Here is a 287,885-nt window from a genome sequence, read left to right as displayed (position 1 = left end):
GATGATGAAACTGAGGCTCAGAATAGTGAAATGACTTGACCATGATTACATGTGTCAGGAGTAAGACAAAATTCCAGAGGCAGCATGGTATGATTGAATTCCAGAACTAGCCTGAAATCATCTATTGATGTAATCATATTTTTTTTACTGTTATTATTGAAAAAATTAATTACATTAATAATGTTTCTTATGGTAAGTCATCCTTGCATTTCTGGCATAAGTCCCACTCAATGATAATGTATAATCTTTTTACTATATTATTGTATTTTTTTAGCTAATATTTTATTTAGGATTTCTCCATCCATATTAATTAAGGAAATTGGTCTTTCATTTTCTTTCTCTGTTTTTAACTCTTCCTTGTTTAATATCAGTAGCACATTTGTTTTATAAAAGGATTGGGGGGGGGGGCAGCTAGATAGTGTAGTGGATAAAACACCAGCAAGTGGATAAAAAAAACTCAGCAAGACCTGAGTTCAAATCTGGTCTCAGACATTTAGCACTTCCTGGGCAAATCATGTAACCCCAATTGCCTCAGCAAAAATCATAATAACAAAATTTTAAAATTACCAAAAAAAAAAGACAAGGATTTGGTAGAATTCCTTCTTTGCTTATTATTCCAAATAATTTATTTAATATTGGAAGTATTTGATTTTTAACTGTTTCATAAAATTCACTTGTAAATCCATCTGGTCCTGCTGCTTAAAAAAAGCTCATTTATGGCCTGTTCAATTTGTTTTCCTAAAATAAGAAAAAGTCTCTAGAATTAAATGTTATGGATTCTGGTCTACTCTTCAGGTCTTTACTAACTGTGTGACCTTGGTATGTCTTAGCCTCTCTGAAACACATTTTTTTTTTATTATAAAATTGAAGATTAGCAAAGGACCACATCTACAGGGTTGAGAAGCTCAGTGAGCTTCTCAACCCTGTAGATGTGGTCCTTTGCTCCCAAGTTCTATCTTGTTGTATTTTAATAAAGAGGAGTAGCATAAAATAATACTTAAACGCTCAAAGACTATACTGCGTTTTACCTCATACTTCTCCTGACAAATTCTGAATCCCAGGATCATGGCAGATCTCTTACATCAAGGGATTTAACACTCTGCTAACGGAAACATTGTCAACATTGGAGTGAAGAAGAGAGAGGAAAGAGAGTTTCTCTCATTCTTGTGTTCCTTTCATATTTATCTGCATTCAAATTGGTACTTAAAACAGTACATTGCAGGATTAGTTTTCTGTTGTCTCTCATGTTTCTGAAATGCTCTACTGGAGTTCTATAGTATAGCCTCAGGCACACAGTCAGATGCCAATTGGCACTGCTCTCCATACATGAAGTGTCAGCTAATACCGTGAGATTTTTCAGCCTGATCATAAAACTAGGAGAGAATAAACCTAGTGATAGTATGTAGTGGAAAGAACACTGAATTTGGAATCAAGGAGGAAGTATCTGTCCCAGATATTCATTACAAAGTGACCTTGAGCAAATAATGTAGGTTCTCTGCATCTTCCTCATCTTCAAGGTAAGGGGAAAGGACTAGGTTTCCTCTGAATTTGGAGGCTGCTTCCTTCTCTGTGAGTAAGGTGTCTTGACATTGCCATGAATGAGCCATGTGACTTAAGGCAAGTCACTTATTTCTCTGATTCTTATTTTCTGCTTCAGTAGATGGGATTTTATTCCTTCCAGCTCTTTACAAATCTATGACTGTTTTGAGAAAGGAACAACTTACCATACCTCATCCACACAGTAATTAGCAAGGACATGTAGGTGCTTAGCAAATGGGAATTGAAACTTCAGACAAAATCCTCCTCCTACAAACATATGGTAGGTTACTCTGTATCCTACAGAGTTGGACAAGATGCTCCTCTAAAATAAAGCTTCTAAAACTATCAGTCATGATATGGGATCGAAATGTATGTGTTGCAAAAAATTTGGCAATAGTAAAAGGTTTCTGAACTCCATGAAGAAAAATTAATTCAAAATCAAATATGTAATGAATCTGAGTTATTTCTGGCAACATTTGCTTGTTTTATGTCATTATGACTTCACTTCAGTCTTGTTTCTGAACTCACAATATGAGCATTCTGCACATGAACAAACAGAAACACCTTGGCTCAGATTCAAGATGGGATTGTTTCAAAACTCAGATAAAAAGGGGTCTTGACCTAACTGAGTTTCAATGGATAAATGATGGACAGAAACAGCTATACCCAAAGAAGGAACACTGGGAAACGAATGTGAACTATTTGCATTTTTGATTTTCTTCCCAAGTTATTTTTACCTTCTGAATCCAATTCTCCCTGTGCAACAGGAGAACTGTTCGGTTCTGCAAATATGTATTATATCTAGGATATACTGCAATATATTTAACATATATAGGATTGCTTGCCATCTTGGGGGGGGGTGGAGGAAGGGAGGGGAAAAAACGAAACATAAGCGAGTGCAAGGGATAATGTTATAAAAAATTACCCTGGCATGGATTCTGCAATACAAAGTTATTATTAAATAAAATAAAATTTTTTAAAAAAAGGGGTCTTGAACTGGTAAAAATTTAAGAAGTCCTGCTCTAGAATAATGGACCTTGAAGGGATTATGGAAAGTTAGTTATACTGATAGAGAATTTTAGAATTGGAAGGGATCAAAGCAGCTGCTAATTACTGCACACAAGCCTGTTGTGAGAAAAACACTTTTCATAGGCCATTAAATATGTCAATGTATGTGTGTGTATATATACACACCTTATATTTAATTGTATATATGTATGTATATATTTCTATCTTTTCCATTTTCATTCACTTCTTTGAACATGCCTTCTCAGCCAATTTCCATGTTTCAAAGTTTTCATATCAACCTGTAAACAATATCAAATCATATGATAGAAGAGCACTCAAGAATGCTTCTCATGGTATTTTTGTCAAGATTTATACAGATATTTTGCACTAAAATTGAAAACAGAAATCAGGGTTTGAATCACCAAGGCAGACTTAGGAATTCCAGATAAAGGTAATTAGTTCTCTTGGCTCCCTGTAAGACAATTCCAGCACTTTTGCTCCTCAGTGGTTAATCTTCTGATGTCACTTCAATTGGTTCTTCAATGCCACTAACAAACCTGTTATTCAGTCAACAAGCATTTATTACATGTTTTCTATATGCAAGGTACTGTGTTGTCATAAGGATATAAATTTAAGCAAAAAAAAGGATAGATCCTAACCTCAAAGAGCTTACATTATAATGAGGGAAGACAACACACAAAATGTACTGAAAAGCTGGGCATGAGATGGAGAAGAGAAGGTACCTACCTGTGTGAGGGACATGTCGGCAAAGTCCAAAGACTCAGAAACAGAGCCTAGAAAAGAATAGTATTCCGAAGGTAAAGGAGGCTGCTGAAATGTTTCAGGATGGGAAGGTCATAGACCAAGCACTGAGGAAAATTGTGAAGTAAGAAGGTAACTAAGAAATAGTGGTAAAGTCCAGAGAATCAGAGGTAGGGTATTTTTGTAGGATTAATTCAGAGATTATTCCAAACTTCTTCAGTGAGTGTGTCCTACCACACACACCATATTTGACATTGCTACCTACTCGATTGGACTTGACTTAGATTTGGCATCGCAGGATATAAACTGCTTTAATATCTCTCCTGATCATCTCAAAACTTCCCAATATCTTTATCCCTGTATTCCTGTGCCAGAAGAAGTCTCTTTCCTGTAACCTAAAGGTATTTTCTCCAGTTGTGTCTTTCCTCTTGTTCTTCCATTCTTCTTCCTTTGGGTCCTTATGCTATTGGACTTATCAGGATTACAAAAGTCATCTGTATAAAAAACAAGACTTGAACCCCAGTCTTCTTGGTTTTGATTCTGGATCTCTTATCCACTAGTCCAGATTGCCTCTGACTAATACCTTCCTTGTACCTATAGAGGACAACCCTATCCTCTTCATCCCTCAGGCTCAAAAATTAGGAGTCATCCTGGATTCCTTCCTCTCTCTCACCCCCATATCCAAGCTGTTACCAAAGCCTATTAATTTTACTTTTGCAACATCTTTCAAATGCAACCCATTTCTCTTCTCTGATACTGTCAACACTCCATAATAGAACCTCATCTCTTCATTTCTTGATTATTTCAATAAGCTGTGGGTGGGTTTGCCTACCTCAGTTTCCTCTCCACCATATCTTCCCATCCAGCCACTGATATAATTTCCCTAAAACTGAGTGATTATTTCACACCTCTACTCAATGAACTCTAGTGGCTTCCTGTTACCTCTAGGAGCAAATACAAAATTTTCTATTTGGTGTTGAAAACCCTTCATGACCTGGCCTCCTTCTAACTTCCTGGTCTTCTTATACCTTCCTCTCTAACACATACTCTTTGATCCAGTGGTACTTGCCTCCTTGTTATTCCATAAACAAGATACTTGAGTTCTAGGTTACAGAAATTTTCTTTGGCTTTTGCCCATGCAAAGGATATTCTCCCTCCTCTGCACTGATTACTGACCTCCTGGCTTCCTTTAAATCTCAACTACAATCCTACTTTCTCCTAAAAGTTTTCCCCAGCCCTGCTTATATCAGGGCCTTCCTTCATTAATTATTTCCTATTTATTCTATTTATGATTTGCTTTTTATATATCTGTTGCCTGTTGTCTCTCCTTCAGAGACTGGTTTTTGCCTCTTTTTGTATCCCCAACACTTAACATAGTGTCTAGCTCATTGAAGGCACTTAAAATGTTTATTGAATGATTGATTGAATGACTATGGAGGCTATACTTGACAAGTGGGGTGGTATTTCTGGTTGTTTTCCCTTTTCTTGTTGTTCCCTCCTGAGCAACAGGTTTATTATCAAGCCCTTGTGCAAGGGGATGGTCTTAAAGACACCCCTGACTAAGAGGGAGTAACCACATAGTCTAGTGGATAGGACATTGGACTTAAAGTTGGGAAGTCCTGGGTTTACATCCTGCTTCACGCACTTACTATTCATATGACTCTAGACAAGTCATTGAACCTCTGTCTGCTATTAAATGAGGGAATTGATTGCAGTGCCCTTTAATATCCATTGCAGGTCTAAATGTATGATCAATGGTCCTCCTTGGCTAATACCTTCTTCTTTGTATTTTAGATAACTACAGAGAGCCAAAGGAATTGTGAGAGAGATCATCTTGTTCTCCTTTCTCCCTTTAGGCAGGATAACATCCAAACAATTCCAGAAAGAAGAGAAACTTTGATATTTTTAAAGCTCTCCAGAATCTCCATAGCTCCTGTCATCAACAAAGCCCTGGGTTTAATGAGGAAAAAGACAAATAGTTCCAGAAAGCCTCTTAAAAATGACTAATATTTTGCCTGACTCCTCAACTTTTCTAAACACATTCATTCTTAAGAGACACTGAACAGAGATTATAATCCCATGAGTGCAGGGAATGTGACTTTATATTTTCAGCATCAAGGAAAAATTCAGAAACTATTATTTGTGATGATAGAAATCAAACTAGAGTTCATATATAAGACAGGTTTTCATTAATTTTAGCACATAAAAATAGAATCACAACATTCTGTTGATATAAATAAAACTGACCTTCCTTTGTTTGCTTTCTGGATCATTAAGGGAAAAAGAAGTGGTTTTCATACTAGTTAATGTATCTTTAAAATGACCAGGGTTTTAATGCAGATTCTAAGTATATTTCCTGCTCCCCACTTCTTTCTCCTCTCCTCTCCTTTCTTCTCCTCTCTTCTCTTCTCTTCCTCTCTCCTCTTTCTTCTCTCCTCTCCATTCATTTGCTTTCCTTTCCCTTTTCTTCTTTCTTTCTCTTTCTTTTTTAGTTTTGTATTTAACATTTTCTTCTTTTGCTTCTTTATTTCTCTTTCTAATCCTCCTCCCCTTCTCACACACCAAATCTCTGATTTTTTTTGCAGATTAGACAGATACCTGTCACATTTCAGAAGCCAGGAATCTTTTATATACTGCCCTGAATAATTCGATATTATTGTTTCCATTCTCTATTGAGAAACTGCTTGGTGATTTTTGAAAATGAGAATAGAGCAAAGAGAAATTGAAAGCATAAAGGATTTTGTTATTTACCTTTAGCATAAATATAACCTGGAAAAATTCAGGCCCTTCCTGTGTATAGAAAAAACGTTTGTCTTCATTTCCAATTTGGTTTTGCAGAACTGCTAGTCTTTCAGAAGATACTAATTTCTTCTAGACTGTTTGGTCAAACTGCCTATTTGGTGAACCATAGGCAAGATCTAAATAACTTAGTTTAGATAACTGAATCTGAAAGAATGTATCACATTGTCCTAATAAAAATATCATTTATTATTGAATGAACAGGCCATTGATATTAATTAGGGTAAAAGAAATAATCAATCCAGGCTTCTCCTGGATGAGGAAACACCCTTCACTGATACAGGTTGGTGCTTCATTTTCTGGCCTTAGAAAGTTGCCTAGAGCATTGAGGGATGCCTTGGTCATGCAATTTTGTCAGATATGGGACTGACTCAGTCTTTCTGGCTTTGAGCTTTGTGTTCTTTACCTAAGAGCTCTCTTTGTTGCTTCTCAATATTAACTAATTATAATATATGGACAATTTGGACTATTTTGAGCAAAACTTGGAGGAATATGAGCAGCAAGGGGAAAGAGTGGATAGAATGCTGGCCCTGGAGTCAGAAGACTCTTCTTGCTGAATTCAAATTTGACCCTGAACACTTACTAGCTATATGACCCTGGGCAAATCACATAATTCCATTTGCCTCAGTTTCCTCATTTGTAAAATGAGCTAAAGAAGGAAACGGCAAATTATTTTAGTACTTCTGCTAAGAGAATCTCAAATGGGGTTATAAAAAGTCAGACACAATTGAAAAATGGCTGAACTGAACTGGAACTATATGAAAACTGAAGTTATATCTAATACCATTATCACTAAATTTCTATTGTTATGAATTGCTGCTCAATTTTCTTTCTCTTCACATATTTTAAAGAGAACTTTCAATTAACACCCCCAGTGCTGACAAAAATGTTTGCAGCTTTTCTTTGTTAAAACTAGTATTTACCTCCTGCCTTTATCAGCTGCTTGCCTTGACCAAGCCTAGGATTCTAATTCATGATGGTTTTCTGATAACCTAAGAAAAGATTTCAGGTCCTATATCGCAAATTAGTTTTTTTTGTTTTCTTCCTTGAATGAGCACGGGCTCCTTGGGCCTTAGTCTCCTTATCTGTAAAGTGGAGGATCTCTATAATCCCTTGTAGGACACACGATATGAATGAGATGACAAGATGTCAAGAAATCTTGATTTTTGATAACTGTACAGTCTGGGAAAAAAATCATGTAGCCTTACTACCTACCCAAGGCAATAATCATCATTAATAGGTAGTATTTTAGTCTTTATCTAAATCTCTCAAGTGTTGAAAAGTTCAATCTGATGTACTAAAAGGAGTATCAGAGGAAGTCAGGAGGCTTGGGTGTTGTAAGTCTCAACTATTGGTTATAAGTTATATGACTTTGGACAAGTCACATACCTCTGGGTTTCAATTTTCTCATTTGTAAAACAAAAAATTGAACAAAATTATTTCCAACAACCCTTTCAGTTTAAAAAAATATTTTTGTTTCCTAAAATTAAGTTGATTGGTTTGCTTATTGGCTAAAACTCAACACCACTTTCATAGAATTCTTTCTAAAACTCAGAACTAGCTTAGGAAAAGGAATTCTCTTTAATTCTGACTCTAAGTCAAGTGAGGAGATTCTGTAGTATTGGAATTCTAAAATTACCATTTTCAGAAATTATGTATATGAATGGGAAATTTCAGAGACATTTTCCAGCTGCCATTAACTCTACTGTTGATACTACCCAGCTACCAAGCTACACAAAGACAATGTTGTTATCATTTCAGAACTGTGATTCCATCATGATGAACTTCCTCAACCAATGTATACTAGCCAACTGTTCTCGGAGGTATAATCTTAAAGAATTGCAGGATATACTGAAAGGTTCAATGCTGGCTCAAGGTCCCAATATCACTAACTCTTAGAGATGAGACAATGTTGTATTAAAAATAAGACCATTAGACCTATTTGTACAAAGGTATTTATAGCAGCTCTTTTTGTGAGAGCTAAGAACTGAAAATTGAGAGGATGCCTATTAATTGGGGAATGACTAAATGAGTAAATGATTGTAATGGAATATTATTATACTATAAGAAATAACAAACAGAATGATTTCAAAAAATCCTGGAAAGAACTGATGCAAAGTGAAGTGGGGAGAACCAGGAAAACATTGTACACAGTAACAGCAAAATTGTGCAATAAAAAACTGTGAATGATTTGGCTCTTCTCAGTAATACAATGCTCTAAGACAATCTTTTGATGAAAAATGCTATTCACTGAAACAGAATATTATTGTTCTATAAGAAATGATCATCCAGGATGATTTCAGAAAGGCCTGGAGAGACTTGCATGAAATGATACTGAGTGAAATGAGTAGAACCAAGAGAACATTGTACTCAGCAACAGCAAAATTATACAATGATCAATTGGGATGGATGTGGCTCTTTTCATCAGCGAGGTGATTCAGGCCAGTTCCAATAGTCTTGAAGGGAGCCATCTGCAGCCACAAGAAGATTGTGGATACTGAGGGTGAATCACAACATAGCATTTTCATTTTTTGTTGTTGTTTGCTTGCATTTTGTTTTCTTTCTCATTTTTTCCTTTTTGATCTGACTTTTCTTGTGCAACATGATAATTGTGTAAATATGTATATAAGAATTGCACATGTTTACCATATGTTGGATTATTTGTCATCTAGGAGAGGGAATGGGGGAAAGGGAGGGAAAAAACTGGAACACAAAGTTTTGCAAAGGTCAGTGTTGAGAACTATCTATGCATGTGTTTTGGAAATAAAAAGCTTTATTTAAAAATGCTATTTGCCTCCAGAGAAAGAATTGATATTTTTCTCAATACGACTAAAGCAGGGCTTCTTAAACTTTTCCCATTACTGACCCCTTTTTACTCAAGAAGTTTTTATGTGATCCCTGGCATATAGATATGTAAAATAAGTATTCAAATCAAACATTTAGTGATAATAAATCAAAATTTTGTGACTCCCATATTCTATTACTAAACTTCACATGGGACCAACAACCACAGTTTAAGAAGCTGGGGACAAAAGCATGCTATTTTAGTTTTTTTTTTTCAAATCTTCTTGCACAAAATAACTAATATGAAAATTGCACATGTATAATAGATTGCTAACCATGGTGGGGAAGGGGAAGAAGAGAAGGAAGGAGTAGAAGTTTAAATTGAAACTTTTAAAAAAGAATATTGAAAATTGGTTTTAAATGTAATTTGGGGGGAAAATATTATTTTTTGAAAGAAAAGAATGCCATTAGGTTTTACACTGTCACTAATTTCAACATTCATAACTAACTACAACTAGGATTATAGGATCAAAGATTTAGTGTTGTAAAGGATCTTACAGGTCAGTGAGTTCAACTCCTTCTTTTGTAGATAAGGAAACTGAGGTTTAGAGATTCTACTTAACACATTCATGGTCTCATATCTACTTAGTGTCAGAGAAAGAATTCAATTCCAATTCCAGAATTCTGTCTAGTACTCCAGATGAGCTATATCAGGAATCATGTCCCTCCACTTTTCAATTGGTCTTTAAAATATTGTAGGTCCTTTAGAGAGAAATAAATAAGCTGTGTCTGGTTAATCAGTCAGAAATCTTTAACTTCACTACCCTCTGGTGGGTGTAGTTAGTCAAACTACATGACTTTTTATTAGGGAAAAAGTGTCTTTTAATTTATTACAAATAAATAGAAAAGAACAGGAAAAGGGACACATTTCAGGGCATTAAAATATCTTTTCACTGTTATCCCTTGGTTATCTGTTCTAGGGTCCAAGAAACCTCTTAGAAAATTCCTCCATTTGTTAGATCCTTATCACACTGCTAAGCTCACAGTCATGGTACTAAGAAAAGCCTCCTCTCAGTCTACCATTTGATTTGATTTATCAGGATTGACCAAGGACCAGATTTTTGTGACAAATTTTGAGAGATATGGAACTAAAGAGAGCATCCAGAGAAAAGCAATAAGAGGTAAATGAAAAATTTTGAAGGAAAAGGTTTTAGTCATCCAACATTTATTAACAACCTACTGTGTACAGAACACTGAAATGAGATACTATGGGATTAAAAGGAATGAAAGGGAATAGGCCAAATTAACTTCAAGAAGAAAAGATAAAAGAAGTGACTCAGTAAATGCTTTTAAGTATATAAAGAGTATCTCACCAGGTATTCTACATAAAATCATTTTTGTCTTTATAGAATACCAAACAAAATATGAATGTATAATATATGTATATATATATTATATTTAATAGATTTATGTGGGGGAGAGAGAGAGAGAGAGAGAGAGAGAGAGAGAGAGAGAGAGAGAGAGAGAGAGAGAGAGAGAGAAAAGCAGAGGGAGAGGAAGAGCAGAAGGAAGGAAGGAAGGAAGGAAGGAAAGAAGGAAGGAAGGAAGGAAGGAAGGAAGAGAATTCTGTTAAATGGTAGGAAAAGTTGAATCACAAAATCTTGTAAATCATTCCAACCAAAGTATTCCTGAAATATGAATGCCCTTTGTAAAATCCTTGAGCAGTCCATGTCCAAAATCTGCTTGGAGAATTTCTCATTAGAAAATTAGCTCCTTACAAAAGAAAAGGGAAAAAAGCTCCTTGAGAGTAGGGATTGGTTCATTCTTTGTATTTGTACCTTCAGCACCTAGTAGAATGCCTGCTGCCTTAATATTTGATGCTTAATAAATGGTCACTAATTCAGTGGAAGCCAGATAGCCTCTGAAGCAGTCCATTCCACTTGGGTATAAGTTTAAATTACTCAGAAATTTGTCCTCTTATAAGATTAAAATGTTCTTGTGATCTCAGTTCTTTTTTCATGAGACCAAGTCAAAGAATTCTACATGACAATCCTTCAAATATTTAAGATAGTCATCATGGTCCTCTTAAGTCTTTTATAACCCAAACACTTGTTCTTTCCAAGATGACATGATTTCAGATCCTACCCCAAACCTAGTCACCCTCCTCTTGTTGGGATCTAATTTTTCAATAGTCTTTCTAAAATATGTAAACTGCTTTGAATTCAATATTCACTATATGGTCTTATGAGTCCCACTTCTAGTGCAAAGCACTGTCACTTGGGGTGTACTAGATACTATTCTTTTATTAAATATTAAGATGAGGACAGAACCTATGATTTCATTAATTTAGGCAGTTCCTAAGTGAAGAAACTCTGTCTGCCTATTCAGGTTGTCTACCATTTGAATTGATTTATCAGGATTGCAGTTTAGAGAGTTGCCTAGAATTCTGAAATGTTGCATGAATTCTTACTTATGCCTTGGTAGGACTTGGCTCCTCTCTATCCACTAAGTAACAGTAGGTATCTTTTATTAATATAATCTAAGATTTCTTTAATTTACTGGTGTGTCTTTGTCTGATAATTAGTTCATTGGTTACTGAAATGACCCACAGTCAATGCATATGTTACCTAATTTGGTCAAATTGGATAATATTTGTATAGAACTTTCCCAAAATGCTATAAAGGGCAACTAGGTAGCAAAATAGATATACTGGGGGATTAGGATTAAGTAGTGGGGGATTAGTCCAAAATAGAGTGCTGGCCCTGGCATCAGGAATACCTGAGTTCAAAGCCAGCTTCAGACTAATTAATACTGTTCACCTCATTTTCCTCATCTGTAAAATTGAACCGGAGAAGGAAATGACAAACTACTCCAGTATCTTTACAAAATGTGCTCTATAAATGCTAACTATTGTATAATAAAGTGCTCTGTTCAATATAAACTCAGAGTGAACTTAAAGTTTGCTTAAAACTCCCAATTTTGCTATGTTGGGTTTTTCCCCTCATAAATAATTGTCTAGATATAGATTGGTAACAAATTCATTGAAGACATCAAAATGTTCCCTTACCATCCCTTCTTATCTTGGATTTCAATTCTCTCAACCATTTTTCTTCTGTATTTCCCATGTTGAAGAAAATTCTCTCTAGTAGAGAACATAGAAGCAAAATGGTGTTGCATAATTAATTCTGCTTTAGCACTTCAATCCATTATCATCCTATCCACCACAAGTAGAAAGCCTTTCTTTTCTTTGATCTTGCTCTGGCTTTCCAAAGAGCTATTTAAAAGAACCCTTTTGTTGTCCTTGGCATGGATTGCAAGGCTCAGCTCATTCCGATCTTTAGTCTTCCTGACATTATTCTCCTTACAGAGACATTATAGTCTTTTATAATAATTTTCCATTACTTCTCCCAGCTTTAATCTTATTTAATTTTTTTAACTCTGACTTCATTGATATTGTCACATCTGTTTCTCAAGAAACTCTCCCTCGAGTGTTTTTCTACATATCTTATAATATTGTGAGTATAAATAACCATCTCAGGTTCTTTATATATTAGTGGTAATGTGAATGACAAATATAAACTTAAAAATATCCTTTTTGAACATTTCTGGAAAGATACTGTGTCGAAATCAGGAAATTAAATATCAGGATGCTGGAATAACTATTATTATATCAAAACTTTAAAAAAAAGAAAGAAAGAAAACTCTCCCTTCCTCCTTTTTCTCAAAAGAATAGTTTTTGTTTGTGCCATTGGAATTTTAGTTTTGAGATCATTCTATTCTTCTTCACTAAACAAATACAATGGGCTATGCTATCCTCCTTTTTAGTGAGAAGACTAATAGGGATCATCATGAGCGTATTTCCAGCACTGGTGTCAGTCAAGCCGACTAACCTATTGGATTGGTAGGACAAAAGACAGTCAATCTTCAATCAGTCTGGAAACATTTATTAGCTGTTATTATGTGCCAAGTACCTGTAATAAGTTCCAGTAATACAAAGAAAGGCAAAAGCATGGTTTCTGTCCTCAAGGAGCATCTGAGAAGACACTCTACTTTATGAGCAAAGCAGAATCACAGGAGCACAAAGGGAACATGAGCTGCACAAATCCAAAAACATTTCCATCCCAAATGTTCTAATGGGCTACCTGTGGCTGACGTGTGGTAGAATCTTCCACATTTATATCATACTTGTCAGCCACAGCCAAAAACACTATACCCTGACCCCCAACATCATGATGTCATTGATATTCTTTGAAAACTAGGGTTAAACAATAATATTCAGAGTAGATGAAAGATGATTTCAAAAAGACACAAGTAGTGGGGGATTAGGAAAGAAAGGAGAAATGTATTAGCAAAGATATCTCACAGAAGATAAAATCTGAGCTAATCTTTGAAGTAAACTAGGAAAGTCAGGATATAGTAACAAAAACTTTTATTTTTATAACACCTAAAAGTTTGCAAAACATTCTACATATATTATCTAGACTGAATAAATTGTCCCTAGCCCTTATCCCTGGATAAATTAGGCCACTTGAATTTCCATTCACCTCTCTCCTCCCTCAGAATAAAGACAGGAAGCCCTATTTTTCCCCTTTCCCTCTCTTCCCAACACATACACATAAAATCATGGATCTTGAAGAGTATTTTTGAGGCTACCTTTTCTAACTCCCATCATCTTCTTTTGTGTCCATATACAAATTAACTTGAATCTGATAAGCCTCAAAACTATATAAGAAATACATCAGAAAGAGAAATATATAGCTGGCAGTCACTACCACCATGGGTCTATATCTCCATTACATTACTAATAACCACCATTATTATCATCATCATAATAACAAGATGATTCCCATGTAAATCTAGATATTATGAATTCAAGTTCAAGCATTGGTTGCTTTTTTTTTTTTACTACAAATTCTTCTCCTTATATCCCTGAAGCATTTGCAATCTTCTTACAGTATTTCATATAGCACGATAGAGCTCAATTTAAGACAAGTTCATTGATGCCTCAGTAAACACTATGATCAGCTTTTGACTTTGAAAAGACAGCTTTGAAGTATGAACTATAGCTAATTTGTTGTTTGGAGTGATTGGAAGAATTGGGAGAATTTTTACTTTCAATATTTCCTATAAACACTGTGTCAGTAGCAGGCAAGAAGCATAATGGCAACCTGGTACCAGAAATTACAACAATCATCAAGGAGTTGTCAGTCTTATTGATCTTTGCAGATTATATAAGAGAAGAGTAATAAATGTGCAACAATCACTAAAGGTTGAAAAAAAAATTGGTCAATTAGTTATGAATCCCATTCCCTCATGACTCCATTTGGGTTTTCTTGACAAAGATATAGAATGGTTTACCGTAGCATCTCCAGATCATTTTACAGATGAGGAAACTGAGGCAGACAGAGTTAAGAGACCTTGCTCAGGGTTACATAACTCTTAAGTATCTGAAGCTGGATTTGTACTTAGGTCCTCCTAACTCCAGCACTGGCACTCACTGCATTACCTAGATGTCTCTAAAAAATTAGCATTTCTTGAATACTTAACAAGGCATTTCCCAGTAGCCAGAATTATAATGGGAAGACTGCTTTCCTGAACTAACAAATCCTCATACTAAAAATACAGAGCTCAAAATATCCCTGAGAATCTAACCAATAAACTGACCTGAAACCAAACTATTATACAAACAGAACTGTTGCTTACAATCTCACAGATTTAATATTAAACCATAAATATTGAACAGCCATTTAACTAATGTTGCTGTACCAACTACTTTTAATTTTAAGTTCCCCACAAAAATTTTTCTAAATTATAAAGCCCTAGCAGGAAAAAAAAAAAAAAAACACTTGGGAACAGGATGAGGAACATATCTTCTCCACTATCATATTTCTACTAGTATTGTAATGTTATTCTGAAGCTACTTTCAGAGGTCTACAGAAAGAAAGTTTATATGTGAATACTTTTATTAAGTTATGGCAAACAAGTCTTTTATCCACCTATGCCGTAGTACACAGATCAATAAGGATAAAAAGTATAATTGGCTAGTGGGTTGTACAAGGAATGTTTCTATAGAAACTCTGTCATAACAAATGAGAACAAAATAATGATAATTCAAATTTAGTATGTTAAGGTGCTCTCAGTATTTTACAGATATTATTTTATTTGATCCTCACAAAAATATGTGAAGCAGGTGCTATGATTATATACCCATTTTACATCATAAGCAATGAGATTCAAAGAAATTCAATTACTTGCTTAGGGTCACCCAGCTAGAGAATGAACAAGACAGGAGTTAAAGCCAGATCTTCCCAATACTTTGGAGATAAGAAAACAAGATAGTGATAAGTATGAACTCGGACATTCCACAAGCTAATTTCACACATCAGGGGTTGATAATTAACCAAAATCGTTTTATTTAAGGCTAAAGATCCTCAATCCAACTTTAAGGTATGATCTAGACTTCAGTGGCAGACTGAAGTACTGTATGATAATAAGGTAATTGATAAGGACCTCTAATATGGGGGAGCGTGGGAGATTACAATAATACTAGGAGGATCCTGGCCTTCTTTTTAAATTATTTGGGAGTCACTGCAGAATTCTAACATTTAAGAGACTAACTGGAGAATATGTCTCATATACGTTTTTAGGGCATGGTCTTAGAAGTAACTCTCTGGGCCCACAGAATTTTACAATAGGAAAATGTGAGCAAAACAGATACTGGAGAATCAGCCAATGCTGAGATGCATGATTGCAGAAGCACCTATCTGCTCCTTGTCTGAAGTTTCCTATGGCCACTTTTCCCTTTCCCTTAAGGGCACACTTCTTTCAATTGTCTTTACCTCTGACACAGATGTTTCCATGTTTTAGGGATCCCAAGTTTTAACCAGATTCATTGTTTCAGTTAAATTCTTGCTCTTTTCTTTCTCATACTAATATGACTGTTGAGTTTGAGAAAGACAGATATTAATCATGATGTAAATGTCAAATCAACAAGATCTGACAACTGATCCACTATTAAATCTAATAACTGTTTAGTAATTAAGAAGTCATTGGAGAGAGGTTTCTCTTGAGTGGTACGAAGTCAGATTGTAACAGTTTAAAAAATTATGTGGACAGTGAGGGAATAGAGTCAACAAGTAGAAATACCTTTGGTTTATTTCTTAAAGTTTTTTTTTTTTAACAGTTTAAAAAATTATGTGGACAGTGAGGGAATAGAGTCAACAAGTAGAAATACCTTTGGTTTATTTCTTAAAGTTTTTTTTTTTAATAGAAATCTCTTTTCTTTCCCTCCCACCCTTCTATCCCACTAAAAAAGAAAAAAAAAAGTTCCTTAATATGTATAGTCAAGCCAAATAAATTCCTTCATTGACAGTTGAAAAAAATGTCTCATTCTACATCCTGAATCTTTCACTTCTTGATCAGAAGGTAGAAAGGAGTCTTTCATTGTCAGTCTTCTAGAATCACAGATGGTCATTGTGTTCATCACAATTTTTATAGCTTTCAAATTGTTTTACAGCATATTATAAAATGTTCCTTTGGTTCTGTTCATTTCTTTCTTCATCCTTTGACAGATTTTGTTCCTTTTTTTCCGAATTTATTTCTTTTTAATAATCTTGATGTTATAGTGTAATCATTCTGATTCTGTTCATTTCCCTCTGCATCAATTTATTTACATCTTTCCAAGTCTGTTTGAAATAACCTCTTCTTTCATTTCTCATAGCACAATAGTATTCCATCACATTCATGTACAACAATTTTAAATAACTTTTTAAAGGAGTTTGGCAATGAAAGAAAAGAGAGATAAAGTATAATAGCTTGAGGAAATAAATAGTAAGGCTAAGTGAAAATGTTTTATTATAGAGGAAAAGAGTGAAAACAAAGTGCATGTTTACTGAGTAAGAAATGGTTTATTAATATAATGAACTACTATTGTCACTAACAGATGATGAGTATGAAGAATTCAAAGAAATACAAGAAGACTTGGAAAAACTGATACAAAATAAAATGAACAAAACCAGGAGAATAATATACACAAAGATTTGTTGTTGCTGCTATTGTTGTTGTTTAGTTGCTTTCAGCTATATCTAACTCTGTGACTCCTTTCAGATTTTCTTGAGAGATATTGGAATGTTTTTTTCATTTTCTTCTCCAGATAATTTTATCATGAGATATTGAGGCAAAAAGGGTAAATGACTTTTTCAGGGTCATTACTATAATATAAATTAAAAGAAAACCAAAGGGAGGTAGAACCATTGTAATTGTAATTATCAACCTTGGTGCTGCTTAACAGATAATGGAACATATCTGTGTCATCTTGGCAGAGAGGTAGAAGAACCATAGGAGAGCAGAATATTGCATTCACTTTATATTATTTTTAATTCACCAGACATTTGTTAGACTTTTACTACATGCCAGTCACTACACTAAGCTGTGGGGGTATAGTATCAAAACAATTTTTTTTTAAAGAAGAAAATTCTTGTACATGTTGGCAAATAAACACTGAAGAACAATTCCTCTTTCTTCATTAGAGAGTTTTAATTGAAAAAAAGCATAATTTTGACATAAGGAGTTTAGAAAGTGGAATTCAGCTAAGGAGAAGAAAGAGTATTGAAAATAGTAGCAAATACATAACTAAAGACAAACTTTGAACATTTCAAATTTTTGAGTAAGATAATTGTTATAAGAAACTAAATCTATATTAGAGTACTAGAGTGAATTTAATGCCAATCTGCTCTTTTTACTATCTAATCAAAATTGACCTGGTGTTTCTGTTAATAACAGAAAAAGAGATAGATATAGATATCTCACTTGGAGAAAGTCATCATCACTCTATAGATAAGCCTATATAAATAATGTTAGACTCCTATTCTAGCACCATCCAACTACCAACCACGGAGCACAGCAACATGGACTAAGAACTAGAAAGGCTCATAGAGGTTATCCAGTCCATCCTTTTTTTACATTTAGGGAAAAGAGACCCAGACAAGTTAAGTGACTTATCCAAAGTCAGTCATCTAAGAAAAGTGGGAGATAAGATTTGAACCCAGTTCTTTAACTCCAAAACTAATTGTTCTTTCCATATGCAGCCAAAGCAAGGGATGATTTTCAGTAGAATTTAGATCAATTCAGTCCAATGCCAGGCATTTACTAAGTGTCTGCCATTGCAAGGGGTTGTGTCCTGCTTTCTACAGCCCCCACACCGGGGTGATTAAAATATGCCTTCTTAGCGGAGAAGTGATGAGGCGGGACTCCCGAGGATGGTGGAAAAATGGAGTTTGTTTATTTCCAGGGCGTTCCCCTTTTTATAATATAACAAAAACAACTCTGAGCACGTGGGGCCATATAAATAACTTGCTATTGTAGTTTGCCACCTGGTATCACTCTTCCACCTGCTATCACTCTGCTTCAATCTCAACACAGGTTGTCACTGCCCCCTGACTTCTCAGGAAGACCGAGAGCCCTTAGGGGAGATGGGGAGCCGAACCAGACATTGTCAGCAGGTTCCCTCTGGGCTGAAGGGTCTTATACCTTACCCAGAGATCCCCCACTGACTGTGACCCTCTACAGCAAGAGAGTGGGGGAGAGGAACAGCAATGAATGGAGACTAAAAGAATAACTCCCATCTTTGCAAATTTTAAAATATTTCTCAATGACTGGTCTTTTTCAACCTACTTAAAATCAATTAATCAACAGGTATTTTAATAAACATCCCTTTAAGTGCAGAGGCACAGGAAGAGAAGGGAGGTGCAATGCTAAATAATCGCTGCTTGCTATTTCCTTTGCTTATGTATTGCGTACATTATTTCTCTTCATATCCTGTCTTTAGATCGTTAAATATACCACAGGTACTCTTACTAGAGATATTTCATTCCAGCAGGAAGTGAAGAAACCCCAAGAGTTGAACAATCTACACTTCTGCAAATTACTTGAAAACTTTAAAAAGGTGCCTTTATCTACCAGTATATTCAAGGGAGAAAACAATTCAAGCTGAAATGTTTAAGGCAACCTCTCTAGGGCTTTGCTTGCTTTTAATTCCTGTCACTCAAATGGTCCAACTGCAGTAGAAAAAAACTCATCAGTAAAACTTCTGCATTTACATATCACTAGTAGAGCCTGATAAGGTCTTTTTTTTTTTCCTTAATAAAAACAGAAAATAGAAGAGAAGCTTCTAATTAATTAAACTTGCATCACAGTGGAAAATAAGATCCAACAATTTCAAAGATAAAGATTTGAGCCTCCAAAGTCATTTGAAAGCTTAGAGAAACTTTACTGTTCTGTTACAATGGACTACCAGAAATTTTCTTAATGCCTTTGCGAGGGCCAGAGAGCTGAAGTCAGCAAGAAATAGGAAGTCGTTATCTGGCTTTTTTTTGCAAGCTGACTTCAAGGTCACTCATTAGCACTTTCTACTACACTTACACTTCAAACTGTACAGGCTTCTTTGTCTCCATAGAAAAGATTATTCAGCTGTTTCATATAAAATTCGAATGACTATAGCCAAGTCTAAGCATTTGGTTGCATAAATTTTTTTAAGACAAAGTTTTAAAAATGGTCTGTCCCTCTTCTCTGTCTGTCTCTGTCTCTCTGCCTCTGCTTATCTCTGTCTCTCTGTCTCTGTCTGGTGTCTCTGTCTCTGTCTCTGTCTCTCTCTCTCTCTCTCTCTCACTCTCTCTCTTTCTCTCTCTCTCTGTCTCTTCCTCCTTCTTTCTCTGTTTCTTTTTCTCTCTCCTTCCCTCTATTCTAGTATGTCTCTCTCCCTCTTCTTCTCTTCTTCACTCCCTGTACATCTTCATCTCTGTATCTGTCTGTCTTTGTCTGCCTGAAATATTGAAAATGTTGAAAGAAAAACTGAAATGAGCCTCCAAAATCTACTTGCTAGCAGTAGTATGGTACGACAGGAAAAGAACTTCTCCCCATGAGTTCCTGATATCACAAAGGCAGAGATGGCAAAGTGAAAACATTCCCTCAAATTCTGTACTAATACTCTATTTCTCCCCATGTGATAAAAATATGCACTAGTTCTAAGGGTATCTTTTTTTCTGATAGACCCAGAATGGTTAGGGTATTTTTGCTTTGTCTCAGAGCAAGACTGAATGGTATGTATAATTTGCTATTAGAAGATGTTTAAGGTAAGCCCTCTGTGAGTAATTATTCGATTGAGCAAATTCTCATTTTGCTGAGCAATGATTCATACATTCATCTTTGAGGTAAAATCTCTTCAGTGTGATAAAGGTATGTTTCATTTTAATTCTATGGATTCATGCTTCACTTTTTAAAGATATATTTGTTTGAATATAAATTACTATCTGCCAAGGAAAGCTACTGATAAAATAAAAAGATGCCAAGTTCAGGGATTTGAGAAAAATGTATAAAATAAATATGTGTAATTGTAGTTCTCTGAGTATATGGGTAATGTGGGTAATATTTTGGCTACATGTCCTAATGCTATTTGTAAGTGTGATCTAGAAGATAATTTTGAATGCTAAGTTTTGGAATATTAAAAGTCCAACTATGAAATTGGAAAGGAAATAATGCTAAGATGAAAATCTATTATAAATCAATCCCCAATGTGAACTTAAAAGAATACAAACCTGAAAGAGACAGTCCTAAAATTTGAAAATAGACATCCTGAAGCAATTTGGAACTATGCGCAAAGGGCTATCAAAATGTGCATACCCTTTGATCCAACAATGTTTCTACTGGGCTTATATCCCAAAGAGATCTTAAAGGAAAGAAAGGTATCCACATGGGCAAAAATATTTGTGGCAGCTCTCTTTGTAGTGCAAGAAACTATAAACTAAGTGGATGACCATCAGTTGGAGAGTGGCTGAATAAGTTATGATATATGAATGTTATGGAACATTATTGTTCTATAAGAAATGATCAGCAAGATAATTTAAGAGAGTCCCTCTGACTCTCTGACTTACATGAACTGATGCTAAGTGAAATGAGCAGAACCAGGAGATCATTGTACACAGCAACAAAATTATATGACGATCAACTCTGTTAGATGCGGCTCTTTTCAACAATGAGATGTTTCAGGCCAGTTCTAATGATTTTGTGATGAAGACTAAGGCCAAATTTGATCTCAAGTCCTCCTTACTTCAGGGCTGGTACTCTATCCACTGCACCAACTAGCTATCCCTATTGTAAAAACTTTTGAGAGCTTTGGCTTTCAGTGTTTCAGTATACTTATTGGTATGCTATGAGTTGTTTTAGCATTATATAGTATTTCTCTACAGCCAAAAAGTACAAGACCTCTTCGGAAATTAGAAAGCACTAATTTCTATATTGGAAGAGATTTCAAGTCTCTTCAAGGAAGAGACTTCCATGAAATGTCAGTGAATTTTTAAAAAAGATATGGATAGGAAAAAAAATGTTCATGTAGTTGAAGAAAAATTCAGTCGTCTTCTGAATTGTATAATCCCAAAAATGACCTTAGTATTATAAATTTTAGATTAGCTTTGATTAAAGGCTACATTGATTTTGTAAAATCACCTATCAACTAGGAACTGTCCATGTGAATATTTTCTCTCCATTCTGGGAACTCAGGAATTAGGGAAGTTAATAATTTGATAGCAGTTTGTCAATTGTTGATTTGATCCTAAATTAGATTTTCTAGCAGCTTGTTTGAAAGAATGAATATGCAATATCCTTTGAGGACACCCAGATAAGTGCTGAAAGCACTAAGAGATCCTCCTAGGAAAAAGGCTCATAGGACTAGCTATATATGATCAAACTATAAAATTAGAATTCATTTTTACAATGTTTAAAAGAATTTATCTTTTAAATGCTGGGAAATGAGTGTGAACCACTACACAGAATGCCCAGTCTCTCTATTTTTGTCCACCTGTATTTTTGATTTCCTTCACAGGTTAATTGTACACTATTTCAAAGTCCGACTCTTCCTGTGCAGCAAAATAATGGTATGGACATGTATACATATATTGTATTTAACATGTACTTTAACATATTTATCATGTATTGGTCTATCTGTCATCTGGGGAAGGATGGGGAGAAGGAAGGGGAAAATTGGAACAAAAGGTTTTACAATTGTCAATGCTGAAAAATTACCCATGGATATAGCTTGTAAATAAAAAGCTATAAAAAAAAAAAAAGCAAAACAAAACAAACAAAAAAAGGAGTTATCTTTTAAGCAGCATTAACATTAAACTAATCCCCCCCATTGGAAATGGTGGCACCCTAATCTTCAAAGATGGTCAAGAATTCTAAAATGTCCAATAAGACCTGGTACTGTAGAACTGGGCTACTAACTAACTGTTGTCATCTTGGCAATAGCATTTCTACTCTCTAAGGTAAAGGTTCTTAACCTGAAGTTTCTGAGATCATTATTTTTAAAAATTTTGATAGCTTCATTTCGATTGATAGAAGTTATTTTTTCTATTACATTAATAATAAATTATTAAATTGGGATTAATTTCTATTCTTCATTCATGGATCAGCTTCTACAGGTCATTCAGTTAGCCTCTGAAGGACAAAGCTGAGAGATGAAATTACCCAAATCCTCTTGGAATAGGATTCTGGGTCTTGGCAGGACCTTACCCAACTAGAACTTACTTTTATTTAGAGTGTTAACAGAATCTAATCTAAGTGAATTCCAGCCCCAAAGCATCACTTCTGGGTCCTTGCACCCTTCCAGTGGAATTTAGGGTAATAGCTCATGAAGGAGAAAACTAATTAGAGGTGGATTCCTTTGTCTACATTGCTGGAGGTGGTACAAGAAGCTGAAGACCTTTAACTCACCTCCTCTTTAATCATTCAATAATTAGGCTTGATTTTCACTTGTCAGGGACACTATCCATTTTCTAAAAATATATTAAAGATCTCAGTATCTCCCCTGGTTGTCTTTGGTTACCTAGAGAAAACAGTACCCATTGATTCCTTGCTAGCCTAATTAGCAAATTGTTTATTAATTATCCAGAAATACTGTTTCATGAGCATTTCTTTAATTTCACAATATAATTGTTTTCCCTTGTAATCATATGTATTTTGTTTTAGGAATTTAAAATAATTATTCTAAGAAGGGGTCCATAAACTTCACCATACTGCCAAAAGGAGTGTGGCACAAAAAAAAAATTTAAGGACCCCTGATCTAACCATGATACTTAGTGAATTTCATAAAGCATTAGTTTCCTTGAAGTTCTACTTGACATCTTTTCCCTTCTGGATTAAATAAATGCAGAAACCTATGTACCCATGTATGGACATTAAAGGAACAGTTAATAAATGGTAAGTCTTGAGAGATAGAAAGTGTGAGAGAATAAATAACTTTCCCACTTTATCTTGCAAGAACATGGTCTCTCTAACAGTGTCTATACACATTATAAATGTTTTATCTATCTATTTCTGCCCTTGATATTCCTTCCTTCCCAGAATTATCTCCAATTTTCCTGTATACATCTTGCTTGTACTTAGCTATTTGCATATTGTCTCCCTCTTCTGAATGTGAGTCCATTGAGGGCAGGGACTATTTTTACCTTTTTTTTTTTTTTTTTTTTTTTTTTTTTTTGCATCCCTAGCACTTAGCACTGCCTAGTATTTAATAGTTACTTTTTGATTTGGCTTGACTTGACTTGTCAGCATTCCAATAAACTCTGTATATCTCTCAATAAGGGGCATGTGCTAAAAACTGCCTGAACAATGAATTAAAATATGAATTACAATGAATTTTATGAGTTATTTCCTAAAATCTGAATGCAGATTAAATAACTAAATTAATTCCTTTAAAATTTCTATCCCATCAGCTCATCACAGTGAGTCACTAGAAGATATTATTGTGAATTAATAATTTTGATTTACTTTAAGCTTTCCTTTCTTTTCTATAGTTATCTATGGATATCTAATAGGTCTATCCCTTTCATGCTAGAAAACAAATATTTGTTTTTTATTGTTGTAATCTTAGTTGATTGATGTTTGTTTCCCAATGCATGATGATGATTATGTAGTATCATATGTGAATGAAATGTGAGGATAGGAGGTTTGGAAGAAAGATAATGAGCTAGAAGTTCACAAAAGTTTTATCAGGACTTTAATGGATAGGCGGGATGATTATTGCATATGATGCTACAGATGTAAACTAATTCAACATTTGTTAATATTGATGTTTACTTGGAAATTCCTTAAATCTGCATGATACAAAGCATCTTGCAATGGTTATAAACAGTAGAACTTACTGTGTGAGTTCAGGACTAGAGATCAACTACTATTTGACTGAGATTCTATTTTATTCTAGATTCAAGTTAAAAATATTCAAATGGACAAATCAGCAGCCCATCATGCAAGAAAGGATTGTTATTAGTCTTGACTGCCAGAGTGCTCTGAGAAGCGTAATTAGATGTTAAATTTATGTCTAGGTGAATGAACTGGATTAGTGGGAAACAGTCATATAAAGGCAAAATTATGAAGGAATATGGCAAATGTTTTCAGATACAGAGTATGCATTATTTGAATTTACTAAATTGTGTTTTTAAAGAAAATTTTTATTGAAAGAAAGAGCCCTTGAATAGGAGAAGGAGGGAAAGATCTGTTTGGAAATGAATGTGAAATGAATGAAAACAAAAGATTTAAAGATTTTTTAAAAATATTACTAGTCTTGGAATTGTGATGATTACTACTTCTAGGCATTTTTGGTGATATATACCTAACCATTTTCCCTCTGTTCTTATCTGTCATGTAACTACTTATCCATCTATCATAGTATTTACGTAACTATCATGCATGTATTTCTATTTAAGTCTCTTTCCCTCTGGGTCTTTCTACAGAGAAAGACAAAAAGAAATTATGAGCACTCTATATAAAATGGTGGGGAGGAAGGTCCTATACATATATGTTTTTATATACATATATACATACATATATATCATGTATATATACATATACATGTATAACTTTTCTTCTTGCTATGTTATATAAATAGCTCATATATTGTTATCCAAATAAAAATAGATATTTATTAAATATAAAAATATTTATTATTATAAAATAGATTTATTAAAAATAGATCATACATTAACTAAAATGTTACAAAAACACATTCTACTTTATTTTTTTTAGAAGGCAATAAAATTATGGACATACAGACTCTAGCTGAGATACCGAGAATTAGATAGACAATTTAACAATCTCATTATTCAAGGTCACTGACAACCTAAGTTTCTACAGGCTTTTGGAAAAGGAAGTGACTATGACATTTCCTTCCAGTCATTCTCTTCTCCATCAATATGATAATAGCATTGCAAAGGTAGAATGCAAAGCATTGCAAAGGAAGAGTCCTAAAAAAGGAATCTTCCAATCCTCTCATTCAATGGACAAGGAAATTGCGACACAGACAGGTTATGACTTGTATGTTATCATATAACTACTTCTCAGAAGAGCTTTGCCCAGAACAACTAGCAGTAGCTGTAAGTGATGCATCTAGTCTCCAAAATCAGGATCCATTATCTCTAGCAATTGGCTATTAGAGGTTCATTTCATTGACACATTAAATACAATATTTATTGAGTGTTTATTCATGGAAGTCTAAGGATTGTAAAAATGACTAAGACATGGTCTCTGCTCTTGATAACTTACTAATAAATGATAATGTTTACCAAAGACATCATGATGTAAAGAATCAAGAATTGGCCTTGAACAGAGGAAGAATTTGTTATATGGCCCTTGGCATGGCACTTAGCCAAATAGTGACTCAGGAAAAACTCTAAGGCAGATTATAAATCTTTTTGGTGTCATGGCCCCCTTATCTAGTGAAACCTCTCAAAGTTTTTAAATGTATAATATAAAATATCTAGAATTCCAAAGAAACAAGTATGTAGAAATGTAGTTATCAAAATATTAAAAAATTCATAAACTACCCCCAAAATATATTGGGGATCTATGGATATAAAGTTAAGAATCCTTGCTCAAAGACTATAAATTACAAAGCAGATACCAATCAGTATTAGTAGAGGGAATTTCCATGCTAAAAAGATCCTATATCATTGAAATCATAAGTCCAGTTTTCTGTTCCTGCCACCTTCCCCACAATATGCAAATATTAAATCTGAATTCCCATTGTTAATAACAAGGAATAAAATTTATGTTTAACCAGTAATTCTTTACGATACTTATAAAATCTTAGTACATGATAAAATCAAATACAAGACAGTTCTGTTATAAGATTTGTTTTGAAAATGCAAATATATTCTACCATGAATATGTTAGGGGAAAATCTAAGCATAAAACAAATTTTGAGTTGCTTATTCACAATTTCTCCCAAGAGAAACATGGAGAATGAAGCTGAACAAAGCTATTTAAGACTATATAAAAGACACAAGAGTCAGAGGACTATAAGCCACACCCATCCACATCTGGAATTACAATCTTCCCCCCAGTTTCAGATAACTCCTCTTTCACTACTTCAAAATTACTCACACATTTCAACCCTTTCAATACCCATTTCCAAAAATAAATTTCAGATCTTTTTTTTTCAAAGTATCTTATTTTGCAGTGGTATCTTCTGATGCAGTGATAATTGTGGACAGAAGTATAGCCCCACACCCATCAATTCTGCTTCCACCTCACTTTCACCATAGCCACAAGCCCCTGTCCCAGAATTGTGGCATATTAGGGCCTCCCTCTAGTCCCTAGCACTAGATTTTACTAGCCTTACTCCACTGAAATACACAGGGAGACCAGAAGGGCAAATATCAGTCTGCAAAGACTGCAAAAGCCATCACTATTTATGTGTTTCTTAACCATGCAATATGTACAAAACTAAGGTACCGTTTTTAATAGGTTCCTAGTTTTCTTTTTTGCTGAGAAAATTGGGATAAGTGACTTGCCCAGGGTCACACAGCTAGAAAGTGTTAAGTGCTTGAGGTCACATTTGAACTCAGATCCTCTGACTTCAGGACTGGTGCTCTAACCACTGTACCGCCTCACAGCCCCCAAAAGGTTCCTTTTTTTTTTTTTTTTTTAAATGTGTTCCAGATGATGTTTTTGAGTATTGTGTCTTTAATCTCATTTCCCACCGTAAACCCTATGGTTTTTATTTTTGTATTTTAGGAACACATGTATTCTTATATAACTTTAGCAGAATTGACTATAATTAAGAACAATGTCTCTTGCTTTATAGGTTAGAACTTATGTCAAAGAGAATAGACACAAGAAATCCAGATGGAAACCAAGTAGAACATGGCAACACTCCATGTATGATATATTAGGGCCTGGACTGGGAATGGGCCATGGCTATGGAAACACTGTGAGAGAAATGTGACTATGCTTTTCTCTAAGAAGCAGAGATATGTGGTTTCTGGGATATTATTCTCTTAAATTCATCTGTGAAGTAATAAGGCATCTTACATCACAGGAAAACCATTAGATTTAGGAAAGAGAACCCAGGCCCAAATCCTAACTCAAACAATTAATCATCTGCATGATCATAGACAAGTCATTTAATCTCTCTGTATCTTACTTGCTTCATCTGTAGAATGAGAAGGTTTGATTAAATTGCTATTGATTTAAATCTGTGGCTTCTTTCAGATTCTGGTTTCAGTAAAAAGGTGGCAACCTAGGGTCATGGACCCTTTAAACATTTTGTGAATCCTCTAGATCCCTTCTCAAAATATTTTTTTGGGGTAAAGTAATTAGGGTTAAGTAATTTGCAAGAGTCACACAGCTAGTAAGTGTCTGAATTCAAATTTGAACTCAGGTCCTCTTGATTCCAGAGCTGGTGCTCTATCCACTATGCCATCTAGCTGCCCCTTAAAATACAATTTTTATTGCACAAAGTGATGAAATTAAAATTATATCATATTGAAATACAATGATAAAAATCAAGTTCAATGAACCTAGGCTAAGAACTCTTGGCCCATGGGATGCTATTATTGAATGTAGCAAAAAATACAAACTAGGCTTTGTGTACACAAATATTACAGAGGAAATAACACTGATGAAAACCTAATTACAGTCTAAAAGGAGCTAGTCCAGCTATTCACTCTCCTAAAGTTATGTGGAAGGAAAGAAACAGCATTTCCCAACAAGGCCATAGACTCCTAGATAATAGTTTTGTTTTGTTTTGTTTTTTCCTAGTCCAACTTCCAAGCATGGTAGGGCTATCCCAGTCCTTCCCCTTTTCCCTTGGAACTGAAGAGATTTTAGGGACCTGTGTCCAATGCTTTCTTCCCTCTGCCACTGGAGGGCCCCATTTACTTATACAATGACTCGGGGAGGAGGTTAAATAACTGATGGCTTTGACTCAGGCAGGAAGTAAATGGTCTTTAGATGTCCCAGGATCATCTTTAGATTTAGAGGTACAAGGAAGCCTGGCCCCTTCGTATTGTTGTGAAATGGCTTGTCCAAATTGACAAAAGTAGCTAAGCACAAGAACTTTAACCTAAAATCTCTAACTCCAGATCCAGCATTCTTTCCAGGGCACAGTTACCTTTCCTTCTATCTCCCTTCATGCCCCTGACACAGGATCTTGCCTACTTCGCTATTGAAAGCTATTTCCAAATCTCTTTTCTGTTATTTAATAATTCTTAGTTTGAATAATTCTGTCTGGGCAGAATTCTAAATTCTTTATCCCTTCAGTTTGAGCCTTTTTACCCTATTTTGTCTTCAGTACAGATTGAAAGGCAAGAAAAAAGCTTCTGGCCATTTTCTGGGACATAGCTGTTATCCAGCTTCTTGATAGTCACAGGCCCTCCCCAGGCATACAGACATAGTTTGCTTCCCATACCAGTTGAGACCTTGAATGTATCCAAAACACAATTGCAAATATCACTTATAAACGAAAATTCAATCCACTGCCAAACGATGAATAATAAAAACAAATTGTCAACAAAACAAAAACTCAATCCAAAGCAGAGAGGAAAATGAGCCTTGTGGACTCTTTTAAAATCTCAAGTGGCTTATGACTAACCATTCCCCACTCTATTCTGCTACATACTTTTTTTTTTTTTAATAGAAAATGGTACAAAGCTAGAGAGAGTATCCAGATGGATAAGGTCAGGCAATAGTCACTCTGAGATCATTTTCTGCTCCAGAAGGCTAGGGGAATCAGCAACTCTGGCATGTCCCTATTTGCAGAGCTTTTTCAAAAATGCATGAGCCCTCCTGCATAGAGGAGCCTTTCAGCCCCAGGCTCACATCAATAGGTCCTTCAAATACCCATGAACTGTTGACACAGGCTAGATATTAACATGCAAATAAGTCCTGTCTCCCTGACACCACTACCACCACCCCTTGCTTCCCCTCAGATTTTTCTTTTAATTCAGTCACTAACTATGGCAAGTGAGAGGAAGGGAAAAAGGAAGGAAGGAGGGAAAAAGGAAGGAAGGAGAGAAAAAAGGAAAGAAGGAAGGAAGGGAGGGAGGGAGGGAGGGAGGGAGGGAGGGAGGAGGGAGGGAGGGAGGGAGGGAGGGAGGGAAAGGAAGGAAGGAGGGAAAGAGGGAGGAAGGGAGGAAGAGAGGTAGGCAGGCAGGCACATGATCCTAGCTGAGTCTCTTTCACTGACCTTCTTCATGCCTGAGACACACTGTTTTTCATAGAAGGGAGAAAGATGCTTGTGGTTTCATTTCAAAGCCTGTAAATGTTAACTGTGGAAGAAATTTCAAGCTCCCTGTTTTCTGACAAAGGCGTTCAGATGGATGAATAGGTCCTCCTCAGTTCTGTCAATCAATCTCATTGACTCCATTTTCACGGCTATCAAAATGGAAAGAAAGCTAAAATTCACAACAAAGCCCTCCTAGAGGCATTCAGAGAAATCCTGAGAAGTTTTATTGGAACAACTGTTGTCAAAATGCCACATTGCTAATTGTTCTTATCATTTATTTCCTTATAATTTCCTCCCCCTTTTAGCCTGGTGTTAGTAATGATTTTGGCTACAGTATATTCTTCCATTGCCTCAGAACAAGAAACCCCCAGAAGAAAATATTTCTATATAACAGGATTTGACAGGAGGTTTGGGGGATTTAAAGCAAGAAAAGACCTTAAAGTCTTGATGTAGCCCAATTCCATTATTTTCTTTTTTTTTTTTTTAGTCCAGATCTGAGAATTATTTATTTTTTCTTCATCAAATTACATGTAAAGATAGTTTTGATTTTATAAGATTTTAGGTTCCAGTTTTTTCTCTCTCTCTCCTTCCCATCCTCCTTCTTCCTCAAGACAAGCATTTGAAAACTTCCCTTGGTGGAATGGACAGATGAGAAAAAATTGTTTCAAAGATCATGAAGGCAGTTGAAGCAGGTGCTGTGAGAGTACTAAAAACTTGGTCAGAAAATGAAGATGTTAAGATCATCCACTGCATCCCAGGCCATCGCCAGTTGTCTTGGCTTCTCTCTTGCCACTGGACTTTTATGACTCTAGAAGAGATAGTGAGACTGAGAATTTTCTGCAACTCTACCTTACTTAAAAAATCCACTTCACCCATGAGTCAAAACATCATTCTATGATATCATTGATCCTCTCTGAAAACAAAGGACAAAGAATAACATAAGCCCCTAATTCCATAATTTCTTATGATATTAAATCAATCTTAGTATAATGGTACCTAATGAAAATCTTCACCATACAAAATATATATGAAATAATTTATGAGTTTTTGTTATCACCATTATATTAATCTTATGTATTCCTGTACTTTTCAATACCTCAAAGCACTTTTATAACATTTATCTTATTTCACATCATGTTTATGAGGTCAAATAATGATATTTTTATTTCAAATATGGAAAAAGAAATAAGAGTTTAATTTACTCATTGACAAAGTGACAGAGTTGGAGAGGGAATAGATCACTGTCTTCCTAGATTAATTGGCAAGAGTCAACTCATGATCATCCAAGTATATAGTTGATCCAAATTGGATCCAAATTTGGATGAAATCATCCAAACTATTCTTTTTATCTCCAACTGAACAGTTTCAATGTTTGCTAGAGCTTTCACTGCACAATTAAAATATGACAGCTATTTTAGAAGATCCTATGATTTGGTGATATTAAGATTACTGGTTAAGATAAGCCTTCAGACTTGTCTTTAAGATAAAATTTGAATAATTGATTGATATGTTTCTGATAAAAATAACTGGAAAGAAATTTCTGCTTGGAGACCCAGGCCAGAACAGTTCACACAAATCAATGTACTCATAGTATAGTAGAAGCTATAAATTTGAAGTCAGGAGACACCTCAGTTCAAATCTGGCCTTTGACACTTGAAATTTACATGACCATGGTAAAATCACTTAAATTCTCTTTCTACACATTTTATAACAATACTGCTAATAATACCTCTAACATCAGTCTCAAAGGATTATGAAAAATAAATTAAAATATTTATGAAGCACTTTTCAGACCCTAAAGAAAAACCCAAGTGTCACATGTTATGGGCATTTCTTAATATTATACTTAGATGTATATTGACATATTAGGAATAATCTGATTCAAATACAGACTTGAAAATTGTTTGCATAGCATTAATGCTACAAACTGCATTCAGATAAATCTTATTATAGTGAAGTTTTGTGTCTTCTTGATATATGTGTTTATAATTTATCCGAATTATATAATTATATAATTATGTAATATAATTATATAAAACACTAGATTTCATGTTCAAATCCAAACTCTGCTACTTTATATCTGTGAGATAAGCAAGTCACTCAACTCTTTACTTATGGGTCTCAGTTCCCATAGATAAAATATGAAGACTGGATGACTTCTAGAGTCCCTTCAGGGGCTAAGTAACATTGATATGTTACTTTGGGAAAATTAAGTAATCTCTCTGACACTCTCAGTTTTATCTTATAAAATTAAACAATTGGACTTTATTGTCTCAAAAGGTCCCTTCCATTCTATTCCAAAGGTCCCTCTAAATCTAAGATCATTTACAACATGATTGGTCAAAGAAACCTCTTGCAAGATGGCTATGCTTCTGCTTATAATCAGTTCATATGTAAAAAAAAAATGGGACTTAGAAATGTGATGCTCAGCTAGGAGCTTTCAGCCAAGTCCCCTCCTAATGCCCATTTCCGTTTCAAATCCTTGAATAGCTTTCTCTCAAATCATACTTTCAGGCAGGGAGTAATTTTATATCATTTAGAGTAAAATTCAGTCAAATTTGCTACCTGCAGCTAACAGTGGGAGACGGTAAAAGCAATTTTAATTTCATGCCTTCCTGTCTTGGCTACTCACACGTAAGTCAAGCTTACCAATTTCCCATATTTAATCAAATGCACTTGCTCTTTCTAATTAAAGGAAAAATAGAAGACCCTTAGGCTGAAACTCATCCCTTACTATAGACAAATGGTGTTTCAAAAATCCTCAAATGCATTATTTTCTCTTAAAAAAAAGTCAGGGTTGGTGGAAGAAAGGGTTGAGGTCCCAGGTGAGCAACAAAAAGCCTATTTATTTTCTAATGAGCTTCACTAAAATGCTATGAATAATAACTTGAGTTTTAGACCCTGTGAACAGAGCCCTGTTTAGTGTTGAAAGGAGGAGGAAGAGAATTTCTGGAAGAAATTTTTCCCTAGAAAAAAATTTTTTAAGTTGGTTTATTTTGTCTCTGGCTTCATTTCACCTCTACTACTCTTCTCCCTTCTTCCTAGTGCTTCTCTCTCTCTCTCTCTCTCTCTCTCTCTCTCTCTCTCTCTCTCTCTCTCTCTCTCTCTCTCTGTCTCTTTCTCTCTCTCTCTCTCTCTCTCTCTCTCTCTCTCTCTCTGTCTCTCTCTGTCTCTCTCTGTCTCTCTCTCTCTCTCTCTCTCTCTCTCTCTCTCTCTTCTCTCTCTCTCTCTCTCTCTCTCTCTCTTCTCTCTCTCTCTCTCTCTCTCTCCTCTCTCTCTCTCTCTCACTCTCACTCTCACTCTCTCTCTCTCTCTCACTCACTCTCACTCTCTCTCTCTCTCTCTCTCTCTTCTCTCTCTCTCTCTCTCTCAGACGTATCCTCCACGTGCACATTCCCTAGGGCCTTCCTTACTTCAGGCTTGCCCTGGACCACTACCCTCCTGCCTCACCATGCCAATAGTTTAATGCTATAAATGATCATTTTGGGTTTTTTTTTTTAATCTTCTCTCATCCAATGCCAATTTGCATTCTCTCAGTGTGACATATTTCAGCTAGGTGTTAGAAGTAATGCCATATGGTTGAGCAAATTCACCTGCAAACTGGTGATAGTCACTTTTTTCACCTTAAACCTAACATATTCCATATAATATAAGCATTTTCATATGCATCATAGAACAGAAAGAATCATACATAAAATTACGAATGTCTATCTTCCAGTTGCTTTTAAAAAATATATATGATATCCCAAAAGTCTTAATGCAGTTTTTTTGTTATTAAAGCTTATATATGTGTATATACATCTGTAATGTACATAATTGGCTCAACACAATAATAACTAGCATTCATATGAGGCTTATATTATGCTCCAGGCACTGTGCTAAGGACTTCACAATTATTTTCTCATTTGGGGTATATAGGGTATTCGGGGAAGACGGGTTTGCCAAACATTAGTTAGGGCTGTTCATCCACCCGGCTCTCAAGTCTCACCTATGGCACCAAGAAGCAGCAGCCACTCCCTAATGTGGTCATATCTGCAGATGAACTAAACCAGGTTGAAGGTAATGGGCCACAAACCCATTGGTGAATTGGGAGGATATCTACTGCAAGTATGTGAAGATGTCCCTGGGAAGAATGAGTGAATGAGAATAACTTTTTTTTTCCCAGTGGCTGAAGCAAGTTTTATGGGACACTTCGAACTTGATCAGACATTGACGATGCCGAGGTGGACTGCACCGGGCCATCACCATTCATCCTAATTTTTCTCTTGCCACTGGACTTCAATAACTCTAGAAAAAAGAAGGAGGTTTGGCAACTTTGTACAACTCCACGTCTGAGTCAAGACATTGCCCCATGATGTCATTGCTTCTCTTCAAAAACAAAGGATGAACAACAATTATCTCATTGGATCCGTGCAACAATCCTGAGGAAACTGAAGCAGAGCTTAAGTAACTTGTCCAGAGTCACACAGATAATTAGTGTATAAAGCTGGATTTGAACCTAGTTTTTCCTGATTTCAGACCTGCTCTATCCACTGCACCACCTAAGTGTCCTACATAATTTTCATAGCTGTGCCTGTGATTCCTCCTAGTTGATAATCCCTTTAAAGAGGATTCTTGGTGAGATGTCTATAAGTACAGTTCATATGCAAGTCAGGTATTTCCTTTTTAAACAAGTGAAAGTATATCGAGTACTGGCTCTTGGTTAGGAGGATCTGAGTTCAAATCTAACCTCAAGACACTTAGCACTTAGAAGCTCTGTGACCCTGGGCAAGTCATTTAACTCCAATTGCAAAGGAAGGAAGGGAGGAAGGAAGGAAGGAAGGAAGGAAGGAAGGAAGGAAGGAAGGAAGGAAGGAAGGAAGGAAGGAAGGAAAGAAGGAAGGAAGGAAGGAAGGAAGGAAGGAAGGAAGGAAGGAAGGAAGGAAGGAAGGAAGAAGGAAGGAAGGAAGGAGGAAGGAGGAAGGAAGGAAGGAAAAAAGGAAGGAAGGAAGGAAGGAAGGAAGGAAGGAAGGAAGGAAGGAGGAAGGAAGGAAGGAAGGAAGGAAGGAGGAAGGAAGGAAGGAAGGAAGGAAGGAAGGAAGGGATACACTTTATTCAGCCATTCCCCAATTGATAGATATATACTCCATTTCCAAATCTTTGGATTCACAAAAGGATATAGATATGTATATACTATAAATATTTTTGTACATATAAGTACTTTTCCTTTTAAAAAATCTCTTTGGGTTATAGACCTACTAGAAATATTGCTGGTTCAAAAAGTATGCACAGTATCATAGCTTTTGGGATATAGTTCCAAATTGTTCTGCAGAATGCCTCGATGAGTTCACAACTCCACCAACAATGCATTAGTGGACCTATTTCACACACACACACACACACACACACACACACACACACACATTTCTCTAGCACTTGGAGACTATTTTCAAAAAGATCCCTCTAACCTTGAAAGCAGAAGTCTCCTTGCATTCTCTCTATGCAATTATTGTCACTGGATTGATGTAGTGGATGCCTATAGCTTCTTCAGCCTGGGTAAAATACAATATAGGATAATAGTTTTGACCTGCAATAACTTTGAGCTGGAATTTAAACAATTGATATGTTTTCTACCAGAAAACAATTGAAACAAAGAAATAAATTCCACTTGAGAATTTAGTCTAAGACAGGAAACACAAATCAGTGAGCATTTCAAAGAAACTCTCGTTCTACTTCAAAAAAGCACCCAAGGTACTTATAAGTTGGTTCCCAGAGTTATAAAATAGTCAAGTTATAGGACACCCTAAACTAACTGCTTTTTCTTAACAGACCATCAGCTTGTGTTAAGTCACTATTTGTCTAAAAAAAAGCAAATAACAAAGATTAAGGTGCAGTGACAAGATTGGATTTCAAAAAAAAAAATGTATTGGAAGGTGAAGCCAAGACTTGGTTGATTGTTGTCCTTTTTTCTTGAAGAGGAACAAAATAACATCATTATGCCAGAGTCAAAATACAATATATTTAATTGTGGCTGATAAGATCTATAAGAGCTCAGGCTTTATCACAGGTTGGGCACAAATAATCTACATGAATAGTTGGAGTGGCAATGTCTCTAAATTTGCGCATCTTACATTTCTTTTGAGCTACTGCTATTCTACTTCACATATAGAATACAGCATCTTTTTTGATGTGGACACACCATGCTGGTGGACCTTTGCCAGTGTCTCTCATATTTTGCAATCAATTCACAAGTTTTTCAGATAGACTTTGAGAGTGTCTTTGTATCACACTTCTTCTGACCTTCATTCAAGCACTTGTCTCATGTGAGTTCTCCATAAAATAATCTTTAGCAAAATAAAGGACTTCCAAGCATTTCTAATGGAAAGATCAAAGCTGTGGTAAAACTTTAAATCTTAAATAAAGGGGTTAAAAGAAATGCAAAAAGATTAACATAAATGAACACTTAGACTAAAAATAATTTACTTACATTTAAGTATGGAAAGATAGATACTACATATATTCCTTCTGAAATTTAACATCATCAAAGGTCATAGAGGCAGTCCCATTTAAGAAGACCTAGAAGTGATTCTGTTCTGCCTTGATGATCTAAAGAGAAGAATGGAGGGAGAGGAGAAGAGAAATACACTGAAGGCAGAGAGAATGGAAACTTAAGGAAAATTATTTCACATAATCAGGGTGTAGAAGTAGAAGCTTATAAAAATAAGACATGATGGGAAAGAACTGGCATTTGAATCTTACTCTCATCTAATACCTAAATAGTTAAAAGAAGAAAAGTGTATACACAATTGGGTACAGAAATACATCTCACTCAAAAGGGAAATAGGAGAAAGGAAAGGGGGTATTACGATGTGAGCAGATTAAGGGAAAGACTAAATTGTTCTCATTCATTCTTCATTCTGGAAGAGGACCAGTGATATCAGGAAGATGATGTTTTGACCTGCAAAGTGAATTGGATTTAAGTGAGACAGAACTATGCAAGGTTATCAGCCATACTCTCTCTTCCAGGGTCATCAGAGTCCAATGGCAAAATAAAGGTCAAGACAACTGGCAATATCAATGAAAGATCCTGACCATTTTAAGCTAAGATCTTTCCCAGGTCTCAGTTTGCTTGAGACAACACCTATTCATTAATTAAAGGCTAGGAAAAACTCTAAGAATATGCAAAAATATTTATAGTTTTTTTTAGGTAGAATGGGAACCTGATAAATCAATTGGGCAATAACTGAATAAGTTACATTTATAAGAAATGAAGGTGATTTCAGAGAAATCTTAGAAGATTTGTATGAACTAATAGAAAATGGGATTAACAGAAACAGGAAAACAATTTATACAACAACAATAATATTGTAAACACAAACAATTATGAAAGATTCAACTGATAAGTATGATAACCAACCATGATTCCAAAGAGTCCTCTCTGGAACATGCTACCCATCTCCTGATAAAGAAATAAAGGACTCAGAATCTGAAAGGACACTTTTTTAAACATACAAATAGAAATTTGTTTTGCTTGTCTATATATGTTTGGAACAAGGAGTTTGTTTTTCTTTCATTTTTCTGTAGGGGTAAGGGGCAGTTAAGTAGGAGGAGTTAGAATGGGAGAAAGAAAAAATGAATTTTGCTGATTGAAAAAATAATTTTAAAAAACCATCAAGAAGGAAATGTATAATTTACTTAGAAAAACTATCCAATAAAATTCTTCTATTTATTCACACTTATTCTCCTTTTTAAAAATAAAAAAGTGAACATCTTTACATTGACCTTGGACAACCAAACAAGTCTGACAAGGACCAAGCATTTCTTCCACTGTATATTTCTATAATATTTTAGGGAGTAGTCAAAGGGGAAAGAAAAAGGCACTCAGCTAATAAATATTCTTCTATACATATTATCATTTTTCTGGTGCCTCTAGAGAGGCATAAGTTATATAGTGACTTCTTTATTTTGCCATTAAGCAACCATACCAGATTTCATTGATTTGTCCAAGGAAATTAATTTTTTAATCTTTTCCATCCCTTTTCCTTGAATTATTATGCTATAATATTTAATTTTGATTTTAAAAGCTGAAGACTAGAATTGAATAAGAACCTGAGGCTTTGGGGGAGGAGTGAGATGTTTAAAAAGTCCAAGAGATATAATTTCCAGGTAATCATTTTATTAATAGTATTAGCAAGAAATTGAATGATACTCTGAAATGCCAAGGACAAATCATGGTAGTGGGCTCATAGTTTGTATGACCTTGAAAGAGTGGTTGTTCCCAAAGGTAGTATTCAACTCTGATTGGTTAACAATTAATGAGAGAATATTGCAATCAGAGGTGGACCTACTCTAATGAGGGGCTAGGGAATGTAGCTTTAATTATTTCATTTATTTCTTAATTGTCCAGCTTTGGCCAATCTAATCAAAGAATTTATCCCCATCTAAATCCTTGAGCACAATGGGATTCCCCATGTTAGATTAAATTCCTTGTAAGGTTGGATGGGATCTGAACAAGATTGAGGAGAAAGTTAATTCAATTTATTATCAATGTCCTTCAGAAGATGAACTCCAAAATGAGGTCTAGAAATAAAGGAACTCTGGATCTCCTCAGATAACTGGTTTTTAATAATTATTTCTCTCAGGAAAAAAGAAAGACCAAAAGGAGCAGCTTCATTATGCTTTTACATCTAAATACACCTCATTGGCTCTCTAATAAAAGGGTCGGTTCCTTTTCCTGGGATTTTTCCTGAAATTGTCCAAAGATCCATCATTTTAATAACAATATCCTCCTGCAGATATTCTGTAACTTCAAGCTATGGAACACTATAGTCACTGAAAAATAGAAAATGACTATCTGTATCAGAGAATAATGGAAAAGTTCATGGTATGTAGGAATAGAGTGAAAAATACTACAAATTATAAAAAGCTGTAAGAAACTATGTCATTTATTGATGAGACAAGTATTTATTAAGCATTAATTAAAAATATTTGCTAAAATCCTTATTATGTATAAAACAGTGTGTTAGATAGTGGAAATACTATTTTCCTTCAAGTAGGAAAGCCTTTAGCCTCTAGTTCTATTCTACATTTCATTATATAAAGTAAAACACACACATATGTATGTGTATATGTGTGTGTGTGTATACATATATGAAGGGGGGGGCGGTATATGTATGTATACAGGTACTATACTCCAATGTCCTTAAAGAAATATAGTACTGAGAAAAGAAGATGGCCTAGTCATGTAGCAAGTGTGAGGGATGACTGATGGACAATCTAGTGTTCCACTGGTATCCTCCCAATATTTGGACAAAATGAGAAAGGGCTACCCAGAAAAGATTATGAAAAGTCAGGAATGATAGACATTGGATAGGTACCAATAGGATGGGGAAGTTGCAATGTACATTGTTGGAGGGGACATCAGTGAGATCACAAATCTAGTTGAATTCATTTGGACCTTTATTCACTTTCTCTGTCCCATCCAATTATGTGCTAAAGCCACACAACCAGAATCACAGACATACTCTGTTCTGTTCTGTCCAATTCAATTCAACTTTTTCTAAGGTATTTATTTTTAGGTAGTGACAATATCAAGAAAGTCAACATCTTTCCATTTTCCATCTTACTACTTCACTGAGATTGTTTAGTACTCTCCTTTGGCTTCCTGAAATGGTTTTATATTTTATTTTTAAAGAAGACAACTAAAATGGAGAGGGAAGGCATATGTTCAGAAATGTAGGTGATATAAAAACAAACAAACAAAATTCATAAAATTAAAAGGAAAGGTTCTATAACAGCCACTACAGAACCTTTAAAACAACTACACAACATGTAGATTAATGCAAAAGTAATCAAAGGGAAGAAAGAATGGAATAGAATAAGGTACAGAGGAGTGTTTAGATTAAAAGGAATGGAATAAAATGTGTGGATTATTAATAATAATGTGTGGGATAAAGAGGGAACGAAATTATGCAGGCCAAAGATAAGGCAGGGATCCCAAGGGTGGGGGGAAGTTAAGTAATAACTAGGCAAGTTAAAGAGTAAAATTAAAGTAGAAGAGTTAGCAAGATTAGGAAATAAGAGATATATACAAACATTACAAGGATCAAGAGTAGAATTTAATAGGAACAAAAAAAAGTAGGGTTAGTATTCATTGACCTCATAGTCAATGTTAAAGATTCAATCAAGAGAGAAAACTACATTATATGTCAATCATATTAATACTGTTTTAGATGCATATTTACATATGTGGAAATTCATTTCTCTATATATGTGTACACATGTAGGTAAGTGTGTATATATGTGGGTATGTGGCTGGGGTGTGTATATGCAACATGTATATTACATGTACATACACATGCATGTGTGCATGTGTATGTAAATATATCTATTTTTAACTATAGTCTGTTTGGGAAAATGAAAGGGGAAAAAAAGAATAAAGTGAGAAGAACATGGCAGAGATTACAAAGAAACAAAGAAAAGATGGGTAGTCATGAGTATCATCTTTTCTATTATATATATTTTTTTGAAATGGAAATTTATTGTCACATATTTAGAATCTTTCCTGATGTTCTGCTGGACATATGACAATGATGTGGGTTTTTTAAATTTTTCTTTTCTGTTCTTATTTTTCTATTTTTTCTTATTTTGTATTTAAATAAATGAATAATACATTTATTGTGCAACGTACACGTATCATATATTTGCATATTGCTTACTTTGTATGTTTCTATAATTGTGCCTACTATTTGCCATTAAGCACTTTACAAATATTATTTCATTTCATCTTCACAACCATCCTAGGAGGTAGGTACGATTATATCTCCATTTTGCAATTAAAGGAACTGATGCTGACAGAGGTATAGTGATTTTCTTAGGATCATACAACTAGTGTCTGCAGTTGTTCTGAACTCACATTTTTTCAGTACTCCAGGCTCAATACTCTATTTACTGAACAACTTAAAGCTTTATGTGTGTGTGTGTGTGTGTGTGTGTGTGAATATGTACAATCATGTGTGCACACTCATACAATTTTGGATTTCCAAAAACCTTAGTGCATTTTGGGACACCTGGTATATACCCATTTTTTCCTACTACAGCTTAATCTCCTGAAAGGCAAGGATTATTTCATTTATGATTTTATATTCCCAGGCCCAGATACATGGAAGATGCTTAATAAATGTCTGCTGATAAAATGATTGGATAGCAGTGAGCAGAAAAAAGTAACTGGATATCTACATACTTTGCAGTTTTCCAATAGGTTTGGGAAAGTGCCTAGAATCCTAGCATCATAGGAATATCCTCTTCCTCCTCTTTGTTGACAGAGGTAATTATGGAATTGTAAAACCTAAGAACCTAAAGGAATCACACAAGCTAACCCCTTTATTTTATATATGCATAAACTAAAAGGTAATGACTCAGTCAAGATCAATGAGTTGAAGTCAGGATGAGAACTCAGATCTTCTCTACATCTATTGGGTCTTAAACTCTGAAAATTCATTCAGGGTGTATTCTTGCCAAACTGGTTCTTTGAGGACCAGGAATTCATTGAACTTTTTTTTAAATTTTAAACTCTTTAGCCATGATTAAAAGCAGCACATATGACATCTAATATAAGGTAAACTCTGATGTGTACAATTGCAAAGAACTGAGTCTGTTTCTTAAATAATCACAACAGACATGTATATAGCATTTTTAAATTCACGAAGCACTTTATATCCATTAAATAATGTACTCCACACAACTATGTGACACTATATCTATTATTATCCCCATTTCACAGATGAGAAAATGGAGGTTTGGGGAGGTCAAATGATTTGCCCTTGATTATGCAACTAGCTAAGTAACAAAATCTGTATTTGAATGCAGGTCTCTCCTGGTTCCAATTTTATTATTCTTTCCACCACATCACACTGCCTTTCTGTGCCTTTTATGTATGGGGAGAAATCAATCATCTACAAGATGTAGAATTCAATATATGAACTCTATCCCAGTAGCCTACCATGGTGCAAGAAACCTCCACCTTTAGGAGTGTTCTCTGAAGGTGTCAACCTGAGTGACTGGAAAGAGAGTGGCGCCACCAAGTGGCGCCATAGTGCACAGAGTACCTGGCCTGGAGTCAGCAAGACTCATCTTTCTGAGTTCAAATGTGACCTCAGATACTTATTAGCTGTGTGACCCTGGGCAAGTCCTTTAACCCTGTTTGCCTCAATTTCCTTTTCTGTAAAATAAACTGGAGAGGTAAAAGGCAAATCCATACAGTATCTCTGCCAAGAAAGCCCCCAATGCTGTCACAGAGTCAGACATGACTGAAAAATAACCGAACAAGAACAGAAATAGAGAAGTTTGGAGAGGTATGAGAGTGGGAGAACTATGAAGGTAAATTTTTGGTCTCAAGACCTCTTTACAATCTTAAAAATATAATAAGCATACCCCAAAGAGCTTTTGTCTACATAGGCTAAATTTATCAATGTTTACTATATTCAAAATTAAAATCTCTTAGTACTATTATAAAAATAGTTTTTACTTCAAAAACCTCCTGAAAGGGCCTTGGGGACAACACTTTGAGAACTGCTGCATTAATCATCTCCAGAAGATCCCTGTTAAATTCATTTGGGTTATTTGACAGAGATAACAAATGGACATTTCAGAAGGGAATATTTTCTCACATTGCTTTGTTACTAACAAGAGAGAAAGACTGAAAGGATTGTAGAGACACAAGGTCATGGATTCAGAAATAGGAAGTACCTCAGAGACCATCCAGTCCAAACTCTTCATCTCACAAGTCCTGGGAATTGCCAAGATGTTTTGATAGGGACAAGAAGATCAGAAAAATTCAAGAAAATGGGTCATTTCTGGAAAAATAATACTGAAATGGATGGAGGTAAGAGACATGGAGAAGACTTAAGTTATTAAGTTACTGCTGGAGATATATGAGAAAACAGGCAAAATAAATCCCCATTTCAGAATTGCAACTAGACTGAACTAAGTATTTGTGGCTTCTATAAGCCATAACCATATGTAGAGTTAAATATCAAATGCCAATGCATTTGTACATCAAGCCCTGATCCTTGCTGAAAGAAAAGTAGGCCAGACATGACAGACAAAACATATGGAGCTTCCTACTCTGCTCTGGGCCCTACCCCCTAGCAATATTACACTAGAGATGATCCTTTAATTAGCCATGATAAAGTCAGAAAATATAGAAGAAAGACACTTCAGTGATTTTTCAGAATTCTGATAGCTAGACTACCCTCAGCATTTTGAAAAAAAAATTTTAAGTACCATTTCAGAATAATTAAAAATTTAAGATTTATTCCAAAAGAGGAGAAATTCATGATTAATTTACTTATGTTTCTAAACCCAAAGATTATATATGGTTTTTCTCTTCCCATTAGAAATCATCAAACGAACATTTGTACCACAGATGGTAGTCTGCTTTTCCAAACAGTTTTACTTGGTGTTGACAGTCTATCTGAGATAGCCCTCCAGAAAATGTGGATGGAATCTAGAATTCCAGAATCCCTTCTAGTGTTTCAAATTTATGAATGAATATCTGTCATGGCTCCATGTAAGAAAGAAATCCTGCAAACCAACTTTCAGCCTTGATAATCTACTGAAAGGGGTTTTAGATACCTCATAAAACCTCTTATTTTAGGTCCTGATTGCTTTTCTACACAAAGTCAATATTTGCTGGTGAAAATTGGGATGTTATTTTTAAATATGACTTATTTGAGGTCAGCGGAAACAGCTGTAGGTTATTGAGAGGACTAGAGTCACTTGACATCATTAAATCTCCCAAGTTAGAGATTCCCATAGGGACAAATGCTTTCTCTGGGGAAATAAAGTCACTTGTTAATGTGAGTGGTTTGTATTGTAATGAGCTTAATAAACTCTCAAGTTAATTTGTAAGTAGTATATTACTTACATGCAAAAAAAAAAAAACAACAACAAAAAAAAAAAAACCAGGCAGTTTTGTATGTTGTTGGCACAGGAAGATGTAATAAAATAAATCTAATTGCTCTTAAAGGTAGATGAAATGGGTTTTGCTCCTGCTTTCCTTCAAAGCTATCTCTTCCTTGTCTTTCCTCAGGATGTCTAGAAAATTCCTTGTCCTACAATCATATACTGGCAATAATAATGGTTGATTTGATCCCTACCCCCTTTAATGCTTTATAAGAATGTGAGCAAAATATGGAAAGATCAGCCTTTGGCTGGTTTCCCTTACAAAAATAAAGTTCTCTCCAAACATTCTAAACTTCCCTCCCATCTATATTTTTAGAAGATGCAAAATAAGAAATTGAATTAAAATGTGATCATCCCAAACTACCCCCCAAATGAAAAAAGACAAAATTCTCCATTACTCAAGAATGCTGGGTTTTGAGTGGATGCCTATCAGTTAGAGAATGGTTGCATAAGTTATGATATATGACTGTTATGGAATATTATTGTTCTATAAGAAACGATCAGCAGGGTGATTTCACAGAGACCTGGAGACATTTGCATAAACTGATATTAAGTGAAATGAGCAGAACCAGGAGATCATTGAACATGGCAATAGCAATATTATATGATGATTAATTCTGATGTACGTGGCTCTCTTCAACAATGATATGATTCAGATTAGTGCTAATGGTCTTGTTATCAAAACAGCCATCTTGTTATCAAAACACCCAAAGAGAGGAATGTGGGAACTGAGTGAGTGTGGATCACAACATTCTCACGCTTTTTGTTGTTTGCTTGCATTTTATTTTCTTCATCATTTTCTTTTCTGGTTTCATTTGATTTTTCTTGTACAGTAAGAAGACTATATAAATATGTATGCATATGTTGGATTTAACATACATTTCTACCATGTTTAACATATATTAGACTACTTGCCATGTAGGGGAGAAGAATGGGAGAAGGGGAGGAAAACTGGAACACAAGGTTTTGCAAGGGCTAATGTTGCAGAATTATCTATGCATATGTTTTGAAAAATTAAAAGCTTTAGTAAAATAAAAAAGAATGCTATTTCAATAACACAATATCCACTGAAACAAAACTGGTATTGTAAATGTAAACCCAGTACCTTCTCTCTCCCCAACATATACTTTAACTGGGTTGTCTAGTTTTTACCTGAATATACCTGAGTTGTCCCTTTGATAACTGACTGCCACAAGCTAAGAATTTGGTTTTCAGAGGATCACAAATATGTATCATTCTAGGCAAGATTACATAATATTTCTGGCTAAGTGGGTTCCAACCACACTTGACTATTTCTAGGAAGCCCACAATACATTGGACAAACCCTCTGTAGTGATCTTATGGGAGAAAATGCACAAAAATTCCACTTATTTGGTATGCATGGATGGATATGAATGATTGGAGAAAATACCCATTTGGACAAAATTGTAAACACATTGGAATATTGGATGTTTCCTTTCTTGTTTTCAAACACTTAACATATTGTGTAGCACATTCTAGACACTTAATAAATGCTTGATTTTCTGACTTAACTAGACTTATGTTTTCTATTTCCTATGCTGGAATATTCCAGGACATGTTGCTAAATGAAATTTCTCTCCTGAAATAATCTTGTGGATTTTAAAATATATATACATATATATAATATTTCAATCAAAAAAGTGTAATCTTACACTTTATTTTACAGTATATTAACTGATGATATATATTAACTGGTGATATTTATTTAAAACCCAGTTCTCTGAGATCTCTGCACAACAAAAGAGAATAAGCTCATGAGTGAGACCAAGAAGGTATGCAATGTAAGTCTGATAAAATATTACATTTATTAGATTTATCAGCAGCAGCATTTCCCAGTTGCTTTTCCAATCACAATACATTTCATCATAATTACAATAATAGTTCTAAATGTGGGCAACAAATATGAGAAATCAGGTATAGAACAATCACTGGTAAATGTTTTATTCATTATACATTTATTAAATTTGCAGTTTATAGGCATGGTTAACTAGGGTAGGTGACAAGAAACGTTAAATTATGGCCCTAAACTTTTATTAAGTGGTTCCTGTTATGTAAACTATACTATGTTATTACATAGAAAACCTAACTATCCAGGACATTCTGCTACAGATATGTAGATTCAAACAGAGAACCCAATAATAGCTACTGCTAAAAACTGTTTTCCCTTTCTATTCATATCCATCTCAGGAAATAAATAGTCAATGACAATGGAATTTGCACAAAACTTCCAAACCAAAGTTTGAGTTGTTTTGCTAGAATTTTTTGTAACATATTTGATGAAAAGGCATTTTCTAGCTACAACATTTCAGTCCCAAGGAAAGACTGCTTGACATGCCCGTCAAGTGAGTAATATGTTCCATATATCATCATCAGAAGAAAAAATATCATTAGATGAAGTATAAAGTATCATATAGGATGTGGCTAGCATCTAATGATACAAAATCTTCTTATAGGTATCACAAATAGAAATGTTTAAGTGGCAATTCAAGGGAAAGCCATCAGTGAGGGAGACAGTACAGATATTCTATTTGACAACATAAAAATGTACAATGGCTGTTTAGGTTGTCAGTCTTTGAACTAAAATATGCTAAATTATTTTCCTATCTTCTGCATAAACTGAAGAGTCTAGAGGTCATTCTTTACATATTGGCGTGTATAAATATAGTGTCCTCTTGATATGAAAGAATTTAGAATTTAACAGTATACAGCAATTTGGTGCTAGTGTATACAAATAGATGGACGTTATGGAGCAGTCCAGGTTCTATTTCTGAATAATTCTGAAGAGGAGAATATGGTACTCTTTGTCTGAAAATGGACAAGGACTTTAAATTACCTTGATTTTTCCCCCTCAATTGAAATAATTTAATTCTAGCAATGCAATAACCAATTCAAGAGACATTTTTATTAGCAAAAGCAATGACATGATAATCTTCCTAAAATTTACAAATATACAAATATATTTATAATATTACTTTCAGACAGCTTCAGTGCAAAGATATACATATAGTACATTGTGATAATTCTTCATAAAAATATGAGTCGACATGAGTAAAAAAAAACACAAGGCATAGTTGCAACAGACATCTCCAACTATAGGCAAGATATTTTATATATATATATATGTATATATTTTATAAAGTACTGAATGTTAACCTTTTTCCTGTTTGTAAAAAATATATGTGCAAAAGTATATTTCTAATCGTTCCCTAAAATCAATGGCACTAGTTATACCTCAGAATCCTCTTTTACAAGGTTAGCAGTATCTTTAAATGTATCTTCAGTTGCTATGTAAGCTGGAGTTTGGTCTTTTCTTTGAATAATGTCAGCAGAAAGTGAAGGAGATGGGGGTGGTACAGCAGCTGTAACTTCCTGTTGCTCCTTCTCCATCTATAATAATAATTTAAGAATTATTGACCTTTATTCATCCAATTACTTCTTGGAAATCTCAAACTGATTCTTTAACAAAGATCTTAAATTCAATATTTTATAACTAAACTCATTGTCCTTCTCCCTAAACCTTCCACACACCTCCAAATCCTACCTTCCCTATTATTATAAGGGGCAACATCATTTTCCCAGTCCCTTAGTCAAAAAACCTAGTTATCTTTGGCTCCTCTCTATCCCTCATGCCTAGAGCACCCTCCTGGAGCATTCTCCCTCATCTGCTGTCTTTATTTATATCCTAAATTAAATTCCATTTTTCATAAGAAGCATTTCCCAATTCTTCTTAATTCTAGTACCTTTCCTCTTTTAATAATTTCTTATTTCTTCTTCTTGTTTGTTCTTCATTTTTGAAAAGAACAAAAGACATCACATGGGTCATGTTCTGACATGTGAATGAATTGGAAATTTGTTTGTACATATAAGATAGCCTCATATCAGGTATCCCCCACAGTTGCCCACACACTATTTTCCAGCTTCCTTTTATGTGTTATCTTCTATATCAGATTGTGTGCTCCATGAAGACATACAAAAGACACAATAAGTCTTTTGCCTCATTTTTTATTTTCAGCACTTAAGCACAGTACCTGGAACCTAATAGATGGTTAATAAATATCTATTGACTAACTGATATCCTATATATTATTAGCAAGGCAAATGTATGTGTGGAAAGAAAAGAGATCAAGGTGAGTACAATTAAATTTTGATACTGGTTTTTAAAAGGAGGAGGAAGAGAAAAGAACAAGAATACATGCATTTGAATTTGGGCCTAAAGAAAAAAAACAAACTAAGGAAACATTTTACCTCTGCATAAATTGGATTTTCAAAGTTGGTACTCTGCTTCAATTTTCGTTTGAAGAAACTCCATTTTGACTCCTAGAGGAAGAGAGAAGGGTCGGAGGGGGACAAAAACGGTAAATTTTAATAATGAGATTTTAGTTTTTCCACTTGATTTCCTTCCCTGACAAAGGAATCTGGGGTTATGTTCTTCTGCTGGTGCTGTGAATCCTTTAATGATGTCTATGGTCTCCAATAGTAACTGAAAGACAATTTTATGCTCTTTTTATTCTTTTCACCTAGTGGTTTCAAAGCTCCATTCACCTTCAATTTTTCAGAACATCTTTCTCTCACTTTTATTAATGGGGTCATTATACCAATGTCCAAATCAAACATTCGGGGCAGTCCACAAGTGTTGGATGCAAAGTTAAAGTGTTCAACAAAAGCAGATTCTGACAGACATGTCTGCTTTTGACTTGATTCCTCTTGGGAAATGGTTTATCCTCTCTAGGATTCAATTTTCTTGTCTGTATGATTGAGCATAGTCAACAGTGAGCTAGACTTGTCACCAGAAAGACTCAGGTTCAAGTCTCATCTTAGATATATTCTAGCTGAGTGACTCTGGGCAAATCACAGCACCTCAGTACTTCAGGCAACATGTACTGGTAAATGGAGGTTTTGTTGTTGTTGTTTTTACTGTGGATAGCAGCTAGGTGGCACAGTGTATAGGGAAACAGACCTGGATTTAGGAAGTTCAAATCTGGCTTCAAACACTTAGCAGATATGTGGGCAAGTTATCATTTCACCTATATTTCCCTTGGTTTCCCCATATGTAAAATGAGAATAAAAATAGCATCTACCTCCCATAGTTGTAAGGACAAAATGAGATAATATTTATAAAGTGCTGAGCACAGTGCCTGATACATAGTTATTATTGTTCATCTGGGACTTAGCAATAACAAATAAAAAACAAATCAGAGCCCTATCCCCCTGAATTCCTTTGAGGCCCTAAATGTCTGGTCCATGTTTTAAAAGAAAGTAAGGGGAAGAAGTTGGATTACAGCATCTTTTTCTTCAATGACTTTCTGTTTTTTAGCTGATTTTCTACATAACCTCCTATTATAGTATGGCTACTTCCCAGCAGTGTTTAAAAGGCCTGAAAGTGCAGAGACTAATAACAAACAATAAAGAGATCTTTAAGAAACCCACTTGGAAGTCTCAGTAATGTATTAGCCCAGGTCCCAGTGCCACAATTCAAATGATTTATATATTATTTCTCAATGCCTTTGCTCAAAGATTTAATGTTTTTCTTGCTTCCTATTGTATCTTTCCAGAAAGCAAGGAAATAGGGTCAGACTATTTCAGATTTATATTTACATTTAAAATTCAATTTAAAATTTATTTATTTAAAATACATATTTTGTGCCTTTAAAGGGCAAATGATGGAATGATGGAGCGTTGTGTTCCCAAGAAATAATTATCTCTTATCCCCAATACTCAATCTATTGCCAAGGTCTATTGATTTCACCATTGCACCATCTTTCAATATCCCTTCTCTTCTCCTTTGATACTGTCACCACCCTAGTGCAGACTCTCATCATGTCATTCCTGTATTACTGCAAGAGTTGATTGGTTTGCCTGCCTGAAGTCTTTCTTCTCTCTAAGTTGTCCTCCATTCAGCCACCAGAGTAATTTTCCTACAGCATGGATACAACCATGTCAAACCTCTAATCAATAAACTCCACTGATTCCCTGTTGCCTCTAGGATCAAATATGAAATGCTCTGTTAGCACTCTGAGTCTTTCATAACTTAGCCTCCTCCTTTCCTTTTTTCTCATATCTCACTCACTGACACATACTTTTCACTCCAGTGACATTGGTCTTCTTGTTGTTCCATGAACAAGACAGCCTAGAAATTTCTTAATTTGCTGGTGTGGAGGTCTAGTTATTAGAATCAAGAATTGTGATAGAATTCTCTCTACCAAGCAGATCCCAATCTGTCCTTGATTTAGTAGATAAATCCAGGAAGTCTTGGAACATGTTAAATGATTTCCCAAGGTCAAAGGCTGGTGACAATTAAAATTTGAACCCGTATCTTTTGGATTCAAAATATTCTTAAAGTCCACAATTTCTTTAGACTCTCCAAGAAGACACACAAAAATGATTAAAAATCTTTGTCTAGGAAAAGGACTCTTCTTAACTAAGCCAATGTTTTTCCTCCTTCACCATCTTATCTTTCTATAGTGTTTTATGGTTGACAAAGCATTTCCCTCACAACAACTCTGAGAGATAAGTATCATTATCCTCATTTTACAGCTGAAAAAATTGTGGAACAATCTGTTCCATAATCAACCTGAGTCTTTGATCTTCCTCAATGTGATCAAGCTGGGAACTCAGTTCTTTTTGAGAGAAGACAGAAAACTTCCTAAATCATGTGCTTCTATGTGGACTAAGCAGCCTGGCTTTGTAATAAAACCCCACATAAGGGCTTGCCTGAGTTCAAAATCAAAAGGTTCCTAACAAGGAAGTAGAGCTTGTACCTTTTTGCTTTTATCTCCTAGAGAAATCAAATGCATTTTTAATGAAAGCCTAGAAAAATAATATCATGGAACCACTGAGATTTCATGTTCCTAACCTAGATTCTTTTGAACATATTTTCAGTGAAAGAAAACCTGCTGAGAGTGCCTAGTACTTTAATGTCACCCTCGAGTGACTCTTAGCAAGTAAAGTGCTGCCTCCTTTGAAACAGTCACATCGTCACAGGTTTAGCCACGATTGGAACAAATATCTAAGCCCCTGAGCAGCAAGGGTCAACAAGTTCATTCAGCCATAGGCGTGTGAGATGAGCATCTGTTCCATTAAGCATCACATTGAATCACCTGTTAATAATTCATGAGACTAGATTGAAAGCTCAGGAGAAGAGATGACTAAAGAAGAATGCTAGAAAACCTGCAGAGTCAACTTCTCTTCTAGGCTTCCCTCAAACTGTTTTTGGTGATGGATAGTTAAATGGGCTTCATCCTGAGCAAATCAGTCACTGCAGTGTCCCCAGCCACGTTTTCCTACTCAGGCTAAGCCACAGTATCGCTTTTATCTAGTGAAAATGATGATATAAGAACTCTGTTTGATGAGCATGAGAATATCATACTCAAAGTGCACAGAGGGGAAAAAATGAGCAGCCTGTGAAAGCAAATCTGTTATTGCCCAGAGCTTTGTCAGGGCTGGAAGACTGCATTTGTGAAACTCAGGCATTAGGTGTCTGGGTCTGGAGGGAGATATGATTAATATTCAAGGGAAAAAATCAAGCCTTTGAAAAATATGACTGAAAATTTCTCTTTCAAGCCAAGTTTCTATTTCCTTTGACAGAAGACAAACAATAAGCAAGTTAGAGATGGTTGTGTAGTCAGGCATGTAGTCAGGCATAATACCTTCAAATGCTACTTTCAGCTGGACTTAATATACTAATATCAATTTGCTACAATCAACTGAGTGTCCAACCTGATGGAACCTAAAGAACAATGGCTAAGGCCACAATAAATTGACATCTTATTTTAATTCATTTTAATTTTATATTCATTTTTTAAATTTTAAGTTTCAAATTCTCTCTAGCTCTTCCAGTACTCATTGAGAAGGCAAATGATATGATATCCATTATATACATCATACAAAAACCTATAAATCGACATTTTTAAGACTATAAGATAGATGGGAAGGTTCCTTTTTTTCCTTTATAAGGGAGAAATCAAGCTTCATGGGAAGTAGGATGAGAAGAAGTCAAGGAAGAGAAAAATCTGGCTAATAATTCTCAAACCTTCCATTGCATAGAATGAATCCCAGGACTCAATAGGTAATACACTTTTATCAATATAGGTCTTACAATTAGAGATAGAAAGGAACATCAGAAGTCATCTGGTCTACCCCTAATCCTTTCATTTACAGATGAGAAAACAATATGTAAAGGATTCGTGTGGCATCACACAGGTAATAAGAGGCAGAGTTAGAATCAGATTCTCTCACTCCAAATCAACCACTCTTTCAATTGTTATCAAAATGAATCAAGTTAAACTCTATTGTTACCTGCTCTTTACATGGAAAAATTTATTCTTTATTAGATGGAAAAATAATGTTTTCTTAGACATATAATTTTTTATGTTTCATTTCTATGTCTCCTTGGTCCATTCAAGCACGGACAATTTTCCAAAATACCTGGGGCAGAGGTTTTTATTTCAGGGGATGCATGAAAAAAATAGGAAAAAATTATATTTTTGTTTTCACTAATCTTTAGCTGAAATCTAGCATTTTTATTGTGATTTAAATATATATATATGTACAAATGTATTCCAAGAAGTATAGGTTCAGCAGACTATGAAAGGTGTCCATAACACACAAAAGAGATTAAAAATTATTGTTCTAGAGGAAAAAACAGGATGAATAATCCATACCTAGTCCCTTAAAATAAAATTTCACAACATCCTTCTCAAAGCCTCAGATGTGCTGGTCACTGGAGATTAGATATGAAGTCTTAATAAATTCTTGATTAATATTTTAATTTGTGACTATTTATCCCCAACCTTCCCCAATCAAAAAGAATGAGTGAATATTAACTGGAGGCATGAGTCATAATCAGCCTATTCATTATACTTTAATATTTGTAATTCTTTTTAAGTACATGCTGGACCTCAGAGGACAGTTAAAGGTGAGGGTTAAGTTCTATGAAATTTTAAATACTTTGGAAACTATTTTTCTCAAAGATATCCTTCCTCTCAAGTCATCACCCTGACAACTAAGAACAGAGTTCCTAAACTCCATCCAGTCAGAGAGTTTTCATGAATACTCTTGTTTCTGAACTTCCTACCTTATCTTTTCTGGCAAAATCTAAGCTGATTGGAATTTTAGGCCACTATCTAAGAAATGTCTTTTGAAATTTAAGAAATAACTTTTGAAGCTTGAGATGACTAGTAAGAAGTAGGGCTCACAATGAAACTCGGGATCTTTGACTAAATTTAGCACTCAGGTTTCATTATTTATATGATCCAATGATTATCCATAAAATATTTTATGGCGTATGTGACTATGTATATTTTATTGCTATTATGTTTATTATGCTATACTATGAACCCACTTCCCACTTCTTTTTGCAATTTGTAAATGTTAATTTTTCATTTTAAAACCCTATTTTTGGATTTAAAATGAATAAACACTCAGACATAGTGGTTCATGGGTATAAACCCTGGTACCTGTGAGGCTAAAACTGGCAATTCTTTTTAGCTTGAGAATTCTGAGCTGCGGGGAGCTAAGATAATCAAGTCTTCTTGCTAAGAAAACTGGAATTAAGATGTTGAGACCTTTGGAGCAAGGTTCCACCAGGATGCTTGAGGGGGAACAGACCAGCCAGATCAGGTTTAAAAGAGAACAGGCAAACCTCCTCTGCTGATCAGTGATAGGTTCAGACCCATGAGTAGTCTTTAAACATAAATAAAAATTATTAAATTAACATCCCAAGTATAAAATGGTGGAAGGAGGAATATGAAGAGACAAATGTTCTTGTGAAAAAATATATGAGGACTGAATGGATTGTAATCTCAATATAAGTTAACAATATGTCAGGGCAGACAAAACAAACAAAAAAAAACTATTACAATATTAGACTGCATTAAAAGAAAGCATCACTTCTGGAATATAGGGTTTGAGAATATTGTTCTTTTCTACTCAAACCAGACCATGTTTTAAGTATTTATGTTTCATATTTTAAGAAAAAAATGTTAACAACAAAAGAGGGGGACCAGACTGGTGAGGACTTCAAGATCTTACTAAGAATGGCTAAAGAAAGTGAGGAAATTTGTTGTGGAAATAAAAAAAATAACAACTTGTGAGGAAGACCCAGAATTCAAAGATGAGAGCTGAAAAGAATCTTACTGCTCATTAAGTTCAATATATTCATTTCATAGGTGAGAAAATCAAAGTCTAAAATTTATACAAGTTGTATTTCATTAAAAGATGAGTAGATAGAGGGGAAGCCTGGAGAAAATGAGAGAATTGCCAGTTTTAGCCTCACAGGTACCAGGGTTTATACCTATGAACCACTATGTCTGAGTGTTTATTCATTTTAAATCCAAAAATAGGGTTTTAAAATGAAAAATTAACATTTACAAATTGTAACACATTAATAAGTGAGATAATGCATTAATTAGACAGATCTAAAAGAATTGCCTAGCAGCAGTGAGAACCCAGTAGAAGCTATGTAACACAACTTTGTAATTGACCTGGTTGCCATGGCTTCCTAATTTTCTCCAATTTCATTCAACAGCATGTATATAAGAACAAAGATAGTAGATGATGAGAAAAATTCAAGGCAAATTCTAAGTAGGGCAAAATCCACAACACAATTAGGAAGCTAAGAACTCAAGAAGAAAGTTTCAAGTTTAACTAGTTTGACAAAGAATCAAGACGAGGAAGAATGGAGAATGTAGTTAGTTTAGCAAAGACAGCCTGGTATTCATGATGGATGGAAGAGAGTTGCTGATTAAGAGAAATAACCTTATACTAATTTGGGAGCTAGGAAAAGTTGCTGGACTAAGATCTGAAAGGCAGTTTTCAAATTAGATCGAATAGGTAGGGACCTGATTTCAAAAGGAACCAACAGATAACTTGTACGTGGTTTGTCTTGTTGACAGTAAGAATCAGAGCTTTGGAGCACAGATCAGAAAATCATAGAAAATCTAGAAGAGAATCCTTCTCCTACTCTCCCAGAAATCAGGCATGCTAGTTCCTATCCAGACACACTGGGCAGCAGGAGGACCAAACACTACCAGGGTACCCATCATCCCTTTCCCACGGTCATCATACAGGGGGACCCTTCTTCCTATCATGCTTTCCCCCTTAGTCTATGCTACTTGACTACTCAAAGGACTTAGATGTCAAAAGTCAACCACTCAGTTTCCTTTCCAGTGAAATACATGACCACTAGAATTTAACCTCTGTTTGCCTTAATTTCCTCAACTGCAAAATGAGATAAAAATGGAATGTACTTCAAAGGATCAAATAAGATAATACTTATAAAGCACCTAACATAGTGTGTATGTAGCACAGAGTAAATACTACCTAAAGACTTATTCCATTGCATTTCATTCTCTATGACAAGTTTGCAAATACATAAAGACAGTATCATGTTTCCCCTAAGTCTTCATTTCTCAAGACAATTCCCAATTTCTTCAAATATTTATCATGTGGCATAGTCCCCAGTTCTCACATTATACTTGCCTTCTTGTGAGTGATGTCCAGCTTTTCAGTATCTGTCTCAAAACACGATCTCAGAACTAAGCACAATTCTTGAGATATGATTGGATCAGGTCAGAATACAAAGGGCCTATCACGTTTAGTGAAGTCTAAAATTGATTTGGGGTTCTGTTTTTGAAAGTCAAGACACAGGGCAGACTCATAGTAAGCTAGTAACTCAGTAAAATCTCCAGATCCCTTTCAAACAGATTGTTCTCTAGCCATACCTTCTACACTTTCTATTTGTGAATATTTTTGAGATTCATTTCTGTAATTTTAAAGAAGAGTGTAAATCATATGGATAGATGCCAGATCAATTTATAAGCTATACAGTTTGTTTAATTCTAAGACAGAATTCTAATGAGAGAAAAGTGCCTAATTGCATCTTTATTTGTATTATTATATAAAACTAAACTAAAAAACACTTCTTGAATATATTTGTAACTATCTATGATCTGCATTTTTGTCAATAAATAATCTTTAATCTTTAATCCACTGAGTTTCTTATGACCAGACTGGAAATAACCAGTCTGTTATAAAAAAAAATTACAAGCTTCTAAATTTTTAAAGCCAGATTGCCCAGGCAAAGAGTACAAAAGCCATCTGGTGGCCAAGAAGCATAATGCTAAGAACTATGTCAAAAGTACATCTGATTGCCACCCAGTGGCAAAATTTGATAGATTGCTCTACAATTCAATTCCACAGATATTTACATGCATATATTCAATATTGGGAGACACAGCTAGATTGGCTCAATAGATAGAGTATTGGACTTAGAGTCAGGAAAACCTGAGTTCAAATCCAGTCTCAGACCCTTACTAACTGTGTGACCCTGAGCAAATCATTCTTTTTGGGTCACTCACCCTGTTTGGGTCAGGTTCCTTAGCTGTAAAGTGATCTGGAGAAGAAAATGGCAAAAAAAAAAAAAAAAAAAAAAACCCTCCAGTATCTTTGGTATTGGTCTGAGTCAAGTACAACTGAATAACTGAACAGCAACATATAATATGACAGGTACTCAAGTACACCAGTGGTATCAAACTCAAAAAGAAATTGTTGGCTACTAAACTGTACATAAGGATCCCTGCATAGTGACTTAGAAAAAATATGTATTAATATTATCTGTTCTATTGTATTTTTAAATACTTTCCAATTTTATTTTAATGTGGTTTAATAGCAATCATATTGTGTTTGACATCAATGAATATCATGGCATTAATTTGCCATCAATGAAGAAGAAATTAAAGCAACAATTAGAAGCCCAATTGTATGCCAATAAATCTGATAATCTAAGTGAAATGGATGAATACTTAAAAATATAAATTTCCCAGAATAACAAATAAAGAATTAAATACATAAATATAAATATTCCTATTTTAGTTAAGGTCTGAGGACCTGGGAGTAAATCCTGGTAACTTGTGTGACTTTAGAAAAATGATCTAACCTCTTGGAGCCTTGGTGTCTTGTCTATAAAAGAATTAGACTAAATAGCCCCCTAAGGTCTTTCCCAGCTCTGGATATGTAATAGGCTATATTTTGCATATCTTTTTTCTATAAATATTACATCAAACTTTGTTAAAGTCACACTCCAGAATTTAAAGAAGCTAGATTGCAAAAGTTTGTTGTCCTTCTCTGATTTTTTACATTAAATATTGGATGAAGCTTCCAATGCATATAAGCCACAGTATTCATCACACACCTATCTAATGTTGCTTGCATATCTGGAGAGGCAGAGGAAAGCAGTCAGAGAGTAAGAATCATTAACTCTGCACTATTATGGATCTGATTATCAGGATTTCTTAGTTTTATGTGCATAGGAATGCATATACCTCTCAGGGTGACAAAGATAAAACCAAAGGCAAAATTAAAAGTTCTCTTAAAATCAAACACAGAATACCTGTGCAGCTTCTGTTCCTTGTGTTATTTCTGCACTTGTAGAAGGTTGCTTTTCCTCAATAACAATTTCTGAAGAACTGATGGTATTTTCATAATTTGGATTATCCTCATTTCTGAATTCAGTTACCTGTAAATATATTAAAGTTTTATACAACTCCATAAAGATGAAATTACAATTAAAACAATTAGAAACTTCAGATTAAGAGACTTGAATCAAAGAGTACAGAGAAATGATTTGCTCTTTAAGAACAAAAATTTAAAGTCTTAAAGATTGGCCCCTAACAGTATAAACTCACTACTTGAAACATAAAAACAGAATTTCTTGAATGTTTCTTTCATTTCCATCACTTTCTTCTTTGGGTATTTTGTTCTCCCATATACTTCAAATTATACTTTTTCTTGATAGGATGAGAAAAATTCCATGTACTAGCAAAGAGTATAAAGACTGTCCCATTTTCCAGAAAACAAAAACATTAAATTCTAAATTAGTCTTATAATTACAGAAGAAAAATCTCCAAACTTTATACCAGCTATAATCAGATTTATTAAAGATGTTTCTAGTTCTTCTAACATAACCATTTCTTCCCAAAGCTATCTATATGGTACTTGATTAAAGGAATTCAGTAAACCAGTAAACACATTTAAAATAATAGGACACTGTAGGGTCATTTTAGAATAATTAATCTTCCTTTAGTTTATCCTTTTTATCTAAACCCTTTTTGAACTGGACATTTTATCCCTGGAGAGTTAATCTTTCCTTCCAAATATAGGCCTTTTCCAAACATTCAGTTTTAAATTGAGGACATCACAATCCTTCTAGTCACTTGAATTCATAATCTTGCTAAATTCACCTGGGAATATTCACTCTCACCCCACATATTCAGAATGTTGCTAAATTTTACTTATTTTTCCACAATAGGTTTTAGATATGTCCGCTTCTCCATTAACACACAACCACCATCCAGGTTCTGTCTTTATTGTCTAGACTATTGTAGTAACTTGTTAAATGATCTCTCATCTCAACCCCTCCCTTCTCGATCACTCCATCCTCCATTCAGCAGCCAAAATAATTTCCTAAAGCATTGGTTTACCTGTGTTATTGAATGGGGAAATTCAACAAACCACAATGATTCCCTGTTACTTTAGAATCAAGTATAAGACCTTCTTTTGGGGATTTACACTATTTGCAACATGTACTTTTCCTATTGTTTCGGTCTTCCTACACATTAGTCTCCTCCATACACTACACAGTCTAATCATATTGACCTATTTGCTGCTGCTCTTCATGTATGATGGAAAATGCTATGATGCTCAGGTATCTCCATACCTTTATACTAGCTGTTTCTTATACCTGTGGATGCTTCACCTTCACGTTCACCTCTTAGAGTCCTTGGTTTCCTCCAGGATTCAGTTCATGTACTATCTTTTGTAGGAGAACTTTTTCTGATCTCTCAGCTGCTGGTACTTTTCTCTCTAAGGCTACCTCCATCTACTCTGCATGTAGCAAATGTATACCTATTTGTTTATATATTATCAGCTTTATTTGAAGGTAAAGCTCTTGAGATCTGGGACTACTTTTTTTCTGAGTTGAGCTTGGGATTTTTTTGGGTTTTTTATTGTTTTTCATTTTGCTATCTTCAGGACTTGGAATAATTTCTGACATCACAATCATTTAATCAATGCTTATTGATTTGTAACATTTGAAACTATAGAGATAAATGTAATAACTGACCTTCTAGAAATTTTCCACATTTTTTATAGCCACAGAGACCCTTTCTAAAAGAAAATATCTAATGTAAGCTTTAAGGAATGAAGAGACAGAGCATACTACATTCCTTACATGTTTATAACCTATCTTTTAAGTCCATCATTAAATCTACTCTACTTGTATTCTACAGAGGCATAGCCATAGAGAGAATAACAAACAGAACATAGCATTAGTAAATGGCATGACATTAAAGCTTTAATAACCATTCATCATAGTTAAATGTTTTTAGTACTCTAAATATTCTGGTCCTAAGTAAGGAAACATTTCAGCCTGATATTTAAATATGCCATCTGTTGTCATTCCAATGAAAATCTAAGTGTTAACAATGAATTGATGCTTAGCAAGAAGGGGCAAAAAATTATTTTGACTATTGAATCCTAAGTTAATGTGAGGAGTTCTGCCTCCTTTTCCTTCTCTTTTTCTCTTCTCTGCTTCCTGGTGAAATACTATCCAATGATGTAATTATAATTACTTGACTTTATGAAAACCAAAATGAAGAGCTTCTTCTTACAACTGGAGAGGGACTTTAACCTTTCAACAATTTTTATGGGACATAAAATAGTTCTCATTTTTCAAATATTACTTAAAATCTTTAATCAACCCTATCTTTGCAGAAAGTCAAGGTTAAAAATTAACTAAATTAACTTACATAGTTTTTTTTTTTCTGTTTGATAGGAGAAATTAAAAGAGAGTTTAAGTAGATGAAACTGGACAGAACAAAAATAGGGAAAGTGTTGCACTTTAAGAAATCATTCCAAAGGAAGTGTGTTCAGTTCTCACCGCGGCTGGCTGATCAACATTGACAACACTGTCTCTGACTGCATACATTGGATTTTCAAATATGATAGGTTGCTTCCCTGTCTCCACAGCAAAGTTTTCATTCTGAGAAAGAAAATGATGCTATTGTCAGGATCCCCAAAACTAGGTATATAATGCCTTAAAATGTTTTACCATTTGTTTTTATAGAAAAAATGCTCCTCCCTGGCTATTACTCCTCTATATGTGCTCTCCTGCATTTTCATTTTAAAGCTAATTCCTTGAAAGCAGGAGTGGGCATGGTTTTGTATTTACATCTGCATCATTTAGAACAGCCCTCAGCATATAGTGTCTAAGAAATGCTTTTTTAAAAAATCATTCATTTAATAAGTATCTTTCATGTTGAATATTCACTTGCTACTATGAATCTTATTGCTTATATAAGGATGGTAGAAAAGAGATAAGTTGGTGAATGAGAAAAAGAATTAGAGAGATTAAAGAGGAATCATACTTATAATATAATGAATAATATAAAATCATAAAGAAAGGGAACACTAACTATAAAGTAAAAAAGAAAAATACGCCATATGATCCAAAATCAATTCTTGCCATCAAATATACACCAATTGGTGTATTCAAATAAGGATTTAAATAAGGAAAAAAAAAAACCTAAAAAATATCTGAGAATACTTCATACTGAGACCATATAAGAGATTTTAACCAATCAAATTCTACTTGGAATTAAAAGGTCCCAGAAAATACTAATTTTATTTCTACTTTCAAAATATTGATAGACTCCACAAACAATCTCATTTTTCTTTGCATTAATCATGTATTACTGAAATCTAATTTGTGAAGAAAAATAACAGAAAACTTTAGTACATTTCTGGCATTTTGAAAATGATTCTGTCCAACTCATATGTAAATAAGAAAGAAATCCAAAACAAAGAAAATGGTTCTACATTTTAAAGATCCATTTGAAATGACCCTTACCATTTGCATTGCTCTGTCAATAGCAGAATCAGGCCCAAAACCTGATACTCCAATATCCATGCTCACATCAGCCCCAGATCTGAAAGTCACACCACTGCCATTTTCTGTAGATTTTACTAAACTGCTTAAGCTGAAAGGAAACCAAAAGAACCCTTTGAAAGAATGTTTGCCAAAGAGAAATTATATGAAGAGACTAAAATGAAACTCCACTAATAACATGAACTTTTAGATCAATAGTCCTCATTGCAAAAACAAAACAAAACAAAACAAACAAACAAACAAAAAAACTCATATATACCCAAATATACATAGCATTTTAATAGTGATGAAGTACTAGAAATAAAGTGGATCTCAGCCAGGGAATGATTAAACCAACTGTCATATATGCATATAATGAAATATTACTGTTCAGTAAGGAATGAAGAATATGATGAATGCAGAGAAGCATGAAAAGAGTTATATGAACTGAGTGAAAGAAAATAGAACTAGGAAACAGCATTTATAACAATTACAAAAAAAAAGTGAAAAGAACCACAACAAACAAATGAACTGAATGACACAAAATTATAAGATTTTTCCCCACTTTCTTTGCCGGGATTAAGGCTATTGTTGTTATTCAATCATTTCAGTAGTGTCCTACTCTTCTTGACTCTACTTGTGGTTTTCTTGGCTAAAATACTTAAGTGATTTGCCATTTCCTTCTCCAGCTCATTTTACAAGTGGGGAAACTGAGGCAAACAGAGTTAAGTGATTTGCCCAGAATTGTACAGCTAGTAAGTGTCTGAGATCTGATTCAGGTCATCCTGATTCCAGATCCAATGCTCTATCTACTGCATCATCTAGCTGTCTGATTAGGGATTATGGGGGGAGGATAGACTTTTTATTAGACTTCTCCAATAAGTTACTTTTGTAAAACTTTTTTTCTTTGTCTTTGTTTATTTTTGGTTATAAGAGATGGCTCTCTGGGTGGTGAAGAAGAAAGTAATAAACTGGAGGATGTAGATGTTATAACAGAATAGCAAATAAAACTTAAAAAAAAGAAAAAGTGCTTGCAATTTTTTATTATTCATTAATTCTCAGTATTTCATACTCTGAGTATATACATGTTAAGGGATTGGATAGGGAAAGAGATATAGAGACAGAGACAGCAACAGAGACAGAATACACAGAGGGAGAAACAGAGAGATTACCTGAAATGTAATCTAGACTTCCATGCAACATGAACATTTTAGAAATATATTAATTGTTATTCTAACTTTAAAGCAGTGTCTAGTAAAAATAATGAAAAAACAATGATTTTGGATACTTGTTTACTATTTTTTAATAGAATGTAGAAATTTACCTTGACAGAAGGCTATTTATATTTTATTTGGAGGGACAGTAATTGATAAAGCCAAAGGACCAGAAAGTCTATTGCACAAAATCTAAAATCAGCATCTCACCTTGGCAGCTTAGGAAGAGACGGCAGAAGGGAGCCTGTTCTCTTGTAGTTAAAAAACCCTCCAATCGCCAAAGCACCAATAAGGAGGATCAAGATGATCGTAAGCAGCACAGCAACTGCTGCTATGAAAGAGAGAAAAGTAAGTAAGTGTACCATGGGAGGAAAAGGTTTGACAAACATAACATAAAGGCCTTACAACATTGAGCACTGAAAGAATAGATTCAACTGATTACATCCTTTGTTGTTCAGTCATTTTTCTGTCATGTCTGACTCGTCATGATCCCATTTGGGGTTTTCTTGGCAAAGATACTGGAGTGATTTGTCATTTCCTTTTATAATTCATTTTATAGATGAGGAAACTGAGGCAAACAGTTAAATGACTTGCCAAGGTCACAGAAGTAGTAGGTACCTGAGGCCACTTTTGAACTCAGGAAGATGAAATTTTCCAGCCCAGTATTTTATTCACTCTGCTACCTACCCACCCTACATTATATTATAACCTTCAATAAAAGAACAAGCAAATCCCCCATGTTCTTAAATCTTACTTGTTCCTGGAGGCATTCCTCTTGAAAATCCTAATTCACAGTAATTTCCAGTGTAGCCATTAGGACACCTGAAAATGCAATTAATATCATTTATTTTCCATCATTTTTAATATACATCCTGTTTTATTAACTTAAGCCACCCCCTATTCAGCTTTGACTAAATAATTCTTCATTGAATTAGACAAATAGTTTTTGCATGGGCCCTATTTATTCTAAAAAACAAAAACAAAAATTTAAAAATATCTAATTGAAAATAACATTTGCATGAAAATTCACTTTCAATGGCACACCAGTGGCATCTACAGGTTCAGACTAAGTATTTACAATGATGGATTTGTTTTTCTCTGTGTTGCTGAAGATGGGGAAGAACATAATAATTGCATTCTTCAGCCAAATTTTAAAAAAATTATCTGTGTGGCTTGTCCAGAAATTATTGCTGTTAACATACTATCTTTGTGAGAAGTGATGAGAGTTCGAATAACAGAGTGGTCATGTGAGTTCAAACGAGGAAAATGGATTCAAGCAATGTCTTGGAGGTATCCCCAGTATCTAGAAGTCCTATCTAGCATACTTACTTGCACATATCACTAATATATGTATGTTAAATTTGATTAGTTGTTTTCCCCTTAATTCATGAAAATAACCCTCTTATTCATCACATATCCTGTTCATACTAAGGTATCTACCAATAGCCATCCTCCCATTCCTTTATGGTGATTAGTATTCCAAATATGTAGAAGAGTCTGGCTTCATTTTCCTGAAATATATGTCCCCAAAGGAATGAGCTATTTGAAAAATTAGTGGACCAAGGAGACTTTTCCACTTATGTTCATGGTTATATTGAAATAGTGAATTGTCCTTTATGAAGCAAAACCAACACATCTAACCTCTATATTTTGACTTACTTGCATTTGGGGAGATCACTTTCATCAACATAGCATGTTCCTCCATACATACACCTGCATGCTGGGGGCATGGTTGGGGGAGGTTCAATGGCTGCAGAAATCGAAAGCCATGCATGTGTTAATAAGCCATACTGAGCAGAGCATATTGTACCATGCAAAACCTTGTTCACCCTTAATGCCAGCGGTACACTTCAAAATATGGTACCACTCATCTAGATCAAATGAATGCCCTTATAAAATAGTATTGGATTATGAAGTAAGAATATATTAAACAAAAGGAAATATGGCAAATTTCAAATTTTGCCTTGTCCAGAATAAGTACTGATGGAATCCAGAACATATCCAGAATGTAAAGCTTAAAAAAATAATGTAGCACCAATATGATTGATAATGGTTTGTGTGTTACTAAATTATATGTTCCATGAAGACAGAGAAATTTCTTAGTCATCCTTGTACCTTCCCATAATGCCTTAAATATCTTAATTCCTAAAGGCTTGCAGAAGTCTTTTCTGAACATCTCATCAAAAGAAAACTTTGGTTTAGGATATCCAAACTTCCAAAAAGGTGAACAGAATTTCTTTGCTTAGGTTCTCTATTCCTATTTTGGAAGTCCTATAAAACTGTCCCTGTTCAAATTAGAAAGAATGAATGAATGAGTGAATAAAATCTAGGTGATATTTGAAATAACTGTCATTAATATGTGAATAAGCTTGATTGACTTGATATTATAGTTCTCCTCAAACTTGAGCCAATTTGCTGCAGATGATGCAAAGCAACCAGGAGAAAAATCTCTTCAACAAAGTCACATTGGCACAGTATGAGATGAATATCTGGAGCTAGATGTGCAAATTCTTTCCATATCTTGTTTATATCTATTCTTAACTTCCATGAGCAATATGTTTTATGACTATGATGATTTTCATGCACATGACATAGCTTAGATCCTAGTTAATCCCTACGGCTTGCTGTGCAATAGAACAGCATCATTATTCTCAATGTACAAAGCAAATACAGATAGACAGTGCCTCATCCAAGAGGAGATCACCGCAATAACAGAATAATAATGAGATTCCCCCTTTCCTTTCTAATCCTCAACCACTATGTTTTTGTTTTTCTTCATATTTCCAATAGTTAGCAGAGTGTCTAATGCATAATGAGGACCTAATAAATACTGTTGCTTTTTCAGTCATTTCAGTCATGTCTGACTCTTAGTAATCCACTGGGGTTTTCTTGGCAAAGATATTGGAGTGATTTGCCATTTCTTTCTCCGGCTCATTTTACAGATGAGGAAATTGGGGCAAACAGGGGTAAGTGGTTTGCCCAGGATGACACAGTAAGTGTCTAAGGTTGGATCTGAACTCAGATCTTCCTGACTCTAGGCCCAGTGCTCTATCCACTGTACCACTTAGCTACTCCTAATGAATGCTTGTTGACTATTTTCAATTCCAGATACGGCATTGCTGATGCTGCCAAATGAGCCTAGAAAGGACATACTGATAGCTCTAACTACATAAACATTTGCTGCAGGGGCAGCACTTTCCCAAGGAGATTAAGTCTGCAAGCCAAAGGATCATGAGACTTGGTTTTTGAAGCCAAAAGATGGTAGCCTAATAGAATCTTTCCTGGAATGAATCAAGGAAGATTTGGTCTTATTCATGAAACTTAACAGAAGAGTCAGAGAAATTGATAAGAACTCAATCAATGGTGAGCTAACCCTAAAAACTTGCCAAAAAGTGCCCATAAATTGTTAGAACACAAAATTTTTTGTCTGATCCAATCCCTTTCATTTGAGATAAGGGAAAGGAATAAGCATTTATTATTATTTATTATATAAATATTATTTATTTATAAGCATCTATTATACTGTGCTATCTTAAGTGCTTTTAAAAACTACTATCTCATTTGGTCCTCACAGCAACTCTGTGAAGTAGATGTTATTACTCCATTTTAGAGGTGAGGAAACTTAGGAAACCAAAGTTAAATGACTTGACCAAGACCATGCAACTAAGAAGTATCTGAGGCTGAATTCCAACTCAGGTCTTCCTGAAAATAGGCCCAGCACTCTATGCTCTTGGCCACCAGAGCCCCTTAAGACAAGAGTTCTTGAACAGGAATTATCTCCAAATAAATAGGTTTTTATTCATCCACTGCTATTCATCTAGCCCCATTTTCTGCAGCTACTATATATCCCATTCAAAAGGCAAAGAAAGAAAAATGTGGTTTGCCATTTGGAATTGAGATTTACCCAGAAGACAGTAAGAGGGAAAAAGGTTGTTTGTTACCTTTTTGTAACAGAGAGTTCAGTCACTTGCTTCTAGTCAATACAGAAGGAGAACATGCAAAAGAAAAACAAAACATATCTCCTAGCTTCCAACTGCTACTGTGTTCTCTAACAGCAACTTTACCTGCATCACAATCCGTACTGCTCCCTTCCACAAAACGTGAGCCTTCTGGGCAGCTGCAGGTATAGCCCCCAGGTCTCAGCAAGCACAGGTGGCTGCATATATCTTTACAGACATTGGGCACTAAAATGAAGGTGTAGGAAAAGAATCAGTAATATGTAGTCACCAACTGATTTGCCTTGGAAAAAAATGTCACATCTCAGAAAATGCCTAAGCAGGAGACCAATACATGGATTAGTTTTGGACTACCCAAAACTCACTGTTCTAGAGATTTCTTATGTATGTAACGTTAAAGTGGCTGCTGAGCCAAAGTCCCCTAGATAATTTGCCTAATAAATTCTACCTGTTCTCCAATAAATCAAAATCCTCCTCCCATTCTTCCTCTCATTTCCCTTAATCACTGAAACATTTTTTCTGTTCATTATGGATAGTCATCTTTTCTAGTTAGTCTATTACTATTTTGAGCCTAAGGGGTCATATCTATTGCTCTTAATATAGCACCAGTATTGAATCTAGTAGTAGGCAGGGAATAATAGTAAATATTTTAACAATCACCTCTCAGACAGGATGGGGAAGCAATATACTTTTAAGTTTATGTTTATTTTTTTTTTTTGGTTCATGTCCATACATATATACATACATGTACATAAGCTTTATGACACTGGGAAATCTATTTAACCTTCGAGACCAAGACAAACTGGTGCCAATATTAATTAGTAGAAGGAGTTTCCTTATTAAAAGTTCCCTATATGAGCAAAAAAGGTCCAAGAAAGTGTTATGAAACAACATATAAAGAGTGATGATCTTTTTCAACTAGGAAGTGGAAACAACGGGAAGAAGACTCTGAAAGCTTAAGAGGATTGTAGTTGCTTAGCTTTCCAAACCATCTATTATTATTATGCCAGGGAAATAGATCATTAGAATCTCAAAAAACAAAGGGTCCTTAGGGATCATTGACTCCCAACTTCCTCATTTCCCAGAAGAGGAAATTAAGAATCAGAAAATGCTGATAACTTGCCCAAAGTCACATATCTGGTTGGTGACAGAACTGAGACTAGAATCCAAATCTCCTAATTTCTAATTTCATGTTCTTTCTAATACCAGTCTGAAAGATAAAAACTTTCCTTAAGTAGAGATAAATTTGTGAACAAGTATATAAAATTACAACTCTATAAAATCAGGAAAAAATCATATTTAACTAGAAAAGATACAAAAAAATTCTGAACTCAGATACATGCAGCTAATTTCTAGGTTAAGATTCTGAACTAATTCATCAGATGCTTGGTTGACCTGAAATGCGCAATTCCTGGACCTTCATCTGCTCTTAAAAGTCACAAGACAAAGATTAGAACTATTCCATAACAAAACTTGGAGCAGAAAGTCACCCTGATATTGTGTTTTAGGACCTGGATACTTTGTGGCTTTTTCTGGACATTTTATGACCTCATATCCCATGAACTCAAGATTAAGAATGAAACAGTTTTACTTTATGCCTAGATATCTAGAGGTGTTACTAATCATATTTCAGTTGTTAACATCCTTTATTAGATCAAAATATTGAAAACTTTTCAAGCATCAAGAGACATAACAATATCTTCTATCAAATATTCTGACAGAACAGCTATTAATTTGGAACAGCAGTCTTCAGATAATAGGGAATATCTCATTCCAAAACTGGCAGTTACCTGAGTGATTATATCTGTATTGATGATAGATCCGAACTTGAGTGAGCCAAGGATTTACTGTCAGCACTTTCACTCTCTCACCCCTCCCAAATTTATCTTCTTTCCAGACTTCACCCCTTTCCTTAGAGGTCCAATATAAATGGCCTTCAAAGACATCCAGGCTATAAGGGTTCCCTACTTCTCAACCGTGGGCAAGAGAAGAAAGAAAAAAAGAAATAATAATCTTTGGTTAATTAAAAAGAAAATCTCCAGTAACACTTCTATGTCAGACATAATTCTCTAAAAAGTAAAAGCTTAATGTCTAACCCTAACTCAAAGTCTTGAAATTCCTGGAACATTCAAATGGGATGTCATCAAAGAGCTATAACTCAGATCTCTATCAGCAGATTCTGTCATATAAAGGTCCTCTGCACTGAAGGATCAAAATGAGAGAAATTATACTAGTTTAATCTATAGTGTCTGACACCATTTATGGAAAATATTTATTTTAGTTTCACAATTTTCTATCCTATTTTAGGGAGGAGGCAGTCTTTGACAATATGTTGTACCTTTTTTTCCTTTGAATGTAAGAATAATATCTTTGCTGAGAATGATAAACATGTGATTTCTTAAAAGTTCTAGTTTAGAATGTTGGGCTTTGAATGGTTCAGCAAAGATATGGAAAATAAATACCAAAAACTGTCCTCCAGGTGGCACCTTAGACAGTACTCCAGATTTGGAAGTAGAATTCAAATCCTACATCAGACCCTTAATTAAACAAGTCACTTAACATCTCCTAACCTCAATTTTCTCATTTGTAAAATAGAAATAAAAATAGTAACTAACTTAACAAAGTTGTTAATATCAACTGAGATAATCGAAGTATTCTGCTTTGCACATCTTCAAGCTTCAAGCAAATATTAACTATTATTATTATTATCCTTCCATGTTTACAATGGAGAAAGCTGATAATAAAATTTTTGTCACATTAAGCACTAATACATCTGATAGTATTAAACATTAACAGATTAGCACTTGTATATATTCATCGGAGCAACAGAATTCAAAACTCTATCCTTTTTGTTATTTTTTCTCTTAAATATTATTCATTCGCATTTTAACAACCAGCTTAAAAATAAAATGCAGAAATTTCATCTAAGTCATTTCTGAGATAAGTAAGAGTTAAAGAATCATTTGTTGAGAAAATAGAAAAAGGTTATTCACTAGTAGTCAAGAGCCCCCAAGGCAAAATAAAATCAAGACTATTACTAACCACCAGCTGAAACAAGTCTCCTGTCGGTCCCATCATGTTTCATGGACTCAATAATGTTCTCTTTAGAATCACTCCAGTAGATCCGGTCATTGTTCAAATAATCAATAGAAAGGCCAGTTGGCCAGCCAAGGTCATTGGAAACTAGGGTCTGCCGTTGCTGCCCATCCATCCAAGCACGTTCTATCTTGGGCTGTCTTCCCCAGTCAGTCCAGTACATAAACCTACAACAGAGGTTTTCTCATTTTTAGAATTTTACCTTAGGAAATAGTTTTATTTTGCCTTTGGGGAATAAAAACTAACTCAGAGAGAAATGGAATTTTTGAGGTGACCTATGTATCAATCTACATTTATTATATTTCCTAGAAGATAAAGAGAAAGGAAATAGCAATGCTGCTACCATGAAACTCTGTCTTGCTGCTTCACATCATAGGAATTTACCAGGCTTATTTCATGGAAGTAGTCTAGCCTCATCTAACTGGTACAATTATAGAGAGGAAAATAGGGGCATTACAAATTTCAGCATTTTTCCCCAGATGCTTTTAAATCAACACATGTTTCATCAATCTTAGAGAAGGACACTATTTCTAAAGGTCATTTTATATTTTTCTAATACACATGCATTATCATGGGCAAATAATAGCCAAATAATGTTAATGGATAAGACATCCTACGTGTTAAGAATTACATAATCAGATCCTTGAGAAACAACATTAAGTTCTTTCAAGGAGTTTTGTTTTTTAAAGGAAATGTGGACTCTGTAAGCATCCGAGCACTTCCCCCAAATACAGAATAGCCCCAAAATAGTCCAAAAAAGAACCCTAAGGAAACTTCCTAATTTTCATGAATTGAAAAAAAAATTATGATATGGGATTCCAGAAGCCAAGAGCATACATTCATGAAACAAAAGAGAAATATAAGTAAGAATGGTTAATAAGGAATAAATTGCCCAGTGTTTTGTTGTAGAAGACAACTACAGAGAGGGAAATATCTGGAGTGGAGGAAGGAGAGTCCCCTGGGACTGCTTTTTTTCCCTGGATATAGCTGAGCAGTGCCCTCAGCTGTGTTTTGTGGTTATCATCTCTCATTCCAGATGGAGCAGTTTTACAATAACTAAAATCAACATTTGCGATTTAGGATCAAGGAGTTTGAATAAGAAGGAAACTTTGATTTTTTTTGTTTAATTTCCTCTTCATTTGGAGCACAAGGGCTATTTTCACTTTTATCTCTGTATGTCTTGAGGTGAAACAAAGTGCTCAGCATGATTGATTAGTTCATTTTATATGGAAAGGGAAGGATAAGGAAACCAGAATTTATTAAGTGTCTACAACATGCCAGGGACTAAAGATTTTTATGGATATTGTCTCATTTGATCCTTACAACAATATTATTTTTAATTTTTTGTCCCCCCAAATACTATTTACATAGCATTGGTGACTAAGGCTACTAGATGGTATAGTAGGCTTAGTAGATGGGTAGAAGACCCAAGTTAGAATCCTGCCTCAAAAATTTATTCATTTTTTAAACTCTGAACAAGTCACTAACCCTTGGTTTTCTCAATTGTAAAATGAGGGGGTGGGATTCAACAGCCCCCAAGATTTTTGCAGCTCTAAATCTGTGGTCCCTTGAATCATTAAGATAAATGATCAATCATGAGATTGTAGGAGGTTTTAAAGTTCATTTCATTAATTCTTCTGCTTTCTGGTGTTGAATACACATAAGTCACCTCAGAGAAATAAAATTCAGGTAGATTATGTGAAAAGTAGGAAGGAGTAGAGCCTCAAGATATGATGGTAAAGGAATAGAGCCTCAAGATATGATGGTAACATTATGAGTGGGTACAAATTGTTATTATTAATATAACAATAATAATAGTTGAAATGGTATTTTTATAACATTCAGCATCTCATTTTTATCCCTTTCTCTAATTTGATATTCTTTTTTTTTGTTATTCAATTATTTTCATCATGTCTGATTCTGAATGACATTTGGGATTTTCTTGGCAAAGATAACTAGAATGGTTTGCCATTTCATTTTTCAGTTTCATTTATAGATGAGGTAAACAGGGTTAACTGACTTCCCCAGAATCACACAGGTAGGAAGTATCTAAAGCCACATTTGAACTCAGATCTTTCTGACTCTAGAAGTCAAGAGCTGAGTGCAAATCTGGCCTCATACACTTACTAGTGTTGTGTGACACTGGGGCAAGTCATTAACCCTGTTTGCCTCAATTTCTTCATCTGAAAAAGAAGGAAGTGGCAAATCATTACAGTACTTTTGCCAAGAAAACCCCAAATGGAATCATAAAGAGTTGGACTAGTTTTCTGGAGAAGTGACTCCAGACTTGTCACTTTATTCACCGTACCACTCAGCTACCTTTTATTTAACCTTGCTAATTTTTATCTTTATTTTAACTAGCCAATGGTCTGACTGTATCATAGAAGCAAACTGTAATATGACTTTTTTATTTGTAACCAATCAGATGCTGACCTTACACTTTAGTGTCAACAATTAATACTTACACACAGTTTAAAATTTTAATGTATAATTCCTAGTAATCTCTACCTCTTTTTCTTACACTTTCTTTTATCATTGCAGAGACAGAAAGGAACAGAGATAATTTTGTATCTTTCTAATTTTCATGAATTGTCACACTCAAATAACAGTCATCTAATGACCAATCAGCAATCTGCACTAAGTGAAGAAGTATACAAATCAATGAAGTCACAGATCCATCAAAGTATCATATAAGTATATACCCATTTTATGATGAGATAATTGGTTCCCAGAGAATTTACATGATTCAAGATCATGTGAACAGTAAATGGCAGAGAGGGACTCACACCTAAGTCTTCGACTAGAAGTCAGAAATGCTTTCTATTATAACTTACTATTTATTATGGAACTTGTTACAGCCCTTAAAGGACAATTGCTACTTTTATGTTGGAGGACACAGATCTTTGCCACTGAATGACATAAGGTAATATATAATTTATGGGGTTCATATTGAGAGAAAAGAATAACTTGTGGGCTGATTCTACCATTTTAAAATTTTGTTATGAACTATAGCTGCCTATTAGGGAATATAATTTGCTGGATTTATTTTTTTTAATATGGTATAAAGAAAAGAGAATGGAACTTGGATCAGAAGATTTGGACACATATTCCAACTTATTAGCCATATAACTTTGGGCAAGTCACCTAAAGTCTTTGAACATCAGGTTATATGAAAAACAGGGATAATAATATCTACTTCAAGGGTGTTATGAAGATCAATTAAAATATATAAAAGCACTTAGAAATTGAAAGCATCACACTTAAGGTATTGTTATTGTTATTATTAATGTCATTACTGCACTGACTCCACATAATAATAATCTGAGTTGACTCATATTCAGAAATGTGGCTATTTGCAGATGAGAGAATGTATCTACTAATAACCAAATGAAAGAAACATTCCCTGACTAAACATTCACCTGACCAAATAAGAAACATTTAAGAAGTCATCGAAAATCAAAAGGTTCCAACCTCAATGTAATATCAACACATTCTGAAAAAGTCAATTAACAATGAAAATGCCAACTTACCACTTTCATGATATGCAAAATGAAACACCATAGAGATATCTTAAGTGATATTTGACTTTGAAAATCAGGCTTTTTTTTATCTAAAAATGGACACATTTATTCATATAGATCATATATGTCCATAAGAGCTAGGGAACTGGATCTGTGATTTCCTTGGCATGAAGAACTCCCAGAAGTAGAAATTCTCTCTATCTCAATTCAGGTTATTATCTTCTCTATAGTCAGAGTATCTAAGAGAGCTACAAAGTTAAATGACTTGTTCAGAATCACATTTGTCACTATGTAGCTGAAATAGGTTGAGTCCAGCAGTCATTTTCAGTAGCGTCCAACTTTTTATGATCCCATTTGGGGTTTTCTTGGCAAAAATACTGTAATGACTTGCCACCTCCTTCTCTAATTTGTTTTTACAGATGAAAAAAACTGAGGCAAACAGGGTTAAGTGACTTACCTCAGTAGTAAGTGTATGAGGCTAGATTTGCAATCAGCTCCAGCTAACTCCAGGGCCAACATTTTATCTACTGGGCCATTTAGTTGCTATTATCCTACTCACTATGAATACAAATACATGGACATATTTACATGGATAATCTACCTATTCCCTACTGTGCCCTAATACTCCATTGAAAAAACTGGAAATGACCTGAGGTCCTTTGAAGGCTATGGTTGTTGAGTCCAAGCTCTAACAAAGCCTTGCCAAGCTGGAAAGACTATAAGTAAAAACCTGGCAGTGTTTGCTTTCCAAGTAGATTAGGTAATCATGCAGTTTTCAACTAATAAAGCCAGCCACCAAGTGATGAATTTTTTAGTCTTTAGCAATTCATAAGTTACCATGTACTAAGGCAAAAATGGGATAATGACATATTTTAGTAGCAGAAGTGCCCACAAAGATGAAACCATAGATCACTTGAAATTCTAAAATTTTCATTAGAATTCTAGTGAATTCTTCCTAGTCCTCCATAGTAAATATGATGATTAACTTATTCAAAAGTTCTAAAACAATGGTTCTTAAATTAAGCATCATGGATCGATTTCAGGGGTTCTGTAAACTTACACAGGAAAAAGAAATACACCTTTTGGATAGAGCTCTAGATCAGGAGTTAAGATGACTCATCTTCCTAAATGAACTCACATAATTACTAGTATAACAAGCTGGGAAAACCCTGGGTAAATCACTTAATCCAGTTTGCCTCAGTTTCTCATCTGTAAAATGAGCTAAAGAAGGAAATAGCAAACCACCCCAATATCTTTGCCAAGAAAAATACCAAAAGGGGTCACAAAGAGTCAGGTATAACTAAAAATGACTGCATTGAACTTATTTTCAATAACTGTACATTAAAATTTAGCATTTCCATCCTTTACTTAAAAACATTCTGAGAAGGGGTCCAAAGACTTCACAAGATTATCAAAAGGGTTTATAACTCTCTGCTCTATAATAATGAAAAGGGGGAGAAGATGGGATCAAAATCCCATTAATGCAGAAAACTCTATAAATAACTTCAATGTTCAAAGCTATGTTGACTAGAATTTTCCAGAAAACACACCAGTTCACTCAATGAAAAAACACTGCAGAAAGATAGTAGGCAGATGTTCTAGCAAGGGGAGGGAAAGGAAGGGAATAAGCATTTATTAAGCGTCTAATACATGTTAGTTGCTTTATAAATATTATTTTATTCAATCTTCACAGCAACCCTGGGAAGTGAGTGCTATTATTATTCCCATTTTGCAGTTGAGAAAACTTGAGCAGTCAGAGATTAAGTGACTTCTCGGGGTAACATAGCTAGGAAGTGTTTAAAGCCAGATTTGAACTCAGTTTTCCTATCTCCAGGCCTTATACTCTTATCTATTTTGCCTCTATATCCAACCCTGATATTAAGAAGAATTTCTCTTTGGAAGAAAAATATGGATCTCATTTGCTTTTATGACATTGCAATCCAGAGAAAGATCTTTTATTACAGTCCTGGACAGCTTACCCCAATTTTGGATTCACAACAACTGCAGCTGGTTGATCCAGTTGGGTAGAAACCAGCCATTTTCTGTACCTTCCATCCAACTTGGCCACTTCTATCCGATTGGTACTGGCATCAGACCAATAAATGTGCCTGAATTTGAATAAAGAAAGTTAAACAACAAAAAAGGACTAGAAAGTCTGCATCAAAAGTAGACATTTTCAAATGAAATCACTTAGCATGAAGAGTATTTTTATGTATAGGAGTAGGAGAGATGTTAATCTAAGATAGGAAATTTTCCACTCATTAGCAGCATCCAGCCTGAGAAAAGTTGAACATGTTCCCTCCTACCTCTTTCAGGGTCAGAAGGAACTTGGAATATAGAGAACTCATCAGTTCAGAGAAAAGGATGAAAATGATTTTTAAAAATAACATTTGGCTCAGTAATGTCCTCCAACCCTGATTTATATTACTTAACATGTCCAACTCTAAACAATTCCAGTTCCATTATAACAAAGTCTTAGGTCAAGAAGAGAACAAGACATCAACTAAGAAGAGAAATCTACCATCCCCTAATTGGCAGAAAAAAATGTCAAATTCAAAAGATACTGGATCTTCAGGCTCTGGACTCTGGTAACACACCTCAAAGGTTTTGTTCTTTGACAAGGGACTCTGAAAGAAAGTAGTCCATTATAAAATCTTATTTTAGCTGGAACAGTGGGGAGCTAATTAACATTAGAGATTAATCTATCTTCTGAGAACACAAGATGGGTTTGCTAAAAGGTGAAAATTGATTTATACTGCAAATGATTCACCATTCTTCAGAAACTTTGTTGGTCTCGGAGCTCCTTCTCCTTGAATGTCTTTCTATTAAGAATTCCCTTTCAGAAATGAATGATTGAATTCTGCCCCTAATGTAAATGCTTCCCCCTAAATGTCTACTTCAAGCATCATCTCTGAACTTGAATTAAATATCTATATCAGTTTAATATGATATGAATCAGTTAGATAATAATTCTACTCATGGCTTCTATTTGGGGACCATTCCCAATCTTGTGGACTCTGGAACTTCAGAGAATTTGGAAGGTAAAGAACAGTCATCTTCTACAATGTGACTTCTACAAAGATGTCCGCTGTAACCCTCCCTCCCCCAAAATAAGTTAATGTTGGAAGAAGGATTCAAAACTAGAGTTCCTTGAGTTCATATTTTTGCTTGAAAGTCATTTTCTACTAAAGTCTCAGAGCTTATATAAGCTCTGTATAACTATAATGAACATAGAGAAAAGAAAAAAAGAAAAATTTCTAAGCTTAGCCAATAGTGGAACTGTGGAAATGAATCCTAAATCTACAATGCTAAATAATGCGGTTACATAACAAATCTGGCTTTTGAAACCCATAATTAATTATGTAGGGTTTTTTACATTTTACTTGGTAGATGTTTAGCATTTTCAATGGGATGTGATCCTTAAGAGATTAATATATGCTACAAAAGATAACAAATAATCAATTGACTTAAGAACCATTCTCACCTTCCAACCCAATCTACAGCTATTCCATCAGGACGCATAATATATTTGAGATTCAGGTCTACTTCCTTCACAGGATTATTCCCACTGCTGTCAAAGGTGGGGATATAGGCACGTTTGATGGAACCAAAATCAGAGCCCTGACCTAGGACAGTATAATATACAACACCTGCAGAGAGAAAATACAGAGACAAATTTCACATTGAGAACAAGTGCCATTATAGATCTGGGGAGTTGGTAAGTGAAATATATCAATTCATTGAAAATTCATGAATATTGTTTCAATAATATGGTCATACTCCAAAGTGTATGTGTATTTTACACATGCACATGTGTGTTTATGTTATTATCATATGGCCATCATACCTCTAACAAAGACCCACTCTAAATCTCAACATAAATGTAGATGAGCCAGGATTCTCACAGTCTGTGTTGGCAAAATGCAGAATCAAGTGAGATGAAATATATAAAATGCTTTGAAATAATTGCTATTATAATTACATTTTATTTTCATGTGTCACAGCAAATAGAATTCTGTGCTTGGTTATTTGATATATGCTCTGTAGTTCATGGACTTGCCCAAGGTGATACAGCTAGTAAATTTATGAGGCCAAATTTCAACTCAGTACTCCAGATCTAGTAACTCTATCCACTACACTACCCAGCTGTTTGTGAATTATGAAGCATGCACTAAATAAACAAGGATGAAAACACAGGTAGACTGAATAAAAATCAAAGCAAAACTGTTGACTACGTTCATCCAGTTATGAGGACCTTCCCCTCCACAAACAAAACCTGGTTTACTCATATTAAGAAGAAAAATAAAGCTTCTAAACAAGTTCAGGGGCTAACTAAACTCATTAATGGCACTTAAAACAAATATCAAAGTTTATTATACTCACTGAGGCCAATGCCTTCAGGATCCCAATCATAATCAATGGCCTGGATGTGTTCCTGATTGTCAAGGTAATCAGAATACTGCTCTGATGAGAGATTGTATTTTCGAATTCGAACATTATCTGGCAGGAGTAGTAAGGGAGGGGTTCCTGTAAATAAATGAAGAGGTTACTTTTATCTGTGTGACATTTACTTCTGCCAAATCTCTCTGTCTTTCCCTCTCTGTCTGTCTGTCTCTGTGTGTGTGTGTGTATGTGTGTGTGTGTGTGTGTGTCTCTCTCTCTTTCTGTGTCTCTCTGTCTCTCTGTCTCTTTCTCTTTCTCTCTCTGTCTCTCTCTCTCTGTCTCTCTCTCTATCTCTGTCTCTCTGTCTCTCTGTCTCTCTCTTTCTGTCTCTGTCTCTGTCTCTCTTTTTTTCTCTCTCTCTCTATGTATATATATATATAGATATAGATATAGATATAAAATTTGAAACATTTTTGACCAGTTAGTTTAAAAGTTTCAATACTCAACTGACCATTTATTCTATAAAGATAGGTTTTCTTATTTCTATTTCTAGTAGAAGGACTGAATATCAGCTTCAACTAAACCTGAAGCACATGTTCATTAAACATCTAGCATGTGAAAAGCACCATGCTAAATGAGGGAACTGAGTGACCCATACTCACTCCATATTGTGACTAAATTCTGGAGTAGCTCAGTTCCCTTTCTATTCAGTTTTGGATCAAGTCCAAATTCTGTCTTGTGAGAAAGCTCTATTTAATGGTGGGAATTATAAGAAAATTGCATGGTTTGAACCTATCACTAAGCGACTCAGAAACTGGACCACCTCTACTTGCTGCTTAGAAACCCTTAACCAAGGACCTAGTTTATGCTGACCAAAAACCCCATCAGATCCAAAGATTCATACCAGGAGTTTTGTACAATTGTACATCTCAAGCATTCCATATGACTTCTCTAAAAAGTGGTCCCATCACAGGTATAAGCTAGAATATGAAGGGAAAATATCTTTTTTTTAAATAATGAAATTAAGAGGTGAGAAAGGAATGTACTGGAAGAAAAGGAAAGGGGAGAAGTGGAATGATGCAAATTATCTGCAAAGCAATACAGCTTCAGGTTTAGTTGAAGCTGACATCCAGTCCTTCGACCAGAAATAGAAATAAGAAAACCTATCTTGATAGAATAAATTGTCAGTTGAGTATTGAAACTTTTAAACTAACTGGTCAAAAATGTTTCAAAGAAAAAGAAAAAGCTTTTACAGTGAAGGGAAAGCAGGGAAGGAGAGGGGAGTGAATGAACCTTACTCTTATCAGAATTGGCTCAAAGAAGAAATAACATACATACTCAATAGGGGTATAGAATCTCTCTTACCCTACAAGAAAATAGGAGGGAAATGGGAAAAGGGAAAGAGTGATAAAAGAGAGGACATGTTGGGGAGGGAGTAGTCAGTACCAAAACACTTTTGAGGAAAAACAGGGTGAAAGGAGAGAAAGAAAATAAATGAGGGTAAGTACAGTTAGCAATAGTAATTGTAAAACTAATTTCAAAGCAAGCTTCTCTGATAAGGCCTCATTTCTCAAACATAGAGGGAAGTGAGTCAAATTTATAATAAATAAGAGCCAGGCCCCAATTGATAAATGATCAAAAGATATGATCTGTGCCCAAATGCTATAAATTCATGCATACCTTTGATCTACACTACTAGGCATGAATACCAAAAGAGATTTAAAAAAAAAAAAAGGAAAAAACCTATATGTACAAAAAATATTCATGGCAGCTTTCTTCTCAGGGCAAAAAAAAAAAATGGAAATTGAGGGGATGCTCATCATTTGGGCAATGGATCAATAAACTATGGTATGTATTTGTGATGGAATATTTTTGTTCTATGAGAAACAAGGAACAGAATGTTCTAAGAAAAAAAATAAAACTTGGAGAATCCCCCATGAAGTCAAAGATAGTGAAATGTACTGTATACAAAGTAAGAGTAATATTCTGGGATGGCTAGCTGTAAATGACTTTTTTATCTTCAGTATCACAATCATCCATGACTACTCTGAAAGACTTATGATAAAAAAATTCTATGCATATCTAGAGAAGGAACGGATTGTGTCTGAATACATTTCCTCTCTCTTAAAAAAGACTTGGCCCCATACTAATCAATCAGTTGTAGTTTCCATGTTCCCTTGATCATTTTACATATCCTTTGGGAGAGTGAGATACCTCTTTTTCTGATTCTTGAATTATACCTGTTCATTCTCCCCCTTCCAACCTGAGAAGTCCCTATTCTTTTCTCTATTTAGAAATCAGATTACCTAATGTTATATTGTGTGCTTTTAATTAATTGGTCTCATTTGATTTATACTTTTTAATATATAAAAGTTTGTCTCCCTTACATGAACTGATGTTGAGTGAAATGAGCAGGACCAGGAGATCATTATATACTTCAACAACAATACTATATGATGATGAATTCTGATGGACATGGTCCTCTTCAATAATGAGATGAAACAAATCAGTTCCAATAGAACAGTAATGAATTGAACCAGCTACACCCAGAGAAAGAACTCAGGGAAATGAGTGTGAATCACTACATAGAATTCCCAATCCCTTTAGTTTTGTCTGCCTGCATTTTTTATTTCTTTCACAGGTTAATTATACACTATTTCAAAGCCCAATTCTTCTTGTGCAGCAAAATAACTGTAGGGACATGTATACATATATTATAATTAACATATACTTTAATATATTTAACATGTATTGGTCTACCTGCCATCTGGGGGAGAGGGTGGGGGGAAGGAGGGGAAAAATTGGAACAAAAGGTTTTGCAACTGTCAATGCTGAAAAATTAGCCATGCATATATCTTGTAAATAAAAAGCTATAATAAAATAAAAAAATAAATAAAAGTCTATCTTCCCCCTATATTTGGGGCTAGACCTAGACTGAAGCAGTCTGGTCCTGGTTTGGGGCAACTGGAAAGCAGTATATAATAAATCAATATGCTCAGAACATTAATCCTTTGTTTTCCTCAGGCATTTAATCTTTAAATCACCACATAAGGAAGAGACAAAGATTGTGCTAAGATATGGCCTCATATTTTTTTTAAAAAATCAATCTATCAGGAGGATAAGATGCATAAATAAATGTTTATAACATAAATTGATTCCAAACAAGTGTATAGGAGGGTCACAAACCCTAAAATTTTTCTCTAGAGCCATGTGAGATCTGAAGAGGGAAAGATCACTAATTATTAATGCCTGGGAAAATCAAGTAAACAGTCATTTTTTTTTAGCTGAATTTGAAAAATTAGTAAGATTTTAGCAGGTAAAGATAGAAATGAGGAGGGCATTCCCACCAAAGGGAAGACCAGAGGCAAAAGTACAAAGGGAAGAAAAACATCATCTTCAAATATTTTTGGGGTAATCCAGTATGGCTACAAGTCATCCTTGGCAAAAGGGAATAGAGTAAGATGAAGCTAGAAAGGGAAGGTGGTACCAAGTTGAGCCACAGTCGCTCTTTGCCTGCTTTATCTATTGTTCAGTCTTAGAACTCAAAGGGCAAGATTAAGAAGGAATTTTCTCCTATTTGCCAGCCCTTCAATGACTTTCTTTTTTTCCACTTAATTTTTTCTTTATTCTCTGGCACTGGTTCAGTCAAAACTGAGCAGAAGGTCATATGAGAGAAACAAAATATTCATAACCTTAATAGAAGTTTACCAGAAACTTCTCATTGTATTTATTTTACTGACAGGTTTTTATTATTTTTTAAGCAAACAATCAGCTCTGTGATCCAATTTCGCTCCTACTTAATGAAGCAGAACCATTTGTCCTTGATATTATTTTTAAACAAAAATAAGTATTATACTTTAGGATGCTATGTATAGGATTTTCTTATTTAATGTATTTGTGCAGCTATTTTCAGTAGTATAAATTTCAAATCCAATTTATGTAACTTTTAGAAAATTGCTTCATATTGTCTTAATCTCTCTTCACAACAGTTTCTTCATCTGTAAATTGGAGGAGTTAGACTCTTCTGGTTCTCACAATCTATGGTTCTCCATAAATTGATTCCTTCCTTCTAGACTCTACATTTTTATATGAACATTTTACATGGACATAATGTTTCAATCATTCCAGCTTCAAAATAGTTTTAAAATTTTTTAAATGTGTTACTTAATTATCAGATCAAACTTTCAAAGTGCCCTTACTCCACTTTCATGCTTGAAATGTTCAGTGGATGCAATATTTAAGTATGCAAATCAAATGCATGTTCTAATGTGTTCATTTGCATGCCAAAATTGAACAGTTAAAATTTTCATTTTAACTACTAACCATTTGACATGCAAATTAAAAATGTTCTTCTCCTAGCATTTCCCCTTGAGCCATTAGCATATGTCCCAAATCTAAATAGATGAGAGCATAAAAACTTGTATACAAAATTGGATTGTATAGACTTAGATCAGTAATGGGAATTTGACCCATATACCACTTCTATTTCTTCCATTTTGTCATTTCTAATACCCTACCATTTTTTCTGCTTTTTTCCGGTTCATATCTCTTAATTTTATGAGCCAAATTCCTACTTATTCAGAGACATATTTTCTGGTGCTGATATTAACCTAAGATGTAGAACTAATGATTGAAGTTAGAAATGAGCCAGACCCCTTCTGTCTGTGATCATTAGTCCATAGACAATAAAAAGGTAATCTGTCAACAAAGTGTCCTTGATTTGCCCCAATTTAATGGGACTATTTTCTGAGACGTCTTAAGTTACACTGCCTAAAACCTTGATTCAGTGGATCTGGGAGTCTGATGGTTTCATTAATTTCCTTCTGCTGACAACATGACATAAGCAGACTTTTGTTGTCAAGCAACTTGAAGGGAACTATCCAATCCACATATCTTTTCTTGTTAAAGGCATTTATCAAAATGGTCAGGAGGTAAGATCTGAGACAAGTAGGACATGACTATTATTATTTCAATTCCTACAGGTTTTAATATTTTTTAAGACAAGGGAAAGAGGGTGATGAATGAAAAAGAAAAAACTATGGCTCTTAAATGAATTTTCCAGCAGTGATAAGTGTATTCATTTCCCCCCTGCCCATAAAGTTGATTTTTCACTGATGACATCCCAATATCATCCAAGCATACCATCTGCTGCACACTGTTTTCCTTCATGGTCACCCACAGACCTAAATCCATCAGCACAAATACACTCATAACTTCCTTTGGAATTTCTGCAGTCCTGAGGACAGATTCCAAATTGTTCACATTCATTGATATCTGGAGACAAAACAAAACCAAAGATGCATTTTTAAGTACCTTCCATCAAGATTTCAATTCAATTATTTTTTAGGTATAACTGACTTTGTAACCCCATTTGGCGTTTTCTTGGCCAAGATACTGGGATGGTCTGCCATTTCCTTCTCTAGCCACTTTACAAAAAACAAAACAGGATTAAGTGATTTGCCCAGGATCACACAGCTAGTAAGTATCTGAGGCCCCATTTGAACTCAGGAAGATGAGTCTTCCTAACTCTAGGCCCAGTGCTCCATCCACTGTACTACCTATCTGCATCCAGAAACTTGCTTCTGTTCAAATTCACATTTGCCAGTGATGAATATCAAGGAAAACTCAAATGAAAGAAATTAACCAGCATATAAAAAAGAGAAACCTAAAGAAATACAGTTATTTCAGCCAAGAAAAAGCTAAAAGACCCAAAGATGAGGTCAACTCTCCATTTTAGAAAAGAACAACAATTTTTTTTTCTCATCAAGAGTATCACTTTTCCTTTGCCAATATAGTTTTCATGTGCAGGAATCTATCATTTAATCCTTAAATGATAAACACTTGAGTTACAACTCCCCTAAAAGAATGTTCTCATCTCATCTGTACTTAAAACATACCATGGAATCAATACCATTAAATTGAACTGGCCAGAATTGCTGAAAACATACTTAACTCTTATCACTTTTAGTAAACTGTATTCTTATCACATCCTTTGGAACTGTTTCATGATGAAAAAGTAAAATATGATGAACATAGCAAAATGTTAGAACTCATAAGCAAATCATATGAGTTTTGGCTATGGTCCTTAGACCTAAATAGTTGTCCCTAAATAATTGAGAAGACAAACCTTAACCAAATCCTACAATAGTTCTAATCCTTGTTCATTCTGAAATGTAAAAATCATAGACATAATACTACCAAGAAACTATGATAGTTCAGGATCAATATATCTCACATTAAATAACTGGAGGGCTTAAAAAACATAATTAAAAAATATCTACTTTACCAATACAGGAGTTTCTGTCTATAGCACTAGCATTGTACCCTGGCCTACAGGAACAGATGAAGCCTCCTTCATTTAGATTGGTACAATTATGTTCACAGATATTTTCATCACAGGTCCTTTCTGCCCCTGGGTCTGAAAAAAAAAAGATAAAATTATGAAGAAAAGCAGTATAAAACTGAAGAGCCTATCAATTTAAAATTTAAATTCTGTGTTAAAAATAGCCCTTAATCTATTATTTTTGTCAATAATGCTGTTATAGAAAAAAATTTATTTTTTTTTTACAAATTTATGTAGGAAAGATGATTCTGTGATATATTTTGCCCAATCTGGAATTACAGGGATATCTTGTTGGTAGGTCACATTCTGATAGGCACAGGAGCTTTGACCTGCTCTGTTTCTGACCTGGACTGATTTGACCCTCCCTAGACAGCCAGTTGGCCTCTTGCCCTTGGGGAAAAATAATGTAGACTCAAAATTGGCTTAGTCCATTGCAGCTCAGAATTCCTGAGCGCAAGACATAGACCAACATCAATCTTCCTCTAGCAGGGATTATAGTTGTATATCACCATGTCCAGCTATTTTGAATTTTTTTATGGATAACTCTACTGTTTTGATGTTATTTTATTGTTTTTCAATAATATCCATTTCATCATGACTTTATTTGTGGTTTTCTTGCAAAGATCCTGAAATGATTTTCCATTTCCTTCTCTAGCTCATTTTTACAAATGAAGAAACAGAAACAAACAGGATTAAATGACTTGCCTAGGATTACACAGATAGTATCTGAGGTCAGATTTGAACTCAGAGTAGACTCTTCTGAATTCAGGCTCAGTGCTCCACCTAGCTGTCTAACTATCTAGTTGTCCAACTCTACTATAAGAATCTATAATTTTGTTACCTAAGGGGCTTCTTTAGCACATCGCAACACCATGAAGACCTAACTTCCTTTAAGACTCATCTAAGATATCATCTACATGAAGCCTTTTCTGATTTCCCACAGTACTATTGTTTCTACCCATTCTGATTTCCCACAGTACTATTGTTTCTACCCATACCTCACCACCACAATCCACCACCACATGCACAGCATATCTTGTATTATTTTAAATATATCTATATTCTACATGTCCATGTTATGTCTCATCCCTAAATGATAAACTCCTTGAAGTCAGAAGCCTTTAGTGCCTTATATGAATAAGCATTTATTTTAAATGACACAAATTGAATGAAATTAAATGAAATTTCATTCCATGAAATGAAATTAATTGTGTATGGGCAATCAATACCCACTTGACCACATACATATTTAAAACAGACTATCATTAGATTATCACTATCCTGTGAACCTTCAGATCCATGCTTAGGTGATAGGTAGAATAATTACTAGGAGATCTTTCCAAAGAAAAAAGGAAAAGACAAATATTAAGCAAATTACAAGATTGTAATCTCTTTATAAAAATTCAGGTTCTTTGCTTTGTGAAGCCCTTGTGAGCAACTCCAAGAAATTGTCTTTTCTCTGGACTTGCTCCTTCCTCCTGTCCATTTTTGGAAATTTCCTGCCTAAAACTCTCTTCTCCTATCATTGCTTGTAAATTTCCATATCTCATACTTTCTACAATCAGATTCTCATAAGGCCATCTCTAGTTTCTCCCCTGCCTCCAACCAAAGATGGAAAATCAATGAGATCAGCTTATTGAAAAATCTTCCTCCTCACTATATAAAACCTACATGCTTGAGCAACTGTTGTATAAAAAAGAAGGGAACAAGCACTTATTAAATGTCTAGTATGTAGCAGGCCATGTGCTAAGCAAGCACACTAAATAGTACCTCATTTAATCTTCACAATAATTCTTGGAGGTAGGTGCTATTATTATCCTCATTTTAATCAGTTGAGGAAACTGAGCCAGACAGAAAAGTTAAAGAATTAGCCCAAAGTCACATATCTTGCTCAAGATAGTAAGTGACTGAGTATGGATTTGAACTTAGATCTTGACAAGAAAATGTCCAATCACTCCAGTATCTTTCCCAAGAAAACCCCAAATGGGGTCCTAAACAGTCAAACCAACTGAAAATAACTGAACAATAGCAACTTTCTGACTACAGGTTTATCCACTGTGCTACCTAGGAGACAGATATCCTAAACATTAACTAGAAAAAACTACTGAAACCTAGGTGCATCAAAACCATGGATAACCTCTTGGACCATCTTTCTTTCTGCCAGTGTCTCAAGATTATTGCTCCCAAATCTCATTATTCTACCTCTCTAATCACTGAGATCTGGTTATATCCTTTGTCTACTAATGACTGAGTATCTTTTTTCCTGAGTATCCTTTTAAAGTTAATCTTTTTTTCCCTCATTCTTGTTTCTCATGCCCTTGCCTCTAATTGTTACATTTTTTAGTCTCTAGTCTTTTCTTGTATAGACTAAAACATCATTTTTAAAGGTCTGTCCTTTTGTCACTGGACTGACTGTTGTAAAACTTTCTCCAGGGCCAAAAATTAATGTTGATTACTTATATGAACTTTATTTTTAATTTATCTAAATGTTATATCCATTCAAATCTATTTAGTTGGATAAATTGATTTGGCCAATACATTTTCCAAATCAAGCATGGATACATAAGTAAAATTTTCATTTTACAAGGAAGGAATGATTTACCAAGTATTTCAGAGCACTGAAAAAATAATCTTAATATAATAATCTCCCAAGTATTGGTTCCATCGGCAATTAGCTTTTTTCTTTATAAATGAAGTTTAAAATATTATTATATTAGACAAATTATTTCCAAATGCCTCAACGATCATTTTAAAAAGAAAAACCAATTGAGGAGAGAAAGGAATGAGAGGGACAGATTATGAATGCATAAAAATAAATAAATAAATTTTAGAACAATGAAAAAAGTACCCACATAATGGCACTTAAGACACAAATTTTGTTTTATAGCTAAATTATTTGCCCACAATAATAATCACTAAGAATGAATTCTGCAGTGCTACATTTTGCACTTCAAAAAGCAGTCTCAATACTCATGATTGCCTTGATGAGGACACTCTTTCTGATACATATTATACTCTCTCTTCGTTTTAGTAGATGATGTCATGAATTGCTACCAACCCCCCTTAATGTTTCAAGCTAATCTTTGAGCAATAGACTCATAGCCTATTGTTAGTTAAGTCTTCAGTCTTTCCAGCTGATAATATATACCAGAGCTTGTGATTAAGGGGCATAATTTATAAATTCAGGGTCTCCTCCACACCATAATGAGCAAATTATTGTGAAATTTTTACATCAGTAATGTGAGACTCAAATCAAAATGGTTCTCTGTTGTTCTCTGTTTGAAACTACGAATTAATGTTGTCTTTTTATTTATTTTGTTAAATATTTCCCAAATACATTTTAATATGGTTTGTTGTACTCAGGGAGTGTTATGAGCTGATATAGCTAGTGGGTCACATGTTTGTCCTACATATGGGATACTGGGTTTGGAAATCAGAAAAACATGAGTTAATATCCTCAAACACAAACTCCCTGACACTAGGCAATTCAATTAACATATCTCCACTCTGGTATCCTCATCTGTAAAAGACTTAAGTTAAACTTGAGAGCCTCTAAGGTATCTTCTAACTTTAAATTTATGATCCTATGATTCTGAGATATACTGATATATTAATAGCTGAAAAGAAATGTGGCCTTAATTCCCATACTCATTTAGTTGCTACCTATTTTCTGTAAATATATGCCAGTTTTAATTAAATACCATTAAAAAAGCACTGTGATTAATTTCAAGCAACTAAATTAGGATGGGCAAATGAAAGAGGAACCAATTTTTATCTCAGTCTTAAAGTTGGAAAGATTCCAAACACCTGCTATAGTTGCATCACTGTCAATAACAGAGGCAGAATTTGAGAGTGGAATAGCTTAGGTAACTCAATTTATGTTATATTTATGTTAACTCAACAGGTCACATCATTTCATATCTCTGCAGAGAAGAGTATGTCAGTATACTGCAAATAGTATTAATCCAAGATAAAAAATTGCCTGAAAAATAATCTGGCTCTACCAGAATCAGAAGTTATGAAAGGCCACAGAACTGATTAACCAACAAATATTTATTAAGCATCTATGATGTTCCATCTTTGAAAATATAACTACAGAATGAAGCAATACCTATTGTATATTTTCTCCAGTAGATTCCTTTTCTATCATCCCAACTTTCTCACTGATCTTCTATTACTTTTTTCTCTACTACCTACAAATATCCCCATACTCTTCATTTGCAAAACTTAATCTTCCTTTGATCCAAACAATCCTTCCAGCTATTGTTCCATATTTCTCTTCTCTTTTGATCTTAACTTCTTGAGAAGATCATCTATAATAGATAGTCATTCCTTCCTTCTCACTCTCTATTTAACTCTCTCTATAATCTGGCTTCTCACTTCATCATTCAATTGAACTACTTTCCCTAAAGTTATTAATTATTTAATTGGCAAATCTAGTGGTCTTTTCTCAATCCTCACTCTTCTTAATGTCTCAGCAGCCTTTGACACATTAAAGCCCTTGTACTTGATACACTTTACTCTCTAAGTTTTCATGACACTACCCTTTCCTGGTTTTCGTACTACCTATCTGATCACTACTCAGTCTACTTTGCTGAATCTTTATCTAACAACTAACCTTTGATATCCTATAGGGTTCTATCCTAGGCCCTCTTCTCTTCTCCCTCACAGGGGTCCTCAAACTTTTTAAATAGGGGGCCAGTTCACTGTCCCTCAGACTGTTGAAGGGCCGGACTATAGTAAAAACAAAAACTTCGTTTTGTGGGCCTTTAAATAAAGAAACTTCATAACCCTGGATGAGGGGGATAAACGTCCTCAGCTGCTGCATCTGGCCAGGCTGGGCCGCAGTTTGAGGACCCCTGCATATCTTCCTCAATGATCTATCTTATCAGCTGCCATAGATTCACTAATCTTTTCCTGATGAATCTCAAATCAATTTATCCAAGTCTAAACCTCTTGGCTGATCTCCAATTTTGTATCTTCAACTGTCTATTGGACATCTTGAACTAGATGTCTCATAGATATCCTAAATTCAACATGTCCAAAACTCAACTCATTAACTTCTCTCCTAAACCCTTCCCTAATGATTTTGATCATTTTTCCAATAACCCAGATTTGTAACCTAAATGTTACCTTCAATTCTTCATTCTTATTCATCACCACTTCCTCCTTCCTCATATCCAATATATTGTCAAAGTCTGTTAATTTTACCTTGTATTATCTTTTGTACATACCCTCTTATTTCCTCTCCCATTGTTACCACTCTAATACAGGAACTCAACTTCTCATGCTTAGACTGTTGTAATAACCTTTTGCTTGTCACGAGTTTCTCCTCACTTCAGTTCAATCTCTACTCAGTTATCAGTGGTCTTTCTAAATCATAGATCAGAGCATGTTGTCCCCTCCACTCCATAAACTCCAATGACTCTATTACACCCAGGATCAAATTTTATATCCTTCATAACTTCATCCCTTCTCATACCTTTCTAATCTTCTTATACCTTCTACTCCTACATGTTGGCTATCCCTTTTAGGTCTAGAATTCTCTTCCTCCTCATTTCCATCACCTAGCTTCCCTGGATTCTTTAAGGTGCAAGTAAAATCTCATCTTCTAAGTGTAGCTTTTTTATATGATTTAAAACTTATAATAACCTTAGGATGGAGGAGGTATTATTATCCACATTTTACAGATTAGGAAACCAAGGCAAACAGAGATTAAGTGACTTGCCCAGAGTCACACAGCTAGTGAATATATAAAGCCAGATATGAATTAATGTTTTCCTGAATCTAGTTCCAGCACTCTATTCATTGTAGCACCTGCCTGCTTCTGTAGTAATGGTGGTAGTGGTGATGCTGGTGGTGGTAGTGGTAGTGGTGTTGGGGGTGGTTAACAGTAGTAATAGTAGCTCTAGCCTTTAGCATAGTGTCTGATAGAATTTTATTGTTTAGTCATTTCAGTTGTGTCTGATTCTTTGTGACTCCAAATAATGGCACAAATAATGGAGTGGTGTGACATTTATCCAGATCATTTTATAGATCACGAAACTGAGGCAAACAGGATTAACTGATTTGTCCAGGGTCACATAGCTAGGAAATGTCTGAGGCTAAATTTGAACTCTTACTGGATTTTGAAGTCTTACTGGAAAGAAATGGCAGACCACCCCAATATCTTTGTCATGAAAGCCCCAAATGGAGTCATAGAATCAGATGTGATTGGGATAACTGAACAGTCATTTTATTCAATTTTATCAATTGTTTGTAGGATGGACTGAAGCAATGAGAGATTTGAGGCAGGAGGACAATTAGGTAGTTATTCCAATAATCAAGACAAGAAGTGATGAAGTCCTAAAGAAGACAGTTGTGTGCATGGGGAGATATTGTAAAGGTAGAAATGGAAAGATTTCTACAGATGGCTCCACATGTGCTATTCCTATTTTTAACAAGTATTGTGAGATGGTATGATAGATTAAGAGTTTTAAGTTATCTTAGAGAAAAGTTAATCCAACCTTTCATTTTATATGTAATGAAACTAAGTCCCAGAATAGTGAAGTCAAAAGGCTGTGGGGGGTCAGGGGGAAGTATTAACCCATTTGGGGCATGTTAATCTTAAGGTGATAATGGGACATAATGTTGGAGGGGCCCTTTAGGCAGTTGGAGATATAGTTCTATTAGTACAGAAGATTTCCTACTTGGAAATCATTAGATCACATGTTTAGCACTGAAAAGAACCTAAAAGTTCAATCCTCTTCATCCTCCAAATGAGGAAACTGAGGTTCAGGAAAGTTAAATGATTTGCCAAAGACCACACAATAAGTAAATGACAGTCAAAATAAAAATACATTTTCTCTAACTCCAGATATAGCTCTTTCTCTACTGGTAACAGTCAAAGGCTTTGTAAATAAGTAAGATTATGATGGGAAAAATTTTAGAGAATAAAATATTGTCAAGAATAGACCCAGATGAAATACTCGTAATTGGGAATTGGAAAGACTATGCAAAACCAACAAAGAAAATGAAGGAGTAGTTAAAGGATAGAGTAGATCTCTGAAGCCATGAAAGGAGAAAGCACCCAGTAGGGATGAAGTCAGAAACTTTAGAAATTAAAGAGATTGAGGACCAAAAAAGGACCATTGGATTTATTAATTGAAGGTCAATGTTTAATTATTGAAGATCAACTTTTGAGTCACTAATTTCAGTGGAGTACATAGGGTAAAAGCTAGATTCCAAAAGAGTAAGAAGAATCTGAGTAATGAGAAAGTAGATTTGGCAGAAAAGTGAAAGGAAGGGATAGGATAATAATTCAATGAGCTAGAAAGGTAAAAGGAAAGTTTATTGTTTCAACAGGAGATTAAGAAGGAGAAATTGAAAGATGCAAGAGAAAAGGAAAACAATAATGGAGCAATGTCCTAGAGAAAGAAGGAGGCAACAGGATCAAAGTAACAAGAAGATAACATCATCATTATAAATAACATACACACACACACAACACACTGAATTTCTTCTTCTAAGTTTCACTGATTTAAAACTTGTTCAATACAAATAATCAGCAATGCCAAACCTCAAAAAATATATAGATATAACAATGTTTTAATAAGACTTTTACTTACTGCAGCCTGTTTCATCAAAATGATCCCCACAGTCATCAAAGTTGTCACACACATAACTCAAAGGAATACAGTGTCCATCGCCACACTTGAATTCATCTTCTGTACAAGGTTTCGAGGTTGCGTTTATACCTACATTTGAAAAAAAGGCTCAAAGTCAAGAATTCTTCCTGTATAATGTTTGGAGCAGAGGGGTGGCTTGCCCGGAATTTTTTTTTTTTAATATAGAACTTCTTTCTGTTTCCATTGTCTGCTCTGACCAGACCCACTTGATATTGGAATCACAGATGCAATATATTCAATTTGAGAAACAGAATGGGCGGGGGGAAGAGTATGCAGTTTAAAAATTTTTCATTTTCCAAAATCTATCATCCACAGAGATGAACACCTTTTAACTAGAGTTTTAATCCTGTAGAAACAGATCTACACATACACTTAATACAGTCAAATGTTTCATAGCCATACCCACTCTGGTAAGAGATTTTGGCATCCTAGATCTAAAGTTAGAGAGGAACCCCACAGAGCATCTAATCTAGCTCATTCATATTATAAATTAGAAACCTATAGGATCAAGGAGGCTATGTGGTCCTACATCAAAGATTATAAGAGACTCATGATGATTCAAGGAAAAGCATGTTAAAAGGATATATTTTCTGGATATTTCTACATGATGCCTGTATAGGAGAAAAATCATAGAAAGAGGGGGGAAATTAATTGCCTAGACTTTTTCATTCTCCTTTAAAATATCTATGGTTTCATTGGTATAGCATCCCCTGAGTGACATTCCTCTTTGTTTTAGTGAACTGAGTTTGTGAATTTCTAAAGCCAAACTAACCATAAGTTGGTGAAATCTTTCCATGATGAGTCTCTCTCAGATTAGCTACACTGGTGCTTGGATGACAATATAGATCCCATACATCAGTTTTTTCATCTTGATAGTTCTTTTTTTTTTTTAGCACAATAGTAGCAAGATTTTAGTGGAAATTCTTTATATTGATTTAATCAATTCAACAGGCAACTGACCAACTGTGTATTCAATTTGAAGTGGTTAGAAAAAATTCCTTGAAATGGAGAAAAATAACCCTTTTCCCAGTTCCATCCCAGATAAAATTCAGTTATGTTTGATTTTTACTCCCATGCTACTCTAGTTTATAAATTTTCTCTTATGAAAAATGAATTTTCACTTTTTTATAAATGTACTCTGATATGAGATACCATAGCTCTGCTCTTTAATATGTTTTCACTGATGGTGCTGAGGGAGTACTGTGTGATTAATCATCCAAAATAGATCAGTAATTAACAACCCTACATCAAATCATGACTAACTTCATCTCTGAAGAGCAATACATCATTCATTTATAAAATGTGAACCACCATTTTGTGCTCATTCTGATTCTCTCAAGAAAAAGAGAAAATAAATTCTTATCAACTTTTTGAATTTTAAAAAGTAAGAACTTTGCCAAAACTATACTTTGTGTAGTATTAATCAGCAATAACTGGACAAGGATAAAGATGGCATTTGAATATTTGTAATCATTTAGGCAGTGCTACAATTTAAATCAGTCAATTATTTCAATATACAATGTATATGTACATGTAAACAAGTGACTATAATTCTTTTCATTCCTTAATTTATCCAACGATCATTTATTTTAAAATCTACTCCCAAAGTATTGGACTAAGTGCTACAAAAAAAAAATATATCTGCCCTAAAGGAGTTTACATTTTACTAGAGGAAAGCAATGTAGAACAGAGATATGTCAGTGCAAATTATATACAAAGCAAATACAAAGTAATTTTGAAAAGTACAGAGAAGAGTACTAACAGAGAAGGTATAAGCTAAGTCTGGAAGGAAGTTCAAAGAGCTAATCAGTGGAGGTGATGAAGGACAGGCTGGGCCATTTAGACCCATTTTTAAGTTGGGCTTTCAATCAAACAATTCAGGAACCCCCTAACAGACAGTAGTATTGGCTAAAATAATACATAGATAATCCAGACTTCTTAGTTTCTCCTTTTACCCTCTGTTTTGCCCATTTTTGCAATCCTATATTACAATAACATCTCAACTAGAAGGCAATTAAAAGAAGAAAGAAAAAGATTCCTACGTGAGAAAGATGTATTCTGGAAGTTAGCTGACAATTCAGTTTGTCAAATTGTTTGAATACATAACTATCCTTTTTAGAACCATACAAAACCTCTATTCTTGCCATATTTTCATTAATTATTACAGTGTGTTCAATTGTGATTTATGGTTTTCAAGATAATGTATACAAGTATTATTAGTTCAATCAGTTCTTTAAAATAGAAATAAGTTATAATATGCATATATGTGAGTGTATTTAATAGGATTCACATATAGAGCCAGAAAAAAAAAAGGAGAGGCTATCTAGTTGAGCATCCTATTTACAAATGAGGAAAAAACAGCCAAAAAAATACATTATTTGTCCAAGATCACACAGGAAAGTGACAAAGGAAAGATTCAAACCAGGTCCTCTAACACTTAATATTCAATACTCTTTCTACTGTACCACACTATAAATTTCAGAATGAAGTTTAGAGATCTTTCTTGGGAGTAATTTCTCCTGTTGCCATTCGACTATCCTTAAATCCCCCCAAAATTTCTTAATAATATCATTTCTCTTTTTTTTTTCATGTGTTAAGGACTTTCCTTTTTCTCTCCAAAAATTGTATTATAGTGGTAAAGGGGCTAGATTCCTGAGCCTGATATTAAAGCCTTAAGTATTTACTAACTGTACGATCCTGAGCAAGTCATTTAATGTTGGTTTACAGTTTCCTCATCTATAAAATGGGTATAATAATAGTACTTATCTCCTGGAGTTATTGAGAAATGAGATGATATTTGTAAAAAAAAAAAAAAAAAAAAGTACTTAGCATGCCCAAAAGGCTATAAAATTGTGCATGCCCTTTGATCTAGCATTGTCACTACTGAGTCTAAGTCCCAGAGAGATAATTTTTAAAAAGAGAAGATGTGCAAAAATGCTTACTACAGCTCTTTTTGTAGTGGCAAGGAATTGGAAAATGAGTGGATACCCATCAATTGGGGAATGGAAAAATAAGTTATAGTATATGAATATAATAGAATATTATTGTTCTGTAAGAAATGATGAGCAGGCTGATTTCAGAGAAATCTAGAAAGATTCACATGCACTGTTGTCAAATAAAGTGAGCAGAACCAGAATATTGTACATAGTAACACCAAGATTATATGATGATCAACTATGACAGACTTAGCCCTCCTAAGCAATGAAGCGATCCATGACAATTCCAATAGACTTGGCATGGAAAATGTCATCTGCATCCAAAGAGAGAACTATGGAGACTGAAAGTGGATTGAAGGATAATATTTTCAATTTTTTTTGTTTGTTTTCTTACTTTTTCCTTTCTCGTGTTTTTCTTCTTTTTTAGTTTGGTTTTTCTTGTGCAACATGACAAATGTAAAAATATGTTTTAAAGTATTGTACATGTGTAACATATATCATATTACTTGCTATCTTGCAGAGTAGGGATAGAAGAAGAAAAAAATCAGAACAGAAAATCTATTTTTTTTTTTTTTTTGCTGAGGCAATTGGGATTTAGAGACTTGCTCAGGTCACATAGCTAGGAAGTATTAAGTGTCTGAGGGCGGATTTGAACTCAGATCCTCTTGACTTCAGGGCCAGTGCTCTATCCATTATGCCATCTAGCTGCCCCAGGGGAACACAAAATATTATAAAAAATTAATGTTGAAGACTATCTTTACATGTATTTGGAAAAATAAAATACTATTGAGAAAAAAAAGTTCTTAAAGAAATTTAAAAAGCACTTAGCATAGGGCCTGATACAGAGTTGTTGTTGCTGCTGCTATTACTGTTTGTTGTTATTATGATTATCATACCTCTTATAATCTGACTCCCACAACCTTCTCAGTCTTATGTCAGACTATTCCCCCTTCATGAATTGTATGTTTCAGTCAAACTGAATTGATGGATGTTCCCTATATACCATACCCTACCTCTCACCTCCTGGTTCTTTCATAAGCTCTTTACCATTCCTGAAATTCCTCCTTCCTCATCTCTTGCCTTTCAGAATCCTTATTTCCATCTTCAAGGCTCAGTTCAGGTGCCAACTCCCTAGTGAGATCCTCCATGATTCACCTTATTTAGAAGTACTCTTTTCTTCTTCTATTTATATTGTTACACTTGTTTTATGCATTCTATCCCCCAGGTAGAATGTAAACACCTTGAGGAGAGGGACTGTTTGACTATTTCTTGTCTCTATATCCCAAGATGTAGCACAAAGCACTTATTAAATCACTGATTAAGTGAACCAAATTCTTGAAACCAAAATTCTCTAAAATACAGGACTGATTTTGTGAATAAGCATCCACTTACAGTATTCTACTTTCTCATCACTTCCATCCCCACAGTCATCCTCCTGGTTGCATAGTTCATGGCTATAAATGCAACGATTGTTTTCACATCGGAACCGAAATGGTGGCTCACAGGGACTATCCACTGAAAAGAGAAAAAGAGATTGAAGTGTGATTACATGTTAGGAGAACATCACTATAACAAGAAGCCATTACCAGAATCATGCTCTTCTCTTTTTAAAACAATCCAGATAATCCATCTAAATTTAATAATAATTGTGATCAGGATACCATTGCAATCCTCATTCATGATTTCATTAGATTATAAACTTCTTGAGGATAGAACTATCTTTTGTTTTTCTTTTCATCCCTAACAGCACAATGCATAACACATAGTAGTAAGTGCTTAATAAATGCTTGTTGACCTGATTGACTTAACAATATAGAGCTAGAAGGGATCTTAGAAGTCTTCTAATCCAACAAACTCATTTGCTGATGAGGAATTAGAGATTCAAAAGAGATTAAAGGATTTGCCTAAAGTTTCTAGTAAGTAAACAGCATTACTTTGAATTCCCTCACTGACTATATTTACCATTCATATCCATCATATCACTCTATCCTACATTTGCACTTGAATTTTCCTCTAACTACTCATTAATGTTTAGCATGTCTTCTTTCCTAGAGTATAACCAACTCAAGAAGTGAGACCATGTCCTCAAATGATTTTGTATACACTGTGGTCTGTGGTAATGGGCATGGTAGATAAAGAACTGGCCATAGAGTATAATGACTCTTGGTCCAATTCTGCCTCTCAAGCATGCTAACAAGTCTCTTCACCTCTCAATACTTTAGTCAATTCTCTCAGATTATGAATGGACAATCCGCACTATTGAAGGAGTTTCAACAATGGAGATTGCACAAATAGATCCAACCTCTCCCCATCCCAAATTAATTCTAATACAAAATATAAACAAATACATACACATACACAAGACTTATTAAGTTCTTATAGGATGAAATAAATCAAATTACACTTTGCTTTTAAATACAGGGCATGAGTTATTTAATTTGATTATAATAATTGCATGCTTAAAATGCTTTTAAATGATGGGAGGTAATTAATTAAGTTTCTTTGGCAGGAAATGGGAGAACTATATGAAAAGTGATATATGCATAGTTGACAAAAAAGTTTTATTGAAAAATTAATTCTTTTCACCCAAAAGTTAGATGTAAAATTCTAAACACATTTTCAAATTTGTATAATCAATCAATGGGCATTTACCAAGCACCTACTGTGTGCCACATTCTATGTTTAGCACAGAAATACAATAAATGAAACAATCCCCATTTATAAGGAGCTTACATTCTAAGAGGAGACATATACACTTACATATAGAATAACTTTATAGCTGTGATTATGAAAGTAACTAGATTACCTTCACTACCATTTAAAGTTTTTTTTTTATAACTGTGAACATTTATCTTGTTGAGTGAGTATCAGTTCCCAATTCCCTACCTCATTCACAGCTGCAACCTTCTAAGATATTTGCTTAGAATTTAACAAGTAAAGAAGGATTAAGAGTGGCAGTATGGAGCCTCTACAAAAATGTACTTCAAATGAATTTTTAAAAAAACAACTCTTCATGCTGTGAAGAAAAACAGTCCTATATCACTATGGATCAATAATATACTTTAAAATGGTAACTAATTAGAAGAGAAAAAAGCTAAGTAGAGAGATGATAAGTTTTTTTTTTAAAAAAACTGGAAATCTTCCTTTCTATAGAAAAAAACCCCTCTACCCACTGCAGTAGTGAGTCTGTATTTTAATCTTATGATACACGGGGGTCCTCAAACTTTTTAAATAGGGGGTCAGTTCACTGTCTCTCAGACTGTTGGAGGGCCAGACTAGAATAAAAACAAAAACTTTGTTTTGTGGATCTTTAAATAAAGAAACTTCATAGCCCTGGGTGAGGGGGATAATCATCCTCAGTTGCCGCATCTGGCCAGCGGCCATAGTTTGAGGACTCCTGATCCTGTCTCCAATCATCTAAAAAGTCTTAAAACACAATTCACTTTAATCCATTTTCTTTTCAAGAAGCAAATATATGTCATACAGACTACAAAGAATGGTAAAAAAAAAAGTCACAGATCCCCAAAGGTATGAAAGGTCTACCTCAAGAAAAAATATACTTGGTAAAGACATCCTTGTTCCATGTAGCTTCCTATTACTCCATACCTGCAATGCTCTCTTTCCTCCCATCCATCTCCTAGTTTACATTGTCTTCTTCAAATTGCAGCTAAAATCCCCCCTCTTATATAGGAAGTTTTTCTCAGTCCTTCTTAATTCTAGTGTCTTCCCTCTGTTAATTATTTCCTCTTTATCACATATGTGTGTATTTATGGGTATATATATATATATATATATATATATATATATATATATACACACACACACACACACACACATATATACACACATATTATGTATATATACATATATAGTATATGTGTATATACACACATGCATATGTATGTATATATATAATCTACACAAATGTATATGTGTGTATGTAGATCTTGTCTGTACATAGATTTCCTATTTTTTTCCCTATTAGGAGCTTCTCAAGGATAGGGATTGTTTTTTCTTTTTTTGTATACTCCAGCATTTAACATAGCATCTGGTACAAAATAGGTTTTTAATAAATGCTTAAGGAATAACTGAATAACCCCATATGAGAGAATTAATATATGCATTCTATTTTCTGTCCTTACAGCACAGGTGAAGTTCCTCATCAGAATTGTCCCCACAGTCATTATCACCATCACACTTCCAGAATGGCTGGATACAGACATGGTTCTTACACTCAAACATGGTAGCTGCACAGTAAGTGCCATTAGGATAACGGGTAGCTAGTATGGAGAAAGAGACACAGTTCAATTATTGGAAAGGTTAACAATTGCAAACAGGGAAAAGGTAATGCTCATTTCTTTCAGATGCTCTTTTCTATTCAACCTCTGTTTTTCCTTTCATTGATGTAACATTAAATACCATCTGATTCCTGCTTACTATACCCTTAACACAGCAGCCGGAAATTTTCAATATGCAATGACTAATAGACTATTCCTTTAGGAGAAACATCAAAGTCTAGTCAGGTACTTTGTGGACTCTAAATTACAACAGAGTGAAATAAGATTTTCAGGGCTATGCCTGAAAGCTTTCTATTTCTATATACAAGCTCTTCCCAGCTAGTGCAGAAATAGCTATAACAATAACCACTTCTCATCACTATTAAAATTAGGTTTATATATGATATAATGATTGTTTCCATTAAGAATTTATCATAAAGAGTTATTTGCAATAAATATTAATTAAGTTGTTTATGGAAGTAAATGGTGCCACAGTGATTAGTTAATGATTGCGTCATACTGGTCTGTTTTTTACTAATTGCTTTTCTCTTTACATTTAGAATTTGGACATTTTATGCTCCGTGAATTCAATATGTTTCATTCCTGATCAACCTCCTTTTATAATATTTTTTCATATTATTATTATTTTGTGTGCATTTATTAATATCTACTGATAAAAAAAGCATTTATAAAGAGTTTTAAATATGATTATAAAACATCTATTCCTAGTAATTGATTTCATTATCATCACCATAATGAAAATAAAAATAAAGGCATTTATGTAGAACTATAAAAATATGATTGTATTATTTAGAATTACATTTCATCCTCATTTTATCCAACTCATTTATTCCTCCCAGCAACCCTGGAAGATAGGTGTGACAGTTATCTTCACTGTATAGACAAGGAAACTGAGACAGACAGAAGTTAAGTTAACTTGACCAGGGTTAGTATTAGTATCTAAGCATTCAAGTCTTCCTGATTCCAAGTTCAACACTTTGTTCATAGCTCCAAGACAGCTTGTTCTGCTGTGCTTCTGTAAAAATTGAATAATTTGGTCACACATGCAAGGCAGTAATTGATCATCTACATGCAATTTCACTATCACAGACATAGTCATTACTGCTATTTAAGGGATTTTATTAATAAATCCTTTTGTGTTAGCTCCTGCATGCATATGAGCTATACTGACTAAAGAACAAGATAAAACTAAATCAATCCACAGACTAAATCAGACCCCTGTGATAATTGTTAGTTGCTTATGAAAGCCGAATAGAAAACAGCTAAGGGCATTTTATTCCCCAAAGCGGGTTCACCTAATCACATTGCATCCTCATAAAATCTTTTTATCACAAATAGCTAGACTGACTCACGGCAGCTGGCTTCATCTGAGAAATCAAGACAGTCAGCACTTCCATCACATTTGAATCGTTCAGGCACACAGTGACCACTATTGCACTGGAAAAATCCAGGATGGCAAGTCCTCATTTCTAGAGAATGAAAATTCTTGTTACTCATATTCAGATAACAGTAGACCCTAACTAATTCTCATAACCTGAGTCATAGAGAAAGAGATAGAAATGTTCACAGAGATTATCTAGTTCAACCTTTTTATCTGAATGGTAAGGAAACTGAGGCTCAGAAAAGTTGACTTGCCCAAATCATAACAAATAGTAGTAATCAAAATAGGATTTGAACAAATATCCTCCAAATCCAAGTCTTATATACTTTCTATGATATCATATTGATCCCAAACCATTCCCTTTCAAAATATAGGCAAGGAAAGTACTGCCCTTAGTACACACATGGTGAAATGTTACCTTCAGTAACACTTTTTGACCCTCTAAATAATATTCATGTCTTAACTTTTTACTCATAGACCTAATTGTTCATCCATTTGATATGTTTATCCAGATCTACTCCATATAAGAACTGGATAAAGAACCAAAGCGATCTGATTCCTGTTCCAGTGCTCAAGTCTTTGGGACAAGTTCCATTTTTGTTTTCTCAAGGACCATGTTCAAATACATGAAATGATTTTTTTTGCATGAATAATTTGGCATGTAATTTGCAAAAGTCAGTAGACCATGATACTTTTTCTCAGATAATTTTCCATTTAAAATTGAATCAAGCTAAACTACTATACCATAAATATAAAACAGAGAGAAAAGTATTTTAAGTCACCACTTAAATGCAAATACTTCTCTTTATATTGGTCCATTATTCAATGGTTACTCCTTCAAAGAAATAGATACAGATACAGATGTAAGTGTAGATTTAGGCATAGAAGAGATAGAGATGGATGTATGTTATAGATACCACAATCTCGTTCATCTGAATTATCTTCACAGTCATTGTCATGGTCACATATCCAACGGGAAGGAACACAACGCTGATTGTCACAACGGAATTCACTTTCAGAGCACTCCCGAGGAGCTTACAAAGGAGATAAAGAAATAGCATATGAAATCTCAATTCTGATAAGCAGGTAAAAAATAATATCATTCCAAATGTGTAAACTGGGTTTATTTTAAATTGAGGTTAGTGGAAAATATTCTTAGTGTATAGATTCTTTTGAAATAACTCATTTAATGTCCAAGCTATAAACAGAAAAGATTCTACATTAACTTTAGGTTCATAAAAAATCTCTTTAATTGCAACAGTTGTCCTTGAGTTATCATTTAGGATTTTGTGAAGTACTGAAACAAGAAATGTATCTGACTTAAGAAAATAAAGGCTAAGTTTTCTTCAACAATAGGTAGAAACAAAATGCAACTAGGTTAAGGAACAATCTTCACCCAATATTCTGATGAATGTCTGATATATAAGATATTTATGGAACTAACATATATATTTATATATATTTTTATGCTTGATTATGCCTATAGTTACTATGTATATAATGACACATATAATAAAACTTTACCTATATATTTATATGTAAACATATAAGTGATAAAACTTTACATATGATATATAAATATATTGCAATCTAGGATCAAATTTCATCATTGACTCCTTTAGAGAGTTTATTACCTCTATCTGAAAATTATTGTAAAAGCATTGCTTTCACTGATTACACATATGGCATTATTTAGTTCTCTTTTGATTTTTGCATTTCTTTCTGATGGAACTGAAACTCCTAACAATGATGTTGATGATGATGATGCATCATTGTCATTTTTGGTGGGGTAATAAAATGTTGCATACCAATAAAGCTTCTTTCATTTTTTTTTTATTTGAGGTAACTCACTTTAATGCTTAATGATTCTATGGTTTTGATGTTATAAACGTTTCTTCTATCAATGTTAAATGTAAATCTTCCTTGTCTTATTGTGGCTGAAAAAAATTCATTACCTAATGACCAATACCTTATGGTGATGAATCTTTTCCTAGTTAACTAGGCTGGTCTTTATACAGCCAAAAATCTATTGCTGAACCCAAATTCAAGCTTTTCCATCCAGATCTTTCAGTCTTCTAGCAGAACCTCCCAAAACCCAAGGTGACCTTCACATTACAAGGAAGAGCCAGAGGAGAATTCAGTGGAAGAAATATCTCACAAGTAAAAATGAAAAACAATATCCTATGAAACTACAGGAGTGGATTAGAGAAGAAACTCAAATCTCAGAGTAAAGGAAAGTATGGAAGCACTGAAAACTCACTGCAGTTCTGCTCATCAGATCCATCCCCACAGTCATCATAGGCATCACATTTCCATCTTAATGGAATACAGCGATGATTGTTGCATCGGAAATCCCCCAAAGGATTACAAGTCATCTCCTCTGAAAGCCACAGGCATCGAAAAAGTCTCAAAAAGCTATCAGGACAGTAAAAACAAAAACAAAACAAAACAAGACAAACAAAAACCCTCCAGAGAAATAAATGCTGCTTTATTGTTGAATAAATATACATTTCTAAGGGACATATAGAGGAAAGGGATTCTATCATTCCAGTGCTTTAAAATATGTCATGTCATTCTTTTTAAATTAATCTAGAACTTCCTTGTTTCCAAAAGGTAAACTCATTTCCTCTTGCAACACTGATAAAAAAATGAACAGTTTTCTACATGATGGCTTGTACCAAAGGCATGACAAGTTACCATTACTGATCATTTATGTATCATCATATCACCATTAGCCAAAAGTTATTATGTTTCTGCTCATCTTTTCTCCAGCTTCTCTATCAATCCAGATCAAAACATATGCTTCTGAAGTTTAGAAAAAATGTCTTCCCTTCTTCCTATGCAGATTTCTTTAATATTTCTACAGTCCTCTTCTAGATTCCCTGAAAATTCTCTCTACATTACCATATTTAGACACCATACTCCTTCAAAATCTTAAGTTAAATGAAATAAACCTTCAGAACCTGAGAAGCCCAAATAACCAATGCATTGCTATAGATATAATCTTCTTTTAGAGTCTGATACAAAGGGAAACAGGAAGTTGTTAACTACATATAAGGGTTTCACATTTGGGAATAATTCATATAAGTCCTTATAATTGAAGTTATATTTCTTCATCCTCCAGTGTTTTATATAGGATGGAATCTCCATGATTCACTTGTGGTTCTTTTGTAGTAAAGGGTAAAGTGTGAATAAAAAGGGGGAGATATGTGGAAAAGAAAAGGGATAGGAAATGTACATTCAGCTACCAGGAGAGGGAAGTAGGGAGACATTACACCTATCTCTTTCCACCCTCAGATCCCAAACCATACCACAGCCTTGCTCATCACTATTGTCCCGGCAATCATCATAGCCATTGCACATTGCCCATCGTGGGATGCAGCGGTAATTTGTTTTACAGCTGAAATCTGTGTGGTTGTCACAACGATATTCAGGTCCCACTGAAATGAATGGTATTCTTAATCAGAATCAGTACTTTAATCACGTTTGAAATTAACTATATCTCCTCTACATCTCACATATATTTCAGTAAATATAAAAAGAAATTTAAAAAAACTACCATATTCAAAACATTTTCATTTTCGTTATTTCATCCCAAAATTTATGTGAAATAGGCAGGGAAGATAGTATCTTCTACTTTAAAGTTGAGGAAAGAGATTCGGGAATAAGTGATTTTTGTCCAAGACAAAATAAATAATAAAGTAAGAGTTTGAATTGAAATATTTTTCCTTGGTGTCCAGTCATTTCTACTATATTACATTGTATCTTCAACAACAATACAATTGTACTAGTAACATTATATTAGCAGAAAAAAAGTTACCTAATTAAGATCATAAATCTAGTGTTAGAGGAGACTTCAGAGACTATCTTGTGCAATGCCCGGATTGAGTAAACTGAAGCCCAGGGAGGTTAAGTGACTTGTCCAAGTTTACCCATCAGTGGAGATCAGAGGTGAGATATGAACCCAAGACTTCTGAAGACTTCCAAAACCAGCTCTCTTACCTTTGTCCCATCCTGGCAACCTGGCCAATCTATTCCACAATAAGTTGCCAGTTTCAAGTTCTTTTATGTTCACTTAAAGCAATAAGCTTTAGTTCTCACTTCTTTTTTAAAAAAATCCTGAACTGATTGATCTTCACTGGTGTGTTTAATTACCCAAGAAGAAATCTGGTTTCAAGATACAAATCACTGGGCATGTTTTTGAGAGAGCTGGCATCCCTTTACCCTTTAGTCTAAATGTTAGAAATGAGAACTGAAGATATTGATTGATGAGAAACAAGATCAATGAGAACAGCAGCCACATCTGGGGTTGTAGGAGAGCTGCCAGTTCCTAATGTCCAGTGTCCCCATATTTAAGAGGTTCATGCTAGAGCTGAAATGAACCTCCTGCCTGATACTGAAGATACAGTGTAATGATGATAATAATATTTATTTTAACATGTGTAAGTGCTTTACAAACAATATTTCATTTGAGCATCACAACAACTCTTTGCAATATTATTAATGTAAATATTATTAATATCAACACACTTTTATTGAAAAGGAAATAAGAGTTCAGAGATAAAGTGGTAGTACAGAAGGCAAGATTCAAACCAGGTTTCCCTGAAATGTGCAGTATTGTTACCACTAACCCATGCTGTTTGCTTGTACAGTCGCAAAGATTCATGAATTGGCACTTACTGCATTCGTGGATTGGCTCATCGGAGTGATCCCCACAATCATTGTCCACATCACATTTCCAGGACTGAGGAATGCAGCGACCATTGTCACACTTAAATTGGCCTGGCAAGCAGGTCCTGCTGGCACAGTGTGCACTATCTTCATCTGAGTTATCCCCACAGTCATCCTCAGTGTCACACTGCCAAGCCTCAGGGATGCAGCGTTTGTTTGCACACTGCCACTGATGGGTCTCACACTGGTGATTCACTGAAAATATCAGATATTCAGGGAAATGCTTCTCAGGTAATAAGAATCCATATTTCTTGATTATTTTAGACCTTTCTATAAGACAGGAACTATGTCTTTCTTCATATAAAACCTATCGCAGAACTCTTATAGCTCTTATTTTCTGGACCATTCATTCGGACCATATCATTTATTGCTTTATCTTCTAATGACTTATTATGATAGAGAGATGACCTTGCAATTCTCAAACATTATTCTAGGTGAATGCAAGCTACACAAGTCTTATCAAATTAAAAACGGTCTTGAAAGCCTAGCAAAGTATTGGGTCAATCATTTGACAGACATGTTAGCTAAAATTTTGGAGGGTTGCTACTATGGTAATAAAATTTTTGGAGGCATTAATTTATAAATCAATGAACTAGAGAATTTGCTAGTATTTGCTAGCATTGGCTAGGTGCTAAGAAAACAGAAACATGAATGAAAATAGCATTTTTACTCAAACTTACAGTTTGCAGATTATATGAAAGAGTTGAGCATCATATCACTGTAATAACATCAGCCAGCATTTACATAGTGCTTTAGAGGTTATAACATACTTTATTAATATTTTCTCATTTTATCCTCACAACAATCCTAAGAGATTCCTTTCTAGTTTGTTTGTTTCTTTTCACAAATCAAGGAACTGAGGCAAGTAGAGTTTAGATAGACTTCCTTAAGAATCACAGAGATATTAATTTTTTAATAAAATTTGAATTCAGTTCCTCCTGAATAGAATTGTATCATAGTACTCACTGCAATCTCGCTGCCACTCAGATAAAATTATGAATGCTTCAGGTATGAAAACACTATTACTTGTCATCTCATAATACAGAATATAGAAACAAAAATCAAGAACTGAATTGTCTTTGTTTCCCTAGCTCTAAAATGGGAAACAATATATATATATATGTATGTATGTGTATGTATACACACACACACACACACACACACACACACACACATATATATATATAAAGAATTTGTCTTATAATGTACTAGGGCTTTCCAAAGCACCTTATAAAAGATAGGGGTAGATAAGAAACCAGAATTAATTCTTAGTTGGTAATGAATATCATGATCAAAAACAGTCAATTTAAATAATGATTTAATAATGATTAATAATAATGAATAAGAATATGATGATTTAACATACCACAAAGAACATGGTCCTCATCTGATCCATCAGGACACTCCCTCAGGGTGTTACATAGAAAATGTGGGTTCGTGCAATTCCCATCATTGCATTGAAACTGTCCAAGTTGGCAATATCTCTGTGGGCAAGTTGATGGCTCATCTGAACCATCCCTGCAATCTCTCTGTCCATCACATTTCCACCAGATAGGGATACACCTACCAAAATATAGCTATTGTTTACCTTACATAAAGTAGAATTTCTCTGCTTTCATCACAAAATACCAGAAGCTAAGGAATATCATGAAAATGGAAGCTTACCATTAAATGTCAAGAATGAATATTAGAACTTTTCATAATCACATTTAAGGCCTAAAGTTAATGAATTAAGCCTAACTTAATAAGTGTACATTAAGAGAGATAATATATTTAACAAGTGAATAGATAGCCCTCAAAGATAGTTGTCAAGGTTCAAATATGTGATATAATATCCTTCAAAAACTATTGACCCACCACCAGGTATTCTCAGTTATTTCACAAGTTTGTGTTAATCCAGTCATACTTTCTGCCATTTTTCCCTTTCTGATAAGTGACTTAATGACACTTGTGTGTTAGGGATAAAGCATGCAGCCATGATCAGAGTAATGCTAATGGATCTATATTAGAATTGAAATCAAAAGTATACTTTCATTAGTATAGTCCATGAAAAAAGAATCTACCATTGGACAAGGAATAAATTATGAAACCTAGGATCAATAAATATTTATGATTATTTTTGTGATAATATTTTCTATACTCTGTCCTTGAAATTTATTAAGCTTGAATGATGCAGAAATTAAGGCTTTTTTTCCTCATTAAAAACAACCCATTAAAAGACAACCATGACAATTTGGCCTCAAAATTTCAAAAGAAAACAATCTGAAATTGCTACCTAACAGAAAACAATATGACCTTCTGAACAATGCTTGAAATAGCCATAAAGTTAATTATGATCACTAAAAATGGAGACCTTGAGAGTGATGAAAAAAATATTGGGAGGTAGGTAACAAAAACGTACCTTTCACTGTCTCCACATAAGAACTGGGTGCTGGAGCACATGGGCAGGCAATGTGTCACACTGCCCAGTTGGAGAGTCTGGAAGTTGTCTGGACATTCACAAGTGAACCCCTGTCCACCTGCTTTGATGAGGCAGAGATGAGAACAGCCACCATTATTGGTACCACAGGGATTATTTACTGAGGGAAAAGAAGGAAAACAAATGGTTCTTATTAATAAATAAAGTTCCACTCCCAAGATTATTAGATTGCCCTAACTGAAATTGAGATTCTACCTTTAATATTTTCTTTTATAGAATGAGAAAATTAAAAACTTTCACAGTTATTATGATTTGATTACAATTCATAGCTAGAGAATTATAATATTGTTTGAGTAACAGGTGACAAATCATATCCATCCATGTGCTAGCAATACTATGAAGTCTTTTTTCTAGTTAGAGATGATATTAAAACCCAACAGACAAATCATGAACATCAGCTCATATCCATACCAAGTTAAATCAGACTTAATTTAAAGAAAATTAGGCATATGTAATTGAATGCACTTTTCCTTTCCATTTTCAATAAAATGTTAGCAGTATTCTCTTAGGAATTTTTGTTTCATAAAGAATGCTGATTATGAATTTCAGGCAGACACTATATTCTTTCATTCTAGAGATATAGCATAAGAGAAGGGATTTGCCAAAATGCTTGGCAGGACACTGAGAAATAGTGGTAAAAACCTATCCTCATTTTGTAGGCTGGTGAGACTGAGTGGGCCTGCAGATGTTTGTGAATCTCTGTGGAAGATGGCTGAAAAGTCACCTAAAGAATATTCATTTCAGAAATGTTAAAGAGTATGGTTATAGGTACAGCTTCAATTTGACAATACCAGTTCTTTTTCTAAATCCTAAATTAATCATTCTGGGCAATGTCATTTCCACTTTTAACAAGGATGAAAAGAGCACACATTCAGCATATAAAAGTATTTCCACCAAGAAGGCATGTAAATGCCATCCATCCACAAAATTCCAAATCCAACAAAGGGGCTTACAGAGCAGCAGCATAGATATATGTTAAGCAAACATTGAGGAGAAAAAAATTCTCTCACCTACATGTTTCTGAAACAACAGAACAAGGTTCCCATTTCATTAGTCTGTCTTAAACTATTACAAAGTACAAAGCAATCGCCCAACTCCATATGTAAATAGGTATGACACTTTTGTTTATTAAAACAATAGAATCCCCTTCCCTAGAGATCTGTTAAAATGATTTGATCCATATAAATAGGTTAAGATGTAAGAATAAGACTTTTAGGGACAGCTAGATAGTATCTAGATAGAGCACCAGCCATGAAGTCAGGAGGATCTGAGTTCAAATTTGACCTCAGACATTTAACAATCATTAGCTGTATGATCCTGGGCAAGTCACTTAACCCCAATTACCTCACAGAAAATAAAATAAAATAAAGAATAAAGCTTTTAGCTGTAGTCTTGTATTTGAAGTAAGGAAATAGAGCCAAAGACTTCTAGGAGACTTCCAAACCAACAATTCTCTGGAATATGCATATCATTTTATAGGAAATATGAAAAGTGAAAAAAATCTTCTAAGATAAAGATTTTATGTTTACAAGAGACAAACATAAGACCCACCTATTCTGAAGCAGATAAAGGTAAATGTATATAAAAGTTGATTCTATAACTGCTCACCAATAGGCTGTCTGTATGGGTGATATACATGGATATCAAATGGTCTATGTGTTGTGTTCACCAAGACCATTCTTCCAGATCCATTATATTTGTTCCCTTTTTCAACTGTTCTTGTGTTCCAGTCAGTCCAAAATATAGTATCTTCAAAGATTGTAATAGCAAAAGGGTGAGGCAAAGTCCCATCAAACACTGTATGCCGATGTCGTCCCTCCAAATCAGAGAATCTAAGGCAACAGAAAAAATGTCATGCCATGATAAATGTCACACAGTGAACAAACATTTACTTTTATAAAATAATTAAAATTTCCAAAATGACTGTGTTTTAGTTTCTAATTAAACTCAAAATGACATTCTATCTGACTGAATAAACTATAAAGCTGAAGAAATCATGATTTTAAAATAGTATTAAATACAAACTTAAAGTCACCAAAAGCCTAAATCTAATCACAGTGAATTTTATTTTGATACCTAGTAGAGAGTATAGAGAAGTGATCTTAAACTGATCTCGCGAGTCTATATATATGTGTGTGTGTGTGTGTGTGTGTGTGTGTGTGTGTGTGTGTGTGTATACATACATACCTTTGATATATAAGGGCTATATAACAATTTAGGGTAGCTTGGTGGTACAGTGCAAAGAACTCCCACTCTACAATCAGGACGATTAATCTTCCAGATTTCAAATCCGGGCTTAGATTCTTACTATATTGTGACCCTGGGCAAATTGTTTAACCCTTTTTGCCTCAGTTTTCTCATCTGTAAAAGTAACTGGAGAAGGAAATGGTCTACTACTTTAGAATTTTTACCAAGAAAACCCCTAACAGAGTCACAAAGAGTTGGACATGACTAAAACTAATTCAGCACCATCACCAACAAAATATAACCATTTGATGATTAGCTTAACCTTTCAATGTTCTTGGGACCTCTCTAAGTATAAGTTACAAAGAAGGTGACAATACATACTGACAAAGGGATTTTCCTCATCTAGGAGTTTCCCATGATAGTTAAATCATGGGTCTAACCTCCATCCTGTTCCCTAACTTAGCACTCTTCTTACTATTCAAACAGAAGGAAAAAATTCATAGCATAGAAAGATAGAGCCAAATGTTGTCCTGTTGTCCTCTTAAAGTTTTATTGATCTGTATATAAACATTTTGAAAGAAAATTTGACTATTTGAAGCATTAGAGTAAATATTCAATCCAAAACAAGTTAATTTAAGAGTCTAATCTTTATATATATACATATATGTATATATATACATATAAATTTTTGCACATTTGAACAGTATTTTATAATATTTATTTAGTTCTAGTAATCTCTAAAAAATCTTATGTATTATAAATATAAGTTTCCAGGTTAATAAAGTGAAATGCAAACTAGTTCTATCATTTGATTCAAATGATACAAGACAACGACAGCAAGACTCTCAGTATTTCTCTACTCGGGCAAATGTTTTCCCTTCGGTATGCTTGATAAAGAGTTAATAATATTTGCATTACTCATAGTATGGTATTGAGAAAAGTGCTTTGGAAACCTTAAAAGGCTATATAATTATAAGAAGTTATAAGTATCACTCTAGTGCCTACAAGTTAGATGTCCTGAGTACAAAAATAGCTACTATCCTTTCCTCTCATTCACAAAGCAGATCAGAAAATCAAAGTGCATACTAGAAGACAACAACAGACATCTTTGAGGCTACATAATATATTTGCACACATTATTTACTTCTACTTTACTTCTGCTATATCTGACAAAGTTGCAGATCCAAACAATCCTCCAAAGGTTTGAAAGATCTTGGACCAACCAAGAAGTTATATGAGCTTCTCTGGGTATCCATTTTAGCTCTAACAGCTTTGAGTAAAGAGGTTTGAATCTGTTCATTCAGACAGAGATATGTTGGAGAATTTCTACTCTACCAATGTAGATCACAACCCATTTGTAACCTAAAGTCTAGGATGCTGAGAGGATGTAATTTGCCACAGTGTTTTAAAACTGGTGATAATGAAGCAATTTGTATAGCAGTTCTCTGAGATTAATGAGAATACTTGATATGTGATCTGGATGATTTGTCTTCTTCCATGTCCCAGATTCTTCCCTTTCAGTTTTTTTCCTTTTAGCCATTAAGATTTGCTATATAATGCTGAAGCAGAGACCTTTTACATAAAAGGTTTTCAAAGAGCCTTTAGAGTAGGAATGGCAGCAAATTAGGATGAATGAGTTCTGCTGAATATGATTAGCTTTGCCTGGGAAACATCCTTGTCCCGCCAATACTACTGTAGTCCAAATAGGTCATGTACATTTTATTTAATAATATGTATTATTGTATTATCCTTTTGCTTTTCATTGAACAATGTATCTTTGAATAAATTTTGGCATGTGGAATCCAATTTAATAAGTAATAAGTATCTACTGCTATCTAAAATAATTGCATTTAGCAATGATTCCTAATTTTTCTTTTGTTTTATCCAATACAGAATTATGTTGTCCAGAGGATATAACAATAATAATTAATACATCTTTTAGCACTTTAAAATTTACAAAGCATGGTGTATTACAATAATTCTGTAAGTGCAACTGGAATTATCTCTATTTTTCAGATGAATAGGGTATAATTGCTAGTTAATAAAAAGTTTTGGCTGATCTATTCATAAAGACCATCCATTAAGAATTATATGAATTGCAGTTCACACTGATAGAAGGATGAAATCATTGGTCCTTGAAGTAAAGGTCATAAGATAGGATTATAAATATTCACAAGATGTTAGATAACTTAATGGTTGTTAGACCATAGGATCACAGATTTAAAAATGGTAGGAACCACAGAGATCATCCATCTAGTCCAACATATTATATTAAAAATGATGAATTTAAGATCAAGTTGCCGTTTTTACTATTTTGTTTTTTGTTTTGTTTTGCTGAGGCAATTGGGGTTAAGTGACTTGCTCAGGGTCTCACAACTAAGAAGTATTAAGTGTCAGGCTAGATTTGAACTCAGATCCTCCTGACTTCAGAACTGGTGCTCTATCCATTGTGCCACCTGGCTGCTCCAATTTTACTGTTTTTTAAAATTTCAAAAATGTTTTGTTCAGAACAACTCTATGTGTCAGGTAATATAATTGATATTAATTTTTATCTAACAGATGAGGATACTAAAATTCATAAAAGAAATGTCAGAGCAAAAATATGGATGAAGTAGATCCCATAGTACTTTGTATAGAGGACATTATTGAGAGGTATAAGTGTAAACACACCATCATTGTGATAATTGTGACATATGGATCACCTAAATGTAAGAAAAAATTAATAAAATCAAAATTTGACCCCTGATATTTGGTATGAAAAGTTACCCAGTTCCTTTATTCTTCTCTATGTACGTACTCAATGTAGCTTAGGTGGGCATCTGACCAGTACAACTTGTCATTGGTGTAATCAATGGTGATTCCGTTGGGCCATGATAACTTGGTAGTGATAATCGCAGTTTTATTGGTCCCATCCATGCCCACTCTTCCGATGTATGGTCGATCTGCCCAATCTGTCCAGTAAACCTGTCTATTTAAACAAACATCTTTGATCAGTTTTTGAAAATAAAATCTGGTAGCAAAGACTAATGGTTTCTTTCTATTCTGCAATGGGGTTGTTGCAAAAAAAATTTTTTTAAATAGAGTTCTGTTAAAGCTTCTGAAGGCAGGGCAGACAATTAAAAATTATGCATATAAAAGAAAGAAGGGAAATGAGGAATTGAAATACCTAAAAAATGAAGAGGACTAATATGTATATTCTAGGAAATTTTGTCATTATTAATCTGTTAATTAAGTATTTGGGGCCTATACCTCTTTATTTTAGGTCAACACTTAAATACAAAGATATGAAAGTATCTTATTGCAAAGAAAACAAAAATACCACCACATAGCGACCAAGTTGCATTTAATACATTTAACACATAAACATTTAACTCCCAGTCAGTAACACCGTAACTATATTCCATAGAAAGGAAAACTTAGTAAAGTCAGGACAGTCTTTGCAAAGACATATGAAGGAGAGAAAACTGATATTACTTAGAGGAAGAAGACTATACCCATATTTTGGATGAAGGACAATCCCTCTTGGATGCTGGAAGCAGAAGGTGTTATTGGAGTCCACACAATGTTCCGCTAATTTTCGGCGGAATCGGCCATCAAGATTGGCAACAAAGAGACAATTAAGATAGGCATCCAGCCAATACAGCTTTCTGAAAGGCACAATGGGAAATTTTTCATAGTTATTTTATCCATGCTTCCCACACAATTTTCAGCACAGACTAACAAAAGTAATAGTTGAGCCACATATCCACCTATTAAATGGAATAGCAGCCAGAGGTAAGAGAGAACTCAAATATGAAGATTTAATCTTTCTTAAATTAAGATAATTTGGGGTGCATGAGATTGTGCTATAAGAACTATGTATAAATAAGTGTAAGAATGGAGTTGAAACCAACCCATTATGCTCTTGTGCTTTGATTACGTAAAAACACTTTTCAATTGATTCAATCAGAACTGAATGTGAACAGGGCTTGTACATCTCCTCTAATCAATTAAAGCCATTTGTTTTAGAGATTGAGTCATATTATAATGAACTACATAAAAGGGGAAAACAACCACTGAATGGAAGGAAGATGAAATTCTGAGAAATATCTGTGTCTAATATACCTAGTCTCTAATATACTGACATTAATTGGATTTCACTTCCACTCTGAAATAAATACAGAAATCTAGACTATTCTTCACATGAGTATTCTGATCATTTTCTTGGTTTCTCATTCCTTATATCACTGAAAATATATGCTTGAAAAGCTACGAAAGATGAAGGGGAAAATGTTCTTTTAAGGCAAAAATTATTGGCCCCATCTGAATAAAAAAATGTGCTCCAAATAAAAACAAGTTCTCATCATATTTCATTTTAGAGGTAATAAAACTAAGAAGATTTACAAATCCAGTGGAAGCTGTCCCTTAAAATCCTATTTGAAGAACACTTTAGTTACAATTCAGTTCCTGTCAATGTCATATAAATTGCTTTTAAGACTATTGAAACAAATATCAAAATTTCTTTATAAATCTAACCAAGTTCTGAGTAATTTTCATCATCAGATAAGCCCTTCTTAAAATAGTATGTTTGGATCTTCCAGATATTCACCACAAAAATTAAATATATAGCTTATTTCTAGGTGTGATAATCTAGTATCAAACCCCAAAGGAACTTAGAAAACATTGTGGATGATTCATATCAATGGTTAGTTAGGTAGTGAAATATTGTACATACATAAATTTATAAAAATCTGGAGAGTTGATTTGGAAGATCATATACTTAGAGTTAGAAAAGACATTAGTCATAATTTAATTCAACCCTTCATTTTGCAGATGAGGAAATAATTTGAGATCCAGAGAAAAAATTACTTTTGCACAAGGCCACAGAGAAAACAAATAGCAGACATAGCATTTGAGCCTCCAAATAGAATGTTTTCTTCACCATACCATTCTTCTTCTTACTTAGTTAGAATTTGTTATGAATGAAGTCATAGGATCAGTCTTTTTCTAGGCCATTTAATTTCCACTTGTCTATGGTCCGAGATTCCTCTTAAATTTTATTAATCATCTCCTAGATCATTCCTACCAATCCTGAAAGACCATCAAGAGGGCAATACAATCCTTCCTCCCTCGCAAAAAACTGAAAATAGATATGTATACACAACAGTACTTTTTATATGGAAAAACCCAGCACATTGCTATTATCAAGAATAAGGGCTCTGGAAGTAAGATCTGTGTCAACAACGGGCATTCCCAACAGCACTGAAAAAAATTGTCATGATATAAATGTGATCCAATTTGGATGAGTTCCAAGAAATTTCAAGTTCCAACTTCATTGGTTTTTATTCTCTTCTTTTTGATCATAAAACAAGAACATTGACTAATTGAACTATCTCGTACAACTGAAAAAAATGTAGTTGTCACTCTGCTACATAGAATTCTTCACTCTAGCCAAGTAAATGCCCAACTGGAGATAATGTCTGGCAGCAACTTCGAATATCATTATGCTATTTTCTCTGAAAAAAAGGCAAGGGGGGTTGAAATCCATAATTTCTCAGGGCCATTATAATTCACAAAGACATTGTGCCTTTATCAAGTTCCATCTCTGGAAAATTAACAAGACATCAATGACAAAGAATATTGAGCAACAGAATATAAGGGAAAAAATATTGGACTATGAAAAGAGAACGCGATTCTAGTCTTGAATCTGCTATCAATCAATTATTTCTCTTTACAAAGATGTAGATTTCTTTCATATTTCCAAGTCACTTTATCTCTTTGGACATAAGTTTCTTTATCTGTAAAATTAGAAGACTGGATTTGATAAAATCCTTTCCAGACATCTAACATTATGTGATTCTATATCTTATCCTTTGTTAAAACATTTAAAAGCTCAGCAGCTGGAGGGAGAGGGAAGACTCAGGCTGTATTGTACTTCCTATTCTACCCTGTCCCACCTCAAATTATAGTACTTTGACCTGTCCTTTGTATGGAAAAAGGAACTCAACATTTCTATTTACAAAGACATTAATAGCTAAAATTCTTTACCTCAAACAATGTCTTCCTCCAAGAGCACTGATAGTCAAACATCTCTATAACTCATGGTAATTAAACAAAGATGTCATATAACTACCACAAACATACCTCCTCTTGTTTTGACTAATGTCATTTTGCTGTAATAATTTAGTATTTTATTAGTATGATATATGTTATAAAAAACCCAACTATAAAGTCATAAGACCCCACAATGTAAGAAATTATGCACTTAAAACATTATTCCTATAAAATTAACTGCTCAAATAACAATTTTTCCTACTATTAAATTAGCATGTCAATTAGCCATGGTAGGTAAAGTACACTCACATGTCTTCTACAGAATAAAATAGAATAAAAATACTGATATAGCATTTAAACATCACACATAATCTTGAAAAAATAAAAATCATGTGAGACACATTTATCATCATAAGATTGTAGCATCTAAGAATGTTAGCACTCCTTATAAAATTTCAGATTTTAGGAGGCCTGATAAGACTACTACACTGACTCCTAAGAAGGCACAACAGATGTTCCATTTTATGCCCAAATTAAGTCTGTTAAATTGGCAAAGGAATGGAAATAATTAGCTTTTCTATTACTCCTAATTCATTATTATCAAGAAGTTTCTAAAAGTATTATTTTCTTTTTTCATACTGCCATTCTCTCTCCCTCCCTCAACCTCCTCATACCCCAAAATATGGGTATTTTTTTCTTTTAAATAGGTCTTTGGACTTGAGAACTGTAATATCCTAAACATATGAGCCAAAAAGTCTGAGGCACTAAGGAATAAATCAAAAGAAGAGCCAAAATTAACTACATTCTTATTATAAAAAATAGGAAGACATCAATTATGATTTAAGATAAAAAGACAATTTGTAGGAAAAAACTGGAAATAATCGAGATGTCCAACATTAAAAGAGCAGCTGAACAAATGGCATATATATATATATATATATAAATGATATAAAGCCATTAAGAATAACAAAGTGAGGAACACACACAAAAAAATGATCATATATAAAAGCTAATAAAAAAGGTAGAGGTACAAATAACTTATTTACTATATATTTATATGTTAGAATGACATAGAACTATAGCTATGTATATATAAACATATGTATAGTTATATGTGTGTATGTATACAAATATAGGAATAGATCTATATGTAGGTAAAGTTATTCATATACAAATATATGCATAGTTATAAACATATATATAGTTCTATACATAGATTTAGATATGAAGGATTATAAAATTATTTAAGATATTGATGCTAAATTTATAGTTATTTGTATTTTAATTGAAAATTTAATTTAATATTAATACATTACCACATAATTCAAATCCTGTCTTAGACATTCACTGGCTATTTGACCCTGGGTAAGTCATTTCATCTTTACCTGACTTGTTTTTTTCATCTATAAAATTGGAATAATAAAGCACCTAGTCTCCAGGTTTGATGGGAGAATCAAATGAAATAGAACAAACAAATCTCTTTATAAACCTTAGAACTCTAATATAAACATTAGCTATGATTATGATCATTATTACACTACAAGATAAAACTTTTCTCCTGATAAAGTTCTAAGTTTGTAAAGGAAGTTTTGGTTTTTTTAAATTAATCAATGATAGCAATTTTAAATATTAGTTTAGATTTTAGGAACATTATAAATACTCTTACCTGGCAACCCAATCAACAGCCAGACCTTCCCCAGCAGGTAGATTGTTGTTTATGACTGTCTCTTTGTTTGTCCCATTCAGAAACATTCTCTCAATGACTTGTTTTTCTAAATCAATCCAATACAACCTCTGTTCTACCCGATCAAAATCCAATGCCACTGCCATGCCCAGTCCTTGCAAAATTAGGGAGTAAGACTGACCATCTGCAGTCAGATTTCTCAGATAATAGCGGTTGCTAAAAATGAGGTAGGGTGAAATGTTACTGTTTTGTCGGCATCTCTTTCCATCTGGTTCCCGGATGTAGCCACGGGCACACTTACAGATGTAGGACCCAGCTGTGTTCTCACACATCTGACTACAGACAGATGGAGTTTCATGGCATTCATCAATATCATCACAGGTCTTCTTGTCAGACATGAGTTTGTATCCAGGGAGACATGTACAGTAAAAACTGGTCTGGGTGTCTGTACAGTTGTGGTCACAGCCACTAATTGAAGGGTCATTGCATTCATTAATACCTACAGAAGAAAGTTATTAATTATTCAAACAATTGGAACAGTCAAAGAGTAACCCATTATACATCAGTAAAAATAAATATTTTCATTTGATTAGAGCCAGTTGTCAATAATACATACTTATGGTAATAGGAAAAAATGAACCTTACCTCACACATGTCAAAAGTTGCAAAAATCATTAAAAGAAATGAGACTCCATGCTGCTAGGGTTTGGCAAGAACATATACAACCAGTCATTGCTCATGATATTACAAACAAAATTTTTTGGAGAATAATACAGCAGTACACAGGAAAAGTTCCCAAATTAATCACATTTTTTGACTGGATAATTCTATTTTAAGAAATATGCTCTGTAAATATTTGAAGAATACATCTAAATTTATAAAGATATTTATGAAAACACAAAGTGGAAGAAGACAGAACCAGAAAAATGAAGTATGTACTACCTATCACTATGTGAAGAGAAAAAAAGAAGAAAAAGGAATGAATTTTAAAATGCTAATGTGGGTTAGCAGTAGTGATTGAAAAATTATAATAATATTTGCATATATTGAAATTTAGGGATTAAAATGTGGTTACTAACCAGTTAATTGGTTGTAGTGATGCTCAGTTAAATTTTGTAAAATCATTTTTAAATGTTCAAGAAAATAATAATTATACATACTTGTGAAAGTCAATGATAATCCAAAACTTAATTTAGCCAATATCTTCAACTTATTCTCCAATCTAGTCATTCATCAGAACTACTGACAGGGAATCAAATTCATTGACTAACTAAGAGTTTCACTTGTTATCCCTCCCTATCTCTGACCACTTTCTGGAGAAGTACTAATGAAGCATGAAATGGCCCAGAAATTGATAGCTAGAGAAAAGAAGAATAAGAAGAACAAGAACAAGAAGAGAAAAAGAAAAAAGATCACCTTCCAAATGGATACCTAAAATTTGGAAAAAGTATGTTATTGCAGCTAACACTGAAAAAAATAGCCAACCACTAAGAGAAAATAGCATATAGGAGGAATAGGGTATATTTGAAATTATTTCCCAGATTTTAACATCATTTAATTTATTAGAACCATAAATTAAGAAGAGATCATTTACTTTGCAAATATTGAGATCAAATCGTTTTCAAAATAAAATTTTGATTCTGAATAGAATGACAGATTTTATTGCTAAAAAATTCATGGCATAGGGAATAGTGATGGACCTGGATTCAGGAAAATTCGCTGAGTTCAATTCTAGCCTCAGACACTTACTAGCTGTGTAAACCTGGGTAAGTCAATTAACCTCATTTGCTTCAGTTTCCTCATCTGTGTAATGATCTGGAGAAAGAAATAGCAAATTCTAGTGTCTTTACCAAGAAAACTCCAAATGGAAATCATAAATAATAGGACATGACTGAAGCAACTGAACAGTAACAAGAACATAACTAAAAAATTAATGGGAAATTGTTTGAGTCCAAGTCAAATCTAGGAATATTTTTAATGATTTCCACATACCTTCTCTTCATGAAAAATACTTGACCCCTGTTATTAAATGAAAGTAGATGCAACTGCATGTAAAAAAAAAAATAATATGTCTTGTCATGGTAGCCCATAAAGCTAATTTTTATACTTTATGTGCCCTGAATTACTATAGCACTTTGAATTTATATCTCAGAAATTAGCACTTGATAATAATCTTTTGTTTCATATAAGCAAGACTCTCTTCTACCAGACTACATTCTTATACAGGAAAAGGATCCTATTTTCTCTTTCAATCATTAAGATTTTAGTCATTAGTTATTTCTTGAGTATTCATTTTGAGTTCAATAATGATGCTATGGGCTAAACAGATGAAGCATAAAACATTGTCCTTGCTCTCAAAGAGCTTACACTCTAGTTATAGAGATAAGGCCAAGTAATAATTCAATATATTGGAAATGAACCATTGTTTGGTTAGTGTAAGTATTAGTGAGTACATGTTATTGTTGCTGTTGTTTCATTCATGTCTGACTCTTTATAATCCTATTCTGGATTTTCTTGGGAAAGAGACTGGAGTGTTTTGCTAATTTTTCTCCAGCTCATTTTATAGATGGGGAAACTAAGGCAAACAGGGCCCAGGGTTGCATAACCAGTAAGTTTCTGAGGCTAGATTTAAATTCCAGAAGACTCATCTTCTTAAGTCCAGGCCCAGCACTCTGCACAGCATCAACTAGCTGCTACTAGTAGAACATATCATTAGCGTAATGACATTTATACAGATCTTAACCCTTTTATATTTCACAGTTTTCATGAGTAGCTGTGGAGACATGTTTTATCATCATCATCATTATAATTCATCATAGTGGCAAATATTCTAATTATGAACCTCCCCAAAATTAGCTAGGTTTGTCTTCACATGATGGACATATAGTGAGCTATTGGGCCCATATATGAAAGCTTTCTGACTTGGTAGAATGTGCTCAAGCTTTTATCTCCTTGTACATCATTTTCAAGACCCCAGGTCCACCTTATGTTGAGGTATTATGGTAAAGCAAGAGCAACACTAAATAAAGCAAATAGAAAGGAAAACCAGGCAGCAAAAGCTACATTCCAGAATGACAGAGAGCCCACTGTCTGAGAACCAAAAGAGACAAATAGAATGACACCTAGATGATTCATTTTTTGGCCAGGACAACCATATAGTTAAATCCTAACCATCATGGTGCTTAGGCAATATTGATCAAATAATGTATTTAATAAATACTCGTTTACTTATGAGAGAGTAAAAGAACAGCATTTAACTGTCTTAAGAAATTGAAAAATAGACTATATATTCTTGAATGGTAGAACAGCCAATTTATTGAAGAAAAAAGATAGCAGCATGGTGCAGTGGAAACAATGTTGTTATTAGAATCAGAGGACCCTCTCTGTCTTATACTCTCTGTATGACATTGGACAAGTTACCTAATCTTTCTGGGCTTCAGTTTCAAGAGAAAATCAAGAGTTTGAAAAAAATGGCCTCTAAAATCCTATCCTTCTCTAAATCAGTGATTCTACAAACTCAAACTATCAAGGAAGACTAACCACAGGTCGATTTTCCCTAATGTGTATTTTTAGCAACACCTTTAAGAAACCTCAATTGATCTCCCAGCCTTCCATTTCGCAAAGCCATTAGAGCACTCACCACATCCTTTCTCATCACTATTATCATTGCAGTCATCTAGATGGTTGCAGATTTGCATCATTTCAATACAGTTTCCATTGTCACACTTGAATTGATGGGGTGGGCACGTGGCTTCTGGAGTGATACAAAGATGTTCCAGCTCATCTGACAAATCTCCACAGTCATTGTCTCCATCACAGAGGTAAGCTTTAGAAATGCACCGGCCATTCTGACAGGTAAACTGATACTGCTGACAAGGCGGGTAGACACAACCTCTCTCATCACTGCTGTCTCCACAGTCGTTGCGTCTGTCACACCTGGGAAAGGAAGCCATGCTTTCATCAGAAACCATGAAAGAGTCATCCTAAAAGGACCACCATTTTTTCAGCATTAAAACTTAAGGGGGCAGAATACAATCAGTCCAAATATATAAATTTGAACCAGCTTTACTATTAGGATATAAAAAACAAAATTATCTATTCATCCACATATTAGGCAGGATTCCATAGATAAAGCCATCTCTTTTGTCATTCATTCATTCAACATGCTCATGGTATACCTAGCACAGAGCTAGATTCTAGAAACACAAACATAAAAGCAAAAGTCCTTGCCCTCCTTCCATTCTATTGGGAGGAAGCAATATGTTAACAAATAAGAAAAGAAACATACACAAAGTGAATATGAAGTAAAAAGGGAAGGGGGGTAGAAAATATATTAGCAAATCAGAAAGGTCTCAGGGATCAGAAGAAAGTGAGTTGAACCTTGAAGTAAGTCAGGGTAAACATGAACAAATCAACAAGTCAGTCCAATCTGCTCTGATTGAGAAAAGACTTAATGAGGGCAGCAGTCACCATGCACATCACTTTCAACATCCTCCCTCTCAAGCAGCAAACTTTCAAGATCAACATAGATGCTGGAAGAGATGCTTCCATCTCAGAGGCTTAAGCAAATATTAAACTCTTACCCCATGACACTAATTTGTGATGTATCTTGCCCAGTCTCAGGATGGGACTCCCCCACATCCCTTTCCATCCCAAATCCTGAAAAATCAATCAACATTACTATTCCTGGAAAGGACACACCAATTACTTGTTCCATGTCTCCAATCTCTACTCCCTTTGATTTCTCTGTCCTAAACACATTTTCCCTTGCCACCATTTGCAAATTCATCTTGCTTGCTTGTGTTTGTAGCTCTGATACTTAATATATTGCATAGCAAATGATAAGTTCATCAATAAATGTTTTTTCATTTGTTCATTTATTCATTCATTCAATTGGCATTAGGGGTAAAAAAGGACCCACTGGAAAGGTGAAAGCCAGTGACAAAATCAAACATCCCTTTGAGAATATAATTAAGATGATAATGATGATGTTGATGAAAACACAAAAACAATAATAATAATAAGTGACATGTATATAGTACCTACTTTGAACAAGGCACTGTGCTAAGCACTTTATAAATATTGCCTCATTTGATCCTCACAAGAACCCTAAAAGATAAGTGCTATTATGGTCCCCATTTTACAGTTGAGTAAATTGAGGCAAGTACTTGTCCATAGTCACAAATTAGTATCTGAGGTCAGATTTGAACTCAGATCATCCTGACTAGAACTAGCACTCTATTCACTATGTCATGTTTGCCACCACCACTGATCACTACAATAGTCTTCTCATCTATAAACACAACATAGTTATGAAGACAATGTGTTATCAAAGCAAAACAATATGGATCTCTTAGAACATGAAAATATTTAACTTTTGCTCTATTTGACTTGAATGAACTCAAGTATTTTCCTTTCTTTGTCTCAGATACTAGCCAGAAAGGTAGTAAAAGTCAGTAAAGAAAACATATTACCAGAGTCTTTAATTCACAGCAACAATTTATTACTGTTAAATAAAGCTGCTCATGACTGATTCTTATCTCAATTCTTCAATAGCATCAATAATGAGACAAAAGAGGAATCCATTTTGAAAAAGAAAAAAAAATTACCAATATATCTCTAAAAATACAAGAAAACAAGATTTTGCAGTTTGCTTTTGGTATTCTTCTGAGCATCCAAGTGGATTTACATTACCAGCACACTTTCTAGAAGCACTGCTATTCAAGAGAAGAAAAATTCTGAACTGTTTTAAACACCATTACATTGATGATCTGACAAATGCCAGGCTTCTAGTGTTTATGACCCAGGGCAAAAGCAATTCAAAACCTTCAGCCAGCAGATAAGAAAAGAGAATACAAACTTATTAGTACCAAGGTAAGTAGTAAAAATAAGAATGAAAGGAGACCACAGTGAAGCTTAGAAAGAAGGAAAGCTCAGTAACTTTGAATATAATTAGGCTCTACTACAACATCAACTCTGGGAAACTATGCTTAAGTTTCCAAGGTGTTTTTGTAGCTTGGATTAATCATACTAAATATTTATGTGTAAGGAACTATGTTGAATATAAAAAATTTGAAGTTTTAAAAACAGAAAAATTTGAAATAAAAAATGGAATGACTTTGTGGAAAAAATTTATAGAAGGCAGATTTTGTGTATATGTGTGCGTGTGTGTAGACATTATTTGTTCAAGATGTATTTATTAATTACTTGCTAAGCATTAGGCTCTACGATGGGTCCAATGGTAATCTAGATCACAAAATTTGAGAGGCCATCTAGTCTAATTCATATCTGAAATAAGTTTTTCAGTCTAATTTTAATCTGAAATACTTCCTAAAAATATATCAGTCTTTTACATGAAGACTTCCAGTGACAGGGAACCCACTACTTCCAAAGGAAAACCTGTTTCACTTTTAAAGAGCCCTATTAAAAATTTCTTCTTGACATCCAGCCTAAATTTATCTTTTTGAATTTCCCCTCCATTGTTCCTGTTCTTCAGAACAAATCTAATCCCTCATATGCATGATTTCCTTCAAGGCAAATAAGAAATGGAGATAAACACTTTAATATATTTAACATCTATTGGTCATCCTGACATCTGGGGAAGGGGGTGGAAGGAAGGAGGGGAAAAATTGGAACAAGAGGTTTGGCAATTGTTGATGCTGTAAAGTTCCCCATTCATATAACCTGTAAATAAAAGGCTATTAAAATAAAAAAAATAAGAAAAAGAAATGGAGATAAACAATAACCTTTTCCAGAAAGGAGCTTATACTCTGGCAGGGAAGATGAGATATGTATAGAAATGTCTATAATGCAGCCTTTATTAATTGATTAAATAAATTTATATCTATTGTTATTTATGTTATTTATATTATATATTATAAATAAATAAAAATTAAATAATTAAGTCAATAAGCCTTTATTAAGAACATACTGTGTGCCAGGCTAAGTAAGTATTAGGGGTATAAAGGCAAAAGATAGTACCTACTTTCAAAGAGCTCACAAGGGAAATATATGCCAAAAGGAAAGTACTAAAGTTGAAAGAAGGCAGGGTAGCCTGATAGAAAGAGCCCAAGATTTGTAGATAGAAGAGCAGGTTTCAAATCCAATAACTGCACAATCTTTAACAAGGTACTTCATGTCCCTCAAATCCAGGTTCCTCATCTATAAAAAGAGAAATTGCACTAGATGATTCCCAAATCATGTCAAAAGCTTCCAGCTGGGATCACTCAGGGAGTAGTCCATGAAGGGGGTGGCATCTGAGTTGGGTTTTATGAATTGGGTAGGATTTCAAGAGACAGAGAAGGGGAAAGTATTACAAGGAAAAGGGAAGATTTGAGCAAGCCACAGTAGCAGAAAAAGTCCAGGACATGTTCATTAACCATGAGTGATAGTGGAAGAAGAGTTTAGAGAGATCGTTTGGAACTAAATTGAAGAGCAAGAGAAAAACAATACTGAAACACTGATACATGAATATAATATGATAATAATAGGAAAAACATTTATGAAGCACTCAACACAGATGTTCTTTAAGGTGCTGACTTTGGCCTTTTTTTCTCATGATGTAAGGAAATGAGTACTAGACTTGGAATTAGAAAATCACAACAGAAAAAAAAAAAACCCTATGCAGGAGCAAAGATGGACAGCTCTGAATACAATGTGCAGTCTTTTATTACATGGGCTTTCTTGAAATAGAAATATATTGCTTTATATTTTGAATCCTTTCTTATGTTCTGCTGTGCACATGAAAATGTTTTTTATTTTTTCTTATTTTGTATTTAAGTCTAAAATAAAATAAAATTTTAGAAATAAAAAAAACTTTTTAAAAAATATTTTTTAATCTTGTTTTGAGTCTGTCTCTGCTTTTCAATAATTGATTTTGACCTCAAGGTCATCTGTGAAATGAGGATAAATCCTAAGGAATAATCCATAATTGAAGCCTAAAATTATTAGAAACTGGAGATAGTCTCCTGCATATGCACAGTTTTGAGGCAACAGATAGAACACTGCACATGAAGACAAAAAGACTTGAGTTCAATATGTGTTTTACACTAAACAAGTTATTTAGCCTCTCTACCTCAGTTTTCTCAACTGTAAAATGAAGATATTTAATATATTTATATATTATATTTATATTTATTTATATATTTAATATATATTTAATTCTCAGAGGGAATAAGGAAATAGTTATAAATCATTTTGTAATTCTTTAAGTGCTATATACATTTTAGTTATTATCATTATTATTAACATAGTTAAGGGCAGGGCACAAGGATGTGCCATCTCATTTCCTTTTTTTCATTTCTTTTTAACATTTTTTAAAATTTTGTGTTCTGGTTCTATCCTTCTCTCTCATCCTTTTCCCACCCACTTAGAAGGCAATGTAGTTTCCATGAGAAATTCCTGGAGAAGATTCTGCCTGCCAATGTACATCAGGATTCATTTTTCAACTTAAAAATTTAGAAAGCTGTGTTGGAGTTGCGATCAGCTGAAACCAAACTGAGCTGTAAAGCAACTTGCACAGGACCATACAATCAGTATGTGTCAGAAGGCTCCCTGACTCCAAGACTAATCTCTATCTGCCAGAGTAAGTCTGCCTCTCTATAAGAAGTAATAAGGGTCTGAATTAGACTGATGATACTATAAGAGAGGGTAGAAAAGACATGAAGAAAAGCTGAGATACAGAAAAGAGAAGTTGATGGAAGTGAGTCTAATAGTCGTAATCATCATATAATAGGATGCAAGGTCATTTGCAGAAAGTAAGAGCGATGATGGCAAACTTGAGGATAATGAATAAGGTTTAGAGCAATTACTTCAGGGAACATGATAATTACCCACCAAAGAAAAATCTTAAAAGGATTGCTCTGCATTGTGAAGGGACTGAATCAAGCTTCTCTCATACCAAAACCAACCTGTAAGAGTTTCGGATACACAGCCCGTTGCCACAGGTAAATTCATTTTCAGTGCAAGAACGTCTGGTGCAGTTCTGATGTTCATCATAAGCATCATTGCAATCTGCATCTCCATCACAGATCCAGGCTCTGGGAATGCATCTCCTGAGGGGAGGCCGGTTGTTGACACATGTAAATTCAGAACGAGTACAGTTGCGATCAGCTGAAACCAAAGCACATCGAAAGAATCACAAATTTTGTGAAAAACTGTTCTTATTCAACTGAGTAGGACAGTAATATAATTACACCTGTGATCTCAAGACAGTTAATTTGACAGTGGGGCAAAGTGTGGATTGAAATGCTGCTCAGAGAGTATAAATTGGAAATTATTACAGTTGTCTGGGTGTGAGGTGGAGTAGAGGCCATTTGAGTAAAGAAAAGGGGTTGGACAAGAGATATTGTAGTGGTAGAAATGGAAAAGTCTATTACACCCATAACTTTAGAAAGTAGAAAATAAAATAACTGATTGATTCTATGTAATACTTGCCAGTATACAAAACATTTTTCATACATTATTGGATTTTAGTTTTATAACCCCATGAAATGAGATTAAATACCTTACTCATGATCAAATTCCCAATAGGCATCAAAAACAATATTTGAACTAATTTTTTCTGCCTCTAAATTCAGCACTCTTTCCTATGGACTTCACTGACCTAGAAGGGGCAGATATTCAAGGATGGATATACCTATTTTATAGCTAAGGAATCTGAAGTTCATGAAGATGAAGTGATTTGCACCACATTGTAGGGGAAAAGGAAAGAAAAATAGGAACTCAGGATACAAAACCTAAAATAAAAAAGCCCCTGTCTTCAAGAAGTTTACATTCTGCTGGAATGCAGAGTACGCTCTGCTATATGTGGGCAGAAAACATAGACATATATTAGCATAAAATAAATAAATAAAAGGCATATATGTGATACTATGTGTTAAGCATTATACTAAGCAATTTATAAAATGTTATTTATCCTCACAGTAATTCTTCAAGAGAGATATTATTATTATTCCCATTTTATAGATGAGGAAAATGCTGTAAACTAGTAAATGCCCAGCTAGTAAATATCTTAGATTGAATTTGAACTTAAATCTTCCTGGGTCCAGGCTCAGGTCTATCCACCTTGCTGATAGGAAATAGCAAAGGAAGTAGTTAGGATGTAGTAAAGCTGAGATTCAAACCCAGGCCTTCTAATTATAAGTTCAGCATTCTTTTTCCAACATTATGCCTCCATTCCAAAATAATTACAAAATTTATAGTAAAAGATTGCTTATTGTTGCAGACATTTCATCAAATTCATAGATAATAACATATCCCATAGAAATGGAACTGCTAGGTGACCCAAAGGATAGAGTGGTAGCCCAGAAGTCGTAAAGTTAAATCTGACCTCACATACTTACTAGTTATGTAACCCTGGTCAAGTCACTTAGCCCTACTTGCCTCCATTCCCTCATCTGTACAATGATCTGAAGAGGGAAATGGCAAATCACTTCAATATCTCTGCCAAGAAAACCCCAAATAGGGCCACAAACAATCAGATTTAACTGAAACAGCCAAACAATGACAACAAAAATCCCATAGAAACAGAGTAGATGAGATTTATTTTCTGTAGAGTTGCCAGAAACTCTGAAGCCAAATGACATAAGAGAGAACAAATGAGTTTCTAGCATGGTTTCATTATCTCAAAGAAAGAGAAAGATGCAGTCACTTTATTTAATCTCATTGTTGGTGGCTCAGAATTTCCCAAAAGAGCAGGGGAATAAACAAAACATCAAAATCAATTCATAGGCTCTGCCCAGCTTTTCTACTAAGCTCATCTGAAGTTGAGTTATAGACCAGTCATTTCACATAAGAGGGATTCACAGGAATTGTTGGACCTGCCAAACTTCCATGGCCGTTGTTTTGAATTTCCTATGGTAGAAAGGGAATCTCCTGAGGCATCTAGGCCAGTATTCCAATTTTCTTCAATGGGAAAATCTGCCTTATCATTTAGAGACAGATAGAGACACTTAGATGGAATAATTTCTTCTTTCCTCACCCCCACCCCCACAAAATACAGCTAAAAGCCAAATTATGAGATTTTGAATTGCAGATTTATTGGCAAAATTGTTCCTAAAGCAAGACTCAAGAGTTGTCTTTATCTAGAAATTGATAGCCTTATTAAGTCACCTCCATTTAGTTAATTACTTGTGCTGGCTAAGTGCACTAGAGATAAATTAATGTGGGGTTGCTTTTTAAAAAATATTGTAAAGCATTTAAGTGGAGAACATCAAATGATTATAGGATGAAATGCAAATACCTCCATTCAATTAAAAAGAAATCTCTCCTAAGCATCAAACTGTCCAAGGATAAAAGGGTCACTTAGAATTATTTCTGAGAAATGAAACATTGCATTGGATAAGATTTATTCCACATACCACAGCTGTGTCTTTGATCTTCATCACTCATGTCCCCACAGTCATTGTCACCATCACAGGTCCATGTGCTTGGGATACACCTGCCATCATCACATCTGAACTGGTCTGCTCTACAAGTTCTCACATGAGACACTGCAAAATTAATAACCTTTATTTTATTGATGTGATTGGTTAGATTAAACAGATTTAAACAGAATTAAACCAAAATTTCATAAAAGTGGGCATTTATGGATCCAAGCCTAGGAAACATGTATCAAAACAAAGATAGAAATTCTCTTACTTGAAAACTATATTATTCATTAGGCAATTGTATTTCACTAACTTTTTATTTTATTTGAAGCAACTCAATTTGATGATAAGCCATTGGATCAACTCACTCTCTATACTAGATGGCACAATAGATGAAATGCTTGGTCTGAAGTCAGGAAAAGCTGAGTTCAACTCTCACCTGACTTACTATCTTCCTTGGGCTCTCTTTGTCTCAGTTTCCTCAACTATAAAAGAGAGATCATGATAGCATTTACTTCACAGAGTTGTTATGAGTATTAAATGAGATAAAATTTATAAAACACTTAATAACAACTCCAGGGATATAGTAAGCTCTATGCAAATGTTAGCTATTATTATTATTAATATTACCAATCATTCTCTTCTCACTGAGCTTATGAAATATAACTACAATGATGTACTAGTGTGAATGTAAAGAGCAAGGGACAATTTTTTCAGGCGAATAATGCTCTTTGTAGAAGACGTTTTGGGGGACATATCTGTAGAATAGCTCTATTCACTAAGCAGTTCCTAATTCTCCCTTACTAGTCTGAGAAAATCTAGTCAGACTCTGTTGTCCCTTTGCCTTTTAAATTAATAGTAAATAGATGGCATACCATATACTAAGATAAAAATCAAAATGAATACATGATTTAGATATAAAGGTAATACCAAAAGCAAAATAGAAGAGCATGGAATAGTTTGCCTGTAGATTTATGGATAGAAGAAGGATTTGGGACCAAACAAAATAAAGAGAACATTATAGAATGTAAAACAGATAATTTTATTATATCAGATTTTTAAAGTTTTGCACAAACAAAACCAATTTAACCAAAATTTTAAGGAAAGCAGAAAACTAGATAAAAATTTTACAACAAGTAATTCTGATAGAGGCCTCATTTCTCAAGAATATATAGAACTGAGTTAAATTTGTAAGAATACAAGTCATTCCCCAATTGATAAAAGGTACAAGAATATGAACAGTTTTCAGAGGAAAAAATCAGTTATCTATAGTCATATGGAAAAATTCTCTGAATCACTATTGATTAGAAAAATGCAAATTAAAACAACTCTGATCTATCACCTCAGACCTATCAGATTGATTAATAAAAAAAAAAAAGGAAATGATAAATGTTGGAGGGGAAGTAGAAAAACTGGGACATTAACGCTCTGTTGGTGAAGTTGTGCAGATCTAACCATTCTGGAGAACAATTTACAACTAAGTCCAGAAGGCTACAAAATTGAGCAATCCAACACTATTACTAGGTCTTTTCTCAAAGAGTTGTTTTAAAAAAAAAAAAAAAGGAAAAGAACCTGCTTGTACAAAAAGATTTATGGTAGTTCCCTTTGTGTTGGCTAAGAATTGGAAACTGAGGGGATGCTTATGAGTTGGGAAATGGCTAAACAAATCATGGTATATGATTTTAATGGAATATTTTTTGTGTTATAAGAAATGACAAAAAGGATAACTTCAGAAAAACTTCAAGAAATACAGGAACTGTTAGAGTGGAGTGAGCAGAACCCGCAGAACACTATACACAGTAACAACAATAACGTATGACAAAAATTGTGAATAACTTGGCTATTCTTAGCAATAAAATGATCCAAGAAAATCCTGAAGGACTCATGATAAAAAATGCTATCCATATCCAGAAAAAAAAACCTGATAGTTTGAATACAGAATAAAATATGTTGTTTTTTACTTTCTTTTTTAATTAGAGTTTTCTTCTACAAAATGACTAAAATGGAAACGTTTCACATGATTAAACATGATTATATCAGATTGCTTCCCATCTCGGGGAGAGGAAAGAATGGAAGGGAGGGATAAAATTTGAAAATCAGAACATGAAAGAAATGATGAGTGTTTAAATTGCTTTTACATTCAACTGGGAAAAATTAAATATTATTTTTACATAGTAAATGAATGACATCTGTGTGGCATATCATCATTTTCATATACTCTATTTTATTTCATTTGAACCTCATAATAAGTTTGAAACATAGCTAACACAGGTAATATTTTCCCATCTTTATAAATGAGGAAACAGAAGTTTAGGCTCAGAAAAGTTATATGATTTGCCAGTAAGTAACTAGTAAGCAAATAGTTAAGAGTCAAATCCAGGCATTCTAAACCTCAAATATCAGCCTCCCAAAGCCACAAATATCATAATTAAGAGAAATAACCAGTAAAATCTCTCTAAAGCAAAGATTCTTAACCTGTAGTCAGTGAACATTTTCAAAAACAAATTTTGATAACTCTATTTCAACATAATTGGAGTTTTTGCAATCTTATATATTTTATTTTATATATATAAAAGCATTATTCCCAGGAAAGAGTTCTTATACTTCATTAATTTCCCAAAGATCTCCACAAAACAAAAAAGGGTTAAAAATTCCTTATTCTCTTCTCATAGGAAGACTATACGAATAGTCATGATGGGCTCCAAGTCAACTCAGCAGCAGTCCTGAAACCCCCTTACAGTAACAAAGAAAACACAGTATAATGAGAAAGTAAGTGTTGGAGAAAAAACAACTAGTTACTCTAGGGAGCCTCAGAAGCAGGATCACAACTGAGGGCAGAGGAGAATGAAAAGATACTATCTATGTCACAATGCATCCTTTAGCCCAGGAGTTTTTTTTAAGCTTTTAAAAACCTTTTTTATTTTCAAAACCCATACACAGATAGTTTTCAACATTAACCCTTACAAAACCTTGTGTTCCAAATTTTTTCTCCCTCCTCTCCCCTAGAAATCAAGTAATCCAATATATGTTAAACATGTGCAATTCTTCTATACATATTTCCACAATTGTCATTCTGCACAAGAAAAATCAAATCAAAAAGGGAAAAAATAAGAAAGAAAACAAAATTCAAGCAAGCAACAACAATAAAAAGTGAAAATACTATGTTGTGATCCATTTTCAGTACCCACAGTCTCTCTCTAGGTACAGATGTAGACCAGGAGTTCTTAACCCACTTTGTTTCATAAACCTCTTTGAAGTCTGTGCACCCCTTCTCAGAATCAATTATTAAATGCATAAAATAAAATACACAGGATTGCCAAGGAAGCCAAAGATTGATGAAAATAAAAACATAGTTTTCCCGTCTAAATTCATAGAACTACCCACAGAACTCTTGGAAGATTTCCATGAACTTCAAATTAAGAACTCCTGCTCTAGGTCATCAATGACCTTTTAATACTTCTCAAGTTTTATTCCTTTCTTACCACAAGAAGAAGGTTCATCAGAGCCATCAGCACAATCTACTCCTTGGTCACAATACCAGTGAGCAGGAATACAGCGCCCAGATGTACAACGGAACTCATTGCTGGTACAAGTCAGAGAGACTACAGGAAGAGAGAAGACAAAACCTTTGAATGAAACACAAACTTGTTGCTCAAAAATTTTGCCTACCCTGTCTATCTATGGTCATTACAGCGTCTAATGTGTCTCTACGTTCGTTGGTAGCAAAATGGAAAAATTCATGGCTAGGCTATATACTCTAGAGTCTAGACCTAGGAAGTAGGCAGACCACTCCTTTCATTCATTCTCAATTATAGGTCTTTTTAACTATATACATGCTTAGTTCTTAATTCAGATTTCTTTCCTGAATCTCTTAGATCTTAGAGGCAGATGAAATATAGCTTCAATGAATCTATGAGGTCAATAGTCAACAATCAGGGGAAAATATCGATAATGAGTCAAAGAGCCCAAAGATTGCCCTATTTATTATCTATTTCTGAATGATACCTGTATCTCTGATTCACACCTGCATTCAGGTCTTATGATTCTTTCATTATAAACTCTGTGCTTTCTACTCTTGGACACTGGTCTTCAGAAGAGCAGATTAATTAAGAAATTCATACATTACAGATCTCAAGGATAACTGATACTTTAAAAAGGCCTTCTGGCTTGGGTTGCAAACACCTAAAAAGTATTTTATAGATGCTGTTACTGGTAAGAAATATACACACGTATAAACTGTGAAAACAATGGCCAATTCAATCAAGGTGATTGCTTAAGGGACATAATATAATTTGAGGGGTATTTGTATCTTAGTAAGGATCTTAAAAACCAAAGAAATGGCTTGAGTAAATGACTTATAAATAATTTTAAGTAAATAAACTTTGGGCTTTTTAAAATCTTTTAATAGGGTACTATTGAAGACCATAACATCTTCATAAAACTGAAAGAACAAAAGTTCAGATTAATTAAAATAGACCATTGGAAGAGAATTTTAAAATGTGAATAAGGAGAGAAATTTTGACCTTCACAGAAGTTTCTTAGGGGGCTGCTTCTAAGATGACACTGAAAATGAGTAAAGCATTGTAAACTCACCACAGTGAGTGGGACTTTCATCACTCATATCTCCACAATCATTATCTCCATCACAAAGATAAGTACGAGGAATACAAATATTTGTGTTCTGACATTTTGTAAATCCAGACTGGCATGTTCGATCAGCTTGAAATGGTTAAAAAAAAATAAGACCAAGATTTAGATCACTTTCAGGTTACTAAATGAATCAAAACAAAAAATGTATATTTTGGTAACAAAAATTGTAGAACATGCATTAGTTGAAAAGATGTTTGTTCAGCACTGAATAACATAAAAAGAATGCAGAAACATCATGAAAAAATGGATCTAATCTTGGTTGTGTCATTAATTATTTGTGTAACTTTGAACAAATCATTTCATTTCTCTAGGCTTAATATCTTCTTCCATAAAATAAAATGGTGACTAACAATGCTAAAAATACTTAATAATAGCCAAAAAAGGAGCTTAGAAACAATCCATATGCTCAATAATTGGGGATTTTATCTCATGTATTCTGGGTTTCAAATCCTCAAGCATCATAGATGGTTATGATGGACTTACGACAGTTCCTCTCATCTGTAGTGCCATTATCATAGCAGTTATTGATACCATTGCAGACATATTCCAGGGATATGCACCTCCCATTGTTGCAAGCAAATTCAGTGTTGGTGTCACAAGTTCGGAATAAGCAGCCTGCCTCGTCACTATTGTCTCCACAATCATTGTAGTGATCACAGCGATAATGGTAAGGGACACAACGCCCATTGCCACAGGTGAATGCTGTTGGCTGGCAAGTGTGAAATGCTAGGAAAAAGGAAAGAACGGAGGAATATATTCACTAAAGTAGGATCTTAAGTTTCTACAAGAAAAAAAAGGAAGCCAAAGAATTCTGAAAGCTTTGAGATTCACCTCCCAGAACAAAGGTTGCTGCAAAATGGACTATATGAAAAGTAGATGGCATCTTAAATTAGTGAGATTAGGCAAAATACTTTTTCTACTCTTTGAAAAAAAACAAATCAAATATGAGGAAAAGAACTTATTTCCTTTTCTTTTGCCATTACATTTCTCTCAAGATACGTCTGTTTATCTCAACCCCAGAAAAAACAGGCAGAGTACAAGCAGGTTTTCTTAGAAAGAAACAGTAATAGTAGATCTCAAAACTCTCAGAAAACCCTGTGTTTTTTGTACCATAATGCACTTAAAAATGGAAGTGGAGAGTAGGGAAAGAATTCCAAGGGAATGCAATACTGGGTCTTCTTGCCCCTTGTATTACATATATTTTTGGAAATGTACTAAATATGTAACAGTAATAATCAGCACTCCTAGATGCAATCAATTATATGTACACCCTAAATCCAATATCTGGAAACAAAATTTGGTAGTCAGCCTTTCCAACAGAATCATTTTCTAGCCCTTGAAATTCCTGCAAGTTGCTTTCAAAGAATAGCAAAGGGACCAAAAAGGTCTTACCACAGACATTTTCCAGCTCATCACTGCCATCCCCACAGTCATTGTCATTGTCACACTTCCACCTCTCCGAGATGCAGCGCCCATTAAGGCAAGTGAATTGTCCCCCTTCACATCTCGTCCCGTTGTCTGTAATGCAGTGTTTGTTTCCATTTGCCAAGTACCAGCGGCCTCCTGATGGGCATTGACACTCAGCACCATTAGGACCTGAAGAAATTTATGTCAAAAAGAAGTAAAAGATCAGAATTCTAAAACATTCCTATCTCCTTTCCAAAACACTTACTTGTATTAACACACAAAGCAATCAGAATAGATTTCAAAACACTCATTACTTAAGTTTGCATAGAGAGACAATGTGGAAAGAGTACCATATTTATGCCAGGTATAACTAGCATGAACAAAAAACATTTGTAAAGTTAGAGAATTGAACTAGATGATCTGTGGGGTACTCTCTATCTCCATGTCCATGTTCCCAAGTGAGGTTTACAAGTTATTTTTTTCATGACACTGTGACACATGTAGTTTACTTTTATCCCTGCTTTACATGGAAGGAAATATTTGATCATATAGCTAATATCAGCACAGAAATAGGGATCCAACACTGCTGACTCCAAATTCAAAGTTCTTTGCCTTTAGACTCACAAGTCTAATATTTTTACCTATGTACTCAACCATCATGATAGCCTAAATATGTTCATTTTGATTTATTTTATTTGAAAAGTAGCATTATTGTTGTTGTTGCTCAAGCATGTCCAGCTTTTCTTGGCAAAAATGCTGGAGTGGTTTGCCATTTCTTTCTCTAGCTCATTTTACAGATGAGAAAACTAAAGCAAATAGGGCTAAGTGGCTTTCTTAGGGTCACATAGCTGGTAAGTGTCTGAGGTCAGATGTGAACTCAGAAAGGGGAGCCTTTCTGACTCCAGTCACAGAATTCTATGCACTATGGAGCGCTCTGATCATTCCATAAAGTGGTATGGTATCATGTAAAAAGCATTGGACTGCTGTAAGGAAAGGAGATTGAATTCCTGCTAGCTAGGAAGCAGTCAATCAATTCATGGTCAAGCCTTTTAATCTATCTAAACCTCAGTTTCTTCATCTGATTTATACAGAAACTGGACCAGATGATTTCTAAGGTTCTCTTCCAACTTCTACATCTATAATCTTCTCCTGTGCCAACTGAGGAAAATATTATTTTTGCTATCTGATTCACAAGATTATTGTGAGGAAAGTAATTTGTAAACCTTGAATTATTACATACATGTAAATTTTTATTATTTGTGATAAATGAGCAAAAAACATGTTAGTACAAGTAGTTCAAATTAATATATAAAGAAATAGCCTTCTTCTATGTAGAAATCCTAATCCTAAAAAAATCTCCTTTTTCTACAAAATTTACCCAATTTTTAAAGCAAAGTGAATCAGAAGGAAAAGCATCATTACTTAGTGGAAAAGAGGGTCAACGTTGGAGTCAAAAACACCTTGGTTCTTACCCTACCTATGCCACAGTCTTGTTTTCCTCAGCAAGTCCCTTCATCTTAACTTTAAATGCACCTGGAATCCCAGTAGACCATAAATTATAAACAAATTGACAATCGTGCATCAGTGAATGAGGTCTCCAAACCAGGAATCAAACCATACCAGTGAAATCCCAGGATCAGATTCCAAAATGATTCTTTTAAAAACTTACTCTTAATATATATGACATCCCACAACAAAGTATCATGACAAATATTTCAAATAAGAGAATACATTCCTTAAAGCAAATAAGCTACGCCTGAATCCTAGGGATGGGTAGTTTGACTTTTGCCCATATTAATAATTCTAATCATATCATAGATTCAGAATAGAAGAGACCATAGAAGTCATCTCATCCATAGGTGTCAAATTCCTTACAGCATGAAAAACCCTCATGTTTGGCAGAGCAGATTAAAATGTGATTGAAAAGTACCTATAATAATAAATAAAAATATATAACCTAGATGGTGTTGATTTGTGATTTTCTAAGTTAATCAGGCTCACAGAGATCTCTTTCTATTTGTGTTTTACACCCATGATCTAGTCCAATCCATTCATTTTATAGATAAAGACACTGAGTTCCAGGGCCATTATGTGATTTGCCCAGGTAACCCAGGTAGTTAAATAACAGAACCAGGATTTGATATGGCTATTCTGACTCAAAATACAGCATTTTCCCAACTGTATAGCATTATTCTTTCAATTCAAAAAATTCAATAGCTCAACTTCTCAATTTATTTCTAATCCCCATTACCTGAATTAAACTAAAAAAATTAATTACTTACTTGTAACCCTACAAGGATCTGTGTGTGATCAAAACCAGAGGCTTAAATATGCCTTAATTAGAGAAATTTATGTTTTGAATCAATCTTCTATTATTATCTCTTGGTCAAAGATGTTTGACCTCTTCCTCAATCTATTGCAACCTATTTTTTTCTCTTCACGTCGGAGCATTTCCATTTTTGTCATCCATGGCAATGCCTTACCTGGTGCACAAATATGACTGCATCCCCCATTAAATTGACTGCAGGGGTTAGGGCACTGCTGCTGTCTACTCTTCACTAGCACATGAATATCCATTGGCCGCAGTGGCAAATTCATAATCATTACAATCTGTTCTGAACCATCATATTTGTTAGCTCTGTAGATAGTCCTTGTGTTCCAATCAGTCCAATAAATATGCTGATCGTAGACAGTCATGGCAAAGGGATGAATCGCTGTACTGATAATTACCTCCCGGTTTGCCCCAGTCAGGGAGGAACGTTCAATCTTCTGCCTAAAATAAACAAGATCACACAAGTACTCAGAAAGCCCAAGCTTCCATCTATCTCATTCAGCTCCTATGCTTTTATCCCAGTTCCAAATCTGACTTCTTCATGAGTCTATTTGCCAATAGGGCTATTTCTTGTGCTTTTTCTTACCATAAAATGAGATCTTAGAGCCTTAATCCAAGATTTCCAAGTAGGATCATAGGATCTCTAACTGGAAGTGACCTTCAAGACCTTAGTTTATTATCCTCGATTTTATAGATAAATAAACTGAGACCAAAAATGTTAAATGATTTGCCAAAGGTCTCTTATAAATAAAATAATCCATGAAACTAGAAGTCTCAGATATCCATAGAGTCTGCCATAAGGAATTTGAAGATATAATAATTCTCTAATGTGGCTTTTAGTGAGTACCTTAATTTGAGCATTTATTTGGAAGTATAAAAGTATAAACATAAAGAACTACTGATCCATATTATGTAAAAGAAAATGTTCTCATCCACCCATTGCCCCAGGGGAAGTCTTTAAATGCTTTGGATAGACATCTTCTTAATACACGGTTTAAAACTCTCAGTTACCTCGGTTTAGCCAATGTGCTGAGGTGTTTCACCAGGAACCTAAACATGCTAATGGAAACCATGGGTGATGTTAGGTGAAAGTGGCCACTGAAGGTAGATGAGCAGCCCGAAAAGGCTTGGCAAGCCCTCACAGCAGGAGTGCTAGCTCTCCCTCAACACATTTACATACGAATGGGCTGATGAGAGCAGTTTGTTCCAATGGCCATCAAGTGGCTAACAACAGTAGTTTATAAAGGATACTTGTCATGTAACTCCTATATCTGATTCTTTATTCTGGTTATTTTTAGATATATTTTCTACCAACTATAGTCCCTAAAATCTCCTTCTCTCTTGAAAAACAAAAACTACTTGAAAAATACCAGATGGGGAAAGAGACACATACAGGTTTGCATCTGCCCAGTACAGCCAGTCTTCCTCATAGTCCAGAGTAAGACCATTTGGCCAAACCAGACTGGTGTTTACAATATGAATTCTGAAGTTTCCTCCCAATGTGGCTCGTTCAATTTTAGCATTAGTACTCCAGTCGGTCCAGTACATATACCTATTCATCAAAAAAAAAAAAAAGCAATGATTAATCAATAATTAATTTAGCACATATAAAATTCTCTTTTATATAAAAATCAGAAATACCCAGTCTATATAATACAAGGAAACATCAACTTATTCCATTTCCACCCTCATGTTTTCTTAAGTATTATCAATCTGGATCTACTGAATCAGTAGATAGCAGTAGATGAAGTTCCCTGTCATGCTGCTGACCTCTTCCTTAGGTGTGACCTGAATTCAAGAGGAGGTAGGAGAGTTCATTAGTTGTTCGATCTCTCTTCCAAAAATTCCTCATGTAAAAAGATGTACTTTTTCATAGCCACCCAGTATTTTCATAACTTTCCATTTCAATGTGAGTTTTACAGGCACATAAACAAAGTCAGTTGTACATGAAAATCAAGCAACTGTACATCTAACTACCCCCAATACATATAGAACCAATGAATAAGGATATATAAGCCAAAAAAAAAAAAAAAGAAAAATGACATACCCTCTGCAAGGATCTAATACAATTGCCCTTGGCCGTGGTACTCGAGCAACCACAGTGCGATTAGATCCATCCACTGACATGGAGTTAATGGTCTGGTTCAGGTAATCACTATAATAAATTCTACTGTTGATCCAATCAAAAGCAATGCCATCTGGAATCCCTACATCTATGTGCAAATACACAAACAGAGGGGGCAAAGGTTAGGCCCTATGCAGCCACATTGGAACCCTTCACCTAATCCTTAGTTCAGCTAACCACGTTTGACTTTGAATCAGCAACCCACTAACCTGTCGCAATGACAGTTGGGGAAGTAACCCCAGATAATAGGCTAACATAGGAAATCCGGCCACTCGCTGTTGTAGAACTTTGGGTGAAGTATATTCTGTTGTTGATACTGTCAAAGTCTAAAGCAACTGCAGTCCTGGGCACAGTCAGCTTACGAAATGGTGGGCTGTGGTTCTCAGGGTCCAGATAGATGCTTCTCAGAGAATTTTCTAAAGCAAAAATAAGGTAATTTTCGGTAGAAATGGCACATCTCTTTCCATCACTTTCCAGTTCCCCAAAAGCACAGCCACATTTTGGTCCCTGCAGCTTGGGCAATGCAAAACATAAATGGGAACATCCTCCATAATTCTCCAAGCATGGGTTGTGGTTCACTTCTTCAGGTAACAGGGGCTGAAACTGTGGGTTGAAAATGGTCACATCTCTTAGCCAATTGATGTTGTCCCTAATCACTCTCGGAGGGTCTGTATTCCCTGGTTCTTTACTGGCTTGGTAGATTTTCTTCAGGTTCCTGTCCACCCATATCATAGTGTTTTCAAAAATAGTGATGCCGTAGGGTGTTGGATATCGACTCCCATAGCGAACCATTTCAGTATCACCTCCTTCCTGATTGATCCGGGCAATTATATCTAAAGAATCATCAACCCAATAAATGTAGCCATTGCTGTGATCCACGGCCAAGCCCCTGGGTGTAACAATGCCCTCAGACACAAGCACTAATCGGTTAGTACAATCTAGAAAAGCACGCTCAATCTTTGGGTTCTGTCCGTAGTCAGCCCAGAACAGGTATCTGTTCTTGGGATCTACCACTATATGTCTGGGCATGTCCACAGTTGTTTTCAGGAGAACACGGCGGTAAGTAGTATTGATTCGTAGCACTTCTATCAATGTCTCAGTCCCAAAAGCATTGGTGAAGTAAAGGTTTCCTATGGAAGGGAAAAAAAATCAAATGGTCATGAACAGATTAAAAGGCAAAGAAAAAAAAGGTGATGATTTCTCAAGTTTGGGCCAAAATATGTCAGGTTTAGGTCAATCCATGTCACCCTCTCAAAGATGATAAGTAAATCCCAGAGCTTCAAGTTAGAAAGATGATTATTTATTATTAGATACTAAAGATTGTTTCTTAGAGATTAGAGTAGGGATCTACATTGGCCCTTGGAGCAAATTAAATTTTTTATCAAAAACTACAACTTTTTTCCATTTGAAGGCTTAGTTCTCAGAATATTTTTTCCCCTGACACCTAAGGTAATTGATATTTAAGTCTGCTTCTTCCAAGACTCTGAAAACTCATCATCTTTGAGGGATTCAGAGGAGGCAGCTCCATTTCCTTTCTGGATTCTTTCCATATGTCAATGATAAAAGCATCAGTGAAGAAAAGCCATCAGACTATATGAGAGAACCTGCCCATTACCTGATGGGCAGATTATCACACAAGACTTTCTTATGTATATTTAAGAGTATTTTAAGTTTATTCCTAAACTATTCTAAATAAAAGTGATTAAACAGAATTTTTTTAACCTAACTCTTCCAAAAGTTCAACATCTATCCAAAAAAAGTTCATATTACACATTTTTCTCTTAGAATAAAATCTCAATTATTGCAAGGAAAGAGTACAGTTCAGAGACAGGGGAAGGAAATCGGGAGATTGACTGATCTTCACCATGCACAAAGTTTTTGGCTATTGTTGCTACAACCAATAAACCACTCAATATATCTATGGTCTTCTAAATCATTGAATCCTAAAATCACAATACACCCAAGTATATGACTAAGACTCATATTGATTTTGGCCTATTTAACAAAACTTTCATTTTCACTAAAGAAAAAAAAGCATTGAGATTCTTCTGACTACTTCTAACCACACTTTCTAAGATAAGGCATATGGATATATAGTGCTTCAAAGTTTGAATTTATCATCTCTTTTAATCCTCATATATTCCAATAAGGAGGGTACCATAGGTATTAATATCATCATAAAGAAACTTCCATGATCACACAGCTAATAAGCATCATATAGGATCTAAACACAGCTCTCTCCTGGCTCTAAATGCAAAGTGCTTTGTAACATGCCACATTTTATCTTAACCTATTTTTTTTAATTCAATACAAGAAAGGACAACATAGAGTAAAAGGATAGAGATGACCAGAAAGTCAGAAAGATATAGGTTCCAATCCTGTCTCCGAAAACTTCTGGTTATATGAGCAAGTCTCTTAACTTCTCAGTGCTTCAGAAAACACTCTAAAGTTGCCCTAAACTCTAAAGTCTTACTTTAAGAAGCAGGTACTGACATGCAACAATAAAAAGGAGTTTTTTCCAGGATTTTCTTGTACTGATGACTTTTTCATACACAAGTCTGGTTGAAAGTGAAGTTCAAAATTGGATACAAGAGTACAATTCAAATTCAGTCTATTATATGACTGCATCTATTACTGACATTAAAGCTCTTAATCTGAAAAAAAAAGTATTATTTGTTGCAAATAATGCTATATCTATTTAATCTATATGGTTTAGAGATGAATTTTGATGTCCATTATTTGTAAGATATAGCTGTGTTTCCTCCACTAATATCATATTCCTTTGAAAATTCAGGAAGTGTAAACTCTAACAGGTGCTTAATAAACTTTAAGGACAGGCTCTGCAATAAGCCTATGGATATGTCTATACTTACAGGACTAACTTAAGAAAAACTCCTCAGAAGGCTGGCAATCAAGTAATAAATTTTTGGTCACAGCAACTCATGAAGTATCTCTTCTGAGCCTTTAAAGGGTTATGATATACACTGATGGAGCTAATATCAATACAAATGAAATCAAGAATTGTAGTATATGATTTGATAGAATAACGCTGTGCTATAAGAAATGATGTGTAGGTTGATTTTAAGAAAACATGGAAAGAGTGCATGCAATAGTGAAGAATGAAATGAGAAGAACCAAGAGAGCACTATATATAGCAACAGCAATATTGTTCAAAGAATAAATGTGAATAACTAAGCTAGTCTGAGTAATATGAACATTCAAAACAACTACAAAGGATCCATGAAGGAAGATGCTGTCCACCTCCAGAGAAGGAAGTAATATATGGAATTATGTATTGTGTGGTTTCACATACTTTCTTTGTTAAATGTTGGTTTTCTCTCATGAAAACAGATTGGAATTCAAATGTAACTAAATAAATCAGTGAAATTTTAAATAAATATATAGAATAATTTAGCAGGAAAAACTGAAGTTCTTTTTTTAAAGTTGGAATTACTTCTAAGTGTGCTCCTTGATTAATCATAGTTATTGCTAATTATGAGACAAGGTGTTACTAGGTGTGAAAGCTAAATGTTACTTAATGTAGATCCAAAATTGAAAGTTTCTGGCCAATTTTCTTTACAATTCTGTCTATATCAGCAGTAGTTAATAATGGGATCATGATTTTTAAATTTATCATCTGAAAGACCTTGGCATTAATTGTCCTTCATGAATTTAATCATATAGCTTATACTTAATAATTATACATTATGATTATAACATAATCATATTAGTCTAATTTAAATTCACACTGCATATTCATTTGAAATCATTCCAACAGTAATCATCTAGGAAATAAGCTCTGCAGGAGACATAGTTTAAACAAGTTTGAAGCTAAAGGGGCCAAAAATGCAAAAAAAAAAAAAAAAAAAAAAAAGGAAAAAAATTTCCCTTAAGTATAAGCTCCATGCGAGGAAAGGTTGTTTCATTCACTGTCCTTGCATCTTCATGACCTTGAACAGTGCCTAAAACCTAGTAGATACTTAATAAAGACTTACCAGTTGATTGATTCAGTGAAATCACTATATGTTTTTACTTACCTGCTACCCAATCAACTGCAATACCCCGGACTCCATTTTGTCCTATACCATTAGTGATGACATTTCTAAAATTAGACCCATCGGGTTTAATTCTGCGTATTCCATTCTGAGATGCTACAGTACTGCTGAAATCACACCAATAAATGAAACCAGAAGGCACATGGACATCCACATGCAGTGCATTTCGCCCTAAAACATTGAAAAAGATGATACATTAACCATTCTGTATAAACAACTAGAATTTTTGCATAAAATTTACCTTTCTGCCACTATTCTTCCTTGCCTCTCTCCTCCCTTACTGCCTATCTTCATCCCACTCCCAGAAAACAAAAGAATTTGTCATACAAGTTTCCATATTTTGGAGAACACAAAACCAAAAATTTTCTTTTTGAGATTCTTATTAATTTCAAGTCTGCTTTTTAACCAATATACCCCTACTGAAGTAACCATTAATGCCATGCCCTATCTTTCACTTTGCTTTTCAATTACATCTTTCTGTTCTTCATCTTTTCCCTCTACTCTACTTATAACCCAATCTTACCACATTACTATGTCTAAATAATTAGTTCCAAAACAATTTGGAAACAATTCTTATTTCCTTACATCACTTGTGTCAATTTTTCATGAAAATTGTGTATGTATGTATGTGTGTAAAGCTGCTAACCCCATATAACATTTTTTAGCTCTGTAATGATAGAAATCCCCTTAGAAAAAGGGAAAGAGAAGATGAGAAGATTAAAGTCTTATCTGATCCATCCCAAATGTGGAGATAGGGCCAAGGGGTATCTCTAAATTATGGACATGGACCTAAACCTGGTACTGAAATGAAACCAGATCTGAACATGTCTTTACAGTCACATACCTTGGCCTGCCATTGGTACCATGGCTTCTGAATGATCTGATGCCTCCAAGCTAAAGCCTTTGATTGCATTTAACATTGAAACAACTATAAATGAATCATATGGAGAGCAGGTTCGATTATCAGGATTGAGTTTAAATCCTGTAGCACAGGCACAGGAAAACAACCCTCCAGGAATAGGCAGGCAAATTTGCTGACAAGTATTCATGTTGTTGCTACAGCCATTTGATGTACCAGCAGAATCTATAATAGAAGCAAGAGTGTATGTTTTGTTTTGTTTTTTTTCTAAATCACTTAAGACAATTATTTGTTTCCCCATCTCTTATTTTAAGATAGAATCCCAAAATAGTTCAGCATTAAAAACCACAGCAAGGAAATAACATATAAACTAATCATTTATAGGGGAAAAAATGAGAACAATACCAATATCTAACACCAAAAGCATTCAAACTGAATGCTACGATTGTTCAGTAATTTTAAAATTATCATTGGTTAACATTTTGTTGCAAATTGTATACAATAAGGCAAAAGTGGAAGTTTATGAATTATTTTCATGTATATACATTCATTTTCATATTATCTTGGAGTAATTTTAACATTTTTCTTTTAAAAAATCAACATTTCAATTTTAAAATTCTATTATTTCAATAATATGCATACATTATCAGATCTCCAGGCCAGTGGTTCTCAAACTTTGTTTTAAACTTCATATTCCTTTTATACCCTTAAAAATTATTGAGAACTCCTCAAAGATCTTTTATGTGGGATATTTCAATATTTACTCTATTCAAAATTAAAATATCTTATGAAAATAGTTTGGACATTACAGATTCCCTGAAAGGGCTTTGGGTCTCCCAGGGATCCCCAGACTATACTTTGAGAACCACTGTTCCAGGCATGTTTATAAAATAATAAAATATTCATTTTCACATTCAAAAAAGGTAATCATACAGAACTACTAAATATGAAGAGATAAACTGATTGGGGAAAGTAATTGACAATAACTTGCTCAACAATATTAAAAAGTACCAGGTTGGTAATCAAAAATTTTTAAGAACAAAATAACTGCTACCTCACTGAAAGAGGCAAACTGAAAAGGGTATTGTTTCTAAAGGCATAAGTGGAAAATGTGGGATATAATTGAATTCAAAGGTTAAAAGATATGTAAAGACTCTGCTGAAATCCTAATTCCATTGTTCTGTCCAAGACCTAGGATCTACAATTCTTATGTATCACTGCTTTAAGAATATATTGGTATGAGCAAGATAATTGTATAAACATATATGCCTATATTGGATGTACATATATATATTTACCATGTTTTTAAAAAAAGAGAAATTATACTTATGTGATGTCACACTCCATTTTTCCCCTGGGTTTATCACTGCCTTACCCTAACTTTAGCAAAATCACTAAAACTTTGTAAAGTAATTTTTATAAAAGGTATATTGACTGAATTGATTGAATTTAATTTTCTGTTTGTTTATTTTTTGTTTTGTTTTTAACCTGCTCTATTTTCTGATAAAAAAAAATCTTGAATACATTAAGATATATATAGATATATAGATATATAGATATATATATTAGTAGGGCAGATTATGGATTATCTCATTCCTCTCCCCATTTTAAGAATACTCAGTGTGCAGACATGGTAAGGAATGGAACTATCATATACAAATCCTTGTAAGTATTTGTAACTTCACAAAATGCTTGAGGGATGGCATAATATTTCTTCACTATAAATTTTATACGACTTCATTTAGGAGTCTGTACCTTGAGTGTTTGAGAGATTTGTGCCTCTGCTGTTATGAGAAGGGGGTGACAAATACTCACGGTCTCTGTAATAAACTCGCAGACACCTCAGGTTGGGGACATTGTCCCTTAGAGCGACTTTATTTGCACCCGTAGATTTGTCAACCCGCTCAATGACCTCATAATCTTGGTCGGTGTAGTAGAGGAAGGAATCATAGACAGCAATTCCCCACGGATGAGAAAGATGAAATACCATGATCATTCGATTGGTACCATCCACATTTCCCCTCTCAATCTAAGAAAGTATTTAGCATATCATTAGTTTTACATGGAAAGAAAGAAGTATTAGAAGCCATCCCAGCTCTGAACTTCAGATTAAACTATATAAGCAGAACTATTTTAAGTAAAACACTAATGAACATATGGTGTAAAGTTCTAAGCTTTGTAACTGAAGGAGTTGAAGGAGTTTCCTGGGGAAAAGATTAAGAGAATTAAAGAATTGGAGTGGGGGAAAAAACCTTTGAGGGGCAAGTGAATCACTTACCCTGAAAAAGAGAAGGCCAACATGACAGTTATTGTGATAAAGGATTATGCTATAACAGATTGTGACAAGCTTTTCTGAGAACAGAAGAAACAGACTTGCATTGCAAAGAGATTTTACAATAGTTTCAAGAAAAATTACTGGTAAAGAAGAGTAAGTAAATACCATAACAATTTTCTAAGACATATTATAGACTCTACATCTTTTATGATCTCAACTACAAGACAAGAAGAGCAAACATTAACAAGAATTATGGCAAAACAAATTAAAACTCCATCTGGATAAGCTACATGAGCTTGTTAAGACAGAATGGTAGGGGAGAAACAGTACTGAATTTGAAGGTAGAAGACAGGGGTGAATGCCAATTTGGACAATCGCAAATTGTTGTGTGACTATGGACAGTTACCAACTTCTTGGGTCCTCAGCTTCCTCATTTTTTTTTTTTTTTTAAAAAAGAGGATCATGATACTTTCTCTATCTACCTCATAAAGCTAATGTGTAAAAGAAGGAACTTTTTGAGGGGTAAAAGCCTTAAACAAGTATAAGCTGGTTATTTTTTAACATTATTTTTCATACCACTCCTGTGCTGGTGACTGCCCAGTATAGCTTTTGTTCCTTAATGTCAATGGTGATGAACTCTATGTGCTCAAGATTTCCAGTGAACAGAGTTTTTATCTGTGAGCCATCCATGTTAGCACTAGCAACCTTTGCTGGTATCCCACTTTCAGTTCCATGATCTGTCCAGTACATTTTCCTATAACAACAAAGAGGAATTTTAAAAAGAAAGGAACCTACTTAAAGATGACCAACACCTACTCCTAACATTTTCTAGGTTGCTGGCTTTTTTTTTATTGATCCCTGGGACAGCTAACAAAACACAAACCTTATTAGTAGATCATTAGTACTATACCTATCCATTTACAAAGTAGATTCTCCATCATAACAACTAAAACCAGTTAGACTGATTAGACTGATTAGACAGGTATTTTGGACCTGTTTTCTCAGAAATTAAATGAGGACTTTTGCTCAGTGATGACTGTAAAAGTCTCTCGACAAAACAGGAGAGAGATCTGGTATAAAGAAGGCAAATAAAAGGCATCCAGAAGACAGATGCCAATATCCATATCCTAGCCTTACTATATAAAGAAACTTTCCTTGATGCTTAACTATAAGAAAGTCAAATGGGAGAGACTGGGAGAGGAGAAAAGGGAATAGCAATCAACTAATTCTATTGAATTCTTGTTTATGCCTAGCAACCATTATCTCTACTTTCTCATATATTCTGATTTTTATGAGGAAAATTATAAGGAAGAATGGATTTTTTTTAATTTTTTATTTATTTCTTTATTTATTTTGCTGAGGCAGTTGGGGTTAAGTGACTTGCCCAGGGTCACACAGCCAGGATGTGTTAAGTATCTGAGACCAAATTTGAACCCAGATCCTCCTGACTTCAGGGCTGGTGCTGTATCCACTGTGTCACCTAGCTGCCCAGGAAGAATGGATTTAATATAGTTAATTAAAGAAGAAGGAGGAGATAATTTCTTAATATACAAGAATCCCACTATGCTGGTGTCCAAGGATTTGTACAAAAATGAAACTATAATAAAGGCAATTTAAACATGCCTTGAAAATGTTTTATTTCAAAAATGTAATAAAAATTTTTCACCCTATCATGTGCTTCAGTTCTCCAATAAACCATAGGATGTCATCAATTTAGTTTTCTCTTCCAAAGGTACAGAATACAATCAATTCTTGTCATCTTATCATTTTCATTTTTCCTCATAAATCCTTTACTGAGAAGTCAGTCAGGTCCAAGGTCTTGTAACATTTTATGTCTATTAATATAATATATTGGTTTACCATCTTTTATCCTTAATTCTTGCTATATGATGACCAATCTCCTTTTCCAATAATATATCTTGGAAAACATTTTTTCTGCTATTTCTTATATTCTAGTCATCCTTGCTATCATGTTGCTTCCTATTTATGCTTATATATCTCTCAGTTGTCCTGATTTATATTAATTCTTCAGAGATTTTATGTTATTCTATGATTCATGACCATACTGTATCACCATAAAAAGTAAAATAAATGGATTTTTGCTTTAAAGTGAAGCTTGGGGTCACTGAAAGACTTGCATAATTTCTCAAATGCAATCCAGCTTATTATCTTCTTCCTATTCAATATGATCTTAGTTTAGAGCTTATTTGCTATATCTATCTGAACTGTCTTTATGTTGGACCAGCTCAATGAGATATACATTTAACCATTTAGGTGTTCTTTATTCGATTTTTCCTTTGCGAATGATCAGATCAAAATCATTTTAGTAAATTGTTAATTTCACTCAGGAAGATACATAGTGTCAGTGATTTGAGACGATTAGTCCAAAAACATTCATAAATGAGAGCAAGTGAAGGATCTTATCATTTACAGACCAACCGTATTCCATTTGAACTCTGTACTATATATCCTCCATGACAGTATCAAATACTTTAGGTGAGTGCATGTCTTCCTATTTAATATCTTGTTCAAAATTGATGATTGGAAAACTGTCAAAAGTATCTTCATTATTACATTTATCAAAGAATTTTGTATAATTTTCATTTAGAATGGGAAATTCTTTTTTCTATCTAATTTTAGATGCTTTTTGTTTAATACTGAGGGAGATAAATATGCGGAAAACATTTTGACTAGTTGTTTAAAGATGCTCTACATTCCTCAATTGATAAATGATCAAAAGATATAAATTTTTCCCAAAGGGATATAAAATTATGCATATAATTTGACTAAACAATACACTACTAGATATGAACCCAAAGGAGATTTATAAAATCTTTAAAATGTTTAAATGTACAAAAATAGTTATAGTCATTCTTTTCTCATGGCAATTATAAATTGAAAGGATTCCCATCAAATGAAGAATAACTGAATAAATTATAGCATGTGATTGTCATGGAATATAATCTTTTATAAGAAATGATGAGCAATTTATTCCTTTTTGATCTGATTTTTCTTGTGCAGCATGATATTTGTGGAAATATGTATAGAAGAATTGCACGTGTTTAAGATATATTAGATTATTTGCTATCTAGGGAAGGGGATGGGGGAGAGAGAGAAAAAAAATTATGACACAAGATTTTGTAAGGGTGAATGTTGAAAATTATCCATGTATATATTTTTAAAAAGAAGGAAAGAAGAGAGAGGAAGGAAGGGATATTTTCAAAAAAAAAAGTTATGCTGTGAAAGAAAACATCATTTTTCACCCCCCACAAAGAAATCTTAAGAAAAATAAAGTTTTTTAAAAGTGTGTTTTAATCTGTATTCAAAATTTTTTAAAACTTTATTTTTCTTAAGATTTCCTTGTGGGGGATGAAAAATGATGTTTTCTTTCACCGCATAACTTTTTTTGAAAAATAAATAAATAATATATTTTTTAAAAAAGGAATCAATGCTCTAATAAAATTCTTTGTTAATTCTCAATCAAAAACCAAATGTCTTTTATCCTCTCTGAAAAAAAATTATTGCACAGATTGGCAATTTCAAAATCCATACTAATGAGCTTTTTAACAATCAACTTGACCTCATAGTTCTTCAGATTCCTTAAATACAGTGACCTCTAATTCTACTCCAGTCCCATATCATTACAAATATACATAACTCTTCATACTACAAATTTAAGATCTTGAACTCTGAAATTCCCTTTTCTAATCAGCCACTCTCTCATTCTCTCACTAAAACCACACTCTCAATCCATCATTAATACTTCTGAATTCACTTGTTTCTCTTCCCAGCTTGAGTTCCATAATTACCTTTTCACTACCCTTTCAAATTTGATCTTTTAGCACTCTAATCTTATTTGCCTTGTTTACGATGCCATTACACAATTCTACATAATCTTAGTTCACCTAACTTCTTTAGAAAATCATAAACACTTTTCTCTCCACTTCTTTGCTTAGTTTCCTCTTCTTCCCCTTCACTTAATAAATATAAGAATCATCTAACTATTTCTAGGCTTTCTGTTTATATCTATTTAACTATATCTATCTATATACATAATGCATACATACATACACATACATATATGTTTTTCACTTGATGAACTCACCTACTCCCACAGTTTCAACTATGAACTCTCTGTAGGTTACTTACAAATATTATCTCTCCTTTAGTCTCTTTTCCAACTCTTCTTCCCCATTGTTAAATGCTCATTAATATCTTTACCCTGATATATTGACTATGATTTCAAACTCAATGTATTCTAAGCTAAAAATCATTTCCCAAAATAGAGTTTCTTCTTTAAGAACTCCAATTTATATAAATAGGACTACAATGTACAAGTCACCCATTCTTAAAACTTAAATCATTTTTTCTTTCTTTTCTCCATTGATCTCAATAATTAATTATTGATTTCTACCACATCTACATTAACAATAATTCTATCATATTTATGTCCTTTCTTTTTTATTTATACTACTACCATCCTAGGTGAAAAGTCCATTGTGTCTTTTACCCAGATTATTAGAATAAGCTATTAGACTCTTAATTCGGCTTTGCATTTCAAATTCATCACATAAATGATTCTCAGATTGATCTTCCCAAAATACAGTTTTGATCATTCCTTTGTTCAAAAACTTTCAAAAGTTTCCCACTACCTACTAAGTAAAATCCAAATTTAAGTCCTGGCCCCAATCCCCCTTTCTAGTCTTGTCATTCTTATTTTCCTTATATACTATCACATGTTCTAGAAAAACATTATTTACCTGACATTTCCCTAATGTGTTCTATAATTTTCTATCTTATTGCCTTTATTTAATTCTTTATCTATATTTGGATTTTTCTCTCTCCCTCCCATATGACTTGCACTGCCAAAATCCTACTCTCCCTCAAACTAAGCTAAAATGTGATATCATCAACAGGTTCTTAAATCTATTTCTCCTTTTTCTTAGTTCCCATAATACTTTGCTTTGTTATGCTATATTCTAATATTATAAATCTTTAATGTTAAGAATGTCATGTGTAATTTTGTAAACTTACCCATTGGCAGGATCAATAGTTATGCCAACTGGAAAGCCAACTGCAAGAGGGGTTCCATCATTGGTAATTAGAGCTTTTCTATATTTTGTTTCACCTCGAAGTGTTAAAACCTGTAGCAGGAAAACAGAGCATAAAAAGGAACAAAAATCAAGAAAACTTAATAGCATAACTAACTTATAAAGCATAAACATAGATGAGTAGAAAATATAATCAGATTTATGTAATAATTTAACAAGAGGATAGTATGCTGAGAAACAAAAAATAAGGGACAAAGTAAAAAGGCTTAAGTGATATTCAAACAACAGCATAAACTCTGTACTTCAGGGCTTTGAAAAAGGACTCTATAAAATAACAATATCAGAAAAAGAAAAATCATTCACTCAAATGTATTCTCTAAATTTTCTTAAAATTTTAATAGAGAAAAATTATTAAGAAAAAATATTTCTCACTGGGGAGAATTTCAAAATTACTATCAAAAGAAACATAGTTTCAGAAAGGACACAAAAATTATAAACATCCTTTTTTAAACTTTTCTTTAAACATTACTCATACTAAGATCTAAAACACAATAATGCCATGTCACAGAGTCTAAATACTAATTCACCTGCAAAGAATTATCATCTATAACATACTACCAAAATCACACTACACATGGAGACTGATCTGAGCTGTAGTAAATTCTGGTCCAAACAAATAGTCTAATGAGTACCATGGAGTCAGTCTCATAAGAAAAGAATCATTTGTTAGCCTTCAAAAATCAGGGAGGGTTTTTCAGTGTGGAAGATCGGACCAGAAAAAAATTTCCAAATTTTTACTGATATGAATACTTTCCAAACTTTATCCAAAAAAGGTAAGGGATATTGACAGTAAATATTTAAAGAATACTTAATAAGAAAACAGAAAGCAAAGAATGAAACAGGTTGTGAGACAGACTAGAGATTGGAAATTCTTGATCCAGCTCTACTCTGTGAACCAAGTAAACCACCTAACTTCTATAGGCATCAGTTTCCTAGAAAATGAGAGAACTTAATTTCTTAGTCCCACCCAGCATAAGCATCTTTTCATTTGAGGAGCACTGCCACGAAAAACTGCATCAGTGGAAATTCACAGTTTCTTGCCCTTCGTATTTTATTTTTCAGCATACTATTATTCTCTTGCTAAACTACTACAATGATTTGATGAGTTTCACTTCTTTCTGATCCTTAGGATTGCCAAGATGCCTTTCATTGTGACAAATCTTTCATTTCCCAAAGTCTATGATTTTCTTTGTTAAAAAAAAAAAAGTTCTCTTTTCTTTGTTGTTGTTTTTTTCCTACATAGATGAGGTTCTCACTCTCTCTTGCTTTTCCAACTCCTTCTTTGGTCACAAAAATCTTTTTAGAGAACAGACATATAGCTACCCCTAGTGGGAAACTTTATGTCCATTTTTTTCAGCACTTTTCCTTTATTGAAATTAAAGAATTATCTTTGTGGGGTTTTTTTAAGAAGAAAGTAGTAGGGAAAATATCCTTTTTTATTAATGAAATTTATAAGAATTGTTAACACATTTATTAACAAATTAGTAAAAAAATAATGAAACTAGTTTTCACTTAAAACAATTTCACTTAAAAATAAATCAATCCTATTTAAATCCTTCCCAAAGGAAAAAAGAAACAAAAGATACCTAATTGTCTGATTAATACAAAGTCATTCTTCCTAAAGGACTTTTATGGATAACATCATAAAAATAATATTTTTAAAATGCTGATACAATTGAGGTAAATTAACTTTCATCCAATTTAAATTGATAACATTTTGGATCTACTGTATATTCATTCAATCAAGTAAGAATCAAGATCTTCTTAAAATTTTTTCATATATATATATAAAACTATAGTTAAATGACTATGCTAATATTCTGAGTAATGAATTTCTATATTTTATCCAATACTTTCTGTGACATTTCTCAAATTAGTTATATTTCATCTCATTTAATTTCATCTGGTTTTATACTATTGGAAAATATAAAAATATGTTAATATATCATACTTTCTTCTTATTAGATAGTCTAATTCACTCTAATTCTACAAGTTCTACTTGCAATGTTATCTTTCTCTTTATAAACTTATATTGAATTGAATAAAACTCAGTAAGGCATAAACCTCAAGAGTTGACAATTAATTCTTGAACAGCAGCTACTAACTGATGACATTTAACAAAATACATCATTTATGCAAGATTTTTGTGAAAAATCATAAAATTCAGCCATCATCCATTTGGTTCCATATGGATATAAGCAAATAACATTTTCTTTTCCACTCAGGACAGTTATATATTGATTCAGTAGCGTGAGTTGCTTCTGAAATTAGCCTAAGGTCTATTGTTTATCACATGAAAAAAAACTATCAAAAGAATTCATAATTCAAATCTAGTTTCTGTTCCAAAGGCAGAGATATCCAATAATCTATTTCAAATCAAAAAGGTAATATTCAACTTTTTAGAAATGAAATGAGGAGAAATAGAAGAAATAAGAAGAGAGAGCAGCAGCAGTTCTTTTAAAAATTCATTTTCGCCAATAACTGAGGATTTTAGTCTTCATACAAACAAAATATTCTGGCTCTTTCCTTCATCTCAGTATGAAATGACATGTCATTTGATCCTCACAACTCTGGGAGTCAGGTACTCTTTTCTTCATTTTGCATTTAAGGAAATCAAGGCAGACAGAAGGACACATGTGCCCACAGATGCATATCTAGTAAATAATCTGAAACTGAATTTTCAGCCATATCCTCCTGATTTCAGGTCTCAGTACTCTATTGACTGAATTACTTAGATATCTTGGTAGATTTCATCTTTGATAATTTGAGTCTGACATTATTTAACTTATTTTTTATTTATTATTTTTCCAAATGATAGCTTCATATGACTAGAGAATCATTTTAATTCCTTATTTCAATATCAAGACAGACAGCTGGAACATAGAGTCACATAGTATATAGAGCCAAGAAAGCAACAAGTTTAAATCCCTCCTCAGAGACCAGTTTTGTGGCACAAGGAAAGTCACAAGTTTTCTGTGCATCAGTCTCCTCATCTATAAAGTGAGGTTAATAGTAGGACTTACCTCATAGAGGTTGGAGGGAGGGTCAAATGAGTCAACATGTAGAAGGTATTCTATAAATTTTAAAGATATATATTATATATAAGCTAGCAATTATTTAAAGAGGACTGTGAATAATTACCTCAATCGACTGTGTTCCAGGATTGGTATAATAAAGATTTCTAGAGATCCAGTCTAAAGCTAGGCTTGCTGGAGATCCCAAAACAGAAGCAGGAGCAAACACAGTCCTGTTGGTACCATCTGATTTCACTCTGTGAATTTCACCCTTGGGGAAAAAAAACAAAGGAAATAAGAAAATTTCAAAGACAAGAATTCTTTTTTTAAAAAATATAACATATTATTTTCCCCCAATTACATATTAAAACTATTTTAAATATTTTCTTTTAAGTTTTTAATTTCAAATTCTATCTCTCCTTCCCTCCTCCCTCAAGGGGAAGAGGGAATTCTTATTAAATGTAATTTTTATTTCCAAATTATTTTATTACCAAATTATTACCAAATTACCAAATTAACTTCATATATTTTAAGCAAAAAAAAAAATTAATCACTACATGCTTTTACATCGATTCATGTTTCTGGAATGTAGATGTCAAAATGATGCTTCTACCAATGTCTCATCCTAGAACTTCCCTCATTACCAGAGACCTCCATTCTATAGAGGATCTAAGCTGCCCTCAACTCCCTCCTACCACCGAGTCTGGTTTCTGGACTTCAAAAGTCTGCTATCAAGCCAAACATCTTCATTTTCACCCTTCCTCATATTTTTAGCTACCTTTTGTTTGTGATTTTTCCTTATTAGAATGTAAGTTTCTTGAGGACAGGAACTAACTTTCTTTCTGCTTGTATTTTTGTTCCCAGTGCTTAGAACAGTGACTGGCAAGTAGTAAGCATTTAATAAATATTTGTTTCTTTTTTTCCTTAATATTAGTGACATAACAAAATTGATTTTAAGTATATGGACTGAAATGTGCTTCAGCTTATAGAAAATGAACACACAAGAATCACTTCTTAGATTACAAAATTATGATCAAAATGAATCCACCAAAGATGTAAAAATTGAAGCCTGAAAACTTGGTTTCAAGAAAATGGTACATTACTCTGGAGCCAAGCAACTCTAAACTGTGTCTCATCTATCATTTTCTCTTACTCAAATTCCACTGTCTTCAGTATAATTTCTCAAGATTATTACACATGACTCTCCTTTGTGCACTTTGCATTCCAGCCAAAGAAGTTGGACTATGGTCCCTCTTCAATGACATTTCATCTCTCATCTCTATTGCCCCACCTATTCCTGGAATGTACTTCCTCCTCATCTCCATCCTTTAGAACCCCTTGTTTCATATAATTATAAGATTGAATTAAATTTTATATTTATCTCCCTATGAATTTGGAGGAGAGAAGAAAATATTTAAAGGATTTAAATACTAAAATAAACAAAGATAGATGAATTGCTAAGAAGTATCCTGTTTAAAAACAACTGTAAATAACTGTGATATAGAAGCTGCTAAGTATTCCTCTGGGAAATTCATGGTGCTACTCAAACACTTCCCAACATTGTCCATTTTATTTTCTTCTTTCTCTCACCTCTTTTATTTTTATAGTTTTCTCTTCCTTTATCTCTTTCTCTTTTTTCCTTTCCTAAATCTTTTCTTTCTTTCTCTTTTTTCTTCTCCCTATCTTTTAGGTCTGTCAGTGACATTCAGTGGTACTATATTCATTGTTTGGCCCTAATTGGTGGCACTCAGAGCAAAAGATTGCTAAGTCTTGTTCTGAGGCAATTTCAGCTTGTATGTGAATGTTTCAATAAGACATAGGCTGATGAATACCAGGCATTATTAGAATGTAATAGGAGATTTTATTAGGGACACAATGTTATATGGGTAGGAAAATTATTGGCTTTGATGTTAAAAGATCAGATCTAAAGTCTTTATTGTAACACTTACTAGCTATGACACCATGGATAGGTTACTTAGGCTTTCAGAGTTTCAGCTTACTTATTTGTCAAATGAAGGTAACAAATATGTTGGAAGGAACATATTTGTATACTATAAAATACCATAAATATGTGAGATAATTTTTTTAAATTAAAAACTGTGATTTTGAAAAGGAAAATGATAAATGTTGAAAAATATAGGAGAATTAAGATGCTAATGCACTGTTGGTGGAGTTGTAGACTGATTCAACCATTTGGGGGGGAAATTTGGAACTCTGGCCAAAGTGTTATAAAATTATGCATACTCTTTGACCTAGCAATACCACAACAAAAGAAAGGGACCTATATTTACCAAAAAAATACTTATCACAGGTCCTTTAATGATGGCAAAGAATTGGAAATGAAAGGGATGCTCATTGTCAGGAAATGGCTGATCAAGTTATAGAAGATGATTGTGATGGGAACACTGTTGCACTATTATAAGAAACAATGAGCCGGATGCTCTCAGGAATATCTGAAAAGGCTTAACATCAACTGACACAAAGTGAACTGAGCAGAACTAGGAAAGTAGTGTAGATACAACAATATTGTATGATGATAAACTGTGAATGACTTAACCATTCTTAATGATACAATGATTCAAAACAATTCCAAAGCATATGTGCTAACAAAAAATGATGATAAAAATGTTTGTTCTATAAATTGAAATTTTAAAAATTTAATGAAAAATGCTATCCAAAGAAAGAAATGCTTTTTAAGCATTTTTATTTAAATTTTTTTCTTTATTTTTATTGTGCTTTTTAATCTAATATGGAAATATTTTTCTTTATTTTTATTGTGCTTTTTAATCTAATATGGAAATATTTTTGCATGACTATGCATATATAAACTATATCAAATTGCTTTCCTTCTCAATTGAGAGTGGAAAGAAAAAGAGAATGTTTAGAACTCAATTTAAAAAAAAATAAGGTGGTTAAAATTGTCTTTACATATAATTAGATAAAAATGAAAAAAATTTCTATAAGGAAATATAGTCCTCCAAAATCTGGGGTAATGGGAAGAATTTTCACCTCATCACTGAATAGAATTCTCAGGATGAAATTCCCTCCACGAATACAAATCTACAGCTTATGGTCTAAAAGAGCTGCTCTGCTAAAAGTATTAAGACATTAGGTGGCTTGCTCATAACCACATAGATAGCATTTGTTATAGGGTGGTCTTAAGCCCAAGTCTTCTTGACTATAAAACTGGAGCTTAATCCAATAGATTAGATAGACAGATAGATAAAATAGATAGACAGAGAGTCAGACAGAGAGAAAGATAGATGATAGAAAAATTAGATATAGATATACATATAAATATACTATACTGCTCTTAATATAATTATGTGTGTTCAACTAATAAAGTTAATTTCATCCACTTCTACACCATTTCACCATTGAGTTACCAAAATGCAAAATATATTCAATTCATAAAGACATTTTTCAGGCTCTTCCAAAGTGATCTAAAATAATACTCACTGGATTTTCAACCCAGTAGATAAACTGCTCTGAATCATCAAAGTCAACATCATAACCATTCTGTATCCCCGCAATAGGAACCATGGCATCATTGGTTTTTTCCTCAGGATTAAGGGAGATTCCATAAATTATATTCTTTCTTACAGTTATAAGGAAGGGTTGTTCATCTGTGAAAATAATATAACATCAATCAGAGTTCTATTTTAGTATTCTCTTTATTTAGAGAAATGAAATGCAATGGACCATTACCTTTTCTTGGGATAAAGTTTCACTGTAGCAATAAGTGCAAAGCACAACAAATATTTATCCAAACAATCACAGCTTTATAACAAAATTTCTTAGTAGGGTCCAGTGACCTCAATTTTAGAAGCCTTAGATTTCCCATCTGTTCTTAAAGATAATACAGGGAGGAAGAAAGCTGAACATAGCAAAATAATGACAGAATCTGAAATCACAAACTGAATTTGAATCCTGATTTGACTACTAATCACCTAACTGTGGTTAATCCCTTCACTCCTCTAGGACTCAAATTCCTCATCTTCAAAATGGTAGTGTAGGACTCTACCAGATCCAAAGCCTATAAAAGAATAGCATTGCAAGCTTTCTTTGATAAGCCATTCATGCTTGATAAATTTGACAGTAGGAAGTTCTGTTTCTAAATAGCTTCTAGAATCACAAAATCATCAATACAGAGCCAGGCTGGTCATCAACAATCATCTAATCCAACCTCTTCATCTTAGAGTCAATGAAACTGATACTCAGAGAGAGAAAGGACTTGGTCAAGATCATACAGAGAGTAAATGTTAAAGGAAGGATTTTGATGCAGTTCCCCCACTTCTAGAGCTAATGTTTTTTCCATTGTTGTTGTTCAATCATTTTTCAATCATATCTGACTCTTCATGATCCCATTTGGAGTTTTGTAATGGGCTGAAGCTCGAGTTGATGCACTGAGGTCCCAAGCACGTGAGGCTAAATAGTAATTGGACCATACTCTATTAATATATATGCTTGGAGAAAGAATGCCCCCCCCTTTGTGCAAGTCCTGATGTATTGTATAGGAAATGACAATCTGGGTGGGTGGAGGCAGAGGGGCTGAGAGAGAAGCGGAAAGAGACTGCTGGCTGGCATCTTGTTGCAGCTGCTGACATTGCTAATCTCCCTTCACCTCAAAAAGAATAAAGACTGAAGATTTTCCCTTAACCTGAATTCCTGACTCTGGCTGATTTTAAAATACGCGGTCATCGCAAGTGTTTTTCTGAGAAGATATATAGTTTGCCATTTCCTCCTCCAGTTCACTTTATGGATGAAGAAACTGAAGCAATCAGTATAAAGTGGTTTCCCAGAGGACATATAACTAGTAAGTATCTGAGGCTGGATTTGAACTCAGGTCTCCCTGACTCAAGGCCCAGTGCTCTTTTACATTGTACCACCTAGCTGCTCCTTTCTATAATCAATGTATGTGATTATGGGTCATTATAATAATACCTCATTTTCATGGAATCCTAAATCTAGAAGTAGAAGAGGTCACAGGAATCATTTATCCAACCCCTTCATTCCACAGGTAAGGAAAATGAAGTCCTGGGAAATTACACAAAAGCTGAGTTCAGTTTGAATTTCTAAGTCCGAATTATAGAACATGTTAAAGAAATTGTTGTAATAGATTCAAAATGTATTATGAAAGCTAATCAAACATTGTCATGTCTTCAGGAGAATTTTATTATTAAATAAGTATGATTAACATTTAGCCAATTAGCTAACTATATATAAATTTATCATTTTGATATTTTAAAGATGTTTAAAATGTTCTCCATTGAAACTTAAATATCTTTTATAAAAGTTTATTTATACTATCAACTCACAGAAAATAAATTCTTTTTTTTCTTTTCTTTTTTTCTTTTTCTTTTTTTCCCCAATACTTTTATTGAAAGGTCACTTTCTTACCAGAACATAACAACACTTTGTTAGGTTACTTTAGCCAACTTAAGCTTGAATTGATAAATTAGAAAGGAAATTCTTCAATGTATCAGGTGTTTAGGAGTAACTGAAGAGTACATCTACAAAATGCCTTACAAAATGAAGCATAAGACATATGAGACATACTGTGTTTCTTTGGTTTATCTTTAAAGGGAAGGTTCTTGGTTTTGGTTGTTTTCTACAACATGTTGTCAAAGGAAAATTTTAATTAGTTACAGCTATTGTGGAAGTTAAGCTACATATTGCTCTGATTAACTATATGGTTTCCCAACTCTATAGTAATATATCGATTTAGATTCATTAACCTATAACTAGTCTTAAGTCTTCAACTACCACATAATCAGTTGATTAAATTGCTACTTACTTGAATCTGGATAGACAACTCACTTTAGTCTTAGTTGAATTATTACAGGGACATTATAACAATAGGATATCCCAAATGTATTGCTTTGAAATACAAAGCTATAGACTAACTGATCTAGCTTTATACCAACAGTAATCCTTATTTAAAAGCTCTAGAGTGCTAGTGTTAGCATACATTGCTTTAGAAGGGTATAACTGAAGTTTCAGATTGGTAGACCATGAGAGTTGATTTTATAATAGAAATTAATTTTTTCTTAGGGGCTAGAGATTGAGATAAAAATCATTCTGTATAAAACTTTATATACCATATCACTTGTTTGCTAGGATAATGTTGAATATTACTTAAAATTTAATACATCAGTCTATAATTTTAATAGAATTTTATAATCAAATTTAAATGAATAATATACCAAACAAAATAAATCTTTAGAATCATTGGGTTATCTAGTTGCATAAGGTTTTAACAAGTTTATTTATACAGTCTCAAATACTAAAGTGCATCATATCATTTTTCAATAATAAATTATTTTCAAAAATAATGAAAACTTCAGGCTATCTTCCATCCTAATTTTCAGAAGTTCCAATAATGGAACATAGATGCAGCATTACCATGTTTCCTTCAGAAGAAGGAAATAACATTAAAATTATGTTTTATGTATTTAATGTTGGAAAATATGATTATTAGTTATATCCTGCCCTTCAGTTGTTTTTCAATAATATCTGACTTCTCATGGCCTCATTTGCAGTTTTCTTAGCAAAAATACTATAATGTTTTATTATTTCTTTCTCTAGTTCATTTTACAGAAGAGGAAACTGAGGCAAACTGGGTTAAGAGACTTGTCCAGGGTTATAAAATTAGTGAGTGTCTGAGGTCATATTTGGTACTGAGAACTCCAAGGTAAGGAAACTTCCTCTACCAATCAAAGTCTGTACCTTCTCTGAAATTTTTAGAGATTTGTCTAGAGCATGGTCAAACTCAAAAAGAAATGAATCATTAATTCATATACAAGAATCCCTATGGACTGCATATTAAATTAGTTTGAAAATCTAATGTTACTTATGTGTTTTTGTATTTTTATTTGTTTTGTTAAATATTCCCAATTTAATATTGTTCCTAGAGAAGATTGTGAGCTCATGGAGTTTGAGGATTTAAAATTGGAGACCTTTGGTTCAGAGCGCTGAGAGTTACCAAGAGTAACACAGTCAACATATATCAGAGGAGATACTTCAACTCGTCTTCCTAGAATCAAGGTCAGCTCTCTATCCATTATACCACATTGCTTTTTTTCCAAAACAAAATGGTAATTCATTTAAATTAACTCTTCTAAGGTTCTTTCTATAAAAGAGCTAACCTTATTTTTGATTAGCACATATTGAGTTCACTCAGACACCGATTTGTAAAGACTGAAAAATTTCCATCTCAAAAAGTCTGTCTAGATCATAGCGGGGAAAATCACGAGATCCTATGTGAATCAAGAAAGCATTCAATGGAAGAAGAATTAGCATCCATCAATCACCATGAAGTTAGTCATGTTGGATATGCCAGTTTCCAGCACATAATTCGACAATATTACTATGCTGAAAGAATCCGTTGTATCCGAAATGTGTATAGCTCAGTCTAATCTTTTTTGCCAGCAGACTAAATTAAGAAATGTCAACAAGGATTAGATTCAGAATAAATCTCTGAAGAAAAATGGCAAATGTCTATCCTTTTGTAACTATTAGCAATAATTAAAATCTTTCACCATAAGAAAAATAACCATCATGGCACAGTACTATTTCTTGATAAGCATCTGACTTTCAGTAAATCTGCCCTATCTATATTATATGAAGGCATCCTAAAATTACTGGTTTGGGGTTATATTTTCCATTTGAAAAATGATTTTAATTCCAGATTAGAAAATCCAATATTCGTGTGGGGGGAAAAAAAGAAACATTTAATCAATTGCTGTGAAAATAATAAGCTATTTGAAGATCAGTCTTTAAGCTTTTTCTCTTTTCATCTTTCATCACTGGCCAAATACATTTATTTCACTTCATTTAGTATGTGTCCTGAGATTTGGGTTTTATGCACACTTTTAAGTTTTAAAACAATAGAGGAGAGTGAGAAAAGGCAGCATTTTAAATAAAAGGCACATATTTTGATATCATCTTGCTTTTTTCCTAAAGTAAATTCCTCAAGTTGAACAATAATGTCTTTTCTTTATTTTCTAATTCACAATAACACAAAGCTCTTTGTATAGAGGATGTTAATCTTATGAGCATTAACCATCCAGTTAAGGGAAATACCAATGAGACAATAAGAAAAGGAAACTGCTAAGCTAATAACGCTCAATATTTCATGTGGTGAAAGTTCTGCATTTTGCTTCTTAATTACAGACTTTAGAAGCTTCTATTCTTCTATCTTGTCATAAAATCTTCCTTTCACCTACATACATGAGAGAAAAAGTGAGCCAAGAAATGATTCGTCTACATGAACACCCATAGCATTATGTCCAGGTATAACAGGTACTATACAAGTAATTTATCTTAATTCAACACAAGACTATCCACTGAGTATTAAGTATTTACCATGTATTAGACTAGAGAAGGAAATGGTAACCACTCCAATATCTCTGCCAAGAAAACCTCAAATGGGGTCATGAAGAGTCAGACATGACTGAAATAACTGAACAACAAATGTGTACAGCACTGTGCAAGACACAATGGATTTTTTTTTTCTTTTCCAGACCTGTGATTTCCTTTATGAAAGCAACTCGTGGTGTGGAAATTTCTTTTACTAATGCAGATGAGCACCTACTCCATAATTTATAGTCTTAAAGACTTGCCTGAGACATTGAGATGTTAAATAACTTTTCCAAGGTCACAAAAGCTGTATCAAAGTCAGGTCTTCCTGACTCTTTGGTCAGCTCTGCTACTCTATCCACTATATGTCATACTGCTTTCCTATCATAGATGCACAAGAAATAAGAATAAAATGGGAAAGTCTTTGCTTTCAATATTGTTTATAAACAATCTGTACAAGTATCCAGTATGTCTTCACAGTTTATACAATTATCTTTACAAATTATACAATAATTCCTCCATTGCTATTTTCCTTGAAAATTTAGCTTAAGTGCCACTTCTTACATGAGACATTTCCTGATTACCTCTTTCAATCACTAGGCCTCCCCCACAAAATTACCTTGTATTAACTTTGCATGCATCTCTTGGGATAGACTTTATGCTCCTTGAGGGTAAAACCTATCTCATTTTTTTCTTAGCTCTTAGCATGATGTCTAGCATGTATTCTTAATAAATGAGTACTTCACTTAATAAATTCATATTGATTTATTTATCTTCAAAATAGAAATTAAATGAAGCAGCACAATATAGCAGAAAAAGTACTAAGTTCTTTGGTTCATTTTAAAATGTCATGCAAATTTGTTAATTATCTACTATGTACAAAGGTACTGAAGTCAGATCTCTATTCTAATACCAGTTGGGCTACTTGCAAGTTATATCACTTGAAGTAAATCACTTCACTTTGGTTTCCATTTTTCTTATATACAAAATGAGAAGGTTTTGTCAAGTGATAAACAAAGTTCCCCTGGAATTAGTTGGAAACCCATCAGTTGGAAAATGGCTGAATAAATCATATTATATGAGTGTAATGGAATATTGATTGAGCAAAAATGATGAGCAGGATGATTTCAGAAAAGCCTGGAAAGACTTACATGAACTGATACTGAGTGAAGTGAGTAGAACCAAGAGTACATTGTACACAGTAACAACAAGATCATGTGATGATCAACCATGATGGACTTGGCTCTTTCCATCAATGAGGTGATTCAAAGCAATTCCAAAAGACTTGTGATGGAAAGTGTCATCCACAACCAGAAAAAGAACTATAAAGATTGAATGTGGATCAAAGCACAATATTTTCGCCTTTTGTAATTGTTGTTTGTTTGTTTGGATTTTTCCTTTCTCGTATTTTTTTCCCTTTTGATATGATTTTTCTTGCATAGCATGACAAATATGGAAATATGTTTAGAAGAATTAATATGTTTAACCTATATTAAATTGTTTGCTGTCTTGGAGAGGGTGTGGAAAGGAGAAAAATTTGGAACACAAGATTTTGCAAAAATGAATGTTGAAAACTATCTTTGCATGTATTTGGAAAAAATAAAATACTATTTTTTAAAAAGATAAAGTTCCTTCCTGATCCAAAGTCATATGCATTTACCACTATAAGATAGAATGAGCACCATACCTCTCAAGCAATTAATAGAATCAGAAGAAAGAGTCCATCCTGAAGGACAAGCACAAGAATAAAACCTTGGTCCTGATGAAGAAAGCAAACACAGGTGGCTACAGGGTGCAGATATACATGAATTTGTACCTGCAATTTAAAAAGAAAACACAAATCACATTCATAAAATTAATATCAAACCTGTGTCTAATTTTTCAAATATAAGGTATCAAGTATAATCTCGTTCTCTTGTACAGTAAACTAGAATGGCATAGTTGTATTCACATTTGTAAGCAAAGTAGTTTTAGTATCCATTTCACAAATTAACTGAGCTTTTTGCCTACTCCTAATTTCCTGGGCTATTTTACTCTTTCCCAGTGATAGATGTCTCACACAAGAGGTAACAGGAACAAATGACTTCCCTAAGTTCACAGAGGAAGTAAGTCAAAAATGGAACAATTAGTCTATGGGATAACCTGATAAACCAATGTAACATGGCTGCTAATCCCCATTTGTTTATTTATCTAGCCTTAAATTTAAGAGATTAACCACTAAATGTATCTATACCAAAAACTGTTGTTTGCTAAATATCTGGATATTTGTTCCCATCCTGATAATCTTTTATCTCCATCTTCAAAAACTTTAATAGATAGACTATTAGAATCACATGTTAACCACATTCATCAACCAGTTCCTCATCTGCCAAATGAGGGAATTGGGTAAGATGATTAATACAATATCTTCCAGCTCAAAATACTATAATTGTGAATCATCTGTCTCCTCTTCCCTCTTATACTATTGATTCTTTGAGAACAGCAGTAATATATATGCATCTGACATTTGAACAGTATTGTATATGCTATAAATATTCTATGTGTATCCACACACTGAATTATCTCCCAAGTCCATCAGAAAAGAAAACTATGGCTCAGCATTTCAAGAGTACTTTCTACTGAAAAAGAGAATAATCTAATATACCAAGAATCATAGAAGCAAACACCAGTGGACACTGTGAAAGGGACAACTCACTTGACAGATGAGAAAACTGAATCTTAAAGAACTTATGTGCCTTGCCCAAAATCACTCAAGTACAAGACTGAGATTTAGATCCCAACACTCTGAACCCAAATACTATACTTTCCACTGTACCATATGGCTTCTAAGGTAATCACAGCAGTCTGACCATCTAACATATATAACTCAGCAAATCAGAGTACATAACAAGACCAAAAGGCCATAAGAAACTACTATCATAACCAGTTTCTCATAGGCTACTCACAAATTCAGATTTATTTCCATCCAAATAAGAGGTTTGACTTTTTTTTATTTTTATAGAGGTTTGACTTTCTAGTGTTAAATAAAAGTGTTAGAAACTGGGAAAATAAAACGAATACAGGGGACACTATAGTCCAAATATTTGCTAGCACACAAATGACTCAGAAACAATCTCATAAGCATTCTCTGAGTAAATGCTTTCCTCCTACCCATACCCCACACACAAATTAGCTTCACTTACTACTAGGTTGTTTAACTGGATGCATAGAAACAATTCCCAGAGGCTGGTGAATATTATAAATTATGACTGTTTGATTTCCCCCATGCCACTTATTGGCACGAATGACTCGATGAGTATGACGGTCTGTCCAATAAACAAAATCTTCAAAGAGAGTCAAAGCATGAGGATGACGTAATATCTGCAAGGCAGGAATGTTCAGCTATGAGTCCTTAATTGTGATATTGAAACCTCAGACAAAAATTAAGTTCAAGGCAGTAGGGTATAAAACAATGTCTGTCTGATAAAATTAATCACTTTTAGACTTTTGTCACTAAATAAAAGCAAAAAGTGATAGGGGTCAAGGCTATCTTAAAATCATCATACCTTGCTTTGTAGCATCTATATCTTTCAAATCACTTTCACACATCTCATTCCAGCCTTATAACAATACTGTTTTAAAAAATTAGTCAGGTTTCCCTATCTACATATTACAAATAGCTTCCTGAAGAATAGAGAGTTAGGTGATTTACCTGAAGTGACATGGGTAACTAGAACTAAGTACCTAACCCAATATTTTTTCAACTATACCATGTTACTTCTTATAGGTTAACATTCATTGGCTTGAGAAAGCTCAGGAAAAACCTTCTTGAAGATAAAAAGGCTCTTCCAAGGTTCTGTCAAGTTTATGGCTGTCAGATCTTCAGTCTGTGTCCTATATCAATATATATAGTATTTCCTTCAGGAGAATGTAGGTCCTTGAGGTAAAAGACTGCTTTGTTTTATCTTTGTATTCCTAAAGTTTAGCATAGTTTATGGCACATAAGAGAATCTCAATAAATAAATGCTTGTTGAATTCTGTTTTAGGGCGTTAGCTAGTCACAAGATTTTTTTCTCTCTCTTTTATGTTTTAAATGACATATTATGTGGTACTGGCTCTGTGTTATTAAGTATCATAAAGTAGTCATATATATCAAAACTGGAGTGCATTGGCACTTTTATAAAAAATTACAGTAATATTTATTACTCAGGAAATTAGTTATAAACTATATAGGTAATAATTTTAAATACTGGTTTATTAAAAGCTAAAAACTAACTAGATTCAGAAAAAGGCTCTTTTTCTTTTAGACTCCCAAAAAACTTATTTTTCACATAAAATATCTCTTGAATCCCTAGTCTGTTCAGAATAACAGTGTATAGTGGCTCTTTTCAACAATGAGGTGATTCAGGCCAGTTCCAACAGAATTATGATGAAGAAAGCCATCTGCATCCAGAAAGATGACTATTGGGACTGAATGTGGATCTCAATATAGTTTTTTCACCTTTTTTGTTGTTGGCTGCTTGTTTTTTGTTTTTTTTTCTCATTTTTTTCCTTTTTGATCTGATTTTTCTTGTGCAACATGATAAATGTAAAAATATGTATAAAGGAATTGTACATGTTTAATATATATTGGATTACTTGCTGTCTAGGGGAGGGGGAGAGGAAGAGAGAAAAATTTGGAACACAAGGTTTTGTAAGAGTGCATGTCAGAAACTATCTTTGCATGTATTTCTAAAATAAACAACTATTAAAAAAAAAAAAGAAGAAGAAAAACAGTGTTTAAAACATTGAACAAGATTTGTTTCTAGGTTCACTTTGTTCTATCTTTATCCACAAACTTTTTGACATTTTTCACTGACTTCTTACCAAATCACTGGCTACCACCTGCCTCCGGTGGTTTCCATTGTAATCACAAAAGTCAATGTAATCAAGATAGGCATCCATGAAGTAGAGCAATTTATTGGGGTAATCAATAGCCAAGCCATTGGGCCAATAGATCTTATCCTTGATGATAACTGTGCGATTGGTACCATCCATACTGGCCCTTTCAATTCGAGGATTTTTGCCCCAGTCTGACCAGAACATCAGATGTGCACTGTGAAAAGAAACTAATTACTGATGGTAGTAAAATGATTAAATATTCAAAATGACCACATTTTGATATTTCAAAATAGGCATTTTCAATTACAGATATGTTAAATGTTTATTTTATTTGTTTGTTTTATAATGCAAAACCCTAATCAAAATGTAAGCTTCTCCCATCTGGGTATTTTTATATTGTTACTTTGCCAATGGAGTACATAATGACATTTAAGATTTCCAATACTAATTTCATATTTATAGAACCACTAAAGCATCTCATTTTCAATGGCTGAAGGTGACCTTAGAGTTTTCTAGCTCAACCACCCATGTTTTACTGGTAAAGAAGCTAGGGCATGGTGAGGTTAAATGATGTCCCAGAGTTCACTTGGGTTAGCAGTAGCAGAGCCAAACTAGCACCCAAACCTGTCTCATCCATTGCTCTATCCACACTATATCACCATTGGCTAGCATTACAGTTAATACAACAATTAGGAGATTTGTGAAATTCATCTGTTTCAGTTCATGATTTATAAAGTTTAAGATAGGAAAGTCAATTTATAAACATTCATTTTTATTCCTAAAGTTCTTAGGTATAATACATTCAAATGTCAACAGAATCAGTCTATAAATAAATATAATCCCATTCTCCAACCAATATGGAGGACAGGATAATTTGAATTCACATAAAGAAACTCTCCTGGTATTTTTGCAGAAATAAGATGATTTGTCTTTCTTCCTTAAAGGGACATGAAAGAAAGATTTTTCTCCTCTTTTTTTATAACTTACAATGGAATGTTATAGAACTGGAGGAGCTGGTTCTGGTTATTTTAGGTATAATGAAATAGTCATATATACTAAAACTGAAGCCCATTGATTCTTTTATAGAAGATTACAATAATATCTATTAATTAGAAATTTAATTTTAAACCATATAACTAATTATTTTAAATACTACATTGTTAAAATTTAATAATCATGTTATCTTCAGATAAAAAGAATAACAGCTTATGAAAATAACAGATTAGTTTAAAAGCAGCAACAAAACAACTTTATGCCCATAACTCCCTCAGCTCCAAAGTCTTCTATGAAATCATCTGTATTTATAAATTGAATCACAAAAACAAACAAAACAAAACAAACTAGGGATCAACTCAGATATAAGCTAAAGCCTGTTATTGTTTCTTCTCCACCCATCCCAGCCCAATATATTCATTTTGAGATAACATCATTTTGAAACAAAACCAAAAAAAAAATCTTACTCAATTCTGGGATCTAATACTAGTCCCCTTGGGTTTGTTACATTTTCACTAATCAGCACAGTCCTGTGGTTCCCATCCATTTTAGAGACTTCAATTGTTTCCAGAACATAGTCTGTCCAGTAAAGATTGCGACCTACCCAGTCTACCGCAATACTTTCAGTCACGGTAACACCACTGTCAAATATCTATAGGGAAACAGAAAGACAGAAATAAACCGAGATGGGGGAAGGATGGAGAAGGGAGAGACAAAAAGAGAGATAGACAGACAGACAGACAGAGAAAGAGAGACAGAGAGAGAAACAGAGGCAGAGAGACGCAGAGATATGCAGAGAGACAGAGATATAGAGAGAAACAGAGACAGAGAGAGACAGAAAGACAGAGAGAAATAGACAGAAAGAGACAGAGACAGCGACACAGAGAAACAGAGAAAGAAAAACAGAGAGAAGATAAATAAATGTTAAATATCTATGAAACATTCAGTATTGAACTTTACTATATAAAACATAAGGTTGAATTAAAGTAGTTGTCTTTCTGCAACTAAGCACAGACTGCAACTTTTCTTTTAATTGGCCATCCTTTTTTATTGCATTATACAGTTAGCATCATGCAAGTAGGGAAAATAGATAGCATTATACAACAGAACAAAAGGTAGCTTCAGAGCCAAGAAGACCTGGGCTCAGGGCTTATTTCTGACACAAATTAGCTAAATGACTTTGAGCAAGTTTCTTGACCTGTCTCTAAGGCTATTTATTGATTTGCATTGATAGGGGGAGAGTGGCCTCATCAGGAATTCCTAATACTAATGAAATCACAACTCTAGCCCTAAAATGAAAAAAAAAAAAGAAAATTTAATGAGATTGATTAACTACCAGTAGTAACAATAGAAGAGAGCAAAAGGATAGCTGAGATTCTGGAGCAAGTTTTGCCACAGATAGCATTAAGATATAGAGATACATTTTTTCCATTCTTTTACTTGTCTTTATCTTTGCTTATATGGGTAGAATGAAAGGGGCTATGGAATAGACACTGGAGTCTTCCTAAGCTCTCACATTATGTGAGCTAAAAACAGAATATGTATCAACCTTCTAATTTGCTCTAACTCTAAAACTATCTTAATCATGTTGACATGGATTTCCAGTCCCCATGTATATGTGCTCTAGAGAGCACCCTAATCCTTACTGATGAACAAAGCAGAATAATATTAAAATGACTGAATAAAAATAAAAAGTTGGAAATTGCACTTACTACTTTTCGGTCTGTTCCATTTTGAAAAGCACTCCAGATTTTATCCTGTCTAATATCAGACCAAAAGATACGGCCACTGTGTGAATCAAAATCAATTGCCACAATGTGTTCACCATCACGGATAAGTGAATAAATATTATGTCCTTGAGAGGTGATATTGTCAGCAACTATTTGATTCCGACTAGTCACTAGTAACAAAAGATTTCCTGAAGCTGTGAAAGAATAAAATACAAACATTTCAATGATTTTCCTAGAGAAAAACACTTTCAAACTATTCAAACACTTGATACGATATATTTTCAAAGTACATAGAATATACTTTCAATAGAAGTTAAAATACAATATAGCTTCTGTGAAATCATATTATTTTCAGAATAGGTTACTGTTGCTCTAAAGCATCTTTACCATTAAAAAATACATTTCAGTATTTGATGCACTAAATTCGTCAACTGAAAGTGACTTCTTTGTTCTGAATTCCTACTAACCTCAAATATGGAATCTATATTCTATTTTATCTCACCTCACACTTACTAGAATTTAAGTTTCTTGAGGGCAAGGACCATACCTTAAGCATAGTATTTAATAAATATCTGTGAAATTAATAGCTATGTATAAACACATGAATTTTATATATTAATACAGAACCCTTTTTCAAAATTCTTCCCATATTAAAGTTGCCTACTACCAATATAGGTTTTATTCTTTCTTTCAAAATTCATTTTCAAATGCATGTTCCAAATTATTAACTGAATGAGGATGAATACGTATCACATACTTCATTTTTAATGCATAATAAACATATAATTACTTATTTATTAATAGTATTTATTATAAGATTGCTATTAATATACTTATTATTATTATTAAATTTAAATTATCCCAGGAGCAAATTCTTAATTAAAACAGAAATACAGTATCAGTATATACATATATATATATATCAGTAAAATATAAACTCCATGAGAACAAGATTTCTCAGGATTAGAAAAATGTTCCGGGGCTCCCAAATTGGGAAGTTGATTACACATAAAGCCAGTTCTAAACTATATGACATTTGCCATTAAACTCAATTGATAGTTATCCAAAACTGTTCATTTTCAAAACAAATAATCCTCACCAGCAACTTTGCAAGTCTTCCCATTGCCTTCTAATATATACCCTTCATCACACCAACATCGGGAAGACCCTCTTTCATTATAGCAATGCTGGCTGCAAAAACCTGGAGTTTCACATTCATTGATGTCTTCACAGGTTTTAGAGTCATTGGTGAGCTGATATCCAAATGGGCACAAACACTGAGCCCCAAAAGGCCCTTGAATGCACTCATGAGTGCAACCAGCATTATTGTCTGAGCAGCTCTCCTGATCTAAAGGAAGAAAATGAAAAGAAAAGTGTCAGAAATCTTATTTTTCAATCACTGTGGCCCAATGTTCCTTATGTGCAAAACAACACAACTTCCAAACAGACATTGAGAGTTGTATTCACTTGACCAAGTTGGAAGATTAATGGTGTCTGCACTCACTTGTCGTTATTTATGATACCAATCATCATTCAGTTTTTAAAATCTCTTCTGCCAATTTCTACTTAGAAAAGTAGTAGAAACATTGAGGGTGAGGGTGATTTATATAGAAGAAATACAATTGCCACTCATCTTAATAATTCAAGCATGCAAAGAAATCTAAGGTATTTACCTACCTGATGCCCCAATCAACCTAATTTAGAAACAAAGGGGTTTGCAAGCAGAAGGAGAGGTTGACAAGCACCTTGGGTTACATAAAGGGATAGTGGGGAAGTTCTAGGGAAGGAACAGAAGGATACAGATGGATTATTTATTATACCATCATTTTCCTCCCTCAGGTCAAAATATCTGTGGGAAAAGCTATCCAGTAGCTGGATAGTAAATGTCTTCAATTAGCATGCTTTCTATAAATTTAATTTTAAAAGCTTACTCTAGGCTTAGACTGGGGAAGGTGGGGAGGAGGAGGAATAAATGAATATAAGGGATTTACATCATTTTCTGCACAAACACAACACAGTATAAAATCATAAAAATCTAAAATATGTCACAATCATACCTGGCTGGGGTTCATCTGAGAGTGGGCATTGATTAAAGAGGAAAGAAAGAAAGGACAGTAGTTAGGATTACATGCCAATCACAGCACTTGCAATCACATTAAACACAAACCCCGAGCTTCATTGTTTTTATGGCGCATTCTGATTGAAATTAGAAAATATTAAAGTTAGAGAACCTAAGAGTACATTATAGATAGAACCAATTTAACAGTCTAATAGCCCCATTAATCTTCTTTTTCTAGATACCAACATGAAAAGAAACAAAAACACATAGCCAAAGTGTGAAGAATTTAATGAGAAATATTATTCAGTGATGATTTACTTAAATTAAATTATATATTACCCCCCTCAAACATTTCTAAACTCACAAAGGCATTATAAATTACTTTCTGTAAAGTGCTACTACTCTTCAGACATCCCAGTGACAGTGACAGCATTGGATTTTGTTATCTTGCAGCTCAAAAAGGCTTTATGGCCTGTAATCTGTGGTCAGAAAACTTACTGCAAACTGGGGACTCATCTGCCCCATTGGGGCAATCTGGGATGTCATCACATACTGAGCTCAGATTCACACAGATGCTATGGCCTGGACACTGCCACTGCCAGCTAGGGCATCGAAAGGGCTGAGTGGGACAGTCCCTCTCATCACTCATGTCCCTGCAGTCATTGTCCCCATCACAGATCCAAGCCCTGTAGATGCAGTTTCCATTGTCACAGCGGAAAAGAGATGGAGCACAGGTCATGGGAAGACAGCCATTGTGTTCATCAGAACCATCCATGCAATCCAGATGCCCATCACACTCCCAGTTGTTTGGAATACAGGTGCCATCTGATTGGCATTGAAACTCATTCTGGTGGCACATTCCTGGAGGTCTGGTAGCTAAAAGAGAAGCATTTGAAAAGCAACTCGTGAATGTGGCTCACGATTCTGTTGATGATCTTGATTATGAAGTAACTTTACATGCCCCAGCTTTTTGTTTGGTTTTGTTTTATATTGTAAAACACAGTTTTATGATCTAAGAATAAAATTTGTGGCAAACTCATTCAAGACTGAAATAACCCTAATACTTCTTCAAGTGATTTGTGCCTTTATGTTTTTTTAAATATACAAAGTGCCAGCTCATATGATCTGACATTTGTCTATGACTAAGTCAAAAACTCAATAAATTACACTGAAGTAGAAAAGTGATTGAGTTGAGAATCTGTTCCTTTTTTCTCTTATATTGGAAATGCTTTGAAAAATAGATTGGATCAGGAAATTAGATTTAAAATTGAATTTTGCACTAAAAATCTCTTAGATTTCCATTCTCTTTTGTTGCTGAGGTATAATTGATGTGTAAAAGTGATTTGTAGATTAAAATACTAACATAAAAATGTAAGTAGTTATCATAATGATTTTAATAGCTATTCTATAATAGATTACTTAATTTCATATTTTCTTTTTATACTAGGGAGATGAAGTCATTTCCCCTAAGGAAACATTTTAAATAAAGTTCAAATACATTGAATGTAGAAGCAACTTGACATTTACAGGAAATATTTATTATGCTATCAGTTTTCACACTCTATCCAGCAATCCATAAAAGCTTTTTTGCAGATGAGAATCCAGAAATTGCCACAATATTCTAAAGAAATAGCAATTCAGCTGCCATTTACAGCATGGTGTTAACTCCAAAAAAAGAGAAAAAAATTACATATTCTCATCCCCCCAAAAATGGCAATATTGGGCATTGGGATTTCTAAAAAAAAAAATTGTAAAATTTTCCAAATACTTAGGTATTTTCTGTAACTTATAGTTTGTCCATTGATTTAAGTGCTGATTAGCAGACATCTAGGAAACCAGTAAGAAATGTCCATACTCTTTGTAACTATTCTATTGACAATTTCCTAAAAGCTCAGCAGTGATGCCCAATATATACACACAGTGAAAAATAAAAAATCATTTCCACTGTCAAGTTGCAATACACAATTACAAATCAATATTGCTTAATAAAAGGTGGGCAGTATATCTATGTTATACTTCAGTCTTTCTAATGAGATTTCCTATGAAGTAGTCACATCTATTTTACAAAAAAAAAAAAAAACCTACTCAATTAATTTATATCCCTCTGATATGTAATTTGTGATCATATGGATACAAATTTGTGTTACAGTGGAGGAAGTGGATTAGTTATATGAGAAATATTAAAAGATGAGATAAACCATTTTAGAAGAATACCCAGTATAAACACTGGGTGTCATAAGTTAAATGATTGCCGCATTGTATTTTGATCTAATAATTAAATATTAAAACTGTGAATACTATATGTGATTGCCATCCTTGGAAGTAGAAGCATGAATTAATTTCATATATTTTGTAATCTACCTTAAGTTTTTCCCCCCAGTCATTGTGAATTATTAAAATTCCCATAATATCCATGCTAGCATCACAAACTATTTCCTTCATCTGGATTGTTGGGTATGTGTCACTTACGACAGCCAGCCTCATCAGAGTTGTCATTGCAGTCAAAAACGCCATCACAATGGTAAATATTACTGATACACTGGTCTCCACTGGCACACTTGAACTCAGAAGCAGTGCAGTTATATACTACGGATGAAGGAGCATGGTATTAGAGTTCAACTTAGGTAGAAATCACTAAACACCAAAAAATCCTTAAGCAATTATTGAGAGAAGCCTATTACTTACTACAACCAACTTCATCAGCTCCATCCGCACAATCTCTATCTCCATCACACACATAGAATGGGTCAATGCAGCGATGGTCAGGGCACTGAAACTGGCCCGGATCACATGTTCCTGTAAAATCTAACATGATCCAAAAACAAATCCAAATTACACTTCATTTTCCTTGAACTAGCATAATAGCACTCAGAATCCCTTCCTCCCTCCCCTCCTCCCTCCCCCTTTCTCTCTCTCTCTCTTTCTCTCTCTTTCTCTCTCTCTCTCTCTCTCTCTCTCTCTCTCTCTCTCTCTCTCTCTCTCTCTCTCTCTTTCTTTCTCTCTTTCTCTTATTTACATATAGAAGGCAGTGTGAGGAAGTCAAAAGGAAGTTGATCTTTTGAGTTCCAACGTTGTTGTATAGTCATTTTCAGATTGTAACTGTTTCTGGCCCCTTTGAGGTTTTCTTGACAAAGATACTGGAGAGGTTTGTCATTTCTTTCTCTAGTTCATTTTATAGATGAGGAAACTGAGGCAAACAGGATTAAGTGACTTGTCCAAGGTCATACAGCAAGTAGCTGAGTCTTCATGACTCCAGGCCCAGCATTCTATCTACCACACCACCCAGCTGACCAAGTTCCCATACACTCTTAACCTATTGAAAGGGAGGCCACCAGACAAAGGCAGAAATGATTAGGGGCAGCAAGAATAACCCTAGTAAAATGAAAAGCAGGCCAATGAGACTAAATGAAACTTAACTGTGCTTCTTTATTCTGTCTTTTTGTTTTCACTAAATCAAATGAACTATTCAGATAAAAAGCTAAAATGCGTGGATTTTTCTCTACATGATATGAAATATTCATATATTTTAAATTTCTGGATACTTGTTTGATTTTTTTTAAATGTTCATCCAAATGTGTGGCATTAAAGAAATAGCTCTCACTTTGTTTTAGTGGAAATTTGCATTTATTAGCTAATTCTAAGTCAAGTTACCAACTATAGAGCAATATAATCTTAAACAATTGAAAGGGAGCCCAACATATAGAGACAGAGAAGGTAAGTAACCCTAGCAATTATGTGTAGCAAAGATGCAAATGCTGTGAGTGTCAAGGCAATTTTGTGAGTCTGTTGATCACTGGGAACTATCTTCAAAGTTGGTGATCCAGGAGAAAAAAGTTGAACACTTACTACAGTTTTTTTCATCAGAGCCATCCCCACAGTCGTTGTCTGTGTCACAAAGCCAGATCCTCGGGATACACTGGCTATTGTCACAAGTATACAAGCTTTCTGGGCAGGAAGTGGGTCCTAGAGTGGGGCAATGTTCTTCATCACTGCCATCCAGACAGTCATTGTGCCTATCACAGCGCCAACGTCCTGGAATGCACTGCCCATGAGCACAGGTAAATGCTGAGGCTGCACAGGTATTGTCTAAATCAGAAAAGGAAGCAACCTTTAGACATTGACTTTCACCACCCTGCAGTTACTTCCTTTCCTTACAAAAGAATAGCTCGGTACAACTTCCTTCAACTACAAGGAAAAATCTACTTAGATTGGGGAAGTGGAGGATGATTTGGGCAACATACTTTCAAGCTAATACCATTAATACAGAATGACCATGGGAGTTCACAGTAATCTTTTAAAATATTCATCAGGGATATTGTACATATCTGTGAAAGTAAAGAGACTTTGTATTTTCTTTGGAAGGAAAATTGATAGAGAACTAATATTCAAGGTAGGAGGAAGAAGAGGAGGGAAAAGAGAATGTAGTTAATTCATTATTTATTCTTGTTCCTCAATATATTTTTCAAAGCCTCAGGCAACTCTTACAAACTATAGGCTATACACAAGTTGCTGCTCTGGATTAGTGTAAGTGTCTTCAAACTGTAAGTTCAAAACAAGAAACTCAAAGATCCAAAACCAGTCATCCCCTGCCCCTGCCCCCAAAAAAGAACTTTCCTATTTTCTCTACAAAGGGGCTATTTTGCCAATAATCTTGCCCAGTTGTCCAAATCCTGAAATTTCTTCCACTATTCTTACCACTTGAATTTTTAATGGGATTCTTTATAGTCATCAATAGTGCTTTTTGCTCAGGGCACTGGGCTATGTCCAGGACTTTCCGGATTGGAATAAGAATGAAAAGAAGAAAGTGAGAAGGCAGATAGCTGCTATTCTACACCTAAAACACTGCTCTTGAAGAGGAAAAGAAGCATACTGAATAAAGTTTTCAAAGGCTTCAAGTTCAAGGACCTATTCAGGAACATTCATCTCTGAGGTCTTAAAAGGCATTGACCAATTTATTTTGGTTCAACATTGTGAGGGATGCTGTTGCCAAGATGTAATTAGCCTGTGCTGGTCCAGATATCCAATGAGAGCGGGTGCTTTTGAATTGCTGGAGGTCTCTTTCTCAGCTTTTTCTATACCTTTGAACTTTGGGGTATTATACTAGTTAAGAATTAATGCCCTCCCAAAGAGGCTAGGTTTCAAGGAGTCTAAAGTGATACATACTGTAAACTATTCAGAACCATTCTCAGGGTATTTTTGACCTAATTTCCTAACTCAAAGGCCACAATAGTACATTTTACTCTTAATTACTCAACTGAATCTGTGAGCTAAGCAAAGTGAGTATTTATGATCTCCAATGATACACATTGCAATTTATTTAACTCTACCTATCCCTTCTGATTTCGGTTTATATCCTCCCATAAAATCTCTATGGATGGGAGCATCCAATGTATTAGGGATTTTTTTAGCTCTATTGATATACAAAGTTACCCAGAATTTTGTAAGCTGTCCACTAGTTATCCATTATTCTTACACTACAGTCAGCCTAGATTCTCTTTCTAATATACATTTTTGATGATATCCTTAATAATACTGCTTTATAATTTCTTGATTTGTCGTTTGGTTGGCTTTTTGTTTGTTTTGTTTTTTATATTGCAATCTATTCACACCTGACACATATCTCTCCATGGTCTTTTAGAAAAGGATTTTAATTCTTTAGATAGATATCTTAACTCCTGAGTATTTCCTTAGAAATCCACCTCTTTCCATTTGGCCATTCCAAGTAAATCACTTCTCTATATAGATACTTACTTAATGTGCCACAGTGTTGCTCATCACTGTTATCATGGCAGTCATCAACACCATCACAGCGATAATATCTTGGAACACATCTGCCATTGTTACAAGAAAAGGAATAAGATCCACACTGCAGAGTAGGTGGTTCATTGGATGGATCCTCAACACATGTCAGATGATTGGTACTGAGCTTCATACCATATGGGCAGCCGCAAACTCGTTGAAAGTTAGGAACTGGGAAACAAAAATGGCTGCAATCTCCATTGGGATTTGTTGCTCGGTTGCAGTAGTTAGAGCCTGGTAAAAATAATGTTTGGAGGTATTATTCTCTATAGAGTTCAACTAAAGATCAAACAAATTAGCAATTCTATCACTTATGTTATTTAATACATTAAAACCCAGAAAACTATCCTATAACAAGCCATTCTTTGCGAGTAAATGATTACAAGTTTTTCCAAAATTCTTTCCCCGCACCAAAGGAAAGATCTCCTGCTTAAATTCTACTAGTATAATAGAGAGAGAGAAAGAGAGAGAGAGAGAGAGAGAGAGAGAGAGAGTAACCGACGCCTGGGCAAGGCAATTCCTCCCTGTGCCTTTGTTTTCCTTACTTATAAAATGAAGGATTTGTCATGGATAACTTCTGAGTTCCTTTCTGTCTTTAGTTCTCTGATTACATAATCCTAAATTAATTGTGTGAAATTATTATTGTTCAGTTGTTTCAATCATCTTCAAATCCCCCTTTGGAATTGGGGTTTGTTTGTTTGTTTGTTTGTTTTTGGGGGGAAGGGAGAAAGATAAGGAGTGGTTTGCCATTTCCTTCTCCAGCAATATTTTACATCTTGAGGCAAACACCTGTTAAATGACTTGCCTAGGATCCCACAGCTAATATGGCCTGAAGCCAGATTTGAACTCACAAAGATCTTCCTACATCCAGGAACTGCACTCTACTCACCACCTAGCTGCCCATTATATTAGAATTGTGGAATTATATTCAATTATAAATATACTGACATCATCAGACAAATTTTTAAAAATAAATGATATCCAACTCTGATAAATATGTCTGTTTTCAACAATGAGGTGATTCAGACCAATTCCTATAGACTTGGGATGGAAAGAGCCATCTGCATACACAAAGAGGAAAGTGGGGACAGAAAGTGGATCCCAACATAGTACTTTCACCTTTTTGTTGTTGTTTGCTTGCTTTTTTTCTTTCTCATTTTTTTTCCTTTTTGATCTTTTCTTGTGCAGCATTATAATTATGAAAATATGTATAGAAGAATTGCACATGTTTAACATGTATTGGATTAATATATTAAATATATATAATAAATATAAATAATATATTAAATAAATTTATATTATATATTAAATCTAAATTAAATTATAATATATAATATATTAAATTAAATTAAATATAAATAATATATTAAACACTAAGTAGTGTTTAGGGGAGGGGGAAAAGGAAGGGAGAGAGAAAATTTTGAAACACAAGGTTTTATAAGGATGATTGAAAACTATCTTTGCATATATTTTGAAAATAAAAAGCTGCTAATAAAAATGAAAAAATATAAAAAAGTTTTTTAATGATATATATAGTGGAAAAATTTAAGATCTCTTTTGTAAAGGCCATGAATTCACTTACCAGTTTGGGCATTAGCATTATAGGATTTCACATGCATTACATTATTAATGCCTCTTCGGATAATGGTCATCTCTCCACCATCAGTTTTCCTTACCCGAACAATTCCACCCAGTCTCCAGTCCGTAAAATATGCATAATCTGAAATGAAGACATGGAGTTATATATATATATATATTTCTATTAGAAATGATCATTAAGATGTTGTATACTTGTTTTTTCTCATTTTTTCCCTTCTTAATCTGATTTTTCTTGTGCAGCATGATAAATTTGGAAATATGTATAGAAGAATTGCATATGTTTAAAATATATTGCATTGCTTGTTGTCTAGGAGAGGGAATTGGGAGAAGGGAGGGAGAAAAATTTGGAATACAGGTTTTGGCAGGGAGGAATGTTGAAAACTATCTTTGCATGTATGTTGGGAAAAAAAACTATTATTAATGGGGGAAATGAGGGGTTCACCAATAAGTAATGACTATTCTATGTATTATAAATAAATATATATCTGTATTTTCAATAGAGAATGCACAGGATGTTTTGTACTTGTTTAAAGCGTATTATTTACATTTTAAAAATTTTAGCATCACATGATTGTTTTGTCCCATTCAATCAGTTGACCAGCCAATCAACAAATATTTTTTAAGTGCCTAATATATGTCAGGCATAATTCCAATGCTAATTAACTCATCTATTAGAAAGAGGAGTAGAATAGGAAACAGAAAATATACTTTTGCCATTTCTAAAATTCCATCCTCTTCATTCTAAAAAAAACTCGCAACTTTTTTCTCATACTCAACTTTTTATTTTAAAAAATGGTTAAATATAAAACAGCAAAATGATGATAAAATTATTAAAGATTTAATCAATAAAACAAATTAGGGAAATACTCTTAAATTGGTAAAGAGTTTGCTTCATCACCCATGCATTCATGTCTATAAAATCATATTATAAATATCACTCAATATTACATAATTTTAATAGAATTGTAACCCTGAAGTATTCTAATTATCAATTATCAAAGATGCAGTTAAATGTCTTGTTCTACATTATGATTAAAAAAAAGAAAAGCAATGCATACATTTTAGAATGCTATAGAAAAGAGAGAAATGAGAAAAGTAATCAGTGGTCTAAAAAATCTTATCTGATAGAAATCATCTAAATAAATTAATTCATTTCATAGATATTAAACCCAAGACATTAGCAATATGATCTGACCATCTTCATTCTGAACACCAACTGGCTTCCTTTTAATATCCAACTAAAATCTCACCTCTTTCATACTTCCAGAACCCCTCTTAATCCCAGTACTTTCCCTCTTTTAATCATTAGCATTACTTGTTACTGGAAAAGGAATAAAATCTATATTGCAGAGTGGGTGGCTCATTGGATTTCCCTTAAAATATATTCCTACTCCTACCTCCAGACCTCTTAGTATCCTTACTTTCCTTCAAGATTCTACTCAAGTTCCATCTGCTGCTTCAGGCCTTTCCTGATCCTTAGCAGCTAGCGCCTTACTTCTGCCCCTAAAATGATCTTGTATGTACTTTTTATAGTTTTATGTTTACTGGTATGTGTATGAACTTTTAAGATATATGTATATACTTTTTATAGTTTTATGTTTATTGATAGTGTACATATTTTATTCCTCCCATACACATATACACACATACACAAATACAAAAACTTACACATACATAACCACAAATATACACACATTAAAATTTTAAAACTTTTAAAATATTTAAAGACTGGGATTGTTATATTTTTATAGGACACAGTTTCTGTCACATAATATGTGCTCAATAAATACTTGTGGAATGAATGACATAAAGTTAATTAATGGGGTCATACCCTTAGGAAGGGGCTGAGGCATAATTCAAAACTATACTGATCTGCCTTGCAATGATTTTTTTAAAAATAGATATTCAAACAAGGAGGTTTTCTACTTAACATCAGTTAACCGGCACCCCTTTATCCCTTGACTATTTCCATTAATTGAGTTTTTAATTATGTTAGTGACAACATGATTAAGGCACATGAGATATGATCAAAGAAATGGGTCAGTCTTATTTCTAAATCTTATCTGTACTAGCAAGAGACTTCAGTCTCTTGCACTCACAATAGGGTTCTCCTTATATTGTAAGCCAATAAATGTTTCTATTCTTAAAAATAACAATCAAGTTATTATTAGTTTCCATCATATATAAAAGCAAAGGTATATCTTAGCAAATGCTATTATAATTTTTAAAAATATGATGACATATTTAAACAGATTACAAGGAAATCAACAAAGTCCTTTTAAAAATTCCAAGAATACTGATAGAATTATAGCCTGAGAAGATCATTAGACTGCATGTTCCCTAATTCCTTAATCATTAGACCACCAACAATTTGAGATTTTTCATGGAAATTAATATGTATTGAATATAATATAATCAAGAAATAATATTCATCAGATACCCCAGCTTAAGTGAAAAAATAATAGCAGTAGATGACCTTCATGTGGTATTTTATTGTTTTTCATGATGTATAGCATATATTATTTCAACTTATTCTCCTCACAACCCCATGAGGTAAGTAATGCAAATATGATTTTTCAATTTTCAAAGGAAGAAACTGAATTTTATGGAGGTTAAATCATTTGCTAGTAAATAGAAGGGCAGAGCCTTGAACTAATGTCTCCTGAATCTGGCTCTTTCCCTCTGAGTATCTTCAACTTTTCAATCATCAAATCATATCTGTACTTATTTGCTCTTTGTATAACTAAATAGTTCTAGGTAGGATATGTATGTAACATAGTACATATTGTCTTCTTTCCCATTAAATTGTGAAGTCTTTGATAGCAGGTACCACTTTTTTTTTGTCTTTCTCCATATCCCCAGTAATTAGCTTACAATAGATATTTAATAAATGTTTATTGACTTGAATCTTTCCATTATATCATACTTCCTGAGAAATAAAAGTAGCTCCCATGTGATGCTTCCAATTCAAAGATGTGCATAAATGTGTATGTGCATAAATGAGTAGTTATGATAGAGCTGAAGATTAATAATCACATGGGACTATTACTGGGGAAAAAAACCATTATATTGTTAGCAGCTCTTCCTATGAGGAATGTGTAGAGATATGTCTTTTGGTTTTATGAGAAATATCCTAATAAGCTTAAGGTTATAGTTTTGCATCCTAACTAAGCCAACTGAATTTGTCCTCTTCCATGTTGTTATTATTGTTTTTTTCCAGTAGTATCTGACTCTTCATGACCATATTTGGGTTTTCTTGGAAAAAAAATGTTGGAATAACTTGCCATTTCCTTTTCTAGCTCATTTTACAAATGCAAAAGCTAAAGAAAGCAGAATGAAATGATTTGTTCAGGATCACACAGCTAATACGTGCCTATCTGAATTTAGGTCTTCCTGACTCCAGACCCAAGTGCCCTAACTTTTTACATAGTCAATTTTTTTTCCTCTTATTTCTTTTTTTTAATATTTTATTTTATTTTATAATAACTTTATATTGACAGAATCCATGCCAGGGTAATTTTTTTTTACAACATTATCCCTTGCACTCGCTTCTGTTCCAATTTTTCCCCTCCCTCCCTCCACCCCCTCCCATAGATGGCAAGCAATCCTATATATTACAGAGTCAATTGACTGTACTCCAGGTCCCAGAAAGACAACTAGCAAATTCAGATTTTCTCCTTAATATATCTATTTCAAATCAAGAATTCAAGTTTTCTCTCAAAAAAAAAAAAAAAAAGAAAGAAAGAAAACTAATATGGATGCTTCAAATGGCATCTGTTACAAGCTCTTTCCTTCATGGTTCCCAGATATGTTTATGGAAAATATGAAAAAATGGAAGTTGATGAAAAAAGGGAAGGTATTAGCGTTGTTTGCTGAACTTCTCATGTCACTACTATATTGGAAAAAATCGTGTCTATGTTGAGATCACTATTCTGTTTCTAACACAGTAGACTAATAAGAATCAGAGAATTTTAAGTTCTTTTACCAAAAATCATTCAATACCCTTAGGTATATGCAATTCTCAATTTGACTTAAAAAATAGTACAAATTAAAAACTACCAACAAGAAAGTTAAAAACAAGAATTAAAAAAATCATCAATGAGATTCCCTGAGGACTCAAAACTCTCTGCCAAAGTCTCAGAAAGTGATTTTCTATTCCAAAAAGCATCTACCAATTGCAGTGTAGGCTTAACCTGAATCTGGAATCAGTTCTAGCTAGATAAGCAGACAGGTTGGATGATGTCATATTATCAAAAGCCTAATTTAGATATGATACACATAAGGGAAAGGGGGTAGGAAATGAACTCTAAGAAAATCCTCAGTGCAGTGTATTGAGAACCCACTCAATTTTAGGGAATATTGTAGGTGGAAAAAACCCAGAAGATTCCAAGCACTATCTGGAATAAGCTGTTTACTCCTCAGTTTCCATGCAAGCACCAGAGAATCTTCATTGGAAATATCTTTTTTTTTCTATTATAGTTAAATAAGGTGCCTTTGTTAATTATTGAATGAGCCTCAACTAACAGGGTACAAGATGAATCAGGCTTCTCTTTAGCAGTCCACTTGATTCCGTCCTTCATCTTTGAACTTATTGTCACATGGAAATTCAATACATAATCATATATACTGAAGAATGGTTTTCCTAGAAAGATTCTGGCCAAGTTCTTGCCAACAACAAATGATTAGGAGATGCCAAAAAGCCTTCCGATGTTTCTTCTTCATTCATTTATTTAACAAAATTTTAATCTGTATCACATGTAAGAAATTGGGTTGGATAGTAGAAATACAAAGATGGAAAATGGAACCATGCCTGTCTTTAAGAAGCTTTCAGTCTAACAGAAAACATTACATAAAACTACATTTAAAAAAAATAGGTCATAACAAAATTGTAAAAACTGGAGAAATCAAATTCTATTTTGTTATTGATTTCATTCTGTATCACTGTTGACCTTTTTAAAAATGCTTTAACTTATGTCTTATTTGCTTGAGAGTTAAGTTTGGAGACTCAGTTGTCCCATAAATCACTCATGAGGTAAGCATAGAAGATTATTCTTCTGCTTAATCATTGTTCTGTTCTTGCCACAAGGAAATCTGTTATCCTTGAAGAATGCAGGTGATTATCAGGGAGTCTGGTCTGCTATCCAAAGTAGTCTGGCCCATCATCACTAATCTGCAGGTGGTCTCAAATGATAAACATTTCTTAGCAACAAGATGGAAAGAGGCTTCTTGTTGCTCTCTCTTTCCTAACTTCCAGCCTATCATATTACTCCTCACATCTATAATGCTACAATCTTCATATCCAATGATACTATTTTCCTATCTATGATGCTGCCATTTATTTCTGGGTGCTCCTCCTTTTGTCTAAAAAAAGGGAAACAAGCCCATTTCAGGATCTTAATTTTTATGAGGTGACTAAAACTCTGTTTATTGGCAAATTCACACCTTGTCAGTTAACTAAAAGTGCTTGGAACTTTGTGCCTCGACTTATCTTTATTTCAATCATAACAGCTATTTATGAACATTTGGAGAAAACATCACATTAGATGAGTTGTTTTATTCTTTCAAACTCACTTTCAAAGATTGTAAGGCCAAATGGATGAGTCATCTGGTGAATGCGCTCAAGGGTCCGTCGATCCAGACCATCAAATGTGCTGTGCTCAATTTTATCAAAAAAGGCGTCTACCCAGTAAAGCCGCAAAGCACTAAAATAATAACAGTGAAATTATCAGTTTGTTAAATAATGGTAATAAAGATAGATAACATTTGTGTAGTACTTGAAAGTTTGTAAAGTACTTTAACCCATGTCAATTCAGTTGCTACTCACAATAACCTAGTAAGGCAAGTATTGAAATTATACCAATTTTACACATGAGAAAACTAAGGCTAATAGACATTCGGTGACATGTCCAAAGATGGAATATATGTCAGAATGTGGTTTTCCTGATTCCAAATCCTGCATTCTAATCACACTATCTATAACACTTCAGATCTACAAATGAGGCAACTAGGTTGCATAGTGGTTAGAGCACTAGCCCTGAAGTCAGAAGGATCTGAGTTCAAATCTGGTCTGAGACACTTAATACTTCCTAGCTGTATGATCCTGGGCAAGTCATTTAACCCTAATTGCCTCAAAAAAAATCTACAAAGAACTTTATGAACATTAGCTTTAGCTCCGTAATAGCTCTGTAAATAATTATCTGGAGGTATCAAGGACTTGGATTCAGGAAGATGATTTCAAATCTGGCCTCAGATATTTACTGTGTGACTTTGGACAAAACACTTAATTCTAGTTTGCCTCCATTTCCTTAACTGTAAACCTACCTCTCAGAGTGTTACAGGGATCAGATGATACGATATTTGTAAAACACCTAGCACGGTGCTAGCACATAGTTTTTATTCGTGCCATTTTTCAGTTGTAACAGACTGTTTGTGACCTTATTGGGGGGTTTTTTGCACAAAAATATTAGAGTAGTTTGCCATTTCTCTCTCCACCTCAGTTTACAGATAGGGAAACTGAAGCATTCAGGGTTAAGTGACTTGTTTAGAGTCACACAGCTAGTAGCTATCTGAGACCAGGTTTTAATGAAGATGAGTCTTCCTAACTTCAAGTCCAGTGCTCCATTAAACTGCCTGTAACACACAATAGGTACCATATAAATACTAGTGATTGTTGACATTATTATTATCCTTTTTATGAATCCCATTTTGCAGATGATAAAACAAAGATTCAGAGATATAAAGTTATTAGCACATGGTAGCAAGTGCCAGAGGTAGAATTCAAATTCACCACTTCTGGTTTCAAGTCCAATTACCTATTTACTACCCTTCAATTAGATAGGAGAAACATTTATATTTATACAGTAACATATAATACTTATCTAAAATAATAATATTTCCATCCATTGTATTTTTTAAAGTGGCTTTGAGCTTCCTATTGTTTCAGAATTTAACTTCTGAAAAAGCAGAGGGTCAAGTAATATCCATGATTTACATAAAAAATGCTGAATGCATTTATTTCCAAAAGTTTCTTCCTTCCTCTGTAATCCTGTATGAGTTACCATCTACTGCCTTGTTCTCTTTCTTATCTTCTCATGTGTCCCAGTTCTTAAACGATATTTCCTTCCTCTGAAGGCAATTTATATATCATGGACTTTTTTTTTTTTTTGCATTCCCCCATAATTCCCTACATGGCAGTTAAAAATAAAAGAAATTTGACAAATGGATGGGTTTGGGGAGGAAGTCTGAGGAAATTGGGGTTAAGTGATTTGCCCAACTAGGAAGTGTTAAGTGTTTGAGGCTGAATTTGAACTCAGGTTCTGCTGACTCAAGGGTCAGTGCTGTATCCATTACACCATCTAGCTGTCCTTAGAGGTTTGATTGAATGTGATCTGATTGGTATATTACTACCCAGTGAGTCCTAGAATAAGAGAAGGTTAGAATTATAAGGATCCTCAGAGGTTATTTATTCCAAACCCTACCTGACCATGAATTTCCTATGCAATATTTCTCCAAAATGATCATCCAATCTTCTTCCCAAGATGACTGTGATGATCAAACGATAAAATACAATACAATAAAACACTTAGTGTTGTGATATTTATAAATTGCATAACACATAGTTTCTATTCATTTCATTTTTCCGTCATTTTTCAGTTGCATTTGACTCTTCATAACCCCATTTGGGGTTTCCCTGGCAAAGATACTGGAGTAATTTGCTTTTCCTTCTCTAGTTGATTTTACAGATGAGGAAACTGAGGCAAATGGGTTTAAGTAACTTGCTCAGGGTTACATAAAAAGTCGCTAAGTTTAAATTTGAAATCAGGAAGATGAATATTCCTGACTTCAGGCCTGGCATTCTATCCGTTCCATCACTTAGCTGCCTTTAGAACATAATAGATATTTAATAAGTGCTAGTTAATTAATTGATCTCTCTTCCACATTTCAGTAACATGTATATGATTTAAATGTAGGTATAGGTACAACTGTAGTTAATAAATAATATTTATATTTTGTTTTTAAGTAGTTTTGTCCATTCTCCTAACTATTCTAACAAATACCACCATCCTACCAGATATCATTTCAAGTTCATGTCTTCCTTTTAACATCACCCCCAAAACCCCTCACATCACACTCTACACCCAAAACTCAGTAACTTACCCCCAGTCTAATGCTAAACCATTAGGCCATCCAAGAGTGGTATTCACTATTGGCACTGAATGAGATCCATCACTCCAGGCTCTCATAATTTTAGCAGGACGGTACCAGTCTGTCCAGAATATATACCTAAAATATGGGAATATGAATGAAGAACATTGACTCAAGGACATAAAAAATGTGCACCAACCCTAAGTCAAATAGAAAGTTTCCCTAAATTCTGATTTATTTTCTCTACACAAAACTGGACTTTTAAGTTACCTCCATGAATTAACTAGTGATGTAGCTGAATACAAAATACAGCTATCAACATGTGACCAACACCATTTAAAAAAAAAGGAGAGGGGATAAAATATGCTAACATATTCATATGTTCATATGCATATTATTAAGATATGCATACATAAAATAGAAGGTATTTGTGTGTAAGAAAATAATATTAAATGTAGGAGGATATAATATATGTGCATATACAATATGCACATAGCTAGTTAATGCACAAAGTTCTAAAATGATCTTAATTATCTTTTATCTGGACTTATGAGAGAGAGAGTTTTGAAATCAGAAAGATCACAGTTTGAGAACTACCATTAACATGCACTGGCTATGTGTTCCTAGGAATTTCTAAACACTCATATTGTTCAACAGTATCAGACTTGAATAGAACCCAGGCCACTAAACTATATGAAAGGATGTCTGAAGCAATATAGTGACTTTTAAAACTACATGTTTACATTATCTATGTTCTATTGTATTATTTACTTATTTTGTTAAATATTTCCCAATTATATTTTGGTGTAGTTTGGTAGCATCCAAAGTGTTGCAGGCCTGTTTTTGAAAACTCTCCTGATAAAGGGAGCTTCCTTACTGAAATTCCCCTATAAATGAAGTGACCTTAGATATACCAAAGAAAATACATGAGAATAAATAACATAACTTTTCAAAACTGGGCATCATAATTTAAGTTTGTTAACAAATTCCTAGGGTGAACACATATTTAGTATGGAAGTTAATAAAGTTCCTCACTAAAAAAGACACTATTTTTAAAGATTTCTCAGACAATTTTATGAAGACAAAGCTAAAAAAGCTAAACAAAATAAGCAAGACTTGATTTGCATGATTTTAGTATTCATGGTCAGTCTCTCACCACAATGAAATACATAAGGAATACTAGCCTCTCTTTTCATCATACCATTCAAAACAAAACTATATTTCTTGCAGTTAATTGTTCTGAACATACAACTTAGCTTTTCATCATGTTCACATTTGGTAATGTAAGCCCTGAAAAGGAACATTGTAAACTGCTCTGTCTTAACTTGTCTGACACTATAGAATACATAATAGTAAAATACATGGAACTTTATCTGGGGTCTAAGAGATTTTTAGAAAATATAGATACTACTGAATTAACAGGCAAGTTTTGCTTAACTTTATATCAATACATTAAAACAGGAACAGAATCTAAGCCTTTAAAGATAATTCCATTGGATATTCCTTCACTATAGAATCTATTTTATCTTGTGCAAAAGCACAATTCTGCAATTATGACAATCATGAGGGAATAAAAGGAAAATAAATTAGGAAATATGAAACTTGAAGGACTTTTGTGAAAGGTAGATAAAGTGATTAGTTTCATTAAGTCTCGTAGAGATAAAATTAAAAGCTATTTGGATTCAAAGAATACAATCTTATATTAGCAAACCAACAAACCAAATGCCCAATAGCATCATTTTTCAATGATTGTAGACCTAGAATACCCAGGACCTAGAATACCAAGTTCTTAAAAAAGAAAATACAAGTAGGCACATATTTACTTACCCAATAACTGGATGGACTACTATTGATCGTGGATTGTTTAAGTTCTGAACTATTGCTCGTCTTGATTTATCCACTAATCTCATGACACTGATACTCCTGTATCTGGGATCTGTCCAATAAAGATTCTTTGAAATCCAATCAAAAGCTAAATCTTCAACACTCTCCACCCTATTCGCTGTGAGTATTTCTCTTCCTAAGAGTTAAAACACATATATGTTTTATTTATTTATTTATATGGCTTTAATATAAAATCTTTTACTTGTGGTTAAATAAAGGCATTATTGTATAATTAAAGCATGTTTCAGCAATCATGTAAAAAGAATTTTTTAATACTATTAATACTATACAGAAATGAAGGGAAGAAATTAGAAAAACAGAAACAAAGGATTTTTTAAATTAAAGATAATATAATTAGTTTTACTTAATTTTACAGTGATAAAAATTAAAAGCCATTTGGATTCACAGAATATACTCTTATATTCACAAGTAATAACATTATGTAACTAAGATACCAAACTACTCTTGAGAGTTTTAGATCTCAAAGGGAAAATATAAGCCTGATAAATTTAGAGCTGATATTGCTTTAGTCTATCTCTACCCTCCCTCCCTCAACCTTCCACCAGACAAGTCTTTTTCATTGGAAAAGATCTGAATATATGATATGTATTTTCACCCATTTATGAAAACCATCCTTAGATAGCCTTGGTGATCTGGTACTGCCCAGCATGAGTTGTAGGGGTTGTTCAGAGGTATTAACTCCCAAACTCTTAACTCTAGTCATCCATATTGACAGCATTGCCAAGTGTTTTCAAAAAACTAGCAAATATCCCACAACAGAGACCTCAGAATCAGATCGGGGAAGAGGAAAAAATATTTTCCTTTCTTTGCAACTTTTTCTATTCTTTTTCTCCTATTTAAAGATCTACATCAGGGAAATTGATCTAATTCTAGATTCAGATATTATTTATTGCTAGCTGCCTCACTGGGGGAATTCCTAAATCAATGAGATCATAGATTCATTTAAGTAATTGAGAATACACTGAGAGAGTTAAATGATACAATAGATAGAATGACATCTTCTTGAGTTCAAATCTGGCCTCAAATGCTTACTATGTGATTCTAGGCAAGTCACTTAACTCAGTTTGCCTTAGTTTCCAAATCTAGAAAATGAGCTGGAGAAGAAAATGTAAACTACCCAGTATCTTTGCTAAGAAAATCCCAAAATGGGTCATGAAGAGTCAGACATGACCAAAACAACCAAATAAAAAGACAGATAGCCAGATAGATTCTTATACTACATAATTTCAAGTATTTGGAATTTCTCTTCAGAAATTCAAAAGAGAATTAGGCAATTAGATAGCACAGTAGATAGAACACAAGACTGAGAATCAAGAAAACCTGAGTTAAAAACTTGTCTAATAGATGTGTGAGCCTGGGCACAATTAGTTTTCAGTGTGCTTCAGTTTCCTTGTCTTTAAAGTAAAGATAATAACACCTACCTCAAAAGATTTTTGTAAAGATTAAATATGTTAAATATGTGAAGTGCTTTACAAATCTCAGTTACATAAATGCTAGATAATACTGGGATGTTTTCAAACAAAATACATGACTCATAAAAAATAATCTTTCCTATACAGGAAAGTAAAAAAAGAAAAAGATGAAAATGAGATAAATGAAGAAGAACCAGTTATAAATCTTCCCTACCCAACTCATTGACAAGATGCAAATTGGTGCCAGAAAATAGAACATTTTGTAGTATAAAGGTAATACAATTAAGAATACTAAAGTAAATCAATTCTAGTCTCTTTTTATGTACTTAGGTCACATGATTGAGACTGAGGGCACTTTAAATGTAATTTTCATTCCATTACAGACTTTGTACATAACTTAATCTTCCCAGGAGTCTTATCAGGAATACAAGACCCTTATAGATCCCACCTATTTAAGTAGAGTCCAACAGTCAAAAAACATATGTTATTGCCTACTTTTTGTGAGGTATGCACTGGGTGCACAAAGCTCACAGCCTAAAGTAATGAACGACTGGAACTAATTTGAAAAAAAATTTTAAATGCCCAACAGATTTCAAGTCAATGGTGGGTTGGCTTGGAATTTGTTTGCTTGCTTTTTGGAGGGGGAAAGGGATCTAATCATTAATTGTATCATGAACTTTTTGAAAGCACAGATTGGTTTTGCATTTCTTTATATCTCTAGCCCTTGATGAAATTCTTGTCACAGAATAGGTACTTAATAAATGCTTATTGATTTGACTTGACTTGATTTTTTTTGTATCTTTTATTCTAATTTTGAGTATTCCAGAAGACTGATGGAGCAAGTTGAGATTATAATAAGGATTGTGACACTAGGAGGTAATAGGAATCTAGAGCTATGATCCTATACAATAGTTACAATCGTTTATCTGTTTTAATGGAAAGTAGTTATCCATTTGAATAAGAAATCTCCTTATTAGTAGTAAGTTCATTTCAAATCATTGTAAGGACGTGATTTTCCCCATATGAACCTAATTCCCATGTAAACCATGAGAACCCAATTGAGGAAGGATGTGACTCCCCCTGTGAGGACTTGACTACTCTCTCACCCCAAGAGCATATATTTTAACTCCTTCTCCTATGAAAACCTGACCGTTCCTTGACCCATAAGAACATATATTTCAACTCTTTCCTTTTTAATCTATAAGACAGGCATGTACCACTTGTGTTTTAGCTCCAATTATATGATTCCAGGAACTCGCCACTCCTTGGAACTGTTGCTGTTGATAAGGACTGGCCCCCTTATCAATGCAACATTTGATTATAACCACCTGGAGCCCTAGTTGGTGCGTCCTTGTCTTAGATGAGGTCTTCATTTGGCCCAAAGCCTTCTTTGTTTGGACCCCTATAAAGAGTCGGCAAAGCATTCTCCACTTTGAAGCCTCACCTATGGAGATGACGATCTGCCTAGGACTTTCCCGATCGAGATTCACAGGCTGAAATATCGGGGCCTTCCCAGCCGTCCAATTAGAGTTGAAGCTCCCTCGATCGTACTGAGTAATGTATTCCCTCTCTTTCTCTGCTATTCTAATCATAATCCTTATTATTCTTTGCCTCTTGTATATTATTTGCTGTATGTGTTGTTATTGCAAGCATTCTATTCCGTGCATTGTATAATTAAATTTTACCTTTACTTGAACTGAGCCTGAGAGTGTCATTTATAAAAGCGGATTCGAACTTCTCTTAAAAATCATATAACATTAATAGAACACCATTCTTTATGGTATTATTTTGTATACTAGGGTTAATGTTGAAGAGATTGGTTTGGTTTGAACATGATTTCATCAATGTGAACAACTTCAAGAGTAGAAATTTTTTTTATCGATGCATGTAATATGTGCAATTTATGATCACAAAGAATTATCTGAGAAGTCAAGTGACTTACCTAAATTCATACAGCTAGTCTGTCTCAAAGGCAACACTTGAAGTTCCTAACTACAAAGTCATACCTCTTATCCACCAAACTGTCCATGCAAGAGACTAGGAAATCTAAACAGCTTTTTTGCCACAGTTTCTTGCAGCTGAGTTTCATCAGAGCTACCTAAGCATGATAAAATCAGCTCTAGTTCTCTCAAGCAAGAAATGTATATATGCTTATGTGAAAACACAATAACTTTATATTTGATATTTGATGAATGCTAATCATTTTAAGATTTACAAAGTACTTTGCTGTTATCTAATTTTCTTACAACTTCATGAGTTAGCTAATAACATTTATTCTCTCCCTTTTACAGATGAAAAAACTGGACATCAAAGATGGGAAGTAAGCTGCCTAATCCAGAGCTAGTATATACCATGAAGAGCTCTTCAAGTCTACTGTTCTTTTTACTACTCAATGCTTTTGCTAGAGTATATTGGTTAATCCAACCATCTTGTATAATGATAATTAATAATGATAATATATAGATTACCTTTTTTCAGAAAATTTGAATACAATCAACTGCATTTAAAACCAAAATTAGATTTAAAATAATTTATTATATTATGACTCAAAAGGCTTACATGACAAATAACAGAGACCTTATTGTATTTTATGTAAATGAATGCTTACAAGTAATTAATCTTTAATTCCAACTTCATGGATTTACTTCTAACTTAAAACATAGGTAGTCTATTGCTTTTAAATGGAACTAAGAGAAAATCATCTACAAACATTCTTGAATATAGACTAGTATCCTTACACTGATTTCAGGCATTATGCTCAAGGGAGAAACTTTATGTTTGATTTCCTGATTGGAGAAGATGATAGTGAATTATCATCTGCACATATTTAGCTTTCAAAATAAAGGGAAAGTATTCATTATATTTTCGTTTGTTTTAATGAGTGCATCTACTGATACTTTTCTCTTGGTCAAATTCCATTTTACCAAAGATATTGGAGTATCAAGCTAAGAAGTAAACCAGAGCTTATTAACTTAATTACCATAAAAATTTCTCTAGCTAAAATATTTCAGAGGATTTAAAGAAATTGATTATATCCTACCTGTGCCATCAATTTTTTGTTTGTAAATAATATCCTTTGTTGTATCAGAAAAAAAAATAGTGTCTTCCTGTGCATAAAAATCAATTCCAACAAAGTAGGAAGGGCTCCCTGTCACTGGAATGATGACATCTTCCTGGGTAGAGAGGTTGAATGGGATCCCACGCACTGCCAATTGGGATGAAAAGAGCAGAAACTGCCGCACAGCTACAAAGATTATTAAAAAAAAGTTTAATTTTTTAATGGCATCTTCAACATAAAAATAATTCCCAAATAAATGGATATACATAAAGTGTCTTTTCCATAATTTTCATGTTAGTGTGAAAATCAAAATTAATTTGAATAGAAAATAGTTGGAAAGAAGGGAAAAAAGAAAGGAAAAGCAGAAAACAAGACATTAGCAGTAAAATATAACAATATGTGGTCAAAGGGTTTCAGACATAGATTTAAATTAATGTGATAGTGTTAGAAAAACAAAGGAACAAAGGAAAAGGAAAAGGAACCAGCTAGGAAGAAAACATATTTCCCACCTGCCATTTCTTCCTATGAAGTCTCTATTTGAAACATCTTTTAGAAAGGATTCTACCACTATGTTACATGAATATAGCCATTCACAAGTTCCATGAAATTCCCCAGGAATCTCTTCAAAAACCATCTATAAAATCCATTTCTCAGCACATTTTTTCTAGTTGTCCTCTGTGAAGGCCCCCATGCCAGAAACTGTACTGAGATACTGGGCATCAGCAATAGCAGCAAGAAAAAGAATTGAAGAAATGCAAAATGTGGCAAGTCATTGAATAAAAGCTTTTTTTAACCTGGGGATAAAAGAAAAAGGTAGCATAGAACAGGAAGACAGAAGAAGAGAGACAGAAAAAAGGAATGCTAGGTTTAGGGCAGGAGATGCAATTTATAGTCAGTGGGACAAAATGAGAGAGAGAGAAAGAGAATGAGAATTAAAAAGGTAAGTAGTTCAGCACCTAATTTTAAGGATATTACAAATATTTTTCTTTGAATCCAAAAATAGTCGACATATTAGCTGAGCTATCTGAGGACAACTACAATGAAGCCCAGTCTTCCACCATGGGGAAGGAGTGACAGACCCTAAATTTTAGGATCTGTCAAGGTAGCAATAAAGCCAAAAATCACAATTGGCAACTTCAAAGGGAATCTCTGGAGTGAGAATTGATAAGATAAGAATTAAGTTGAAAGGATATATGTTTCGTCTCAAAGGAGCAAAGACTTTGAAAGACCTTAATTAGGTAAAAATTGATCCAATTTTCCAAGAAATATCATTAATTGATTAAGAGACGCTATTAAAAATATAGAGAACTTTTTGAGGTAAAGTTAAGATGGGTAGTAAGAAGGGACAACTAAATTCGAAGTTAAGCTAATTAGAGAGAAGAACCTCAACTTAAAACATTCAGAATTTCATTTTTGCGTTATTCATAGCCAGTTTTTCTTTTTAAATCCAAGAGGGAAGTCCAAGAGGGAGTGTAATATGTCATCAGATAGAACTAGAGAGTTAAGAGGGGAAGAAAAATTAAAGTCTAAAATAACTGGATTACATGGGAAACCGAACAAGGTAGAAACCCACACTTTAGACTCTACTTAAAGCAACAATTATTATCTCCTAAAGGCCCACAGTGCACCTGGCTTATTATGTTCTATAAAGATCATATTGAGTTCTAAAAAGAAAAAAGGAAGAAAGAAACATTAAGAAGGAAAGAAGGAAGGAAAAGCCACACAGAGAGAGAAACAGAGAGACAGAGACAAAGAAGCAAAGGAAAACCATCCCAGCCAAAAAAAAAAAAAAAAATGTCATTTGATAGGCAGGAAAGAGCATGGACACCTGGATCATTTTAGTGTTTGGGCTGATTGATAAGACCAGCCATAGTATTTTTCTTACCAATGCAACGTCTTCCATCAGGATGTAAGTCAAATCCCAGGATGCATTTGCAACGATAGCCCAAGCCATCATTATCAGTTCTATGACTAAGGACACACACCTGGTCACATCCTCCATTGTTATTCCCACAAGGATTCCTTACTAAAAGGGGAAGTCAGGTATGATTAATTACCAAGTATTCTCCTGTCATTAACATATTGATTTTTATATTTTTCCAAAAATTCAATTAAATACAATTCAGCAGTCATTAAGTTTTTTTAAAGTACCCTTATGTGCAACTCTCTAAACTTAGAGCCAGAGATACAAATGAATAGAACAAAACTTAATTTAAAAGATTATTTTCTTTCTAAAAACTAAAGTTAATTTTTTCCCATTTCTGCACCTAAATATGAATCATGACTTTGAAAGAATGTGAAGGATTTTTAATAAATATCCCACAATTTATATATCCAAATTAATATTATCCCTTTCAAAATAGGAGGTAATATCTCAGAAGGTATACTATTACTTCAGCTGCTTCACAACTCTGCCAAATTGTTTTCAAAGGTTTACTTAGAAATTCTTTGCTTTTAAGATATGTGACACTTTCTTCTGAATCTCTTATATGGCAGAAAATCTTGGAGGGTGAATTTGACTTGTATAAATATCCATGGAGAGGGGGGAGGGGAAGACAAGAAAATATCCATGGGTCATTCAGATGTAAGTCTGGTAAATAAGTGATTAATCTAACAGAATTTATGGTTAAAACAATGGCATTGTGAAGATTGATGATTACATTCTCTCTTAGAGGCAGCTTGGTAGAGCAGTGAATAGAGCACTGGAATGGTAGCAGGAAAAATATAACCACAGAGACATATTAGTTGTGTGGCCCTGGGCAAATCACTTAATCTCAACCCCAGTTTCCTCAACTGTAAAATGAAAATGATAATAATAGCTTCTACCTCACAGGCTTTCAATGTAAATCAAATGAGAAATTTAAAAAATTTTCCCTGATACACAATAATGCTTAATAAATGCTTGTTTCCTTCTTTCTTCTGTTCTTCCCTATGCAACTCTGAAAGAAATTCCAAACAGCAGCTTCAAAAATATTTTCAGCAACAGCAGCATTATGTAAAAAGTATATGGTATCCCATGTGACCTTTTTCAGGCATAATTCTAAGGGTCTAAATTTCAATATGTTTGCTTTTTAAAAATCTGTTCCATTCATTCCTGTAAAGTTCTTTCTTGCTCAATTAAGAAAAAAAAATCTTAGAAAGATAATTTAAAACAAAATTTGTCTTTTCTAAATCATCATTTACATCATTAAAAGTCCTTTTTATTTTCTTAATAGCCTATTTAAGCCATAAACAGAATAGAAAAATATGTGTATGCACATATATATATATACATATATAAAATTATATTTTATATGTGTGTGTAGTAGATGCATGTATAATGAGATATCCTGAAAGCTCAGCTAAAAGCCATGTAACCTAGGCAAGGATTGCTATAAGTAAATTTCCCATATGTGACATCACAAACTTGGGATGTTCTCCCTTCAAACCTATTTCACAGAATCCCTACTTCATAGCTCAAATCAAGTGACATCTCCTACAGGACGTCTATCTTTATTGTTTCCTCCTTCCTTCCCCGTCTTCCCAATTGCTAGTGCTCTCTCTTGCCCAAAAAAATTTTACTAGTTTCCATTTCATACATGTTTTCCATTTACTTTTTTGCATGTATATTGTTCACACTTTTAGAATGAATCCAGCAGATAAACCTAGCATTAAAAAACAATCTAAAATACTCCTTTCCTTTGTAAAATGAAAAGACAGGATCATAAATAGTAAATACTATATGACTGGAGACCCATTGACAAGTGATTTAGAAGCACCATATTCAATGGAGGAAAGATAATAGCTCACATGTTGGCTTCTCTTAGAATACTCATTCATTATCAGCAGTGTTGTCTTCAAATACCAAAGACAATAATTAGGCACTTTCTGGTCTCTAGGTCACCCAGCATTATAAGCATCATAAATCACATAGTATCATTTACTAAAAACCTCCAAAAGTTTACAAATAAACTTTTTAAAACTATTTCCAATAACAAACACTCCATTTTTCATTCCATTTAGGCTTACCATAGGGCTGTCTGAGAGCATGGTAAATGGTCACTCCATAGGGCCTCAAGGAGGACTGGTAGATAATCTGTGGATTGGATTCTGAAAATTTATTCGCCTTCATCACTGCTAATCTTGTCCAATCCGTAAAGAACACATTGTGTTCAAACAGACTTATTCCATAGGGATGAGGAATTATGGCTCCCCCATGAGCTATTGTCTTCCTGTTATAAAAAATACAATATATATATATTTATTCATTAAAAACACATTAAATTCAAGACATTTGTTAATTTTTAAATACATAAATTAACAGAAAATATATTCAATGAACAATATCTAAACCCTGGCTAAAAACAGACTATATATTATAACAATAACACACATTTACATATATATTGACATTTTTAAAGCTTTTTAAATACATTATCTTCTTTGAACCTTATGTAACACTCTAAATTGATTGAATTAATATGTCTACTCTCTTTTTATAGATAAGGAAGATTAAGTGATTTGGCCAAAGTCATTTGATTAATAAGAATTAAGATATGAATGCAGTATACTGACTCTCAATCTAAGGTTTTATTCGCTTGTTTGGTCTGTGCCATACGTGCATTTCCATACATAGATTCATTGTCCCTGCTCAACTGTTGAATCAAGGAAATCAAATAGTCGACCTTAGATGAAAAGATGAAAGATGAATTTCCAACATCAGTAAGGTAGGAGAAAACTGGAAGATGAAAATGATTTTTAACGCCGTTAGGTAGTTGGGAAAGTTAAATGGTAAGTGGGTAGTGCCAGTCCTGGAGTCAGGAAAACCTCTCTTCCTGAGTTCAAATATGGCTTCAGACACTTAGTGTGTGACTAAGCAAGTCACTTGACCCTATCTGCTTCAGTCTCCTCATCTATAAAATGAGCTGGAGAAGCAAATAACAAACTTCTCCAGAATCTTTGTCAAGAAAACCCCAACTGGGGTCACAAAGTCAGCTATAACTAAAAATGACTGAACAACAACAAATAAGTAGTTGAAATTTTAAGAGGAAAAAAAGATTGTATTGTTTCACAAGCAAAACAGGATGGCTTGATAAAATTCAAAGATGATGTGGACAACATAAAAAAGTATAACAAAAAGTTGTTAAGGGGCTTAAAATAATATTAAAAAAAAAAAAACTTGGGACAGTTAGATGGCACACTGCATACAGCACCAGCCCTGAAGTCAGGAGGACCTTAATTCAAATTCAGCCTCAGACACTTAACATTAGCTGTGTGACTCTGGGCAAGTCACTTAACCCCAAATGCCTTACCAAAAATAATAATGACAAAAAAATACTAAAAATATTTAGAATATAACTGTTTTCACATAAGATTTTTGATTGAGAATTTCAGTTCACTTTATGGAACAATTGCTATGACTTTTTCTCAGTGAACTATAAGGTTACTTTTTAAAAATGATTTAAGTCAGTTATGACAGTTAAATCAAAGTTAAGAAATATAGAAAAGGCATGACAAGAGCATCTTAAGATGAAAAGAGAAAAGTTGGGTTTGGTGTCAGAGGGACTAAATTAGAATTCTGGCTCTGTGCCTAATAAGCTGGGCTTCTTATCTGTAATAGAAAAGGGTTGAATTAGATCATCTCTGAGCTCCATTTTTCATCTCTCGTCCTGAGAACTGAGGCTTAATGAGAAAAACAAGATAGATGAAAATCTTTGGGGATAAGAAATATCAGCTCTAAGTATCTTTTGATTCACTAAGACCAAAGTCCTAGTTTGGGACCAGGGAAAAATCCTGGGAAATTTAGAAATATGCACAAGGGATAGCTAAGTGATGCAGCAGATAGAGCAACAGGCCTTGAAATCAGAAGGACCCGAGTTCAAATCCAGCCTCCTATACTTAACACTTACCAGTTGTGTGACCCTAGACAAGTCATTTAATCTCAACTGCCTTAGCAAAAAAAAAAAAAAATAAGAAGAAGAAATATGCACAGGATAATCTTTTTCATGTGTATTTTGTCCAAAAAGAAAGGATTTTGAGACAAAAGAACAAAACCAGTTTAAACTTAAAAGTTTAGGAACAAGGAAGAGTTTTTTTTGGTTTTTTATACTAAGTTGAAAATATCCAGGGGAGTGAAAAAAAAAAAAGCCTAAGCCACTAGTTAAAGTGACACCTTAAATATTTTAGAAGGATACATTTAAATACATTCAGTGTTTCAGGAGCTCCTATGTGAATGATAAAGATAGTTCCTTTCCCAAACCCCTGATTTCTCTGATCTAGCCACTAGCAGAGCAAGATTTACTGGTGACTTTGAGCACCACTGTGAGATTACTTCACAGGCAAAATACCATTTACATCCAAGCAAAAGGCTTTTTATGTTTTCCAAACCTGTGACCTTAGAACAAAATACTTAAGTGGCATAAACAACGGCAAAAACAACTAGTTGACAAATGAAGAATACAAAAGCTATCCTATTAATATGTTAGAACATGCTATTTGTAGCAAGAATTCTGAAAAATACACTTGGAAATATTAATTGAAAGGTGAGTTAGATATTTGCATTTTTTGTAGATGCAAACAAAAGGAAAAAATCAATAAAACAATAAAAAAGAATGTTAGCCAACATATTTTTACGGTCCTGGAAAAGAATTTTTTCTTTGTCTAGGAAGAAAATAAATATTAAATACAGTTTGGGGAGTACAAAGAAAGGGTCTATACTATTATTAATCTTAATAAATTTACAACTAGTTCTAATGCAAACATTCTAAAGAAAAGAATAAAGAAAGTATGCTATATTTTCCATTCAAATGTTTCCACTTAGTGTTTCCTATTTGAGAACTCTAGATCAAAAGTCATCCCTTGAATAAAGGACATATAACAGGATATACAGGTTCAGGATTTCCTGAATCTCAAAAAATTTAAACAAATATGAAGATTCTAGGAGCAGAATAAATAGACGGGGAGGGGAAAAGCAGAAGAAAAATAAAATAAAAAGATTATTTAGAACTAACCATAAGAGGCATTAAAAAGAAAAAGGGTCAAGTAGGAATGCCAATAAATGCAATGGGTGGTATGCAATATGATTTACAGTTTCAGTGTAGGTTATTTCATACAAATGCAATTATAAAGGCAACCAACTGAGCGATATTTTAATTTTGTGATTTTCCTGCCTCATCTTTTCCTCTGTTACCTGCACTCACCCCCATGTGTAAAGTCATTTTAAAAAAGCATTCCAACCTTTGAAGTCCATCATAAGTTACAGTCTCAATGTAATCAAACCGGCAGTCGACCCAGTAAACTCGCTTTGATATAATATCCAGAGTTATCCCAGCAGGCCATCCCAGCTTTGTTTTTATCAAATCTTGACGGTTGGTGCCATCCATGAAGGCCCTTTCCACCTTAGGGTCCCCAGAAAGACTATCCCAGTCTGAGAAAAATAAATAACTACAAAGAAAAAAAGATAAAAGAAACTATTTTACAGGTTTACATAGAAAGTGTGTTTCCTAGGGAATTCTCACATCATTTTATCATCCTTAACATGTTCTGAAAGGCTGGTTTTATTGCATAGTGCATCTAAAGACTGGTGAGAATTTTTTCCCAGGAAACAAGAGGGTTCAAGATCTAAAGCAGTAGAGCAAAGAATGTATCAGAATAACAGAAACAGTGAGGGGTTAATCAGAAAAGACAATTCCTCTGGTCCAACTATGGAAATATATAAATCTGTTAGGCTATTCCCAGGTATAGCAATCATATATAATGAACTATATTTTCTCCACACTTTCCATGTTGCAACCTAGAATTCTCCTTTTTTACTGAGAAAACCAGCACTTCATAAAGTACAGTAGGTGATTTTTTTTACCTCAATATAGCATCCTATAAAACATTTTCCTTCTGTCTTGAATGTTGTCCAAGATTATAACTTCGAAATTAAACTTATCAACACCATACCCCACCACAAAGGGAAAAGAATACTTTAATTGATCTTGTTATTGGATAGCAAAGCCCCATGAGAGAGAAAAGTGTCCTATGTGGAGATTTCATTTGTAGAAATTAGGAACAATTTAAACTTTAAAACTTTACAATATATCACCTTTCCTGAGTTTGTTCACCACCATGAAAATGATTGGAATACAAAACATTTGCTATTAACATATCAAATAGAATCGATCTTAATTATGTATTAAAAGATGGTGCCATCATTTATGAGGTCAATGACATATTCATGTTAGAAATCATTTCACATAATATTTATCAGTAATAGTAAGCATGCTTTGAGATACAATACTAATTTGATTCTACAGTACTCTCAATGTGTTCTCTCAAAAAGTATTTATCCCAAAGAGGTGAAATACTATTCTTAGAGTGCTTACTATATATATATATCTTTGTTCACATATGACTTTTCAAAGTGCCTGATAATCAAATTTAGTCAAATATTTTCAATTTAACTATTAAATAATCATAATATAAATCAAGCCCCTAAAAGCTAGCATCAGAAAGAAATTAGGCAGCAGGGTAATAGAAATTAATGCTAAGGGCCAAAGAGAATTGAATATAGTCTTCTAGTTTTTTTAAGTATATAGTATTTGTGCAAATATGTGTATAGTGAGAATTCAGTAAGTGTTCATTTGTCTTACACAAAAGCTTGTGTTTTTTTAGTAACTGTTCAACAATATATGGCAGCAAGGATGTCTTTTAGGTTAAAAGGAAATATCCTCAGGTAGAATAAAATCAATATTTTCAGGCTAAGTACAACTTTTATAAAACTAAGGATTTGTGAAAAATGTTTGCAACCTGGATTGTCACACTTCAACATACTAATCCAGTTACTTTCTTTATCTGCCATTTAATGCCAAAATTTTTGTTAACTATGAGAAGAAACAGCGGCTATTTTTACAATCAGGAATAGATAATGAGGGTAAATGCTGTCAATAAAGACTCATTTGGGGTCTTTCCTATAGGGGAAAGATTGAAAATATGTCTTTTTTTTTCCACAGGAAAGAAGAAAAAACCAGATGAAGCCATTATGTTTAGACTGATTCAATTAATATAAACAAAACAAATATTTATCAAACAACTACTGTGTGCAAAACACTATGCTAGGTCCTTAAGAAAGATATTTAAAGAACAGTTCCTCTTCTCTAGAAATATACAATATTAATTCCTCTAATTTTGAAAGAATCTAAAATTACAGGCTGATATTTTCCAATGCAATACCCAATAATGTTTTTTTTATTTTCTGTTCTTTCTTCAAATTATATCTCCATTCTGCATTTATTGAAATATCATTGAATTAAGTACACTGAGGGGAAAATAAGACTAAAAATATAGACTTTGAAGTTATACCTATGCAACTTACCCAACAGTTGGATCAAGTGCAATTCCCCTAGGATTTCCCAAATTTTCTGTAATAAGGGTGACCCTATTTGTTCCATCCAAATTCACCATGTCTATTCGATTGACGCTGGTCTCTACTACATAGAGTTTATTATTAACCCAATCGACAGCTAGGTTCTCAGGTGTGTCAACAGAAACATTTAGAACTTCCTGGATATTTGCACCATCAATGTCAACTGAAAAAACCTGCAAGAAAAACATGAGTTCTTTTTTTAAATTTAGTTTTATTTTAATTCTGAATTTAATAATCATCATAAAATAGGCTATTTCATATATATATAACAGAAAATAAAGAATGTATATGATCATATGAATCTCAGTTATGTACATCTTCCTTTCTTTTTTTTCACTATACAATTGAACTGTCCTACTTGTCTGTAATTGTTTCTGGGCTTCCTTTATTTCTTTTTAAAATGCTTCAATGACATCTTTTCTTTTGGGGAGGGAGGGAAAAGCCTATCCTTAAATTCCTTCACTCTCTTACCTCCTACATGTAAGGGAAAAAAAAGACAAAACCCTTGTAAAGCAAATTTCCACATTGCTAAAAAAAAAATGCACCTTTTTATTCTGAATCTTGAATCTGTCACCTCTTGGTCAGAAGGTGAGTACCTGGCTTTTTCACTGCTCTTCTGGAATTATGGTTGATCATTGCACTGATAAGCCTTTTAAAGTTCCTCTTTATAATGTTGTTGTCACATAAATTATTCTCCTAGTTCTGCTCATTTCACCCTACATCATCTCATACAAGTTTTTCTGGGTTTCTGTGAAACCATCTCTTTCATGATTTCTTATGGCACAACACTATTCCATTACATTCTTATTCCATAACTTGTCTAACTATTCCCCATTTGACAGACACTCCCTGAGTTTTTAGTTTTTTGTTCTAAAGAACTCTTCTTCCTTTGAAGAACAGCTAACCATGGGATCTATGTCATTCAGTGTCTTGAGAGACAGAATATCCTTTTTGCAAAAAGCATTCATATGAACTTGAAATTCAACAAAATTCTGTGGTTTCATAATTGTACTACACTGAACTGAACTGTCAAGAAGAGGAAAACAAATTATGTTTTAAAGAATATCTAAACAAAAAGAAAAACTGGGAAAATCCTATCTTTACTTTTTTTCAACACTTTTTAGATAACAAGGGATAAGAACATGATTCTAAAAAGCCAAACTAAAAGAATTTTGAACTTTTCTTACTGTTGTATTTTTATCACTGATTTCTACATCTAATATCTTATCATGGCATATAAGTGACCCTGGGTTCTTAAAAACTGTGCCAGCAGAGAACAAAGCCTGGCAGGTTTTACCAAGCTGGAAAGATTTCCAGTGCATGCCTGGCAAAGGAATATGTATCTCTCATCCAAGGACTTGCCTGGCAAATGGCAGAGTGCCTTGTTACCAGAAAGTTGGACACCAGGAATTTGTCTTTGTTTTTTTTTCCTTTGTTTTTCTGTTACAGTAATTCACAAAACCCATCCAAGATAGAGGAGACCCACATATATACCAACCTAAGTACTAAAGCATTATTATAATATTATTTACAGAAAGCAGCCTCTCAGCTGTCTTTGCTATACATCTAACAGGAAAATGTGCCCAATAATATCACTCTTCAGTTTTTGTGGAAACTAGTGAAGACATCTAAGAAATTCCAATCTGGTTGTGCAAAGACACCTCTCGAAGAAATGAATGATTTCCTTTTAAAATAATGGATAAGACTCCAGAGGAAAAAAACAAAGATTAGATGTTAGAAAAAATTCTAGAAGTCCTACCCTCATAGAGATGAGAGGAAGTATAAGATATACCTCTAGAAGAAATCAGGTCAAGAATTACAGTGACAAGTACACAGTGTTGGTGATTTTATGTCACTTCAGCAGTGTCCAGCACTTCATGACCCAATTTGGGGTTTTCTTGGCAGAGATACTAGTTTTCCAATTCCTTCTCCATTTCATTTTATAGATTAAGAAATTGAAGCAAGCAGGGTTAAGTAACTTAGTCAGAGTCACCCAGCTAGTAAGTGTCTATGGTTGGATTTGAACGCAGGAAAATAAGTCTTTCTGACTCCTGATTCAGCACTATATCCACTGCACCACCAAGTTGTCCCAAGCACAATCAATAAATCAATAAATATTTGTTGAATTGAATTGAACCATGCAGGACCATCAAGGTGGCTCTTGCCTAAGGAAAGAAGACATAAGACCTAAGACTGTAAATCACCACTTCCTACAAAAAAATGTTTTGTGTTTATTTCAAGTAGTATATTTTGGTAAAAATAGGGGAAATATAAGTTTAGAATGAAAATGTACTGGCTTGGAGACAATGAGTTAGCCTTCACTGGTCTTCAAACTAAATTTGAATGACCATTTGTCCAAGATGTTATAGATTTTTATATGTGTTGGACTAGATGTCCACTGAAGGCCTTTCAAATTCTGAATTTCTGCAATTAATCTAGGCAAATCTCATCATTTCATAGAGAAGGAAACTATAGCCAAGTGATTTATTTATCCAAGACCACAAAGGTACAAAATAATAAGGCAGGATTCAAATCCTGATTCCAGAACAAATATTCCTCTATGGCACAGCAGAAAGTAGAAAAAGTTTGAATCCTAGGTATTAAATGATACCTAGGTATTAAATAATATGTGACATTAAGCATGACACAGCCTCCGTGGACCTCATTTTCATCATTAGCAAAATGAGAGAGTCTGTTTTAAAATCCTTTAACAAATATCTGTTGAAAATTCAACAGAGTTCCATTTCTGAATCCTGTATTACCAAATTAGAAGGCTTTGGGTACAGACCCAAGAATGAATCTTGTGACAGCCATCCAAGGGCCAAACTCACCTATTCTTTAGAGATTATTCACAAGAGAGTGGCCCAATGGTAAAGAATTGTTTCACTCACAATTCATGAATATTGTCTACTGAGGTAGAGAGAAGATGCAGCCTACATCAGGATGAGGAAAACTCCCACTAATGAAGTCATCATGGCTCCTTTACTTATTGAAGTAAATCAGAATTACAATTGGACTAAATTCTCATCCTACAAATTCTAAGGAAGCTATAATTACAATGTGTTGGAATTCTCTATTGGAAATAGGGGGAAATGACAAAGGGAAGAAAGAGACCTCTCCTATCTTTAAGGAGTTTCACAAATTGATTTCTTAAAATCTCCGCCATCTTATTCAAAGTTGAAATTAAATCCAACTCATTTTCCAAATAAGACTATGTAACAAAATATTGGCTTGTTAAAGTAAATACTGTCAATATTTGTTATCCAATCCTCAATTCAAGTTGCATTTAGAAGATACAGGTGAAATCTGATTTTTATCATCCAGAAAAGCACAGCACTTTTTACATTTTAAGTGATCAAGTTTCAAAAAATTACAACTAAATATCTAACTAGTTTTGAAAGAATGTCTACTATTTCTCTTAATTAGGCTCTTGGACTCCATTTCGAATAAAATTAAAAGTTGCTCAAGACTAATCCATATAATAGACTGCTTTGTTTAATGTATCACATGTAACAGTATAGCACAGAAAAGGTGGTGATTAACATAAAATATCTCAAGGGCCTTTTTTGTTAGAAAACAAAGGCACTGCCTGCACCTACTCTCAAAAATGAAAAGCTATCAACACATTCTGTTCTAGGTCCCACTCCCTTCTCAGGGCCCAGTCTTGAGATTTCTACTTACCTTATCTTGTACAGTGTCTGTCCAAAAGATTTTATGCAAGTAAAAATGAAAATCCACACCCACAGCCACTCCACGATTCTGAGATTGTACCAGAGTCCGGAAGCTCATTCCATGGATATCGCCAATTAACAAGTCCCGACCATTGGAGAAAATAAGAGATGCTACACCAGCTAAAAGGGGAAGGAGACAGAAATTACTTGTTGCATATATTAGGGAGAAATAAGTTTCTGACATTCTCATGACTCTTTCTCCTTTTCAAAAGGCTTTCTCATCTCCCATCTTGTCTTATCCTCAGTCACTATAAAACTCACAGGATAAACAAAAACAGGGTTGGTAATTCCCGTTTTAGAAATGAAGAAATTTACTCCCATAAAGACAAAATGATTTCCCTATGGATTTGGTGGTAAAATTTGTGGAGGAAAACAGATTAAAAATCATGGGAGAAACTTTGTTCAAAATTATGTCTTGCTAGCTATTGGGGTATTTGGGATAATGGACACCTCGTTTATTTTATCTATTTCCATTGTTCTTTCAAGAGCTTCAAATGATGAAACCAGCATCTGATGAGCCAGGAGCAAGGTCAGAACAAAAATCCTTAGATCCTAATCCAAGGATCTTCTCTATCATATAGATCTTCTCAATCAATCAATAAACATCTACTAAGCATCTACCATGTACCAGGCACTGTGTTAAGTACTAGGGACACATAAAGAAACAAAAGATAGTCCCTGCCCTTAAGAAGCTTACAGTCTAATGGGAGTGATAACACAAAAACAAATATATACAAAGTAAGTTATAGACAGGATAAATAAATAATTAACAGAATGGAGGTCAGTGTCATAGATAATTCACAAAGAGTATAATCAATATATGAATAGTCAAAAGATGATGGCAGTTACATTTTCTCTGCCATTTACTTACAGGAAACATTGGCTCGACAATGCCGGTGTTGTTCCAAGACATAACCCTCCACACAATGACACTGATGATGGCCAATGCGATCTTCACAGATCTGATCACACACACCCCACATCTTGCAATCATCAAAATCTACCATATGGAAAACACAAGTTTGTCATCATTTTTCATAGTATTTGCCTGGAGAACCCTTGAAAAATTTATACAGATGGCAATTCAGGAGCTAGAAAAAATTCATGCTATCAAAGGCATGTGGATATAATTACATAAAAAGAATTTTTACGAGACACAATAATATAAGGTAAGCCATCCATCAAACAGAAGAAAATATCATCTCATATGTGTTTTTCAAAGTGGGTTTTTTTTTTCAGTGAACACAAGGACAATTACTTTCCAAAATATAGGAGACTCATATTCAAGTAACACTGTCTCTCTTAAGTCAGTTCCAACATTCTTATATTTCTGTGAGGATTCTTCATTTCAAAATAAAGTAAAGCCTAAAACAAATCTATTTCTTAAATAAAGGGCATCATTTGATAAAGTTTCTATTCAAAAACTAATTTCCATAGCATTACAGAAAAGACCAAATAATGAAAAATAATTTTACTAGTCATTCACAAATTAATTCAGCAAACATTTATTAGGTATGTACAATGTACAAGACACTGGAGATGCAAAAACAAAAGCAAAACAAATACAGCTTTGGCCATCAGAAGTCTTACCCATTCTACTATGACTCTAATTAATTTCGAATTTCCTGAGAACCTATTTTGTAGATAAAAATTGGAATAAGTTTTCTGGAGTTTACAAAAGAAAAGGAAATCAGAGCTCCTACATTCAAGGAACTTACAATCTGATTGAGAAAATAAATTATAGACAATGTAACAATCACAGTACAAATCATAAACAAATACATGACATTCCAAGACAGACTGGATGCCTAAATACTGAAAGAATACCAAGTATAGAAGTTGGAAAGACATCTTAAAGGGAGCAAATATTGAGATGAGAATTTCTTTAGAAAGAAAATCAAAGACCATTAATGGTCTAAGTCATTTTCCACCAGTGTGACATTCACAAACACTACAGGGAAAAGGAGAACTCTGGTACTAGCCAGAAAACGTAAGATTACTCAACTTATTGTGAATAGACTATAGGAAGAAACTGGGAGAGATGCAGACTGAGACTAGATCAGACTGTGACAAGACTGTAAAAGAGATGTGAAGGAGACAATAAAGACTCTAGACTCTATTCCTGACCATTCTCGTAATGTCTATCCTGCTGAAACCAAGGCCCATCTGGAGCACCTCCAGAAAGCTACCCCAAACATTACAGAGTGTATCAGATTTCATTTGAAATCTTCTAAATATAATTAGAATAGACCATTGGGGTGCAGCAATTAACAATATTTTACTTTTGAAAAAAAGACAATATTTTTTCAGTTCAATTTGGAAAAGTCTTCTTTGGTTTACTTTCAACTCTAAGAAAAAAAGACAGTTTTTGTTTTGTTTTGTTTTTTGTAAAATGAACTTGCAAAGATATTTACAGATTACAGTGTCTTATTGCACTCCTCTGCCATTTATTTCTCATTTGAATTTTAAAAATCTAATCCTTTACAATTATAACTCACAAGAGTGGTGTTGAGGCACCCCAATCCATTTTTTAGACCTCAAATCACCTTTGTAACCTCCTGGAAATTCAAATCAAGAGCAAGAATTCATAACAGATCAGAAAGAGATAGGGGCAAGACCCTACAAAGGAGTAGTCCTTTAAGGACTTCCCTTAGGAGGTGGTCCAGTCCCCAAATCTTCACAACTAATTATTCAGTTGTCTAGATTCAGATGAATAGATGGTATTTGTTAAGTCACATCTACCTCAGATGCTGTAAAGCTTAGGGAACAGAAGGTAAATGATACTACACTGCCAAGCGACCATACAAAAGCCAAGAGATTCCGCCATCCCATTAGTTATTTCTGATAGATGGCAACTTGATGATTGTGTCAGCTCCCATCTTTGAATGTGAAATGAAGTAATGCAACCTGTTTTGATATAATCTCTGTATTTCTAATATCTAGAACTGTGCTTTGAATATAGAAAGTACTTAATAAATATTTAAATGAATTGAATTAAATTTGTTTTCAAAGAATTAGGAATTCCTCAACACCATTCAAATTCCATTTGGATATTCTGTATCTAATATTAACAAGGGTAGAAAAAGCTTTTATTTGGCCACCTCCTCTCTGTGCTCTGTTAAGCATGCTTACAATTGCCAAAATTTCTGCCAAAAGATTCACTCCAATTAAAAGGCAAGGACAGGACATTCCAACAGAAATCTCCAGGTCATGACACCACCTGATTCTGAATACAAGAACCATGAGATTGGCTGAGTGTTAAGAATCATTCTGGGAAGTCTAGTAGTAAGGAGAAGCTTCAGAAGATTGTGCAATATGACAAGGAATTTTTGAGAGCAAATATTCCTAATGTCTCTTGGGCTACAAATGTTTGGAAGCTTTGTCTTACTTAAAAATAATTTTTTAATTAAAAAGTGTCCAACTTTTAGTCAGTAGAATAAGGTTTTGTTTTCTAAACAAGACATGGGAATGAGTGAAAGAAAAACTTCCTAAGTCTTATCATTAATAATATGAGTAGAATAAGAAGGGAGTAAAGATTTAGCATCTTTACCAGATGAGAAGAGGGCCCTGATTTATAAATAAAAGGACGAAAGCCAACTTGCAGAATCTGAAAGCACAAAGAAACCATCAAGGAAAAGTGTGACTTTGTTAATGTTTATTTTTTACATTATGCCATTCTTCATGATCATGTTCATTAAAGTAATTCAAGGAATCGACTAATTCAAGGAATCAAGTAGAAAGGGAAAAGCATTTCTATTGGCATACTTCTTATATGAGAAAAAAAGTCAAATAAAAATTGATTGGTTTCCTTATTTTTAAAAACTGACTGGTCACATTAAAAAAAAAAAGTTTGACTGGGCTTATACTCCAAAGAGATACTAAAGAAGGGAAAGGGACCCGTATGTGCCAAAATGTTTGTGGCAGCCCTGTTTGTAGTGGCTAGAAGCTGGAAAATAAATGGATGCCCATCAATTGGAGAATGGCTAAGTAAATTGTGGTATATGAGTGTTATGGAATATTATTGTTCTGTAAGAAATGACCAGCAGGATGAATACACAGAGGACTGGCAAGACTTACATGAACTGATGCTAAGTGAAATGAACAGAACCAGGAGATCATTATATGCCTCAATAATGATACTGTTTGAGGATGGAAGTGGATCTCTTCAACAAAGAGATCTAAGTCAGTTTCAATTGATCAAGGATGGACAGAAGCAGCTACACCCAAAGAAAGAACACTGGGAAATGAATGTAAACTGCTTGCATTTTTATTTTTCTTCCCAGGTTATTCATACCTTCTGAATCCAATTCTCCCTGTGCAACAAGAAAACTGTTCGGTTCTGCACACATATATTGTATCTAGGATAAACTGTAACCTATTTAACATGTAATAGGACTGCTTGCCATCCGGGGGAGGAGGGGTGGAAGGGAGGTGGAACAGAAGTGAATGCAAGGGATAATGTTGTAAAAAATTACCCTGGCATGGATTCTGTCAATAAAAAGTTATTAAAAAAAAAAAGATTGGTCTCATAAGATCACAAATAAAGAAGAAAGTGTATTCTTTAAAAAGAGATAAAAGTCCCTCCCTTGTCATTTAAATTAACCTGGAAAAGTAACCAGCTTCAGATCTACAATGCAACTGACATCCTCTGAAAATCAAATGAGAGATACAAATATATATTTAGATACAAATATAGATACAGATATATACACTTAGATAAGAATGTACACAATCAAGGGTCTTCAAGGATCTAAGAAAAAGTGACAAATCGAGAACACTTATTGCTAAACATTTAGGAAAGAAAAAAAGATAATGAACAAAGGTATTGGAATAGTTTGACACTGATTTAGGGATGCTGAAAAGAATAATGATAATAGTTAACATTTATATAGGGATTACTCTGTGTTAGGCACTATGCTAAGCATTTTACAAGCATTATCTTATTTGATCCTTACAATAACCTTGGAAGATAGGTGCTATAATTTCTCCATTTTACAGATGAGGAAATTGAAGCAAACAAAGATTAAATGACTTGCCCAGAGTGACACAATTAGTCAAATTTGAATTCAGGTCTTCCTGATTCCAGGTCTAATGTTGTATCTACTGCATTAAAAGCAATTTGTTTTACTAAAAAAAAGATTGCATCTGCTCTTCAGGAAATGAAAAATAGAAAAGTTTATATAATACTGATAATGTCTTATGCTTAGGGATTTCTATTGAATCTTTTTCTATTAAGAAAATAAGAAAAGGATTTAGAAACCTAAAAGAAAAAAAAAAAAGATTGCTATGGCTAAGTAGGGAAGGTGGGGAGCAGAAGGGAAAAACAGAAGCCTCAACATTTGTCAAGGTGATAGGACAGAACCAGCAAAGTTGTTAAATGCCCATGGATTTATACTATCACAAGAAAAAGGGATGGTTATTTACTTGGAGATACTAAGAAGCATAAAAAAGGAGAAAAAAGATGAAGACATTAACCTGAAAATTGTTTTAAGGTGAGTTGAACATATATAATTTAAATGATATGAACAGTTTAAAGAATGTTTTATATCTTATTAAGGTCAAAGTAGTTGGTATAGTGAATAGAGCACTGGATTTGGAGACGGGAAGACTCATCTTTCTGAATTCAAATCTGTCCTCAGATACTCATTAGCTATGTGATCCCAGGTAAATCACCTACCCTCAGTTTCCTTGTTTATAAAATTAATTAGAGAAGGAAATGACAAAACATTCCAGTATCTTTACCAAGAAAACCCCAAATGGAGTCATAAAAAGTCATATATAATTGAGACAAGTGAAGAATATCAAGTGGAGATTTTAATATTAACTACTTATAAAAATCAATTGTGTTTTTTTTTTTGGTTACTCTTAGGGAATTTAGAATTCCTGATTATCTTGAATCCCTCAGCATTAAACATTGGTCTTTAAACTTGGGTTACCATCTGAAAAAGATATAGCACAGTTACTGGCACTATTGAGGATATGGCCCCGATATGAAAAACCCAAAATATATCTACTTTACATGCTACAAGGACAATTGCAATCAAATTAATTTACTATTTTTAAAAAATCACTTTTTTCCTGACAAATGACTAAAACAGAAAAGTGAGCATTGGAGCTATAGCTTACAATATTAAGTAATTTAGTCAAAACATTAAGAATCAGAGTATTTTCTAGGGATCTCATAATAACTTGAACCATGTACTATTAGAATTGTTCTTGACTCTCAATAGATAAGAAAATCACTCCCATTCAAGAAGAAAAGATCATCAGAAGCTCAAAGTAAAAGTATTGAGACAGAAAATTAAAGTTTTTCCTAATTCACATTCTTTTTGGCAAGGCTTCAAAGCATCTAAATCTGAATGAATCAATCTCTGCAAAAATATCTTTCTAATAATGAGAATGATTATGCACCATTCCTTGGTATTCAGATATCAAGGAATCTCAAAATTCTAGTCAATATGAAAGGATGGTGGATTCTAAGTCTTAGAACTAAGAAGATTTGAGTTCAGTTCCTGACTCTGACATGTAATGATTGTGTGACCCTGGACAAGTAACTGAATGTGACAATGCTCTGATCAACTTCTGAGATTATAAATTTAAGAGAAGATGCTGACCTGCATTGGTAGAGGAAGCTTCCTTACACAAGAGTTTCTTTTATGAATAAAATCACAAATACAGCTCTACTCCCATCCTACTAAAGGACAAAGTAATATCTCAGAATAATTCTCAACTATATATTCTTTAGGAATCCACAAGGAAATCCCAAAGTACTTTAGCATATAGCTTCCCAGCCTCCTCTTACAAGATATCCCAGGGAACAAAGGAGATTGACTTTCCTTTTCTTATTTCTCCTTCCCTCTGCTTTCTGCCAGGGGCAGTAGTAATGGTTCTTTGATCAAATCATCATATATCAGAAAGTTAAAGGAAGAAAAATAAAAATAAAAAAGTCTGACCAACAGACCCTGAATAATTGGGAAACAAAATACAAGTAAATCTCACTCTATCAATAAAATTGCAAAGCGATTTAACAATGAAATTGTAATTTTTAATTTCATTATAAATTTGTACAATTACATTACAATTCACTAAGGTGCTTGCCTCAATTATTAGGTTGTAAATTCCTTGTGGATAGAGGTTTAGTTTTGTGATTAGGAAAATCTGACTTCATTTCCTATCTCAGAGACATACTCCTGAGTGATTATCGAAAAGGCACTTGATTTTTTAAATTCCTTGGGCAACTCTTTAGGGTACTATGGTAGAGGACAAATGATGCATTTGATCTGAATTCAAGTCTCAATTCTGCTACTTATTTTCTGCATAACCCTGGCCACGTCATTTAACTTCCAATATCTCGAATTTTTTTTATCTATAAAGGAATTGGACCAAAAAGATTGCTTCTAGCTCTAAAGTTTAGAAATTATGGTTTGTAACTTAAAGACAAGTTGCCCATCTGTATTCACAGAGAATTTCTACTCTGAAGGATCCCTATTGTGATGAAATGATAAGACACCCTCCTCCTTACTTGTAGGGCAAAACTCTTCTTTTTTTTCATCTCTACAAATTTCTTCTCCTTCTCCTTCTTAAGTAGAGAAGATACTCAATGAATATTTATTGGATTTAAGTTAATTTGTTGAATTGAATGCTCAAAAGTCCCAGTGATCTCGATTACTTTTATATATCCTAATAACAGATTTGCGAAGACATTTCATGTGCTATGTCCAATTCTGTGCTAGTCATTACCAGGAACATTCAGAAGGAGGGCTCATCCTACATGCTAAGAAGCATTTTTTTAAACATTCCAAATGTGCAAAGAAAGAAAACATATGGAATTCCTATCTCTTATCTGCTACTTATACACACATTGGCTTTGAGGTATCTGTCTAAGATTTCCTACAGGTTAGCTTCACCACTCTCAAAATTCTCACTGAAGACCATTCTTCCATTTATTATCATGTCATCACCTCTATAGCAGCTAGGGTGGCACAGTGGATAGAGTGCTGGACCCAGAGTCAGAAAAACTCATGTTTCTGAACTCAGATCTGGTTTCAGACACTTCCTAGTTGTATGATCCTGGATAAGTCACTTAACCTTATTTGCCTCAATTTCCTCATCTGTAAAGTGAGTAGGTGAAGAAAATGGCAAATCACTCCAAAATCTTTGCCAAAAAAACCCGAATGGGGACAAGAAGAGTCAAAAAAGACTGAACAACTGTCATCACTTCTAACCACAAATAGAAATTCCCTAATATCAATTATTTTGGCCCCAAAAATTAAGCCCATAAATACTGTTACATATGGATTCTCCCATTTTTGACTTACCAACACAAGTTCGGCTGTCATTTGAGCTGATGACATAACCCTGGGGACAATAACAAGTTCCTCCAGTTGGAGAGGAGTGGCAACGATGTTGACAGCTCAGAATGGCACACTGAGATATATCTAAACAAAGAAAGGCACTTTTAGCAAGATAGTAAGCACAGCCAATTTTCCTAAAAAGTAATGGATTTTTTTTCCTTTCTAAAATCAGGAAGTATAGAACAAGGACATTGAAAATTGTCATAGTAACTTGCATGTAGTTAATAGGCACTAACTCAGTACAGCTGTGTTTTTTTTTAAACCAAAATTAATCTAATGCTTTCAGCTCAACACAAATCAATGTAATGACTATAAAAACAACCTAAATTTATATCCCATGTCTGATATCCCAACACAGATTTTCCGATTAAATTTAATGCTATCACAAGACTGCACAGTATCATGGAAAGGGTACTGAACCTAGAGTCAGGTGAATGGGTTTAAATCATGTTTCCAATGATTGTTGATGACCATTAACACGTCACTTTTAACTTTCCAAGTCTTCATTTCTGTAAAATAGCACCTGCCTCCCAGGATTGTTGTGAGCATCAAATGAGATAATATACAGAACTTATCTCAGTATGCTTTGTAACTTTACAAATTTCACTTTATAAACTTTAAAGAACTTTATAATGAGTTAGTATCATAATTTTCTTTTTTTTTCACAACATAGAATAGCTGCCCTCCAATTCAATCTTATACTTCTTGTATACTTCTACAGAAATCTTATACTTCTTGCATAAAGATCCAGTTCTGACAGTTCTTATACTCACTACAGTGTCTGCCTGCAGTCACATTGGTCTCATCTTCTCCAGAAGGGCAGTCTAATGTCCCATCACAAAGTTTTTCAATTGGGATACAGTGCCCAGACCCTGGACAGGCCCATTCTCCTGGGTAACACTCATGATGTCCACTTTCTGAACAGAAGAGGGAAAAAAAGCACGAAGTATTTTAGATGATAAAGAATATTTTTATACTAGTAAAGCAAAGCCAGTTTATTTTTTATTTTTTAGTCCATAGTAATAGAAGCCTAAGAAACATGAAACAAAATAAATAATAGATAATCCACAAATCATATTCAGCCAGTATTTTAAACTGGCTCTCTCACTAACATTTTGTCAGAACTGATGAGTAATAAAATTGATTAATTTAAGTTCAGTTTCTTCTTCTTATCCTTGTATATTTATATTTAGGACCACAATACATAGAAGCAGTCTCTGCAATGAGAGAAGAGGCACCAGACACAGACAGACTTTGTTTAAGGGCATGAGCACAGTGAGATTATTCTGGAATACCCCAGAAATGAGAGAAAAGAACTTCCAGTAACTAGGAACTATGAGTAATACCTGTGCCACATGTGCTCTTTAAGCTTGAAACCACTTTCCCCTAGACTGGGCATTTGCTTGTGAGAAAGTATGTCACAGACTTTTAGGAAGAAATTTTATATCATCTGTTCTTATGATAACATCTTAGTATGTAATCCTTTTCTAAAAGTACCTATTCTTTTTATTTAAAAAAAGATAAGTTAATTCTTGGGGCATGTAGATGGTGCAATGGATAGAGCAATGGACTTCAGAAAGACTGAGTTCCAATTTGACTTCAGTTTGCTATGTGACCATGGAACAGTCAGTTAACCTGTTTGCCTCAATTTCCCCATCTGTAAAATGATCTGGAGAAAGAAATGGCAAACTATTCGAGGATCTTTGCCAAGAAAAACCCACAAGTTAGGCATGACTAAATAATGAAAATAACAAAAAGCTAATTCTCAACTGATATTCTTCAGAAGAACCAAATCAATAGTTGTGAGCCAATGGCACTAGATTATCACCTTCAGATCCCTCAGGAGTACACCTAGAACACTGGGATCTAAAACTCATCTATGAGAGTGGAGATTGAAATAAGAATACTCCAGATCTTATCTGGGCTATCAATGTTTAATAAATGTTTGAGTTGAGTTAGTATGTGTCAAGTCTGTTGAGGGAAAAACAATAGCACAAATGTATGAACAATAATTCTACCCAGTATTCTTATTGACAGCAAGGAAATTTATCCAGCTGATTATATGTTTAAGAAACATTGATTTTTAAAATTTCCTTTGCTGACTACCTGTCCAGGTCACAGTTGTTGTTACTCCAATCACTGATATACCTCTTAGTTGAGGAACAACTCTGAATATATAGAAGTTCTAGTGCCAAGAAAAAGTGTAAGTCCTGAAAAGTATTTCACATAGAAAGAATATACTCTGCCCCAGGAACGTCATCTGAGAGAGAAAACCTCCACTCACCACATCCATTTTCATCTGCATTATCTTCACAATCATCATCCCCATCACAAATCCAACTTTGATGAATACAACGGCCACTTGGGCAAGTAAAGAAATTTCCTCTGCATGTTTGATAGGCTATAGAGAAAGAACAACAACTTAACTCCTCATATAGAAACCATAAATAACAATTAAATTAGAATATGGTTAATAGTATGATAAAAGGGGAAGGAATTTTGGAAATTATCTAATCCAAGTTGCACATTTTATACAAGTCCTGAAATCAGAGATAAAATGTTATGCCCAAAGTGATACAACTATTAAATAATACAGATTTAAGTCTAAAATTCAGGTCTCCTGACTCCAAGTTCAGTCAATCCAAATTTATTAATTTTGTGTCAAACACGTGTTAAGAATGTGAGGATACAAAAAAGGCAAAAAATATAGTCCCTGCCTTCCAAAAACTCTCACATAGCATAATGCTTGGTACATAGAAAGTACTTTCTCATTCACTCATTCTTTCAGAATCTAGTCTCTTCTGGAATTTCCTTCATTGGCTGCCAACTTCCATCTGACAGGGAAAAGGGATTAAACCCAATAAGGAGTTAAAGTACAACAAAATAAATGCCTTCCTTTCCAGTATGAACTCTACCAAGTCTGTTATTTTAGTATCTTTAACTCTAGCATTGCATATAAGTACTTAATAAATGCCTTTTCACTCATTCATTCTTATTCTATACTCATATGTTTCAGCAATTACTCCTAAAAAAAATTAGGAGAATCCAGAATTCCTAGAACCAATATACCAATAAATAAATAGATAATACGAAGCTTTCCCCACCTTATGGTAGATTATCTTTGGAAGAAAAATAACACCCTTATGGCTAATTAACTTTCAGAGCATTTTTAAGTTATTTTCTGGTTCCAAAAGCTATCTACTTTAATACCTCTTTTGTTTCAGAAAAATGAGTTGGGTGGTTTTAAAATGTTAGTTCTGAACAATAGGGCCCAAAATAACAAAATCACCGTACTGCAATCATGTTCATCACTCTGATCTCCACAATCATCATCATGGTCACAGACAAAGGATCGAGGGATGCATTCTCCATTGGCACACTGAAACTGGGTATTCAGGCATTTCTGAGCTAGGATACAAGGTGAGAAAGGGAAAGAAAAAAAGCCAATTTCACTTCTACCATTCAAACTAAGCTGAAAAGGATTCTAATCATTTTTATTTTATGGAAAGTATATATACATATCACGCTTAAAAAGAGAACCAGTCATACATTGTGCCCTGAGTGCTACTTACTGCAATTGACTTCATCAGAGGAGTCCCGGCAGTCCACTTTCCCATCACACTTCTGGTTTGTATTATAACATGCCCCATTGGCACAAGTCAACTGCTCACAGACTGGATATTCTAAAGGACGAATGGAAAAATATATTTATTCTAACCCAATCCAATTCAGAGGAGAAAGAAAGGAAAGAGAGAGAGAGAGAGAGAGAAAGAAAGAGAGAGAGAAAAGAGAAAGAAAGAGAAAGAAAGAAAGAAAGAAAGAAAGAAAGAAAGAAAGAAAGAAAGAAAGAAAGAAAGAAAGAAAGAAAGAAAGAAAGAAAAGAAAGAAAGAAAGAGAGAAAGAAAGAAAGAGAGAAAGAAAGGAAGAGAGAAAGAGAGAAAGAAAGGAAGAGAGAAAGAGAGAGAGAAAGAGAGGAAGAGAGAGGAAAGGAGAGAGGGAGGGAGGAAGGAAGGGAGGAAGGGAAGGAGAGTAGGGAGGAAGGAAGGGAGGAAGGGAAGGAGAGTAGGGAGGAAGGAAGGGAGGAAGGGAAGGAGAGTAGGGAAAAAGGAGGGAGGAAAGGAAAGAGGAGGGAGGAAAAGAAATAGGAGGGAGGGAGGGAAAGAGGAAGAATGGGAGGGAGCAAGAAACAGGGAAGAAGATCTATACACGCATGAAATATTATGGCATCGCTGTATCATTAACATTATTGTAACTATCCCATACACAATTCTGCCTCTAAACAGCAGTAGGAGAGACCCTGGTATAGTGGTCAAAACACTGAACTTAAAAGTTAGTAGAGTTGGTTTTAAGCTCAGGCTCTGTCATTTACTAGCTGTGTGAGCTTGGGTGAGTCACCACCTTTCTGTCTGTTTTCTTATTTGAAAAATAGCACAGTTACATTAGGTGATCCTTAAGCTTCCTCCATGTCTGATGTTTTATGATTGCTTTGAGCTTCAAAGTCCTCAGCTATGAAAATGAGTAGCTCACATTTACAAAGCATTTAAGATTTGCCAAGTATTTTGCATATATTAGCTCATCTGATCCTCTTAATAACCTAGGGAGGTAGCAATACTGTTATCTCCACTCTACAAACGAAATAAATGAAGCTGAGAGATTAAATAACAGAGGCACACATAATTAAATAGGTGTCTGGCACAGTATTTGAAGGAGCAGTTAGGTGGCACAGTATATAGAACTCTGAACTTGGAATCAAGAAGACATGAGTTCAAATGTAGCCTCAGATACTTCCTATCTGTGTAATCCTGGGGCAAGTCACTTATCCCTGTTTGCCTCAGTTTTCTCATCAGTAAAATGAGCTGGAGAAAGAAATGGCGAAACCATTCCAATATTTTTGCCAAGAATACCTCAAAAAGGGGGCAATGAAGAATCAGGCATGACTGAAAACAATTTGACAACAAAGGACCATTTGAACCCATAATTATTCTGACTCCAGATCTAATAGTCTTTTCACAACACTGCCTCAATTGATCTCCAAGTTTTCTTAAACCTCAACAATTCCACAAGTCTTTGTAATGAAGGTGAACTTGTTCATAAAATACACTTCAAAAAATATTTTAAAACCTATGCATTTAGCCTCTTGTTTGTCTCAGGTTCTTCATCTATAAAATAGGGATATTTTCACTTCCCTCCCAAGGCTGTAATAAGAATCAAATGAGACAAGCTAATCCAAAAAGGTGAAAGATGAGGATGAAGAGGAAGAAGAAGAGGAAGAGAAGGAGGAGGAGGAGGAGGAAGAAGAGGAGGAAAAGGAGAAGAGAAAGAAAGAAAGAAAGAAAGAAAGAAAGAAAGAAAGAAAGAAAGAAAGAAAGAAAGAAAGAAAGAAAGAAAGAAAGAAAGAAAGAAAGAAAGAAAGAAAGAAGGAAGGAAGAAGGAAGGAAGGAAGGAAGGAAGGAAGGAAGGAAGGAAGGAAGGAAGGAAGGAAGGAAGGAAGGAAGGAAGGAAGGAAGGAAAGAAGGAAGGAAAGAAAGAAAGAAATCAAATGAGTATTTAGCATAGTGCATGGCACATAGTAAGTGCTATATAAATGTTAGATATTATTATTTCTATCATGACATTTGCCTTTGATTCTCCTGTTTTCCTGATTTAATTAAAGATCATACTTATAGTGATTCTACATAGAACACATTGCCTTCAGTGGTTTAACTAAAAGAAAGTTTGTTTTAGCTCATCTAACTTGGCTAGGATACTAGAAAGAGAGTCTGTGATTCAATTTTAAAAATCCAATGATTCAGAAAACCAAGAACCACTGTTGTATTTTCATGCTCTCCTAAGCTTTAGTGACTAGATTTGAGATTCTCCAGAGAAATGTTGATCCGTTCAAATGATTTCTGTGATGATCTCAAAAGAAGACTTCTCTAAGTCTGGTAGCAATGGATAATATCTTCTTCAGAACCTGAATGAAATTTTTCACTTAAAATCTTTCATCTATGAAAAAGGCATTCTATAAATTTAGGAGGTTATTCCTTTTAATTACAAATAACAAATTCTTGTACATTTTTATTTTTCTATTTTTGAATACAATAAAGCAAATTCCTAACTCTTTGGAAATACTTAAGCTTATATCTTAAAAGCATTTTAACAACTATGGTGCCAGTTTCTATATATTAATAAATCTTAGAATTTCAGAGGGGTAAGGGAGATCTTAGAGATCCTATTTCCTTATTTACATGTGTATATGCAATATGGAAACAAGAATAACATTTTGTAGTATGCAATATATGGAAATTCAAATCGCAAAAATAGCTAAATAAAATTGTATATCTAAATTTAATTAGGGAAACACTATAGAACAGTGGAATTTGTGATAGATTTGGAATCATGAAAAACTTCTATAATGAATGACCCAATGCAAATCATAAGCATTTTCAATCTCCTATCTCTCCATCTGTAAAATGGGAATAATAACATTTGTACCATGGAATAATGGAGAGAAAGCAGGCCTGAGAATTCAAGTCTTATCTTTGACACATACTGGCCATATGACCCTGAGAAATCTAGTTAACCTCTCAGTGCCCCCAGGCAACTAACTCCCAAAGATTATAGAGTCATTGTTGATCCCCACTGATTAAATGGGCTCCTCTCCCAGGCTCCTCTCCATATATGGATATGTGTATACTCATGTATGTCTGTATATAATATTTATTTATTAATCTTTTATCCGTTTATTTGTGTTTGTGCTTATAGACACCCTGCACATTACTTAAATTGTTTGGAGAAAAGTTCTTTATAAATGTGAAAGCTCAAGAAAAGGGAAGGAATTGACTCCATTTTTGCTTTGCTATCTGTTTGCAGTTTGTGATGATAGTTTTTGAAATGTTTTTTGGGATGTCAGTGTCTCTTCAGCATTATGGCTGCAAGTCAAATTGACAAGTCACACAACTGTTTACTTTCCTTTACACATAAATCACTCCTCAAGTCTTAGGTATCTTAGGCACCAAATGATACCATGAAGGAATTCACCTCCCCTCATTTGCCATGATCACTCTTAGAGCAAACATCTTATCAAGGACATTAAAAGCAATTGCACCATAGCCAAGAAAGATCTCTTGGGCACTCCAGTGGGGCAGTCTCTGTCTGTCTCTCTGTCTTTCTATCTCTGTCTCTTTTTTTCTCTTTGTCTCTGTCTCTCTCTCCTCTCACATTTCCTTTTTCTTTCTCTGTCTCTGTTTCTCTCCCTCCCTCCTTCCCTCCTCTCTCTCTCTCTGCCTCTGTTTGTCTGTGTGTCTGTCTCTCTCTCTCTCTCTCTGTCTCTGTCTCTCTCGGTCTCTCTCTCTCTCTCCTCTGTCTCTCTGTTTTTTCTGTTTCTCTGTGGTGTGTGTGTGTGTGTGTGTGTGTCTGTCTGTCTGTCTGTCTGTCTGTCTCTCTATCTCTCTCCTCTCTCTCTCTGTCTCGCTGTCTCTCTGTTTCTGTGTTTCTCTGTCTCTGTGTCTGTCTTTGTCTTGGTCTCTTTCTACACACACACATACACACACACACAGAGATAAGCAGTGAGGAGAGTGGAATTTATTAGGCCTTGGGCTCTGGCAGCTCCATTTATGATTGCGATTGTAGACTTGGGGACTCTGAGGCAAATTTGTTTGACAGGTCTCTTGTTCTCCCCAATCCTGCCTTTTGAGAGACCGTGCCATCAAAAAGAAAGGGAACGAACTAAAACAGCCCACACTGACACGACTTTAAGGTTACTGACATGCTCATTCTCTGAACGAACAACAAAGCCCAGCTCGGTGTCTTCAGGCAAAGTCTTGTGATGGTCAGAGGTCAGCAGTTTGACACGCCAAATGAATGGAACACTTTCTTGTCTCTATCCATGCTGATAACGAATCTCTCTCAATCAAGTGGGGATCGCATTGCCCCCTCCCCACACACACCTCATGGATCTCTCCTACATCCTCAGACGAGGATTTGCCCCACACAGAGCAGATACAACAAGATGCTGAGAAATGAGGCATTGGCCCCAAGGTAGCTTAGTATCAGGACTAGATGAAATTCAGCCAAATATTTGGTAATACAAAAAAAAAAAAAAGGATCACCCCCCCTTCTCTCTTTTGGGGACCCACACAAAAGAATGGGTCTAAACTGTGCACAGTTTGTGCTGAACCTCCATTCCTATTGCTATAAGCATTGCGTTAATTAATGAGCTTTTCTCTGACCCAAGAAAGAGAAGGCTACCGTCCTGTTACCTCCCCATCAGGCTGTTTCTGAAAGCTTGCTTGTTTGTTTGGCAAGACTCAGTCTAAGCATTGTAACTTTTTTTCTATAGACAGATCTGTCATGCCACTGAAGTGCACCACAGAATTTTAATCAGGGGAGAAATGCACATGGATTCATTTAGAATATACACATGAATACCAGGCAAGGTCTTTATTCTGGATTTTCTCATGTGAAATCTGTAAGGATCTTAGTCACTAATCCACAAATTTTAAAGCTTAAAGTAAAGAGGTCAATGTAATATTTTATGCTTAAAAATTCAAGTTTATTCATTCATTTATTTAAATATACTTTTGGATACATATCCCATTTCAATGAATGTTCATGACAAGTTTGGAACTTCTTTTAAAAAAAATTCCATATTATGGTTCTGTTGCTTCTACAAGATTAGAGTCTAGTAGACCAAGACATATATCTTTTTTTAAAATAGTCATTAAATACAGATATCCCTTAAATTAAACAGCAAAGAAAAAATAATGCTAGAATAGAGTTTAAATTTCATATGATTATATGTGGCATTTCTTCTCATATTTCACATGTTTATAGACATGTATCTATATGTTCCTCTGCTAACTTTGGCATTAGCAGTCTATCTGGTTAAAATAAAAAACTAAATCACTGAAATGATAGCTTCCATAATTTAAGAAGAATTAAAAAAAAACTTCCCTATTCTTTCTATGTAAAATCAGAAATAGAATTCATAATTAAGTGTAAAAATAATCATCTTAAATAGAACTTAGTTTGCATTTCTCTTATAATGAGACTTCTTGTCATGCCTCACTTTTGTATTATGTCTGTATGTGACTTGTCTTTCTATTAGATTACTAGCTCTTTGAAGACAGGGACAGTCTTATTTTACAAAGATTAAATAAGACACACAGTAAGAGCATGGTAAGTACAGTAAGTAGGAGTAGTGTAAGAATAGTTGGTAGAGAAAACATGGTTTTGTGACTTCTTTATTTTCTCCAAATTTAAAAATTTGGCAGTACAAAAAACTAACAGAAATGTTAATGTGTTGTAAGAGAACAAAGTGCTACATACATTCAACAATTAGGTAGTCATGTTCTTGATTACATTTATCCACAGTGCTTGACAAAATTGTCAAAAGAAGATAAAAATGGAAATACACATATTAAAAAAAGAGATTGCCTCTAAACAGACTTATGTATATAAAGTTCAGCCAAAAGGTCCAAAATGGGCAATGGATGACATACTTCATAAAACCCTATTTTCTGCTTATAACCCTCAGTTTATCCTGATGGTTGCCTTGACCCTAAAGCAAGCTAATATGTGCAGAGGAGAGATTTTTTTCACCTGGGGATCATCAACTTCTTAGTTTGGACAGCAACTCTTAGCTCTTGAGTACTACCAACAAGATTCATTTAGTATTGGCTAAAGATACACACACACACACACACACACACACACACACACACACACACACTCTTTTGTCCTATCTCTGTACTCTTCCTCCTGTGTCTTTTCTATTCCATTTCACTAATTTTCTCCTCGTTGTGTGTGAGGGAAGATTTTTCTCTATTGAGATCTAGCAACCTCATTAATCCTAATACTGAGCTACACAAGTCCAATTAGTGTCATTGGCAAACCTAAGGAATCTGTAAAGCACATAGGATATGAGGGAGAGTAAGAAGAAAAAATAACAAGAGAAGAAGAAAAAGATAGCTTTTAATAATGAGTGTGTGTATCTTTCTATAACCTGATGATAGAGTGCCATTGGGGCAGCTAAGTGATGCAGTGGATAGAGCACCAGGCTAAAATCTTGAAGATCTGAACTCAAATCCAGCCTCAGACATGCATTAGCTGTGTGCCCCTGGGCAAGTCACTTAATCCCTATATACCTCAATTTCTCACCAGTTTAAAAAAAAAAAGTGACATATTGGAGAAGGAAATGGCAAACCACTTCAATACCTTTAAAGAAAACTCTTAGGTAAAAATCCATGGGGTCATAAAGAGTTGGTCATGACTGAATGACTGAATAACAACAGTTTCATTAGAATATTTCCTTACTCAGTTCCAAAGGCTACCTACTTCTGTTATTCTTCCATGATCCCAAAGCTATCAAGGACATTTTCACTTCTAGAAGTTCTCCATCTTCTAGTCTTTCCCTATTCCACTTTGAAAAGCCCATATAAATATTGTCAAGTCTAGCCACAACAACTTTTACTACAGTTCTTCCAAGAGTAAATAGTTGGATTCAATATAAAAATTCTAAAGAACCCCATTATCTTTCCAGAATGTTAGGGGAAAGCAAGAGAGGCTTTAGTGAGTGTTCCCCATTGATTTCAAATGTTAGAGATAGATTCTATCCTTAGATTATAATTCTGAAGCATCCTGTCTCTAGTAATAAAATATAAAACAGAAAAGAGCATGAAGAGAGAGAAACATGGAGCAAACTGAACACACAACAACAATATGGGTCAGAGGACAAGCACAAACATCTCTAATTGAACCTCAGGTCAAACGTTCCCATTTCACATATTGAGGAATAGGATATGTTCAAGAGCCTAATGATATACCTTGGTTAAGTATTAGGAGACATGTTTTATCTCAGCAATTTGGCTAAGCAGAGCTTGTCAGAAAAAAACTTTGCTAGAAACCTGAAGCTGGTTTCACTACTTCCCAGAGGCAACAGTATGGTCATTTTCTAAAAATAACTAGAAGTATAATAGTTCAAGCACCCTTGACGCTAGAAACCAGAAGGATAACTTATTGCTCTAGCAAGAGGGACAGAGGGAAAAACTTAGAGTAATGAATCAAAAATGTCTGTAAAATGCAAATCAAATATTCATGGACTGGGATCCGATGAGATCAGCATCTACTGAGTATGTGTGAATCTGTGCTAGGTACCAGCCACTGTTCAAAATGATATACTCTTTCACAGGACAAAAGTATCAATCAAGAAATGCAACCTGAGCATGACTCATGTGTGTGTGTGTGTGTGTGTGTGTGTGTGTGTGTGTGTTCATGGGAATGAGTGCAAATAAATATGGACTCTTCCTTATGCTCTGAATGGTTCCCCAAGTCAACCTGACTCTGGGAATCTCTGGTTCCATCTTGTTCAGGAGGCCTCTCTTTGTCTGACTAGCTGCTAGTGCTATACCTTCTAAAGTTCCCTTCCAGCTGCTACTCTGTATTTGTCTTGAATGTTCCTATTTATAAGTTAACTCCCTCTGCTAGGGTGTAAGCTCCTTGAAAGCATGGTTTTGGAGGGGATTTTATTCTTTTTGTTTGCTATTTTCTTGTATCCCCAATACTTAGTACAGTGACTAAAACATTATCATTTAATAAATTCTACGTTATTATATATGTGTATCTATATTATACATATGTTATAGTTATAGATGTACCTGTATATGTGTACCTATGTGCATATATATTCAGCCATTTTTCAGTCATGTCTGACTCTTTGTGACCCCATTTTGGGTTTTCTTGGCAAAGATATTGGAGAAATTTGCCATTTTCTTCTTCAGCTCATTTTATAGATGAGGAAATTGAGGCAAATAGGGTTAAGCGTACATCTAGTTAGTGTCTGAAGCCAGATTTGATCTAAGGAAAATAAGTCTTCTTGACTGCAGATTCACCATTTTGTATGTATGATTCAAGGAGAGAACAATCAAGAACAAATCTCATTTGGGTATCACAGAATCCCAGAAGCATAAAATTTTTGATATTGGAAGGGACCTTTAAAAATCCTCTAATCCAGGCAATCTAGAGAACAATTTGGAACTGTGCCCAAAGGGTTATAAAACTGTGCCCTTTGATCTAGCAGTGTCACTACTGGATTTGTATCCAAAGAGATCATAAAAGAGGGGAAAGGACCCACATGTGTAAAAATGTTTATACCAGCTCTTTTTGTGGTAGCAAACTGAGTGGATGCCCATCAATTGGGGAATGGCTCAATGAGTTATGGTATATGAAAGTAGTAGAATACTATTATTCCATAAGAAATTATAAGCAAACTGATTTCAGAAAACCCTAAAAAGACTTACATGAATTGATGCTAAGTAAAGAGAACAGGATCAAGAAAATGCTGCACAGTGTAACAGTAAGTTTGTATGATAATCAACTATGATAGCTTTTCTCAGCAATATGGTGATCCAAGATAATTCCAATAAATTTGAAATGGAAAATGCCATCCACATCCAGAGAGAAAATTTATGGAGACTGAATGCAGATTGAAGCGTACTATTTTCAACTTTTTTTGTTTACTTGCTTTTTCTTTCTCATGTTTTTTTTTTTCTTTTGTTCTTTCACATGACTGATATGGAAATATATTTTAAACAATTGTACATGTATGACCTATATCAGATTGCTTGCTATCTTGGAAGGAGAAGGTAAGGAAGGGAGGGAGAAAAAAATTTGCAACCAAAATCTTACAAAATTGAACATTGAAAACGATTTTTATATATAGTTAGAAAAATAAAATACAATTGAGAAGCAGAAAAAAGAAATCACCTAGTACAATTTCTTATTTTAGAGATGAGAAAACTGAAACCCAAAGAAATTAATAGGCCCATGGTCACTGGGCTAGTTTGTTGTTATTGTTAGTCATTTCATTGCATCCAACTCTAGTTAGCTGCCACCAAATATGGAATTCAAGGGAGGATATGGTAGAAGGAGCAGTAATCCTCTTCAGGAGTCTTGCTATTAGCTCTCCCAAATTTCTGAATCCAGAAACTAAATTTGGTCTATCCCCCTAATTCCCCTTCACCTGCTACTCTTAATCAGGCTTAGGTAATGGGGAAAAGAGGTTTTAAATTCCACAGAACAGGAAATCAATAGAAAGAAACTTCCAAGGAGAGCACAACCCTAGTAGCCCACCAGATCAATGCCGTTGATAATAAACAAAAAAAACTGCATTTTAACAAGAAGTTTACATTTTCCTTCGGCCTTCCTAAGAATCTAAAAAGAAGTATTTGAGATCCCCAAAGACAATTAGTAGTATTTTTACTCAAAAAAAAAAAAAAAAAAAAAAGTCACTCAGCAAGTTAACCAGTAAAATAAAATGATCAATTTACTTAACTAAAGGGAAACTGTAGGATTCTTGTGTAGCACAAGTCCTTCCTTCCAATATACTAATTAAAGGGCCTGCAGCTACAGCATTGTTAGGATGTTTATCTTAGCCTCTGCATGGGCAGTTTTTCCTAGCTGTTAATCCCATTAGCAGTAAAAAGGACATGGCTTTGAATCTTTCGATCCCATTTAAAAAAAAAAACACACACAACTGACAAGTTGCTTAATATCAGTTGACATTTTGCAGAGGACCAGACTATATAATAATATAACCTAGACAAAAGGGAAAAAAAATGAGTTTTTACCTCTTTTTAAATCTTTAATTACCTTGTATTTTATACTACTTCATAGTTGAAAAGTACAAAATCAGTAGTTTTTCCATCTGTTTACATACCAGATAACATAACCAAACACACAAAAATAAACTTGAAGCCAGTTATCTGCCTGATGTTTTTTCAAGGATAAACTCTTTAGTAGGATCTGAATATTCCCACCTTCCATAATCTTCTCCATTCTTACTCCTTTAGTCATCTTTCCTCTTAATTTACCAGGATTGCATATTGATTTCCTTATCCTTCATTCTTATTATTGATAAATATCATCCCAGAACAAAGTCATTACTCTTAATTTCTATTTATTCTCAAATGTTTCTCACAGACCACTTCCACTCTCTATTTGATCTATTGAGTGTCCATTGTATTGTAAACTATTTCTATCTTCTTACTTTCACTTCTTCAAACTAATTCTGGGAAACCTGGTTTTTCCTTTGATGGCACTACTTCCCTCAAAATTTTCTTCCACTTTTTGCAATATATAGGTCAATCTCATTCATCCCCACAGATTCAGTTTACTTAAAAAAAACGTGACTTCCAATCTGACCTCTCCCCTCTGAGTTCTAGCTCTCCATTTCCAGCTGCTTAATCAATATCTCCACCTGAATGTCTACTGACATCTCAAATCAAGTATATCCCAAATTGACCTTGTCGTCTCTCTTATATAAACAATATAATTGTTTATTCCTAGGGGAAAAAAGAAAGACATAAACAAACAAACACAGAAACAGCTTCTGATCCTGACTTACCTATTTTTGTTAGTACCATCATTTTCCAAGTCACATAGGCTCAAAATCTTAACATTACCTTGAGTTCCTGCCTTTCCCTTACCTCCCACATCTAAGCAATCCTCAAGAACAGTCAATTTTTCCTCCATAATGTTTCTCACATTCATCTTCTCCCTTGATTCCCATTAACATCCTAGTTCAGATTCTTTCACCTATATTTCCAGCATTTCCCACTAATCAATCTTGGGTGCTTGTACTAAATTAAGCTCTGAATTTACAGAATTTTATAGGCTCCCAAATGAATATTGAAAGCCTTCAGCTATCACCTACTTTTCAAACCTTAATTCACATTATCTCCCTTAAGTATCTCACCCTCCAATTAAGCTAAATTACTTTTTGTTTCCAAACATATGCTAGTTCCATGCTCTATGTTCTGGCTTAATTCCTCTACCCAAAATGTCTTTCTACCACTCTCAGTTTCTATCATTGTCTATTAAATCATACCAAATTCTTCAAGGACCAGTTCAAAAACCATCTCCTCTATGAAACTTTCCCTGTATTGATCCTGCCCCAACACGCATATCTACATGGATAAACATACAAACACATTCAAATAAACTAATAACTGACAACTTATAAGCATCAACATCATTTTATGCTTCCTTCTATTTTGCATTATAACATATGAGAGACAGAAACAGGTGGTTCAATAGATCGAGCACCAGGTCTGGAATCAAGAGAATCTGAGTTCAAATTCAGCCTCAGACATTTAACACTTACTAGCTATGTCACCCTGGCCAAGTTATTTAACCTGTTTGCCTCAATTTCCTCATCTGTCAAATGACCAAACTACTTCTATGTTTTTGCCAAGAAAACTCCAAAATGGGATCACAAAAAGTCAGACATAACAACACAACTGAACTACATCAAAGAGGTTTAAAGGTGCAATACATAGAGAACTGAATCTGGAGTCAGAAGATCTGAGTTCTAATCGCGGGTTTTACCTGAGTTGTGTAACTACAAGCAAGTTATTTAACTGCTCATTTTCCTCAACTGTAAAATGGAATAAAAACAATAGTGTTGCTGTTTTTGTTTCCAACTTTTTGTGACCCCATTTGGGATTTTTTTTTGGCAAAGACACTAAAGTGTTTTGCCAAATGGCTTCAGTTCATTTTATAGATGAGGAAACTGAGGCAAACAGACTTAAGTGACTTGCCCAGGGTCACACAGCTAACAAGTATCTGAGGCAAGATTTGAACTCAAAAAATGAATCTTCCTGACTCACATTGTGCCATCTATCTGCCCTGAAAGAGGGCCAGCTTAATTTTATTTTGTTACATTCTGTAACTTCAGCTAAGGCTGATCAAAATAAACCATCATTTGTCTCCAACTCATGCCTTTGATTGTTATTTGAAGGGTTTTTAATGTTGAGCCATGAGCCATATGGTTAAATTTCTTCTTCAGGAATGTCTTGTAACTGTAAGCACCAAATCATCATCTGACTTCTGAACAATAGTGACATTTTTAAATGAAGTTTTAAATGTTTTAACTTGCCTGGAAAAAATCTTTCTATTCTTTTTTTTTTTAAATAATAATAGTTCTTTTTTCAAAATACATTCAAATATAGATTTAAATATTCATCCTTACAAAACCTTGTGTTCAACATTAAAAAAAATTTTTTTTTTTTAGAAATTGCCTAGAGAGCCTGTATAGGAAGAACAGGCACAATTGGGTATTACTAGCCCTTTGCTGACCCATCTACATCTCTGTAGTGCCACCTAGCTGACTTCCTTACTAAACTGTAAAATTCCCCGACTAGATTATAAGATTCTTGAAGTTAGGGATCATGTCTTATTTATCTCTGCACCCTTACAATAATGATTTATACATGGTTAACATATGTTGATCAATTTTTTGTACAAATTAATATACATTAAGTTCTATCTCTTCATGAAAGGAAATGATTATTTTGTAAAATATTTTTTCTGAATCACATTTCTTATGGATCTGAGATTCCATGAATTTGAACCAAGGAACTAAATTATATTCAACAAACAATAACCACAATGCTAAAGAACATATTTCAGGCCATAACTTCGAACCAAAACCAGAAAAAGGGTCAAACTGTACCCTCTGTAATGACTGGATCTCTCTTTGACATTTTTTCCTGTATTTCTTTTCTTCATTCCTCTGGCTAAAACCACAAAACCAAAACATAAAAGATATGGTTGTTAAATTAATATATAAACTTTCTTCACTTTCACTAATTTTATCCATATTAATAAAGAAAAATCTAGCTATAGGAATATAGGGGGAAGGAAAAAAGAAGGCAATGTATTTAAAAGCAGACCTATTATATTTGCAGGGATATTTTTAAATGCTGTAGTATACACTGGTCAAGCTTATATGGTACATAATTCTACAAGCTAATGGCAGCAAGTCTGATCTTTAAATTCTGCATTGGCTACATCCAACAAGATTTATGTTTTCTAACCAAAAACCCCAAATATCTAAAATTTTCTTCTAATACACATTTCTAAAGCTCACTTCCCTTCCCCCTTGCCTACTGTTGTTCATCGAAGGTACTCATATGCCAAGTCATAAGAGCAGATTGTGTTTTTGGTTTGGGTTCCATGGTCCACTGGAAAAGTCAAGAGGGGGTCTTTCTAGATATTTTAGAGCCGGCTACAGATAATACATATGGAAAAAGTCCAAGTAATCTACCTTGACTGCCTTTTCTTTCAAAATACCATTTTCATCAGTCCCTCTTGCATTTCAGATTAAGTGTTCATTTTTGTCCACTTATAAGTAAAATATGAAAGGACAGGCAATAGGCTGGGTGTTTAATATTCTGGAACCTTCATAAGCATGGATATGGATATATAAATAAATCTCTCAGTGAAACTTGTATCTCTTTGAAGACTTTTTTTGCTCCTTATACTAAATTGATCTAAATCTGCTAAATGTACAGATTTCACCTTTTTTCAGAACTGCTGCCTAGTTTATAATTGCAAATTTGAGTTGATGTTTTCTGTGTGTTTCTTGTTTTGGGGGAGAGAGGAGAAGGAAATGATAAGTATGCTGTGGTTTAATAGAGTCAAATGTTACATTTTCAGTATATTTACATACCATTTGTGTCCAATTTATCCTACAAATATCATTTGCTTGTAATTGTTTTCGTGTTGTCTCTCTCTAAATTGTAAGTTCCCTGAGAACAGGAACTGTCTTTTGCCATTCTTTGTACCCCCATAGCTTAGCATCAGTCCCCTGGAATCATAGATAACTGATAAAACCTCAATTCATTATTTAGATAAAACAGGGCTTTGGAGGGATATATCATTAACTCTCTGGAACTGAAATCATGGAGAACCACTATCTCATTAAAAGCTACCAGTAGACTAAAACATCCATTGGTCTGACCTAAAATGAAATTCTAATATGAAACTGTGAAAATAAAGAAGAATTCAGAGACTTAGCACAATCTTTTTTCAACTACATCACAATACATAACCACATCATGATATTGCCAACTTAATGGAGTAAGACAAAGAATTTAAACAAATCTTTGCTTATAGTAACATTTATGGCTTGAATATTAAAAATAATATTGCCTGGGATCTAAAATGCATGAAATATGAAATCCCAAAGTAAAGTAAGAGTAAATTGCTTGCATGACTTCATCTCTTCTTATATATCTATTCTTAACAGTGATCAATAAACAAAAGACATTGTATATATATATATATATATATATATATATATAATATATATATATATCACTGACATAAGGGAAAGCCTATTTTTAAAATGTAATCTCTCTGCACAGAAGTTTGTAGAATATGAACATGGAAGAGTAGAAACCCACTGGAACAACTGATCCAACAAACTTATTAAAGATTTTTTTTAAACAGTTAAAATTTACTAGATTAAACCATTCTGTTTTTATTCAGTGTTTTTTTTTCCTTTAAGATAGTGTTAACTGGTATTATTTTAATGATAAAATCTCCACACTCCAAAAGCCTAGAACTCAGCATCCAGTACAAATAGACTATCTCATAATAATGGGATCATATCAGAACATCAACCCTAATCCACCAAAGAATTTGCCATGAGATTTTGGTAACAAGAAGCATATTGTAGCCATTTCTATCCATCAACAACCCCCTTAATCTTAAAAATTGATTAAAATACCAAAGGAGAGTAGGAGATGAAACCAAATACAATGCTATGATTGCAAAAGACTTACGGCAGCCATTCTCATCAGCGCCATCTGGGCAATCTCTAACTCGATCACACCTGTATTCATTTGGGATGCATTGACCATTAGGGCATGTCATCTGTTGGCTTGAACATGTCCGCCCAGCTGTAAAAAAGAGAAAAGGACGTTCAATTTATATTTCATTCTAAATACAGCCCAATGACTTTTATTCTCCCCCATCTCCTTGTGTTTTCCAAATATTAATGAGGTCATTAGATAGAAGAACGTGTGTACAAGGTAAAGATTAATTATGGTTACTTTTCATTCCCCATTCCCTTCTTCCACATGTTCACCTTATATGTTCCTTATCTTTTAAAGCCCAAGTTGGTAACAACCCTTTTCTTATATTTTACATAGCCTTGTAGTCTAACTCACGCACCTATCATGTAACACTGCGAATTATAGCTATATGTAGTTATTTGTGTTTTATTACTCCCCCCCCCCAAAAAAAAAAAATACTCCATAATGTGGCTGAGTCTGTTAACTGTAAATTTCTTGAGATTGGGGATCGTGTATCTCCCCATAGCCGAACAATACTGTGTACTGATACTTTATGTTAGTTTAAGTGTGTTGAACTATATGAAAGGCAAGTAGGTAAGAAGGGGATCAATATATATATAGAGATAAGATAAAAACTAAATTGAAGAGAAAAACTATCTAAAGAATCTATTAGTGGGTTGGAGAATAGATCTTATTAATCAAGGAAAGATTTCTTGACATCTCTAAGGGATTCACATACTTTACTATAATATGATCTAGAAGGGCTGATGAGGGCAAGACATCCAATTTTATCTCTAGCTAAAATAGATAAAACCAAATAGTGAATCTGAATGCTCTATTTGGAATATACTTTAATTACAATTCACATTCAGATACTACTTTACATGTATTACCATGAAGGATATTCACAGCACTTCTCAGAAGTAGAAGCAATGGTTCTCGTTTTACAGATGGAAAAATCAAGCCTGAGAGGTTGTGACTTGCCCAAGATCTCACAGTGTGTATATCTGGAAAAGGATTTGAAGTAGGGAATTTTCCTGACTCTAGACTCAGGGATTTAGTCTATATATCCCAGTGCCTCCTACTTGGTAAATCTGAGATAAGAAAGACCAAAACTGAAAATTTATTACCTAATTTTAAGAGTGGAAAGTTATCTTCATAGATAGATAAGCAAAATGCTTAGGAAGGAAGCTGGCTTCCAAATAAAATCATGATTCTCTTTTGGAAAGGGACCTTCAGATTTACAGAGCAAATGGCAGTTAAATATAGAGCTTCACGTGAATACATTAGGGAAAAAAAAACCCAGATCTCAAAATTATTTTTTCTACTACGAAAATATTTTTAAAAGTCTTAAATATCTGAAAGGGATTAGTTATTTAAAGTATTCTGAAAAAAGAGGAAGAATTTCTTTAGAGAAAAAAGCAAAATTACATATATATATGTCCTTCAAAATGTGATGATGCTTTTTCATTTGTAAAGTGGACATTAAGAAAAGTCTGCTGTAATTACCTATGTTTCATGTTTTCTAAATGTAACATATGAAATATTTGTGGTTAATTTATTTTATGTTTTTCTTAGTTGCTTAAAATTAATCTGTAATATGTATCTGATAAAATTCTACATTATAAAATCTCTATGAACCACATTTGTCAAAATTAAGCTCATAAAAGTTAACCCAATCTATATTTTTATTGTATTAATTTTGCTTCACAATTTCTGTACTTATTTCAACAAATAAAGGTTAAGAGGTAGACAGTGGTTAAATTGTTTGCTTTCTGCTCATTGTGTGGACACTAATTCTCAAGATTATACAATTGCCTTTATCTGAGGAAGGTTAAGAAGGTTAATTCTCCTCATTAAATTCCTGTAGAATTTATTTAATCTAAGTCTATGTTTCCAATTGCTCCCATGAGATTGAAAAGATCTTTTTTCATTCCCCCAAAAGTGAAAACCAGGAACTCTAGAAAAGAAGTGTGAAAACAAACTAATCCAAGTGTCAGCATCATATTCATTCACTGCTTCTACCTGAGAAACCTAAATTTACCTGTTCCTGCCATTTAAATTCTTCTAGTCCTACATTTGGCCTTTAGGAGTTCTAGTGTAAGCTTATTAAAACTGTTGTTAAGAACACACAGAAATAAGCCAAATATACTTTTTCAAGTACAGCCAACCAATATTTTAGAAGTGGAGAATTCTCATTTAATGAGTTCAAAAATTTAGATAACCAGTAAGGAAATGAAAAAGAAATTCATTGTTGTGCAAACAGATCCTCACCAATGTTTTCCAGGATGCAATTAATCCTGAGGGAAAAGCAAAGAAGAAAAATTTGCATTTATTTTTACTTACTTCTGAGGAATGGAAAAAGCTAGTTATATTAAAAAAAAAAAAGTGATGGACCAACAAGTTAAGAAATTAACCCTATTCCCCCAACTACCAATGTCAGTATCTTAAAATCCAAAGTTATTTTAGATACTAGTGAAGTACCAACAAAGTTACTGGTGTTCATGATATATGTAATATTCCTTCCATATAAAGTAAGCTTCAATAACAATGATATAATTTTCTATCCTTTTCTGACACTGAGCCAAAAGCATAGTAATAAGTACTGATAATTCCTAAGTATGCAAGAATCACAACATAAAAACTGTCCCTGATTCAAAATCAGTCTGCAATCCTTTTTATGAATTTCAACCAAAAGCCTTTCCCTGCTCTTTACTTGTGACAGACAGTTTTCATCATTTCTGTAAATGAAGGTCTTTCACATAAACTATTTCCTACTGTAATACAACCTACACAGAGTGGAGGAGAGATGGTGAGGAAACGACCGAAGGAAAAGACCATGTGTCTGGTCAAAAGCTCAAGAATTAGTATAAAAAGACAGAATAAATTTTCTACATTCTTTGATTTAAACCAAATTTGTCTGATGTGGATTTTTCTTAAAAAAAAAAAATCTCTATTCTACTTCATCAAAAGACTCTTTGGCATCTAGTGACATGGCTGAAAAGGGTTCTAACTCAGTACAAGATTCCCACGTACTGGGCCAAATTCCAATCTTTCATACATGCATCCAGGAGTCAATAGGAGCTCCATCAGCATGCAACCAAGGATAGAATAAGGCCCCATGCAAAGGAGCCATCAAAAAACATCTGCTTTTTATTTGATCGGGTACAACTATGTTGACAATGACTGCATTAAGTTGCTAGCCAGAATCTTGATGGACATTAAAATTGGCCCTGGGAAGATTAGCTGAGATCTATTGCAAATTACAAATTCCCAGTCTCTATAGAATATACATACGGTGAACAGAAAAATCCCTTTCGTGATATGTAGTAGGAATCTAATTGTTAATCTTAAAGTCAAAGATGTATTTCACCAGAAAGCAGACCCTTTTTTTTTTAGTAGCCTGCAAATCAATTAACATTTCTACAGTGTTTAGAAGGGAGAGATATGGAGTAGTAAGGCCACCTGCTACCCTTGGAAATTCTATCTGGTAACCTAGCATCGTGGGAATTTTCCTAGCAACATCAGGTCTAACCTAAATTAAAGAGTATCACAAAGTAGGGCGATATGCTCAGTGTCCCAGACAATATTCACTGATAGAATGTAAGCTCCTTCTGGCATAGGATCCTTGCTTTTGTTTTTGAATCCACAATATTGACCATAATGCCTGGCACATAATAAATTCTAATAAATAAGTTCCAATAAATGCTTGTGGATGGTTCAGATTGCACAAAAAGATACGCACCCTGCACTCTCACATATGACCCAAGTCATAAGCATAAAAAAATCTGAAAAAGATTAGTCTTTGAAACATAGAAACTAAATTGTAAATAAGACTCAATTTAAACATGAATACACTCTAAAACAGCATTTTTTAATCTGGAGTCAGTGAACATGAGAGGTAATTGGGGCTAAGTGACTTTCCCAAATTCACACAGCTAATAAGTATTAAATGTCTGAGGCCACATTTGAATTCAGATCCTCCTAATTTCAGGGCTACTACTCTATCCACTGCACCATCTAGCTGCTCTATGAACACTTCTTTAAAAATATAGTGATAATTGGTCGTTTTTGTTTCAATATAATTCATTTTCTTTGTAATCCCATGTACTTAAATGTATTTATTATTCTGAAAAGTTTTCCTAGCTTTCCAAAGGGGTCCATGAAACAAACAAGTTAGTAACCCTCAGAGAACTGGTACTATGCTTGAATTATTAATGTCTCCTACAATCAACTTTGTGAATACTATTTAATTCCACATTGCTTCACCCCTACACCTACTCCCTAAATTTTCAGGTTAGCCATGGAGCTGTCTCCAGTATCTTCCAATTACATAATTTCCTTGCAAATTGCTGCAAACTTTAAGAATGTAACTGAGTGGAGAGCTCAAGGGATCAAACACTATTGAAGAACCCTTGACAAAATAATGGAAGTCAAGTAATTAATTAATAAAAGTAATTTTTTTTTTAAATTGTGGGACATTGCTTAGCAATTGATTTTAATTTATTTGGACACTAATAGATCTTAGTTGTAATTTTTATAGCACTGATTCCCCACCCACTGATAAATTAACTTTACAAGGCACATCCATTCTACTCTCCAGATTCAAAATTGGATAAGATAAAAACAAGATAAGTAAAATAAGATAAGAAAAAATCCAAACCCTTCAAACTTGTCATTTAAAACCACTGACAACTCCCAAATTTAACACTTCTCTCAACTCTGTAGCCTCTTGTAGACTGTTCTTCCTGCCTAAAATGCACTCTCTACACACCATCTTTTAGAATCTTTTGCTCCTTTAAGACACAGCTTATATATCATCTCTTAAAGCTTTTCTTTTCTTGCTCCCACTAATAACTAGTCCTCTCTCCCTCCTCAATTATATTTTATTTGTTGTTGTACATGTTGCTCTAAATTTATATGACCCTATTTATCCTATTCAAGCAGTGCCATGCTGTAAATACTTACGGCACTGCTGATGTTCATCAGATGCATCATCACAATCTTCTTCTTCATCACAAACCCAGGCACGAGGGATACATTCCCCATCACTGTGACACTGAAACTGGCTTGCCTCACAAGAAGGATGAGCTAGAAGAAACCAGAAAATTTACTCAGCATACAACATTCAGCAAAAGAGTTTTAAAAATAAATTTAAAGTTATAAGAACAAGTTTATGACCATAAAATTCTATGTGATGCTCTTTAGGTACAAAGTATAGCAATACAGTACAAAGGAGTCTGTAGCTCTAAGTAAGAATAATCACTGAAACATAGGATTCTACTACTTAGAAGTATAAGAGATCTTGGAGATCACTAAATCCAATTCTATTTTTTCATAGCCATGATAGATGATCTTTTCTTGGGCTCAACCAGAGTTTTATACATACTAATGAGTCACCCAAAATAATGCTATAAAATATATGGAAGATGTATAACCTATATCAGATTGCTTCCCATCTTAGGAGGATGAGGGAAAAGAGAGATAAAGAGAATTTAGAATTCAAAAAAACTTGGAACTGAAAAATTTGGAGCTTAAAAAAGTTTAAAATTATTTTTACAAGTTACTAGAAAAATAAAAATTATTAAATATATATGGAAGAAAAAAGTTACACATGAAACACAAAATTTCCCTCATTTCATATTATAAAAAGTGAATCAAATTATGAAATTACATTTATATGTTTTAAATTAACTTTTTAAAAATTCTACAATGAAGAAATGATGTCTAAAAAGAGAATACTATTGCATGGATTGCTACTCCATTATTGTTGGACAGAGGATATTCCAAATTGTTCTATCTTAATTGTAACTACATCAGCAGGTAAGTTGTTGTACATGTTGCTCTAAATTTATATGACCCTATTTATCCTATAGGGTCATATCCTATGTCCATAAGAAAATTGTTGAATGGTATGAAATATTTACGCATTCTCCTATGCTCAGACATTCCCAAATAGTATAATGGGAATTCAAACATTGTACTATAGTTCCTCCAATAATTCAAGATTCAGTCAGTCTCTTTCAGTCCTTTCTTTTTCTATTTTGTTGAAGTCTGAGGTTAAAAGGTAGTTGTGGGCAGGAAGGACACAGGAAATACAGGTGCTAGGTTTAAATTTGGAAAGATAATCCAGCACATTAGCCATACTACCAGTTACTCTAGCTCCTCTGTGGTATTTCAGACAAATTTGCTATATAAAAATGGGCTTCCATTTAGGCCAAAAGCCAGAATCATTCATTTACCAATGCTCTCTTGATTTTTCTTTTTTAGAAAAGTGTCCATAATGAATGAACAAAAATTGCTGTTAGTATGCTTCCAAAAACCTTCAGGAACATTTTCAGAGTTTCTAGCACATGGCCATGAAGTAAATATTAGAATAGTGAAGATCCTCATCCTAACAGTGAGGATGTGCCCATTTCCATCACAGATACAGAATTCAAAAGACTTGAGTCCTTCCCTTGGATTCTACAATGAGCATCTGGAGTTCTCAACTAATAATAATTCTTGTGTCCTAGAGTCTTAAATGTTCCCAAAGTTTTCATATTTATAAAATTAATTTTCATACTCCTCTTCACAATCCTCCTATCCTCACTCCTCACTTACGGCAGCCTGCTTCATCTGTGTCATCTGAACAATCCTTGGCTCCATCACACCTCCAGTGTGCAGGAATGCACCGACCATTTCCACAACGGAATTGCCCACTGTTGCATCCTGTAATACAACACCCCCAAAAAAGGAGAAAACTAATCAAAAACTCAAGCTGTGATAAAAAAAAAAGTAGTGAATTTCTTTTGCCATCCCTTTGCATCATAATCCCAAACTATCTCCAAGACATACAATAATAATAACAATCAATATTTGAATACTAGTTCAACATTTCTTACAACAGCCCTGTGAGATTGGCAAAGCAAATAATATACTCCTATACAAATGAGGAAGTAGTATTAAGAAGATGAAGTGATTTGTGCAAAGTTAAGCAATTATAGGTAGCAGAGTCAAAAATCCAATTTAAACCCTTCTAAGTGAAAACTCAAGGAAATCCAATGCCTTTTCTATTACAATGTATTGTTTAAAAGAAAAAAAAGCAATTAAGATTTTAAACCAAATTCAAGTTGTACTTTTAAACTCTTTAAATTTACATTAAATCCTTTATTTTCTGTCCTTTTTCCAACTTTTTCATTAAACATACACATAGAAAAATAGACTTATATAAACTTATATAACTATGTTACTATAACATATAGGTTCTAGGTACAGAGTACTTAATACAGAGTAGAACCTAATACAGAGTAGAGGTAGAGTAATCGAGTCAGAGATAACTTCTTTTCCAAATGAAAATAAAAAGAAATGATTAAGGAAATATTGTATTCTGAGAAAAGCCAATCCATAATGATCTAAGTTATAGTAATGAGGAGGATTTTGTGATGGCTGATAGGTCTTGAATTTAAATCCTAGCTCTGTCGCAATCTGTGTGACTTTGGAAAAATTGCTTATCACCCTCAGTTTCCTCCTCTGTAAAATAAGGAGCATGACCTTTAAGATATCTTTCAACTTTAAATTTAACATTGATTCTAGGTCAAAAAGGGAAAATAAATCTGAAATAGACTATATTGTTTTTGCTACTATAAGCCTACCTCTATTTTCCAATAACATTTATACCAAATTCTTCAATATGTATATCAAATTTTCTTGCATTTAATGACCAGATAGTATTATTAAAACATAATAAACACATGGTCAAGACTTTGGGAAAATTACTAAATAATCAACATAACTCTTTTTAATTAGATCATCACTATGGATAACATACCTAAGAATATGACTTAAAAATAAAACCACTTTTCCCACCTTTATCATTTTAAAATCCATGTTCATAGAGCTATATCATTCTTAGGCTCAGAAAAATAAGCCTTAAATAAGTATTTGAGACATTTTCCACAAAATTTTAGGTCTGAGATCCTTTCTAGAAGACAAATTAACTTAGGGTCTATCAAAGGATTCAAGTTTCTCCCTAAAGATAACAGCATCCCCACATCTTCTTGGTAATGTGAAAAGAACATAAATACTATAATGTCTAAAACTTCATCCCTCCATCCATCCATTCATTCATCCAACAAATATTTATTGAGATTTTTCATGTCTTCTGGAGCAACTGGCACTAAGTTGGCAGAAGTAAATCCTCTGTAGTTAACCCAAATGTCTAGCCAAGGACCTCCCTAAGCATCTTGTGCCAAGCAGGGAATTTTAAAGAAAGTAACCAGCATAGAAACATCTTGGAGAGGACTCTAAAAACATTCTCTTTGCAGAGTCCAAGGTAGCAGGGATAAGGTAGAGGATAATTCTTTGGCATTTGTGTTTGTAATTTTTTTATATCTCATCATGTGTTAATTATGGTGAATTACCAATTTCAATTATTTTGTACCTCAATCAAAAATCAGGTAAATATACACCATAGCCAACTACTCTTAGAAAAAATAAACAATGCATTATCCTGATTTCATGTAAGTGAAAGGCATATCGACAGTCACATAAACACAGTTAAGTGATCTATTCCTTGGGGATAAAGGCTACTTTGTGCATGGAATGTTCAAATCTGATTGTCTGGTAGTGACATCCTGATTTATAATGTATGCTGCAAATGGTCAGAAATTTCCCTTGCCTAAATGGTGGTACAGAGTGGTACAGGAGTACATACACCCAAATACCTTCTATAGACTAATGCATGATGGTGGTTGGTGGTGCAGGTCTGGGGTTGGTGGTGCAGGTCTCTTATCAACTACCTTTAAAACACAACAACCTCCCTTGCAAAAATGCCCTAAAGGAATGTACAAATTCACTCTGGAATCCCAGAACCTCTCACTGGATTTTGCTCTACAAAGCAATATTTCCATAGCAGATTAGGTTCTGTGGAGGTTTAACTGTTAACACAACATATATTAAATCACTTTTACCAATTAGGACTATTGTTGGCAATCCAACTTAATCCACTTGTAAATGCAGTGTATTTGTCTCACCAGTTTCTAATAACTTCTGATTGGAAAAATGTTAACAATATAAGGTTTAGTCTACTTATAAAGTATTCATATTTATAAATGAAAAATGTTAGTTTACAAAGAAAATGTTTTCAAGAAAACTCACATAGAAAAAAGTTGCTCTTTTAAGCATAGATAAGATATAGATATGGAATATATTTTTATATATAACATGTATATATAAAATCACTAAAATTTCCCCAGAAACATTTATTACAGTTGAATTCTAGGAACCATTTTTTTTTCCCTAAAAGCACAGGACACTAAAGCATTCCTAATAGGACACAAGACATTCATATATACATATATATATATATATATATATATATATATATATATATATATATACCAAAATGAATTCTTAGAAAACACAGGAAATTATATCTGTTTGAGAACATTAAATAGTAACAAAAATTTTTCTAAGCAAGAAAGTTTTTAGGGACTTAATACTTTAAAATGCATTCCCAATCTTCCCAAACCATCTCAGATAAGCAATGCAACAAGGCCTATCTATTCATGTATCAGCAAATTCTCTGTAATTCATTCCTCAAATTCATCTTTCAGAAGCCTTCCCTGCCTATTTACAACTTCCAAATAACTGTTTATTAGAAATATCTTTATGGAAAACAATAAACTAAGACTTTTTTTTTTTTTTTTTTTTTTTTTTTTTGCCATGAAGCCTCTTAACAGACACAAAATTCTGGCTGAGGTAAGAAACTTCAATATTCACTGAATCAGAAAGAGGGAAAACTATCCTTCCTTGAGAAATGCAAATATCTTTTTAAAAAAGAGTTACAGATGGGGCAGTAAATGGCATAGTAGATAGCGTAATTAGCCCTGAAGTCAGGAGAACCTGAATTCAAATTTGGCCTCAGACACTTTACACTCCCTAGCTGTGTGACCCTGAGGAAGTCACTTTACCTCAACTGCCTTAGCAAAAAAGATAGTTGGGTTATATTTTATATGCTCTTCACTTTGATTTCTAAGTAGTTTTGCAAAAATTTGTTTTTTCCTCACAAACCAATTACATATTGGCATGTAATCCTATTCCTACTTTGTTGTTCAAGAAGCCCTGTACTTTAGTACTTTCTATGTGCAAGTCATCATGCTAGGCATTGATATAATAAGGTAAAGTACTAAGAATTTATTTGTCTACAAATGTCCAGTGTAATGATCGCGTATTTAAAATCAGCCGGAGTCAGGAACTCAGGTTAAGGGGAAAATCTTCAGTCTTTATTCAAGTGAAGAGGTGAAAAAAGATTGCGATAGCAATATGGGCAAGAAGGATTGCGATAGCAATATGGGCAGCTGCGACAGGAGGCCAGCTAGCAGAGCAAGTGAGGGCTGAGCTCTCCTCCCCTTCCTTTTTCACTCCCCTGCCTCCACCCACCAGAATCGTCATTTCCTATACAACACATCAGGACTTGCACAAAGAGTGGGCGGGGGCCATTCTTTCTCCAAGCTTATATATTAATAGATTATGGTCCAATTACTATTTAGCCTCATGTGCTTGGGACCTCAGTGCATCAACTCAAGCCTCAGCCCCTTACAGTCCAGCAGCTCAGGAAAAAGCCAACCTAACATGCTAAATTATGACTTAAAACCTTAGATTTAAAATACTGGGTCTAAGTAAAGTATCTTTACTTCAAAAATGTTTACCAACATTTACAAAATACTCTGAAAAAAACTCATCTTTAATTATCTTTAATCAAGATACGATTTTACTTCACTGCTTCTTATAAACCACTCTCTGTGTTCTAAAATTGCTGGAGCTAACTCAAACCTGCTTGAGAGACCCGGTTGTTACACTTTGTCAGGATGGTCATTTACAACTCAAAAACTGACAAGTACTACAAGATCAGGGCTTTATTTATTGAGAGAGTTGTTCTATAGAAATATATAGTATATTAATAATACAGATTAAACTTCAAAGTATGTCATGAACACATTTCCTCCCCCAGACAGCCAGTTGTTAAAAATTTACAACACATTATTGCCATATATTATAAGCCACACTTCAAGTTCCACCACCACCCTCAATTGAGAGCCAGTTGTTAAATATTTACTAGCGCACTACTGGCTCAACCCACATTTCAAGTCAAAATTCTTGTTAAGAGAAATCAGATTGAAAAATAACAGCTTAGAGTAATTACTGAGTAAGAATACCTCTGAATACTAACCCCCACCTTTCCAATTTAAAATTAAGATTCAAAAAGTACAACTTCAATGAAAAGACACAAGTATGAATAAGCATTTAGACTTTACCAACAAAGACAGGTGCATTAACTGAATGAGTTAAAAACTACATCTTCAAGCATTTTATAGTCTAGTAGAAGAGATATGGAAATCAGCTAAATGGCTCTACATAGATGTAGTTAGATTATCAAAGGACTAAAGATCACTGGTGTTCAGGAATCAAGTGATAGTTTGATTCTCAAAGTAACAAAACATTCCTGAAAAAGAAACTTAACCATTTGCTAATTTCTTCTACTTTCTACTACATTGCTTGCCACTAAAAAATCCTCCAAATGATTCAGATAAACAACAAAGGCAAGAGTTGGCAAGAAATGATGATTTATTTTGATCCACCTCAGCTGAAACTACAGAAAGGCATGGAAAATAAAATCAAATTGTCCCCTTTTAAGGGAATGTAGGTAGCACAAGGATAGAATGCTGATCTTGGAGTCAGAAAGATTCATTTTCCTGAATTTCTAGCTATGTAATTCTGGGCAAGTCATTTAAGCCTATTTGTCTCATCTGTAAAATAAGATACAGAAAGAATATCAAAGCTAGTATCTTTGGGGAAAAAAAACAAACAAACAAACCCTAATAGTGTAACTAAGAGTAGGGCACAACTGAAATGACTGAATATCAAACATTCCAAGAATATGACAGCTATTAGAGATACAAAGACAAAAAATGAAACAGTTTATGTGTTCAAGGAGATTACATTTTATCAGGATGAGACAACCTAGACATAAAAGTATTATACAAAATGTAAACAAAATTTAAAAGTTACAAAAACATGTTATTTAGGTTTGGAAATGGATATGCATTTGCTATCCAAAGATCAAGCTGAGGAAATTCAAATAAGCTCATTACCAGAACAATGGTCATCAATGGTCTTTTTTTTTTCTTGGCCCAGAAATTCAACAATTTATTAAGATCCAGGCAAAGGGAACATTAAAACCAGTGAAATCACAGATATTTTAAAGTAGTAATAAGTTACCATTTTCAATTGATCAATCAAATACCTATTTATAAGAATTATTGTTTTCACTTTTTTATTACCATTATTTTAGAAGAGATGCTGACAATCGGAAACATGTTCAAATATATTGGATCACTTACCATCTGGGAAAGGGTTCAGGGAAAGGAGGGAAAAAAGTTAGAACATGGGGTTTTGTAGGAGTGAATGTTAAAAATTATTCATGTTTATATTTTGAAAATAAAAAGCTATAATAAAAAATTAAAAATGGAAAAAAAAAAAAAAAAAGAAACATTCAGAGAAGGTCTATCAAGATGGTAAGGGGATTCAGGGCCATGCTATTAGTTTGTGTGCTCCTTGAGGTTGGGGACTGTTTTATTTCTTTTCATCCCCTAAGTTTAGCATAATGGAACATAGTAGTCACTTAAAAACTGTCTAGGGATTTATTAATTGATTGATATACTAGGAACAGTTGAAGATGTTTGATGTACAGAAGAGAAGATATAGATAGAACATGGTAACTGTTTTCAAGTATTAGAAGAGTTTCAATAAAGAGATATTCAACTTGTTCTGTTTAGCCCCAAAAGAAACTAGGAGCAATGAGTTGACATTTTAAAGAGTTAAATTTAGATTTGGTATCAACAAAAAAAAGCCTAAAAATTAAGGCTATCCAAAGACAGAATGACCTTCCTCAGTAGGTAACAAGTTCATTTTGCTAACTGAAGCAGTAGCAAGGCATGTTCCAGGTGAGTCAAGCCACTGATAACACTTTCACTCTCATCTTCCCTCAGACTCCAGTGTCGGCTGCCCAGTCCACCAATCCCAGGAATTACCCTCCAAACCAAATGTCCTGCTTTTAGCAGGACCTCCTCTTCAACTATTAACGGAAACAGCCATTGTGAAGAAGAGGCCTGCCATTTCTACCACCTACAGCACCAGTGTTCCCAAATAGTTGTTACCATGCATGTAAGCCTAAAAATCTTAGTATAGATTATACTCCTCCAGATTATCAGAGGGGCTACTAGTCCAGCATAGTCACAGTAATCATATTCAAGGAAAGCAGCCCTTGTGAGCTGGGACATGTCAACTATCCTGCAAGTATACAGCTCTCCAATCTAAAACCCACAAAGCTATTGGACTGAGAAAAGAAGGGCCTCACCAACAATGCTATTTTCATTGCCAAATAGTTCAAGATCAGAAATGAGGTAATTTATATTAAAGAAAATGCTCTACTATTGAACTCTAGGGATCACTGAGCTTTTTCATTTGACTTGTAACCTGCTAATATGGAGTCTTTCCCAATTAGAATGAGCTTTTTGAGAGATGAATTGTCTTGTTTTTCTATTTATCTCCCCAGCACTGAATATAGTGCTTTGCATATAGTAAGCACTTAACAATTTTTTAATTCATTCATACAAAGGTTATACAATTATTTGTCATATATGCTGTAGAGATTTCTGTTCAACTATGGAATGGACTAGAAATCTTTTAAAGTCCCTTCCAACTCAGATTATGTGATTGTACCTCCCACATATTGTTCCACAAGAAGATCTAGGAGAGCAATAAAGGGATTTTAAAAGACTTCTAGTCTATGAAAAACTGCTTTGAAAGATAAGAACTCTGATCGATGTAGTGTACTAAGCAGGATTGCAGATGGCTAATGATAAAGCATGGTATTCACCTCTTGCATGAGAGATGATGGACTAAGATAAAGAATAAGAACTACATCTTCAAACATAGTCAATGTGGGAACTTGCTTTCTTTGTGCATTTTTTTTTTTTTTACAAAGGTCATATTTGCCTCGGTGAGGAAAGATCTGCACTATCATTGATGTTGTGGGAGATATACAGAACTATGAAGAATAGACCTTATCTTCAAGAGCTTACAGCTTTGGCTAAGAAAAGAAGACATTCAGATGTACTAAGTTAAATTAAAATATTAGGCAGCCTACAATTAAGTACAAATAAGTACTACTACTCATGATTTCCCAAATAGACCTCCCTTGTTCTTTTATCTGTATCTTTACTCACGTAGCTCCCTCCACATCTCTGCTCATCCATTTCCTACATGTTCTTCATGGCCCAGCTAAAAATGTCACATCCTCTACAAAGCTTTCCCCAAACCCTCCAAATATAAAGTACATTTTCTCCTAAATCCCATAAGACTTTATTGGTATTTTTCATATAGACATCATATTCTATCTTATACTTGGCTTTTGGCTTTTTTTGGTCCTTGATTTCTCTTTCTTACTAGAGTATAAATTCCATAAGGGCCAGTATTGTACTTTATTCTCTTCTGTATTCTCCTTCATCCTAGAACAATGTCCTCAACAAAGCAGGAATGCAGTAAACATATGTTAATGAATGATTAGGTTTTTGCTTTTGTTTTTAGGAAAATTGGTGGAAATGTTAGACTCAAGACAACAAGATCATTTTAATTCCAAATTATTATGATATCCAAAGCTATCCTGGAAAAGTGTAAACTAGGATAAGGGGCTTATGGCTGTGCATTGAACCAAAATACTTCCATTCCTTTTAGGACAATCTATATTGCTTCCTCAATCTTTGTAGAACTAAAAGCTGTTAAATGATTAGTTAATGGGTGAAGATCAGAATAATCCTCCTTCCCCCTTAGAGTCTGTTCAATGTCTCCAGGTTGCAATCCATTTATCTGGACCTCACTTCCAAGGCTACAGTTCTAAATAATTAAGGAGACTGATGAAATTAGAACCTAGGACAGCCAAGGGAAGACAAGCAAGAAGGGAGCAAAAAACTTCAGACACATTTACTACATTACACTTCTATCAAAATGATTAGACAACATCAAATGGTGCTCCTTATATTTTCGTTTTATGTTTCTTTTTTAATCTTACAACTAGCAGGGCAAATTTATTTTGTATTTTTGTGCCTAAAAATAGCTATGTTCCCAGAGGATACAAAATGATATTTCACTCAATCTCCATTGCAATAAGTAACAATGATGCACCTGAGTTCCCCCAAAGAAAAACTAAGGATATCCATAGTAATTTTTCCAATCCTGTGAAGTATGAGTTAAAACATTGTTCTTCCAAGACACATCTCATGATGAGAGAGGCAATATAAGGTAAATGAAGGAGTACTACTAGATTCAGAGTCAGAAAGATACAGTTTGATTATACTAACTAGCTGTGTAAGCCTAACCAAGACACAGGATCTCTATGTGCCTCAGTTTCCCATTCTATAAAATGTACGTAACACATAGTGCTGAACCTCATACAGTTGTAAGAATCCAGAGGGATTGTTAATACTTTGAAAACTTTAAAATACTATAGACTTCAATTGTTACATGGTATTAAATCAGTTGGTACCAATGACTGCTATTAATTCACCATGTATATAGGATTTTTACACAGGGCTTTCCTCCCACCAACCCTTTAAGGTGAATGGTACAAGTATTGCTATCTCCAGAAGAATAAACTAAGAATCAGGGAATGAAGTTCAATGATTGCCCCAGAATCACATAACTAGTAAATACCAGAGACAACTCAAGTTCAGAATCATTGGAGCACAGATTTAAAGCTGGATGGAAGCTTAGAAATCATTCAATTCAACTCCCCATTTTATAGATTAAAAAAAAAAAAACTAAAGTCAAGGAACCTTCTCTAGGAGAGAGAGAGAGAGACAAAGACAGAGACAAAGAGAGAGACAGAGAGAGAGAGACAGAGACAGACAGAGACAAAGAGAGAGAGAGAGTCAGAGACAGACAGAGAGAGAGAGACAGAGAGACAGAAAGAGGGGGATGGAGGGAGAGAGATGAGATTAGAACCCAACTTATCTAAGAATGCAAAGCAAAGATGGTGTTCTATCCAACATTCCAGGACCAGCATTCCATCTGTCCACTATATTACTACCCTTCAACAATCACTCCAATAAACTCCTTTCAAAAGAAACCAATCAAAAACCACAAGAACATCGAGTGCCACAACCTAGAACACTCTAGACTGTATTACTGTGTATCATGGCATTTTGAATCAGAAGACCTTAGAAGAAGAAATACAAAAGCAAATTTAGCTCCCTCACTTTATAGCTGATGTTTATATGGCATTTTAAGGCTTACAAAGAGCTTTACATGAATAATCTCTTTGATCTTCATAATCACCCTATGAGGAAGGTGCTGTTATTATCACACTTTGTGATTGAGGAAATTGAGGTTGAAAGAGGTTAATTGATTTACCCAAGGCCATATAGCTAGCAAGTTTCTGAGAGGATTCAAACTTAGATCCTTCTGATTCTATATCCAGTGCTTTATTCATTATGTTAGAGAAAAGAGGCTCAGAGAGAAAGGAAATGACATATAAATTGACCATTGTAAGAGACAAGAGTCAAGATTTGAAGCTGTACTACCTTTTTCTAGTTTGTGATATGTGTGTGCATATTCATTTATGTGATTGCATAGCAAAAGGAAAGGCAGAGGATTTTATTGACCTCACCTACATTTTTTTTTTTTACTTTTCTTCTGCTTTCTTCATTTAAATAATAATCCATCTTTTCTTTTATCTCTTTTATGCCTTCTATCCCATTCTTTTGACTTTGGGGTGAATATATTCAACCTTCACAATCAGGCTTTTAATCATTCCAACCTAAAGTATAATTTAAATTATTTTAATAGTTATTATTTTCAAAATATATTCAAAAATAATTTTTAATATTTACTCTTACAAAACCTTGTGTTCCAAATTTTTCTACCTCCCTTCTCCTTAACCCTCTCCCCTAGACAGCAAGTAATCCAGTATATGTTAAATGTGCAATTCTTTTATATATCCTTCCACATTTGTCATACTATACAAGAAAAATAAGATAAAAAAGAGGGGAATAAGAAAGAAAGGAAAAAAAGCAAGCAAACAACAACAACAAAGGTGAAAATACTATGTTGTGATCCACATTCAATCCCACAGTCCTCTTTTTGGATGCAGATGGCTCTAGCTATATCTAAAATTATTAAGACATATTGTTTGAACACTTAGTGTCTCATTTTCCTTATAGTATATGAAAGACACAATCCAAGGAAGTCTCTCTCTCTCTCTCTCTCTCTCTCTCTCTCTCTCTCTCTCTCTCCCATTCTCTCTCCCTCCCTCTCTCTCTCTCTCTCTCTCTCTCTCTCTCTCTCTCTCTTCTCTCTCTCTCTCTCACACACACACACACACACACACCCTTCTCATAAATAATGAAATATCCAAAGAAAATTTAGGCTTATGTAATTCTGTGTTTCTACTGCTAGTACCGGCATGTTGAAATCAACTCACCGAGATTATGATAAAGAATCTTAACTCTGGAATTCTCCCCAGCAGTCACTGAGTCTACATTTGCTTATCCATTCAGAGAAAATTACCACATTAAAAAACATCCAAGATTGAAATCCACAACTTATTCCTTATTTACTTAGAGTCACTATTATTAAAAAAAAAAAAAAAAAACCAGAACAGTAGATGTAACATCTTTTTGATACTCTGTTTTGGTTTTGGTTTTGGTTTGTTGTTTTTGACATCTGGCTATCCAAGCACAATGAACTTTCAAATATCTTCTTTCCCATGTTCTCCTCCCCCTCAAAAGTAGGTAAATGATAATCACTTTAATTCCTAATAGATCCAAATAATCCCCCAAGTAGTTACCAAAAGCCTCCAAAAGTTAAGCATTCAGTAAATCATACTGGACAACTTAGTTCAAAATACTAAATAATTATAAATGCTGGGGAGAATTTGTAAAGATAATTCCTCTTGATAAAAAGATAATTTTCCTAACACAGCTGTCCCAAAGAGGGATGGACTGCCTTGGGATATAATAAGTTTCCCATCACTGGGGGTCTTCAAGCAAGAAATGGATGTTAAAAAAGGAATTGCTGCTCAGTTTATGTTGATCTAGATGGCCTCTTTCTAACTGTGAGACCCTATTGATTGTTAATAACTTATGTTCCTATGATTCTATGATCTGAACTTTACCTGTAGATACTTTTAGCAAGATGGTTTGTCTAATACTTACTAATAAACTAAACACAATGGTAACATTTATTTAAGTAACTAATTTGAGGTATCCCCCTCTGATAATATTTCGCTGGAAAGAAAACACACACAAAGATCCCTTCTTTCTATGTACTAAGAATATCTTTACCTCCTATCCAAACAACTCATAGGATACAAAAAAAAAAAAAAGAAAAGAAAACCAAATCTCAGAGAATTTGAGGTGTTTAAAGGAATAATTAATCTAACATCTTATATTCCTAATAATTTAATATTTTACTCCAATAAATTCCTCTAGCAGCTTCTCATGATATAGAAGTGATCCTGAGATCTCAAAGGCTAGGCCAGTGATCTATAAACTATGCCTGATCCTACCAAGCCAGAGAGATTTGTAGTCAAAACTTAACTTGGAACAGTATATCTGGCTCAGGACCAGGCCAGCTAAATTCAGAGAAAATCATCCTCTGAAGACGGTCACAACAACTCATGGAACCATAACTAAGATATGAAAAGGTATGAATTGATATAGGAAGAAATTATCCTGATGAGAAAGCAGATCTTTTGACATTTTGAAGAAGTACCAAAAAATATGGAACACCATATTCAAGAGTCAATTTCCTGCCCCAATTTCCCAAAGGATTTCTCAATGATTTCCTAGTTAATGTTTCAAATCTTTATAAAATTCTGGAATGAAATTCTATGCTGGAAAGGAGAGGAAGAAATCATTTACCAGTACCTCTATCCTCATGAAAAGTGAACTATCAAGCACATGCACCAGGGTAGCCTGCTTGTCTTTCAATTATATCTGCTATAATAGGTCAGTTCTTAACTATAACATGATCCTCATATCTGTATATCCCATGGTTCCCTATTACCTTTAGGATAAAATATAAATTCCTCAGTTAGGTATTTTAAACCTTTCTCAGTTTTGACTACAATGAGCCTATATTCTAGATAGTTCCTATTATTCATCTTCACGAACCACTGCTCCCCAAATTCAAACTCAAAATTTCATCTCTCATTTTGATGCCTTTACATAGGTTACATATCTAGAATGTATTCTTTCTTCACTCTCCCTCTCATCATCTTTCACTTCCTTTTTAAGATTCAACTCCAGTTGATTGTGATCTTCTTTTATCCAAGCATCTTATTTATTGGCCCAGAGCATTCAGAAAGAATAACATCCTTACTACTTCTTATAACATTATTTTTTTTTGTTTGTTTACGATAGTTGTCTCATTGATTTGTAACTAGCTGGTGTCGTGGTCACACTGCAAAGCAAGGTTTGGTTAGGCACAGGGTTTTTTATTTTATTTTGTTTTAATTCCTTCCTCCCACTAGTAAAGGAAACTAGAAAATATTTTCCTGACTCGCTTTTCTCATTCCCCCAGGGTAAATGACCCTTTTAAAGCCACGATCTTTCTTCTAGTTATGATCTCTAAGCAGCCCATAGTTTGGAACTGGGAAATTTGCTGGACATACTTGTGGTCTAAAATATCTGGCTCTATTATAATAATAGTGTACTCTTTAGCCAAGGACAAATTGATCCTGAGCTACATGGTTCTCTATATATATTATTTTAGTAGCTTATAAATAAAAATTATTAATAGAAATCATCATAAAATCCTCTAACAAATACAGCTCTGGAATCCTCAATTATTTGGAAGAAACTCAACATTTGGAATAGATATTTGAATCTCTGACCTAGTTAAACTCTCCTGCCAGTCGCTGGTGTCCTCCATTTTTATTCCCTGTATATTACCAACATATATCACAAAGAAGTTACAATCCATCACAGATTATATATAAAGGGAAAACTCTTTCAAAGATATGAATTAAATCAGAAATTATAGATAACTTAGGAATAAATGTCTGCCTTATACAAGCAGAGATAAAAGCAATGAAGGGAGAGGGGAATGAAAATACTTCATCAGCTTCAGCTGTTTCTAGAAGATGACTAGTTAGGTAATGTTAGTTGGTGATTTATTAGACAGAAAAAGCTCATCATCAACACATAGTTTTCATTATCCAGCCCCTTCAAAATGGATCATTGTCTTTCTCCATCAAACTTCCCTCATATCCCTCTAAAGCAGATCAACTCATTAAATACTTTTTCTTAAAGCCCCTACTGTAGGGACTACTCTTGCCTCACAATAAAATCTCATAAAGGTGAGAGTATATTATTTCTCACTTGAATCCTAGTTCCCAAAAGTCCATACAGCTAATCTGAAAATATTCTTTTACCTTAAAGGAACTGGTCTCAAAACTAAGCTACAGGTAAAATTACTAACATTAGTAACAATAGTTCATATTTGTTGGTAGCATTCTTAAGATTTTTCACAAAGCACATTGATACATTACCTCAATAACCCAATGAGGAAAATAGTAGATAATACTATCTTCATTTAATAGAAAAGAAAACTAAAGCTCAGGACTAAATCACTTGTCCAAGATCATAAACCCAAGATAACATGGCATAGAGTTGAACAAGGCATTTGACTTGGGGTCAAAAAAACCTAGTTTGTACACTTATTGGTTGTGAGTATTGACTTCTTTGTACCTTGGTTTCCCCATCTGTAAAATGAGGAGATTAAACTAAATGGCTTCTAAGGTCTCTTCCAATCTTAAATTTGTGCTCTTATAACACTATAAAATGTCAAAGGTAGGAGGAATGTGAGGGAAAGAAAAATGCAGAGGTGAAGACTAAAATAGAGATATTGAAGGCATACGAAATCTAAAATTCAGTGCTCATTAGCTCCCCATAATCATAAATCACAGTCCTCCATTTTTTTCCTATTCAGGGATGGCACAACTTGGCAATTCATTGATAATCAGCACCGGTATAATTCCAAATGTGGCCAGCAAGTACTACTTGGATGGAGTTTATGAGTCACTAATTGTATACCAGGATCATTGAACCTCTTTTAAAAAAAATCTATATAAGTGCTTTATTCCTCGGTGGTCTATAATATTTTAACATTTTAGGACTATCTTATCTTACCTCACCACAAATTTGAAGTTTTCTATGGTATTCTTGACCTTTAATGGCAGTCTGCCTACCTAAGGCTAAATTCATTTAATTCAGTCCAACAAAGCAACAAACTATGTGTGTGCAATGCACCATGTTAACCACAGAAGAGGGAATAATGTCCAATAATATGTCCCTGCCCTTAAAAAACCTTCATCAATCAAGAAAGATGCATACATAAATAAGAATAATATAAACTGTATTGTGAAAGTACCATAAGAATCTGTTCATATTGAAGGTATGAGGAGAAAGTGCTGGATTTGGAGTCAGGAAGAATTGAGTTCAAATATGACCTGAGATACTAACTGTATGTCTTTGGACTTACTATTTAATCTCTATTTATCTTCATTTTTGAACTGCAAAATGAAGATAATAATAGCACCCACCTCCATTGTTCTTGTGAAGATCAAATGAGGATAATAATTATAAACTGTTTAGTACAGTGTCTGGAACATACAAGTACTATATAAATGCTGAGACAGCCAGGTGGTAGAGTGGCTAGAATGCTAGTTCTGGAGACAAGACCTGAGTTCACATAACTAATTAATGGGTCAGAATTTAGAAGTCAAGTCTTCTGACAACTAAGGTAAAAAGCTTGTCATTCACTATTCCATGCTGCCTCTCACACCCAAATCATGAAATATTAACTAATAATTACAGATACTTGCTTTCACTTCCCCTAGAGCCAACAGCCTTGAGAGAAAGAGAAAAAGAGAGAGATTGAGACAGAGAGAGAAGCAGAGACAAAGAGACAGACAGAAACAGAGATACAAAGAGACAGAGAAAAAGAGATAGATAAATATACATACAGACCCAATTTTTATATCATAATTGTACAATGCATAAGCAGAATCAATACCATGAAGTCATAATCATCCTCAAATTTCTTAGTCCTTATCAGTTACTAATTAGAGAATATCTAGTTCTGGATTCCACAACTAAAGATAGGCACAGATAATTTGGAGATCCTTTGGAGAAGAGGTGCTAAGATAATTAAAAAGATATAAAATAAGGCTTAAAAGAAGAGGAAATTCAGTAAGAAAATGGTTACTGAAGTCACAAAGTGGATACCAAAGAATACAAATGCAAAATATAATTTGCATATTACAAATACATGGATTTCGCTTTTATTAAACTGATTCAAGTGAACAGCTGATTTTGTTAGCCTGGAAACTTCATATGGTAAAATCCAATTTTTTGAAAATGAATCTGAACCTCCATTATCTCACTTACCATATGGATTTTTAGCAGGCATGGAGGATAAACTAAAAAGAAATTGAGGTCAGGTCTTCCTAGCAGGTTATCTCTTGTGCCAGAAGCCCTCTGGCCTGGTTTGTTATGTAGCATTTAATGGTCTTCAAATAACTTTTTAGACCTTATAAATGTCATCACTTTGTGTTATAATGTGATGATGATGGCCTGAGGCAGCAGAACACCATGCAGACAATTTGTCAACATACTATCATCACTAGGTAATGCCTATTAGGGGTGACATGGTGTCAGAGAGTCCAACAGTGACACAACATGGGTCATTATCACAATGGGAAAATCATCCACAACTCACAAACTTGTTTCTAAGTTTATCACTGGTGATGATAAAAACGGTAACCCAAGAAACAACTCAAGGCCTATTTCCTTTTGTTTCATTTGGTGTATTTATTTTAACTATTTAACTATTCCCAACAAACGTAAAAAAAACAGTGTCACATAGAGTTATTCCAAACATACTACATGCCACTAGATCATGCTACATATAAACATGCTACTAGGTCAAGTCACAGAAATATCATTTTTTAGGACTGTGACTTCAAGAAAAACAAGAAAGGATCTGTGATTCCAGTTTTATAATATACCAAAAATTACATGCAGAAAAGTTGGCTAATCATTGGAAGACAACTAACATAACTAACACAGAGCCATCTATTAAGTAGAATTTTTATCTATGCTTCTAGAAGAAAGAGGCAGCCCAAAAAAAATGAGATATCAGAGATTTGTTTTGCTATTTAAAAAAAAAAACTTTCCTGGTTTTTCATAGATTCTAATCAGTATCTATATCTCCTAAACAAGTATTAAATAATAATTCAATTATCTTCAACACTTTTATTTTCAAAGATGGAAAAGACTACTAAAAATAAATTGGATATGAGACTTTGTACAAGTCATGCAACTATTCTGGCTTTCAGTTATTCCTCTGTCAAATTGTCAAATGTCAAATTGAATTATATAAAAAACATAATCTCAGATTAATATGTCACTTAAGGTGTTATAAGAGTCATTTTAATCTAGACTCAAGAATCTCTGATTTTAGAAAGATTTTCAACATTAAGAGTTGAAGTGAAAAGGTAAAACAGGAGGAGCATTAGATTGATTTTCAAGAGACCTAAAGTCTAGTCCTTTGGTGTCACTTTCCCTTCTTAAACTATCTTTTTCTAACCTATAAAATAATGTTATCCTAAATCCTCTTTCCCCTTGTCCTATTGCTACTCGTCCCCTTCAAATACCTAATATTAGATAAACATTACCATACACACTGTTCCTCCTACTGAGAGTAGGATAAAAATCACATGATTGTGTTAATTGGATCGCCTACAAATTTGTTATCTCATTTGTGCCTTCACAACTACATGATAATTTTTTTTTCCTCTTCACTGTTTGACTATTACCTTTCCCACAGTATCCATTCCAAACCTTCTTTTCTTTCTTTAAGTTAAACCACTAAAGAACCCTTTCCTCTCAACAAAGGACCTTACCTTGTGCTTTACCAAAAAAAAAAAAAAAAAAAAAAAAAAAAAAAAAAAAAATTTGAGGCTATCAGTCTCTTCTCCCCAATATCTCTGTGTGTCTCTTTGTTTCTGTCTCTGTTTCTCTGTGTTTCTCCATCTCTCTGTCTCTGTCTCTCTCTCTCCATCTCTGTCCCTCCCTTCCCTCCCCCCCCCTTTTCTTGTTCCTATGGGTGTGTGTCTGTGTGTCTCTCTCTCTCACACATTTTCAACGTCTTTTTATAGTTTATCAACTATAGGATTTAAGCTCTTTCTCTACTGAATACAAACATTGTCCCCATTCCTATAAAATTTTTGTGTAGCCCTGCTATTCCCTTAAGCTTTTATCTAGTATCTTTTCTTCCTTTCACAAACAAGCTCCTAGAAAAAATCACCGACATTTTTTGCTTTCATCCCCTCACATCTCACTTAAAATTTAATCCCTTGTAATCTGGTATCCAACCTCACCACTAAACTAAAATTGCATACTCCAAAATTATCAAATGATCTCACATTTGCTCAATTCAATCCTTCTGGAGCCCTAAAAAAGTATTTGGCACTATCTAATGCCCTCCTCTTAAATATTGTTTCTTCCTTGGATTTTTCTGACATTAACTTTCTCCTAGTGTTTCTCTTGTCTGTGTGACTTCTCCTTCCTCATTTCTTTGCAGAACCATTACATCTGTGGAATGCCTCTTAACCATAAATGTCTTCCAAGACTGCACCCTAATAATCAGTTATTAATCTTATTTATTCCACCTCCACAACTTTGCTTACAGCTGTTCTCTGCTGCCTGAGACCTTTATCACCTTTCACATTAGCCTCCTAATTGATCTCTCTACTCCCAATCTCTCCCTTTTCAATCTGTCTTCCAGAGAATTAAATTGATATTCCTAAAGCACAAGTTTCCTTATGTCACTCCCTTGCTAAGAATAAACTGATAGATTAATTAATTAATTTTCCAAAAAGATCTAGTGGTTTCCTATATTGCCTTCAGGATAAAATACAAACTCTTCTGGATGGTATTTAAAACCCTCCTCAATGTGGTTCCAATCTATCGTTTCAGACTTACTTCCCATTATTCTCCATCATAGAGTCTGTAATTGAGTCAAACTTACCCACCTGTTGTTTGGTAATACATATTTTATTCCATCTCTCTCCTCTGTGCCTTTACCTAGACTGAACACCATTCTTGCAAAGCTCATCTTGCCTCACCCTCACTTCTTTGACTTCCTAGATGCAAAGTTCAAATCAAATGCCACCTCATACAAAAGATTTTTACTAAGCCTACTAGTTGTTAGTTTTCTCTCCCACACCCCTAAAATAACCAACCACTGTTATTATAGATCAAGGCTAAATATCTCCTAAAACTAAGTATCTCCATTTCAAGTCACTCCTCTGTTCACTTATGATATGGAATATGGGGAGCACATAGTTTCATTACAAAAACTAGCTAGCATAATAAAAAAAAAAAACCAGGAAAGCCTCTAATTTCAAAAAAGATATTCTACAATAAGAGAAGCTCTAATTAATTTTATGTAATTAAAAAATGGCTTCAGGTTGATTTCAACCACCCTACTTCTACTTTTACATAAACCATAGAATTGAGGGAATAAAGAAATTCAAAGTTTTAATCAAAGAGAAACTAAACTGGAAAGGTTTGTTGTTTAAGTGGGAGGGGAGAAAGGAGAAAGCTTCTGCAGATCTCAAGTTCAAAGGAATGAAAATAAATGCTTCCTAGAACTACTAAAGATATTTGTGATCTTTCACTCAATACTTGCCCTTAGATCTTTTAGCTAAAAATAAAAACAACCTAATGGAGATAGCATGCTAATCTAATTATTTTTCTTATTCTCTATTACTAAAAATAAGAGGATTTTTTTTCAAGTCTAAGGGAAAATATTTTTACTTCAAGCAATTAACTAATGTGTAAAACAACATTTGAACTCACATTTTCCTAACTCCAAGTTCAAAATTCTAACCACTATGCTACCTATGCTTAACTATCCATGCTGGTAGGGGAAAAGCAAGACAATACACAAATAGCTACACCACCAATCAGAACATGTGCTGTGAGAAATTCAAGGAGAAATTAATTCTGAGGATCAGGTACCACTCATTTTTGTTGCATATCCTTCATTCTCAAAGAGGATCAATGATAAGCCAGACCTTGAAGAAAGAGAAAAGCAACAATGGGGGAGTGGAAAGCTCATTCCAGGATTAGGGAATGCCATGAGTAAAAAATGAACAAAAGCAGGAAATACAACAAAATTATATACTTGGAATACATGAATGGTAATGTAAGTAAAATGGAAAGATAATTTGGGGCAGTTAGTTATGAGCTTTAAATGCCACAATAAGGAGTTTGTGTTTTATCCTATAGGTAATTGAGAACGAGGGGAGTTGTCTTTTTATCAGGGAAGAGACCTGATAGCAGCTGCGCATTAACAAAATTATCCTAGGAGTCAAATGAAGGAAGAAAGACTAGAGGAGGGGGATCAATTAAAAGCTGTATTTAAAATAGGATAAGGTATAAAGAAGTTATGACTCCTAAATTTAGATGGTGGCAGGGGAACAGAAAAGGAAGCACCAATGATATTTTGATGTTGACAAGATTTGGCAACTGAATGGAAGTAAGGAGTGAGATAAAGGGATATTAATCAAAGAAGGCTTCAAAGTTTGCCAACTAGGGAATGAATAGTATTAGTGGAATTCCTTCTTCTAGTCAATCTCTTTCAAGAATTCAACAAGCTATCAGTATCTAAAAAAAGGGAAATAGGTATCAGATCTCAGATATGGGAGGTATATGTAACTCACTATATGTTGGTAATTTTAGAAACTGGTTTCCTCTCTTTATAATTTATATGAAACTTCAGGAATCATCTTAAGTTTTTGAATGTCTCAACAAGAAGCATTTATGAGGATCCAACAAGTTTTCTACATGAAAGACATTCTTCTAGATTTCAAGAAGCTACTTCAAGGAGTTTACATCCTATCGAAGGGATGTTCCATGAAAACAGATAAGGACATACAATAATTTGAAAAAAGAAAAAGAGCTAACAACTATAGCAGAGCTTCTTAACTTTTTGTATGTATTCCTCTGACAAATAACGACTTTTTCTCCAAATAATATTTTTAAATGCATAAAATGAAATACATAGGACTGCAAAGGAAACCAATTTTATTGAAATAAAGTTATCAAAAAAAGTTTTTAGTTCTCAGAATCCAGGTTGAGAACCCTTGAACTAGAGGAATCAAGAAAGACCACCTATAGAAAGCAGCACAAGAGCTCAGCTTTGAATAAAGGAAAAATTATGTGGTAAAGCTGATGAGAAATAGCATTCTAGATCTTGGGGACAGTCTGTGCAAAGTCACAGAGTTGGGAGAAGGAATGCTAAGTCTGAGGAAAAGCATTTGACCATTTTGTATTGATATGATTGTGGTACCCTGATTTTTTTTGTGGGGGGGATTCTGTTCTAACAGTAAGTCAGTAAATACTAAATGTTTTGGTTTTGGAGTCTGCTTCAGGGACTTCCCACACTCCCAATCTAAGAACACAATCTATCTGATTCTGAATAGACCACTCCTCAATTCATTGCTGACTGATAATTTTATCAGTGATAATCTGGTCAGTGAGAACCAAATTCTGGAGACCATTCCTCTCCTACTTCTGGGCCATAGAATTAGCATGTCAATGATAGAAAGCTGTATAAATATGACTCTTTGCTTCTGTTTCCTAACTAATTTCTTTTGAAGTTAGACTGCTTGTAATGGCATTACAATTACAATAAACTTTTCCCCTTGACAAGGAAATGGGTTCAAGCCTGCCAATTTTTTTGAAACACCTTGTGGCACCAGTCTATGACCCCAAACTCTTGGAGTCACCCCTTCCCAACCTCAACAGTATGGAATATAGAATATGCAAGGAGGGGATGATGAACAAATGTGAAAGTAATGTGCTAGACTGCAGGGAATATAATTAAAATAGGACAGATTACTTGATGAAAGGAAACAGGAAGAGGAACACAGGACAGGACAAGTTAAAATAGAACTTTTGAGTTGAAAAGACATTTAGGAAATATTTTGGATTTTATATGAAAAAAAAACACTTACAAGGAGGTGAAATAATTTTCAACAAGTATAGGATCATGTAATACATTACAATAAGCAAAGAAAAAGTTCAGATTTTTTTTAAAAGACCCAATCTGTTGTGGGTTTGTTCCACTAGAAATGATTTCTTCCCACAGTAGTGCCACCTTAGGAATGGGAGTAGAAGTGGATAGTGAGGGTAAGCCAGGAGAAGGATCAAACAGAACAGGTGAAAGATTTAAGAAGGTGAGATATTCACTAGTAGAAGAGAATAAGAGAGAAGAGGAGAAGGGAAGTGAAAACAGAATTGGAGCAATGCAGAGAAGAAGCAGGGAGGAACAGGAGACTCCAATGAAGATGAAGAAGATTTGGGATAAGTGAGAAGAGGTGAGAGTATAGTGGACTGTACAAAAGAGAAGATGGCAAACCACTCCAGTATCTTTGCCAAGAAAACCTCAAATAAAGTAACAAGAAGTCAGATATAATCGAGCAGTAACAGCAACAGGACACTGATTAAAGCAAAAAAAAAGCCACTTTAATTCTTTAGAAATCTCTCTGGGTACAAATTGATGACTAATATTTCCCTATACATCTTTGAAAATGCAGGGCAGTAGTTACAGGAGAAAATTTTTAAAAGATTATAGCCTTTGCCTATGGCAACAAAGGATAAATGAGAAAAGGGAATAAGGTTTTATTAAGTACCTACTGTGTACCAAGCACTGTGTTAAGTTGTGCTAAGTACTTTACAAATACTATTTCATTTGATTCTCCCAACAACCCTGAAAAATAGATGTTATTATCATCATCCCCATTTTACAGTTGAGGAAATTGAAACAAAATAGGGGTTAAATGATTGTTCTAAGGTCACACAGCTGGTAAATGGCTGAGGGAGAATTTGAATTAGGTCTTCTTCATTTCAGACCTAGCACTTTATCCACTACATCACCTAGCTGCCCCAAAGATCTGTGTGACTGGTTCAGCACAATTCTTCTTTAGTGATTCTAACATTTAAAATTAGCCAACCAACCTACAAGCATTTTATAAGCTCCTCCCATGTGCTAAGTCTGAGAATACAAAAAAAGAAGAAATCACTGTCTTCAAGGAACCAACTTTCAAATGAGGGAAATGACACACACATAAAATGGTACACTCAAAATAAATACAGATGGATGAGAGCTTCAGAGAGAAAGGCATGACTATCTCAAAGGCCCCTTCTAAGTCAACATTGGATAATTCTATATTTCTTTGTCTCATTGATATCATTCATTTTCTATTTCTACTCACTTTTTTTTTCATTAGAGTCCCACATCTTGGGACTGTGTAAAGACCATCATGAAGAGCTAACTACGTTGGTCAGTGAGGGAAAAGGAATAATGAAAAAAAGGTATTTAGCCAGGCTATGACAGAAATAGGCCTTCATTAATATATCAACTGCAATGTATTAAGCAGATATTATGGATTAGGCACTGTCCTAGGACCTGGAGATAGAGAGTAAAAGATGGAATCATCCATGCTCTCACTTATAAAAACCAATAGCTCCCACAAAGCAAAGATTTGCTGTATTGGGAAGGAATTCAAATAAAAACTAAGTAACTGTTCAATGAAGTATATTCTACTAAACTTTATTTTCCCTTGAACCTTTAATCCATTATGTTTGATTTTAGAAAAATATAATCAAAGAAAATTAAAATTGGAAGAGATCACCAAAGTTATCTCATTGTGCCTGAAACTTAAACCCCACCCCACTCCTCTGGATACATGCAAGATCTCAAATGAGGTTCCTAACATCACATTTATCAGTTGATCCCTAAAGTTATTTAGAAAAGTTTGTAATTGCCACACATACACACACATTTTGCTAATTCCAGTAAGAATCAAGAAAGAAATTGAAAAAGAATTTAGCAATAGGACAGGATTGAACTGAAGACACAGTTCTCTTTTATTAACAGGGCAGAAAGTTCTCAATTCAAAACTGAACTACCTTTAAAAAGTTATGGCACTCCCAATGGCATAGAAAATAGAATGAAAATGCTACAATTTTGCCTGAGATCCTTTTCAGGAATGAGAATCACACAATAGAGACTGCAGCAAGAAGAAAGGCAGTTTCTGTTGGACTCTTATTTATAATCAAACTAACTGTAAGTTATGGGGAAAATATAGGAAAAAATACACAAAACTCCTGCTCAGTTTTCTGGTGTTCAAAGAAACTAAATTTTTTTGTTTGATTCCCTGATAATAAAGGATATATCTCAAACTCTCTGCCACCTTCAAAATCTTGCATTAAGTATGGAAAATGGAATATAATTGGAGATGTTGGTTTATAGCCTAATTTGATTCACTTGGCACAAATGAATGTCACAGAATCAAAGGATTCTCAAATCTCTGACTCAGAAGGAACCTCAGAGGTCACCTATTCTCACCCACACCTATCTCCTCTATAATAACCAGTGATCAGTCATCTAGCCTTTGCTTGTGGCCTCTCCATCCTATACTTGTGAAGTTGATTTTGTGAAGTCAGTCATATGATATAACATTTATACTTATTAAGTTTCAACTTATTCCATCTGGCCCAGCATTCTAACTTGTCAAGCTCTTTTGCAGCCTGACTTTATGATGCAAGATGTTAGCTATACCTACTCTTTTTTATATCATCATCAAATCTGATAAGCATGCCTTTATTCAATTCACTGATTTAAAAAAAAAATTAGTTAAAGCATGTATAATGAACCACAGATCTCTGGATTTTCCTACTAAAGTCCTCCTTCCAATCATTAAAAATTATTCTTGGGATCTAGTCATTCTACATAGAAATCCCATGTCAACCTAAATTAAAGTCCATGAAAGTCACCTTTCTACATTTTTCCACCAAAAAAAAAAAAGAGTATGAAAAAACTTTGCCAAATGCTTTACCAAAGTTTAGATAAACTATGTCTACAGCATTCCCTTGATCTGCTAGTCTCATAACCTTGCTTAAAAAAAGAAAGAAAGAAAGAAAAAAGAAGAAAATGAGGTTAATCTGACTCGACCTGTTCTTTACAAAGCTCTTTGTGATTACTTTCTTTTCAAGATGTTCCCTAAGGATTCCTTATGGCAAAACAAACCTTCTAGAAATTTGCCAGGAATTAAAGTCAAGCTCAGTGGCCTGGAGTTACAAGTTTTATTCTCTTTCCTTTTGAGAAAATCATTAAATTTGCCTTTCTATAATGTTAATCCTGTTATCCAAGATCTTTCTTTTTAATACATTTTTATGCCTTTTTTCTTTATTCCATGTTTTTTTAAAGACCACTGCTAGTTGCTTAAACCAATGCTTTCGGTTCTGAAGGAAAGAAATTGTTACATCATAGAATGGTGACTTGAAGTCATCAAGGAAAGCTAGATGCTCATTTATGACCTATCTACTATCTCGGACATCAAGTTCTATTAGCCATTATTTTCTTTCTAATCCAAAGATCATTCTCTTTTGAAGAAAAACAGAAACAACATCTTAAAACCACTTACCTCCTATCTCTTTTAGCTCTTATCATTATCCCATGAATACCAACTGGCAGCCCTATCCCTTTTGATCTTCTTTTCTCCAATACAACAAAAAACAAGCATGTAAAAAAAATATTTTTGGCAAACTTGCCTTTTCAACCTATCTAGTTCTAAATATAAGCTCATCTGACTTTTAAACTGTCGTGTTTTGAAATTTTTACATTCATGAAAATTTATAATTTTTATATAAAGATTTTTAAGACATTTGGATATGAAGATTCTCTAACTCTCTATTGACTAGATATGGCTGTTTGCACAAAAACATTTCCAGAATTAAGCAAAGTAAATGTGCATAGAAAATGTTATTCTCCCTAATCACTTTTTTCCTCTTACTATGGGTTAATTAATTAGATTTACAAAACTTGTTCCTGACAGTCGCCTTTAAGCATGTTCACAAAAGAAAATACAAAACGAAAAACAAAACCTCTAAGTCAAGATTGTAATTCCTCACTGACCAGAAGAGCTCTCCCTACCAACCAGGAAGGGCCTTACTAAAGAGACAAGTCTTACATCATGCCCTGGAGGTCAATAAACTAAAGCTTTGTCAGACTGGGAGAAGCAAGGAAATTCCAAAATCAGGGTCTCTTTGGGAAAAGTGCCCCAGCTCTGTGCAAATTAAAAGTTCTACTATCAGCAAGTGCCCTGTGGCAGGTTTTCATTGTCGTGAGAGTGGAAGGAAAAAGAGACAATCTCTAAGGCAACTCCTTTACCTTCTAGAAAATGAAGTGTATATTTCCCCCATGTTAAGCATGGTGAACTCTTCCTTTATTCCTGTTTCCTGTTAACTTGGTCCACATACATTGATCATCCTGTCTCCAAGCACACATTTTCACAGACCACAATTCTTTTCACTTTTACAATATTGAACTGCCACCTTCTTGATAAAAAAAAAAAAACCATTTTGTGGTTTTTAATTTTTTGAAGTTTTCTGCCACTAATTGAAAGTTCCCATTAGTGCCATTCTTTTAAGAAAACTTCCATATATTGTCAACAAATACCATAATCAACATAAGAAATTATGAATTTTAAAAAAAACTTGTAAATATAAATGACATGTATAGTAAATATTTATAATTTTAATGAAAGCTTAATAATTTAACTTAAATAAAGTAACTGGAATTATTGAAAAGAGCAATGACAACAGTCCAAGAAAAGATACTTCTCAATTATATGATAGGGATATGGTTAGAGATTGGATCTGCAATTCCATTGCTACAGAGAACTCTCAGATGAGGAAACACCCAACCAACAAAAGCAACTCTGAAAATAATAGTCTTAAAAAGTTACATCAGGGTCAGATTTTGAACTCAAGTCTTTGGACCATGTCATGCTGCCTCTTTATATTCCATGATAAATATGGGATAGTGTTATTTTGAAATTAGCTATAAACTAGCTCCTTAACTACCAATCCAATCTAATTTTAAATCCTTCCTCTTTGATTTAGACCTACAGTTTTTCAAGACATTTATGTTTAAAAAATAAAAGAGCATTATTGGGGAATCTCAAATGCTTTTTCTGATACTCCCATAGAAGCCAATAGTTCATCTCCAGAACATATTTATCCTAACAGAAGCCCCCTTTGGGGGAATGAGAAAATGAACCAAACATTCTTCCTTCATTCTTCATTCTCAGAACTGCAGATATCCCTCATTATGCATTAGCCTGAGTGTTATTACATATGTCCACAAGGATTCATAGTATGAGAAGTCATTTTTATTAAATATAATGAATTACAATTAAATTTGGAGTCTTTATAATGAGTCATGTCAAAAGACTTCAGGTATCCTAGTCCAGAGTTCTGACTGAATATTGTCTCAAGAAAAATAAGCACAGTGAAAATGGAAGAAAGGTAAGAGATATAGGGAGAGTATTGAGAATAAAGTTTGCCAAGGTTACAAACTGTCTATCCTTTTATCCTCTTACACTTCATGGACTTACCTGATTAAAAAAAATAAAAATCTTAAATTTTTTCAAGCATATTCTGAAACCATAGAAATGGTCACTTGATTCCTTTTTCATCTGCAGGTTACAAGCTAAAATTTCAAAAACAGGTAGAGCTTACATTCAAGTAGTGCTTGTGATATTTAGGGGTCATGAAGAAAAAAGGCACATGGGTCTAGCATTTCTGAGCTATAAAGTTAGAAGGGGATACCTTTATAAAATTTTACTTAGAAACATGAGATTTCTTTAAAAATTCATACACAAGATCGAGGCTCCCTAGGATTATACTACCTATGTACAATAGAAACGTATCCTTCTTATCTTTTTCAAGATTTTGGTAATTTCAATGTTTCACTATGGAGAAATCATCAATATCAAAATATTACAAAAAGTTTGCTCAAAAAAGACCAATCTCCAAAAGTTAATACTTTCTGTGAAAAACTAATTCATTTCCAAAACAAACCAATTTCACTTGTCCCAATAGGTGAAGCAATATCATAATTGTCCAGTGTATTAATTCAGGCATAGAAAATTCAATGGTATCTCTGAGATCTGCATTTTAGTATTCAGCCTCATATGATACAAAAGAGGCACTGGCATGAGAGCCAGGAGACCTGGATTCCAATCTTTAATCTAATAGTTAATAACTATATGTAACTTATTATCTCTGAGATTTAATTTTCATCTATAAAATGGGTATAATAACATTTATATATCTACATCACAGGATTATCATCTGTGGGAAATACTTTAGAAACTTTGTTAAAATAGGTATTTCTAGCATGACTTGAACTATGTGGTCAAAGACCCTTTTAACTCTCAAATTCTGTGAACCCATGAAAATTAAAATCACAAAGTATTTTTATTAATTAAAAGACAATTTTAAGCTAAAATTTTTAGTGTGCTTTTTAATGATGGTTCAATTGTATTTGTTTGCTTTATAAAAATAAATAAGCAGTCATTTCTTAAAGACCAAAGCCATAGGTATATCACAATAGTTTCAATAAATTAATTTTTAAAATTACCTTCTAAAGGAAATTTTTAAACTCAAAAAATAAGTCAATTCCTGCTTCAAATTAATTGAGATCTAATTCAGTTTTTCAATTTAATTTAGATAAAAGAGGGAGAGAGGAAAAAATTGAAAGGAAATTAGTTGCATTCTTTACTTATTTCCCTCCCCTATCTTCATTTTTATATGTACTTGCTTATCTATTAAACTTCATTTTTCTAAACCATTCTCATTAAAAAAATGTGCTGAGCTGGAAGAGCAAAGAGCTCCTGAGATGGACTTTTCAGAAGCAAATGAACTTCAAACTCTGTAAGTTACCTCAGACTTTCCTTATTAACTAAAACTGGATTGATATTCCTTATGAGTGAGGGGAGGAAGATGAGGACTTTATGGCAGTAAGACAAATTGGGAAATAACATATTAATCTAAAAAGTACATTTGAATAATATGACTATTTACTAAAATTGTGTGGTAACCATTAACAAATATTTCATTGATTTGTTGGCTAATTATAAATTCGATTTGCTATGCCAATTTAATATTCTTTGAAAATATAAACTATTCATTTTCCTGGAGTAAAGATATAAAATCAATGAATAAACTATAAACCTCTACTCTCTTCAAAAGAAATTTCTAGAGTTTGTCTTCTTCCAAGATTCTAATCTATTAAGATTCCAACCTTCAGGAAGTATGTATACATGTGTATATAACCTATCTATAGAAAAATATAAATGAATGTACATTTCAATATATTGGGAAATCTTGTTTCCCCAAGGAGTTGGCTGTCTAGTATAATAACAATATATTTAATTTTAGAACCAATCCATTCTTGTTATTGTTTCAAAAATATGTCAGGAAACTGATCAATAAAAATGACCAAAGGATGACAAAATTGTGTTTTTTTCCCAATGAACAAAGCCTTTAAATTGAAGATCTCAAAAATATTTGATAAATGCTAATTCATGGAAGTCCTTAATCACACCCTTGAAAAAAAAAGGTAGTTTTATTTTCCCTCCTTTGTACAGATAGAAAAACTAAAAATCTCCTCTCCCCCCCACCAGATTACATAGTTAGTGACAGCACCAGAAAGAACATTTTGCAGGTTTCCTTGTATAGTCCAGGACTCTATCTAGTAGACCAGCTGCCTCTTTGAAAGAAAAACAAAGGCTAGTGGTCTTTGATCTGTCAATAAGCTAACAGTACAAAAACGCATATTTGGGGGAAAGCACAGGTCAGGCTGACAAGTCAATCCTTGGAAGCCCAAAGGGAAAATAATGGAAAATCCTTAATGAAACTCCATTCAACTTCCCCTAAAATGAATCTTTCATTCATTTACTGCAAAACACATGAAAAATAAATCTGGATTAAAAAGGGATTTCATTGCTCATATTTCTAGTCGGCACCAAATATGAAAGACCATTTGATCTTTTTTACTTAGAGGGAACAAACAGGGAATATCAACCGCATTGAACATCTTTCTTAACTAACTCTCCAATGCCTTCTTTGTCTAAGCTACAACAAATTAATCATTTACAATTCTAACAGACAGTGAAGAAAAATCTAACTTTAACCAAGTATCATTCCATTAGTACTTTTAATTTTTAACCATGAATTTTGCTTTTCTCTCAATTCTTAGTTTTAAGTGATTAGTTGGCAAATTCCTGAAACATCTCATTGCCCTCAATATTAGTAAAGAGATTAAAAAAGTAATGTCAAGATGAATTGTTACAAAAGCTTAGCCATTACTTGTATACACAAAAATTAACTAATAGTTAATTTAGATAATATGTACACTTCATTTCATTTGTTTTTATCTTATTTTACTATTAATTCATGTAGTACACAAAAATGGAATGCTAGACTTGGAATCAGGTTTATTAATGCTTACATCCCAGCTTTGATACTTACTATATAGTCATGGAAAAATCATTTAATTTCTATGTGACTGTTTCTTTATCTGTAAAATGGGGATAAAAATATTAGCAGGGCCTGTTTCACAGGATTATTATGAGGTTCAAATGAGATAAGAGCTTTGCAAATCTTAATATATCATTTAAATGTCCTACTACTGTAATGATTTTCCTATTAAAAGCTGACAAGAAAAATAAGATTCCCCAAAAAATTATTCATAGCTAGAGTCTCTAGGAAATTTCCTATCATCGTAGAAACTAAAAGACTTTATTTTTATTTTGTCCTTTATTTAACAGTTGAATGTTCCTTTAATGGATATTTTAAGTGAAGATTGAAGGAATAAGTGTAGATAAAAACTGAGAGGATATTATAGACAAAAAATTAGTGTGAGACCTAGAAGCTATTGAAGAGTTCAAAAAAAGAGATCAAGAGGAAAGGAGAAAAGCTAAGCAGAAAAAAAAAAAAAAGAAGATATCCAAAAAGGGTGATTTGGGGTTACATGATGGGGGATGGCAAGATACTGGTACCTCTGCTGAAAAGTCAATACCTTTTCATGCAGATCTAGTAATAAGAGTTACAGTTTGATGAGCTATAGATGAAGAATTCTCTCCCTCCTTTCTACTTGCCAAAGGCAGTTTATCATCCTCATGTTACAATTCTGATGTACCTTCAGCCATCTTGATGTGTTTAATCCCCATTCCAAATATCCCATTTTTGTCACTATACTTATGGCTCCCTGAGGAGTCTTTAACTAAATGAAGCACAGTCAATATGAGGAATCAATCAATCAGCAAGCATTTATTAGGTGCCTACTGTATGCTAGACTAGGGTACCTAGTAAGACAAAGACAGAAGTGTTTATTTTATAGACTTGAATGAAAAGGAAAGAGGACCTTTTCAACAGCCCAGGTTCCCCTTTGAGTTGGCCCACTATTTTTCTTCAGTCCCACATAGAACAAGATCTATAATTTCCTGAGTAGATCATCAATGGTTTTCTCACTATGGACCATATTGCCTCTCTTCGTGGGAAGCCACACCCCTCTTTAAAGACAGGCTTTTGTTGGATTAAGGCTGTTTTCCCAGCACCCTTAGCCTCAAACAGCTTGCTTTTGTGCTCTGTTTAAACACAGAATGACAGTTCCTTAACATAATGTCTAAAAACCTCATCTTATCTCTTTGTGAAAGCTACTGTATCAAATTTTGTCCTAAAAATAGCAGAATGACCTATTCTGTACATACTAAGAATTTTCACAGGGAACCAAGTGTTTGGGATGCAAGGAGAAAGGTTGACACTGAATCAGCTCAACTACTCTACCCTCCTGAAAGCCCTGGGCATCTGTTGTAACAAATGAGGTTGCCCCACATCAACAGTGTTGTTGCTATGTATGCACTGATAAAGGTTGCAGCTTTTTTTTTCTCTGATTTTATTTCAATATATCTCCCTCTTTTCTTTGTGTCTTACAAAGAACCACTAGAGCTTTATATCTCCAGTGCATAAGATGTGATAGATGCTTAATAAATGCTTGTTCATTGATTGATCTCAATATTAGAAATGGAGAGAGGAAAAATATCACAAAAGGCATTGGAACTTGCATTCTGATAGTGTTCAGTGGCAATGAAAGTAATATCCAAAAGAAAAACATTTAGTTCTTCCTCTTAGTAGTGACATGAGAGAACTATACACAAAGAAATGTGGTCTACATTTTCAGACAATTGTTCACAAGGTGGATGTTTATTAAATGTGTGTTAATTGATTTATTAACCTTAATTGTTTTTCATTATGATAAGAAAGGATTAATTGGTATGTAGGAATAAGAGAGAATATGCCAAAAAATAACAGTGGTATAAAAAGCAAAATGCATCATCACTATAACATAAAAATATGATAGTAAACTAACATTTATATGTACCACATATTATGCTAACTGGTTTTACAATTACTATTTCAATTGATTCTCATAACAACCCTGGGAGATAAGTGCTATTATTATCCCTCTTACAGATAAAGAAATCGAGGGAAATCAAGGTTAAGTGACTTGCCCAGAACAAATATTAAAAGTTAAATTTGAACTCCTGGCTTTCTGATTTCCAGCCTAGCATTCTATGCCACCTGGATATTCATCTAAAGCCAGGTCTGAGAACTCAATCAAAAGTGCCCTTTAAAAATAGTTCAATCCAAAGTTATTAAGATGAAAGCACATAGCACATAAGTTTATCAATGTGAAAAATCTATTTTGAATAAAGAAAATCAATACCAATAAATAAAAAATTGAGGAAGTCTTTGACTCTTGCTTTTTCCTTTTCCCCTTCCTCTGCTGGATGGTAATTGGATCAAAAGTGACTATATTTAAGTGAAAAGTTTGATTTTCATTCCAGAATTCAGCCTAATTTTGGAACTTTCTTTTAAAGTTCTTAATGGCCTGATTTTCCAACTCTCACCCAGGAAAGCTTTTTTATCTTTAATAATACTTTATCACCCTAGACAAAACAAACTCAGCTCAAGATGATACAGTCATCTCTCTTAGATATCTTCTGTGCTAGATGCCAAGGAATTTTTCTAGGGAAAACTGATTGCAACTCTTCTTTAACAGAGCCTTAGTTACTTTTTAATCTCCCCTTACTTTATGTTCCCTCATTATAATTATCATCACAAAAGAAAGAAAACGAATTCCCTCCTAAGAAGAGAGGAAGAAGGGGCAGCTAGGTGGCACAGTGGGTAGAGCACCAGCCCTGAAGTCAGGAGGACCTGAGTTCAAATGTGCTCTCAGACACTTAACATTACCTAGTTGTTTGACCCTGGACAAGTCACTTAACCCCAATTGCCTCAGGAAAAAAAGAGAGAATAAGAAAATCTACAAATGAAGAAGAGCTTGTTTAATTGTTTTCAGTCGAATCTGATTCTTTGTGATCCCATTTGTGGTTTTCTTGGCAAAGATGTGCTGATGTGGTTCACCATTTCCTTCTGCAGCTCATTTTATAGATGAGGAAACTGAGACAGGATTAAATGACTTGCCCAAAGTAACATAACTAGTAAGGTATCTGAAGTCAGATTTGAACTGAACTTTTCTTGATTCCAAACTGAGCATTCTATCTATCGTACCACCAAGCTGCCCAAAACAGTTACCAGAGCATATCCAGACCCATGTGCTGATGACAGGCCTGGTCAAGGGAGGGGACAGCTAAGGGCTAAAATGTTATGACTTCATCTGAAAAGATTTGTTCCCTAGAAGGCAGGAACTAGAAAGCAGGCATTGCAGGCAAAAAGATGAAAGGGAAGTTCCTTTGCAAAGATCTCTCCTTTTGGTCCAGAATTTGGACTTATATCTTTGTCACAGACTTTGGAAATACTTTCAGGGGTCAAAAGCCAAGTCAAGAAGGCAGAGGGCTCAGTAGTGGAGGAAGAGATAGCTGGGACCTTTGTGGCACAAAGCATGCCCTAAAAAAAGAGCACAAAAAGAACTAAAGATACAGGAGCGGCAGACCAAAGAAAGAGAGGCTATGACAATAAAGAGAATGAATTGATTCTCACTAGGCATGATGATGCTCTGGGAAAAAGTTCCAATCACACTATCCTATTAATTGCTTTGGCAACATTTTACCTATCTGAAAATCTTAGCAATTCAGGACACACTAAGAACTTAAAGGAAGACACCCCCTAAAAATCTCTGAGAAATCAAATTATATGACAAAAAGTCCATCTCCATTATTCTTTCAATATATTCAGAACTCATCTAGCACTCAACTCTTCCTTCATATACAATTGTAACTATCTTGCTTACTTAGTTTTCTAATCCACAGCATACTAGAAACATCATATCATAAGAATAGAAAGGCTGTGTGAGACATGCACACTGGTATTAACATGAAATGATAGTTAACAATCTAGCAAAAAAACCCAGAAATGCTAAAAAATCAAGAATGAGAAATTTAAAAAACACAGTCATCTATAGCTATTTTGGAACAAGCTGTCCTGTGCATTTCAACCATCACTGAGGCTGTCCCTGTATTGCAAATGACAATCAGTGTTATAATGATGAATCTGAGTCATAGAAACAAATTATGTCCTGGATCCTCTGAAAAGTAAGGCTGAAAAATACGTAATACATCTTAGAAATATAAAAAAAGGGGAGAGGAAGGCTAAAGAGTTTTGTTAATATCAGTTCATATATAGGACATTTTTACAAGGCTTTTGCCTACAAACACTGTGAGGTAGGTGATAAGTATAAGTATTATTGTTCCAATATTACATGTGAGGAAGATGAGGATTACACTGGGACACGTTTAGTTTCAGAGATGGATTTAAACTTGAAATTTTGTTAGTCCAAATCACCATAACACTAATCTATTATATCCCATTCTTTCTTTTGGTATTTCCAAGGTTTGTTTTCACTACCAAAAAATTACTTTATAGAGAACACATCATTTTCTAACCATATCAGATAAAGGCACTGATTAAATGCTTGTTAATCAATTTATTAGTCCTGATAAAATGAATGCAATCAGCATTCCTAACATAGTATATAACATAGAGAGATAGGTGTCAAAATGTATAGAATTTAGGGTCTGAACTCAAAAAAAAAACCCTAAATTTGAATCCTGCCTCAAAAACTTACTAGATGTGTGACCCTGGGCAAGTAGTTTAATTAGTTTTCACATCTATAATGTAGAGATAATAATAATAATTAAACTTTCAGAGCTGTTGTAAGGATCAAATGAGATAATATGTGTAAAGTAAGATAAATAAAACTTTTGTGTATAGTAAGCACGATAAAAATTTATTAGGTTTGATGAATCAATATTCATTTTTATTCATCCAATAGAAACAATCACTTGACCTGAGCCAATGAATAAGTACTTATTTTCAAAGAACCTGTTAGTCTACACAGATTTATATTATATAATCTCAACTAGGCTCTCAGTGCTTCAAGGTAATCTTTTTTTTTTTTACATCCCCCAATTACTTCACTATTCCACTCACCAGAGTGGTTATCATTCTTCAGTGGGCCTTCATTATTTTAAACCTAGATTATTAGAATACCTACTGGTTGGTCTTCTTACCAAAAGTCTCTCCCCACTTCAGTACATCTTTCATTCAGTGGTCAAAGTGATCTTTCTACTTTACACATCTGACCACATCAATAATCTCCAGTGGCTCTCACTTATCTCCAGGATAAAATATAAATCTGTTTGACAAAGTCCTTCATAACATGAGACACACACACACACACACACACACACACACACACACACATACCATTGTAGTCTCTTACATCTTCCTCTACCACACCTACTCTTAGATCTAGAGGCTTGGCATCCTTATGTTCCTCACACAAAATACTTCATCTTGAGACTCTTAAGAAAATTCACTAGAATGCTATTCTTCATTTCCAACCCTAGCTTTTTTGATTTCCCTGAAGTTCCAGCTGAAATCCCATGTTCTACAAAAAGTCTTTCCCAATTACCCTTAATTCAAATGTCATATCTCCGCTGATTCATTCCGATTTTTCCTGTTGGTACATAGTTATATCTATGTTATCCAGTCCATTAAACTATGAGCACCTTAATAGCAGGACCTGTCTTGTGTCTTTTTGTCCAATGCTTGGCACAGTGACAGGGTATTCAATAGGTGCTTAATAAATGCCATTGACTAATTAATGCAAAGTTAAGTGGCAAATATAGTCAATAGAGCCCTTTCCAGTATGAAATATAATTTGTCATCAATTTCTGGCCAAGACTTGGGCAATAAAGGACATTGTATACAGAGTAGCAAGTGGTTTTGTTTTAATTATTGTTTTCTTTTTTTTGAACTGCAGTAATAATTTTGGTGTCAAAGGTATTTTGATGGTTAATGGTCAAAGGCATTGATGGCTTCAAAGGAAACATTTAAATTTTCTCATCTGTAATTTGAAACATGGTTTTGCTGCATTGTTTTTGTCAATAATGGGGAAGGGGGGGAAGAAAACTCTCCCAGGCTAAAACCTGATAATCTTGCTTCTGAAATAAAAGCACTAGCTTTTCAATCTTCCAGTCTCCACCATGAGATGAAATCCAGAAACAAAGTCCCAGCTAATTAGCCTCAGGACAAGATCATGATGTAGCACATAGAGATCTGAGATTAGCGATTTATCTCAATGTCTCTGAATCAAATGTAGTGTGAAGGCCCCAGCTTTCTCCCTGCTGAGCATGAAGTCCCTTTTAATGCCAAGAGCATGCCATTATAGTTATAGCTTTTAAGTTAAATTTTTGAGACTTTTGAAATGCACAAAGGCATGGTTTCTGATCTATCATTTGCTCAATAGAAAGCATTTTAATATATTTGTGAGTCCTTCTTCTTGGTTTTTAGCCCTTATAAAGACTCAGAGTTAAGGGCTTGGTGCTTGGAACAGGAACTAAGTATTAGGAATGACAGAAAAAGATTGGGGTAGGTAGGAATGGGATAAGTAATAAAAATTTAAACTTGTCTGGGTCCTGCTTTCTCACTACATTCTCCAAAAGCTTCTCCCAAATAGGAATCAACTCCTATGGGAGACAATTGAAAACGAACCAGTGAAAACTGTTGGTTTAGACCAAATAATAAGGGAGGCAGGAACTTCAAAGGAACACAAAGAATTCCCCAAAATTATTTTCTTCCCTGTTCTTTCCACCCCCCATTAACCTGAAAGACATACTCCCAATGGAATAGAAATGTAGGATTTTTAAGCATGTTTTTCAATATTGTTTCCTCTGGTAAGTGTTGAGTTATCTCTCCGCCCTCAGTAATCCCAACACAGTCTCTTAACTTTTCCATCCATGTTTCTTTACATAAAAATGAAAATAGCAATGTAAGCCTCTCTCACAAAGCTGTTAGAGTTAATAATTAATTTTTTAAAAGTACTTCAAAATATTACAAGTTAAATAGATATGTTCAACAATCATCAATGTGAATTCACCAAGTCCACATAGGGTGCATGGCATGATACCAGAAAATAATGAGAATGGAAATTGAAGTAATGAAAGGCAGTCCTTATGGAGAAGAATAACTGCCAGGTGTGTTATTCATAAACAAGGCCATTTCAAGGGTATTTTGAATTTAGAGAATGTGCCAAAATGTACAATATGTGCATGCTCCCAAGTTTGGGGAGAAAATAACAAGTACAAGAAGAATAGCAGAGTTTCTGAATTTGATGTATTAGGCTGAAACCAAAAGGAATCTTAAAGATAATCAGGTCAAAATGGTTCCTTTTACAGAAGACAAAATTGACCATAAAAAGGGAAATTGACTTGAGAGTAAAAGCTGGGACTTTCTAGTCTTCTGAAACCCATCCAGGGATCTTTCCACAATACTACACTACCTTTCACATTCTACCAATAATTTTCAAGAAGAAAACTTTTTTGAGAAGCATTTATTTGCAAGAGCTAGTATGAAGACTAAATTCATGACTTAGGATTTTGAAAATGTGACCAAAACCAGCATATTGGAAAAGTCTAACCACTAAGAATTATAGACACTATCTGTTTCACTCAGTGGCTGGCAAAATCTTGGTTCAAGTTCTTTGTGGCTATTGCACAGGACTCTGCAAAGCTCACTTGCTAAAAACTGGCTTAAGTGGAACTCAAAACAGGCAGAGAAGACACACTTTGAAACATGGTTTATATGGGAGAAATTAAACCACCAACAAAAACTTCTATTTTGGTAGCCTTCAACAAATCATAGTATCTAGCATGTGGCTAGCACCAAACTACATATTATGAAGCTTAAAACTTAATATCACACTAAGATTTTTGGAATACCCTGTATAATACATTCTGATCCCTAACCTCAAAAAGCGATTCTACAAAATGGAAAGTATCAACAGTAGCCCTGGACTGTAAAAGTTTTAAATATGAATGGTTTAAAAAAATCTTAAATATCTTAACTGCATGATAGCTGACCAAGCAGGTGTCCATGAGTTGTTCCACAAAAAATGGCAAAAGGCTACTAGTATCTAGCAATAAGTCTTCTTTTAACAGTCTGGTTTATACTCTTAAGAACATTCAATAAGTGCTGGAGACAGTTAGCATATGTTTCTGTTCCAAAAGCAAGGTCTAAAATCAAGAAGACTAAAGTTCAAATTCAGATTCAGACTCTTACTTGTTTGTAGCAGTTAAGTAATTCAATCTCTGTCTCATTTTCTTCATTTGTCAAATGGAGATGTTAATAACACTTACCTCTCACAGTTGTTGTGAATATCAAATGAAATAACAATTATAAAATGCTTAACATAGTATCTAACATATTATAGCGGTTATATAAATGTTAGCTATTTTTATTATTAATTTTAATATTGTTATTTTCTGGGAAACTCTTAGAGGTTGATAATTTATGAGAGTCACCAAGAAACTTGGATATTTCAGCAACTGTTCTACACTGCTACAACTACTTTCAAAATGCATTAAAATTGTCTTGAAAGTCTATAAGAAATTATGGACCCCTATGAGGGATTAATGAAAAACTATGACCTAACAATTAATTTTAGGGCTTGAAAATCTAGTTAAGTAGCAGATTGCGCTAGGGAAACCCTACTCACAGCCAAAGATCTTTAGGAATGTGTTCTGATAACCCAAGAATTAGAAAAATGGATCAACAAGGCCGACACAACCTTGGGAGACAAAATGAAACCACTAGGTGTGGAATTGAAATAGTGGCTGGCAAAATCTTGGTTCAAGTTCTTTGTGGCTATTGCACAGGACTCTACAAAGCTCACTTGCTAAAAACTGGCTTAAGTGGAACTCAAGACAGGCAGAGAAGACACACTTTGAAACATGATTTATATGGGAGAAATCAGATCTTAGACCAAGTTAAAGGTCTTCAGGAGCTATGTGGCTCCTTAGACTTACTACATATAACACATGCAGTATATTCAGTTAGTTCAACTTGGTCATCTACATAAAATTTAACCTATAATAAAGCAAAATTAAGAATTACTGGTTTCTAGAACTGTCAGATTCACTGAGCTAGACAAAGATTATTCATATTGCAGCAGAAAGACAAAGTCCTAGTTTTGATATTAACCAGTTAGGTGACATTGAGTTTTTTTTTTTTCAATATTCTTGGTTCTCTTATCTTCAGAATGAAGAAATCGGATTGGATTACCTATGAGGTCCTTTCCAGCTCCAGTATTCTATGATACTATAATAAAAACTGCATATAAGCAAAAGGAAAAAAATCAAAAAGGCAGTACAGGAATGACTCGTAGAATCTGGAGTAGTAAAACAGATATCAACTCCTATGGAAAAGAAAGATTTAGCCATCAGAAAAAAAGAGTATCTCATTTTAAGTAGTCTCAATCAATAAACCTTTACAAAGAAAGAGACAGAGTTTATAAAGAGTAACAAGTTCAGGTGAGGAGGGAAATGGTAACATCAGCTAATAGCAGGAAGATTTATCCTTGTATGGAAACAATAGCTAACACAACTCAAGCTTCTCACTCACACTTACATCAACCAATCAATCAATCAACAATTAAGCACCTGGATAAGAGTACAAGTGAATTAAACCATCACTATTCCAAGGAACCTACAATTTAATAGAAGAGACAAAAAAAACATACATAAGTACCTATGAAATAACTGTAAATAATAATAATAATACAAATAGTGAAAAACAAAGCAGATTAAAAGAGTCCCTAATAATACGTATTTTATAGGATTATGGATTCAAAGAGCACCCTACTAATATTATAACATTTTATTTTTATAACAACCATGGGAGGTAGTTGCTATTATTAACTCTGTCTTACAGATGAGAAAGATGAGTCAGACAGAATTAAGTGATTGCCAAAAGTCACACAATTTGCAGCCTTCTGAAGCTGAATTTGAACTCAGGTCCTCTTGACTCTAAGCCCAGGCTGCTAACTACTGAACCACTTAGTACCTACTAGCAGCTGAAGGGACCAAGAAAGACTTCCTCTAGAAGGTGGTGTATGGAGAATATCACTTTGAGTTGCATCCTCTAATTCTAAATATGATAAAAAGATACTAAATAGACAGATAATATAGCGTAGTATGTGGGGGAAATATTAAAACTATTAATCATTCAGCATTCAATGACTACATATAAAGAAAATTCACTTATGAGTTGTCCAAATTATTATTCTTATCATTCGTGCAACTATTTAACAACTCTGCCCCCAGATGAGGGAAAGTGAAATTTCCCTTCACTAGATTTTTTTTTTTTCTAGGAGCCTACAATCAATCCTATAGTCCTATTTACACAATGAGATGCAATCTTAAGTACACTACATCCTGGACACTGAGATTCTTCAGACTAAAGCAAGTTTATGCTTGTGTGTATTTTCAATATCCAGGAAGAAACACAAAGGAATCTATCTACTCCATCTGACTCCCTTCACATGAGTTTTCCATGACTAGTCAAGTTTGTTGACTGTGTCCAGATTTCTTCCCAGGTCTGAAATGGGTTCTGTTAGTGGGAGTTACTGTATAAATACTTACTTGATTCCCTCTAAGGAGCTTACACTAAGAGTTGAGCAAAGAAAGCAGATTAACCATTTGAATTTGTCGTCTCCCCCCAGTTTACCCACCTTTCTCCCATCAATGAGGGCCTTCCAGAATCACCACCCTTCCACCCCAATATGAAGCTGGGGAAATCAATATATTACTTCTGCTAATCCTTCAACAATAAGGGTTTCATTTTCATTGTAGGGCAATTAAGTTGTCCAAGAAGAAGGAAAGAGAGGGCTGAGAAGGGAGACTCTTCTATCCTCACAACCAGATTAGTACCAGTGGTAGCAGCAGCCTACACCGAGCGGAGCTCGATCTGTTGGTCACATGCTGCTCTCAGCCGCTACCTAGCAACAGCAAAGCCCAAGGAAAAAAGTTCTCCCAGTCTCTAACTCTTCCCTTTTTCTTTACTTTCTTGTTCTCTCTCAATCTCTCTCTCTCTCTCTCTCTCTCTCTCTCTCTCTCTCTCTCTCTCTCTCTCTCTCTCTCCCCTCTTCTCTTTCTCTCTCGTTAATTCTCTCTGTCGTTCTTTTCTCCTCTCTTTTCTCCTTTCTCTCTTTCTTTCATCTCTTGTCTCTCATTCTTTCTTCTCTTGTCTCTCATTCTTTCTTCTCTCTCTCTCTGTATCTCTCCTTCTCTCCCTTTTTCCTTATCTCTCTCTCTCTCTCCTCTGCTCTCTTCCTTTCTTTCTCTCCCCAGCCACCAGCCTTGATGTCTATCTCTCTCCCACTCTTTATTCTTCCTCTGTTTCTCTCATACCTCTACCTCTCCTCTCTTCCCCTTTCTTTCTTTCTTATTCTCTCTTCCCCATCTCTCTCTCCCCCATTCTCTCTTCCTCTTCTCATCCATATTCACCCTTGTTCTTTTGCTCCCACTTTTTCGCTCTTTCCTTTTCTTCTCTTCAACCCCCATTCTTTGTGCCTCTTGCCTACTTAACTTTCCTTCTTGCTCCTTTTCTTCCCTTTTCTCCTTTCTATTTTCCAAGTCCTCCTCCTTTCTTCCTTTCTCCCTTTTCCAATAAATCCTTTCTCCCTTAACTCCTTTTGCCCCCTGCTCCAAATTCCTGGATCTGAATCTGCTTGAAAGAAGTTTAAAGAGCCTCAGACCAAACAATTGCGTCTGTATTATATTCTTTAGAATGGTGAGCAGACATGCACGCGCGCGCACGCAACAGAAGCCCTACAAGCCGCATTTTAACAAGAAAAAAAAAGAAAAGAAAAGTCATGCTCCAAGCACCAACAACTCCCCTTTGCACCAATCCATTCTCAGACTTCTCCTCTGCCTAGGATTGATCCCCAGACGATGTGGGCATTATGTGATTCTATGTCTTTGGGTCACAAGGGGCAAAGTTTTGCAGGTGCTTCTTAGAGAATAGGGAGGGGAGACAGAAATCACACATTCCTTTGGGCTCTGGAAGGGGACTCCTTTTGCAATGAAGCACAAGTAGGAAAGTCAGAGGGTTTCCAAATGAATGAATGAATGGAATTTGATTTATTAAAAAAAAAAAAAAGTCAGTCAATGGGAATGGGAAATCAGAAAATGTATTGGGAAATCAATCTCATACTTTCTCAGACCTTGGAATCTCTCCTAGGGTCCATCTCAGGGAGGGACTGATAGGGTAAGGAAGAAGACTGTATTTTCATGTGAGTAAGAAAGAGACTGAGGGTTAGGGGTGAAATCCCTGGAGGAACAAAGCCCGGAGTGAATGAGGTAAACTGTCAGTGAAACCTGCCTGGCTACTCTTTCAAGCGTCTGTCGGTCCGGCTTCGCTTCTTCCTTAGGGAAAAGGCCGGGAAAGGAGAGCTCCTAGCTTGTTCTCTAATGGTCTGCAACCTGAACAGCCCCTGGGATTGCAGGAGAACTTGAAAACCTGCAAGCTCCCCGGGGTCAGGGAGCCTCCTCCCCCACCTTCGGACAGGCGCTCGGAAGGAGCCCTAGGGAACTAGGCACCCAGCCTGCGATAACTCACCCTGGCAGTTGATCTCCCTTGCGCAGGCAATAAGGAGTATCAGCAATTTACAGACAGCGGCGGTCCCTCCGTCCATAGTGGAGCGACGGCAGCGAAGTCCCATTGGTGCGCTAGGATGCTAGTGGAGCAGCGTGGAGAGCTGGGGAGCCCAGAAGGGGCTCCAGCAGCAGAGTTTGGTACCACGTGGCTTTTTTTCTCTTTTCTTTCTCCTTCGTCTTTTTTACCTTAGTTCTGTTAATTGTAGCAGAAAAGTGCGTTCTACAGTGGAGACATAGTGTTTCCTAATCAACTCTCCACCCTCCAGACATGGCATAAAGCCCTTTATAGCCAGCCGCCCCGGAACTAGCATGAGGGAATCCAATGGGACAAGCTCCCTGCCGCCCGCCCCTCCCTCTTGTACTTTGCAGCTTTGAAAGTAGCGGGGATGCGCTCTCTCCCTCTCTCTCTCTCCCTCTCTCCCTCTCTCTCTTTCTCTTCTCTCTCTCCTCTCTCTCGCTTTCGTTCTCTCTCTCTCTCTCTCTCTCTCTCTCTCTCTCTCTCTCTCTCTCTCTCTCTTTCTCTCTCTCTCTCTTTCTTCTCTCTGTCTCTGTCTCTCTTTCTTCTCTCTCTTCTCTTTGTTTCTCTCTCTTCTCTCTTCTCTCTCGCTCTCTCTCTCTTCTCTCTTTGTTTCTCTCTCTCTTCTCTCTCTCTGTTTCTCTTCTCTCTGTTCTCTCTCTCTCTCTCTCTCTCTCTCTCTCTCTCTCTCTCCTCTCTCTCTCTCTCTCTCCCTCTCCCTCTCTCTCTCTCTTCTCTCTCTCTCTCTCTCTCTCTCACACACACACACACACACACACACACATACACTGCCTGCACTCTTCATTCTCCCCGACTTAACACGCCACAAACGCAAGTAAGCACACTAAGTGACTGATCTGACCGACAGTGATTTGCAATCTACAAATTGTCTTGTAAATGAAAGAAAATGAAATGAAAAGTCCTGCCGGACAGATACTCTTCTTTCCCTTATCTGAAATCTCCAGGTTTCACACAAGAGCGTTGCCACTGATAGGGTCCATGCTAATGAGATTCCATTAAAAAGGGATCCCTGGATTAAGAGAAGGGAACTTTTTAAAAGCGTATTGTCTTATTTCTTTTAAGTGATTCATCTGGCATTTGGCCAGCTCACTCCTGTTAAAATTCTTTCTTTGGATATCATGTCAGTTTCATTTTGATGCTTAAAAGAGAATATTAATTTTCTATCCCCAACTCTCCTCTTTTTCAAGGAAAAAAAAACAATAAGCATTTTTAGAATATCACTGGGAACATTACAAGTAACTTTCCAATAATTTAAATTATTAATGGAGAAGTGGAAAAAACCCGAGTGGGAAAGTTCCCTGTTTCAGCTAGCAGGAAGGAATTCGTGGGTCTTCTATGTAAACACTTTGAACATCTTTTACAAAACAAAAGCATCACAATGATCATTAAAAACAAAGCGTTTCCCTTTGGTCAAACTGGAAAGAGAGGATTGGAAGGAATTGGGAGAGGGGAAAGAAGAGATAATAAATAAATGCAATCCTGGTTCTCAAGACTGAAGTGGTACCAACGATTTCAATCATCTTCGTTTTTCTGCAAAGTTGTGAATGCCCCCTCCTCATGTAATTTTGCTGAAATGAGTTAAATGGAGAACTTTTGCATTAAGTACGATAAAAAGCCACCGCTGAAAGGTCAGAAATTCGTGCATTCAGAAATACAAACTTGATTACATTTTTTAAAGGCCAGTTTAGCATAATAACTAAAGTGGGTCCTCAACTTAGGCAGTATTCTAAAATATCTTCCACCTCTGTAGATGAGAATCTAACCTCAAAGTTTATCGAAAAGCGGCTTCGAGCCAAGGCTCACTTTACCCACTCTCCTTTTCTTCCTAGTATCTATTGAATTGAATCTAACGTCTGGGTCTTTTGCTGACCCTTAGCAGCCTGGGCTGAACTTTTCCTGGCGTTTTGATTGTTGGTAGTTGTTTTGGTTTGAGGTTTTGGGAGAGAGGGTGTTGGGGTTTTTGTTTGTTTGTTTGTTTTGGTGTAGTTTTGATTCCCGTGGAGTAGGAGCTTAGATATGGAAATGGCACAGAGATGTTTACACGCGAGCGCGCGCGCACACACACTCACACCCCTCACCACCCGCACGTTTCTCCCAATAAAGCTAAAAATGTTACAATCGGCCGAGTCTCTAGAATCTTTCTCTCTTGCAAAGAGTCCAGAGTTGTTGCACAAATTGCGCGAAGAAATCTAAGAATGAGGTGGAATTGCTCAATTGGAGAATTAAGTGACCAGAGAAAAGAGAAGACAGAGAAGGAAAAGGATAGAGACAGAAACAGAGACAGAGATAGAGACACAGAAACAGAGAGAAACACAGCTCCAGAGACAGGAAGAGAGACAGAAGAGGTTGGGGAGGAATGGGGAAGAGAGAAAGGGAGAAGGAGAAGAAGAGGGAGAAAGGAAGGGAGAAAAGGGAAGGAAGCGGATGGGGGGGGGGGAAGAGGAAGGCAGAGAGGGAGGGAGAGAGAGAGAGAGAGAGAGAGAGGAGAGAGAGAGAGAGAGAGGAGAGAGAGAGAGAGAGGAGAGAGAGAGAGAGAGAGAGAGAGAGGGGGGTACTTGAAGTTAAGGCTCTGGCGGTGATTTATACGAGTTTGAGGAGACTTGGCGTAGTGGTACTACACAGCACCAGGGTCAAACCACAAGAAAAACTGGGATAGATCAGAAAAGTCAATGAAGTCCCAAGCACCACGGTATTACAAATAAGGGATAAGAATCTCTCCTCCATCACAAGATCCAGAGCTATGGGGAGATGGGGGAGAGGGGGCGGGGAAAACCTGCTGCCTGCAAATCTCTCCTCTTTGGATGTGAAGGTATGGGGGTGCCTGTGTTTGTACGTATATCTCTGTATGTGTTTCTGTGTTTGTGCGCGCGCGAGCGTGTGTGTGTGTGTGTGTTGCGCGCGTGTGTGAGCGAGCGCGCGCGTTCGCCCCTGTCTCCATTCACTGTAGGAGAACGGTGCTCGAAACATTCCTTTCTGCACGGAAGGGCTTTCCCCTATTGTTGTTTTCTTTGTGTTGCAGTGTTGCCAACTTACTGGAATTCCTGTCGTAGTTTCACAGCAGGGCTCAGGCCGACCAAACGGAACCAGCTGCGTTTGTGTATGGGGCCGATGCTGCCTTTAATCCCAAATAACTCGGATGAGGGAAAGTAGCGAAGGAAGGACTTGGGGGGGAGGGGGAGACGGAGGGGAGGGAGATATAGGGACCAGTAAAGGACGGAAGCACATCTTTCTTCTAAAGAGGTATAATTAAAAATACATTCTTTCTCACTCTTCTTCAATTCGGTTTCATTGTTAATTTCAATAATCGTGGGAAGGAGGAGGGAATTATAAAGCGACCACAATCGGTAATCTCTTGAAGAAAGGCAGTTTGTCTTTTATACAAATCACACAATCCACCCTTGGGATGAATAAACTAGGGTCCCCTGTTTCCAGAATTGCAACCTGGTTTGAATAGAACTTAGTTAACCGTATACATTTTAAAATGGAACATTTCTATTCTCTACATTCTCGTTGGTCCTTTGGATTTACATAAGTGACAGAAAATAGAAAAGGGGAGAGTGCACCAAAGAGCAGGGAGAATGAAGGAGTTTGGGGAGTTGTGGTGATTTTTTTTTATTAAGTTGGCTTCCTTGCTGCCATTTTTGCTTATTATTATACCATCTAAACAAAATACTCCAAAAGATTTTCTGCATGTTATCTATTCCTTTCCTTCCTTGAAAAACTTATTCAGTGTTAATGTGAAAATTGTGAAACACCTCATGGAAGAAATACCTGAGAGGCTCTAGAGGGATAAGGTACTTTGTATCTTTCCATTTGGTTTGTGCTTCCATCTCTGGAGAGGGATCCTGACTGTCACTAGTTTTGTCACCTGTGAGTAATGCAGATGCTCTAGATCTGTTTCCTTATCTATAAAATGAGATGCTAAGAGGAAGACAGTGAGATACAATGGGGGGCAAAATGTTGGATTTGGAGTTAGAGGACATTTGTTTAAATGTACTTTAATCTACCATTTGGGCAAGTCATTTAACCCCTATGAGATTTGATTTCTTTAACTATAATTCGTTCAACAAACATTTATTGAGCACCTACTGTGTGCCAAGTGTTATGTTGGGTATCTAGGATATAGCCCTTGACCTCAAGGAGCTTATATTCTACTAGAGAGCACTACAGATACACAAATATGAAGCATTAGCAACTGGAAAAGGAGATCAGGAGAGATATCCTCATAAGAAGTGGAAGCTGATACATGTATAGAAGGAAATTAGTGATTCTGTGAGGTGGAGGTAAGGAAGGAAAACATTCTGCACATGAAGAATAGATAGTCTGAGCAAAAGCACTTGCACATTACTGGAATGTGGTGGACAGTAAAAGGTAAGTAGGCCAGTTCAGCTGGACTTAATTTGTAAAGGAAGATATGCTTGATTAGTCTACAAAGATGGATTGAAGCCAGATGACCTCAAAGGTCCCTTCCAACTTTCCATGTAAGTTCTATGACTAGGTGATCTCTATAGTTTCTTCCAAATATCAATTCTATAAATTGGTCTGTGTATCTTTACTTCTCCTGCTTAGGATAATTCCTACCCTCCCTGGATTTCCCAGAAAACAAAGAGCAAAATCACCAGAGGAAAAACTTGTTCCCAGACACTCATTTTCTTTTAGAACACTTGTTGCAAATGTTTTTTTAGCACCAAGCAGGAAAGCTCTCTACGGGGTGTTTAACTTAGAGCAATGGAGCGGGTCGTGCTTATCCATCAACTGAGTGCCTTGGACAAGAGTTAACAATTGAAGGAAGGGTGAAAGGGCCAGGGAGCATAGAATCAGCTCTCTACTAAAGCTCAAAGTCCCAGTCAGAGAGAGGCTTCTAGTCCTCATGATCTCCTTGGATGACCTGGCCAATGCATGCAAAATCTTTTGAGAGGGTTGGAAAAACTTATAAGGCATCTGGTACCTGAGACTGGGTTTCTTACACACTTACATAAATGAGGACAGAGTTTCCACATCAGACAGGGCTCTCAAGACCATGTAACAACTCCTCCACTCATTTCCTTACAAGGCTATTCCAGGTCTAACCCATCCAATTATTTTATTACCCTAGAATTGAACCCCTATAGAAAGCATGACTGTTTTGCTTGGAGCTTTGCTTTCTCTTACTAATCTATACAAGCCATTCTCCTTTTAAAGAGATACCATTGAAGGAAGGAAGTAACTGAAATATATAATTGCATCCCCTCCAGCCCCAATTTCACATTACCAGAAGTTTTGCCATCATTCATTCAATGCTGGAAGTTGTCCAATTTCTCATAGATGTCCCAAACTGAAGAAAACATTCTGGTTGTGATCTGATCAGCAGAGTACAGTGAAATTATTACTCATTTGCCACTCAATACAATCTAAGATTGTGTTGGCAT

At 34.3% G+C, this 287,885-nt stretch overlaps 1 protein-coding gene across 1 annotated transcript; it reads right to left on the bottom strand.

The window, feature by feature from the left end:
- Positions 1-45,197: 45,197 nt before the first annotated feature.
- LRP2 (LDL receptor related protein 2) lies at positions 45,198-282,856 on the bottom strand. The gene is made up of 80 exons (XM_051986217.1): positions 282,403-282,856; positions 240,056-240,163; positions 238,421-238,543; positions 233,441-233,557; positions 218,405-218,515; positions 218,127-218,240; positions 217,117-217,233; positions 215,606-215,749; positions 214,797-214,916; positions 207,350-207,478; positions 206,429-206,598; positions 202,697-202,920; positions 200,575-200,781; positions 197,368-197,570; positions 195,245-195,385; positions 193,342-193,545; positions 188,812-189,004; positions 186,997-187,122; positions 184,411-184,541; positions 178,823-178,960; positions 177,193-177,474; positions 175,288-175,527; positions 174,127-174,246; positions 173,911-174,027; positions 171,940-172,317; positions 171,440-171,454; positions 170,482-170,730; positions 169,365-169,576; positions 168,120-168,304; positions 166,645-166,873; positions 164,982-165,159; positions 163,487-163,615; positions 156,898-157,064; positions 153,566-153,709; positions 150,348-150,457; positions 145,890-146,067; positions 144,854-145,067; positions 143,024-143,263; positions 142,162-142,350; positions 138,334-139,254; positions 138,047-138,212; positions 137,393-137,551; positions 136,151-136,440; positions 133,653-133,856; positions 132,744-132,986; positions 132,204-132,329; positions 131,093-131,212; positions 127,602-127,733; positions 125,151-125,352; positions 119,882-120,177; positions 116,224-116,740; positions 112,019-112,171; positions 111,322-111,492; positions 107,946-108,169; positions 106,260-106,437; positions 105,225-105,421; positions 103,808-104,053; positions 102,439-102,567; positions 101,388-101,507; positions 100,045-100,161; positions 99,099-99,215; positions 97,591-97,728; positions 94,841-94,963; positions 90,453-90,581; positions 82,789-82,920; positions 81,645-81,776; positions 76,503-76,646; positions 75,604-75,769; positions 74,099-74,227; positions 68,545-68,765; positions 67,293-67,469; positions 65,611-65,730; positions 63,206-63,296; positions 62,301-62,368; positions 61,757-61,877; positions 60,315-60,444; positions 59,346-59,447; positions 56,799-56,924; positions 47,657-47,728; positions 45,198-46,798 (listed from the first exon to the last, which is right to left on the bottom strand). Exons 1-80 carry the CDS (start codon positions 282,503-282,505, stop codon positions 46,637-46,639), a joined length of 14,010 nt encoding a protein of 4,669 aa, XP_051842177.1. The 5' UTR covers positions 282,506-282,856; the 3' UTR covers positions 45,198-46,636.
- Between the last annotated feature and the right edge of the window lie 5,029 nt (positions 282,857-287,885).

Source organism: Antechinus flavipes, chromosome 3, assembly GCF_016432865.1.
Source record: "Antechinus flavipes isolate AdamAnt ecotype Samford, QLD, Australia chromosome 3, AdamAnt_v2, whole genome shotgun sequence".
Lineage (NCBI taxonomy): Eukaryota > Metazoa > Chordata > Mammalia > Dasyuromorphia > Dasyuridae > Antechinus > Antechinus flavipes.
The sequence above is the reverse complement of the archived record's forward strand: the minus strand, read 5'-3'. Positions and strand labels throughout refer to the sequence as shown.

What these genes read in the sequence shown, in the direction of transcription:
- LRP2 (XM_051986217.1), bottom strand. Translation starts at nt 282,505, where the DNA reads ATGGGACTTCGCTGCCGTCGCTCCACTATGGACGGAGGGACCGCCGCT. An exon ending in ATGGAACAGACCGAAAAGTA is followed by an intron (nt 168,305 to 169,364) that starts GTAAGTGCAATT and finishes GTTTCCCTATAG; the next exon opens with ATATTTGACAGTGGTGTTAC. An exon ending in CCCAACTGTCATTGCGACAG is followed by an intron (nt 138,213 to 138,333) that starts GTTAGTGGGTTG and finishes ATTTGCACATAG; the next exon opens with ATGTAGGGATTCCAGATGGC.